General features: G+C 44.1%; 4 protein-coding genes across 5 annotated transcripts; 1 reads left to right on the top strand and 3 right to left on the bottom strand.

The window, feature by feature from the left end:
* Positions 1 to 21,722: 21,722 nt before the first annotated feature.
* SLC7A14 (solute carrier family 7 member 14) lies at positions 21,723 to 66,198 on the top strand. Its single transcript, XM_030216487.1, has 7 exons — positions 21,723 to 22,026; positions 26,347 to 26,583; positions 34,961 to 35,178; positions 39,670 to 39,816; positions 44,776 to 44,984; positions 46,940 to 47,817; positions 65,866 to 66,198. Exons 1-7 carry the CDS (start codon positions 21,723 to 21,725, stop codon positions 66,183 to 66,185), a joined length of 2,313 nt encoding a protein of 770 aa, XP_030072347.1. The 3' UTR covers positions 66,186 to 66,198.
* A 26,321-nt stretch (positions 66,199 to 92,519) lies between these two features.
* Positions 92,520 to 111,562, bottom strand: CLDN11 (claudin 11). Its single transcript, XM_030216492.1, has 3 exons — positions 111,110 to 111,562; positions 106,099 to 106,263; positions 92,520 to 93,510 (listed from the first exon to the last, which is right to left on the bottom strand). Exons 1-3 carry the CDS (start codon positions 111,333 to 111,335, stop codon positions 93,281 to 93,283), a joined length of 621 nt encoding a protein of 206 aa, XP_030072352.1. The 5' UTR covers positions 111,336 to 111,562; the 3' UTR covers positions 92,520 to 93,280.
* A 35,500-nt stretch (positions 111,563 to 147,062) lies between these two features.
* Positions 147,063 to 198,773, bottom strand: SKIL (SKI like proto-oncogene). 2 transcript variants are annotated; one of them, XM_030216518.1, is made up of 7 exons: positions 198,534 to 198,773; positions 195,955 to 197,640; positions 173,539 to 173,636; positions 170,899 to 171,128; positions 168,547 to 168,710; positions 163,841 to 164,065; positions 147,063 to 147,949 (listed from the first exon to the last, which is right to left on the bottom strand). In XM_030216518.1, exons 2-7 carry the CDS (start codon positions 197,059 to 197,061, stop codon positions 147,788 to 147,790), a joined length of 1,986 nt encoding a protein of 661 aa, XP_030072378.1. In that variant the 5' UTR covers positions 197,062 to 197,640; positions 198,534 to 198,773; the 3' UTR covers positions 147,063 to 147,787. The 2 variants fall into 2 exon arrangements, with proteins under 2 accessions (XP_030072378.1, XP_030072377.1); XM_030216517.1 differs by having other exon boundaries at positions 198,544 to 198,773.
* Positions 198,774 to 213,437: 14,664 nt separating this feature from the next.
* On the bottom strand, positions 213,438 to 277,226 carry PRKCI (protein kinase C iota). The gene is made up of 18 exons (XM_030216139.1): positions 276,800 to 277,226; positions 263,044 to 263,165; positions 260,514 to 260,603; positions 256,781 to 256,831; positions 256,046 to 256,131; positions 252,081 to 252,218; positions 246,303 to 246,357; positions 245,566 to 245,624; positions 242,817 to 242,993; positions 238,858 to 238,955; positions 234,887 to 234,973; positions 230,669 to 230,804; positions 229,377 to 229,464; positions 224,532 to 224,657; positions 223,973 to 224,052; positions 220,959 to 221,048; positions 218,921 to 219,036; positions 213,438 to 214,840 (listed from the first exon to the last, which is right to left on the bottom strand). Exons 1-18 carry the CDS (start codon positions 276,880 to 276,882, stop codon positions 214,753 to 214,755), a joined length of 1,770 nt encoding a protein of 589 aa, XP_030071999.1. The 5' UTR covers positions 276,883 to 277,226; the 3' UTR covers positions 213,438 to 214,752.
* Positions 277,227 to 288,358: the final 11,132 nt, after the last annotated feature.

The raw sequence follows: 288,358 nt of genomic DNA, 5'->3' as shown, positions 1-288,358 counted from the left end.
CTCACATTCAGTGCTTTTTTATTCTGGATTGTGCATCAGACTGGTATAATGTCTGCAGTGTAGACCAGTGTCTGGACTCCTTTAACCTATTTTACTAAGAATCTATCCTGCTTATTTTCGAAAGAGAGGGGCGGCCATCTTCCGACACAAATCGGGAGATGGCCGGCCTCCTCTCAGGGCCGGCCAAATCGGCATAATCGAAAGCCGATTATGGCCGCCCTCAACTGCTTTCTGTCGGGGGGGCTGGCCAAAGTTCAAGGGGGCGTGTCAGCAGTGTACCAAAGGCGGGACGGGGTAGTAGTTAATAGATGGCCGCCCTCGGCCGATAATGGAAAAAAGAAGGCCGCCCCTGACAATCATTTGGCCGACTTTACTTGGTCCCTTTTGTTTCATGACCAAGCCTCGAAAAGGTGCCCTAAATAACCAGATGACCACCGGAGGGAATTGGGGATGACTTCCCCTTACTCCCCAGTGGTCACCAACCCCCTCCCACCCAAAAAAAAATTTTTAACACATTTTTTGCCAGCCTCTATGCCAGCCTCAAATGTCATACCCTGCTCCATCACAGCAGTATGCAGGTCCCTGGAGCAGTTTTTAGTGGGTGCAGTGCACTTCAGCCAGGCGGACCCAGGCCCATCCCCCCCCACCTGTTACACTTGTGGTGGTAAATAGGAGCCCACCAAAACCCACCCCAAACCCACTGTACCCACATGTAGGTGCCCCCTTCATCCCTAAGGGCTATGGTAATGGTGTAGAGCTTTGGGTAGTGGGTTTTGGGGGTGGCTCAGCACCCAAGGTAAGGGAGCTATGCACTTGGGAGCAATTTATGAATTTCACTGCAGTGCCCCCTAGGGTGCCCGGTTGGTGTCCTGGCATGTGAGGGGGACCAGTACACTATGAATGCTGGTTCCTCCCACAACCAAATGCCTTGGATTTGGCCGCTTTTGAGATGGCCGTCCTCGGTTTCCATTATCAGCGAAAACCGAGGTCAGCCATCTCTAAGGCCGGCGATCTGTACATCTCGACCTAAATGTTGAGATTTGGCCAGCCCCGACCGTATTATCGAAACGAAAGATGGCCGCCCATCTTGTTTCGATAATATGGGTTGCCCCGTCTCTTTACGGTGCCAGCCTTAGAAATGGGCGGCCTTAGAGATGGGCGCCCCTGTTCGATTATGCCCCTCTATATCATGTATGTCCTTAATCAGTTTTATAATTAAATGCAAAATGCTACTTTTTTTTACTTATGCATAGTTTGGGTAAGCATTAAAAAACTGGTAATCATTATTTTTTTTTACTTGTTCTCACAAAGCTCCTGTCTCAGAGGATATTTCACTATATCTGCATTGACTCGGGAACCTAAGGGGTCCTTTTACTAAGGTGCTGAATAATGGCCTGCGGTAGGATAGACGTGTGTTTTGGACGCGTGCAAAATCATTTTTCAGCGCACCTGCAAAAAAATGCCTTTTTAAAATTTTTGCCAAAAATGGAAGTGCGGCAAAATGAAAATTGCCACGCATCCATTTTGGGTCTGAGACCTTACCACCAGCCATTGACCTAGCAGTAGAGTCTCATGTGGTAACCAGGCGGTAATGACCTATGTGCATCAAATGCTACTTGGCGCACATAGCTGACGTGCACCGGAAAATAAAATTTATTTTTCGGACGTGCGTAGCAGACGTGCACCAAAACTGAAATTACCACAAGGGCCACACGGTAGCCGGCAGTAACAAGGAATTGGCATGCGTTGGGCGTGTGTAGGCACCAGGGCGGCGAGAGGGGGGCAGGGGGGCAAAATTCCCCTAGCCCGGGCCTCCAAGGGGGGCCCGGCGCCGGGGTCAGGTCGCCAGCACTGCAGTCCCCGGTCTCACCTGCCTGCCTCCACGGCTCCGGGCCCCCTTCATTCAAAGCGGCAGTCGCAGACGGCATCTCTTCTGGCCTTCCCTCCCTGTGTCCCGCCCTCGTCTGATGTAACTTCTGGTTTCCACGAGGGCTGGACGCAGGGAGAGAAGGCCAGAAGAGATGCGATCTGCGACTGCCGCTTTGAATGAAGGGGGCCCGGAGCCGTAGAGGCAGGCAGGTGAGACCGTGGACTACAGCAGAAGGGGGAGCGAAGGGGGTGGCAGCGGCGGGGGGACGGCGGGGGGGCGGAGGCGAGGTGGCTTTGCCCCCGGGCCCGGCCTAGTCTCTCAGCGGCCCTGGTAGGCACTTTCGTGGCTTAGTAAAATGGCCCCTAAATATGCCAGACTAATTGAGTCCTTCTTAAAATGACTCTCCCAGTTGTCAGCCTGTGCTTGAGATTCCTGGGACTGGAAGGTAATAATCACCTGTGGGTTTAGCAGAGCTGCCAACAGTAAGCTCTGAGCTACCACTGAAAGGTGTGAGCAAAATCTAAATAAATCTGCAGCAGGCCTCAGCTGTTCATATTCACATAACCAGTCTTTAGTTTTCGGTTTCGGTTTTGGCTGGAAGTGTTTAGATAGTTTTGGTGTCAGTTTCGGTTTAGATAAAAACTGAAAAAGCAGTTTCAGTTGGTTTCTAATTGGTCAATTGAGTAACTAAGGGGGTAGTTACTTCACATTGGTGATGGGTGTTTATTTATTTATTTATTGGGCCATATTAACAGCCTTTACAAAGAGATTTACCCAAGGCGGTGTTGGAATACTTTGTTCCTTAAATAGATGAAGTTATAATTTAGAAAATGTGTTATGTTTCCTCAGGTTCCCTTTGACTAATGTTACCGTTTGTTCAAAGACCAGAAACCATTCAGAGTGACACAATATGCAATAATAGGGGAAATCAGGAGAGATGTAAATACATTTTCACCTTACTGTAGCTGCCCGGGTTGAATTTATATCTTTCTTTGAATGTCAGTCCTAAAGAATACCGATCCTTTCATCGAGCCATGTATGCTTACTGCTATACAGGCTTTTCATTAATCCAGCTATTGTTAAAAAGAGAAAGATTAGCAGCCTTTATTGGTTTTCCTCCTAAGGGGCCCTTTTACTAAGCCGCATAGGCGCATTTCATACACGTCAATCTTGGAACTACCGCCCGGCTACCGCATGGCCCGGGCAGTAATTTCAGTTTTTTTTAACGCCTGTCCACTAAGCACGCCAGAAATTTTCTGGCATGTTGCGCTAACCGGGCAGTAATCGGCATTGTACACGCTTAGACCGTTACTGCCCGGTTAATGTGTGAGACTTTACCGCTAGATCAGTGGGCGGCGGTAAGGTCTCAGACCCAACATGGACGCATGCCAATTTTAATTTTGCCACACGTCCATTTTCAGCTGCTAAAAAAAAAAAGGGCCTTTTTTGCAGGTACGCTGAAAAATGGACCTGCATGCGTCCAATACACACGTCTACACCAGCGCAGGCCATTTATCGGCGTACCTTAGTAAAAGGGCCCCTACGTGATATGCTGTATGTAGCTTTCTGGCCGGCTTCATTCATGTGCCACAACTAGTGAACTCGTATAAGAGAAGCCATTAAAGCATAGCACTATTAGGAAAAAATGGTGAATTTATTTTTACCCATACAGCGGTACCTCGGTTTTCGTCGATAATCCGTCCGAAAACAATTGGCGAGATCCGAAACCGACGAAAACCGAGGCAATTATTTCCATATGGCAGTGTTTGGCTAGACGCGCGCGCGGGGTGATGCTCACACAATGAGAAACAACCCCACACTGAGCAGGAGAACGCGTGGGTCGCCCTTTGTTTTTCGTCAAATTAGCAGCGAGGTCACGTGGGCACACCGACGAAATCCGAGACAAATTTTTCCGCAGAAAAAAAATCGGCGAACCCCGAAACCGACGATAACCGAAGTCAATGAAAACCGAGGTACCACTGTATTTATACCAGAAACTCAAGAGCAGGAAAGAAGTGGACATCTCTCTATATAAAAGGCAACACCAACGTTCTATGAAGCCTCCAGCTGGAAGTGTGAAGGGGGCGAGATATCCGGTTTCCCTATGAGTGTCTGCCCCGCCCTCTCTGTAACACAAACAGTCAGTGAAGGAAAACAGCAGAGCACGAAAACAAATCGCTGGCTCTGTAACAGTGAAGGACTCAGAGGGGGGAGGGGAGAGAGCCAGAGGGCAGGGACACACACACTCCCACATGCACACAGAAGAAAACCTTGCTAGCCCCCCCCCCCCCCCCCCCCCGTTTCATTTGCATCAGAAACAGGGCTTTTTTACTGAAGGACTCAGAGGGGGGAGGGGAGAGAAGGCAGAGGGCAGGGACACACACACTCCCACATGCACACAGAAGAAAACATTGCTAGCCCCCGTTTCATTTGCATCAGAAACGGGGCTTTTTTTACTAGTAATCCCATAAAAGAAAAAGCCCCAGTATGGGCAGAATAGCAAACAAAGCTCAGGCATTGATTTCTCTTGCTTGTGTGTTACCCTTCTCCCAGTCAGGATGAATGAAAGAATCATCTCTGCCCTTCGTTATCCCAGGCAGAAGAGATCCTGAGCTCGTCTCGTCTCTGATTCCCCAGATTACAGGCATTCATGCTACCACACTGCACAATGTTTCCAATTTAACATAGCGTATGTCAAGCTGGTACTCAAGCTGTCAACGTGCTACACTCATCACACTTTTGAGGAATCGGTCTCTGCTTCTTATTCTCTATTTATTTAAAATATTGGTGCACGTTTTTTCCAACTGTGTTCTGAGGTGGTGAATAATTAGCTTCTGCCTCATAGTGTTCGCTCATATTCCTAGCATATTATTCAAATGTCAGAGGGGTACTTCAGGACTGCAACAAAAATGCATTGTGCGCCAAGGCTCTTTCCCGGTAGGCAGAGCTGCCAGTGGATATGATTATTGTCGATTTTCTGTCTTTTACCATTGTCCGGCTGTCTCTCCTGAGACAAATGTTCTGCAATGTCATATACCGAGTCATTAGATAACTAATTTTCTGTGGGCACAAAATCCTCACTGCATTGGGTGTAGCTTTCGCTTCGTCCGTTTAAACGTTGTGATTTTTACGTATCTCCTGTTTTAACTCCCTTTTCTCATGCAGTAACGGGGAATTGTGTTACCCGTTTCCAGGTCTTTGCTGCCCCCGTTGCTGGGGAGTAATATATTGTGGACACAGACGGTTTCTGTCTCTGTGCAACAGCACTGAGTTGAATCTTTAGGGGATCACCTAAGGTGGCTGCTTTAGACTGAAATTTCAAAATGATCTGGGGGAGAGTGGAGGAGTGGCCTAATGGTTAGGGTGGTGGACTTTGGTCCTGGGGAACTGAGGAACTGAGTTCGATTCCCGGCACAGGCAGCTCCTTGTGACTCTGGGCAAGTCACTTAACCCTCCATTGCCCCATGTAAGCCGCATTGAGCCTGCCATGAGTGGGAAAGCGCAGGGTACAAATGTAACAAAAATAAAATAGATACTATTGGAGATTCTACATGGAATGTTGCTACTATTGGAGATTCTAAATGGAATGTTGCTATTCCACTAGCAGCATTCCATGTAGAAGCCTGCGCGGCCACATTGGTGATCTGCAAGGGCCGACTTCTACATGGAATGTTGCTAGTGGGACTCTGGGCAAGTCACTTAACCTTCCATTGCCCCATGTAAGCCGCATTGAGCCTGCCATGAGTGGGATAGCGCGGGGTACAAATGTAACAAAAAAAAAGGAATGCATTGTAAATAGACCTCTCAAAAGAAGCATAAATACAGGACAAGTTTCAATATCACCTTTGTTACTGTTTTATCAGCAGCTCAGGGAAGCAAGCAACTGTGAGTCAGAAAGCAATTTGCTTTTTAGTGGGAGGTGTCCAGTGTTACTATCTAAGATAAAAGGATAAATATAAGAAATGGCTTTATTGTGAAATCAGAATATTTGAGTTTCACTTGCGATCGTCATGCAGCGTGCACAACCATGGGACACACCCAGGGATAGCACTGCGTCTTGCTGTGATGGAGACCTCAGTTTCATTCACACTGCTCAAACCAACAGGGGTTAGCATCGCCTACAACTGGGGTTTAGGATGGATGCCTACAATTCCTGAAAGCAGCTCTGGTCTGTGGCTCCCTCTCCCCCCCCCCCCCCTCCCACCCAGCACTGTCCTGTGATGACTGGCTATAGAGGAAGGAGGTTAGGGAACCCCCCCCCCCCCCCCCCGTGACTGCTAGGAAAGGCCCAAGATGTCTCAGCTATGAACCAACCTCTGCCGTAAGTGATAGTGTGAGAGAATGGGGTACGGTGAAAATCAGGCCAAAAATAAAAAATAGTTTACGGAGCAGTGCCCTCTGCCAATTACGTTTTTACTGCTGATTCATTTATTTTTTTTAATTACTACTACTACTACTTAACATTTCTAAAGTGCTACTAGGGTTACGCAGCACTGTACAATTTAACATGGAAGGACAGTCCCTGCTCGAAGAGCTTACAATCTAAAAGACAAATGTACAGATAATCTGAAAGGTCAGACAGATTGGGGCAACCTATATGTTCGAAAGGTTAGGTTCCGAATGCAGCATTGAAGAGGTGAGCTTTAAGCAAGGATTTGAAGATGGGTAGGGAGGGGGCTTGGCGTAGGGATTCAGGAAGACTGTTCCAGGCATAGGGTGAGGCAAGGGAAAATGAGCGGAGCCTGGAGTTGGCAATGGTGGAGAAGGGTACTGAGAGGAGGGATTTGTCGTGTGAGCGGAGGTTACCGGCAGGAACGTAGAGGGAGATGAGGGTAGAGAGGTAGTGAGGAGCAGCAGACCGGGTGCACTTGTAAGTAAGGAGGAGAAGCTTGAATTGGATGCGGTATCTGATTGGAAGCCAGTGAAGTGACTTGAGGAGAGGGGTGATATGAGTATAACGGTTCTGGCGGAATATGAGACGTGCGGCAGAGTTCTGAATGGATTGAAGGGGGGATAGATGGCTGAGTGGGAGGCCAGTGAGGAGCAAGTTGCAGTAGTCGAGGCGAGAGGTAATGAGAGTGTGGATGAGAGTTCGGGTGGTGTGCTCAGTGAGGAAAGGGCGAATTTTGTTGATGTTGAAAAGAAAGAAGCGACAGGTTTTGGCAGTCTGCTGGATATGCGCAGAGAAGGAGAGGGAGGAGTCGAAGATGACCCCGAGGTTGCGGGCAGATGAGACGGGGAGGATGAGGGTGCCATCAACTGAGAGAGAGTGGGGGAAGAGAAGAAGTGGGCTTAGGTGGAAAGATGAGGAGCTTGGTCTTGGACATGTTCAGCTTCAGGTGGCGGTTGGACATCCAGGCAGCAATGTCGGACAGGCAGGCCGATACCTTGGCCTGGGTCTCTGAGGTGATGTCTGGTGTTGAGAGATAGAGCTGGGTGTCATCAGCGTACAGATGATACTGGAAGCCATGAGATGAGATCAGTGAGCCTAGGGAAGAGGTGTAGATAGAGAAGAGAAGGGGTCTGAGGACAGATCCCTGGGGAACACCAACAGATAGTTGGATGGGAGTGGAGGAAGATCCATGAGAGTGCACCCTATGACTTTGAAGACAATGAACAGTAACAACTTTAAAGCACTGCAGAATTCCTCAGCCATGTAAAATGGCTGAATATCTTCATCTGTTTATGCCATAGCAGTTTGTTTGTTTGTTTGTTTGTTTGTTTTATTTGAATTTTTATTGAATTTCAATCAAATACAGGAAACTTCCAATCCAACAAAACAACCACACATTGTAACAAGCTTAATTAGAATCAAAACAGACTCCCCTCTAGCTCCGATCCCCACTCACTTCCTCTCCCAGTCCGTTGTCCTCCGCAAAAGCTATCTCATCCCTCCCATCTTACATTATGGCCCTGACAGACAGACACGCTCTTTAATTAGTATTGCTAGACCTGAGAATATTCTTCTAATCATTAGAAAGTCTCATTCTACAAGTTTATTTATTCATTCATTAGGATGTATCCACCGCCTTTTTGAACACATTCACTCAAGATGATGTACAGCAAGACTAAGTCAAACATAGGCAATAGACAATTACAGCAGTAAAAATATTAACATAGTAGATGACGGCAGAAAAAGACCTGCAGGGTCCATCCAGTCTGCCCAACAAGATAAACTCATATGTGCTACTTTTTGTGTATACCTTACCTTGATTTGTACCTGTCCTTTTCAGAGCACAGACCGTGTAAGTCTGCCCAGCACTGTAAAAATATTAAGGTATGGCATAGTATATACTACATTACAATGTCAACACAATACGCAATGAAACATTTTAATAGGCAGTATAGAGTGTAAGCAAAGATAAAACAGATAAACAGATAAGAAAGAGTAACAGGAGTTAGAAAATAAGGGGATTAATTTAAAGAAATTTGCATGCCAAAAACAGAAAGGTACATGAATATAATTTCAGCTAGGGTAGAGGTGGATAAACATGTCCTGCTAGAGTACCTGCATTCTGCACACACAAACCCACTCCCATGATTCTCTAACAAGTGAAAAACCCCAAGGTACTCGCCCCCGACATGCTGTCACTGCCCCCCTCTCTTTTTCAGCACCCCTGCACAAGCACCCTATTGTCAACCCCATCCACTCACTTAAACCCCCATAGCTTTTTCTCCTGAATCCTGCAACGCCCCCAGCTATGGGGATGAAGAACAGGAAATGTGTATGGGGGAGGGAGGCCAAGCTTGAAGTAGGAATGTGGGACAGAGAGCTCTGTCCCCCATACCTACTTCAAGCTTGGCCTCCCTCCCCCATACACATTTCCTGTTCTTCATCCCCATAGTTGCCCCCCCAAGGCAAACACACCTCTTGCTTACCCTCCTCCCCTCAGTCACATCCCTCCCCCAGGCACATCCCTCCAGCTCTCTCCCACCCAGTGGCATTCCTAGGTTGGCTGCCAGCTGGGGCGGATCACCGCTGCGCACCCCCCCCCCCCGAGTGCAGTGGCGTCCGTACCCCCAGGGTGCAGCACGACACCCCCCCCCACGGCGCAATGACACCCGCCGGCGCATCAACCCTCTCCCCCAAGTGCATTCTTAGCTGCAGAGAGCAGCCGCGCGGCTATCGGCTCCGCTGGCTCACTCTGCCCTGGAACAGGATGTAACCTGTTCTGGGGCAGAGGGAGCAGGGAACCAGCGGAGCCGACAGGCGTGCGGCTGCTCTCTGCACCCCTCCAGCAGCGTGCACCCAGGGCGGACCGCCCTCACCGCCCCGCCCTTGCTACACCACTGCTCCCACCCCCACATCTCCTGTTTAGCCCCTCTTTCCCTACTTCCTCACAGCATAGCCACCAAGGGACCCCTACTGTGGTACAGTTTCTAATTGTTTGCCTTACCTGGAGCTTAAGCTGTGAAAGCTTGTGAAAAGGAATACAACTGCATATCAGGCTCATGCTGGGGGGGGGGTGGGAATAAGGGAAAAAAAGCCTAAGCTCAAGGTATATGCCAAGAGGTGGGGGATAGGAAGAGCCACTGCCTACTAGTCAAATTCTGCAATGTGCAGTGCCACAGAATTCCTCCTGGGAGTAATCAATAGAAATCAAACAAAATAAAACATGGAAAAGAAAATAAGATGATCCCTTTTTTATTGGACATAACTTAATACATTTCTTGATTAGCTTTCGAAGGTTGCCCTTCTTCCTCAGATCGGAAATAAGCAAATGTGCTAGCTGACAGTGTATATAAGTGAAAACATTCAAGCATTACTATGACAGTAAAATAGATACCATTGGAGATTCTACATGGAATGTTGCTACTATTGGAGATTCTACATGGAATGTTGCTATTCCACTAGCAACATTCCATGTAGAAGGCAGCGCAGGCTTCTGTTTCTGTGAGTCTGACGTCCTGCACGTACGTGCAGGACGTCAGACTCACAGAAGCAGAAGCCTGCGCGGCCACATTGGTGATCCACAAGGGCAGACTTCTACATGGAATGTTGCTAGTGGAATAGCAACATTCCATGTAGAATCTATAGAAATCAAACAAAATAAAACATAGAAAAGAAAATAAGATGATGCCTTTTTTTATTGGACATAACTTAATACATTTCTTGATTAGCTTTCGAAGGTTGCCCTTCTTCCTCAGATCGGAAATAAGCAAATGTGCTAGCTGACAGTGTATATAAGTGAAAACATTCAAGCATTACTATGACAGTCTGACAGGGTGGGAGGATGGGGGTGGGTAGGAGGTATGCATGGGGACATCAAAGCATATCATTGATATTCTAACAGGGTGGGTGTGGATAGGTGAGGGGTGGGGTGATCAACAGAGACATACAGCTTTATGGTTTATAATGGGCTAGGAACCCCAGATCCTTGTTAAGTCCTTTCTGTTGGGTGTTAAAATATTCAATCATTCTGACTTCAAAGGTCTTACGTTCTTGTATGGTTTTAAAGTTACCTTTCAGGATTCTCACTGTGAGGGGAGTAATAATGTCTGCACAGGCTGCAGGGAGGATAAAGTACAGTTCTGCCACCTCTTCTCCCTCTTAATGTGTTTACAGCTGTGGCTGAAATGTGCGGACAACCCTGAGAGAGATGATCAGACTATTTTCCAGTTTCTCTGCTGCCCTATAGACCTAGAAAAGCAATGATAATAGAACAGGAATCTATTGTCTTCTGGAACATTACCGACGAGTAGCATAGGACGTCAGACTGTGTGCTTAGTGACAGGGGGCTTAGGGCTGATGATTAATGAAAAGACCACGTGACCGTTGACTAAACCTTGTTTTTGAAATTCAGAGCTGTTGTTACCATAGGTTTGTACAGTTCCCCAAGGGCAGCCTGCTTTTTTACATCCTGTAGTACAGAGGACTTACCTGTGCATCACCAGGTCTGACGAAACCAGTGATGAACATTTGACTATTGCACTGGCCCTGCTCCCCTTAAGGGGATAATTGGTTGCACTGTTCAGTTTATCTAGCAGTAGGCTGAAGCATAATTATCCACACACAAATATAAATATGAAGCCCCCACGTGAAAATACAGTTCAGCTTTTCTGTTGGTTCTTTAACATTTATTTTGCAAAGCTAAAAATGAAATGAGAAGCAGAGGGGTTTTCATTTGACAGCCTCATCAGTAATGCTAATAGCTATTGATCTTAATGTTTGCATGATATAGGATTTCACAGAGCTCAACACACCAAAACTGAAGACTTAGAATAATTTGTGGCCCAAAGACTGTTGGTGGGGGATCCCACTGGAATGGTGTGAGCTAAATGCAAATAGAAATAAATGTTAAATATGTGTCTTATTTTGACAATTCTCTACCTAGGATCTGCTTCTTATCACAGTTGTCATTCAGATTTTGGGTGAATCAAGACCACAGAATGTGCTGTTTGGGGCACTATATTTTATTTATTTATTTATTTATCGTATTTATATCCCACCTTTTCCCACAAGATGCAGGCTCAAAGTGGCTTACAGTAGTCTGAAAAGGCTGTCGCCAATCCAGTGATTATACAAATACAATTAAAGTTCTTTTATTCCATTTTTGCAAAATGATGCCACATAACCTATCATACAAGTCAGTCAGTCATTATTCACAGCTTACATAGTAATGAGATACTGCAGAGAGAGAGACAGAGACAGAGAGAGGCAGGCCAGCAGTGTAGAAAGCAAGAGATAACTAAAAAGACAGATTATATTTACTTAATTTATTGCATTTGCTTGATAATAGTGCCTATCAGGCCAGTATATAGATAGATAGAGCTAGCCTGGTGATTCAGGGGCTTGTGTAGTAACCTTCGGTTAAAGTTCTACGCTAAAGCTGAATGCATAGTTTCCTAATATAAGGGAAAAAATTAGCTCTCCAATGCAGCAGCCAAATGGTAATGCAAAGAAGTTGCATGCAAAACGGGACACTAGCATGGGAGAGCACACAGTTCAAACTCCTCTTATTGACCTATAAGTGCATTCACTCTGCAGCTCCTCAGTACCTCTCCACTCTCATCACTCCCTACATTCCTCCCCGGGAACTCCGTTCACTGGGTAAATCTCTCTTATCTGCACCCTTCTCCTCCACCGCTAACTCTAGACTCTGTTCCTTTTATCTTGCTGCGCCATATGCCTGGAATAGACTTCCTGAGCCAGTACGTCAAGCTCTGTCTCTGGCCATCTTCAAATCTAAGCTACAAGCCCACCTTTTTGATGCTGCTTTTAACTCCTAACCCTTATTCACTTGTTCAGAACCCTTATTTTCTCATCCTCACTTTAATATTCCCTTATCTCTTGTTTGTCCTGTTTGTCTGTCCTAATTAGAATGTAAGCTCTGTCGAGCAGGGACTGTCTCTTCATGTTCAAGTGTACAGCGCTGCGTACGTCTAGCAGCGCTTTAGAAATGATATGTAGTAGCAGTAGTAGTCTTTGGGATTCCGGAATCTTGCTACTCTTTGGGATTCCACACAGAATCTTGCTACTGTGGGATTCTGGAACCTTGCTACTCTTTGGGATTCCGGAATCTTGCTACTCTTTGTGCTTATCCCTCATTTGTCCTGTTTGTCTGTCCTAATTAGATTGTAAGCTCTGTCGCGCAGGGACTGTCTCTTCATGTTCAAGTGTACAGCGCTGCGTACGTCTAGTAGCGCTTTAGAAATGATAAGTAGTAGTAGTAGAAGCACACCAGAAGCATGTGCATATGAGTCTACACTAGCAGCAGCACACACAAAAAAATGGTATTGGCATGAGGATTTACACGTACATAGGGTTTTAATGCACACACATTTCCCCAAATGCTATATAAGGCTCCATAAGTTGTGCACACTAATGTGACTGCACGGCCAAATTGCACACACAACTTAATTAACAAGCCAATCAGCACCAATAATCGGTAATTAACAAATTAGCAGCACTAATTGGCTTTAATTAGAATTTACACGTAAAACTTTAAAGGCGTATTCTATAACGCGGTGCACGCACATTCTATTGCACACAGTTGAAAAGGGGGTGTGGCCATGGGTGTGGAATTGGCGGGTTGTGGGTGTTTCATAAAACCCCGCTCACTGTTATAGAATGCACCTGATCTGCGTCTAACTTAGGCACAGGTATTTAGGCCTGGTTTTAGGTGGCCTAAATGGGTGCTCCTAAATTTTAGATACAAGCCAGCTTATAATCGAAAGTAATCGCCGGCTATTTCCCGACACAAATCGGGATATGGCCGGCGATTTCGCAAAAGCGGCGAAAAGCATATATTCGAAAGCTACATTTGTGATAGCTTCGCCGCTTTCCCTTCACCTCGCCGGCGAAAGCTTGGGCGTGGCTACCAGATGGCCGGCTTTCGCGGATAATGGAAAAATAAAACCCGGCGATAAGCAGTATTTCGCCGGGTTTACTTGGTCCTTTTATTTTCACGACCAAGCCTCAAAAAGGTGGCCCAACTGACCAGAAGACCACCGGAGGGCATGGGGGATGACCTCCCCTTACTCCCCCAGTGGTTGCCAACCCCCTCCCACACTAAAATTATTAAAATACAAACCTTTTTTGCCAGCCTGTATGCCAGCCTCAAATGTCATACCCAGCACCCAGACAGCAGTATGCAAGTCCCTGGAACAGTTGTTGTTGGTTGCAGTGGACTGCAGAAAGGCAGAGCCAGGCCCATCCCCCCCCCTACCTGTTCCACTTGTGGTGGGTAATGTTGAGCCCTCCCAAACCCCCCAAAACCCACTGTACCCACATGTAGATGCCCCCCTTCAGCCCTTAGGGCTAGGGTAATGGTGCACACTTGTGGGCAGTGGGTTTTTGGGGGGGATTTGGGGGACTCAGCACACAAGGGAAGGGTGCTATGCACCTGGAAGCTAATTTGGTTGTTTATAAAAGATGTTTGAAGTGCCCCCTAGGGTGCCCAGTTGGTGTCCTGGCATGTGAGGGGGACCATTGCACTACAAATGCTGGCTCCTCCCACTGCCAAATGCCTTGGATTTCGCCGGGTTTGAGATCGCCGGCAGTTTTTTCCATTATTGCGGAAAAACAAAAGTGGCGATCTCAAACCTGGCGAAATCCAAGGCTTTTTGCCGGCTCACACCGTATTATTGAAAAAAAAGAGGCCGGCCATCTTTTTTGAAAATACGGTTCCTGCCAGCTGTTGCGCCACCGCCAAAATAGATCGCCGGCGACGTTCGATTATTCCCCTCAAGAGCAACACTTGAGCATATTCTATAAACTACGCCTAACTTGTAGTTTATAGACTCACGCTAACCACGTGGTTTTACGGCACTGATTGTTAAGGCGCCATATATAGAATTTTCACCATTATGTACATGTGCTGGAATACTATTTGATATCAATATTATTCTGCGCAGAAATATTATCGTATTCTGTTACAATAACAGCAGTGCCGCACTTTACCTTTTGTACCTCCCCCAAAGCTTCTCATCCCCTGCTGGATTTTCTTTTTCTTTTTTTTCTTTTTTTTTCTTTTTGACCCATCCCCAGAAAATAGCTGTGGCTTCTTCATGCTCACAGTAAACAGAAAAAAAATAAGATTGAAATCATATCTAACACTGACTGCAGAAGAACAAGTTAACCTTTTACTGCTTCTCAGATCTGGCATTAAAGCCTCGACATTAAAAATTCCTTTGGGTGTCTTGTGAACATCTTTGCATCTGGGTTTAATAGCTAATGCCTTTCATTACTATTTGATTTATATGAGCTGTGTTCTCTCAACGCAAGTCTCTGTGCACACTTAGCTCATTCACAAAACTCATTTTAACATATGCCTCCAGATTCTACGTCTTGTACTTAGTGTTCCGCACTGAAATCCAAGTGTACAGTGGTGTTCCTAGGTCGGCTGCCACCCGGGGCGGATTGCCGCTGCGCACCCCCCCCCCCCGGGTGCAGCGGCGTCCATCCACCCAGGGTGCAGCACAACACCCCCCCCCCCGGCGCAATGACACCCCCCCATGTGCATTCATAGCTGCTGGGAGCAGCCGCAAGGCTGTCGGCTCCCTCTGCCCCGGAACAGGAAGTAACCTGTTCCGGGGCAGAGGGAGCAGGGAACCAGCAGAGCCGACAGGCGCGCGGCTGCTCTCTGCACCCCTCCAGCAGCGTGCACCCGGGGCGGACCGCCCACACCGCCCCACCCTTGCTTCGCCACTGCAAGTGTATTCTATAATAATGCGCATAACTTAATTGGCTTAGCAAGCTCATCAGCATTGATAACAGCAGTTAACCAGCCGTAATTGACACTAATTAGAACTTCTGCGCACAACCCGCTAAGCGTATTCTGTAACGCAGAGCATCTAAATTCTAATACGTGCAGCCAAAAAGGGGCGTGGTTATTGGCAGAGAAATGGGCATTTCGTGGGCATTCCAAAATTTACATGCACTGTTATAGAATATGCCCTTCTGCGCCTAAATCTACGCTCCACTATTTACGCCAAATGTTCCTTGGTGTACACAGATGCACATAGTTCTAGGCACTGAGATATCAATTAAGCGTATTCTATATATATCGCACCTAAATCTAGGCACCACTCAGTGGCGTTCCTGGAGGGGGCGGTGGGTGCGGTCCGCCCTGGGTGCACGCCGTGGCACCCCCCCCCAGCGGCATGCACCCGGGGGGGTTCTTTTGCGGGGGGTGTCCTTTCACCGGGGGGGGGGTTGCGCTGCATCCGGGGGGGGGCGCTGCACCCGGGGGGCGGGGCGCATCGGCGATCCGCCCCGGGTGTCAGCTCCCCTAGGAACGCCACTGGCACCGCTTATTCAATACACTTAGGCAGAAATTTGTTCCACGCAGATTTTTCAGGCACCATATATAGAATCTGGCCCATAGTGAGTAGAGTTGTGTACACAATTGTGCACAGAAGCTGAACTGAGTGGTGCGCAAATACCACACTCGATTACATTGACCCCTCAGCGACATGGACCCTTTGTTCAGTTCCCAAGCTAGGGCTGCTATTCTCAGGGCCAATTAGAGCTGAGAGTTGCAGAGGCGATGCTCACATCCTTTGGGGAGGGGGGTGGGTTCCAGTTAATAAACAACAGTGACACCCACTGGCCAAAGTGTACATACATCTGGTTCTAGAAGGAGCCAAAATCCGTGACCTCTTGTCAAAAACTATCATTGTAATTACTGAGCTTGGTGGAAGGATTGTAGATCTAGAGGAAGATGTGGGATAAAGTTCAAGGGAAGGTATATGACATCATAGCCCCAAAAAAGGCCAAGAACACTTGACCAATAAGACTAAAGCAGCAGAAACAAATAGCTGAATTAAAACAAAAAAAAAATCTCACGACCTAGAAAGACATAAAGAGATAGGGAGGGGCTATAGATCTGCCTTATATGTGAACAGTTGAATTTTACCTCATGTCACTAAAATTGGGCGTAATGCAGAGCTGGGATTAGAAAAATCTTTAGCGCTGCTTCACAAACAAGTTTCATTTCCATGTGCATATATTATATTGCATTACATTATAGACGTCATTGCCTTCTCTGTGCTAGGAAATCTAATAAAATGAATGCTCTCATTTATCATAGCAGCCTATGACACCAGCAGCTGCCAAATAAGAGAGCCAGAACCACAGGACCTGATTGCAATATTTTACTGGATTCAAATTCTGCTTTTTAGCCCTTACAGTGTCCCAAAATTGTTATGTTCTTCCCTTGTTGTATTTGCTTTAGTAGCCTTATGTGGCTTGCTGTAACTTTTTTTTAGCTATGTTTTGCCTTTCAATACTCAATAAAAACTTCTATAAATTAAAAAAAAAAAAAAGGTGCCACGCAAAATTCAGGTATATAGAATACGCTGAGGACCTCTCGACATGACCAAATATGGTCACGTCCATTTAGGCCATGTTTTATTTGGCGTCAATCCCGATGCCTATATTAGGTGGGTATATTCAATAATAACGTGCATAGATTTTAGAAACACCCATTTCACATCCATAACCACACCGCTTTTCAACTGTGTGACTTGGAATTTACACATACCACGTTACAGTATATGCTCAGTGAGTTGTGCATGTAAATCATAATTAATGCCAATTAGTGTTGGTAATTGCTTGTTAACATCCAATTGACAGCTCTGATTAGCTAATTAACCCATTAAGTTATATGAATACGCTTCGATTTCTGTGCCGAAATTAAGGCACAATATATCTAGAGTTTGGGAGAAAATGCACACCAAGGGCCAGATTCTATAAATGGTGCTCAAAAATGATGCTGGAAAAGATTGGCACTTAGCATGATTCTATAAAGGGAGCATGCCCTTTATAGAATCGCACTTAGCACCAGACTAGTGTAAACGCTGCTGCCCGAGTTGGATGTGCTGACCCATTATTCAATAACAACACATGCAACTTTTTGGAATGCCCCTGACATGCCCATGCCCCTCCCATGGCTTTGCCCCCCAGTAGCAATCCTAGGTCGGCTGCCACCTGGGGCGGATCGCCGCTGCGCACCCCCCCCCGGTGCAGCGGCGTCTGTCCCCCTAGGGTGCAGCATGACACCCCCCCCCCGGCGCAATGACACCCTCCCTCCCCAGCGCATCAAGCCCCCCCCCCAGGTGCATTCTTGGCTGCTGGAGGGTGCAGAGAGCAGCCACACACCTGTTGGCTCCGCTGGCTCCCTGCTCCCTCTGCCCCGGAACAGGAAGTAACCTGTTCCGGGGCAGAGGGAGCAGGGAACCAGCAGAGCCGACAGGCGCGCGGCTGCTCTCTGCACCCTCCAGCAGCGTGCACCCGGGGCGAACTGTCCCCCACCTCCCTGCCCTTGCTATGCCACTGTCGCCCCCCTTTGCTATACATGCTATGGGATGTAGGTGCCCAGCATTGTTTGTACTTTGCACTTATTATAGAATAGCATGTAACCAGATGAATGCGCAAATCCTAATCAATGCCCATTCATGTTGTTATGACCCAATTATTGATGGCTGAGAGCTTGTTAGCCAATTAAGTTGTACACACATCTTTAGAATGCATCCAATTTTGGGTGCCATAGAACCTGCTAGCATTTTCTAAAGGGCGCTCTCTGCAGAATGACCTTTATGGAATACTAACTTAAAGTGCATCACTACGGCTCCTATCTTTAGACTCCATTTACAGAATCTAGTCCTATCTGTATAGCACCACTGACTTTTCCTATAGAGCACTTAGGCACTATCCAGATATTGCCAGGGAGGTGCATGGGAGGAGCAAGGGTAGAGCACTGAGTAATCCAAAGAGTAGCAACATTCGGCCCACTCTCCAGTAGCAATACAGATAAAATTAGGACAGTCCTAGATTTATCCAGTTATTGGGACACTGGTCTCAATATCGCCAGTATCCAAAATTCGTCCTTTCCTTTCTGAGCACACTACCAGAACCCATATCCACGCTCTTATCACCTCTCGCTTAGACTATTGCAACTTGCTTCTCACAGGTCTCACACTAAGCCATCTCTCTCCCCTTCAATCTGTTCAAAATTCTGCTGCATGACTTATATTCCACCAGTATCACTATGCTCATATTAGCCCTCTCCTCAAGTCACTTCATTGGCTCCCTATCCATTTCCGCATACAGTTCAAACTCCTCTTATTGACCTATAAGTGCATTCACTCTGCAGCTCCTCAGTACCTCTCCACTCTTATCTCTCCCTACACTCCTCCCCGGGAACTCCATTCACTGGGTAAATATCTCTTATCTGTACCCTTCTCCTCCACTGCTAACTCCAGATGCCATTCCTTTTATCTTGCTGCACCATATGCCTGGAATAGACTTCCTGAGATGGTATGTCAAGCTCCATCTCTTGCCGTCTTCAAATCTAGGCTAAAAACCCATCTTTTTGATGCTGCTTTTAACTCCTAACTCTTACTCGTTCAGTACCAACCTTAGTAATTCCCTTATCCCTTATTTGTCCTGTTTGTCTGTCCTAATTAGATTGTAAGCTCTGTCGAGCTGGTACTGTCTCTTCATGTCCAGTGGGCAGCACTGCGTACGTCTAGTAGCACTATAGAAATGATAAGTAATAGTAGTAGTAGTCTTTGGGATTCCGGAATCTTGTTACTATTTGGGATTCTGCACAGAATCTTGATACTCTTTGGGATTCCGGAATCTTACTACTCTTTTGGATTCTGCATGGAATCGTGCTACTCTTTGGGATTCCGGAATCTTGCTTCTCTTTGTCCCTATCCCTTATTTGTCCTGTTTGTCTGTCCTAATTAGATTGTAAGCTCTGTCGAGCAGGGACTGTCTCTTCATGTTCAAGTGTACAGTGCTGCGTACGTCTAGTAACGCTATAGAAATGATAAGTAGTAGTAGTTGTGTCTGGATATTCAGCGCCAGCTGCAGTCTGGATACTGGCGCTTATTATCTGGATTCTTTTACCACCACAACCAGCATTTTCAAAAATACCATCAAAGAGAGGTGAAAACCCCAACAGACAGTCCACAATCAGAAGATAAGAGCTGGCAAAAAGATCAGTAACTGCCTAAAACAAATTCTGTGTGAGCCACATGGAAATGCCCATTGCTACTACTACTACTACTACTTAACATTTCTAAAGCGCTACTAGGGCTACGCAGCGCAGTACAATTTAACATAGAAGGACAGTCCCTGCTGAAGGAGCTTACAATCTAAAGGACAAATGTATATAAATCCTAATAAATAAATAAGTAAATAAGGTCTGATTTACCAAAGGACTACACACTGCACTGATAACACAGACAAGGGCTGATTTACAGTACCAGCTCAAAAGATTCTTGAACTGCTGAAAGGAATTGACTAGATCTCAATGCTGGACGTATGAAATCTTGACAGTTAAATCTGAGATTCCCTATTAGGGCAACATCATATGTCCCTGAAGCAGGCACAAGCTGAAACATGGCCACATTGGGCAGGTGACTTTTATACCAGTAAATGAACTGAACAGTATTAAAGACTTTTTACCACACTGCTTTGTTTTCTTGAGTTTTTTCCGTCGTCTGACTTTTCAAAAAGGCAAACAGTAGTGGCTGAATATGGGGTGATATGTTTTCTGAACTCTTTTATCTGCATAAACCCCGGGGAAATTATACAAGTACTACTTGACTTCACAAATAAACACAGTTCTGTGAGCTCCAGATGCCGACAAAATGACTCCTTATTGTATTTCTTGTGTATTTGATTACTTTGTAAACCAAGTTGGGTCGAACATTGGTTTAAGAAGGCAGCACGTGAGCACAAGAAACGTAACTGTATATCTAATGAAATTTCTATAAATTCCTTTTTGACGTCCAATTCACTATTAATATTTGTTTACAGTTGGTCGCTTTTACATATTTCTGTGCCATTAAAAGCTACTTAATGTAGTGCTTGGCAGACTTATACGGTCTGTGCCAGAGCCGATGGTGGGAGGCGGGGATAGTGCTGGGCAGACTTGTACGGTCTGTACCCTGAAAAAGACAGGTACAAATCAAGGTAAGGTATACACAAAAAGTAGCATATATGAGTTTATCTTGTTCGGCAGACTGGATGGACCGTGCAGATCTTTTTCTGCCGTCATCTACTATGTTACTATCCAGCTTATAATTGAAAAAGAAAAACGCCTATATTGCGACCCAAATCGGGAGATAGACGTTTATCTCACAAAAACGAATAAAGCGGTATAATCGAAAGCCGAATTTGGACATTTTCAACTGCACTCCGTCGCGGATGCGGACAAAGTTGATGGGGGCGTGTCAAAGGCGTGGTGAAGGCAGAACTGGGGCGTGGTTATCGGCCGATCAGAGATAGGCGCCTTTCGCCGATAATGGAAAAAAATATGCGTTTTTAGCGAGAATTTAGGGCACTTATCCTGGACCCTGTTTTTCCACGAATAGGGCCCCAAAATGTGCCCTAAATGACCAGATGACCACTGGAGGGAGTCGGGGATGACCTCCCCTGACTCACTCAGTGGTCACAAACCCCCTCCCACCACAAAAATATGCCGTTTCACAACTTTTTATGTTCACCCTCAAATGTCATACCCACCTCCCTGGCAGCAGTATGCAGGTCACTGGAGCAGTTATTAGGGGGTGCAGTGGACGTCAGGCAGGTAGACCCAGGCCCATCCCCCCCCCCACCTGTTACACTTGTGCTGGTAAATGGGAGCCCTCCACACCGCCCCCCCAAACCCACTGTACCCACATGTAGGTGCCCCCCTTCACCCCTTAGGGCTATAGTAATGGTGTAGACTTGTGGGTGGTGGGTTTTGAGGGGGATTTGGGGGGCTCAATACACAAGGGAAGGGTGCTATGCACCTGGGAGCTCTTTTACCTTTTTTTTTGTTTTTGTAAAAGTGCCCCCTAGGGTGCCCGGTTGGTGTCCTGGCATGTGAGGGGGACCAGTGCACTACGACTCCTGGCCCCTCCCACGAACAAATGCCTTGGATGTATTCGTTTTTGAGCTGGGCGCTTTCATTTTCTATTATCGCTGAAAAACAAAAACGCCCAGCTCACAAATTGTCGAATAAAACATGGACGTCTATTTTTCCCCAAAATACGGTTCGGTCCGCCACTTCACGGACCCGTTCTTGGAGATAAACGCCCATGGAGATAGACGTTTTCGTTCGATTATGCCCCTCTATGTATGTTACTATGTAACTATGTTATGCCTCACAAATCTCTTTTTTTTTTTCTATCTTCATTTTTTACAGACTCCCAAAATACATCTTGAATTCCAGCAGGAAAAGCACTTCACCTCCCAGTGTCCATGTTTGTGGTTTAAAGTTAATGTGGTTCTTGCATAAAAAAAAAAAAAACCAGGAAGCATTTCCAGCTGAAGCCCGTGCTGACACGTTCCTTTTGAAAACCGGGTTGCGCTCACCGAGCTTTCTTAAATAGTTGCCTCTTTCTAAAGACAATGAGCGGCTTCTTGTCCTACATGGATCCCAGACGAATCCAGTGGGGTGCCACGTGGCACGCCGTCAGCTCCAGGATTTTGCGCACCAAACCAGTCGAGTCGATGCTGGAGGGGAGAGGAATGATCAGCTCTCATGGAACCAAACTGGCCCGGGTCCTTACCACGGTGGATTTGGTCTCACTGGGTGTCGGGAGCTGTGTGGGTACAGGAATGTATGTCGTATCCGGCCTGGTTGCTAAGGAAATGGCAGGGCCAGGCGTGATCATTTCGTTCATCATTGCAGCCGTTGCTTCCATCTTGTCAGGTAAGTGTTTGTCATTAAGGGAGATGAGTGGAAAAGAATGAATCGCTCTAGTTATATACTTTGGGAGCAATTCTATAAGCGGGCACCCCCTTTAGGTGTCCCAGAGCTGCGTGATGAAAATCTATTCAATAATACTGGTTATTTGCTGACTTTGATGCTTGTTGATGTTTCCTACTTTCGTTTTACTAAAATGGATGATTATGTTGCACACATCCGGTGCATAAACGTCCATTTCTCCTGTATTTTCAGAGCAGGATCACGTCTGTTCTAAAATGCTACTGAAACTTGAGATATACTGATCTGCCAGGCCCGCCCACTTTAGGCTGAGGCCCACCTAGTAGCAGCACATCTATGTTGTGGCTGGCAGGGATCCCAAAGTCCCACCATCCGAAAACTCCCAACAACTGTCCCTCCTGTATACCTTGTAAATAGCACATCTTCACCTGCAGTGAGCAGCGACTGATGCATACGGCTCACACCAGCACCACAGCCTTTCCTCTGATATATTCCCGTCTATGCGGAAACAGGAAGTTGCATCAGAGGGAAGGCTGTGGGGCCAACCTGAGCAGTGTGTATTAGTAGCTGCATGTTGCCGATGAAAATCTGCTATTTAAAAGGTATGCAGGGGAGGGGGGTGTGTTTGAGAGACCATATGGCATGCAGGTGAGAGGAGAGACCAGATCACCTGTGGTAAGGGGCATGGTTCTTCTGCCCACCCATCTTGGACCCAGGCCCACCCAAAATTGGGTGTCTGGCTACGCCCCTGATGTCACTACTACTACTACTACTACTATTTAGCATTTCTATAGCGCTACAAGGCATACGCAGCGCTGTACAAACATAGAAGAAAGACAGTCCCTGCTCAAAGAGCTTACAATCTAATAGACAAAAAATAAATAAAGTAAGCAAATCAAATCAATTAATGTGAACGGGAAGGAAGACAGGAGGGTAGGTGGAGGCGAGTGGTTACAAGTGGTTACGAGTCAAAAGCAATGTTAAAGAGATGGGTTTTCAGTCTAGATTTAAAGGTGGCCAAGGATGGGGCAAGACGTAGGGGCTCAGGAAGTTTATTCCAGGCGTAGGGTGCAGCGAGACAGAAGGCGCGAAGTCTGGAGTTGGCAGTAGTGGAGAAGGGAACAGATAAGTAGGATTTATCCATGGAGCGGAGTGCACGGGAAGGGGTGTAGGGAAGGACGAGTGTGGAGAGATACTGGGGAGCAGCAGAGTGAATACATTTATAGGTTAGTAGAAGAAGTTTGAACAGGATGCGAAAACGGATAGGGAGCCAGTGAAGGGTCTTGAGGAGAGGGGTAGTATGAGTAAAGCGACCCTGGCGGAAGATGAGACGGGCAGCAGAGTTTTGAACCGACTGGAGAGGGGAGAGGTGACTAAGTGGGAGGCCAGCAAGAAGCAGATTGCAGTAGTCTAAACGAGAGGTGACAAGGGTGTGGATGAGGGTTTTGGTAGAGTGCTCGGAAAGAAAGGGGCGGATTTTACGGATGTTGTAAAGAAAGAAACGACAGGTCTTGGCGGTCTGCTGGATATGAGCAGAGAAGGAGAGAGAGAGAGATGTCACAATTCCAACTTCTTTGACCTTTCTAAAATGGGGCTGAGAATTTAAAACTTACCACAAAACAAGAAACAATAAGGGGTCCTTTTACTAAATTATGGTAAGCTTAAAAAGGTTTTACTGCAGGGTGTGCTCAGGTGTCCCGCGGTAATTTTGACATTGACGCATGCTACGCACACACTAAAATCTAGATTTTATTTTTTTAGCACTGGGGCGGGTCTGGGGGGAGAAAGAGTAAGTGTGTTCTGCGCTAATCAGCTACATTGCCGCGTGGTAACTGATTAGCGCGTAGTTAGTGCATGAGCCCTTACCTCTTACAAAATAGTTGGCGGTAGGGACTCACGTGCAAATGACCACGTGCTAATGGGAAAATTAGGGGCCCTTTTACATCTATGCGTGCCCAATGTGCGCCAAAATGGAGTTACCGCCCGGCTACCGCATGGCTCCTGCAGTAATTTCACTTTTGGCGTGTGTCCGAAAAATAATTTTTATTTTTTCGGATGCGCGTATCGGAGGCGCACCAAGTAGCATTTTACGCACGTAGGTTACCACGTGAGACTTTACCGCTAGGTCAATGACTGGCGGTAAGGTTGCAGCCCCAAAATGGATGTGCAGCCATTTTGATTTTGCCACACGTCCGTTTTGGCGAAAATTTTAAAAAGGCCTTTTATACAGGCGTGCTGAAAAATGGATTGGCGCATGCCCAAAACCCACGCCTACACTACTGCAAGCCCTTTTTCAGCGCAGCTTAGTAAAAGGACCCCTTAGTCTATGGCCATTAATAGAAAAAAAATCAGAAATTCGGCCATTTTACCCATGCGCACGGGAATGACCCGTGTAAGCATGCGCTAAGGTCGCTTTTTACCACGGTTTGGTAAAAGTGTCCCTAAGTGAACCTAAGCCCAGGTTCTGCCTTAAAATCTGAAACCATTACATAGAAACAGAGAAAATGATTAATCTCAGTTTTTATTATGCCCAAAAGACCAACCCCCAGAATCTCAAACTACACCTTTAAACAAGTAGGTTTTTACTAATTATATTTTGATATGAATATCACACGCTAGAAACACTAGTGCACCTTTGTAAAAGGACCTCTAAATTCAGTAGATGGCACTCAAATTTGGGTGCCATAAAATGTGCACTGAATGTTGTTCTATAAGTGGTGCTCGAGTCGGGCACACCAGGAGTGGGGGTCTCAGGTGGCAGTTTTCTGAGGCAATATCGCCTTCCGCCCTTACTTCCCCAACCCCTTTCCACCAATTTGCCTTTTCTTTCTCGTTATTCCAAAAGGCAGCAGCAGCGATTCCCAGAGGCTGCCCTGCTGCCGGTCCCGGCCCCTACTGTCTACTGTGGCCCACCTCCAAGTAAACAGGAAATTATATCAGAGAGGTGGGCCGCAGTAGAAAGAAGGGGCCGGGACCGGCGACAGGGCAGCCTCTGGGAATCGCTGCTGGGGGATGGGGAAGGAAGGGCGGTAGCAGCTCATTCCTCACCTCAGAGAGTGGCGGTGGCAGGCTCATTCCTCGCCTCAGGCGCCAGATTGTCTTGGACCACCCCGGGCACCCTTTATAGAATAGTGTGTGTGTCCAAATTCTAGGTGTGGGAATTTACAGCAACTAAACCCTGGTGTAAATCCCCACACCCAAATCAGGTGCAGGTCCTCCAAAATCTATAATAGTGTTTGCATTTTTTAATGAATGCTCCGATCCGCCCATGCTCTCTTTTCAATTGCGTGGTGAAAGGATTTATGCACGTATCTTTCTAGAATAGAACTTAGCAAGATGTGTGCGTAAATCCAAATTGTTGCCAATTAGCACCAATAATTGATTGTTAGAGCCCAATTAATGTGCTAATAGGCTTGTTAGTCAATTAAATTGTGCGCCAAATTGGGCTATTTATTTTTCTGAATTATTTTGTGGGAGGGGGTGTGACAGCAGTGGGGAGTGGGTGTTGAAGCACTTCTAAATAGGAGGCAATTAATGCTCCTGCAGTAATTATTTGCATTGGCTGTGCACTAATGACAACATTAGCACACGATCATCAAATTATAAAATGGAAAATGCCACCGTAAAAATAGGCTCAGCACACAGGAAAGTCAAGTGTTAGAATGCACTAAGCCAGGGGCGTAGGCAGACCTGTCATTTTGGGTGGGCCGAGAGTTAATCTAGGTGGGCCTTTCCCACCCCCACTCCTACCCCTGTACATACATATAATAGAGTGGGGGGGGGGTTAAATGACCCAACATCTGAACCCCCTCCCCAGGTTCTATCTCAGATCCATTGCCTGTCGCAATAACTATAGTCAACCTACGCCGGCCCTGCAGGCTTCTCTCTACCACGTCCTACGCCCGCCAAATGCCACTTGAAGCGCGTAGCTGACGTGCGCCAGAAAATAAAAACTATTTTTCGGGCGTGCATAGCAGATGCGCACCAAAAATGAAATTACCACAAGGGCCACACGGTAGCCTGCGATAACTCCATTTTTGGGCGTGTGTAGACACTCGGCTTAGTAAAAGGGCCCCTAGGTTTGCACTCCTGTTTTTCTTAGAGAAGCAAGAACTGCAAATCCAGGGATGTGATTGGATAAAACCAAGACTGAATCAGTCTGTCTCTTAAAACATGCTTGGCCACCTTAATCTGCCTCTTTTGTATTTCCTAAAGTTGGTGTATTGATATGATTAGTAATAACTGCACATTTACCCTTTCTAAGAATCTGATTTTTCCATTCCTGACTTTTTTTGGTCTCTATAGGTGTTTGCTATGCTGAATTTGGAGTACGAGTCCCAAAAACTACTGGGTCAGCGTACACATACAGTTACGTGACCGTTGGTGAATTTGTGGCATTTTTCATTGGCTGGAACTTGATCCTGGAATACCTGATTGGCACGGCTGCTGGAGCCAGTGCTCTCAGCAGCATGTTTGACTCATTGGCAAACCACACAATCAGCCACTGGATGATCGAAAGTGTGGGCACCTTAAAAGGACTAGGTAAGAAGAAGATGAAAGCATGCTTGTCAGTGAACGCAAAGTTATTCTGCATCATCAACTCTGTTTCAGTCCTATTGAAAATAAATCGAGGAGCCCATGATTTTTGCTTCTCAATTGGGTCATTTAGGGAGGGAGGGAGGGAGGGGGGACGACCCTGGAACTCGGAGGGAGGGAGGGACGACCCTGGAACTCGGAGGGAGGGGGGGACGACCCTGGAACTCGGAGGGAAGGGGGGGATGACCCTGGAGCTCGGAGGGAGGGAGGGACGACCCTGGAACTCGGAGGGAGAGAGGGAGGGAGGGGGACCCTGGAACTGGGAGGGAGAGAGGGAGGGGGGCCCTGGCACATACTCTCATTCTCACACACACACACACACTCTCTCTCACAGACACATTTGCACCCAGTCTCATTTTCTCTCTCTCTGTCACACACACTCGCACATTCACTCACTCTCTCTCTCACACATACTCTGTCAAACATACACACTCCGAGGAAAACCTTGCTAGCGCACGTTTCATTTGTGTCAGAAACGGGCCTTTTTTACTAGTTGAAAATAAATCGAGGAGCCCATGATTTTTGCTTCTCAATCGGGTCATTTAGGGAGAGAGGGAGGGAGGGAGGGGGAACGACCCTGGAACTCGGAGGGAGGGAGGGACGACCCTGGAACTCGGAGGGAGTGAGGGACAACCCTGGAACTCGGAGGGAGGGAGGGGGGACGACCCTGGAGCTCGGAGGGAGGGGGGAACGACCCTTGAATTCGGAGGGAGGGAGGGAGGGGGGCCCCTGGCACACACTCTCATTCTCACACACACACACACACACACTCTCTCTCTCTCTCACAGACACACTTGCACCCAGTCTCATTTTCTCTCTCTGTCACACACACTCGCACATTCACTCACTCTCTCTCACACAGTCACTCTCACACATACTCTCTCAAACATACACACTCCGAGGGAAACCTTGCTAGCGCCCGTTTCATTTGTGTCAGAAACGGGCCTTTTTTACTAGTTGAAAATAAATCGAGGAGCCCATAATTTTTGCTTCTCAATCGGGTCATTTGATCAGGGCTGAGGTTACTGTGGAGGCAGTGTTCACTGGCCCCGGAGGGAAGGAGTCCCGTTATCACACGATAGTGACACCTGTTGGCCGGGATGAAGATACACACATATTGGGTTCTGAAAGAAGTCCAAGTCCCATAGTCCCTCCTGGAAGATTCTTACTGTGATGAGAGAGCTAGATGGGGGAGGGGAGGGGGAAGTCTTAAAACTGCAGGCAGAACCCTGGCTAACTGCCAATAAACACTGAACAAAAATTCTATTCTGTTGAGAATGATTTATAACTGCTTTTCCAAATAAAACTCACAACAAGGTGGGTTATAATAAATACATCAACAGAAAGTAGACAAACAAAACATGTAAAAAAAATAATATGAGCAAGGAATACTGCAGAACCAAGAGTGTAGCCGTTGTAGAAATGAGGTAGAGTCTGGGTACTGATATTGCTTTTCCACAATAGAGATGTTGAGCGCCTTTTACTAAAATGTGCTAATGGATTTAGCACATGCTCAAGATTAGCATGTGCTAAATACTAAGAAACCCATTTTATTCCTATGAGCATCTTAGCATCAGTGTTGCCAGGTGGGCGGTTTTACCGGCCAATTGGGCGGTTTTCCGCGACCCGCCGCGGGCAATTTTTGCCCGCGGCGGGTTGCGGTTTTTGGGTCTTTTGGGCGGTTTTTAAAACGGTTTTTTCGGCCGCGGGGGGCGGGGTTAGTGATGTTTTGGGCGGGGTTAGTGACGTTCTGGGCGGGGCTGGTGACGGGGGCGGGGCCGATGACGGGGGAGGCGGGGCCGATGACGGCGGGGGCGGGGTGATGACGCGGGGGTGGGGGTGTCAGGGGCAGGGTTTGACTTTGGGCGGGTTTTGGGCTGGATTTGGGCTCGTTTGGGTGGGAAAAAAATTTTCCACCTGGCAACCCTGCTTAGCATTTAGCGCATGATAAATCTGTTAGCACATATTAGTTAAAGGAGCTCCTTATGTTTTTTGAATTATATGTAGTGTGTTGGTTTTCCTCAATAAAGATGCTATTTTTTTTTTTGAACTGTGAACTTTAGAATTTATCTGGATTTATCTAGATTTATCTGGACTTATTTGGAAGAGGAGGCAACCATCTTTGGTATTGAGACCGTAGGGGCATCACTTGGTCTGTTTTAGTTAAATTTTCCATGTAAATGCATGATAAAGTTAGGGATCCCGAAGATACTTCTTTTGCATGCCAGCTCATTTGATTTTGTTCCTGAATTCCAGGTAAACAGGAAACTTGCCTTCTCATGTGGAAATGAGATATTCAGGGGCCCTTTTACCAAGCTGCGGAGAAAAGGGCCCTGCGCTGGCGGTGGGGGATGTTTTTTTCCACTCGCCAGGGCCCTTTTTACCGCAGCGGGTAAAAAAGCCCCCAGCACACATGGCCATGCGGTAAGAGAACTCTTACCGCATCGCCATGCAACTGGGAGCCCTTACAGCCACTCATTGAGGTGGCGATAAGGGCTCCCACGCTAACCCGGTGGTAACTGGGCAGCATGTGGCGATACCTGATTACCAAATTTCAAAAAAATTAACAAATCTGCTTAGAGCAAAAAATATATAAGAAACTAAAAAGACTTGGTCTAATTAGCTATGAGAATTATCTGTGCTGTTATCAAGAGGTATATCATAAATGATTTTAACAAAAGGCCTCAGTAGCCAAGGGTACCAACTCAGTGGACACACCTAATAAGGCTTCTATCATGGGCCAACCACCACCTCCGAAAAACCTACAGAGTGAAATAGCCAAAACAATCTGTAGTAAAAAAAAAACAGAGAGTGGTGTAATAACACATCAAATAATCAATTGACCATGGGCACAGATAATATATCAAGTAAGCCTAATGGGAAGGGTGAGATGTTATATCATTACCTTTAGTATTTCCCCTCGGTACAACTTGTATTTTTGGCTATTTGCCCATCCACCTTATAATTGAAAGAGAAAAACGCCTAGATTTCGACCCAAATCGGGAGATAGATGTTTATCTCACAAAAACGAATAAATCAGTATAATGGAAAGGTGATTTTGGACGTTTTCAACTGCACTCCATCGCAGAAGCGTACAAAGTTGACGGGGGCATGTCGGAGGCGTGGCGAAGGTGGAACTGGGGCTTTGTTATCGGCCGAGGAGAGATGGGCGCCTTTCGCCGATAATGGAAAAAACGTATGCATTTGTAGCTAGAATTTAGGGCACTTTTCCTGGACCCTGTTTTTTCATGAATAAGGCCCCAAAAAGTGCCCTAAATGACCAGATTACCCCCAGAGGGAATCGGGGATGACCTCCCCTGACTCCCCCAGTGGTCACTAACCTCCTCCCACCACAAAAAAATGATGTTTCACAACTTTTTATTTTCACCCTCAAATGTCATACCCACCTCCCTGGCAGCAGTATGCAGGTCCCTGGAGCAGTTGTTAGGGGGTGCAGTGGACTTCAGGCAGGTGGACCCAGGCCCATCTCCCCCCCTACCTGTTACAATTGTGCTGCTTAATGCTTAGTCGTCCAACCCCCTCCCAAACCCACTGTACCCACATGTAGGTGCCCCCCTTCACCCCTTAGGGCTATAGTAATGGTGTAGACTTGTGGGCAGTGGGTTTTGAGGGGGATTTGGGGGGCTCAACACACAAGGGAAGGGTGCTATGCACCTGGGAGCTCTTTTACTTTTTTTTTTGTTTTTGTAAAAGTGCCCCCTAGGGTGCCCGGTTGGTGTCCTGGAATGTGAGGGGGACCAGTGCACTACGAACCCTGGCCCCTCCCACAAACAAATGCCTTGGATTTATTCGTTTTTGAGCTGGGCGCTTTCATTTTCCATTATCACTGAAAAACAAAAACGCCCAGCTCACAAATTGTCGAATAAAACATGGACGTCTATTTTTTTCGAAAATACGGTTCGGTCCGCCCCTCCACGGACCCGTTCTCGGAGATAGACGTTTTCGTTCAATTATGCCCCTCCACGTCTCTTACAAGATTTTTCTTGAAAGTCTACGTTTGAAAATGTAAATAATAAATTAAAAATGATAAAGTAGTGTGGTAGCATGTTAGTCTACTTTTAAAAGTAATGTATAAAAACAAAACAAAGAAAATAAGATGATATCTTTTTTATTGGACTAACAATATGTTTTTGATTGGCTTTCAAAGGCAATACCTTCTTCAGATCAGAAATGAGCAAATGGTGACATATATCAGATATATAAGTGAAATATAAAAGCGTTCCAATGATAGTCTCATGGGGAAAGGTAGGAGTGGGGGAGGGGGAGGAGAAACATGGAGAGATGAATGAATGATTAAAGTTTATGGTTTATAATGGGATAGAAAACCCAGATCTTTCTTAAGTCCTGTCTAGTGGGTGTCAAAATATTTCATCATTTGTCCTTCAAAGGTTTTACATTCCTTGAATGTTTTAAACTTTTCTTTTAGTATTCTCACCATAAAGTCGTTAATGCAGTATCTGTCAAAATGCTGCCCTACAGAAGTGTCACCTTGGATTGCACTGTGGTGTTTAATGTGGTGCTTGTGTAATTTGAATCGTGTCTTACGCATCTGGCCTGTGTTTCTAGCATTTTTTGCAGTGAATAATATAGATCAGTGGTGTAGCTACATGGGGCCACAGGGGTCTGGGTCCCCCCAAATTTCCTCCAGGCTCCTGGTTTTGCTGGCAGGGGTCCCCAACCCCCACCAGCTGAAGCCTTGTCCAGCGCCAATCTCCGGCGCCACCATATTGCCTGCCCTGCTCTCTCTTCCCCTTCACGTTCTGTACTCTCCTATTAGTGAAACTGAGCATGCTCAGTTTCACTTAAAGGAGCGTGCAGGACATGAGGAGGAAGAGAGGGCAGGGCAGGCAATGCGGCAGCGCTGGAGAAGGCTTCAGCTGGCAGGGGTTTTGGACCCCCGCTAGCCAAGGTACTTTGCTGCAGCAGTGGGTGGGGAGCGGTAGGGCTGCGTGGGCAGCGGTGACATGGCGGGGGAGCGGCAGACTAAAATGTGCTCCCCCACCTCAAGCTCTGGCCCCCTCCCACATGTATAGAATGTTTGTACGTTTGGGAAGCTTGCCAGGTGCCCTTGGCCTGGATTGGCCGCTGGGCTCGATGGACTCTTGGTCTTTTCCCAGTGTGGCATTACTTATGTACTTATTTTCTTTCCTTTGTTTTATTTCTATTTATTCAATTTTGAAAAATATGCATTGTTTTCAAGTCCAAAAGTTAATTTTGAACACCTGCTTTGGTATGCAGAATTGTTTTGGTGGAAATTTCAGTCCAGCTGTTCCACTGCAGATGTTTTGGTTCTTCTTGGTGCCCAATTCAATGTTACTCGTCCATCAGTAAACGGGAGGTGGTGTTTCTCACAAGAGCCTCATGCAAAGTCTCTTGGAAAGCCCCAAAATTAGCTGTTAAAGGCTTTTTTTTCCCCAGGTTAAACAATGTGGCAAATGAGTTAATCACAAGGAAATTGTGAGCAAAATCTACAAAACAGGAGGACAAAAGCTGGTTCACAGCCTGGTAATTACTGAAAAATTAACAGATCCATTTCTACTCCTCAGCACCTCTGTTCTGTAATTGCATCATTCATAAATCATTTCCTGACACACACTAAATGATAAATTCTGTATAATACATACTATCAGCAAAAATTACGCTATTTTCTCTTGCTGTGTTGCTGTCAATCTGCTTTTCATGAGACTGTCAAGAGCCTCAGCTGTAGACTGTCTATAGCCAAAGAATGCATTTCAGCTGGGGATTTTCATCGGTAGTTCAGCATTATCCATTTTTCTTATTTTATTTTTATGTGGATTGTACAATAATCATTCGATTCACATAGAGGGGTCCTTTTACTAAGCTGTGCTGAAAAATGGCTTGCAGTAGTGCCTTGCTCCCTCTGCCCCGGAACAGGTAACTCCCTGTTCCGGGGCAGAGGGAACAGGGAACCAGTGGAACCGACACCCCCCCCCCCCCCAGCGGCGTGCACACGGCAGGCAAGAATACACTTGGGGGGGGGCTTGGCTGATGCGCCGAGGGGGGGGGGTTGATGCACCAAGGGAGGGTGTCATGCTGCAAAAAACCCGCGCCTACAATACCGCAAGCCATTTTTCAGCGCACCTTAGTAAAAGGACCCCTCAGAATGAGCTCCATGTCCTCCACTCATATATAGGGGGTCTTTTTCTAAGCCACAGTTAGCATTTTTAGCTTGTGGTAGAAATTATGGGCGTCTCAGCGTTTATCGCCAGCTGATTTCTACCGTGAGCTAAAAACGCTACCATGGCTGAGTAAAAGACCCCCTCCCCCCCCATAATGAGCTCTTACAGTGAGAGGTGCACTTTTTAAAGATATTTCTTAACGTCCACTGGACCCACTAAGGGAAGTTTAAGAAAGTGCAAGTTATTTTTCCTGATTTGATTTTCAAGATATTCCAATTTATGAGCCAGACAATCCTTGTGTCCGTAGCCTGTGGAGCACAAAGAGGTTGCAATCCTCCTAACTTCTACTCATTCTGCATGCTTGCTTCTCCCAATTATATGCCTGAACATGCACATCAGCAGCTAATATCCTATAATCATCCCTTACACTTTCCAGCAACCAAAAAAAAAAGAGTTTAATTTAATGTACTACTACTACTACTACTTAACATTTCTAGAGCGCTACTAGGGTTACGCAGCGCTGTACAGTTTAACAATAAGGACAGTCCCTGCTCAAAGGAGCTTACAATCTAAAGGACGAAATGTCAAGTTGGGGCAGTCTAGATATCTTGAATAGAGGTATACTGGTTAGGTGCCGAAGAGGTGGGCTTTGAGCGAGGATTTGAAGATGGGCAGGGAGGGGCCTGGCGAATGGGTTAATTTAATGTAACTCAAAAAATGTAATTTAATGTAACTCAAAAAATTATAACCTGCTACTTTCAACGTTTCGTACACTGTAGGGTGCAATAAAACTTTCTCAGAAAGACTTAATGGGTGGCGGTAAGTGCTCCCCTCCCCCTGGATGGCCACGCAATAAGTGCAATCTTACTGCATGGCCGTTTCTTTTTTTCTGCCTTTTTACCCACAACGGTAAAAAGGGCCTCAGCGCATAGCAAAAATGGCTGTCGCTTCTAGCACAGGAAAGTAAAAGGTCCCTTTTAAAATTAGGCTAATAGAAAGCATCTAATTGTATTAACCTACACTACCCTAATTGCAAAGGACTCAAGTATAAAGCCTCGTATAATTCCAACTTCTCATTCAAAGGCAGTCAACTCTGTAACGCCCTTCCCAGATCCATTCGTTCTATTAAAGACTACCTACCCTTCAGAAAATCGCTGAAAACCCATCTATTCAAGGAAGCTTATCCAAACGCTACGACCTAACCCTACGAACCCACCTATTCATCACCAGTTCCTATGACAACGGCAATGACTCAGACCACGCCTCCTCCAATTTTCCCTATGCTTATCCTGACCCTAATTGCAAAGGACTCAAGTATAAAGCCTCGTATGATTCCAACATCTCATTCAAAGGCAGTCAACTCTGGAACGCCCTTCCCAGATCCATTCATTCTATTAAAGACTACCTACCCTTCATAAAATCGCTGAAAACCCATCTATTCAAGCAAGCTTATCCAAACGCTACGACCTAACCCTACGAACCAACCTATTCATCACCAGTTCCTATGACAACGGCAATGACTCAGACCACGCCTCCTCCAATTTTCCCTATGCTTATCCTGACCCTAATTGCAAAGGACTCAAGTATAAAGCCTCGTATGATTTCAACATCTCATTCAAAGGCAGTCAACTCTGGAACGCCCTTCCCAGATCCATTCGTTCTATTAAAGACTACCTACCCTTCATAAAATCGCTGAAAACCCATCTATTCAAGCAAGCTTATCCAAATGCCACGACCTAACCCGACGAACCCACCTATTCATCACCAGTTCCTATGACAACGGCAATGACTCAGACCACGCCTCCTCCAATTTTCTCTGTGTTTATCCTGACCCTATTCCTGATTATATCAACCTAACCTAATACTAACACCTCCTCCTACCTCCGCTACCCCCTCTCCCTTATCTTATTACCTATCCACACATCCCCATTACTCCGCTAAGCTTAGCCTGTTTTTTCTCTGCATTATACCTTGTAATTCTACTACTATGTAAGCCACATTGAACCTATCATGAGTGGGAAAGTGCGGGGTACAAATGTAACAAATAAATAAATTTAGAACTGCCTCTTTCGGTTTTATGGGGAAAATGCTTACATGTATATGTATATAGGTCCCAAGTGTTGGGTTATTTAATGTGCCTTTTCTTTTTTTTTTTATTTTAGGGAAAGGGGAGGAATCGTATCCAGACCTTCTTGCTTTGCTTATCGCAATCATCGTAACAGCTATTGTTGCTATGGGAGTGAAGAACTCTGTTGGTTTTAATAACGTGCTCAATGTGATTAACCTGGTAGTGTGGGTGTTCATCATGATAGCTGGCCTTTTCTTTGTCAATGGTGCCAACTGGTCTGATGGGAAGTTTTTGGCCTGTGGATGGTCAGGGGTGAGTTTCTTCCTCATGAACTGCTACTTTTAAAAACACTGTCTTGTTAATTATGGAAACACAGAAGATGTCAATAGAAGGGACATCTTGGTCCACTCAGTTCACCCACTAGTACCTACCTATTGAGCTATAACCAGTGCAATTTTTCTAGCAAAAAAGGTGCCAGTACTCAAATGCTAGGCCACCTTTCAGGGGTGGGGTGATCACTGAGGGACTCACTCCACAATAGCCAGGCCCCCTGCAGCCAGTCACAGAACCTATGACAAGGCAGAATTGGTGTGTAGAGCCTGAGCTCTTTCATTAAAACTTGGGGTCCATGGATCAATTTTAGCAGACACTGGAAAAAGGTGCCGGTACTCAGTACCCCCAAGTACCCCCTCAAAAAAAGCCCTGGCTATAACAGACCCTTTTCAACCTACTTTCCATGACAATGGAGATTCTGAGAAGGGTATTTTGGAGGTGTTCATATATACATTGTATTGTGGTGGGGGGAGTGGCATGTATGCGCCATGGATAGGTTCCATTAGCTCTTTAGGAAACTTCTTGCTTTCTGGTTTTCTTCTTTCTTGACCTCACAGTTAAGGCTCCTTTGTGTCTCTCCAAAGCAGGTCTTAATTCGGCCACCTTTGCAAGAAGTTTGTAATAAATATCCACTGCCTTCTAGGTGAATATGAAATCCCCCATGTTTCTTTTAAGCTCACCTCCCTCCTGTCTTACGTAATGATCCCAATCCTTGAGCATCTCGTTTGTGTAAATTGCTATCTTCTGGTAAATGTGTTGAAGACAGCAAGACATTCAAAGGTTCCAATCATATTTCCCCTTTCCCTTCTTACAACTGAACTGTCCCCTTTCCCTTCTTACAACTGAACTGCTTGTATGTGCTATGTCAAAATTGTCTTCCACATTCCTCCCTCAAAATAAATATTAACATTCCTATTTTTCCTTCTGATATAGTAGACTACAATGTTTATACCCTGTGGCCTTCAGACCCTATTTTGATTAATATTAAAAGCACCACAATTCATTTTGTGATTGCTGGATCTAGTGGAGATTATTCACAGTTTTCACTTATAGCTTGCATGAGCCGATTTCCATCCAGAGATGAGCAGAGTCTGAAAACATCTTGCTGGACTGAAGCCCAGATCATGTATGGCTCACACGTTGCTCAGTGCCAGAAGGGTTTGTGCTGTGTAGCAGACTGCAATGTAACTGGGATTCCTGGTCTCCATAATTAACGGGGAAATCTCAGACTGATACATAGCTCCCAAAGCCTTCATACAATTTTTATATTCTAAAATGGCTTGAAGACTATGGAAATACAGGAAAGAAATATTTCTGTATCTTGCTTCTGAGTCGATGTTTTTACTGCATTATATCTGCAGGAGGGACCCTGCGGGGTGTTCAAGCTGAGCTCATGTACTGCAGCACCTTTTAATGAGAAAAAAAAATTCATAATAAAAGATAAAAGATGATGTCAGCCTGGAAAGATTCCAGTTGTCTCCAAGACCAAATGACTGCTAGAGCTCTACATAAATTGCATTTTAGAAGTGCCATATGGTTAACTCTTGTTATATAACAGCTCTGTCTTTTAAAGTCATGGGTTTTAGCTGCAGCTGAGACCACAGTAAACGGTTGATAACCTCTCATGGTACGGTGTTTTCTTTTTCCAGGTTACACAGACACTAAGTCATTCCTTCAGGATCAAGGGCATAGCCAGACAGCAGATTTTGGATGGGCCTAGGCAAGAAGTGGGTGGGCACCAAGTGTTCTCCCCCTCCCCCCACCACCCAAAAAATATCTCAGCTGGCGGGGAAAATGCTTCTCTCCACCTTGGCAGTCTGCAGCAGGCATGCGCTGAAAACTGAGCATGCGCAGGTGCCACTATCGTGAAAAGCAGCATTTTTGTTACCATCAGGGGGGAAGTCTTCAGCTGGCAGAGCTTGGGATCCCCACCAGCTACCGCTAAACATGTGCTACTGTTGGGTGGAAATCACACAAAACAAATGCAGCGTGGCTGGAGTATAATGTGTAACCTAATACAAAATAACACTGCTCCAGTCAGTTTTATATGTCGGTGCAATACTCAATAAATGGGAGTAGAGAAAAAGCCCTCAGAAACCTCCAGTGTAATGCTGGTGGTTTAGTGCGAGGTTATATGGAGTTTATTACGATATAACTCAGGCAACGGTTCTATCATAGGGCAAAAAACTCTACTTCCCAGGCTATTATTTAAGTCTCAAGTTCTGCACAAAGTATAATCAATATTAAGGCAGTATTTTTTGTATTCTCTGTATTTAGACAACACACAGGATAAAGAAGCACTTAGCTTGTATTTTAGATCAGCACTCTTCTGTAACCGTTCGACGGGGACCGCCGTTTCACCTAGAAATATGGCTTCGTCAGGAACGGAGTGCTTTCTGTGATGTTGAGTCAAAAATTTAAGCTGGAGCCCTAAGTAGGTGGGCCCCGGCCCACCCAGGCCCACCTGTGGCTACACCACTGTTCAGGATTGTTTAGGTTATTTGAGTTTTCTTAATTTTTGGATTTCACATAGGACTAAAATACATGTACATTAGCAGTCAAGTTTTACAATTGAATGTGCTGTCATTCCTGGTCCATCCTTATGGCAGTAATTTATATATATATATATCAAACATATAAACGGCGAGTGACCGAACTCACTCGCAAATGCGCAGTAGAGACTTCCCTCTCTGTCCCGCCCCCGCGTCAATACGTGATGACGGGGCGGGACAGAGTGGGAAACTGCGCTCCCCCCCCCGAGGTCACCGCCACCGGTAACCCCCCCCCCCCCGTGTCGCCGCCGTCACCCCTCCACCCGGCCCGGGCCCTCTTATCGCAATGAATTCAACGTACATCGCCGCAGCACGCAGATCAACTGAGCTCCGGTCGGCCTTCCTTCCCTGCATGTGTCCCGCCCTCGCCGACGGTACGTCACACAAGGGCGGGACACAGGCAGAGAAGGAAGGCCAGGCCGACGGGAGCTCAGCTGATCTGCGTGCTCAGGCAATGTAAGTTGAATTAATAGCGAACAGAGGGCCCGGGCCGGGTGGAGGGGTGGCGGTGACTCCTGGGGGGGGGGTACCGGTGGCGGCAACCTCGGGGGGGAGGGGGCAGCGGCGACCTCGGGGGGGGGGCCTTGGAAAACCCCCATTCCAATAGTAGCCCGTTTAAACGGGCTGAACGGCTAGTATATATATATATAGCCTTCACACAAAAATCATAGAAAGCTGGCTGATTTTCAGGCACGTTAATTGACTCCATAGACTAGCGTCTTAGAATGGCTTTCACTGTAACTGCTTTCAGGTACTTCAACAGCCTTGTCTTCCCTGCTGAGCAATTATTAGCATTCGTAGCCCCTAGGGGGGAATTAGTCCCAGTTGTCATAGAACAGTGAGATTTGGTAGCTGAATACAGAGCCTATGATTGCAGGATTCCAGAGGGAGCCCAAGAACAAGATTCCTGTCTGTAGACTGTTGCTGCTATGAGTAAGTTGAGTGAGTTCAGAGGGAATTTAAAATAGTGGGGGAGGGGGGACAATTCCCCAAATAGAAGTGAATGAGAGTTCATACTGCCATAGTCCAAGAGAGGCCAAGTTTGACTGAACTGCAGACCTAAAGGGAAATGGGACTTTCTGTGGTATTTTGCAACTACATTCAAAGCGGTTTACATATATTCAGGTACTTATTTTGTACCAGGGGCAATGGAGGGCTAAGTGACTTGCCCAGAGTCACAAGGAGCTGCCTGTGCCTGCAGTGGGAATCGAACCCGGTTCCCCAGGACCAAAGTTCACCACTCTAACCACTAGGTCACTCAGGATGACAGACTCACAGGATGTCAGACTCACAGAAACAGAAGCCTGCGTGGCCGCGTTGCTGATCTGCAAGGGCAGGCTTCTACATGGAATGTTGCTAGTGGAATAGCAACATTAACATTCCATGTAGAATCTCAAATAGTAGCAACAGAATCTCAATAGTAGCAACATTCCATCTAGAATCTCCAATAGTAGCAACATTCCATCTACAATCTCAAATAGGGAAAGGGAAATGGGACTTGATATACCGCCTTTCTGAGGTTTTTGCAACTACATTCAAAGCGGTTTACATATATTCAGGTACTTATTTTGTACCAGGGACAATGGAGGGTTAAGTGACTTGCCCAGAGTCACAAGGAGCTGCAGTGGGAATCAAACGCAGTTCCCCAGGATCAAAGTCTGCTGCACTAACCACTAGGCTACTCCTCCACTCAGGAGGAGGAGGTCAAATGTCTCTCCCCTACCCACCTCCCCCCCCCCCCCCAATAAAAACAGCTAGTAAAAAAGATTTATTCAAGACTAGAAGCTAATACTAGGAAGCAGCTTACCAGCTTCTGTACAATGGAAGAGCCTTTTGTGTGCCGGAGTCTTGGTGAGAAATTTGTATTGGTGAGTTTGATAAAATTATGCTGTATGTAAATTCTAAATTCTACCTACAGGTTCTACAAGGTGCGGCTACTTGTTTCTATGCCTTTATTGGGTTTGATATAATTGCCACCACCGGAGAAGAGGCAAAGAGTCCTAATACTTCCATCCCATACGCTATTACTGCCTCATTAATAACGTGTCTAACAGCTTATGTGTCTGTAAGTAGTTAATACCCTTATTTATGTCTTGAGTGCTTTGCAAATCATTTTAATTATCGGTCATTGGGCTGATATTCAACGCAAGTCCAGAACATACAATCAACTGTCCAGGCTGGTTTCATTTTCCCAGAGGTGGGGTTCCATTTGCTGTGGACAGAGTTTGCTTGCTCTTTCTCTTATAGATTCCAAGTCTCAAGTCTCATGTGTCTTTATTACTTGATATACTGCCCATCAAATTTTGTTTGTGGTATAAATGGTACAGCACAATAAAACAGAACTGTACCTTCTATCCATTTATAAAAATGAATTACTGTTTGGTGTCCATGACTTTTACCAAACCCAAAATATAACCTAGGGCTTCAAGGGTAATTTGTAGAGTTGTGCATAGGACATTAAATTATGGATCGCCCTCTCTAACACTGACTCTCCATACAACCAGAGTAAAGTCTCTCTTCCTTTCTCCGTGTAATGATCAATGATCATGTAGCTCCACTTCTTAAACCCACACACTGGCTACCACTGTCGCACCATATAAATTTCAAGATACTGCTCTTGGTCTTCAAGATTTGCAACTCCGAAGAACCCCTTTTCCTCTCTCACCACCTGACTCCCTAACGTCCCTCTAGATCGTTCACAGCAAAATCTACTTGTAATTCCTTCCTTCCGGATACTCACTTATGATGCCTCTCAACACTCTGTCTTTTCTGTACAAGGTCCAGAACTACCCCATCATCTCACACTATGTTCCTCCCTCCAGCAATTTAAGTCAGAGCTCAAGACTCTTCTTTTCTCCGATGCCTATGGCTAATATTGCCTGCTGTGGATACACCAAACAGCAAGCCTGACCTAAATATTATCTCTCCCGATGTGTATTCCCCCCCCCCCCCTGCTTTCCTATCAGCTATTTTAAATAGAGAGGTGATTGAATATTTTGACACCCAACAGACAGGACTTAATAAGGATCTGGGTTTTCTAGCCCATTATAAACCATAAAGCTGTATTTCTCTGTTTATTACCCTCCTCTCACCTACCAACACCCATTCTGTTAGAATATCAATGAAATACTTTGATGTCCCCATGCATACCCCCCACCCTCCCACTCTGTCAGACTGTCAAAGTAATGCTTTGATGTTTCTCTTATATATACTATCTGCTACCACATTTGCTTATTTCCGATCTGACGAAGAAGGGCAACCTTCGAAAGCTAATCAAGAAATGTATTAAGTTATGTCCAATAAAAAAGGTATCATCTTATTTTCTTTTCCATGTTTTATTTTGTTTGATTTCTATAGATTCTACATGGAATGTTGCTATTCCACTAGCAACATACCATGTAGAAGTCGGCCCTTGCGGATCACCAATGTGGCCGCGCAGGCTTCTGCTTCTGTGAGTCTGACTCACAGAAACAGAAGCCTGCGCAGCCTTCTACATGGAATGTTGCTAGTGGAATAGCAACATTCCATGTAGAATCTCCAATGGTATCTATTTTACTGTCATAGTAATGCTTGAATGTTTTCACTTATATACACTGTCAGCTAGCACATTTGCTTATTTCCGATCTGAGGAAGAAGGGCAACCTTCGAAAGCTAATCAAGAAATGTATTAAGTTATGTCCACTAAAAAAGGTATCATCTTATTTTCTTTTCCATGTTTTATTTTGTTTGATTTCTATTGATAACCTATCAGCTATTGTAATTCAACCCCCCTCTCCCCATTCTCTGTCCACTTCATTCCCCTCTATCTGACTCCTTACCTCAGCCTCTTACTTTCTTTTGATTGTGGCCTGTAAGCCTCCCAGATAACATGTTTAACGGGTGGGGTAGAATCTCTGAATAAACTTGGAATGCCTTTAGTTGGTTCTGATGCTACAACAACTGCCACAGAATTTGACTTCTGCCCTGAACTTTGCCACCCCCTTTGGAATACCAAGGATCCTGCTGGTGCTAGTTGCCATATCTGATAACAACCAGTTTCCCCAGGTTGTTCTCTCTCCTCCTTTGAGCACCACTGCTGTTGAATTTCCTTCCCCTTTACCTTGCCTAAGACTCTGTGCTTTCCTTTCACCCACTAGGTTTTCATACACTCTCCTCCCCACCCATTGATGCACAGCTCTACTCCCCATCCTCCAGACTCCTGTTGTATCACCGCACCTCTTGCTCTCATATACCACTGTCCTGGCTGATACACTGCTCTCATTCACCCAAACTCCCTGACTGCACTCTCCCTTCTCTGACACATCTCACACCCTCTCCCATCCCCCACCGATACAACACATGCCCAGCCTTCACACACCACTCTGTCTTCCCAATTACAACATGACCCTCATGTATCAGACAGTGCCGACAGTAGATAGTCACTATCAACAGTGAGAAAAAAAAAGTACCTATCAGCACCTTGGAAACTATAAGTCTTTCAGTCTTTCATGTTCTTTCATTTATTTTACTTAAGTAGTAGAGGATATGCAGGAGGCAGTGACGGAAAGAGAGAGAGGACAGCGAAAACGGGGGTATGAAAGTGGGAAAGTGATGGATGAATGAGTGCAATTGGATAGAGTGGTTTGAAAATGATTAAAATAAATAAATAAATGATGTCAAGAGAATAGGAATGGGAATTGGGAAAGACAGATGCAAGAGTGGAAGACCAACAGAGAGAAAGAAGAAGACTCTTGAGCCAAGATGGTAAGAGAGGAGTGATGAGTAAAGGTTTACAGGCGAGGGATAGAGGGATGAAAGGAAAATTACTACTACTACTACTACTACTACTTAACATTTCTAAAGCGCTACTAGGGTTACGCAGCGCTGTACAATTTAACATAGAGGGACGGTCCCTGCTCAAGGAGCTTACAATCTAAGAGACAAGTGAACGGACAGTCCAATAGGGGTGGTCAAATTGGGGCAGTCTGGATTTAGTGAACGGTAAGAGTTAGGTGCCGAATGCAGCATTGAAGAGGTGGGTTTTAAGCAAAGACTTGAAGATGGGCAGGGAGGGGGCTTGACGTAAGGGCTCAGGAAGGTTGTTCCAAGCATAGGGTGAGGCGAGGCAGAATGAGCGGAGCCTGGAGTTGGCGGTGTTGGAGAAGGGTACTGAGAGGAGGGATTTATCCTGTGAATGGAGGTTACGGGCGGGAACATAGGGGGAGATGAGGGAGGAGAGGTAGTGAGGGGCAGCAGACTGAATGCATTTGTAGTTAAGAAGGAGAAGCTTGAATTGAATGCGGTATCTGATTGGAAGCCAGTGAAGTGACCTGAGGAGAGGGGTGATATGAGTAAATCGGAAAATAAGTGATGAAGATGACAGAGGAAAGAAGGAGTCACTGAACTTAGGGAAACAGAGGTAATTAAGAGGAAAAATGACATCTCTGAGGAGAAGAAAGGCAGTATAGAGAGCAGAGTGAGAGGAAAGAAAACATTACAAAATTTTTTTTTTTAAATTGTAAAAACTGAAAAACAATGATTTAGGCACAACAAGTTGTAAAATATTTAATTTTGAAGGACGATTTTTAAAACCATAAAAGGTTTGCAGATTCAAGTGTGTGCAAATGTATGTGTATATGCCAAAATCTTAGTTCCTGTGGCACAGCAGTTCAGTTTAGTTTATTCGCAGTTTGATATACCGTTTACCCAGAAGGATCACAGCGGTGTACAATAAAAATAACCATCAATAAAAAAAGATAAAGGAAAGGAACTCCGATAATGACAGGAAAGAGGCAGTCAATCATTCCACACACATAAGAGCACAGCACACAAGGACCATAGAAAACAACATGAAGAAGTTTGTCTGTTCAGGATCTGACCCTCAAACGCAATACAAAAAAAGTCAGCCTTTAGGCAAGCTTTAAATGTACTCCTACTTCCTCTAGCCCAAAGGCTGATTCCAAATACAAGCAGCAACCCAGAGTTCCTTGGAGGGGTGAGGGATAACCATGCGAAAATCAGCAAAAGAGCAAAGGGATCTATTAAGCACATAAAGAGAGGCTAAGGACACAAGATACAAAGGAACCCATTTATCTTAGGCCCTATGAGCAAGAAATAGAATTTTAAACTCAATACAAAATTTCATTGGGAGCCAGTGAAAATGAACAGTGCTACAAGAAATGTTGGGGGAGGGTGGGTTCTTGGGAATTCTTCAGGCACAGACATACAAGAAGCTGACAAGTTTTTTTAAAAACAGTTTAACATTAAATTTAAAATTAGTGAGTAAAATAAATTACCACACCCACCAATTTTTTTTTTTTTGCTCTAAAGCTTTGTCCCGATGAATCAATTTAGGGGACGTTATCAGTGTGGGCTACTGTTAAATCGGGTTATTTTATCACAAGTCAGGTTATTTTTATTTATTAGGATTTATTTACCGCCTTTTTGGAGGAATTCACTCAAGGCAGTGTACAGTAAAAATACATCAAACATGAGCAATTACAGCAGTAAAAATATTAAAATAACAATACAAAGTATGACATAGTATACTGCTTACAATGTCAACACCCCATTTGATGTAATGAGACCCTGTGCTACAATAACCCGACTTGTAGTAAAATAGCCTGACTTCACAGTAGCCACATTAATACCTTCCCTCCGTAGTGGTATAAGAATACTTCGTCTTCTGGGATGCCATCTCATCCCTACCTCTTGCTTTAGAAGTTACATCCGTCCAGATATTATTATTATTTATCTATTTATTAGCATTTATTTACCGCCTTTTTGAAGGAATTCACTTAAGGCAGTGTAGAGCAAGAATAAGTCAAACATAAGCAATAAACAATTACAACAGTAAAAATATTCAAACAACAATACAAAATATGGCATAGTACACAGCTTAAAATGTCAACACAATACATACATAATAAAACATTTTAATAGACAGCGTAGGGATGGGGATAGAGTAATACCCTTCTGAGTACAGTATTAACTAACCACGGCTCTTCTTCACCATCTTTACCTTTTTATTTTTTATTTTTCACAGGTGAGTGTGATTTTAACTTTGCTGGTACCTTATTATGCCATCGACACAGAGTCCCCTCTGATGGAAATGTTTGTAGCTCATGGATTCTATGCCGCTAAATTCATTGTTGCAATTGGATCTGTAGCAGGGTTGACCGTGAGCTTGTTCGGTTCCCTTTTTCCACTGCCAAGAGTGATATATGCCATGGCTGGAGACGGACTGCTTTTTCGGTCAGTATTCTTTGTTTCCTCTTTCTCCACTGCTTTATCATTTAATTTTGGCTCAGATATAAACTTTTACAAGTCGTAGTTTCAACTACCATGTTAAAACCTGTTGCTACATTTCGGTCTTTCATGTTCTTTAATTTATGTTACTTAAGGACACTGCAAGGGCATTTGATGGCTACTGAAGGCATAGGCAGCAGAATGGGGAGGGCCACTGTGGCCGTGGCCTGGCCAGTATTTTGACCAATGTAGCACCAGCAACTACAGAGCTTGAGGGTGGGACTGGAGAATGGTTTGTTGGCTCTACCAACCAAAAGGGTGTTCGTTCTGCTGCCCCTGACTGAAGGTGTGCAAGCTTCAATTTACATGTGGAAGGGTACATGGGTAAAACAAAAAGTATCAGAGGTTCTGTATTATCAAAATCCACAAACAAACAGGACAGTTGAACCAAGAGCAAACAGGAGAGTAGTGGATAACATGCAGACTTCCACATGGGGAGTATCATCCAAAAAGTTATTGATTAAGGCACCAACAGAAGATCCGACACGGGACTGTGTTTTGGCAGGTATGCCTGCCTGTCTCAGGGGTCATATACAGTACTCTATAAAAAACATATATGTACATATTAAATTACTCAAATCAACAGGATCTGAAGACAAAAATATAACAACTACAATGTAACATAAAATGCAAGAATAACAAGAAATCAATAAATAAAAATAAAACAATAAATAAAACAGTGAATAAATAATAGATAATTTAAAAAACAGACTGCTGGCATAAAATCACAATATAAAAATCAATATTATAAAACAATGTGACATTTAGCATACAGTGTCTAAGAATATCACATGAAAATACTAAGTGGACATTAAAAAATGTGAGTACTTTATGAGGCATGTATGCATTTTATCAAACAGATTGTCATGGAGCAAAATGACTCAACCAGTCATATCCATAGAATGTGCAAGTTTGTATTTAAAAAAACATAAAAGGAAAGCAATGTCGGTCAACTATTAATAGGGGGGACGAGTTGAAAGAAACATGTACTCGACCCACCTGAGTGATTACCAGGATACATTTAGGAGTCCTTTTACAAAGGCGCGCTGAAAAATGACCTGCAGTAGTGTAAATGAGTGTTTAGGGCACGTACAGAATCATTTTTTAGCGCACCTGTAAAAAATGCCTTTTTTTTATTTTTGCCGAAAATGGATGTGCAGCAAAATGAAAATTGCTGCGCATCTATTTTGGGTCTGAGACCTTACCGCCAGCCATTGACCTAGGGGTAAGGTCTCACACGGGAAGTGGGCGATAATGGTCTATGTGTGTAAAATGCCGATTACCGCCTGATTACTGCCCGCATGCCAGAATACACATTACAGAATACACTTAGCGAGTTATCTTAATGCCAATTAGAGCTGATAATTGCTTGTTAACATCCAAATGAACAATGCTGATTAGCTAGTTAACCAATTAAGGTACACACATTGTTACAGAATATGCTTTGATTTCCACGCAGAAATATAGAACTTTGGGGTACATATATGATATATAGAATTTGGGGGTACAAGAAGGAGTGAATATTTATCTAATACAAAAGTTATTCTTTAATTTGCCAGCTTGTACTTCATATGTAGTAAATATTGCAGCAGACCATGCTAAAAATAGGAGGAAAAAGCCTCACAACCCTGCCTACACTTTCTATAGTGATAAGACAATGAGGGTATGTTCCAGTCATCGGCATAAAAAAACCTCCTATAATCAAGCATTAAAAACTCTGTGCAAGGCCCTTGTCAACTGGTAACCCTATAGTGAATATTTATGACAAACGTTTGCAACAATGTTTCATGCTGTAAGACAGTGGGCTTCATTCAAACAGAACTGGCTCCATTCTGTGCCTATAAAAAAAAAGTTCGTAAACTGCATTGGGCTGATCTAATATCTTGTCTTTCTGTTGCTAGGTTTTTGGCCCATGTGAATACCTACACAGAGACTCCAGTGGTGGCTTGTATTGTCTCGGGATTTCTGGCAGCACTGCTCTCCTTGCTGGTCAGTCTGAGGGACCTTATAGAAATGATGTCCATTGGCACTCTCCTGGCCTACACCTTGGTCTCCGTCTGTGTCCTGCTTCTACGATATCAGCCAGAGAGCGACATCGATGGTTTTGTTAAATTTCTTTCGGAGGAACACACAAAGAAGAAAGAAGGCGTTTTAGCCGACTCCGAGAAGGAAGTTTGTTCTCCGGTGAGCGACGGGGAAGACTACACCGGCCCAGCAACCAACACTTGCGGTGCTAAAAATTTACCTTCCTTGGGAGACAATGAAATGCTAATTGGAAAATCCGATAAATCAAATTACAATGTCAACCACCCCAATTACGGTACGGTTGATATGACCTCAGGCATAGAAGCAGATGAATCTGAAAATATCTACCTTATAAAGCTGAAGAAACTGATAGGTCCACGTTACTATACAATGAGAATCCACCTTGGCCTGCCAGGCAAAATGGATCGCCCCACGTTGGCTACTGGCCGCACAGTCACCATATGCGTTCTTTTGCTCTTTGTTCTCACGTTCGTCTTCTGTTCATTCATCATTTTCGGGGCAGACCACATCTCTAACCAAAGTTGGTGGGCAGTGCTGTTGGTGGTTCTCATGCTCTTACTCATCATTGCGTTGGTGTTCGTGATCCTCCAACAACCGGAAAACCCCAAAAAGCTGCCCTACATGGCGCCATGTGTCCCATTTGTGCCAGCCTTTGCCATGCTGGTAAATATCTATCTCATGCTAAAGCTATCTCTGATTACATGGATCCGGTTCGCTGTTTGGTGTTTTGTAGGTAAGTCGTCGTTTCTGGCATTATTTGGCATCCCTTTGCATCAAGTTGTCCCAGTGAAACAACGTTTTCCATAACAAAAGCTTCCATTGGAAAAGCAGTGAAAATAATTCAGGGCCTGATACATCATTTGAAGTTTTAGAGGGTAACATTACCGGCTTTTGATTCGGTTTTATAAAAGTATATTCAGTAATATTAAAAGCAGGGCTTGATTTCTAGACAGAAAGGAAGGGGAACTATGGAATGGGGGGGGGGAAGAGATGGGACTGGGCATAAGGAACAGGAGGAGAGGGGCTGGATTAGGGAGCAGATTGATCGCTCTCTGCTCACCCTTCCCCCTTCTCTGCCTGGAGGAAGGGGCTGAGGCAGAAGACCCCTGCTCAGTGGCGTAGCAAGGGCGGGGCGGTGGGGGCGGTCCGCCCCGGGTGTCAATGGGTAGGGGGGTGCTCTGTCCCCCCCCCCCCGGCGCAGCGCCTCTCACTCCCCCCGACAGTCCCCACCTGCCTACCAGCTGAGCTCCGGCCGGCACCTCCAATCTGCAGCGCTGCTGACTTTAAATGAAGAAAACCGTCTCGTCGTTGGCCCTTCACTACTGAGTCCCGCCCTCTAATATAACTTCCTATTTCCTCGAGGGCGGGACTCAGTGAGTGAAGGGTCAACGACGAGAGATGGTTTTCTTCATCTAAAGTCAGCAGCGCTGCAGATTGGAGGTGCCGGCCAAAGCTCAGTTGGTAGGCAGGTGGGGACTGTCGGGGGGGTGAGAGGCGCTGCGCCAGGGGGGGGGGCGGGAGTTAGGGTCCACGCCAGGGGGGGTGCCGACGCCAGGGGGGTGCCGTTCCACGCCGGGGGGCGGAGCCGTGTTGCACTGCACCCGGGAGGGGGTGCGCGCAGCAGCAATCCGCCCCGGGTGTCAGCCAAGCACGGAACGCCACTGCCCCTGCTGCTCCAGTTTTAAAAAAGAACTGGCCGAACTGGTTCCAGGCTGTTTCTCCTAGAAATTATGCCCTGATTAACAGGAAAATTTACCCTAAGCCATTAACGTTTTTTAGAGGTTTGCCCTTACAATTACTTTCTTTTGAACTAGGGATAAACGTCATAGCTGCTTTATTTCCATGAGGCTGTTGTGTTGGTAGATGAGTTATTCTGTTGTGCTTATTATAATAATAATGATCATGAGTTATCAGCAGCGTTCAGCTTTTCCTGTTTAGGATAAGATGTCCCTGGCCAATCACTGAATACTTCCCCAATTCCCACAGCTATTGTGTCAAAAAAGCATCATTGTGGGGACGGAGGCATTTCTCCTGTTTGCTTCCTACTATTCCTGTGTGAAAAATGCTAGGGAAGTAATGTTTTGTACTTTATCCTGAATGACTGAGTTATGCTGTGATTTATTTTTGTCTTATGTATGTCAGTTGTTGCTGGTTTCAGTGTTTTCTCCCGGCAGGAGCTGACCTCCCACCCACTTTTCACAGTGTGGACATGTAGGCCCCATTTATAACAGTCCCCCATGGTTTTCAGTTACTGTGCAATACTCTGTGCTAACAGTTGGGGGCATCTCAGCGTTTTTAGAAGGGCTGTTGTACAGTTAATGCAGCAAGAAAGTGGCTACTGTGCATTAATTCTATTGGCAGATAACACACAATGGAATTAGTTACATCTCTCGAGGTGGCTTTAGCTGCTCTGCCTTATAGGGTCTGTGCCAGAGCTGGTGGTTGGGAGGCGGGGTTGGTGGTTGGGAGGCGGGGATAGGGCTGGCCAGACTTATACGGTCTGTACACTGAAGAGGACAGTACAAATAAAAAAGTAGCACATATGAATTTATCTTCTTGGGCAGACTGGATGGACCGTGCAGGTCTTTTTCTGCCGTCATCTACTATGTTTACTATGTTTAGAAAGCAACAGTTAATGGCTAAGAAAGCAAATAGAATGTTAGGTATTATTAGGAAAGGAATGCAAAACAAAAATGAGGACGTTATAATGCCTTTATATCGCTCCATGGTGTGACTGCACCTCGAATATTTATTTATTTATTAGGATTTATTTACCGCCTTCTTGAAGGAATTCACTCAAGGCGGTGTACAGTAAGAATAGATCAAACATGAGCAGGAGGCAATTAGAGCAGTAAAAATATTCAAACAACAGTACACAGTATGGCATGGTATACTGCTTGCAATGACAACACTATCCTGCTTATAATCGAACGAGAAAAACGCCCAAGTTCTGACCTAAATCGGGAGATGGACGTTTATCTCACAAAAACGAATAATGCGGTATAATCGAAAGCCGAACTTGGACGTTTTCAACTGCACTCCATCGCGGAAGCGTACAAAGTTGACGGGGGCGTGACGGAGGCGTGGTGAAGGCGGGACTGGGGCATGGTTATCACCCGAACAGAGATGGGCGCCTTTCGCCGATAATGGAAAAAAAGTATGCGTTTGTAGCTAGAATTTAGGGCACTTTTCCTGGACCCTGTTTTTTCACGAATAAGGCCCCAAAAAGTGCCCTAAATGACCAGATTACCCCCCAGAGGGAATCGGGGATGACCTCCCCTGACTCCCCCAGTGGTCACTAACCCCCTCCCACCACAAAAAATGATGTTACACAACTTTTTATTTTCACCCTCAAATGTCATACCCACCTCCCTGGCAGCAGTATGCAGGTCCCTGGAGCAGTTGTTAGGGGGTGCAGTGGACTTCAGGCAGGTGGACCCAGGCCCATCCCCCCCCTACCTGTTACAATTGTGCTGCTTAATGCTTAGTCGTCCAACCCCCCCCCCCAAACCCACTGTACCCACATGTAGGTGCCCCCCTTCACCCCTTAGGGCTATAGTAATGGTGTAGACTTGTGGGCAGTGGGTTTTGAGGGGGATTTGGGGGGGCTCAACACACAAGGAAAGGGTGCTATGCACCTGGGAGCTCTTTTACCTTTTTTTTTTTTTTTTTGTAAAAGTGCCCCCTAGGGTGCCCGGTTGGTGTCCTGACATGTGAGGGGGACCAGTGCACTACGACTTCTGGCCCCTCCCACGAACAAATGCCTTGGATTTATTCGTTTTTGAGCTGGGTGCTTTCATTTTCCATTATTGCTGAAAAACAAAAACGCCCAGCTCACAAATTGTCGAATAAAACATGGACATCTATTTTTTGCGAAAATACGGTTCGGCCCGCCCCTTCACGGACCCGTTCTCGGAGATAAACGCCCATGGAGATAGACGTTTTCATTCGATTATGCCCCTCAATATGTACTAGAACATTATAATTGGTAATGAGGGGTAAGGCAAAATTGTAACATATAGATGAGTAAGAAAGTAGGAAGAATTAGAAAGTAAGGTGATTGATTTGAAGAAAGTTGCACGTGAGGTCAGAGAGATGGTTAAATATTATCTCAGCTAGGGTAGGAGTGGATAAACATGTCCCGCTGCAGTATGTGCAGCCCAAGTCAATCCTTGTGTGTGTGAGTGAGACTAACAAGTTAGTTACTTCTCCCATTAAAGGCTTGGTTGAAGATCCAAGCTTTCACCTGCTTCCTGAAGTAAAGGTAGCGGAGCCTTTCAGGCAATGCATTCCAGAGTGTGGGGGCTACTCCGGAGAAGGCTCACTTGCGGGTATCACATCGTGTAATGTCTTTTGGAGAGGCTGTAGTTAGTGAGAGCCCTTGGGAGGACCTTAGTGTCCTTGGCGGTGTGTGGAGAATCATCCTATTCTTCAGATACTCAGGGCCATTTCCTTTCAGGGCCTTGAAGATCAGACATAGAGTTTTAAATTTAGCCCTGTATTGTACTGGTAGCCAATGAAGTTTTTGCAAAAATGGTGTGATGTGGTCACGTCGCTTGCAACCTTCTATGAGTCTTGCTGCTGCATTCTGAATCAACTGGAGCTGGTGCAGGCCCTTTGTAGTCAGACCATTGAATATTGTGTTCAATTCTGGTCACCGCATCTCAAAAAAGATATAGTGGAATTAGAAAAGGTGCAGAGAAGGGTGACAAAAATGATAAAGGGGATGGGACAACTTCCCTGTGAGAAAAGGCTAAAATGGCTAGGGCTCTTCAGCTTGGAGAAAATACAGCTGAGGGGAGATATGATAGAGGTCTATAAAATAATGAGTGGTGTGAAAAATGTAGACGTGAAACGTCTGTTTACTCTTTCCAAAAATACTAGGACTAGGGGGCATTCAATGAAGCTTCAAAGTAGTAAATTTAAAATGAATTGGAGAAAATGTTTCTTCACTCAACATGTAATTAAACTGGTGGCAGAGAATGTGGTAAAGGCGGTTAGCTTAGTGAGGTTTAAAAAAGGTTCGGACTGCTTCCAAAGGAAAAAGTCCATAGACCATTATTAAAATGGACTTGGGGAAAATCCACTGCTTATTTCTGGGATAAGCAGCATAAAATGTTTTGTACTTTTTTGGGATCTTGCCAGGTACTTGTGACTTGGATTGGCCACTATTGGAAACAGGATACTGGGCTTGATGGACATTTGGTCTGTCCAAGTATAGCAATACTTATGTACTTATGATTATACGTCAGCACCTCCTTTTAGGCTTGTCGATTCAGCCATAGAACTGGCATAAGTGAGAACGTGTAAATGCAGCCCAATATTCAACCAGCGGAAATCAGCATTTTGCTGGTGACCACTGGCATTAAAGCCAGAAGTTCAATGCTGGGCCACGTCTGGGCATCGGCATTAAAGTTCCAGGTTTGTGGAGCTGGCTAACACATAGCCGGTTTAGGGCCCCTTTTACTAAGACGCGTAGGCACCTAGGCGCGTACAATGTTTGTCAAATCAGAACTACCACCCGGCTACCATGTGCCCCTGGCAGTAATTCTAATTTCTACGCGCACCCAAGATGCATGACAGAAAATCATTTCTATTTTCTACCGCGTGGCGCTAACCAGGAGGTCATCGGCAGTGTACGCGCGCTGAAGATTACCGCCCGGTTAATGCATGAGACCTTCCCGCTGACTTTTATGTGGTCCAATTTTGGCCAGTTAAGTGTTGAATATTGGAACTTAACTGGACAAGTGCCAACTCCATCACCGGAACACCCCCAAGAGTAGCTGGTTTTCAGTCTGGTGCTAACTGGTTATTTTCAGTGGCCCAACTTGTTAGCCCTGAACAGGCCATTTAACTGGCCAGGAGCCATTTCCCATAGTATATGCTTGTGGGAGACACGCCCATGTCCCACCCCTTGTATTTGCATGCTATTGCACTTATGCACGCCCTTATAGAATAGTGCATAGTGTGCTTTCACACGTGACACTTTTCACCACATTTGCATGCAGAAGGAGTGTGTAACTGCAAATGCATAGTTACAGAATTGCCCTTAGTAACTACATCTTAACTGTCAGGTGCAGTCATAAGTGCATAAGTATTGCCATACTGGGAAAGACCAAAGGTCCATCGAGCCCAGCATCCTGTTTCCAACAGTGGCCAATCCAGGTCACAAATACCTGGCAAGATCCCAAAAATGTACAAAACATTTTATACTGCTTATCCCAGAAATAGTGGATTTTCCCCAAGTCCATTTAATAACGGTCTATGGACTTTTACTTTAGGAAGCCGTCCAAACCTTTTTTTAAACTCCGCTAAGCTAACCGCCAAAATGTCTAGGGTGAAAACTTAAACGTTTTGGTCTAGACCTGTTTTTCTAATGACAGGTGGACCCATACCCATACTTCCTCCTACACTTGTGGTGGAAACTGAGAGCCCTCCAAAATCCACCAGAAACCAACTGTACCCACATATAGGTGCCCCCTTCACCCATAAGGGCTACTGTAATGGTGTACCCAGCAGTAAACGGGCAGTGCCGTGCGTTGCCCTGTTACTGCCGGGTTAGCACGGGAGCCTTTAACAGGTCAATTGTGGAGTGCCCCAAGGGTCTATATTCATACCACTGCTGTTTAATGTATTCATAGATGATCTAGAGCAGGCGCTTAGCCAGACTTCGGTGGGAGGGGGGGTCCAGAGCCCGAGGTGAGGGGGCACATTTTAGCCACCCCCCCCTCCCCGCGCCATCACCGACCCCCCCCCCCCCCCCCCCGCCGCCACCACCAACAACAACTTTGACCCCCCCCTGCCAACAACCCTCTCGACCCCCCCTCCCGCCGCCAACTCTCCCCCGCCGTCGCTGTCTGCTACCTTTGCTGGCAGGGGAACCCAACCCCCGCCAGCCGAGGTCCTGTTCTTCCTTCGTTCCTGCGATCTGCAGGGCTTCGTTCTGTTTCTGTGAGTCTGACGTCCTGCACGTTGTACGTATAGGACGTCAGACTCAGAACGAAGGAAGAAGAGGACCTCGGCTGTCGGGGGTTGGAGTCCCCTGCCAGCAAAGGTAGCAGACAGCAACGGTGGGTTGACGGCGGGTTGGCGGCAGGAGGGGGGTCAAGAGGGTCGTCGGCAGGGGGGTCCAGGGCCAAATCTACGGGGGCCCAGGCCCCCGTGGCCCCACATAACTACTACTACTACCACTACTTAACATTTATAAAGCGCTACCAGGGTTACGCAGCACTGTACAATATAACACAGAGGACAGTCCCTGCTCGAAGGAGCTTACAATCTAAAGGATAAAGAAGTGCAGTCAATCAAATTGGGGCAGTCTAGATTTCAAGAATAGATGTATAATGGTTAGGTGCTGAAAGCAACATTGAAGAGGAGGGCTTTGAGCAAGGATTTGAAAATGGGTAGGGAGGGGGCTTGGCGTATGGGCTCAGGGAGTTTATTCCAAGCATAGGGTGAGGTGAGGCAGAAAGGGCGGGGCCTGGAGTTGGCGGTGGTGGAGAAGGGTACTGAGAGGAGGGATTTGTCCTGTGAGCGGAGGTTACAGGTAGGAGCGCAGGGGGAGATGAGGGTAGAGAGGTAATGAGGGGCTGCAGATTGAGTGCATTTGTAGGTTAGTAAGAGAAGCTTGAATTGTATGCAGTACCTGATCGGAAGCCAGTGAAGTGACTTGAGGAGAGGGGTGATATGGGCATATCGGTCTAGGCGGAAGATAAGACACGCAGCAGAGTTCTGAACGGATTGAAGCTACGCCCCTGATCTGGAGAAAGAAGCCCTGTGTTGGTCAGATTTGCAGATGACACAAGATAAAATAACGTAGTTAAAACAGCAGAGGATTGGGAAGGAATTGCAGAAGCATCTTGTGAGATTAGGAAACTGAATATCTAAACAGTAGGTGAAATTTAATATGGACAAACTCAAAGTGATGCCCAGAGGGGAAAATAATCCCAATTACAAGTACAAAATTCTGAATTCTGATTAAGAAAAAGACCTTGGAGTCTTTGTAGACAATAAGTTGACATTTTCAGTCCAGTGTGTTGTGGCTGCTAAGAAAGCAAATAGAGGGGGGTCTTCTACTAAAGAATAGCTCGAGTTATCTGCAGCAGGGCCCGTAGGAATAAAATGGGACCTGCTGCAGATAACTCGAGCTAACCTTTAGTAAAAGACCCCCAGAATGTGGCTGTTCAAGCTCTGTAATAAGCTTTCTTGGTTTTAATACCTTTGTATGTTTAACATTATGCCAATAAACAGATTAAAAAAAAAAAAGACCCCCAGAATGTTAGGGATTATCCAAAAAGGGATGGAGAACAAAACCGAGAATATCGTTATGCCTCTGTATAAGTCCATAGAAAATGGCAGCTAATAAAGGTCACATGATCTATCCAGGCACGCCTAATTGTTGGCCAGTGTCCTGCTGACAGGGGCGTAGCCAGACAACACATTTTTGGTGGGCTTAGGCAAGAATTGGGTGGGCAACTGGGCACCAAGTGTTCCCCCCCTCAAAAAAAAAAAAATAATCTCAGCTGGTGGGAAAACGCTTCTTTCCACCTTGGCAGCAGCCGTGCACTGAAAACTGAGTATGCGCAGGTGCCGGTGTTGTGGAGAGTAGCGTTTTCGTTACCATCAGGGGGAAATCTTCAGCTGGCGGAGCTTGGGATTCCCACCAGTTACCACTAAACATGTGCTACTGTTGGGTGGGCCAGAGCCATAAATGGGTGGGCCCTGGCCCACCCAAGCCCACCTGCGGCTACGCCACTGGTCCTGCAGAAACAGCTCCCTGTTTTTTTGCTCAGTCCAGCTTCTCTCTTCCCAGGCAGCAGCCTACAAAGATCATGAAAGATTAGGAAAGAGCAAAAAGGATTTACTTTGCTTCCTAGACAGGTCCGTTCTCTCCTGTCATTTCCCACGGCTGATGCAGAGGAAAACAATGGTGCCTGTACTAGGTACAGCCAAGTACCGGTGGAATAAAAGCATAATTCAATTGTCACAGAAGATAAAAATTTTGTATATCTATTACCAGTGCATTTTGTCTAGCAAAAAAGGTGCCGGTACTCAAATGCCAGGCCACCCTTCAGGGGTGGAGTAATCATTGAGGGACTCACCCCACAATAGCCAGGACCCCTGCAACCAGTCATAGAATCTATGTCAAGGCAGAATTTGTATGTAGAACCCGAGCTCTTTCATTAAAATACGAGAACCATGGGTCAAGTTTAGCAGACGGTGGAAAAGGTGCCGGTACTCAGTACCCCCAAGTGCCCCCTCAAAAAAAGCCCTGTCTATTACTCTGAGGATGCCTAAACCGCCCAAGAAAGGTCAGATTCAATGACTGTGGAACAGAGGTGATTTCTGTGTCCATTTAATTCCATTAGATGTGGATGTGGGCTGTAGAAGATATATTTGTATGTTTTAAAGGAAAGGATTTCAGATTTGGTTGATAAATCCTGGGCATCATTCGTGTCTATCCACAGTCAGGCCAGAATCATTTACTTTAAGGAAGTTTATCCCAGGCGTGTACACAAATAGTTACAAACCTGACTTCCAATAAAACTGAAAGATCTTTCCAGCTCAGGATGCTGGAGCAGTGCAAAGATTACTAGCATTTCACCTTCTTGAATGCCTCAGTTTAAAGCAGCTTGTTTGGTTTTTCAAGTATTATATGGAATTGCATCTGCAATGCTGATTGACATTGTTTCTATTTCTTTACCCATTTTTCATTTCATTTACCTAATATAATGTTGCTTTGACCTAATTCTTTTAAAGGAATTTGGTGTACTAGACAGTTACTTCTTTATTTTCTTTGGCGGCTGTATCATTTTGGAATTTTATGCCAGGTATTATCAGGGTTGAATTGAATTATTTGAAAAGTTAAAAACGTTATCTGTTTGGGGATGTTTTATTTTTTTTTTTTCTTGTACTTATTTTGTCATCTTTGGATTTTTGCTGTATTTTAAATGTTGTTATTTTTTATTGTTTATGGGTGCATTTCAGTGATGTAATTTTTATGATGTTTCTATACCAAACATGTAAGCCGCATTGAACCCTTATTGGGGACATCCACTATGACGGTATTTTGTAAGCCACATTGAGCCTGCTAATATGTGGGAAAATGCGGGATACAAATGTTACAAATAAAGCGGCAAACAAAAGCAATATTCACTGCAGCTCCTTTGTCCTAGCTGTGGGATTTTCCTCTTGAAACAGAGCAGGGAACATTTCTTCAGTGTCCCTTGAAAATATAGCAGTGACAACCTGACAATGTTTAGCAAAAAGAGAGCATACCCAGGAGACAATGGTTAATATCTTGTGTATAATAAGTCTGTAGCCTGACGAGACTGGTAAAAAGGAAATGTGAAGAGGTAGATGATAAATCCAGTTTTATTAAAAAGCAGGGAATGCTGGGGAAGTCATCTAGCTGAAACACTTCAGGCTTTTCCAGTTTGGCGTATTGGCTGCCTCAGAGAATGGACTGACTCTAGCAACAAGGGGCAGCCTGTCACTACTACCACAGAGGGTGACTGTTTCATATTTTCTTTTTTTTATTGTTCATTATTTATATCTATGGTAGAACAATTCCAAAAAAGAAAGGAATAGCTTACAAATCTTTACAAAAAGAAAACAGCCTTTATTACAGCTGCTCACTTGTGCCCCCAGAGGACGTCAGTAGTGAAACATGCGTTCAGGCAATTTCTGATGCTAGGGCTGTCTCTGGTGCTTCCTATCACTAGCTCATGTGTGTTCTCCCCTGGCTCATGGCCATTTTGCATGTTACGGTACTGTAGCAGCGGGCTCCTGCCAGATAACCACAGTTACCTGTTGCTTGAAAGTCTGAGGTGGCAGAGGGCAGAGAGAACCTAGGGGGTCATTTTTCAGTTGAAGCCATAAAGAAAAGCTTCTGAACCAGATGGGGCATGAACAGGTGGTACCATATGTGAGCCATCTACTACTACTACTACTATTATTTAGCATTTCTATAGCGCTACAAGGCATACGCAGCGCTGTACAAACATAGAAGAAAGACAGTCCCTGCTCAAAGAGCTTACAATCTAATAGACAAAAAATAAATAAAGTAAGCAAATCAAATCAATTAATGTGAACGGGAAGGAAGAGAGGAGGGTAGGTGGAGGCAAGTGGTTACAAGTGGTTACGAGTCAAAAGCAACGTTAGAGGTGGGCTTTCAGTCTAGATTTAAAGGTGGCCAAGGATGGGGCTCAGGAAGTTTAGTCCAGGCGTAGGGTGCAGCGAGACAGAAGGCGCGAAGTCTGGAGTTGGCAGTAGTGGAGAAGGGAACAGATAAGAAGGATTTATCCATGGAGCGGAGTGCACGGGAAGGGGTGTAGGGAAGGACGAGTGTGGAGAGATACTGGGGAGCAGCAGAGTGAATACATTTATAGGTTAGTAGAAGAAGTTTGAACAGGATGCGAAAACGGATAGGGAGCCAGTGAAGGGTCTTGAGGAGAGGGGTAGTATGAGTAAAGCGACCCTGGGGAAAGATAATTAAAGTCACCAGGACAAAAAAAAAAAAGAGGTTTTAGTGAATTCTGTTAGAGCAAATAATTTGTAATATTATAGTCTAAACCCCATCGTTTCATGTGGGAAATTTTTTTAAAAGTTGGACATGTTCAAACATGTACAAACTTTTCCACTCAGGTACAAACCTTGATTGTGAGCCCTCCTTGGACAGAGAAATATCCAGTGCACCTGAATGTAACTCACCTTGAGCCACTACTGAAAAAGGTGTGAGCAAAATCTAAATAAATAAATAAATAAAATAAATGTAACTTTTGCAAACTGCTTATGGAGCCATGACGTGAAAAATCAGCCATTCTCAACATTTTTGATCCGTTACTTTAGTGACCTTTTCCGAAATACAATCACGTATTTATTTATTTATTTATTTATTTTAGTGCATTTCTACCCCACATGAGCAGGCGCAATGTGGCTTACAATAAATCAAGTGGTTACAATACATGACAAAGATGGCATAGTAACAGAAAGTGACAGGGGGTAGGGACGGGGGAAAGCACAGAGGAAATGACAGGGGCGAGGCGACGGCAAGTGGAATATGCTAAATAGTGGAGCTGCCTGTGGAATAAGCCTTGTTGAATAAGAAGGACTTTAAGGACTTCTTGAACAGTTGGTGGTCAGCAAGCTCCTTAAGCTGTTTTGGCAGGACATTCCAATATTTCGGACTGACGTAAAGGAAGGACGATGCAAGAAGAGTCTTATATTTAACATTCCTGCAGGTTGGAAAATGGAGGACGAGGTAGGATCTCGCAGATATTATAGCATTTCTAGCTGGTAGATCAATGAGATCGAGCATGTATTCTGGTGCCTCGCCATACGCCATACATAATCTTATGAGTAAGTGAGCAGATTTTGAATGTGATGCGGTCAGCTACGGGGAGCCAGTGTAGCTGAAACCGTAGAGGTTGAGCAGGTTCAAAGCGCGACTTCCCCAGAATGGTTATGTGCTTTCACAGTAATACAGGATTTACAAAGCTCAAAATAAAATTGAAGGAAATCTGGCACTGTACAATTCAGTCTACACCAAGACTACCCAATCGATAGGATTGAGCCCTCCTATACAATGTGGGAATCCGCCACATATTTTCCTGCCAGCGAGGGGCGCTATTTCAGTATCACATTTTCAATAGTGAGGAACAGGCAAGCTGTGCAAATTTATCGCTGTGCTGCCTGTCCCTAGACACTGAAAACAGAATATTGAAGCTTCACCCCTCACTGGCAAGAATGTGATTGGAGGGCTCTTGTACAGCTTAGAGGGAACATTGTTCCTTTATCCCCCTGGCTTTAGTTCATACCAATCAAGGTCTCACTGTTTTAAATGAAAACCTTGTATTTTTTTTGTTGTTGTTGTTGTGTATGATGTCTGTCTCTGTCCTAAATAGGTTGTAAGCTCCCGGGAGTAGGGACAGTTCATCACGTGCCTTTGTAAAGCACTGCATACTGCTGCTGAAATCATGCTAATGATGATCAAACATATAAACGGCGAGTGACCGACTCACTCGCAAATGCGCAGTAGAGACTTCCCTCTCTGTCCCGCCCCCGCGTCAATACGTGATGACGAGGGCGGGACAGAGAGGGAAATTGCGCCGCCGAGGTTGATACCGCTCCCCCCCACCCGAGGTCGCCGCTACCGTTACCCCCCCCCCCCCCCCCGGCCCGGGCTCTCTCTCCGCTACTAAACTTACACATCCATTCGCCGGAACGCAGCAAGCACATCAGCTGAGCTGCCGTCGGCCTTCCTTCCCTGCCTGTGTCCCGCCCTCGCTGACGTTACGTCACAGGAGGGCGGGACACAGGCAGAGAAGGAAGGGCCGACGGCAGCTCAGCTGATGTGCTTGCTGCGTTCCGGCGAATGGATGTGTAAGTTTAGTAGCGGAGAGAGGGCCCGGGCCGGGTGGAGGGATGGTGGCGACTCTGGGGGGGGAGGAGGAAAGGTAGAGGTGGCGAACTCGCGGAGAGGGGGAAGGAAAACCCCAATACCAGCCCGTTTTTACGGGCTCAACGGCTAGTAATGATATAAACAATAGGTGGTCGGTAGGCAAAAGTGAGCTTCCCAAACTTAAGTTTGACTTATCTGCCTCTCTCACTTCATCTGGTTCACTGGAGGGAGTGGAGAGCATAGACTAATATGTACAGGGTGAGCCACCCCTCCAAAAAAAAAGTAACCCCCTAGAGTTTTTTTTGCTGTTTTCTCAGCAACTGCTTAGAATTTCAACGTGAAATTTTACAGCTTATTTGTTGTTATTATCTACACTTATATGTCGAATGGAATGAGATTATCGTTAAACATGGCGAAGTGACAGACTTTTTAGCGTGATTACCTAGTGATTTTCACTCATTCAAAAATATTTGCACTGTAAAACTACCATTATTTGAACAAAAAATGGGGTATCAGCCAGTGGCGTTCCTAGGTCGGCTGCCACCGGGGCGGATCGCCGCTGCGCACCCCCCCCCAGGTGCAGCAGCGTCCGTCCCCCCAGGGTGCAGCACGACACCCCCCATGGCACAATGACACCCCCCTCCCCGGCGCATTCTTGGCTGCTGGAGGGTGCAGAGAGCAGCAGCGCGCCTGTCGGCTCTACTGGCTCCCTGCTCCCTCTGCCCCGGAACAGGAAGTAACCTTTTCCGGGGCAGAGGGAGCAGGGAACCAGCGGAGCCGACAGGCGCAAGGCTGCTGTCTGCACCCTCCAGCAGCATTCGCCCGGGGCGGACCGCCCCCACCGCCCCGCCCTTGCTACGCCACTGGTACCAGCTTACTGTTAATAATGTCACAGTGTCATAGATTTTTGACTGGGAAGAAATGTTGGAGGCCTATCACAAGCTCCACCCAAAGCCCCAAACAATCGTCAAACTCAAGGAAGCGCTGCAGATGATCTGGGACAGTCTGCCACTGGGACCAATTGACAAGGCTGTTAAGAACTTCCCAAAGTGACGGAAGACCTGAGGATGGACACTTTGAGAATTCACGGAGACTGCGAAATTCTAAAACGTTGTTAATCGTGTTAGCTCGAACATTTTTAATGCACAAAAATCATTAGGTAATACACTAAAATGTCAGTAACATCAATATAGCTTAAGATAATTAAACATTGTTTAATAGTAATATGTAAATATGATGACTAAAGAAGTACGCAAAATTTATCATTGAAATTCGTTATCAATAGAAATCAAACAAAATAAAACATGGAAAAGAAAATAAGATGATACCTTTTTTATTGGACATAACTTAATACATTTCTTGATTAGCTTTCGAAGGTTGCCCTTCTTCGTCAGATCGGAAATAAGCAAATGTGCTAGCTGACAGTGTATATAAGTGAAACCATTCAAGCATTACTATGACAGTAAAATAGATACTATTGGAGATTCTACATGGAATGTTGCTACTATTGGAGATTCTACATGGAATGTTGCTATTCCACTAGCAACATTCCATGTAGAAGGCTGCGCAGGCTTCTGTTTCTGTGAGTCTGACGTCCTGCACGTACGTGCAGGACGTCAGACTCACAGAAGCAGAAGCCTGCGCGGCCACATTGGTGATCTGCAAGGGCTGACTTCTACATGGAATGTTGCTATTCCACTAGCAACATTCCATGTAGAATCTATAGAAATCAAACAAAATAAAACATGGAAAAGAAAATAAGATGATACCTTTTTTATTGGACATAACTTAATACATTTCTTGATTAGCTTTCGAAGGTTGCCCTTCTTCGTCAGATCGGAAAAAAGCAAATGTGCTAGCTGACAGTGTTTATAAGTGAAAACATTCAAGCATTACTGTGACAGTCTGACAGGGTGTGAGGAGGGGGGTGGGTAGGAAGTATGCATGGGGACATCAAAGCATATCATTGATATTCTAACAGGGTGGGTGTGGATAGGTGAGGGGAGGGTGATCAACAGAGACATACAGCTTTATGGTTTATGGTTTATAATGAAATTCAAAGCTGTTGCTGAGAAAACGGAAAAAAAAACTAAGGGGTTACTTTTTTTGACTCGCCCAGTAGACCCCTCACAGAGAGGAAAGACACCAAAACACTGCATCAAGATCAAATAAATTATATCCATCCTCCAAACAGTATTAACAACATAAAACCAACAGGTGATGCTGGAACTTGATAAGAATCAAATAATGGTGTCAGCTCTGCTGAATTCCTGAGTATCTAGAGAAATGCTGCTTATGGCGTTTTGGGCCAGCTTCTGGAGCAGTGGCGTTGGCTCTGGGGCCCCAGCTCTGGATGGCGGGGGTCCCCAGCCCCCGCCAGCTAAAGCATTTGTCCCACGCTGGTCTCACATTGCCTGGCTCCCTGTCCTGTTTTCAGTCGCCAGGCAATGTGAGACCAGCAAAGGACAAACGCTTTAGCTGGCGGGGGTTGGGGACCCCCGCAAGCCAAAATACCAATGGTGGGGGGTGGAAGTGGCGGCAGGAGGGCAGTGGAGGGGGGGTGGTAGCGGCCGTGAGGGGGCAAAAGTGGTGGCAGGAGGGCAGCGGCGGGGAGGCAGGCCAAAATGTGCCCCCCCACCTTGGGATCTGGCTCCCCCTATCATTGAGGTCTGGCTACGCCCTTGTTCTGGAGTATTTACGTAGTTCTGTCCCCAAGAGACTTGCTTTGATGTACTCTTTGTACAGCTCCGAACTGTGCGACATAGTGGCCTGTGTGAACAGAACAGGGTTGGGCAACCCCAAGACCATGGGAAGTACACACAGAAAAGGTTATTAGCCCGAGTTTTGATTATTTTAAATACTGTATTTCACAAATATTTTCAAAATAACCACTCTAGCCGATTGTTTCCATTATTTTTAGTTAAAATTTTGCTTATATATTTATTTATCACAGACGGTCTTTGGAGCTGTTTCTACGTCCAGTTCTGACATTGAGTAATGTTGCGGCCCACTAAGGGGCTGTGCTGACATTCATACGGCCCTCTGTGTATAAAGGTTGAAGGTTGCCCAACCCTGGAATAGAAGGTGGTACAGAACATCAACCTGTAGGACTTGCTTTCAAATAAAACTGCATGAATCTCTGACCATGGAGGTTTGATGAACAGGAGACAGCATGACATCACAAAGCTAAAGCTGGTCTCCACCCACTCCACCCAGGAGGTTTTAGTTCTCTCCAATGCAGCTGCTGCCATCTTTGTACACCCAAAGCAATGTAATTGATAGGGCGACAAGCTCCGCCTACTGGCTTCAACCCAGATAATGGGCCAGATATGCTCATATCGTCTCCTGTTCATCAAACCTCCTTGTCCCTGACAAACGATCTGGTCAAAAGAAAAATGAGGGTTTCTGGTCATATACTCAGTAGTGCTAATTTAGAGTGGGAGGGTCTGAAAGATGGAAGAAAACAACAACTTGGTGACATAAAAAATGGTCATGATCTAGAAGCATAGGAAAAGTAAAGAGGAAAGCTGAACATACAGAGAACTGGGCCACGATAGCTGCCAAGTGCCAATGTTCGTATCAAAGGTGGCATTTGATAATGGTGATTTGTATATGGTTTTCTGCTGCATTTAGATTCCTGTTTACTAAAGCCCTTCAGAGATTTGCAGTTAATGTATGTTAAATGCAAATGTTGAGCCACAGTAGCTGCAAAACCTATGTCGTAATTGTAGGAGGCATTTCAGCACTAGATTTGTTTTCCTAATAAAGACTTGTTGTATGCTACTTCTAGGACTAGTCCCTCATTTTATGGAAATCCAATGGTCCAACCCTACTCTGAAGAACTTGCAGTGCCATCTTATGCCTTGCCAATGGTAGGCAGAAGTTGGCATGCCTAAGTGTGCCAAGTGACCCATATAGTTTATAGTATTCTATAAACTACATATATAACAGGGAGGCTCCGCCCACACACTTCCCTTGTAGTTAGGTGCTGTGACTCTTAGGTGCTACCTTAGAGAATAACACCTAGTGCACATAGAGGGACATAATCGAACGCGAACGCCCATCTCCATGGGCGTCTATGTCCGAGAACGAGTACATGAAGGGGCGGAACAGACCGTATTTTCGAAAAAGATGGGCGCCCATCTTTTTTTTTGATAATACGGTTTGTGCCGGGCAAATGCATCGGATGTGTGCGGATTTGAGCTGGGTGGTTTCGTTTTTCAGCGATAATGGAAACCAAAGGTGCCCAGCTCAAAAACGAACAACTCCAGGGCATTGGGTCGTGGGAGGGGCCAGAATTCATAGTGCACTGGTCCCCCTCACATGCCAGGACACCAACCGGGCACCCTAGGGGGTACTTGTAACATTTTAGAATTAAAAGTAAAATACCTCCCAAGTCCATAGCTCCCTTCCTTTGGGTGCTGAGCCCCTCAAATCCCCCCCCCAACCCACTGCCCACAAATCTACACCATTACCATAGCCCTTATGGCTGAAGGGGGGCACCTAGATGTGGGTACAGTGGGTTTTGGGGGCGGTTTGGAGGGCTCCCATTTACCACCACAAGTGGAACAGGTAGGGGGGGATGGGCCTGGGTCCACCTGGGTGACGTCCACTGCACCCACTAACAACTGCTCCAGGGACCTGCATACTGCTGTGATGGAGCTGGGTATGACATTTGAGGCTGGCATACAGGCTGGCAAAAAATGTTTTTAAAGTTCTCTTTTTTTGGTGGGAGGGGGTTAGTGACCACTGGGGGAGTCAGGGGAGGTCATCCCCGATTCCCTCCGGTGGTCATCTGGGCAGTTGGGGCACTTTTTGAGGGCTTGTTCGTGAGAAAAAAGGGTCCAGAAAAAGTGACCCAACTTCTCGCTAAAAACGCTTTTCTTTTATCCATTATCGGCCGAGGGCGCCCATCTCTGCTCGGCCGATAAACACGCCCCAGTCCCGCCTTCACCACGCCTCTGACACGCCCCCATCAACTTTGCCCATTTCCACGACAGATTGCAGTTGCAGACGCTCAAAATCGGCTTTCAATTATACTGATTTGGGCGGCCACGGGAGAAAGACGCCCATCTCCCGATTTGGGTTGAAATATGGGCGTCTTTCTCTTTCGAAAATAAGGCTGATTGGCACCTGTCAATTTGATGGCGCTTTTGACATGTGTAATTGGTGCCTATCTCTAGGTGCTGTTTTATATAATTGCCCCTTTTACTGTTTCATGAGCTCTGCGTTAACAGTTAATGTGCATTAAAGCCCACATTACTCACCCAACACAGTTTAGTCAATAGGTCCTTTAATATACTGCTGCATTGCTTGGTCACAATGTTACTGAGGCTAGAACCATTTGCCACGTTAAAGGATGTGTCTTTTTCATTGCAGGTCTGCTTATCTATTTTGGCTATGGGATGTGGAACAGCGCACTGGAGATCACTGCAAGAGAGGAGGTACTGCACCAGAGCACATACCAGAGTTACGACGTGGATGACCCTTTCTCCACCGAGGATGGTTTTTCCTACGCTCCAGAAGAGGAGAACGACCATGACTGGGGTGCTCCCAAAGAAAAAGGGTTCTATTACCAGCAAATGCCAGAAGCGGAGGAGAACAATCGGACGAGTAACAAACCGAGAAGCAAAGGAAAACACAAAGAGAAACCGGATGGCCTCATTGCAAACGATGAGTTAGACCACTCGCCAGAGTAGGAGTCAAGAACGTCTGCTTGTTATTAACCTAACCATTTGGCTAGAATGTGAAGGCTTCCTGGGCTATCGTTCAATATTTCCTTCCTCTTAAAATCCAATGCTCAGAATCATACCTTTTAATCCGTTATGGTTTCTCTTCAGGGTAGTTTCATTAAAGGTTTTTATCCTGAATTCAGTCATTGTCATCTCAAAGTAAAAGAACATCAGGCTCTCCAGAAACCTGTTTTCAATCCCTCTCAATCATGTTCTGTTTTGTGAAGGATGGAGTTGGTGTGATTTGAGTTTCAATTGATTCTCTTTACCTGCATTAAGCTATTAATAGGGGATGGATTTGGCAGCACTGCCCAAAATGCTGAAATGACTGATGTGCCAAAGAGGGAGAGGCTCCTGATATTGAGCTCAGATGCAGTTTAAGGTACTTAGGCTGACAATGGGACTTTACGGCTGATCTACTGCTTTCAGGTTAGCAAACCCAAGGAATATACAGGCCAGTCTTACTTTGTTAGAGGAAAGGAATCACAGTGTTGCCAGATGGGTGGGTTTCCCACCCAATTGGGCTGGTTTTTAAGCCAGGATGCTGGAAATTTTCGAAGGCTGCGGGAAATTGGGCTTCTTTTTCGTTGCAGCTGTGCGGGGTTTGGGCTCTTTTCCGGGGCTTCTATTGGTCCAATTTGGTCCAATAGAAGCTTTTCCGGGGTAGGGTTGACATCAGGGGCGGGGTTAATGACATCAGAGGTGACATCAGGGGCGGGGCTAACGGCATCAGAGGTGACATCAGGGGGCGGGGCGGTGACGTTGGGGGCGGGGCGGTGACGTTGGAGGCGGGGTCGGTGATGTTGGAGGCAGGGTTTGACTATGGGTGGGTTTTGGGCTGCTTTAGGGCCGATTTTGGGTGGGGAAAATTTTTCCCATCTGCCCACACTGATCACCAGTGCTGATACACCAGCTCCTAGGCTCACTCTGGCCTGCGTCCCTTGTTGCTGAAACCAAGCTGCCCCCACAGCACAAGAATTTGCTGAACGATATTAATTATCAAAACAACAAATAGAACTGTAAAAGATCCATTAGGTTTAGTATTGCACTAGTCTGGCATGTCACGAGAGCTTGTACAGGTCAAGGGATGTCAGTTTACGTGCAAAGTGCAATGAAGAAGTTTAACTCAGTGATTGTCGGCAACTTTTTTCAGCAAGTGCTTAGACGCTGTTCTAGCATTTAGTGATGGTAGTGATTCATGTTTTTGTTTTTTTAAAAAGATGCCACTGACCAGTGGCTGAGTGCCAGTGCTGTGCATTGGCGTGCAGAAGGACATAGGTTCAATTTCCTGCTCAAGCTGGGGGATGGGATGGAGGTAGTATGAGCAGTCCCAGGGAGAGTTGGCATCCTAAGTATTACGCAGCTGTGACTCTGGATTTAGAGTCCATGACTGGAAGGTTCCAGAAGATGTCCAGGATTGCTGCTGCAGTGACCAGAGTACTGTAGATTGGGCGTGGCTACGAAATAGTAGGGAAAATCCTTCCATAGTTCCAAATGAAGGCTCATGGATGGCACTACAACCCTACGCTGACTGAGAAGGAAACCCACAGAAGAGTGAGGAACCTGCTGAACCCAATTAAAAAAATCTAAACCAAAAGGGGAACTCTATAAATTGGCAGCTTAGTCTAGGTGCCTCAGTGTCGGGTGATGGGCTGGTGTTGTGTGAGTGTATTTATAGAATATGTGGATCCCCAAAAGTATACTTTAATGATTTCAACGGACCCTCTGACATTTAAAGATTTGATGAGGCTTGAATGCAAAATACCAACAAAACCCAAACAGTTATTAAGGGATAACAATTGTAAGTGCATGGGTTCATGGAATCTGCGGACGAAAAGAAATTCTCCTGTTAGAATCCACATGAAACCCCCTGACGTGCCCCGAGAATTTGGTGTGGCTAAGACACCAAAAGGGAAGTTAATTAATTGGCCTAACGTAATTACTTAAGCCTCCTTCCCTTTAGACAGCAGTTACGTGAACATCACGGTGTAACACTGCATTAAAATAAAATCATGATTTCATAAAGCACTTAACAACAAGGCCATTTTAGAGATACCACTGTTCATTCCTGATCTACTAGAATTTTGATAAAACAGATCATAAGAAAGAGAATTAAAAAATGATTGTTATTTTTGAAAGCAAAATATTGGGAACAAGAGGGCATGTTTCTCCTAGTATGCACTCAGATTTAGTCTTGATCCTACAAAACCTGTGAGGGGCCTGATAGTATGGGGGATGGGGGGGAAGGGTGAGGTTCAGGCCAGTTGGAGGTGCCATAAGCAGAAACAATTCCCCAACTATGACAAGGACGTTACCATGATAGCATCTTTTCAGTGCTATATTTTCATGTTGTATGCCTTTAAGGAACGTTTTGGCCTCATTGATTATTCCTTTTTAAAGAGGCATCCCGTGTTTGCATATGTTTTAGCACCTATGCTCCCTTTACCGTAGGACATTTTACATCATCTTACCTCATCAGATGCTCGGCCATTCATTACTGAACAAAGCTAGAAAGAGCCTCACAACGCTGCAAGTTAATTGACATAGCCTGAGACCTCGCTAGCCCACGGCGCTGATTGATGTCCACAGCGCTGCAGTGGATAGGAAGCAGGAGGAAGGTTATAAGAAAGGATGGCTGACTGCGCTGAGGAAATCGGATCAAAGCCGTGGGCACTGTACATCTGGAAAAAATGTTTATGGGTGTTCAAGCACCTGCATTCTTTAGCACGCACTGTAAAGGTTAGCTTTTATATTTTAAGTTGAAAAGCCCACTAATGTCTCTTAAATGATTTAAAAGAAACCAGTGTCTTGTGCAACAAACAGCTCGTATCCTTTGTAAGCAATGGAAGTCAGCCACCAACAGGTCAGGATTTCAGGATATCCCTCATGAATGTGCATGAGGGAGATCTGCATACAATGGAAGGCATTGTGAACACCTTACAAGTATACCATGTATTTCTAAAAGGTTGGACGTGCTGCTACACAGCATCCCATATTTTAAGAGCTCTTCTCCTCTTTACCACTCTTTGTAAGGGAAAGAAGTTTCACCAGAAGGTGTCATTTTGTTCTCATAGGAACAATGTAGATGATGGCAGATAAGGCACAATTCACCCATCCTTTCTCATATGAGGAAAGGAGAAACAGGGGTGATATGATACAGACGTTCAAATATTTGAAAGGTATTAATCCACAAACGAACCTTTTCCGGAGATGGGAAGCTGGTAGAACTAAAGGACATGAAATGAGATTGAAGGGGGGCAGACTCAAGAAAAATGTCAGGAAGTATTTTTTCACGGAGAGAGTGGTGGCTGCTTGGAATGCCCTCCCGCGGGAGGTGGTGGAGATGAAAACGGTAGCGGGATTCAAACGTGTGTGGGATAAACATAAAGGAATCGTGTTGAGAGGAATGGATCCTCAGAAGCTTAACCAAGATTGGATGGCAGAGCCGGTGGTGGGAGGCGGGGCTGGTGGTTGGGAGGTGGGGCTGGTGCTGGGCAGACTTCTACAGTCTGTGCCCTGAAAATGGCAGATACAAATCAAGGTAAGGTATACACAAAAAGTAGCACATATGAGTTTATCTTGTTGGGCAGACTGGATGGACCATGCAGGTCTTTTTCTGTCATCATCTACTATGTTACTATGTTTACTATGTTACTTTCTGCCTAGATTTTCTGCCCTCCTCACCCTTTACAAGACCATGCCCTTGCTCCCCGCTGTGGAAGCTTGAATTCTCAAAAGAGGTCACACCTTATCCAAGTCAGTCTTTGTTTTCTTTTCCCCAGATAACTGGGGCCTCTTCCTGCAGGTGGTAGGGGATGGTCCTAGGAGTACAGTGCACCAACTACTCACTGAAAGATACAGAAAGCAGCTCCTTGGCCGCAGGCCTGTTCTATCCCTTATTAATGAATGTGCAGACCGTACAGGAAGCAAGAGAATGAACCTCACGAAATTACAGGGCAGGAATAATGTTCTTTTGAAGACTTTTTTTCAGTAGCAAGAGCAGAGTGAACGAGTCCAGGAGAAAGTGTGACACAAATATGAAATTGCTGATCTGCTGTTAGTGATCTGTAACACCTGTCGTTAAAATCGTCCATAATACCCGAATATTGGAGGGTAGCCAATGTAATGCTGATTTTTTTAAAGGGTTCCAGAGGTGATCTGGGAAGAAATTACAGACCGGTAAGCCTGATCTGTGCTGGGCAAAATAGTGGAAGCTATTATACAGAATAAACTTACAGAACACATAGACAAACACAGTTTAATGTGACAGAGAGAGCTTGGATTGCACCAAGGAATGTCTAGCCTCACCAATTTGCTTCATTTCTTTGAAGGCCTGAATAAACATGTGGATAAAGGTGAGCCGGTTGATGCGGTATCTCTAGATTTTCAGAAACCGTTTGACAAAGTCCCTCATAAGAGACTCCTGAGAAAATTAAAAAGTCACGGGATAGAAGGTCATGTCATTTTGTGGATTAGGAACTGGTAATTGAACAGAAAAGAGGATAGGGTTAAACGGCCATTTTTCTCAATGGAGGAGGGTGAACAGTGGAGTGCCACAGGGATCTGGACTGGGACTAGTGCCATTTAACGTATTTATAAATGATGCAGAAATCAGAAAAAGTGAGGTGATTAAATTTGCAGATAACACAAAAGTATTCAAAGTTGTCAGAACACATGCGGAAAATTGCAGGAAGGCCTTAGGAAACATGAAGAGTGGGCATCCAAATGGCAGATGAAATTTAATGTGGACAAATGCAAAGTGATGCGCATTGGGAAGAATAAACCAAACCATAGTTACCTGATGCTTGGGGTCCACTTTGGGAGTCAGCAGAAAAGATCTAGGTGTCATTGTAGACAATATGCTGAAATCTTCTGCCAAGTGTGTGTCGGCGGCCAAAAAAGCAAACAGGATGCTAGGAATTTTTAGGAAAAGGATGGTAAATAAGACCAAGAATACTGTAGTACTTCTGTATCACTCCATGGTGTGACCTCACCTTGAGTATTGCGTTCAATTCTGGTCACTATATCTCAAAAAAAGATATAGCAGAATTAGAAAAGGTTCAAAGAAGAGCAACCAAAATGATAAAGGAGATGGAACTCCTCCCGTATGAGGAAAGGCTAAAGAGGTTAGGGCTCTTCAGCTTGGAAAAGAGACAGCTGATGAGGGACATGATTGAGGTCTACAAAATCCCGAGTGGTATAGTCCAGGGGACACTCAATGAAATTACATGGAAATACTTTTAAAACAACTAGGAGGAAATATTTTTTCACTCAAAAGAATAGTTAAGCTCTGGAACTTGCTGCCAGAAGATGTGGTAAAAGCGGTTAGGGTATCTGGGTTTAGAAAGGTTTGGACAAGTTCCTGGAGGAAAGTCCATAGACTGCTATTGAGACAGACATGGAGAAACCACTGCTTGCCCTGGGATTGATAGCATGGAATGATGCTACTATTTGAGATTCTGAATGGAATGTTGCTACTATTTGGGTTTCTACATGGAATGTTGCTGCTATTTAAGATTCTAAATGGAATCTTGCTACTATTTGGGGTTCTACATGGAATGTTGCTACTAATTGGGTTTCTGCCAGGTACTTGTGACCTGGATTGGCCACTATTGGAAACAGGACACTGAGCTAGATGGACCATTGATCTGACCCAGTATGGCTGTTCTTATGTTCTTATCACTGGGGCTGCTCTGTGTTTCATTTGATTGTGTGATTAGAGGGTTATTGGAAGGCTTAGAACTAAGGTGGGTCTGATATACAAGGTCACCTGCTGGATCCAGGTCACCTAGGACTAAACTGAGCCAGACCTGGCTTTGCCCAGTGCACACATGATACAGCAGGATTCCATCTGCAGGTGCTAAATAGAAATTTATTTATTTATTAGGATTTATTTACTGCCTTTTTGAAGGAATTCACTCAAGGCAGTGTACAGTAAGAATAGATCAAACATGAGCAATAGGCAATTACAGCAGTAAAAATATTCAAATAACAATACAAAGTATGGCATAGTATACTACTTACAACGTCAACACAGTACGTAATAGAACATTTTAATTGATAGTGAAGGGTATAAGCAAAGATGGAACATATAAGAAGAGTTAGAAAGTAAGGTGACTAATTTAAAGAAAGTTGCACATGAGGTCAGAGAGATGGTTAAATATTATCTCAGCTAGGGTGGGAGTGGATAAATAAAACAAAACAAAAATAAAATAAAAGAAGATAATACATTTTAACAACACGTTTTTTTTTTACAATATTTTTGTTTTGTTTTATTTCTATTTATTACCTTTAAAGGTAGACTAACATGGCAACCAAACCACTTAATCTGCAAGTGTTCAGGGGGTAAAACCAGCACTGGTTCAGTTCCTCCAAGGTGACATGGAGTCAGCTGTAATGCTACATTTGAGGAATCTCACAATTGCGTGACCCAGTTTGTACATCACTGGTTATATAAGATATACTGTTACTGGAAGATGACAGTGCAGAGTAGCAGGCAGTGAACCTTGCAGAGTGCAAAAAATTTATTAAAACGTTTTAAGAGATCAAATTGTTTTCTTATTTCCCCCACTCTGTCCTCCAGAGTCAACTGTGCCAGCATCATCCCAATCCTACACTACCTCTGTACGACTGGTTCTCTGGGTGCCTCTCCTAGGGTTAAAGACGCCCCACTTTTTGCAGGCTTGTGAAGCTGAGGGTCTAAGGGTAGTCGAATACTTCATATTAGTTTCGCAGGTCGTTTCTCCTCCTGTACCCTACATGCATTTCTCCACCTGCTTCCTGCCGACTCTTCCTGTCTGCGGTATTGCCTTTGGCCAGCCAAGTAATGTGTTTCACATAGAGAATGACACGAGGATAAAATTTGTCCCCATCCCCACCCTGTCCCCATGGGTTCTGTGTCCGTCCCCACCCCGTCCCCACAGGCCCTGTCCCCATCCCTGCCCCATCCCCGTGGGCTCTGTCCTCATCTGCAGAAGCCTCAAACACTTATGATTTTATGTTTAAATCTTTTTATTAAAGTATAAAAAGGAACAATATGCTGGGCAACTGTTGTGTATAAATTACAAATAGAAAACAATAATAATAACGAGCAGCTATAATAAACCCTCCCACCACCACCACCCTCTACCCTTCCACCCCCCAACAATAGCTGACTTCTACTACACCAAGGAATCCTAATCCACCCTGTTAAAATGTCCAGGGGTACAAAATACAGCCCGTTCTGTATTCCCTAGAGGGGACAAATATGCCCTATGAAGCACTGTTATGATTTTATAATCTGTGGATGAGTAAGAAGTCATCAACAATCTCAGGATTCAGTCTAGCTCTCCTGTCTTTTCCACAGTCCCTCCTGGAACAGAAGATGTGCTGGTAGCAGGATGTACAGGATCCCCCATGCAAATTTTGCTAGCTGTGGCCAGCACGTCTGCTTGTTTTTCCAAAAAATAAAAATATTATCGTCTACATCAATCGAACATAAATAACAGTCCAGTTCCTTAACAGGCTTCAAAGTAGAAAGTGGCACGGGGACAAAGTTTGTCCCCGTTCTCACGGGCTCTGTCCCCATCTCTGCCCCATCCCCATGGGATCTGTCCCAGCCCCGCCCCCGTGGGCTCTGTTCCCGTCCCCATCCCCGTGTCATTCTCTAGTTTTACAGCAAGCTATGCAGTGTGCTGACATCACAGGCTGGGATTGTCACTTCAGTGGCTTTCCTTGTCCCCCTCAAGAAGGAGGGATCCAAAATCGCCCCTTGACAGGGACTCTGCTGGGACCATCACATGATGAAAATGGGGTTCCGAGAAAGAAAAGCATCAGTTTCTATTAACCCATTGGTGCCCACTATTATATTGATTAAAACAGCCTTTGCATGTAGATTCTGATTTTACCTCCTCTAGGTACGATATCTGTATCCTAAACTGCAGATTTTAAAGTTTAAATAACTAATTTAATTGAAATGGTCTAACCATCTTTTATTTGCCATACATAAAATATAATTTTCCCAGTACAGTTTTTCACACTATTAGTATTAGTAGCTTGTGCTGATTCTAGAGAGGGTGGTGTTAACAGTACTTGGGAGGCGGGGGGGGGAGGAGTTATCACCGCGGGCTACTGTTAAGATGGGTTATTTTACTACAAATCCTGATATTTTAGCAGAGGTCCCTGGGCCCAGCCACCAAGGAGGGTTCGGCACAGGCGATTGCGAGAAACTGCTCTGCCGCCCATGGGTTCTTCTTCCTGCCACGTCCCGCCTATGAGGAAGCAGGAAGTTATGTCACAGGAGGCTGGACTAAGCAGGAAGAAGGACCCATGGCTGGCAGAGCAGCCTCTTTCAATCGCTGCTGTGGGGGGGGGGGTATGGCAGCAGCAGGGGTGCCCTGAAGATTGTTTGCCCTGGGCCCGGCTTTCTCTCTCGGTGGCCCTGCTCCTAAATGCTGTAGCACGCAACTACAAAGGTGTGCCCATGGGCGGGTCAGGGGCGTGTCTTGCAGTTGTGTGCATATACAGACACATGCACAAATGCCAACTTTAGACGTGAGCATTTCCACTAGCCTTTGACATGGCATAAATGCTCGTGCCTAAAGTTAGACATGCATGTGCCAACTTAGGCTGTATTCTATAGCAGCAATTTCACGTACCATTCCCATTATGGAATTGGCGCTTAGTGTCCATATTTTTCATGTCTAATGTTTGACGCACTTTCTTGAATGTACTCCTTAACATCCAAACCCATAGGCAGCTCCATCAGGGCCCAGTTTGTGACAATTCTCCATAGTGCACATCACAGGATCGTGTCTCCTAATGCACATTCCATGACACACGCCATGTGCTTCTCTCCAGTCAGTTTGACCTCCAGGCCAGTCTGGTTTGCAGGATATCCCAAATGAATATGCATGAGATCTATTTGCATACAGTGCCTCAACTCTATAATCCCCGACATACCCAGAGCAAAATTTACCAAGGCAAAGGGGAGGAGTCTCCCACCAAGCTTCCAGTGGAGCAGGGTTAGGTTCCCCCTTGCCAAAAATTAAAAGCTCTCCTTTGGCAGAGGACTCTGTTGATGCCCTTATGTATGTGCCTTAATTAGAAATCTGTGCCGGGGTGTATCAAAATTACAGTAATCCTTTTCCAGCTTCATGAGTGAGCAATGAGAAAAAAAATAAGGTTGATCATGAAATTGACACCGTCTCTAGTCCCTCACACCCCGAAAACCCTTCCCCAGCCAACCTCAGGAAGATGTTTCCGCCTAGGAAGGCACAGCTAGAAAAGCTGTACAACAAGAACCAGTCAAGATGAAAAAGCTGCTAAGGAGTGATTGTGAGAGTAGGTTGATGCAAGGCCGTGACTGGATAACAGCTAGACCGGCTCAAGAAAGACCAGAAAGGAGGACAGTTACTGAAGGGGGGGGGGGGGGGAAAGGACAGGTAATGGGGCAGACAGCAGGAGAGAGAAAGACAGAACTTGCACAAAGACAAACGAAGACCTGCTAAAATACTAGAAGATGAAGGACTGAAACGAAGGGCAGAGAAGAGAGAGGACACAGCCAAAGAATACTTAGACCCAGACAATAGAGAACATTTTCTTTATTTTCTGAAAAGTATTGTCTCATTGTGTAAAATAAGTCATAGTCTGAGGTTACATTGTTTCCACGGTTTTTGCTGTTGCTGGGGGCAGGACTCCTTCAGGGCCTACCTCATGGTCCTTATCACCCCTGTACTATGTTAGAGATGGCAGGCCTTTCTTATGTCCCAGGCTGGTTATTATTATTATTACTAGTAAAAAAAAGCCCTGTTTCTGATGCAAATGAAACGGGGGCTAGCAAGGTTTTCTTCTGTGTGCATGTGGGAGTGTGTGTGTCCCTGCCCTCTGCCCTCTGCCCTCTCTCCCTTCCCCTGTGCTGTCTGTCCTCTCTGTGCCCTCCCCCCTCGGAGTCGAGTCCTTCAGTGTTAAGTTTCCTGCTGTGCTGTGTTTGTGTTACAGAGATAGTGAGGGCTTCTGCCCTCTGTCCCCTCCCCCCTCTGAGTCCTTCACTGTTACAGAGAGAGCGATTTGATTTCGTGCTTTGCTGTGTTTTCCTTCACTGTTTGTGTTACAGAGGGAGCGAGGGCGGGGCAGACACTCATGGGGAAACCGGATATCTCTCCCCCTTCACACTTCCGGCTGGAGGCTTCATTTAGAACGTTGGTGGTGCCTTTTATATATAGAGATTATTAGCATTTGTATAGCGCTACCAGACGCACGCAGCGCTGAACACCTGATACAAAGAGACAGTCCCTGCTCAAAAGAGCTTACAATCTAAGTTGTTAGCTTTTGTTTTCGGAGCACAAAATGCCAGGCCCCAATCCTGCACTTTCCTGGCTCTGAAACACAGCAAGATATGGTTGGTTGGTACTTCAGAACCACTGACTGCCCCAATTTGGTTCTAGACCATCTCTCCCCCTCTCCCTCTTGCATATTATTACTTGCATATTATTACTGCACCCCTACACAATCCATATAAATTACTTCAAGTGTATGATTTAGGACAATATGAAAGAAATGCATAGATAATGCTGCATTGATTATACATGTAGCAGATGGACATGGAGAATCTCATAATACCAATACCCAACCAAATAAATATGAATGTTGTCGACTGCAATTTAAACAGATGCTATTTTTAAGTATTTCTCTCGTATTTAATTACTATTTTTCTATCCAGGGCAAGAATTCTTCTGATCTACCATTTTCATAAGTAGGTACCACAATAGTTCGATAAGAATCCAGACAAAGGACCCTGTATTCAAACGGACTTTTCATGCCAGAGATGTGGAATGGATGAAGTCAATTTGTAAACAAAGACCCAACTGGGTTCCAGATGATCAGGACAAGCTGATCCAGTGCTGGTTTTACCCTACTGTGTGGAAATACAAATCCCTACCTGCAGAAAGGATAAAGTAAGACCAGGAGTGGAATAACATCTCCTGAAATTCTAGAACCAGCTGTCAGCCCTGGAGCCAAAAATGTTTATTTTTATGTATGTATATCTCTATTTAATTATTTGAAATACCACCATTCGCAAGAGAACATCGGGGTGGCACAGATTGTATAGCCGGAGCTTTTGGTTGTACTGTAAGGCTGTCACTGGATCCAGATTTGCAGGACAGAGTTGATCCAGACCTGGGTTTACCCCAGTACATGCTGGGACTTGAAGTCTTGCTTTTCTTTAGGGCATGCAATGGGGAAATCAAAACTACAAGTCCCTGCATGCAGTGCGGTAAACCCAGGACTGGGTTAACCCTGTCTTGCAAATCTGGAGCCAGTTGGCAGCCTTAGTATAAGGTTAAAAATTATAATGACTGAAAATATTTGTAGGCCTATGTAATGTCCAGTCGCGAAGGCCCAGTTCAAAGCCAGCATTTGTCCTGCTCTGGTTGCAGGAGAGGGAAGAGAGTTTCGAAAGCCACACCTTTCCCTCCCCTCGGACATTTAATCACATGTTATTACAGGTTTAACGACAGTAAGTGCAATTTACAGTATTTTCATTTTTCAAACTCAAAGATATGAGTCAGTTTTCAGCTGCAGACACTGTGCCCTGGGGGCAGGAATCTTGTGTTCACAGCAAAGTGTCAGTAACCAGAGAAATATGTATTGCCTCCTTCTCTAGGACGTACACAAATGGGGACTAGTTTTCCACCAATAGTGCTAGAAACTCTGATCCTTGCAATATGCTATATATTAGTTGCCTTCCCCTCCCCCCCCCCCCCCCCTCTTTTATTTCCCTCCATCTTCACCCATCCCTCCCGGGAAGGCATGTCCAGACAGCAGCAGGAGCAACCATCACTGACCCAAGTGCTAAAGGGGCACTTTCGATGAGGCACAACCTCACAGCCACTATGGCTCACAATGACCGCTAGGCAAGGCTGGAGATCTGAACCCAGATCCCAGTGGCCAGCCCAGAGCCATAGGAGCCAACTTTTCAAAATTATTGGAGGCGCTAAGCCCAATGGAAATAACCCCTCCCTGGACACATACAAGGAATTTTCTCAATATTGGGGGTGCTCAAGCACCCACAGAGTTGGTTCCAATGCCCAGAGCAGACCCTTAGCTCCCGAGTCAGCCCTTTATGGCAGGGATTGCATTTGCATCATTTTATGCTGATGTGCCTGGTTTGCAGAAATTCCTCTTCACCACCGCCAAGCTGAAATCAAAATAAAACTTGGTACATTGCAATTCTAGAAAAAGATTGGAAAAAAATTCTGAATATTACTTTTAAAAACTAAAAGGTGTTAGAGTACAATGAAAAGAATCTTTTACCAAAGGTAAATGTAAACAAAGGTACCTACCTCAGATTCATAGTTTATCTATTTCTTAGTACGTCCTAGACTTAATGACTGGTTAACCAGAAAATGAGTTGGAATTCCTCTCTTCTTATTTCCCCATACCGTGATTTGATACAGCACTATTTCTGTAGAAGGTTAGTCTCCATTTAACTGCAGCTGTGCTAAAAACATCTTGTATACTACCTTGAACTCTTTCACTTGTCTGGTCTTTGAGATGTATGAGTTTTTTTTGCAGACGATAGTCTTCTGCTGTACACTTTCTGCACTTCTGGTCCGATGATATCGTATTTGTTAGTTTGTTATTTTTGTGGTTTTGAATTCCTCATTGGTGCACTGTACAATGGGATCTTGTGCTGTATTATAAAGAAAGATACAATATGCAGATGCAAGCTGAAGTCATGTTTCTTTTGAAATGATCGTAGCGTTGGCCGTGCCTTCATTTATGACGCAACAACTAAAACAAGTGTATAACAAAATGCATTGGGTTTGGTAGATAGCAAAGCCTTACCATATACCAAAAGTTTAAAGCATAAATAGATCACAGTTCAGTAGAGAGAAATGAGGGAGGAGTGTGAGGGGAAGAGCAAGGAAAGGGAGATGAGGGTGGGGGTAGGGATGGCGGAGTTGGGATTTGGGGAAAAAGGAAAGGAAGGTGAGAAATGGGGAAATGAGAGGGAGGAAGGAGGAAGAACAGAGATAAGAGGGGGTGTGAAAAGGAAGAAGGAAAGATGGAGAAGAGAGGAAAGGTTGAAGGGAGAGATAGAAGAAGGCAAAAAAAGATGGAGAGGAAGGGAAAGGAAGAGGGAGAGGGTGTTCAGGGAAAGAAGGACAGAAATGAGAGAAGACTGGGGAGGAGATATGAATGGGAAGGAACAGTCGTGGACAAGGGGAGGAAGGTGGAAGATATGAAATAAAGAGGTAAGGAGGGAACTGTGGAAGAGAGAGAGAGAGGGAAGTAGATGCAGAAAATAAGAGATGAAAGAGTTAAAGGATGTGTGATAGGAAAAGAATGATATGCGAAGGTGAGGACGAGGGAGTGCGATGGAAAGAAAGATGTGTGGGAAGAAGAAGAGTGAGCATATGTGAGAAAGCAGCAGGGAAGAGAGGAATGGAAGAGTCACCTAACCCTCCATTGCCCGCCGCATAGAGCCTGCCATGAGTGGGAAACTGCGGGGTTCAAATGTAACAAATTGTATTTCCATCATTCACAATATATTGTAAGCCACACTGAGCCCGCAAATAGGTGGGAAAATGTGGGATACAAATGCAATAAATAAATAACAAAAAATAAATAAAAATAAATACGTAGCATAAAAAAAGGAAGCAAAAGAAAGATGACAACAGGTGGGAAAGGCTGGAGGAATTGCTGCGAGAGTAAAACGGGTAACAGAAGAAGGAAACTGGAAAAGAGAAAAGGAATTAAGAAGAGCTAAAGAAATGAAAAAAGAAATCTAAATAAAAGAATAAAGAAAACAGGAAAGGAATTGAAGAATGATCAAAAAACAAACATAAAGGAAAATCTTGAAAGACAAAGTTTTGAAGATATTTTATTGACTTGCTCTGCTGCAGCTGAGCAGGTGGGAGGGTTGACGCTAGTGGGAGTCAGGCCTAGAGGGAGAGCATGAGAAAGAGTGATAAAAGAATGTGTGTGAGTATGCGTTGAAGAAAAGAGAGATAGTCAATGCCAATCTGAGGGGAGGAGAGAAATCTCACCCACTCCTTCCAGCCAATCTGACCTTCCTACCCTGTGCCCCCCACCCCCCACCCCCCAAACTAAGCAAAATAAACTATGCTTATGCTTTCACTTGATCCTTTTTGTACCACTGCCTTCCATATCAGTCCAAATTATGACCAGAGTCTGTTGATATACTGGCCCTCTGCCACCTCCGCTGTCAGGTCTTTTCAAAACTAGTTATCTTTCTCTTTGATTCTTACCAAATGAAAATTGACTCCAACACCCTTTGTTCTCTTTTGTGTTAACAATCCACCCAGCCACCAAAACCGATAAAGCTATGGTCTACAACAACTGGCCTCCCCATGCTCATTGATGTACTGGCTTTAACAGAGCTCAGGTTTGCCCAAGACTTAGGCATGCAGGGGCACCTATGGTCAGGCCCCCTCAGGTCTTCCACCCATGGGAAACTGCAGTCAGGCTCACCCAAGCCTCCTATCCATATGGGTACCTACAGCAAGGTCTACCAAAGCCTCTGCACTGTATCCTAGCCTGGATATGAGAATGTGATGTGTGGAAGGCACATTACAGAGTAGCACAGGATAATTGTGGTATTTTTCTTGAAAGACAGAATGAAAAAAAAAAAGTAAAATCATGTAGAAAAGCTTAAAATGACATAAATACAAAAGTGCAAAAACTGAAACTTGTAGTAAAAGTTTATATAGAAATGTACCCAAGTCACAGGCCTAGAACCTTTATGAACTTGGTTTCTTTTCCCTCCTGCAGCTAAACGAGAATTATTATCCATTCTCAATTTAAATTCTCTATTCTTTATATTCCAGTGTATGTTGGTTCTTTTTGTTTTCCCTTTGGTATTTTGTAGTTTAGTAACTGCATAGATTCCAAATGAATATATACTAGTCAGCATTTGTACCCCACATTTTCTAATCAGGTTGTTGCTTCAACGTGGTTTACAGACGTAGTTGAAATCAAAGGCCCTCAAGTGCCTGTTTCAGAAGGTCTCAAGACTGGGGCAGGGGGAGTCTAGAGAGCGTCTGCACGTAGGCCCCGTGTTTCTTCCTTGGGCTCCCCCATGCTTCAGGGGCTGCTTGGGCAGAGTTTTTGCCACTGGTCATAACAAGAAATACGGAGCACATAAACGGAGTCTGGGAAAAATACACTAGTTGACATTTTCTGGAAAGCAAAGATGGCTTTTTCAGGGTTTTCATGTGGTCGGTGCCTCTAACAATACACTTCCTTACTGCAGAGAGAGCTGAAACCGTGGTCAACAGGAGAGTGCAAATTCCGTGCAGACTCCAAACAGGAGAAATATAATTACTCCTTTAGCATTCTGGTAAAAGAAACTATTTGCAGAGCACCCAGATTGTTGAGATAGGATGAAGCCATGCAGCCCATCTTGGTGAGTCCCAGAACACAAAGTAGCGATTTACAGAGCATGTGTGATTCCAGGAGGGTCAGCAAATCCCAGAAGGGAGCAATTAAGGTTGCAGAAGAATGCAGAGAGCTGGCAGGGCTGCAATCAAGGAAAATAAACATTAATTTCCTGAGCCTCACTGGTGCTTCAAAGGATGCCACTCCTTCCATTTCAGATGTGTGTATGACTGAGAAAGGCCTCAATGAAAGGGGCACATGGCTAGTCAATTCATTAAAAAGTATGTAATACTTCCTGCAGTATGCTCTTTATATCATAAATACCGCCCAATTGTATCAAACATTATGTACAAGTTTAGCCCAATTTTTGCAGTTTTTAATTGGATATTTAATCAAATATTTCTGGATCCTTGGCATTACTGAGAGAGACCAGGTAAGGAAAGAAACCATCCACCAGAATGCTGTGTGAGCAACCAACCATAGTAGATGAAATCCAGAATCGGCAACTGAAATGCTACAGGCACACTGGTAGAATAGATCCATTATATCTATAAAGGCTACTCTGGAGAGTTCAACCATCTGGACGGAAAGTTTAAGGAAGTGTGCCAAGGAAAACTGTACTATACTATATTATATACAGGCTTTTATTCCGTTTATTTCAAACATAATTCTAAGCAGGGAACATCAAGAAAACCTTTTTAGTAGAGGGAAAAGCCGATAATTAACAATAAAAAGAGTTACATTACTCAACAAAATGGCAACATTCTAGTCTGTAATGGAAGATTGTTCCAAATTCTAGTCCTGTAATAAGAGAACAATAATTCCAAATGGATTTTATATTTGACATTGTTCACCACTGGATAATTAAGCTTTAGCTTCTGAGATTTCCTTGATGTCAACCAATTGTTTGGCAGAAATAAGAGTTTGGTCAACCCTTCAGAATTTAGGCCAAAAAAAGTTTATTTGTTTGTTACATTTGTATCCAGGTATGCAAAACAGAATACTAGCGGGGAACTCCGCTCCAAAATCACCACAATGGTAAAACAAAAAAGAGTGGGTTAAAATTCTGGATGTTTTAAATACACCTCAAATCACAAAATCCAAAGAAGAGAACAGGGGGAAAGACCTCATGACCTACTGCTGCAAGCCTAGAGCAATCCGACCATCTCGGTCATGTATATGCAATTTCTAATCGTCGGTCGAAACCCCCAACCAACCCCAGAAGGTTGGCAAATTTACTCTGTACTCTTCTTGAAACAGTGACATCTATGCCAGAGTTTTCCTATGTTATGAAACTGTTATTGTCATATTTTGCGAATTAGTTACCATGTGTTAAAAAGCCAGCAAGGTAAAAATTCCAGGCTAACTGCTTAATGGGGTGACAGAAGAGATGGAGGCATGGCCACAGTCCAAATTTAAAAGAAAAAAAAAGGAACCAAATCCCCCCCCCCTCTCCTGACTTCCTCCCCCAGCACAGAACCTGTCTAGATCACTCTACTACTACTACTTGACATTTCTAAAGCGCTACTAGGGTTACGCAGCGCTGTACAATTTAACATAGAAGGACAGTCCCTGCTCAAGGAGCTTATAATCTAAAGGACAAATGTACAGTTAGTCAAATAGGGACTCCCTCCTATAGTACCCCCCATTCTGATCCCTTCCTTGGTACATACAGAAAGTAAAAGCTGACGTTACCAACTGAATGTCACAGGCCAAGTGGTTAGGGTGGTGGACTTTGGTCCTGAGGAACTGAGTTCGATTCCTACTTCAGGCACAGGCAGCTCCTTGTGACTGTGGGCAAGTCACTTAACCCTCCATTGCCTCATGTAAGCTGCATTGAGCCTGCCATGAGTGGGAAAGTGTGGGGTACAAATGTAACAAAAATAAAATAGATACTATTGGAGATTCAACATGGAATGTTGCTACTATTGGAGATTCTACATGGAATGTTGCTATTCCACTAGCAACATTCCATGTAGAAGGCTGCGCAGGCTTCTGTTTCTGTGAGTCTGACATCCTGCACGTACGTGCAGGATGTCAGACTCACAGAAGCAGAAGCCTGCGCCGCCACATTAGTGATCTACAAGGGCCGGCTTCTACATGGAATGTTGCTAGTGGAATAGCAACATTCCATGTAGAATCTCAAATAGTAGCAACAGTGGAGGAGTGGCCTAGTGGTTAGGGTGGTGGACTTTGGTCCTGAGGAACTGAGTTTGATTCCCACTTCAGGCACAGGCAGCTGCTTGTGACTCTGGGCAAGTCACTTAACCCTCCATTGCCCCATGTAAGCCGCATTGAGCCTGCCATGAGTGGGAAAGCGTGGGGTACAAATGTAACAAAATTAAAATAGATACTATTGGAGATTCTACATGGAATGTTGCTATTCCACTAGCAACATTCCATGTAGAAGGCTGCGCAGGCTTCTGTTTCTGTGAGTCTGACATCCTGCACGTACGTGCAGGATGTCAGACTCACAGAAGCAGAAGCCTGCGCCGCCACATTAGTGATCTACAAGGGCCGGCTTCTACATGGAATGTTGCTAGTGGAATAGCAACATTCCATGTAGAATCTCAAATAGTAGCAACAGTGGAGGAGTGGCCTAGTGGTTAGGGTGGTGGACTTTGGTCCTGAGGAACTGAGTTTGATTCCCACTTCAGGCACAGGCAGCTGCTTGTGACTCTGGGCAAGTCACTTAACCCTCCATTGCCCCATGTAAGCCGCATTGAGCCTGCCATGAGTGGGAAAGCGCAGGATACAAATGTAATAAAAATACATAAAGGACACAGGAAACCATTTTAAATATGTCACAGTTTATGTCATTACCTTTAAAATAATATATTTGAGTACAGATTACAAGTTATTTGAAGATTCAGGTTAAAAATGTATTGAAACAAGAAGGAATGTTAAAACATCGTTTTACAGCATATTCTGTAAAAAATATAACAAAGTCTAGTAAATATTCAGTTTTCTGTACAAAAATAGATAACACTCACTGCCAAATTATTTACAGTTGCATTGGTATTCTTGTGCATGTTCTGTTTCATAACCAAGCTGGAAACCTTGAAAAATATCATTATTAAAAATGATCAAGTACTTAAAATGTATTTACATATGGCGGATCAGAAGAAAAGATCTTATACAAGTGAATCCTTTGCATGGAAGTATCATGTACAAATTCTTTTTCACTGCGTTTGTTATTTTTTTGCTATTAATGTATTTTAAAAGAAATACGGTAGAATGAGAGGACATGATATGAGAGTGAAGGGGGGCAGACTCAAGAAAAATGTCAGGAAGTATTTTTTCACAGAGAGAGTGGTAGATACTTGGAATGCCCTCCCGCGGCAGGTGGTGGAGATGAAAATGGAAGCAGAATTCAAGCATGCGTGGGATAAACATAAAGGAATCCTGTGCAGAAGGAATGGATCCTCAGAAGCTTAGCCGAGATTGGGAGGCGGGGCTGGTGTTTGGGAGGCGGGGCTAGTTCGGGACAAGACTTCTACGGTCTGTGTCCTGAAAATGGCAGATACAAATCAAGGTAAGGTATACACAAGAAGTAGCACATATGAGTTTATCTTGTTGGGCAGACTAGATGGACCGTGCAGGTCTTTTTCTGCCGTCATCTACTATGTTACTATGTTTAGGTTATTTATTTTCTAATGAGGTAAGCATTGAACCCCCCCCCCCCCTAAAAAAATGGAATAATCATTTTGAGATCCCCCACCCCAAACACCACCTAATTATTCTTACAGCCTATGGCTTCTGTTTTTCCATAGTCGAAGAGGGTTAGAAAGAGAAACAGCTCCTGAAAAACAGAGAAATTGGGAAGAATTTGATCTCGCTAGAAAGTACAAGGTCAAAAACATAACTGAAATACGCTTTCTTCTGTAACTTTAATATTCTGTTTACTGTGGGGCCATTTTACTAAGCTGCATTAAGCACTACTGTGTTCTTACGTCGGGTTAAAATCCCAACAGTGCCTGCAGTAGTTTTCAGATCTGCACACGCTTCCCACGTGCTAAAAAATATTTATCTTTTAACGCTGGGGGCGTGTTTGGGGGCAGAGTAGGCATGCCCAGTGCTAACTGGATAGCATAGCTACATTGCCACGTGCTACTCGATTAGCATGTGGTTAGCACGAGAGTTCTTACTGCCCAGAAAATAGGTGTCGGTAAGGGCTCCACCCTAAGGGCCATGCGCTAATTATATTCCTATGGACGTCTCAGTGTTTAACGCAAGCTATGTAGCACAAGCTAAAAACGCTAGCACACCTTAGTAAAAGACCCCCTAACTTTTGCACTTAATGGCAAAGGTTGAGGTGTATTAAATGCAAATTCCTTACATTAGTGTTTGGAGACATTCCTGTCATCTGGGGAAAGGAAGTCATGGAGCCAGGGGCGTAGCTAAATGGGGGCCTGGGCCCCCATAGATTTGGCCCTGGACCCCCCCCCCCCCCCCCCGCCAACGACCCTCTCGACCCCCCACCTGCTGCCAACCCGCCGTCGCCTACCTTTGCTGGCGGGCGACCCCAATCCCCGCCAGCCGAGGTCCTCATCTTCCTTCGTTCTGTTTCTGAGTCTGACGTCCTGCAGGATGTCAGACTCAGAAACAGAACAGAAACAGAACGAAGCCTTGCAATCTGCAAGGCTTCACTCTGTTTCTGTGAGTCTGACGTCCTGCACGTACAAAGTGCAGGACGTCAGAAACAGAATGAAGGAAGAAGAGGACCTCAGCTGGCAGGGGTTGGGGTCCCCCGCTAGCAAAGGTAGGCGATGACGAGGGCTGGCGGCGGGAGGGGGGGTCCGAGAGGGTCATCGGCAGGGGGGGGTCAAAGTTGGTGGTGGCGGCGTGGGGGGTCGGCAATGGCAGGGGGGTCAGCGGTGCTAGGGGGGCTAAAATGTGCCCCCTCACCTCGGGCTCTGGACCCCCCTCCCGCAGAGGTCTGGCTACGCCCCTGCATGGGCCCTTTTACAAAGGCGCATTAGGCTGGTGGTAATTTCAGATTTGTCACATGCCCATAATGCCTGGATGATTTATTTTCTCCCACTCTAATCGGCGGTTGGCATATGAGCCCTTACCACTAGATCAATGGGGGGGCGTTAAGGGCTCAGGCCAGTTTTAGGTGCGCACTGGTTTCAGTTTTACCGCATGCCCTTTTCCCATTCCATTAAAAGAAAGCCCTTTTTTGCAGACACGGTAAAACCGGCCCAGCGCTCGCCCAAAACATGCGCCTACACTACCACAGGACACTTTTTATCGTGGCTTAGTAAAAGGATCCCCCATGTTACTAATAAGTGGCAATAAAGTTAAACTGTACTTTCAAAAGCAGAGTTAACTGTTCCACGTTATCTGCCTACTTTGACCATTAATGAATGTTATAGTCACCTGCATTTATGGCAATGTGCTCCTGCCCCCTTTTCCACCTCCAATCCCCATATTAATATAAAGTTGTGTGTTAGGGGTTTGGTGGGAGACATTTTCGATATAACGTCTAAATTCGATTTTGGACGTTTTGCGAAAAATATCCAAAAATCCAGTCGTGATCATGGCCATTTTCAAACCAGAAAAAAGTGCAATTTTTGTTTTGAAAATGGTCATTTGCTAGAGATTTTTATGTTCAGTGCATCTATCGTTTTGCAACATTTTCGGGAAAAATAGTTCAAGGGGAAAACATACAAAAACAAGCCATTGAGATGGATAGGGGGCCAGCATTTACCAAGAATCTACCAACTGGCCATACAGACATCCAAGCAGCATAGTGGGGAATCCTAGGGGGCACTTTAGTGGACTTCACATAAAAGGTCCCAAAAAAGAAATAGTGGAATTAGAAAAGGTGCAGAGAAGGGCGATGAAAATGATAAAGGGGATGGGATGACTTCCCTATGAGAAAAGGCTAAAGCGGCTGGGGCTCTTCAGCTTGGAGAAAAGGCGGCTGAGGGGAGATATGACAGAGGTCTATAAAATAATGAGTGGAGTTGAACGGGTAGATGTGAAGCATCTGTTTACACTTTCCAAAAATACTAGGACTAGGGGGCACAAAATGAAGCTACAATGTAATAAATTTTAAACGAATCGGAGAAAATGTTTCTTCACTCAACGTGTAATTAAACTCTGGAATTCGTTGCCAGAGAATGTGGTAAAGGCAGTTAGCTTAGCAGAGTTTAAAAAAAGGTTTGGACAGCTTCCTAAAGGAAAAGTCCATAGACCGTTATTAAATGGACTTGGGGAAAATCCACTATTTCTGAGATAAGCAGTATAAAATGTTTTGTACTTTTTGGGATCTTGCCAGGTATTTGTGACCTGGATTGGCCACTGTTGAAAACAGGATGCTGGGCTCGATGGACCTTTGGTCTTTTCCAGTATGGCAATACTTATGTACTTATGTACACATCTCACCATTAGTCCCTTATATTGTATGGCGAGCCATCCAAAACCCACCAAAAACCTACTGTACACAACTACAATAGCCCTTTTGTCTGCAAGTGTCACATATATGTGGGTACAGTAAGTTTTTGGTGGGTTTTGGAGTGCTCACATGTTCCACCACAAGTGTAACAGTTAGAGTGGAATAAGGGTCTGGGTCATTAGGCTACTCCTGGGACCTGCCTGCTGCTCTAATAGGAATGGCCATCATATCTGAAGTTGTCATCGAGCTTGTTATGTACGGTCACTGTCACATCTTTGGTGGCTAGAAGGGGGTCAGTGACCACTAGGGGAGTAAGTGGGCTTATACCTTAATCCCTCCAGTGGTCATTTAGGTCTAGCCAAAAAGTCTTAATTTTGGCCATAGAAGTTTTCATTGTATTCCACTGTTGCAGAAAAACGTCTATCTGTGAGTGCCCCCTTCCCCCCCCCCCCCCCCCCCCACATGCCCCCTTGAAATTTGAATGAACTGTTGAGCAAAACATCTAAAATCAGGGTTTCAAAAAAATCCATCTTGGATGTTTTTGAGAGAAAAATGTGCATCTGCCATCTTATGACTTTTTTTTTGTTTTGAAAATGAGCCCCCTTAACGTGTGTTGTCTTCACTCCTCATTAGCTGTTTAATGTGCATTAAACTCACCCTGAACACCTAATGGCAGCTCAGTAAATAGGCACCTGTTTTGTGATTTTTGCGTGGAAAAGTACCCATGGCAAAAGCCGAGGCAATCACTGCAGGTATTTTATCCCCACTGTAATTAGCAAAGCAAAAGTACCGTCATAGTCTGACCTTGAATATTGGTGCAACCCCCCCCCCCCCCACACCTCCCTAGATAAAACCTACAGGATTTGCAGTCACAGTGACTCCTCCAAGATTAAGGTTACCATATTTTGTCCCCCCAAAAGGAGGACACATGCTCCGCCCCCCTGTCACACCCTTGCTCCACCCCCTGTCACACCCTTGCTCCGCCCCCCTGTCACACCCTTGCTCCACCCCCTGTCACGCCCTTGCTCCACCCCCTGTCACGTTTTCCCCTCCCCCCTGTCACACATCCCGTCACCCCCCCCCCTCCCCGTCACCTCCCTCCCCTTACCTTACTCTACTGCCCTGGTGGTCTAGTGATCTCTTTGGGGCAGGAAAGAGCCCCCCTCTTTCCTGCCCTACATGCATCCTTCCTATTGCTGATCTCGGCACCGATTCAAAATGGCCGCCGAGAGTTGAAGTCTCCATAATTATTGTCTCCATAATGCCCAGCTTGGTCATCCACGGTAGGCCTCTGCTGGGTGAAGCAATGGTACAAACTCACTTCATTTCCAAAAATATGAGTTATTATATCACTGGAGAAGTATACCCTTCAATGTTGTGGGCTGGTGGTTATTGCAGAAGCTTTACGCTATGCCTGCTGACAAGATTTTATGTCAATATCTGCTATGTTTCTAGATTTACTAATCCACATCTTGGACATGGGTATGGTCCAATCCATGCCTTTTTAAGTTAAGTAATAACTTAAGGCAGTGCTTTTCTATCTGCTAAGCAGTGGCGTACCAAGGTGGGGGCGGTCCGCCCTGGGTGCACGCCGCTGGGGGGGTGCCACAGCGCGCGCCTGCTCTGAGTTCGCTGACTTCGCGCGTTCACTGCAGCTCCCTCTGCCCTGGAACAGGTTATTTCCTGTTCCAGGTCAGAGGGAGCTGCAGCGAACGCGCGAAGTCAGGGAACTCTGAGCAGGCGCGTGCTGCGGCACCCCCCCCCCAGCAGCGTGCACCCGGGGGGGTTCCGTGCTGCATTGGGGGGGGTGCTGCACCCAGGGGGGGTCCGTGCTGCATCAGGGGGGGACTGCACCCGGGGGGGCGAGGCGCCGCCCCGGGTGTTCGCCCCCCTAGGAACGCCACTGCTGCTAAGAAGACTAGCTAATTAGATAAGGAGGTTTTTAGCCTATGATGAAGAAGCCCTAGCCCTCTTCCTGTAAGAGTACGGAAGAGGTGCTTCTTGAGGCATTTTCCGCCTTTAGAATAATTAACTAATGCTTACTTTAAGACTGTGTTTCTAAATTTATATGTATAAATCATGTTTAGGCTGCAATATCACAACACATATAGACATAACACCAGCACAAACAAAAGTGATGGTTCAGCATGCCGGATACATAATATATATATAGATTAGGGCTCCTGTCATATGTAGAAAGGATTCTGACATAATACTGTCACGTACAGAAGTGTCCCCCAGTGGCGTTCCTAGGGGGGCTGACACCCGGGGCCCCCCGGGTGCAGCGCCCCCCCCCCCTCGGAACAGCGCGACGCCCCCCCCCCGGTGAAAGAACCCCCGATCCCCCGGCGAAAGAACCCCACCCCCGGGTGTACGCCGCTGGGGGGGGGTGCCGCGCACCTGCCGGCTCTTCGTTTTCATGCTCCCTCTGCCCTCAGGAAGTAACCTGTTCCGGGGCAAAGGGAGCATGAAAACGAAGAGCCGACAGGCGCGCAGCACCCCCCCCAGCGACGTGCACCCGGGGCGGACCGCCCCCACCCCTTGGTACGCCACTGGTGTCCCCAACTTGTGTAGAACGATATATCTCATGTAGAAGTAGTCAGTAACCAAAGAAGAGGAAGAAACAAATAATCAATGATTATCAGTTGTAATCATAATGAAAAATTATTCACAGCACAGTTGACTCATTTTTCTTGAGTAGAGAAGTAGCCCTACTCTAGGCAAACCAGGGTGCAAATCCCACTGCAACTCCTTGTGACCTCAGGCAAGTTACTTAAGGTTTTTTCTTTTTCACTAAACTGCAGTAAAAGTTGGCCTTAGCACCACCCCCTTATGAGGGGTTTTTCCCATGCGCTAAGGCCATTTTTACCATGGATGAAAAATGGCCGATTTTCTATTTTTCCTATTAATAGTTATGCACTAGGCTAGTGGTTTTGTGCAGTGGTCTTTGATCCTGGGGAAGCGAGTTCGATTCCCACTGCAGCTCCTTGTGACTCTGGGCAAGTCACTTAACCCTCCATTGCCCCCGGTACAAAATAAGTACCTGAATATATGTAAACTGCTTTGAATGTAGTTGCAAAAACCTCAGAAAGGCGGTATATCAAGTCCCATTTCCCTTTCCCTATTTGAGATTCTACATGGAATGTTGCTATTCCACTAGCAACATTCCATGTAGAAGCCTGCCCTTGCACGTACGTGCAGGACGTCAGACTCACAGAAACAAAAGCCTGCGCGGCCGCATTGCTGATCTGCAAGGGCAGGCTTCTACATGGAATGTTGCTAGTGGAGGAGTAGCCTAGTGGTTAGTGCAGTGGACTTTGATCCTGGGGAATTGAGTTCGATTCCCACTGCAGCTCCTTGTGTCTGTGGGCAAGTCACTTAACCTTCCATTACCCCAGGTACAAATAAGTACCTGCATATACTATGTAAACCACTTTGAATGTAGTTGCAAAAACCACAGAAAGGCGGTATATCAAGTCCCATTACCCATTAGTGCATGGCCATTAAAATAACGACCATCAGAGCATAAGTACATAAAGTATTGCCATACTGGGAAAGACCAAAGGTCCATCAAGCCCAGCACCCTGTTTCCAACAGCGGCCAATCCAGGTCACTAATACCTGGCAAGATCCCAAAAAAGTACAAAACATTCTATACTGCTTATTCCAGAAATAGTGGATTTTCCCCAATTCCATTTAATAACGGTCTATGGACTTTTCCTTTAGGAAGCCATCCAAATCTTTTTTAAACTCCGCTAAGCTAACTGCCTTTACCACATTCTCTGGCAACAAATTCCAGAGTTTAATTACATTTAATGACATCTGTTTTGTAGGCACTAGGAGCTTACACGGTAATCCTGCGTTAAATTGTTAGCACACAATAATGTGGATACGCTGATTAGCACAGGAACACCAACACTCTACCCATCTGACACGCCCCCTCAAATCAAAATTCCAAAAACCTTTACCATGGGTAGCATATGCCAATTAGGAACTTACCACTGGATGCCTGAGTGCGTCCCGCAGTAAGCCTTTTAAAGTTGTGGCATGCACGCATTAATGCCTGTTGCAGCTTGGTAAAGGCACCCCTTGACCCTTCACTGGTCCAGGCACAAATATAAACGTTAGATGTAGTGAGATCTATTTACTAATAAAGCACATTGAATAAATCTAGCCCATAGACTGTAAGCCCTCCAGGGACAGAGAAATACTTACGATACTTGAGTGTAACTCACCTTGTGCAACGGTTAAAAAGGCTGAGCTAAATCCAAACAAAAGAATATTTTTCAGGAATGACTTCTCAGAAAAACAAGTGCTGAACAAGGAACCTTTTAGAAAATATATATATATAATGACTAATCATTTCTATAGCACTACTAGACATATACAATGCTGTACACATTATATGCAGATATTTTCCCTGTCCCTAGAGAGCTCACACTTTGCACCTGGGGCAATAGAGGGTTGAGTGACTTACCCAAGGTCACAAGGAGTTGCAGTGGGAACTGAACCCAGGTCATGAGGATCAAAGCCTGCTGCACTAACCACTAGGCTACTCCTCCACTCCATGTATATGGATGTGCAGGGATGCACACGTATTTGATGGCACATACACCCAGAGACCTGGAGATGCCTATACATGCAGAAAAGGAGTTGCATCAAACAGGGCTTTACAGATGTAAGTGGCAGCATCTACCCAAGTAGGAATGTAGTTCACAACGTCACCCTTACACATCTATGTGTTGCGTTTTAAAAAAAAGAGGCGCCAACCAAGAAGCCAAGTGAAATAATTTTTTCACTGAATTTGTGACACCATCAATGTTAGTGTGACTTAAGCCCTCCTCCCCACCAAATCTCTGGTGAGGACTCCAGGTCCAAACAATCAGATAGCTGGTACTTGCATGGGCATATGCCGGTGAAGAAATGAATTAAACTACACCTATAGTCCCACTGTAAAATGAGAAATACATGCATACTTTTTCAGCCCATCGTAACCAAGCCTCCTTGAAATCTTGGTCACCTACGTGTGTGAATAGTGGCTTTCAAAAATCACCATTTACATCTTCATGCATCTGCATTTGTAAATGCCACTATTTCTACACGTATGCTTCTAAAATGACTTAATTGGTAGACGTGATATCATCTTCGTATTGTAATACATTTACAATTTTGTACTGTGCATCCTTGACAAATTAAAAAGAAAAAAAGAAAACCATCATATTTAGGATCAGAGTCATGGCGGCCAGCTGCTGAAGTGATAACTGTCCCTTAGCTCCTTATACATTAGCACTCTTGGCATGAGTCGGGGAAGACCCTGAGGCATAGTAAAATCGGTTTTCGCCAAATGCCTGCGATTCTCCCGAACAGCAAACGACGACAGACCCACCAAAGACCAAAAGAGCAGCTCCAGTCCAGCCTGCGTACAGAGAATATCCAAAGTGCACAATGGTGGTCTCACGATGAGTAGCCACAGGGAACCAGATGGTGGAAACGATGGTGCAAAATGCTGGGGAGACACAGATATTTAAAAAGCCAGTTTTAAATATCAATAATTACATCATGACTGTTAGATGCTTTTTTTCTAGCTGAAACAACAAGGTGAACTGTGGAGAACTGAACAACCTGGGGTTGCATGTATGACAGACTTAACCATCACCATCACAGCTCCAACACAATGACTGTGACACTCTGGGGTCTTGCAGAGATCTGCCGTTGCTTTCTGAAGCCCCAGCATCTAGTCTTCCCTGGTGGTCGCTCAGTAAAACCCAATCAGCTTAACCTCTGAGATCTGGTACAGTGGCGTAGTGAGGGCAGCTACCACCCGGGGTGGTTCACTGCTGTGCACCGCTGTGCCGATTACCGCCCATGCGCAAGAAAATATAAATATCTTCTGATGCACGTAGTGGGCACGCGTCAAAAATGAAATTACCACCTGGGCCACACGGTAGCCAGGCGGTAACTCAGAACTGACGCACATTGGGTGCACGTAAGTGCTTAGGCAGCTTAGTAAAAGGGCCACTCCCTCCTACATGGCCACTCCTACCGGGTGCAGCATGACACTCCCCCTCGGCGCATCAACCCCCCCCCCTCGGCGCATCATCCAAGGGGCGCATCACCCCCCCCCCCCCCCGGCACATCACCCAAGCCCCCGCCCCGAGTGCATTCTTGCCTGCTGTGTGCACGCCGCTGGGGGAGGGGTGTCGGTTCCGCTGGTTCCCTGCTCCCTCTGCCCCGGAACAGGAAGTAACCTGTTCTGGGGCAGAGGGAGCATGGAACCAGCGGAGCTGACACCCCCCCCCCCCCAGCGGCGTACACCCGGGGCGGACCGCCCCCACTGCCCTACCCTTGCTACGCCACTGATCTGATAAGTTCATGGGCTCCCAGGGCAGGGCAGCTGGACATGGTCAGATGTGCTAAGCTTTTTTTTTCCCCCCCATTGACACAAAACAGGAGAAAACTTCAGTTAAAAAAAAAAGACCCTCTGATTCTTCAGGCCTGATCACCTGAGCCTTTTCCAGCACATAAACTGAACAGAACTCTTGTAGAGATGATTCAAGTGTTGGAACACATTGTACAGCGGACTAAAATAGGCAACGTTCCACAGTAGATAAATCCATCAAAAGAGTTCTAATAACAGCAATGCATTCATTACATAAAGGACTGAAACAGACAACAGTTCATACAGCAGGCTTAGGGCCCTGTTTACTAAGCCACGTTATAGGCGCATTAACATTTTAACGCGCGCTAACCATGTACGTGCCTATACAGTTAACGCACGCGCTGATTGTAGGTGCGGTAAAAACACTACCGCGCCTTAGTAAACAGGGCCCTTAATTCCATCAAAAAGTACTGATGGCATCAAAAGTGAAGAAACTAAAGTTTCTCAACCGTTAATGACAGTGGTAAAATGATCTTGCACTGGAGACAATTTAGCGGTAAATATTCAGCCAGGGGCCATAAGCGTTTTGCTGACCGTCGTCAACATTATTGCTAGATATTCAAAGCCAGGCCATGTCCGGGCTTCAACAATGAATATGAGATTCATGAAGAGCTGGCTGACACGTGGAGGGGCATTTTCGATATAACGTCTAAATCCGACTTCGGACGTTTCGCTGAAAACGTCCCAAAATCAAGTAGCGAAAATGACCATTTTCAAACCAGAAAAATGCCTTTTTTTCTTTGAAAATGACCATTTCCTAGATGTTCCTAGATGTTGCTTAGTATGCTTTTTGGACCATTTTCAACCCCCCCCCCCCCCCCCCCCCCCAAAAAAAAACGTCCAAGTAAAAAAACGCACAAAAATCAAGCCATTGGGACATAAGAGGAGCCATCTTTCCTAACAGAATGGCCACACAGACATCCCAGCAGAGCAGTGGGGCACCCTAGGGGGGCAGTGCAGTGGACTTCATATAAAAGGTCCCAGGCACACATCTCACTGTTACCCCCCTTATATTGTATGGTAAGCCCTCCAAAACCCACCAAAAACCTACTGTACCCAACCATACACCACTATAATAGCCCTTATGGCTGCAGGTGTCACCTATATGTGGGTACAGTAGGTTTTGGGGTTTTTTGGAGGGGCCGACACTTTCCACCACAAGTGTAACAGTTGGAGTGGATTATGGGCCTAGGTCACCTTCTCTACAGCGCACTGCATCCACCACTAGCCTATTCCACGAACCTGCTTGCTGCTCTAACAGGACTGGCCATAATATCTGCAGCTGTCACGAAGGCTGGTATGTACTGTTTCATTTACATTGTTGTGGATTTGAAGGGGGTCAGTGACCACTGAAGGAGTATGGGGGTGTCATTCCTTTATTCCTGCAGTGGTCATCCGGTCACTTAGGGCAGTGTTTGTAGCTTACTCGTTGATAAAACAGGTCTAGACCAAAACGTCCAACTTATAGCCCTTGATGTTTTCATTTTGTTCCATTATGGCAGAAAAGCGTCCAAGTGTTAGGAACGCCAAGATCTCACCCGTAACACGCCCTTGACATGTCCCCTTGTAATTTGAACAGGCTCCTGACGGATTTCATAGAAAAACTTCTAAAAAATGGTTTTGAAAAAGTCGATATTCAGAACTTAACTGGTCATGGGTTGCCGCATAATGATAGGACTGTGTTTTATGTGACCCCATTGATGCGGTCACCCCGGCTGGTTAAGTGCTGACTCTGCCTCCAAAATAGCCGGTTTTCACTTAGGCGCTAACCACTCATTTTCAGAAGCAGTAACCAGTTAAGTGCTGCTGAAAATTAGCAGATAACTCCGAACAAGCAATTTAACCGGTCAGCAGCCATTTCTGGATGGTTAAATCGTTTTGAATATTGACTAGTTAAATTAATTAAGGATGACTACCTTCACCTAATGTCCTCCACAATGTCTGCACTGCCACCATCTGTGCGACTATACTGACCAAATTCCAGCCATCGTATTGGTCCTGCACAGTGGCGATCCTAGGTTGGCTGCCACCCGGGGCGGATCGCCGCTGCGCACCCCCCCCCCAGGTGCAGCAGCATCCATCCCCCCAGGGTGCAGCATGACACCCCCCTTCCCAGTGCATCAAGCCCCCCCTCCCCAGCGCATCAAGCCCCCCCCCTCCCCAGCACATCAAGCCCCCTCCCTCCGGGTGCATTCTTGGCTGCTGGAGGGTGCAGAGAGCAGCCACGTGCCTTTCGGCTCCACTGGCTCCCTGCTCCCTCTGCCCAGGAACAGGAAGTAATCTGTTCCGGGGCAGAGGAAGCAGGGAACCAGCAGAGCTGACAGGCGCGCGGCTGCTCTCTGCACCCTCCAGCAGCGTGCACCCTGGGCGGACCGCCCCCACCGCCCCGCCCTTGCTACGCCACTGGTCCTGCAGAAGACTGGCACAGCAAGCTGGGATACCTTGCAAAAGGGCCAACATGAATAATGCTGCACAATGCAAGTCTCTCCTTCAGACGTCCTTACTAAAGCGTTCAAACATCTGAGTCTGACACCAGAACAAATTCAGAAAAATGGCAATGGAACAGATGAACAAAGTGTTTCTCATGCATGCTGGTCCTCCTCATTCTAGTTTTCCTAGCGGACGGCATTCTCCCTACTCAATAAATATTTTAGATCTATACCATGCCAATTTTGCAAGCCTTTAATACATAGGGGGACTTCATTTCATGTTGTTATGGTGTTGATTGTATTATCATAGGAAGTGTTGTACATCTGGATTATGTATTGTAATATTTGGGAGTATCCCTAATAAAAATGTTTAAAACTAATACATAGGGGGACTGAGTATACACTCATTCTGCACCTGGACTAACTTGCTACACACACTAACTTAAATCAGTTCCTAATCTCTTGTTTAACTATACAATGAACTTGCCTTGACTTTAAGTAACCATCAAATTATCCCAACTGTCTCTGAACCACTATTTAGCATCATAGCTATGTTAGTTGAATGATGTAATGCTTACTAGGTGTATCATTAGTATTATGCTAACATTGTATTATATCTCTGGTATTTGAATTCCAGTGTTGTTAAATGTGTATATTTTTGATACTGTTTCACAGTAGTTCTATTATTAGGTTTCAATTTACTGTTTTCAAATTTACCTCATTTACTGTATTTATGTTTATTCTTGGTTATTTTACTATTGTTATGCTGTTAACAAAATTATAAGTTTTATGTTCAACTGCACCTACTGTACACTGCCTTGGGTGAATCTCTTCATAAAGGCGGCTAATAAATCCCAATAAATACATAATTAAAATTTCAGTAAGTGCCTATGATTACCATGCCTGCAGTAAAGTGGTTAAAAGAGAAAAAGCTAATGTGGCAGATTGACTATCACTCTGGTAGGTGTAAATCTACCCCTTCGAAACAGATGCAACACATAAGCCCTGCAAACCACCATTTATGTCTCCGCTTTATTGAAAAGATGTTGAAATGAATATGTAGGAAAACTAGTAACCCCCATTTGTTTTTCGGCAAGATGCATAGAACTGAGCAGTGGTCTAGGATGTAAATTGGGAACAGATGCTTCTCCTCCAAAGAATGGTCATGACGTGGAGATATTCTCCTGGTACACTGAAAGAACAGAATCATAGTCTGTCATTGTTGCTGAGGGCAGTTTTAATAAAGTTATAACAGGGTACAGGATCATGAGGAACAAGGTTGTCTGAGGATACATTGTAATAATATCCAGGCTTTCATATCAGAGTTCCTATTTATTAAAAATGACTTCTACTTCAAACACTGTCTGTTCTGAGCTGGTTTACACAGTGGCGTATCAAAGGGGGCAGTGGGGGCGGTCCGCCCCGGGTGCACGCCGCTGGAGGGGGTGCTGCGTGCCTGTCGGCTCCACTCGTTCCGTGCTCCCTCTGCCCCGGAACAGGTTACTTCCTGTTCCGGGGCAGAGGGAGCATGGAACGAGCGAAGCCGAGAGGCGCGCGGCACCCCCCCAGCAGGTAAAAATGCACCCGGGAGTGTCCTTTCACCGGGGGGGGGGTCGCATCGGCGATCTGCCCCAGGTGTCAGCCATCCTAGGAACGCTACTGGGTTTACACTTTCTATTTTTCAATATGCTTGAGATAGGGATCCTTTTGTAAGCCACGTAGGCGCTTATATGTACCCAGCATGCGCTAATTTGGAGTTACCCCGTGGCCTATGCAGTAATTTCATTTTTTACGCGCAACCACTATACGTGCCAGAAAATATATTTTAAAATTGAGCGGTAACTCCGACATGACCCATGTAGGCAATTACCACACGGTTAATGCAAGAGACCTTACCCCTAAGTCAATGGCTGGCCATAAGGTCTCAGACCCAAATTGGACGCGCAGCAATTTTTATTTTGATGCACATCCATTTTCAGCAAAAATGTTAAAAAAGGCATTTTTCACAGGCGTGCTGAAAAATGGATCTGCTTGCGCCCAAAACCCGCACCTACACTACTGCAGGCCATTTTTCAGCACACCTTAGTAAAAGGACCTCATAGTCTGATTATATGTCTATTTTATACATTAGATTGTCTACTGAATATATTTAGATGTGTTGATAGCTAAGTTAATCAAGATTCATTATTTGTCACGTAATCCCTCAGATTCTATATAGTGCGTCTTAAATTGCACAAGTCAATCTGGTCATATTATGGATTTGTGCATGCAACTTAATTAGTTAAGCCAATAATTGCCAATTAATAAGAAATTACTGACACTAATTGGCATTAATTAGAATTTATGCGCACAATTGTCTAAGTGTATTCTGTAATGTGATGCACGTACATTCTAAGTTGCATAATTGAAAAGGGGGTGTGGAATGGGCGGGTCATGGGCGTTTCTAAAATTGTTGCATGTTGTTATATAATACACCCAATCTGAGCCTAATTTAGATGTTATCATTTACATGACTAAATTTAGTCACACGGGCGGGCATTTGGCATATTCTATAAACCATGTGGAAATTTAGGAATCTACTATAATAAAACTCACCCTCAATGTTCTGAGGACACTGACGTCAGTGAAGCCAAGCCCTGACTTCCTTCAAAAAGGTTCGAAGGTTCGTGGTGGTGAAGCCACCAAAATCGCTCTGGGCCCCGCCCTCGAGGGCGGAGCAATGGCAGAACAACGAAGGGGTTGGCAGGGAGGGAGGCGGGGGGGGGGAAATCGCTCTGGGCCCCGCCCTCACGTCAAATGTCATGACGTTGGGGGCGGAGCAATGGCAGAACAACAAAGGGGTTGGCCAGGGAGGGAGGGGGGGGTGTTGGCGATGAAAACCTTGCTAGCGCCCGTTTTATTTGCTCTGATACGGGCCTCTTTTACTAGTATTCTATAAAGTACACCTAGGCATATTTTTTTCAGTGACGATTTTTTAGGCGTGATATATAGAATCTAGCTCATTGTGACTTAAATGACACTAACACAGGTTTTCTTGCCCTAATTCATGCTAAGTCACCACAGTGTACATAGTAATGAGATACAAAGCATGCAAATGCATGTAAAGCAGTTCATTACTATGTAAAGACCGTACCGCAGCTTGTAGCGTGCATCAGGTGCAGACCACAAGCTGCAACTTAGCTGGCAAAATAACCCCAGCTAAAAGCTGGACTTATTGTACTGCCTATGAGCATCTGAAAGCCAAGCCATGGCTGGATGCTCCTAAGCCATCTCTTAAAGGGGCTAGAATTCTTAAACAGGTGGCTAAGGCACCCACCCAAGCCATAAGCCCCTCTAGAGCCCGCCCATATCAAGCTCCCTTCCCCATATTGGCATGCTAACCTGACCCCCTCCAACCAAAAGGCTCCTCATATGGGTTACATCTCTCCATCTGGAAGTGCCCCCAAAAACACAGACCCCCCCCCCCCCAGTGGCAGAAACACGCCCCCCAAGCCCCCACCCTCATCCTTCCAAACACCCCTCCCCCCGGTCCTATCTAAAAGTCCCTGGTGTTTAGTGGACGAGCAAGAATGATCCCCAATCACTCCTGCCCTTGCTGGTACCAGGATCCAAAACTGCACAGGTGACCCCCTAGTGGTAGTCTCATGGTACTACCACTAGGGGGATCTTATTTCTGCTTTTCAGTTTTTTTGAAACAAAATGGATTATAAAGTCTATTGCATTCCATTAAATTTGAATATTGCCATATTGCTCTGCATCATATGACCCTGTGCATTTTAATAGCATTTTACCAGTGCAAAGGCTTCCCTGAAGAGTTCAAAACATACTGCTAAGCTTTGATAATCCTTGGATTCAGAATTTTGAATTCTAGAGAGAGGCCTGTGACACTGAGATTAGAGCAAATGAAAGAGAATTACTGATGTACTGAACTTGGGTTTGAATTTTAAAAAACCCTCAAATGACTCTCTTGCTGTTTAATAACAGAACATCAGAAGGATCAGACAAGACACTGTGGATAATTCACTAGGACACCGCAGTCTGTACTAGAAAAAGTCATTAGCTAACCTAATTCAGATTCAACGGTACAAAAACCATTTTCCTTTGCCTAACACTATATCATTTTTTTTGGTTTGTTGGAGGAACAAATTCTTTTTTTCTATTAAATTAATTTTTTCAGTCCAACAGTTTCAAGCAGGGGCATAGCTACGTGGGGCCACAGGGGCATATGCCTCCACAGATTATGCCCTGGCCCCCTCTACATTTGACCCCCCCCCTGCCGCCGCCTGCCCCCCACCCCGCTGCCGCATCATCAGGTACCTTGTTTGCTGGCAGGGGTCCCCAATCCCCACCAGCCAAAGAGTCTTCTTCAGCGCCGGTAGACTCCGGCGCCTTCGTTGTGTGATCATCTGTTTCTGACGCCTTACGTCCTGCAAGGGGCTACATGCACTGTGCAGGACGTAAGGCATAAGAAACAGAGGATAACACAACGGAGGCGCCGGAGTTGACCGGCGCTGAAGAAGACTCTTCGGATGGCGGGGATTGGGGACCCCCGCCAGCAAACAAGGTACCTGATGCGGTGGCGGGGCAGGGGGCGGGCGGGTGGCGGTGGCAGCTAAATAGTGCCCCCCCCCACCTCGGGCTCTGGCTCCCCCCCCCCCCCTGCCAAGGTCTGGCTACGCCCCTTTTTTCAAGTGCTCAGTTCTGGGCTTCTCACTGAAACATCTCTTTTCCACCAAAAGCTCTATGCCACAAACCCTCACGCATGACGAGGGAAAAGAACAGGTGCCCTAAAGAGCATCATGACAAACAAATACAGTAGGAATGACCGAAATAAAGGATGACGAAACTTGGTTGTAATAAAGAATCTTTGATTATGCTGAGCCTGATTCTTCAAGGTTGTTCGATCCAATACACAATAAAGGATTCTTTTTAGGAACCAAGTTTCCTCATTCTTAATTTTGGTCACCCCTATTTCGTTCGTTTGTACAATTATCAGGGAGGATGCATACCTCTCTGTCTGTCTCTCTATAAGCATCAGACAACCTATGCGTACAGGCTACACACCCATAGCAAAGCCTAGGACTATAGAGATGTGGTTTGCCTGGACCCGAAAGGGTGAAGGAGGCGCCAATATGTGTGTAGACGAAATGCACAGACAGACGTCTGCAGAACAGGTTTTGAAAATACCAATTTGGAAGTTTTGAGAAGAAATCCGTTTAAATGGTGCTTTATGACACTTTCAAAAATGAAAAAGAGGAACAAAGAGAGTCCAAATCTCCCGCAAAAGGACACAAAAAGAACAAAACAAGCAGAAGAAATGCAGAAAGACCAGACTGAAACCACAGATGGTAAGAGCACCAAAAAAGTTTTATTGCGACCCTACACGGTCCGTGTTTCGGCCGAAAAGGCCTTCTTCAGGGGTCTTCAGATTGACATATACGGATATTCCTCCAAAAGTTCTCATGAGATGAAACGATTTCAAAAAGATAAGAGTGCAGCAGGAGAACACGTCCCTTCCCAAAATGGTGCCGATCGGATGCCGAACGCCAGCGATGACGACAGCACACCACGCACACGTGACGTCGCTCCAGAGCCGCGCCAGTCTCCTGCTGCACTCTATCTTTTTGAAATCGTCCCATCTCGTGAGAACTTTTGGAGGAATATCCGTATGTGTCAATCTGAAGACCCCTGAGGAAGGCCTTTTCGGCCGAAACACGGACCGTGTAGGGTCCCAATAAAACTTTTTTGGTGCTCTTACCATCTGCGGTTTCAGTCTGGTCTTTCTGCATTTCTTCCGCTTGTTTTGTTATTTTTGTGTCTTTCAAAAATTAGCCCTATAATGCCAAATACTTGGATCTTTTACAGCCATAATAGAACAAAAAGAAAATATCTTGGGTGAGAATTTCACTTTTTGGCCTAGAAGTGTTTTTCTAACGAATAAAACACAAAAAGTTGCCCTGAATGACCAGATGACCACTGAAAGGATTCAGGGATGACCCCCCCCCCTTACTCCCCCAGTGGTCACTGACCCCCCCTTCCACCCCCCACCCCCACCCCAGAGGCGTAGCCAGACAACAGATTTTGGGTGGGCCTAGGGAAGAAGTGGGTGGGCACCAATTGTTCTCCCCCCCCCCCCCCCACCACCAACCACCACCCAAAAAATATCTCAGCTGGTGGGAAAACGCTTCTTTCCACCTTGGCAGTCTGCAGCAGGCATGCGCTGAAAATTGAAGATACGCAGGTGCCGGTATCATGGAGAGTAGCGTTTTCGTTACCATCTGGAGGAAGTCTTCAGCTGGCCGAGCTTGGGATCCCACCAGCTACCACTAAACGTGTGCTACTGTTGGGTGGGCCTGAGCCCTAAGTGGGTGGGCCCCGGCCCACCCAGGCCCACCTGTGGCTACGCCACTGCCCCACCCCACCCCAAAAATGTGACTAAGAATTGTACTCAGCAACACAAAACAATGCTCTTCAAGTCCACAGCAAGACAGAAATGAAAAATACCACAGCAGACTAGGAGTCCAGAGGATTCTTTATTGAAATAGCCCCAGGGTGGCCATGTTTCGCCAACAAGGCTGTATCAGGAGTATTATAAACACACTAAGGGGTCCTCTAACTAAGACGCGTAAGCATCTACTTGCGCCAAAACAGAGTTACCGCCCGACTATCGCGTGGCTCTTGCAGCAATTTCATTCTTGGCGTGTGTCCGATACACACGTCTGAAAAAAAAATTTATTTTCGGGTGCGCATAACGGACGCGCACCATGTGGCAATTGGCTCGCATAGGTCATTACCGCCCGGTTACCGTGCGAGTCTTTACCACTAGGTCAATGGCTGGTGGTAAGGTCTCAGACCCAAAATGGACGTGCGGCAATTTTGATTTTGCCGCATGTCCATTTTCGGCAAAAATTTGCAGACGCTTAAAAAAAATGGATCGGCGTGTGCCCAAAACCCACACCTACACTACCGCAAGCCATTTTTCAGCGTTCCTTTGTAAAAGGACCTCTAACAAATTATGGTGCAAAGCACCTCCACAACATAATGCCATCACCACCACGCTTTTACCGTAGGGATGGCGTTAAGCTGTGTGGGGCAATTCTACAAAGTGACATCCAAATTAAGGTGTCACAAAGGGCAGCGCTTAGAATCAATTCTATAATGGTTTTAGGGCTGCCTAACCTGTTACAGGAACTAGCACTAATCCGACTGGGTGTGTCCACTTATGCCAAGATAATGGTTGCCGTAAGTTGACGTCCCTCTATGCACCTTGCAGTGCATGCAACGGATCGTATAAGTTGTGTGCATTGCCATGCAGAAGGCTCATGACATGCCGTGCTCCGACCACAGTATGGCCCACTCGCAGTTACATGCTAACCTCTTAATTCTATACCAATTGCCAAAAATTGCACATGTAAATTTGAGTGTGTGCCCAATTTGTGCGTGCAGTTTAATTGAATTAGCTAATTAGTGCAAGCAATTATTGGTACTAATTACATTTAATTGGAATTTAGGTGTGAGTTAAATAAAGGGGGGGCGTAGAAATGGGAGGGTCACTGGTGGGACGGGGCATTGCTAGCATTTACGTGCATTGTTATAGACTAAGTGGGGATACGTGCTTAATTTAGGGGTCCTTGTACTAAGGTAAGCTGAAAAATGGCCTACAGTAGTGTAGGCGCGTGTTTTGGCTGCACGCAGAATCATTTTTCAGTGCACCTGTAAAAAATGCCTTTTCTTCCTGGGCTGAAAATGGACCTGCGGCAAAATGAAAATTAGCACACGTCCCTTTTGGGTCTGAGACCTTACCATCAGCCATTGACTTAGCGGTAAGGTCTCACGCATTAACCAGGCGGTAATGGTCAACTCGCGTTCAAATGCCGATTACCGCCCACACGCAAGAAAATATAAATATCTTCTGACGCACGTAGTGGGCGCGCGTCAAAAATGAAATTTCCACCTGGGCCACACGGTAGCCAGGCGGTAACTCAGAACTGACGCACATCGGGTGCACGTAAGTGCTTAGGCGGCTTAGTAAAAGGGCCACTCCCTCCTACATGGCCACTCCTACCGTGTGGCCATGTAGAGGGCAGCCTTTACCACCACCCACTGAGGTGGCGGTAAGAGCTCCCGTGTTAACCCGGCGGTAAACAGGCAGCGTACGGTGATGCCGAATTATCATCATGTTACCGGCACACTAACCCCCAGAAATGGCATGTGCGGGACCCTGAACTATTGCCAATGGCTTCGCTGGGCCAGCAGTAGTCTCAGAATAGCAAGCGGTAAGCCCGTGTTGGGATTACCGCCGCTCTGTAAAAGGACCCTTTTAACTAGCCAAAATAACTGCATAAATAGAACCGTATAAAAGTCAGTCCTTTCTTTATGTGGTTCGCCATAGCTGGTTAGGTGCTGAATATTGCACTTAACCAGCTTTTTTCACTGGATCCGTATACCTGGAAATTCAATGCCAGAGCCCAGACACGGTTTGGCACTGAATTTTCAAGGATAACACCAGTGGCAGCTGGCAAAACACTGGTTGCCAACAGCTGAATATCAGGCCCAGTGTCTACTACTACTACTACTATTTATGTCTCCAAATGGGTTAGCTCTATTCATACCATGATCAGAGGCATAACCAGAAGTCCATTTTTGAGGGGGGGGAGAGGTTCCTAAAGGTGGACTGAAGGGGCCCAATATTCTATCTCCCTTCCCCTCCCCTCCCCCATAGCCGCAATAAAATATTACCTTTGCTGGCTTCCTCCCCCCAAACAGAAGACAACCCCTGTTGGATCCATACATAACCCCCCCCCCTCGCAGCGGCCATTTTGACTGTGGAGACGGCATTGGTAGGAGCGACTGGGGATTGTGCCTGCCTCAACTAGCCACTAGACCACCAGGATGTAAGGTAGCCCTGGGGGGGGGGGGGCTATGGGTGGTTCTGGGCTGGGGGTGGAAGAAAGAAGGGGTGCTCCTTTGGTTTGGGGACAGAGAAAATGGGGACTGTTGCTGTTGGAAGTGGGCTAATTTCAGTTTCGATAAAACCAAGCAGCAAGTTTCAACCACAGATTTGGTTTCAGTTGCCCTCTATTAGCAGGCATATTTATATGAGAGATAAATTTAATTTTTTTGAAAATCATATCACTTAACCATTTTCTGAAGGTTACATGTCCAGATTTCCAGCCTCACTACAACAGACCACAGGGTGACAATGTGAAAGAATGTAATTTGTTACCTAGGACCATGACAAGGATTCCTCCCAGCTTGAAGCGCTTGTGCTTAGCCACACCAGGCTCATGGCCCATCCGGATGCAGGGCAGGGCTGACAGTAGCAGGAAGACAGCTGGAAGGCCCAGAATACAAGCTGCAATCATCAGGGCCCGACTGGCCTGGATATAAGCTGTCAACAGCAACAGGATGCAGAAATCAGTGCAAGATGAACAGTGAAATGCAATACCCTTATCCTGTCTCGGGGGGGGGGAGGTTAATAGTCCCTGAACTACCCAGAAATCTCTCTAATAGACTCTATCATATCCCTGCAAGAATCAGGGCTTTATGCTACACATCCACACCTCTCTGCATTTCTTCATCTAAGGCAAGCACTTGAAAGCATGTTCGACTTTGGCCTTGGTTTTTTTTATTATTATTATTATTACTGTATGCAGCCTCCTTGAAAACATGTTGTATTTCCAGCTCTGCCATGAGGGGGAGAAGGATGCGCTGCAGAAGATGTTACTATTCCATGCCAGTGGTGTAGCCAAGGGTGAGCCTGGGTGGGCCCAGGTCCACCCACTTTGGGGTCAGGCCCACCCTTCTCCACTACTGCCAACTCCAGACTTCGCGCCTTCTGTCTGGCTGCACCCTACGCCTGGAATAAACTTCCTGAGCCCCTACGTCTTGCCCCATCCTTGGCCACCTTTAAATCTAGACTGAAAGCCCACCTCTTTAACATTGCTTTTGACTCGTAACCACTTGTAACCACTCGCTTCCACCTACCCTCCTCTCCTCCTTTCCGTTCACATTAATTGATTTGATTACTTTATTTTTTTTTTTTTTGTCTATTAGATTGTAAGCTCTTTGAGCAGGGACTGTCTTTCTTCTATCTTTGTGCAGCGCTGCGTACGCCTTGTAGCGCTATAGAAATGCTAAATAGTAGTAGTAGTAGTCTCTTGTAATCAGAGGTGATATTGTGATGTCATAATGCCTCAGGCCACCAATAAGAGCCAACCTCATCAGTGATGTCACAATGGCTTGATTGTCCTATACTGGCTCACTTTTATTACATAGCTCTTTGAGCAGGGACTGTCTTTCTTCTATGTTTGTGCAGCGCTGCGTACGCCTTGTAGCGCTATAGAAATGCTAAATAGTAGTAGTAGTAGTAGTAGCACATCTATGATGTGGCTGGCAGGAATCCCCAAGCCCCACCAGCCGAAAACTGCCAACAACTGTCCCTCCTGCATACCTTGTAAATAGCAGATCTTTGCCTGCAGCGACTGATACGTTTTCGCACCAGCCCCACAGCCTTACCTCTGATGTATTTCCACCTTATGGCGAAACAGGATGTTGCATCAGAGGGCAGGCTGTGGGGCCAACATGAGCAGTGTGTATTAGTTGCTACTCATTACCAGTGAAACTGCTATTTAAAAGGTGTGCGGGGGAGGGGGGATGTTTGAGAGACCATACGGCATGCAGGCGAGAGAGGGAGAGACCAAATCAGTTGTGGGACAGGGCGGAGTTCTTCTGCCCACCCATCTTGGGCCCAGGCCCATCCAAAATTGGGTGTCTGGCTACGCCCCTGTTCCATGCCTGGACGCGCTGACCGAAATTCTTCCTCCTTGGAATTCACTGTGCTTTGCTCTGGGTACAGTTTGTTTTCTGCTGGAGTTTCCATACAGGAAATCAACCATGTGCCATTCTTAAATGTGGGAATGAGAGTAATAAACTAGAACGGGAACATTCAGCCCCTCCCAAATCCAAGAAGTGATAAACAGTAAGGGTGTGCACTAGGGGTGTGTGCAGGGATGAGAGCAACAGGAAATCTGTGGGAATCTGCAGGGATGGGAACAAAAAAAGTCACCACTACCAGTGCAGTTCTGGTCACCGTATCGTACAAAAGATATAGCAAAATTAGAAAAGATTCAAAGAAAGGCAATCAAAATGATTAAGGGGATAGAACTCCTATCATACAAGGAAAGGCTTAAGAGGTTAGTATTCTTTAGCTTGGAAAAGAGACGGCTGGGGGGGGGGGGATATGATAGAGGTCTACAAAATACTGAATGGTGTCGAACGGGTTAACTTAATTTGACTTTTACTAGGGGATACTCAAGGAAGTTACATGGTACTACTTTTAACATGAACACGAGGAAATATTTTTTCACTCAACGAACAGTTAAGCTCTGGAACTCGTTGCCAGAGGATGTGGTATTACTAGTTACTGTATCAGGGTTTCAAAAAAGGTTTTGACAAGTTCCTGGATGAAAAGTCCAAAGTCTGCCTTTGAGATAGACATGGGGAAAGCCACTGCTTGTCCCTGGGATCAGTAGCATCAAATCTTGCTACTCTCTGGGGTTCTACATGGAATCTTGCTACTCTAAGGTTCTACATGGAACCTTGCTACTCTCTGGGATTCTGGCACGTACTTGTGACCTGAATCGGCCATTGCTGGAAGCAGGATACTGGGTTAGATGGACCATTGGTCTGACCCACTATAGCTATTCTTATGATGGATCAAAAGTGAATGAGGACGGGGACCAAATTATGTCTCCATGCACACCTCTAGTGTGCACATTGCTTTTTTTATTGTTATTATTTTTGTTACTTTGTTTTTGTTTTATTTCATTCCATTTAGTTCTTTCAGGTGCACAGGAAGACGAAATAGAAATGAATGTACACCCATAGGGAGCAGGAATCTCGGCTTAGAAATACTGCAGCCATCATCACATCTTAGTGTTCATTTAAGACAAGGAATCTTTTAAGCATCCCAGATATCACAAATGAGCAGTTTAATAACAGCCAGAACACATCACCCAATCCTGGTAGCATAAGACTTTAAGGTTAAGACAAAATATTATGGCTTTACTACAAAACAAAAAAAAAACTCCACAAACAAGGGGTAGTGAAAAAGTTGCTTTAATGAAATATTTACAAAAAGTAGAGCAATTTGTATGAATACTTTTTTATTATTATTTATTTATTCATTTATGTTATTTTTTTTACTATTGAGTGCTATAGGAAAATTCTCTTTTGGTTTCTAGCTTTTATATGGATATACATACCTCCATAATGTGATTGCTGGAGGGTAAACAGCTTAGGAGATAACAGTGTGCACAGACAAAGAAATATATAACATGGTCATCTTTTTTTTTTTTTTCAAGGAAAAAATGCTAAAATAGATGGTCTCATTTTTTTAAAGTAATGAGCCCTGCATGTTTGGAGGTATTGGCACGGAACTGGCAGACAAGTCGTGACAAGCTCCCAGCTTTTAAAGAAAAAAAATAAATATCTAACGATTTCACGCTCTTATTTCTGGAAAGCATTGTAAGCATCACAAACTTCGAACTGCGGCCCTTGCAAACGTCTTCTTTTCCTTAGTCGAGAAAAAGAACAGATCCATCCTTACTAGGAGGAATAACCAAGTAAAACCATTTGAGGATCAGCGGACCCATTGGGCAGCTGCACAGTGCCAAGCAGATTTCTTAGGTCAGAGGAATGGACTATTTACCCCATTAGCATCTCCCTAAAAAGGAGCGGGACATGGGTGGGTGAGATCATATGTGATGATCTTAAGGTGGCCAAACAGGTAGAAAAGGCGATGACAAAAGAAGAAAAACCAGCAAGGAGGTGATAATGTCTATGTATAAGTCTCAGATTACTGTGTACCATTCTGGAGACGGCTTCTTTCTTTAAAAAGATATAAACAGGACAGAGTCGGTCCAGAGAGCGGCTACTAAAAATAGTCAGTAGTCTTCATCATAAAGTACTTGGGGACAGACAAAATCTCAATATGTATACTTTGGAAGACAGGCAAGAGAGGGGAGATATGATGGAAACGTCTAAATACCTTCTGTAGCATAAATGCACGGGAGGCAAGACTCTTTCAATTGAAAAAAAAATGTTCTGAAATGAGGGAGCACGGGATGAAGGTGACAGAGGACAGACTCAAGAGGAACCTGAGGAAATACTTCTTTACAGAAAGGGTAGTGGATGTGTGGAACAGCCTCCCTGTGGAGATGGTGTAGGCAAAGGAAGCTTGGGATGAGTACAGAGAATCTCCATGGAAGGGGAAGGGATAGCAGATGGCATGGATGGACAGACTGGGCAGGCCATATAGTCTTTATCTGCCTTCATTTTTCTCTGGGTCTATTTTAAGAGCCGACAGTTCAGAAAATGAAATGCTCACCCGTGTTTTCAAGGCACAAGTGCCATTGCTGGGAACCTTTTCCAACGACATCAAATACAACCAAAGAGTTATCAGCAGAGAAAAAGTACAAAAACAGAGTGCGGGATCCAAGGTAGGAAACGGGAGGGGTGTAATTGTACTGGGAAAGTAGGGATTTTCCTATGTTTATCCAATAAACAGGGTGCTTTATCAGTGTTTGTGTGCTAAAACCTAAAATCCGAAGTCCTGTGTATATATGCCACAAAGTACTTTGCTTCTTTGTTGAGGAAACCAATAGAACTAGAATAAAATAAAACAGAGAAATGAAAATAAGATGATACCTTTTTTTATTGGACTAACAATACATTTTTTGATTAGCTTTCGAAGGTTGCCTTTCTTCGTCAGATCAGAAATAAGCAAATTTTGATAAGTAACAGCATATATAAGTGAAACATCAAAGTATTTCAGTGATAGTCTGAAACGATGAGGGAGGGGTGGGCTAGGTGAGAAGCAGGGAGGGCTGAGCGGATGTGGGACAGGGAGATATGCATCAGAGGGTGACGAAGCAGTACAACTTTATGGTTTATAATGGGCTAGAAAACCCAGATCTTTGATAAGTCCTGTCTGGTGGGTGTCAAACTATTTGTAGAGAAAAATATTGTTTGGTGTGGGGAGTTATTTTCACAAGGAAAGGAGACTGGAGAAAGTATTCATGGTTTTCTGTTTTTAATCTCTATTTTTGTCTTTCAGATTCGAAAATATAGTGTTTACAGCCATGCAATATCTTGCAAGGAATGTTAAATGCATAATGTGGTTAGAAAGCACAAGCTTTGGCAAAGGCAATAATGAAAGGGGAGACTAGTCCTACCTGGCAGGATCAGAATATCTGCTAAAGGCTTGCAATGATAGAGTCCGGTGGACATCACGCAGTCTGCCCACAGCCCCTTGGTGCCCACTTCATCCAGTTTCCTGCAGGTGGTAATGCTGTAGCTGCAAGTGACAACCCAGTCATTGGTGGCAGTAGTCATAATGATGGCCATCCAGCCAAAAAAACTGGAGACGAACCCAACAAACTGAAGGCATGTGGCAGTCATATTCTCCACCTCAGCACGTTCAGGCAACAAGTTCAAAGAGAGGGTTAAGGCAACTTTCTCCGGAGCGGCGTCTACAGCGGTTTAGCCCCGCCGTGCGAGACGATGAATGCGAATTAAAACGCAGCCCCGATCGCCTGAAGAGACAGCCCCAGAGTTGTGATCACCGGTTCCGATGCTTGCCCCGTGGTTGCTGAGCTCCAGCACCACCTCCCGGCACTCAGGACGTCCCTGCCGCATCTCCCTCTGTCCCCCACCGCTTCCCGCAGCGAAGGACACAGCGAGGCACGCCCCTCTTCAAATCTGGAGCCCCCCAAACTTCCCCCCAGCCAATCAGGAAACGAGATAACTGGACCGTTCAACCAATCATCGGACCACGGCCAATACACCCTGTGACCACAATTGTGCGTGTGCTTTAGGCAGACCCAGGGGAAGTTATACGGTTATGTTGCCAAATCCTGCACAGCTTGCCCGTAACCTCCCCCCCCCCACACACACACACCCATCTCCCCAGCCTCCCGCACCCCAACCCCGCCCGGTCTCCTCGACACGCTTTCACCCACCTCTAAAGACAAGAGTGATGCCCGATTGCTGCTGTTGCTCTCCAGCGCTACCATCACCCCACCGCTAGGGGTCACTGTAATAAATAAGGCAATACACAGAAGCATTCCGGTATTTGATGAACTGATCCCTAGCGGAGCGTTGAAATTCACTTTAGGGGTCTAGCTTTTAGAGGTGGGTGGCGAATGAATGGGAAAATCGGGGGTGGGGGTGTTAAGGAGGGAGAGAGAGAAATATATGTTAGTTCTGGTGGGGGGGGGGAGAGAGAAAAGAGAGATGCTGCAGGGGGAGGGGTGGAGCGTGTCAGAGAGTTTTGGATGCGGGAGGAAAAAGGAGAGAGAGCGTGTGGTGGGGGGAGGGGAGAGGTAGGTATAGTCCAGGGAATTATGCATAATTTAGCAATTTTTGGCTAGAGTGTATTGGAGAAACATGCTGCACTGAATAGGTCAGGCTTTAATTGTAAGAGGGCTGTTAGATTCTGCCGCCTTTAAATCAAAGCAATTAAACTAATTGGAAAAATAGTAGACTCCTGTGTATAATGAGAAATTCACAGAGCGTTGTTTTCTCGTGTTTTCCTATGCAATATCTAGCATTCGAAGTCTGGGAGGGAGAGGATAGTTAAAGACATACTTAGGTACATATATTTGTCGATGGACATCATATACAAAGGTTCCATGCCGTTTGAAGTGATTGGGTGAGATGTGAGAGACTCTTTAGGATAATGAATAAAGGGGGAATCCAGCATGTCGGTGACTTTATTCTACTGCATGTAATTGGAGCCTACTTGTTGCAGGGGAGACCTCCTACCTCCAGAATGTGGTAGTGCCTCAGGTAACTAGTTGAGGAGCCTACCGAAGGGTAGGAGGCAGGGGCATAGGTATGGGGGGCCACGGGGGGCCTGGGCCCCTGCAAATTTTGTCCAGGCCCCTGGTTTGGCTGGCAGGGGTCCCTAAGCCCCACCAGCCGAAGCCTTATTCAGCGCGGTCTCCAGCACAGCGGCGTTCATGGCCTGCCCCCTGCTCTTCTTTCTTCTTGCTCCTCTTGTGCACGCTGACACTCAGCAGTCTCTGACGCAGCCGCATTCACTGTCTGCCCCCTGCTCGAGCATCAGTGTGAACAGGAGGAGCAAGAAGAAAAGACCAGGGGGCAGGCGACCCTCAGGGGGAGGAATGCTGGCTTCGGCCTAACCCCTGGTAAGCCTTTCCTCAGCTGAGAGGTACCCACCTCTACCACCGGCTGCCTTTCAGGTGCTGTGGAGGACTTGCAGCTCATCTGCATATCCTTACAGCCTTCTCCGGGGTGACACCCAGGTCCACCCCGATCCACTCAGGGCCTCCGCTCTAGGTGCCCAGCGCTCCCACCAGGTGCTGTGGAGGACTTGCAGCCCTTCTGCATTTCCTCACAGCTGTATCCGGGGTGACTCCAGTTCCACCCCGACCTTCCCAGGGCCTTCTCTCCAAGTGCCCAGAGTTCCCAGGTGCTTTTTGGCTAGGATCAGGCGACCCTCAGGGGGAGGAATGCTGGCTTTGGCCTAACCCCTGGTAAGCCTTTTCTCAGCTGAGAGGTACCTACCTCTACCACCGGCTGTCTTTCAGGTGCTGTGGAGGACTTGCAGCTCATCTGCATATCCTTACAGCCTTCTCCGGGGTGACACCCAGGTCCACCCCGATCCACTCAGGGCCTCCGCTCTAGGTGCCGCGCGCCTAACGGCGCGGGGCATTTTTCTCTTTGTATCTAATCTTTTTCCAGTTGCTAAAGTACCTTAATCGTTTATGGCCCCTATTCACATTCTCTTCCTAGCTCTGTCCCTTCCTAATCTTTTCCCTCACCCCCTACCTCTCTCCGCTACAGGAACTCACTTCCCATCCATTGACTTCATCACCTCACCTTCTCTCCTACCCTCTTCCTCCTTTTTGGCTTTTAATCTCCGTCTCTTTCTTCCCTCCATTTTGCCTTCCCCATTCCACCTAAATACCTCTCGCCTTCGACGCCTTCGTGGCCACACCTCTCCTACTCTCCTCTGCTCTCTTTTACTCCTTCTCTTACTCTCAGCTGGTGACATCAATCCCAATCCTGGCCCTCCTCACCAACTATTATCCAAACTCTACAGATCTCACCGTGACCTCTCTAACCTCATCTCTATTCCTCTACTCCCCTCCTCTTCTCTGCCCTTCTCTTGCGCCCTATGGAATGCCCGCTCTATCTGTAACAAACTCCCCTATATCCAGGACCTCTTTATCTCGCGTCACCTCCATCTGCTCGCCATAACAGAAACCTGGCTCTGCCCTGATGACTCTGCTTCAGTCGCAGCCCTGTGCCATGGCGGTCATCTATTTTCACATACTCCTCGCCCTGCTGGCCGTGGGGGCGGTGTTGGACTACTTCTCTCTCCCTCCTCCAGATTTCAACCCCTTCTTCCACCTCAATCTCACTGTTTTTCCTCCTTTGAAGTCCACTCTATCCGCCTTTTCTCTCCTCTGCCTCTTCGAATAGCGGTCATTTATCGTCCCCCTGATAAGTCCCTTTCATCCTTTCTCAGTGACTTTGATGCCTGGCTTGCCTTCTTCCATGATCCTTCCTCCCCCTCTCTCATCCTTGGTGACTTTAATATTCCTGCTAATGATCCTTCCAACTCTTATATTTCCAAGTTACTCGCTTTAACGTCGTCCTTTAATCTCCAACTATGCTCCACCTCCCCCACTCATCAAAATGGTCACTGTCTAGATCTCATCTTCTCCTCCAACTGTTCACCCTCTAGTTTCCTTGCCTCCGATCTTCCCCTCTCTGATCACCATCTTATAACTTTCACACTTAAATCTCCTCCCTCCCAGTCCCGTCCTATCCTATCTAATTTATCTAGGAATCTTCACGACATTGACCCTTCATCTCTATCCTCCCATGTTTCAAACCTCCTCTCTACTGTGGCACCATCCACGTCTGTCAACGAGGCTGTTTCTTCTTACAACAATACTCTATCCTCTGCCTTAGACACTCTTGCACCTTTGGTGACCCGCCCTGTAAGGCGTACAAAACCCCAACCTTGGCTGACTTCTAATATCCGCTACCTACGTTCCTGTACCCGCTCCGCCGAACGCCTCTGGCGGAAATCTCGGGCCCTTGCTGATTTCTTACACTTTAAGTTCATGCTGACCTCCTTCCAATCTGCTCTTTTACGTGCCAAACAGGATTATTATATCCAACTGACCAACTCTCTTGGCTCTAATCCTCGACTTCTCTTCACCACATTGAACTCTCTCCTCAAGGTGCCCCCTCCCCCAACTCCCCCTTCACTATCTCCTCAGACCCTTGCTGAATTCTTTCACAACAAGGTTCAAAAGATAAACCTTGCTTTCTCTACCTCACCAGCTCTCCCTCCACTAGTCCGTTCCCCTCTCTCTCCTTCCCCTCATTCCCTTTCCTCCTTTCCTGAAGTTACTATTGAGGAAACTACACTTCTCCTTTCTTCCTCAAAATGTACCACCTGTTCCTCTGATCCCGTTCCCACCCACCTTCTTAATGCCATCTCTCCTACTCTTATTCCTTTTATCTGTCACATTCTCAACCTCTCACTTTCCACTGCGACTGTCCCTGCTGCCTTTAAACATGCTGTGGTCACACCTCTCCTTAAGAAGCCTTCACTTGACCCTACTTGTCCCTCTAATTACCGACCCATCTCCCTCCTTCCTTTTCTCTCCAAATTACTTGAGCGTGCTGTTCACCGCCGCTGCCTTGATTTTCTCTCCTCACATGCTATTCTTGACCCATTACAATCTGGTTTTCGCCCTCTCCACTCAACCGAAACTGCGCTTACTAAAGTCTCCAATGACCTATTACTGGCTAAATCCAGAGGTCAATATTCCATCCTCATTCTTCTTGATCTTTCCGCTGCTTTTGACACTGTCGATCACAGCATACTTCTCGATACCCTGTCCTCACTTGGATTCCAGGGCTCTGTCCTTTCCTGGTTCTCTTCCTACCTCTCCCTCCGCACCTTTAGTGTTCACTCTGGTGGATCCTCTTCTACTTCTATCCCTCTGCCTGTCGGCGTACCCCAGGGTTCTGTTCTTGGTCCCCTCCTCTTTTCTATCTACACTTCTTCCCTTGGTTCATTAATCTCATCCCATGGCTTTTCCTACCACCTCTATGCTGATGACTCCCAAATCTACCTTTCTACCCCTGATATCTCACCTTGCATCCAAACCAAAGTTTCAGCGTGCTTGTCTGACATTGCTGCCTGGATGTCTCAACGCCACCTGAAATTAAATATGACCAAAACCGAGCTTCTCATTTTCCCCCCCAAACCCACCTCCCCGCTCCCCCCGTTTTCTATTTCTGTTGATGGCTCTCTCATTCTCCCTGTCTCCTCAGCTCGAAACCTTGGGGTCATCTTTGACTCTTCTCTCTCCTTCTCTGCTCATATCCAGCAGACCGCCAAGACCTGTCGTTTCTTTCTTTACAACATCCGTAAAATCCGCCCCTTTCTTTCCGAGCACTCTACCAAAACCCTCATCCACACCCTTGTCACCTCTCGTTTAGACTACTGCAATCTGCTTCTTGCTGGCCTCCCACTTAGTCACCTCTCCCCTCTCCAGTCAGTTCAAAACTCTGCTGCCCGTCTCATCTTCCGCCAGGGTCGCTTTACTCATACTACCCCTCTCCTCAAGACCCTTCACTGGCTCCCTATCCGTTTTCGCATCCTGTTCAAACTTCTTCTACTAACCTATAAATGTACTCACTCTGCTGCTCCCCAGTATCTCTCCACACTCGTCCTTCCCTACACCCCTTCCCGTGCACTCCGCTCCATGGATAAATCCTTCTTATCTGTTCCCTTCTCCACTACTGCCAACTCCAGACTTCGCGCCTTCTGTCTCGCTGCACCCTACGCCTGGAATAAACTTCCTGAGCCCCTACGTCTTGCCCCATCCTTGGCCACCTTTAAATCTAGACTGAAAACCCACCTCTTTAACATTGCTTTTGACTCGTAACCACTTGTAACCACTCGCCTCCACCTACCCTCCTCTCTTCCTTCCCGTTCACATTAATTGATTTGATTTGCTTACTTTATTTATTTTTTGTCTATTAGATTGTAAGCTCTTTGAGCAGGGACTGTCTTTCTTCTATGTTTGTACAGCGCTGCGTATGCCTTGTAGCGCTATAGAAATGCTAAATAGTAGTAGTAGTGAGAGACTCTTTAGGATAATGAATAAAGGGGGAATCCAGCATGTCGGTGACTTTATTCTACTGCATGTAATTGGAGCCTACTTGTTGCAGGGGAGACCTCCTACCTCCAGAATGTGGTAGTGCCTCAGGTAACTAGTTGAGGAGCCTACCGAAGGGTAGGAGGCAGGGGCATAGGTATGGGGGGCCACGGGGGGCCTGGGCCCCTGCAAATTTTGTCCAGGCCCCTGGTTTGGCTGGCAGGGGTCCCTAAGCCCCACCAGCCGAAGCCTTATTCAGCGCGGTCTCCAGCACAGCGGCGTTCATGGCCTGCCCCCTGCTCTTCTTTCTTCTTGCTCCTCTTGTGCACGCTGACACTCAGCAGTCTCTGACGCAGCCGCATTCACTGTCTGCCCCCTGCTCGAGCATCAGTGTGAACAGGAGGAGCAAGAAGAAAAGACCAGGGGGCAGGCAGTGAACGCAGCTGCGCCGGAGACCGCACAGAAAAAGGGTTCGGCTGGTGGGAGTTGGGGACCCCTGCCAGCAAAAGTATTTGTGAGGGGGGGAGGCGGCACTCAAAATATGCCCCCAACCTCGGGCTCTGGCCCCCTCCTACCATGAGGTCTGGCTATGCCCCTGGTAGGAGGCCACACTAGATCTAGCACTGACAGCCGCTATCTAAGAGAAAGTCGTGATCACCATGAACCATACTAAGGCTACCTCCTACATACGTATTGCCATTCTGGGACAGACCAAAGGTCCATCAATCCCAGCATCCTGTTTCCAATAGTGGCCAATCCAGGTCACAAATACCTGGCAAGATCCCAAAAAAGTACTAAACATTTTATATTGCTTATCCCAGAAATAGTGGATTTTCCCCAAGTCCAATTTAATAATGGTCTATGTACTTTTCCTTTAGGAAGCTGTCCAAACCTTTTTTAAACTCTGCTAAGCTAACCGCTTTTACCACATTTTCCGGCAACAAATTCCAGAGTTTAATTACATGTTGAGTGAAGAAAAAGTTTCTCCGATTCATTTTAAATTTACCACTTTGTAGCTTCATCGCATGCCCCCTAGTCCTAGTATTTTTGGAAAGCGTAAACAGATGCTTCACATCTACCCGTTCAACTCCACTCATTATTTTATAGACCTCTATCATATCTCCCCTCAGCCGCCTTTTCTCCAAGCTGAAGAGCCCCAGCCGCTTTAGCCTTTCCTCATAGGGAAGTCGTCCCATCCCCTTTATCATTTTCGCCGCCCTTCTCTGGACTACAGGAGATCTGATTTTATTTGAGATACAGCTTCTTATATATGATAAAATAACGGGGTTTGCCCACCTGTAAAATAATGCAGTTGTGAATTTGTATCTTTCCTCAACTAGACTTCACGAATTTTCTTTGTTCTAAATCCCTGAGTTATTCAAGTTAAATGGCCTATGCTATTTTGCACAACAAAGGGTCCTAACTACTACTACTACTACTACTACTACTTAGCATTTCTATAGCGCTGCCAGGGTTACGCAGCGCTGTACAAGTTTAAACATGGGGAGGACCGTCCCTGCTCAAGACAGCTTACAATCTAAAGGTAACAAACTAAGTAGACAGTGTAGGTCTCATGAATGGGGAAGGTGGTTATGCGCCAAAAGCAAGGGAGAAGAGATGGGCTTTAAGTAAGGACTTGAAAATGGGCTTACCCTTTTTGCCACAATAGGAATTATTGTTGAACGATACATCATAAAAATATAGATAGAGAAAGAAGAATACCTTAACCCATTTCACAAAGCCAAATTTATACAAATGAACCAGCTCCATGTTTGGCTGGAAGAAAGACATTAAAAAGCTTACAGGAGGTGAAGGTTTGTTTTCAGTGCTGTGCTTGAGATTGAATCACTGTACAAATAACTGAGTATTTAGGGACCACTAGTGGATTTTTTTAATAATTACAAGGAAGGAGAAGAATACTCCTATGAAGAATCAGTGCATGCAATTCCTTCAAATTTGTTTTCTTAGTGATTATCAATAGAAATCAAACAAAATAAAACATGGAAAAGAAAATAAGATGATACCTTTTTTATTGGACATAACTTAATACATTTCTTGATTAGCTTTCGAAGGTTGCCCTTCTTCGTCAGATCGGAAATAAGCAAATGTGCTAGCTGACAGTGTATATAAGTGAAAACATTCAAGCATTACTATGACAGTCTGACAGGGTGGGAGGATGGGGGTGGGTAGGAGGTACGCATGGGGACATCAAAGCATATCATTGATATTCTAACAGGATAGGTGAGGGGTGGAGAGAAATACAGCTTTATGGTTTATAATGGGCTAGGAAACCCAGATCCTTGTTAAGTCCTGTCTGTTGGGTGTCAAAATATTCAGTCATTCTGATTTCAAAGGTCTTACGTTCCTGTATTGTTTTAAAGTTACCTTTCAGGATTCTTACTGTGAAATCACTGGTGCAGTGTTCTGGTCTTGTAAAGTGCTGGCCCACAGGGGTGGGAACCTGACTGGCACCAGCTTTCTTCATGTTATGTCTATGTAAATTAAATCTTGTCTTAAGCATCTGGCCTATCATAGGTCTTAGCCAGTCTGCCCATCTATACCAATAGTAAAGCTCTACAATCTTTCTTTCTCCCTCAGAGGTCTGCTACCCTTGTCCTATGCTTCCTTGAATTTAAATACAGTCCCGGTTGTCACCACCTCTGGCTGAGAGGCTGTTCCACAGATCTACCGCCCTTTTAGTAAAGAATTATATTCTTAGATTATCCCTGACACTATCCTCTTTTGCCTTATCCTATGACTCTCATTCCAGAGCTCCCTTTCAATTGAAAGAGGCCCACTCCCTTGAGCGTATATGCCATGCAGGCATTTAAATGTCTATCATTATCTACCCTCTCCTTCCTTTCTTCTAAACTACACATATTTGAGATCGTTAAATCTGTCTCCATGTGCTTTATGATAAAGACCATGGATCAACCAAAGCCACCTCCTTTTTCCTGCAGGCCATTCCTCTCCCTGTGCATGCCAACATCCTTCTTGCTGGCACCTTATTTACTGGTTTGGCCATCTGAAGATAATCAGATATGATCACCTCCTGATCCCAACTCTTCTCTCTAACACAGATGTACTTCATCCCCTATGCTGTACTGCTGGATTGCTGCAGCCCAGGGGGGGTAGCCAGACTTTGGCAGGAGGAGGGTCCAGATCCTGAGGTGAGGGGCACATTTTAGCCCCCCCCCCCCGGCAACGCCAACCACCCCCCTGCCGCTGCCGCCACCACCACCAACTTTGACCCCTCCCTGCCAACGACCCTCTCGACGCCCCCCACCTGCCAACAACCCTCCCCCACCGCCATTGCCTACCTTTGCTGGCAGGAGAACCCAACCCCCATCAACCGAGGTCCTCTTCTTTCAGCGCAAGGCTTCGTTCTGTTTCTGTGAGTCTGATGTCCTGCACATACAACGTGCAGGACGTCAGACTCACAGAAACAGAACGAAGCCTTGCGCCGGAAGAAGAGGACCTCGGTTGACGGGGGTTGGGTTCCCCCGCCAGCAAAGGTAGGTGACGGCGGGGGAGGGTTGGCGTTGGGAGGGGGGGTCGAGAGTGTCATCGGCAGGGGGGGCCCAGGCCCAGGCCCCTGTGGCCCCACGTAGCTATGCCACTGCTGCAGCCAGGAAGTTGGCAGCATGCTTCAGATGCCAACATCGGCATTCCGGTATATTCTCGGTTCCTGCCTCCTTAAAGGCCCTAAATACCTTGACAAGTTTATTTAAACTTCCAAATATTGGCAGTTTTGGCCTAGCCCCTGTGTTTCTTATTCTTATTAAAATTTGATTAACCAACCTTTAAATTCACATATCGAGGTGGTGTACAAGCAAAAGGTATCACAGTCTTAACTGGAGTAGTAAATTATTTGCTTCAGTGCATGTTCAAGTGGATCATTACCAGTGTTTCCTCTAAGCTGAGCGGGAATCCTCCAACTGCACCTGCTGCCATTGGGAGGTGGTGCTTCAATATTGTGTTTTCAATCACTAGGGACAGGCAGTTTCCTTGGTGTCCTGCAGAGCTTGTCTGTCCCTTGCCATTGAAAATGTGATAGTGAAACAGCTCCCCCCACTGGTAGGACTGTAGGTGGAGGACTCCCGCTCGCCTTAGAGTGAACAGTGATCATTACTCCTTTTGAACATGCAAAGTCACTGTCCTGACATTAGAAACTTTGAACTTTCACGGAGGAAGCATGCAGTGTAGGTTCACAGTGTGATGTCAGGGCAAGAACCCTTTGCTTCAGTCACTTTATTGCCTCATTTTCTAACTCCTCTTCCTCTCTTACCTATCAATATGTTAATCTCTCTGACTTTCTTTAAATTAGTCACCTTACTTTCTAACTCTTCTTACTCTCTTACCTATCTATATGTTCCATCTTTGCTTATACCCAGTGCTTTTTTTGTAGAAAAAAAGGTGCCGGTACTCATTATGGGCGGGGTCACCACATATGGCTCCACCCCTATGATAGCCACACCCACATTAACCACACCCCCTATACCAGCCATGGCTCATATAAACAGACATCATTGAAAATATTACAGCACTATAGGAGAAAAAAATAACGTGATTTTTTTTCATTATAAATAATCTCTGTAAGCTCTTACAGCTCCAGTATACCCAGTGCAAAATAAGACAGCCAATGTAAATTCTCAAATTGGACATATTACAAACACTAAAATGAAAATAAAATGATTTCTTTCTACCTTTGTTGGCTGGTGACTGTTTTTCTTTCCATATTGGTCCCAGTCTGTGATTCTCCTTTCCTTTGTTTTCGCTTAACTCTTCTGTGCCATTTGTCATTTTTGTCTCCTTTTTCTTTGCTTTCTTCAATATTTTTCAGGCTCTCTCTCTGTCCAGATTTAATTCATTCTTACTATTCATTCTTTAATTTCCTTCATCTACCTGTGGCTTTTCATCTTTTCCTCACCCTTGTTCTCCCCATGCCCCTTCCTCTTATTCTCCAGTCTTTCTCTATTCCCCTTTTCCATCCAGCAGCTCTGCTTTCTCTCCCCATCCTTCCAGTGTCTCCCCTATTTCTTTCTGCATTCTTCCATCCAGCGTCTTCCCTCTTTCTTTCTCTCCCTATCCTTCTGTTTTCCCTCTCTCTCGCCCCATCCTTCCATCTGTTTTTCCCTCTCTCTCTCTCCCCATCCTTCCATCTGTTTTCCCCCTCTCTTTCCCCATCCTTCCATCTGTTTTCCCTCTCTCTTTCCCCATCCTTCCATCTGTTCTCCCTCTCTCTCTCCCCATCCTTCCATCTGTTTTCCCTCTCTCTTTCCCCATCCTTCCATCTGTTTTTCCCTCTCTACCCAATCCTTCCATCTGTTTTCCCTCTCTCTCCAATACTTCCATCTGCTTTTCCATCTCTCTCCCCATCCTTCCATCTGTTTTTCCCCTCTCTCCCCAATCCTTCCATCTGTGTTTCCCCTCTCTCCCCAATCCTTCCATCTGTTTTTCCCTCTCTCTCCCCAATCCTTCCCTCTGTTGTTTTCCCTCTTTCTCTCTCTCCCCAATCCTTCCCTCTGTTGTTTTCCCTCTTTCTCTCTCTCCCCAATCCTTCCCTCTGCTGGTTTCCCTCTCCCTGCCAAGTTTCCCGCGAACGGCGCGAAGTCACGACGCACGCGGCATCAGCCCCTATTTCCGGCCGCTGCTGCTTCTCCTGTTGAGCAGCAGCGGCCGCTACACAAAGAAAAAGAAGATTTTAAAAAAAAATTGAAACCTGGCTGAAACGCAGCACCCCGGCACTTTGGACAGCCATTAGGCATTGGCTGTTGCCCCGCAGCCGCTCCTCCTCTTGCCTCTACATCACTGCCCCTGGAGGAAGACCCCGGAGGAGCGCAGTGACGTAGAGGCAAGAGGAGGAGCGGCTGCGGGGCAACAGCCAATGCCTAATGGCTGTCTACAGTGCCGGGGTGCCGCGTTTCAGCCAGGTTTGAAGTTTATTTTAAAATCTTTTTCTTTGTGTAACGGCCGCTGCTGCTCAACAGGAGAAGCAGCAGCGGCCGGAAATGGGGGCTGGCACTGCGTGCGGGACATGGACTCACTGGGCGGGGGGGGGAGCAAAAAAAAAAAGGTGCCGGTAAGCCGTACCGTTGCGTACCGGCACAAAAAAAGCACTGCTTATACCTTTCACGGTCAATTAAAATGTTCTATTACGTATTGTTATTTGAATATTTTTACAGCTGTACTTGCCTATTGCTCATGTACACCGCCTTGAGTAAATTCCTTCAAAAAGGCAGTAAATAAATCCTAATAAATAAAATCTTCTCAAACACTTATGCACCCAACTCCATAAAGAGAAGCAAGACACATATAGAATACGGATAATTGGAGTACAAAATACCCAACAATGGCTTTTCACAACTGTCGATCTCAAATGGTAAGTCTATCAAATCCCAACCCCTCCCTCCTATGCTTTCTGTATATGTATATGAAAGGAGTATTCTACCCGCAGGGAGAAGAAAGAACTTTGTCTTCACCGGAATTGAACCCACCGCCATGCCCTGCCATAGCTCAGGAGAATGTGGAGATCCTAGAGCCTTCGGAATCCGTGGCAGAAGTTTCTCTGATCGGCGGTGACTCTCCTGAGACGGCAGCTGTTAATAGCAAGTGTGGAAATATTTCCCCCATGGCGCCGACATTAGAGTCTATTTGGGCAACGATACAGGTTCTAACTTCAATTGTCTCTCAAGCTGCCTGAGAAACGTCCCTAATTGTGAGTAAGCTGGACTCATTAACTACTTCTTTTGAAACATTGAAACAGGATACAATTCAAGATAAATTGAAGGTTCAACAAGAGATACCTGGCTTAAAAACAAAAACAGATTTTCTAATTAAAGATAAAATATCAATTCATCGAAAATTAGAGAATTTTGAAAATTATAACAGACGTTTGAACCTTCGGCTTCTGAATTTCCCACGTTCATCGGAAATAAATGCAACAGATATGTTCAAGAAGTATTTGACTGAAAACCTATTTATCTCACCAACACTAATTCCTCCGATTAATAAAATCTATTACTTACCGATTTCTAAAGGGAGAGAGATAGGAATGCAGGTTTACAAGATCTTTCAGCGTTTCTAGAAAGATGGAATTTTTGAAAGGCGAACATTGCTGGTTTCACTAGTTTTCGAACAGGACTTGAATATGATAAAGAGACTATACTTTAGGAATCTTGCTAAACCATTTAATGGTGCAAAAATTCAGATTTTTTTCTGATGTTATACAGGTTACTCAGGAAAGGAGACTAGCTTTTCTGGCGATGAGGGATGAAGTTAAAGCCTTAGGAGCCAGTTTTTTGCTGGCATATCCTTGTAAATGTCAAATACGATACCTTGAAAATAAGTATCTTTTTTTGGAACCGGAACATTTAAGATCTTTTATAGATGTTAAAAGCTTGAACAAATAGCTCAAATGTTAATTTAGATCATGTATTTCTTATTAACAAAAGCGATGTATACCAGGCCATATTCTTTTTTTTTTTTTTTCTTTTGACTTAGCTTATCTCCTGCTGGTTTCTTAGCCCCCTATGAATCTAATTTGTGGTCTAAGAAAGAATGTGTTATAATTTTTTTTTTGATCTTTCGATATGAATGCCTGTGATTTATTCTTTTCTGATATTGCTAAACAAGATGTAATACTTGTGTTTGAAGTTATAAACTTATAAATAAATTTTTTTTAAAAAGGCGTTTTTACCAGCGGCAGTAAAAGGTGGCCTTGGCATGTGGCAGTCCCAGGTGCCTACGTGGGCCACCTTTTACTGCCATTTTTTTTTATTTGTACCCTGCGCTTTCCCACTCATGGCAGGCTCAATGTGACTTAGGTACTTAGTTGTACCTGGGGCAATGGAGGGTTAAGTGACTTGCCCAGAGTCACAAAGAGCTGCCTGTGCCTGCAGTGGGAATCGAACTCAGTTCCTCAGGACCAAAGTCCACCACCCTAACCACTAGGCCACTCCTCCACTGTTGCTACTATTTAAGATTCTACATGGAATGTTGCTATTCCACTAGCAACATTCCATGTAGAAGTCGGCCCTTGCAGATCACCAATTTGGCCACGCAGGCTTCTACATGGAATGTTGCTAGTGGAATAGCAACATTCCATGTAGAATCTCCAATAGTAGCAACATTCCATGTAGAATCTCCAATAGTATCTATTTTATTTTTGTTACATTTGTACCCCGCGCTTTCCCACTCATGGCAGGCTCAATGCGGCTTACACGGGGCAATGGAGAGTTAAGTGACTTGCCCAGAGTCACAAAGAGCTGCCTGTGCCTGAAGTGGGAATCAAACTCAGTTCCCCAGGACCAAAGTCCACCACTCTAACCACTAGGCCACTCCTCCACTCCATTAGAGAAAAGGGCCCCAAAAAGTGGTAAAATCCCACCCTCAATTTATGACATCGACTACTAACTCCATTAATCCTTTAGCTTATCCTCTGTCATAAAAGAATTCTGTTCAGAAGGAATGGATCCTCAGAATCTTAGCGGAGATTGGGTGGCAGCACCGGTGGTTGGGAGGCAGGACTAGTGGTTGGGAGGTGGGGCTAGTGCTGGGCAGACTTCTACAGTCTGTGCCCTGAAAATGGCAGATACAAATCAAGGTCAGGTATACATATAAAGTAGCACATAAGAGTTTATCTTGGGCAGACTGGATGGACCGTACAGGTCTTTCTCTGCTGTCATCTACTATGTTACCAACAGGCTTATTTTCGAAATCGGAAGATGGGCGTCCTTCTCCCAGGGTCGCCCAAATCGGCATAATCGAAAGCCGATTTTGGGCGTCTCCAACTGCTTTCCGTCACGGGGACGACAGAAGTTCCCGGGGGCGTGTCGGAGGCGTAGCGAAGGCGGAACTTGGGCGTGCCTAACACGCAGTAGAAAGAACAAGCAGACTAGATGGGCTTTGAGGTTTTCCTCTGCCACCCTATCCTCGTTCTAGGTCATTCTTACAGATACAAATCAAATCAAGGTAAGGTATAAACAAAAAGTAGCACATATGAGTTATCTTGTTGGGCAGACTGGATGAACCGTGCAGGTCTTTTTCTGCCGTCATCTACTATGTTACTATGTTACATGGGCGTCCTCGACCCAAAATGGAAAAAAGAAGGGCATCCCTGACGAGCTCTTGGATGACTTGGTCCCTTTTTTATTACGACCAAGCCTCAAAAAGGTGCCCGAACTGACTAGATGACCACCGGAGGGAATCAGGGATGACTTCCCCTTACTCCCCCAGTGGTCACTAACCCCTCCCCCCCCCCCCACCCTCAAAAAACAACTTTCAAAATATTTTGTGCCAGCCTCAAATGTCATACTCAGCTCCTTCGCTGCAGTATCCAGGTCCCTGGAGCAGTTTTAGTTGGTGCAGTGCCCTTCAGGCAGGTGGACCCGGGCCCATCCCCCCCTATCTGTTACACTTGTGGTGGTAAATATGAGCCCTCCAAAACCCACCAGAAACCCACTGTACCCACATCTACGTGCCCCCCTTCACCCATTAGGGCTGTGGTAGTGGTGTACAGTTGTGGGGAGTGGGTTGGGGGGGCTCAGTACACAAGGTAAGGGAGCTATGCACTTGGGAGCAATTTGTGAAGTCCACTGCAGTGCCCCCTAGAGTGCCCGCTTGCTGTCCTGGCATGTCAGGGGGACCAGTGCACTATGAATGCTGGTTCCTCCCATGACCAAATGGCTTGGATTTGGTAATTTCTGAGATGGGCGTCCTGAGTTTCCATTATCGCCGAAAATCAGAAACGACCAAGTCTAAGGACGACCATCTCTAAGGTCGACCCCGATCGTATTATCGAAACGAAAGATGGATACCCATCTTGTTTCGATAATACGGGTTTCGATGTCCCCAGGAAAACTTGGGCATCACTTTCGATTATGCCCCTCCAAGTTACTATCTACCTACCTACCTACAGTGGGGGAAATAAGTATTTGATCCCTTGCTGATTTTGTAAGTGTGCCCACTGACAAAGACATGAGCAGCCCATAATTGAAGGGTAGGTTATTGGTAACAGTGAGAGATAGCACATCACAAATTAAATCCGGAAAATCACATTGTGGAAAGTATATGAATTTATTTGCATTCTGCAGAGGGAAATAAGTATTTGATCCCCCACCAACCAGTAAGAGATCTGGCCCCTACAGACCAGGTAGATGCTCCAAATCAACTCGTTACCTGCATGACAGACAGCTGTCGGCAATGGTCACCTGTATGAAAGACACCTGTCCACAGACGCAGTGAATCAGTCAGACTCTAACCTCTACAAAATGGCCAAGAGCAAGGAGCTGTCTAAGGATGTCAGGGACAAGATCATACACCTGCACAAGGCTGGAATGGGCTACAAAACCATCAGTAAGACGCTGGGCGAGAAGGAGACAACTGTTGGTGCCATAGTAAGAAAATGGAAGAAGTACAAAATGACTGTCAATCGACAAAGATCTGGGGCTCCACGCAAAATCTCACCTCGTGGGGTATCCTTGATCATGAGGAAGGTTAGAAATCAGCCTACAACTACAAGGGGGGAACTTGTCAATGATCTCAAGGCAGCTGGGACCACTGTCACCACGAAAACCATTGGTAACACATTACGACATAACGGATTGCAATCCTGCAGTGCCCGCAAGGTCCCCCTGCTCCGGAAGGCACATGTGACGGCCCGTCTGAAGTTTGCCAGTGAACACCTGGATGATGCCGAGAGTGATTGGGAGAAGGTGCTGTGGTCAGATGAGAGAAAAATTGAGCTCTTTGGCATGAACTCAACTCGCCGTGTTTGGAGGAAGAGAAATGCTGCCTATGACCCAAAGAACACCGTCCCCACTGTCAAGCATGGAGGTGGAAATGTTATGTTTTGGGGGTGTTTCTCTGCTAAGGGCACAGGACTACTTCACCGCATCAATGGGAGAATGGATGGGGCCATGTACCGTACAATTCTGAGTGACAACCTCCTTCCCTCCGCCAGGGCCTTAAAAATGGGTCGTGGCTGGGTCTTCCAGCACGACAATGACCCAAAACATACAGCCAAGGCAACAAAGGAGTGGCTCAGGAAGAAGCACATTAGGGTCATGGAGTGGCCTAGCCAGTCACCAGACCTTAATCCCATTGAAAACTTATGGAGGGAGCTGAAGCTGCGAGTTGCCAAGCGACAGCCCAGAACTCTTAATGATTTAGAGATGATCTGCAAAGAGGAGTGGACCAAAATTCCTCCTGACATGTGTGCAAACCTCATCATCAACTACAGAAGACGTCTGACCGCTGTGCTTGCCAACAAGGGTTTTGCCACCAAGTATTAGGTCTTGTTTGCCAGAGGGATTAAATACTTATTTCCCTCTGCAGAATGCAAATAAATTCATATACTTTCCACAATGTGATTTTCCGGATTTAATTTGTGATGTGCTATCTCTCACTGTTACCAATAACCTACCCTTCAATTATGGGCTGCTCATGTCTTTGTCAGTGGGCACACTTACAAAATCAGCAAGGGATCAAATACTTATTTCCCCCACTGTACTTATCATTTCTATAGTGCTACTAGACGTACGCAGCGCTGTACACTTGAACATGAAGAGACAGTCCCTGCTCGACAGAGCTTACAATCTAATTAGGACAGACAAACAGGACAAATAAGAGATAAGGGAATATTAAAGTGAGAATGATAAAATAAGGGTTCTGAACAAGTGAATAGGAGTTAAAAGCAGCATCAAAAAGGTGGGCTTTTAGCTTAGATTTGAAGACGGCCAGAGATGATCAGAAAGAAATGTTTCTAAATGAACTGGAAAGTATAGGAAATAGGACCAAAGTTCTAATTGCAGGTTAATGAAGTAGATGATGAATGAACCATAGTTTAAAGAAACGATAGTTGATCACTGAAGAAATATGTAACTGAAAGTTCAAGGCTTGGGACTCAGATTACACCTACAATATTTACAGGTTGTGCTGTTCACGGTAAAGAATGAGTACAGGATGTTTTTCAGTACTACAAAATGAGCACAGGTGTGGTCCCTTCCAATATCATTCGGGCCAAGGTAATAAAACGCACGAGGCTTCGTGATCAGCTGGCTGAAGGTTATGTGCACAATTTTCTTGAATCCTCCCAATGCTTAAAAACGTTTGGTGCACACGAAAACTGTGGACAAAGGTTTGCATAGACATTAGCACATTGCTCACTTAAATCTATTGGTAATGGAGGAATACAAAAAGATCAGCACGCACATACCTCAATCTTCACTACCCCAGCTGTAAAGGACTTAAATATAAATCCACATATGCTTCCAGCTTCTCCTACATATGCACGCAACTATGGAACGCACTTCCGAAGGCCATGAGAACAATGCACCACCTAACAACCTTCCGAAAGCTACTGAAAACTGTCCTGTTTAAGAAGGCATACCATAACGATCCATCGTAGACACGATACAATCAGACTCTACATCATCTAGACAAAACCGAACTCTCTTCACTTGACTAGTTAACCTCATTGATACTAACGAAAGTTACGCAATATGCACCACCACTTTACTCATGCTGAAAACGAACTCTCTACAGTCGACTATCCAATATATGTTATAACTTACTCTATAACTCAGGAACCTCTATGCAATACCATAAAGTACTCTACTTTACCATGTATGTATCTGCCTTAATGTAATACCATTTGTAATCTTCAACCCGGAAATGGCGATCACCATTACGGCATACTGTAAGCCACATTGAGCCTGCAAATCAGTGGGAAAATGTGGGATACAAATGCTATAAAATGAATTATTAAACTCGGATACAAAGATGTTTACACAGGACCCGAAAGCTTAGTACTTGTTTTTCTAACACTAGGGATTGATCATGTAGTCTAAGACGCAGTTTAAGGTTAGCTCCCTTTTCTGTGGCTGGCATTTTCCTGTGCCAGCATGAACTACCTGCCACTTTTTTTCTTATGTTGTCTATTTATTGGATGAACAAATTGGGGGGGGGGGGGGGGGGACAGGATGAGGAACTGTAATCGTGTCACCAAATGTGGGGCAAAAGGGGAGATGCCATGACTCAACTGCAGAAATTTTCATTGATACCATACCAATAATATTTATGCACAGAACAACATTTCAAGACATACATCACATGATTTTCTACACTCATGTAACCTCTAGTTGCTGATACTGTCGTTACACAAAATATTTATTCTGCTGGTCACACACACCCACGGGCACATTTCCGTGGTGACTGCTGTGCTCTCCCACATTTTTTGTATACACGTTATTTCCATATGATTTGGGTGCAGCATTGGACATAAAAACTTTGTTTTACATGTTAGGAAACTGCAATGCATGATGCTTCAGCGCACAGCTTACATCAGCTTCTCTGTGTGCTCTATAGAGCGGTGTATCCTGTCTTGCTACTCTTTGGGATTCCGGAATCTTGCTACTCTTTGGGATTCCGGAATCTTGCTAGTCTTTGTCCTTTTCCCTTATTTGTCCTGTTTGTCTGTCCTAATTAGATTGTAAGCTCTGTTGAGCAGGGACTGTCTCTTCATGTTCAACTGTACAGCGCTGCGTACATCTAGTAGCGCTATAGAAATGAAAAGTAGTAGTAGTAGCTTTCTAAGCCAAAGGCACACCAGCCTTTGCATAGCAGGCAGTGTGGACATGGAAGAGAACTAAAGTAGCCATCAGAGAAGCTAGGCAAGCACTGAAGGTCCCAGCAGAAACTGGAATGACACAAGGGGGGAGGGGAAGAAGAAGAGCTGCCGTATGCAATGTGTGTGTTCTAGAAAGCAGCCAAGGGTTCTGCTATCTATGCCATACACACTGATCGTTAATTCCTACACTCTGGTGTTCACGTTGTATTTAAGGAAGAGAAAAGCATGTGTGACTCCAGATGTGCTTGGAATAGAGCTCCTGAACATTAAAGAGCTGTGTTAACATTAAAGACCCCCTTTTCTATACCAGGATTCTACATCCGAAAACAGACCATCAAAGACTCCTGAGGCAGGCCTGTGGCCGAAACACAGATCTGTGTTGCGTCTACAATACAATTTATTTGTGTTCTACCTAGTTGCCCCAGTCTCTGGAGTCATTGGTCCACTTCCCACTCTTTTTTTTCGTGTATTCTCTTCATGGGATTTTGTTGTTCATCCATCTAGGTGGATTACCTATACCCCTTGTTTAGACCTGAGCATCAGGCAGTGGTGACACTTGATCAGGTCTGAAGGCACACCAGTATACAATGGTGCGAGAGCAGATGCAAGGATATTGGGCACCCTAGATGGACCTTCAGCCTTAGGCTCTCCAATTAACTTCCAGACCCCAAAATCCCCCTCCCCAGGGTTTGATAATTAAATGCAACAAGAATGATACTCTCAGTCCCTCCCACTACAATCCTGTACAAATGTGCAACTGGATGTCATACTTTGAAATATTAAACTTTGCTTTGAACGTATAAGGGCTTGTGTCATAAGGCCAATTTCCAAAAGTCCATTACCCAGATAAATGGGCTCTTTCAAAACTGCCCTTCTCCCTGCAGGCAAAAGTACACACTGATGGTTCTTTGATTGCACTGTGTAATGTCAGGATCTATCATTTGCTTTCATTGCAGCTGCCCAGGCAGCCACCTAGTTTTGCCTGATGGTTAAGCCAGGGGCCTGAATGGCATACTGATCAGGAAAACACCGCAAGAGGAAACTCTTAAATTGCACAGGTGCTTAAGCCCCAAATCATCATATTGGCTAAGATGGACTGTAAGTGCTCTTAAAAATGCCTGAATAACAATTATCCTTTGCAAATGAAAACCCCAAACATTTATGTATTTATTTGTCCTGGAAGCTTTCATATACAATATCACAGGCCTAATTTCAACCAACGATGATATCCACACAATAAAACAACGTATAGAAAGCTGCCTTTAATTTCCACCTGGATAACTACAAATCACCTGAAACTGGACTGCGACAAAACAAAGTTCCTACTGATAGGATGCAATGCATCTGCCGAGCAGCACACCACCTTTGTAGCAAACGGTCTCTCCTACAAACTAGAACCCACTTTGAAAATTCTAGGTATTACCCTAGACCGGAACCGGTCCTGGAAAGTGCAGATAAATGGAACAGTTAAGAAATGTTTCTTCCAAATGCATACCCTTCAACGAATACAATAATACTTCACAGAGGAACACTTTAGGCTTAAAGTACAGGCTCTGATCTTAACCAAACTGGACTATTGCAACATAATCTACATTGGTTGCCCCAGAAACACATTATGCAAACTACAGACAGTACAGAACACAGCCACCAGGCTCATACATGGCCTGAAAAAGTTTGATAGGGTCTCACACCTTTATGCTCAACTACACTGGTTACTTGTAGATGCTAGAATTACATTCAAACTATGCTGCTTTGTTTTTTAAAACATCCAGCGATTTGCTCCGTCATACATGTTCCCTCTGTCAGTGCTGAACTCGGACCATGGCACAAGAAACTAACTCAAATGATCATTCCCATCATACAAGGGTTTTCGTAGCAAAAGAGCCTTCTCCAGCTTATTTTCTTACCAAGCCGCCAAAATATGGAACTCATTAACTACACCGACACTCACCTCTTACTTCTACATCTGATTCTGTAAGGCCCTAAAAACTGTACTGCTCTACCACAACTGTTCTAATGAACCCACTTGACCAGAAACATTTCACCCTCCGGACCTGAACCTTAGAACACTATACCAGTCACTAGCTCGATTTTGCTATGCATTCTGTATTATCCTACTCTGTAATAACTAGTCTCTAGGCTAGACCAGTTCTACTATATTTGTTACAAAACAATATCGCCATATTCTGTAACTATTCTCTCAATATATAACATGGTCCCAATATTCTGTAACTATTCTCAGTATGTAACACGGTTCCAGTATCTCTCTACTGGCTTCACACCTTGTAATACGCTTCGAATCTTTCAAGGTGCAAGCAGAATAAAAGCACCTGGTCAAGTGCAGGGGTTCCCAGTCCTCTGGACACACCTAGCTAGTCAGGTTTTCAGGATATCCACAAAGAATATGCATGAGTTACATTTGCATGCACCACCTTCATTCTATACAAATCTATCTCATGCATATTCAATGTGAATATCTTGAAAACCTTGACTTGCTTGGTGTGCCCGAGGACTGGATTGAAAGTCCCTGATCTATTTTGAAACACTGAATAAAAGTTACACACCAATGTGGGTCTCCAGAAAGGAAAAAATGAATATCCTAAGTAGTCTAGAATATATTTTTGCTGCTGCAAATTAATTATCTCCACTTATCCGGTCATTTATATGTAAACCAAGAGTTTCCCAAAATGATGCACAACTTAAAAATGCCATGTTCTTCTCAATATTCATAAAAATATTTTACGGTTATCAGGAAGGCCAATACTAATGAATAGTATTGGAGGAGTGGCCTAGTGGTTAGAGCCAGTGACGTAGCAAGGGCGGAGCGGTCCGCCCCGGGTATCAACGGGTGGGGGGGTGCTCCGTCCACCTCCCCCAGCGTGGCATGGCACCCCCCCTGGCGTGGACCCCCCCAGCGCAGCGCCTCTCACTCCCCCCCATCCGACAGTCCCCACCTGCCTATCAGCTGAGCTCCATGTACCCGGCACCTCGAATCTGCAGCGCTGCTGACTGTAAAAGAAGAAAACTGTCTTGTCGTTGGCCCTTCACTCACTGTGTCCCGCCCTCGAGGAAATAGGAAGTTACATCAGAGGGCGGGACTCAGTGAGTGAAGGACCAACGACGAGACGGTTTTCTTCTTTTACAGTCAGCAGCGCTGCAGATTCAAGGTGCCGGGTGCACGGAGCTCAGCTGGCAGGCAGGTAGGGACTGTCGGCGGGGGGGGGGGGGGAATGAGAGGCGCTGTGCCGGGGGGGGGGTCGACACCAGTGGGGGTGCTGTTCCACGCCGGGGGGGTGCCGTGTTGCACGGCACCCGGGGGGGGTGCGCGCAGCGGCAATCTGCACCGGGTGTCAGCCAAGCACGGAACGCCACTGGTTAGAGCACCAGTCTTGCAAACCAGAGGTGGCCAGTTCAAATCCCGCTGCTACTCCTTGTGATCTTGGGCAAGTCACTTAACCCTCCATTGCCTCAGGTACAAACTTAGATTGTGAGCCCTCCTGGGACAGAGAAATATCCAGTGTACCTGAATGTAACTCACCTTGAGCTACTACTGAAAAAGATGTGAGCAAAATCCAAATAAATAATAGTAATAAGCAAATGTTAAGATTAATGTATAATATTCATAGCTCCTGATAAGCATTTTACAAACACAGTGGAGATTCACCAGTCGTAAATTTTAATTTGTATTGTTGGTATACCCAATTTCTCAGCAGCCTCTTTTTACAATTTAATACCTTTTATTGCACTTCTAATCAGTTTCAGATTTTATAGTATTTATGGAACCAAAATTTAATCCCATCATATTTTGAGTTATGGAGTGTTAAACCTTTCTCAGGTAATAAGAAGCAGGAGCATTTTCACATTCAAGTAACTAAAAATTAATGTTCAGAGTGATCACAATTCAAAGTCAACGAGAAGTTAACAATTATGGATAATAAAGCCAGTTGCAAGGCATTTCTCAATCTTCACCTACTTTCCAAAGGAAAAGGCAGTGCATGAGATTGTGTTTGTAAGACTGTGTCCCCTATACTAAATATTCAGGATGTCAAGGCAGATGTGAGGTTTCATTGGGTGGTGCTATATCCAAGTATGTGTGCAGATTATGAACAAACACATCCCAGAAATTAGCTTGCTTTAGTTCTAAATGGAATCTGTCGTTTATTGACATCTTTTCATTCTCAGAATGAAGGTGAGACCCAAGATACATGTATTGATGTGGTTGTATTTTAAGTGATATAATTTTGTCAAGGATGGGCCAACACATCATTTTTTTGCTGCTGTTATTTAATTTCTTAATAAACTTGTGCAATTGTGAAAGCTCACAGATGGCATTTTTTGGATAGATCTTAATGTTGATATCATAAATGCCAGAGGTGTCCAACCTCGGCCCTCTCCAGGTTGAGTTTTCAGGATTTCCCCAGTGAATATGCATGACGAATTTGTATACAATGGAGGCAGTGCATGCAAATAGATCTCATGCATATTCATTGGGGTAATCCTAAAAAGCCGACTCAATTGTGGCCCTCAAGGACTAAGGTTGGACAACCTTGCCATATGCTATACAGGTTTTTGCCTTTCCCTTTCTCCCAGTGCCAATTTGCCCTATTCCAGAAGAACAATTTTAGGCCAATCTCTCCATCTAGATACATACTGGTACTTACAGGGCTGATTTCAATGGGTAGAATCAAAGACTAGAACTGCCACCCTGCTTTGGGATGTCTGCTTAAAAATACAACTAGCCAAAACATTTCCTGGACCTGGGTAACTTGGCAGCTCTTCTCCCCAAGTCTGATTTACAAATACCCATGGACAAAACAAGAAAACACACACACACCTTAAAATACCTTGTCTATATTCTAAAGTGACAGCTCAGCAATCCCAGAAAGAGGTTTAGACATAATTCTTTATTTGGATTTGACTCCACATCTATACAGGGTATCTACATAGCATGAAAATAGATAACAGCACAAGAATACATTTGAGGTATAGGCTGATAGCACAGTATGTCATGTTTCAATAAATATTATTCAACTTTTGTAAACTAAATGAATAGAGATGCATTTTATTGTAGTTAAGTCTATAGGAAACGGGAGAAGGGTTCCACGTGAGGTAGAGGACAGTTTTGTGTTATGTAATGTGACCACAGTAATTTTCCTCAACCAGAACATACCAACAGCACAGGCAAATGTGTGAAAATCTATAAAGCAGTGATTCATTTGAATGTTTTTCTAGAGTTTAAGGCAGGGGTATTTAAGTCCTTGAGAGGCTGCGAAGTGTGAACCGGTCTGGTTTTCAGGACAGCTTCCCTGACTAGTCATCAGAGACATATGCAAACACGTGTTCCAAGAATCAAATTGAGTTACATATTTTGGTTACCTTGAAAACCAGAACTGGTTGTGGCTCTTGAAATGACGGTAGTGAATATCACTGATTATCTTCTAACCCATTAATGCTCTTCGTTCTTGGGTTGGATCTAGGTTCTAACTTAAAACAAGATTCTGACAAACTAAAGGTGTGCTTATGGATTTAGCATGTGCTAAACGCCATGCAGCCCACAGCAGCATAATGAGCTGCATGGCATTTCGCGCATAATTGTTAGCGCACCTTAATAAAAGCAACCCTTGTGCTGAGGTTTACCAAGCCGCTAGCGTGGCTGGTTCTGCGCTAGTGCCGACACAGCCCATTCACTTTGAATGGGCTATGTCGGCAATGCCACGTGGAAGACGCTAGCGCAGCTTAGTAAACAGACTCCTAAATGTTTTCTTACAATGGTTTATGCTATTTTATTTATTAATTGTTGCCTCGACTGGATATACAAATTCAGCAACATTTTATACATATTCTATTAGCTAAATTACAATTGTATATCATTTTACCTCAGCAGCAAATGCATGTTTTTGCCAGCGTCAATTATGGTCACAAGATTTATTTTAAAACACAACTGTGCTTCTGTTTTTTAAGGGACCCTTTTACTAAAGCTTAACGGATGCTAACAGACATTAATATGTGCTTAATATTGTGCGTCCTATTTTATGTCTATGGGCCAGGCGGCACTTATCACATGCTAATATCCGTTAGTGCGTGCTAAGTTTTAGTGAAAGGGCCCCTAAACGAGGTATTTAAATTTCAAAAATATATATTTAGTAGAATGTTATAGTAACTCCAAAATGAAATGCTTTAATTTTAACTGTGCTCAGTGAATAGGAAAGATTTTAAGCACTCTTCAAGCGATGCATTGTTACACTGCTGAAATCAATCACTGTTCTGAGCACCCAATCCAATTAGGGCCCCAAGCCAAACCACAACATATGGCTGTGCAGAGTCCTATATTTGGCCAGAACACCGATACTGGTCAATATATTTTATAGCCTTGAGGTTTTCTGTTGTTTAAAGCATCTTCCACAACCGTATAAGCGGTTCATCCATTTTGAATGTCAATCCTGACCGGGTATGCCCCGAGAATCAGCTGAGTGGGCCAATCTAGAGCTTATACAAGCACAACACCCTGCTCGGTTCAATAGCGATATTCCTAAATACCACTTAAAGAGCTTAATCCAGACCAAAATATTCGCCTACACCTGTATCCCGAGTCAGTCATCTCAGGCCGATGCAAAATATACGCACAGAGAATTATAAGAGGCTAACGGTATAGGCTAGAACCTAGTATGTCAAATCCATTCAAATCTTTTTCAGTCGATGTGCATCGAATACGAGGGATTGCACTTGCCAGCGGCCAAAGTCTGAGGGGCCTGGTTTCTAAAGTGCGGTAGGAGTTGCCAGTTACTGTGCATGAACAGTCAAAATTAGCACATGGAAAGTGCAAAGGCTGTGTGGTAACTGTTGGAGGCACCTTTAGCAATTCCCCCAGGTAAGTTCCCTACCACGTTACTGTCAAGCCTACTAAGCATGCATGCATCTAATACCATCTTTTGAGATGATTTTAGGTTCAGCCATACTAGCAGTATGTGTTACTTACTGCAATGCACAGCCCATACTCATACCCCGCGCCCCATCTCGCACTAAGCAGTTGGCATGGGCTATTTACCACACCGACTGTTTTAGCTCAGGCCTGGGCAAAAACCTGTGATAAGTACTTAATGCAGTTTAGTAAACAATGCCTCCGACTCGCTAGGGCTGGTTGATTTGGGCAATACAGAAAATAGCGGTGTTCAGCACAAGGCTATACACACTGGTTAACAAGGTTTGGCTTAATACCTAGACAAGAGAGTCACATTTTTCACAGAAACGGGTGAACTGGGAAACGAACTGTACAATCAGAAATAATGTCGCTGAGAAATAAAAAAGGCAGAGGAGGCAAGAGAGAGACTACCCTTTTCTGTGGAAGAGGTTCAAAGCAGAAAATATCCAAACGCCATAAAATATTGCAGTTTTTAAAGATCCCACTGACAAAAGGGAGAAACTTGAATGTGTTGTTATATTACATACACATCAAAATATTTATATAATAAAATCTCAGATTATCTTAATCTGAAGTATTCTAACAAAGAAAGATTACTTTAGACAGATAAGACAAACGTATCCATACAACAAAAACTACAAGAATGGAATTTGGCGTCGTGTCGTTGAGTTTATCATTTGTCAAAACACTGTTACACTCTGCTTTGTTTGAAGCTTAGTGCAGGGAAAATACAAACTAAACAGCATCATAACTGAAATTTTATAGTACAAATGCTATTAATGAAACAGCTTAGGCAGGAGGAAAGATGGATATTGCTTAGCTAAGTACAGAGAACTTTACACAGCAGCTCTTCAGACTATTTCAGGATCAGGTTAACTATTCAAGGAAATATTTACAGGGTGAGGTCAAAAAATTATTATTATTTTTTTTATAAACACCATATCTTCCATAAAAATGCAGGTATTGCATCCCATTCAAAACTATTAACCACAGTTAACTTTCTTCAACCTGGAGTCCAAAATATATGAATGTTTCTTCATGTCTTTCAAAATACAGAAGCAGCCTTATCCCTTCTACATGACCATTTTCAGTAATTATTAAAATACAAAAGAAGTTTTCAGTTATATATATATATTTTTAAACAAATTCTTGCTAATTTATTACCTACATCATAAAAATCATCAACATTTAACAAGACACTTGTCAAGGGATATGATTAAGTTTAAAAACGAATCCTCCCCCACTCCCCCCCCAAAAAATAGCTTCACTGAATTAATGGCAAGTATTTCTGGATTTATTTTTCCAAAAGTCTCTCTCCTATGAATCAGGGGGCTCAAGTCCACGCAGTATAGGGCTGCTGGTACACAGTACGATGCACTTAAATGGCCTACACTAACTGGATTCTAGGAAAGAATAAACTACACGGAATGATGCGTTTTACTTTCTAAACATATTCTAAGCATCATTTCTGTGTATGGCTTCCAGATCTGATCTGCTCAGTGACACTCAAACATTTTTTTTTTTTACAGATAAATATAAAATAGATGAAGAAACACAGGAGTACTCAACACAGAACCAGAGTGTATAACTGCTGATAAATACTGCAAGGCCCATCCAGCCTGCTTATTTTCCCTTCCTAGTGCTACGCATCTGTCCTCTTGTTCTCCCTTCACTTCAAAGCAGGCTTATTAATTTCTTAAATTCGGAGACAATCTTTTGGTTTCCACCAGTAGGCTGTTGAGATGAAACAAATGCCTATCAGCTTATTTCACGTCGAGGTCAGCTGCTGACATTTTCCATTCTGCTGCGGTGACTTTAACCGTTGGAGAGCCACTGCTTTATAAAGAATTAACATTTAGACAATCTAAAAGAACCAAAACCCATCATCTTATGCAGACGATCTGCACACACAGAATCGAAAGATACAGTAAAACATCACAAATTTACAATCCTATAAACCAAGCATGCAGGACCTAAAACACCAAATCTACTTTGACAAAGTATTTCATCATAGAGATTTGTGAATGCAAACATGCAGGGCAATTCTGTAACTGGGAATCTGCAGTTACATGCATCTTGCACCTACACTTGTAAATTGCACTACACCCTATTCCATAAGGTAGAGCATTATGGGGCTCTTTGACTAAAGCTTAGAGCATGCTAACCAACATTTGTATTTTATTTATTACACTTGTTTCCCACATTTTCCCCGCACAGCAGTAGGCTCAATGTGGCTTACAGGTTCCGGAGAGGAGAGTACCAACTCCGGGAATATATACAGAGTGGCCTAGTGTTTAGAGTGGTGGACTTTGGTCCTGGGGAACTGGGGTCAATTCCCACTGCAGGCACAGGCAGCTCCTTGTGACTCTGGGCAAGTCACTTAACCCTCCATTGCCCCAGGTACAAATAAGTACCTGTATATAATATGTAAGCCGCATTGAGCCTGCCATGAGTGGGAAAGCGCGGGGTACAAATGTAACAACATGGAATGTTGCTACTATTGGAGATTCTACATGGAATGTTGCTACTATTTGAGATTCTACATGGAATGTTAATGTTGCTATTCCACTAGCAACATTCCATGTAGAAGCCTGCCCTTGCAGAGCAGCAACATGGCCGCGCAGGCTTCTGTTTCTGTGAGTCTGACATCCTGCACGTACATGCAGGACGTCAGACTCACAGAAACAGAAGCCTGCGCAGCCACATTGAGTGGCCTAGTGGTTAGAGTGGTGGACTTTGGTCCTGGGGAACTGGGGTCAATTCCCACTGCAGGCACAGGCACCTCCTTGTGACTCCATTGCCCCAGGTACAAATAAGTACCTGTATATAATATGTAAGCCGCATTGAACCTGCTATGAGTGGGAAAGCGCGGGGTACAAATGTAATAAAAATAGAGTAACAGTAGGTGCAAGGAAGCTGATAAGGTTCCAGAAAGTATGCACCAAAAGGTCCTTTTACTGAGCCGCACTACAAGGTGGCTCATGCTACCCTTTTGTGTGAGTTTCCCACGCGCTGCGGCCACCTTTAGAACACGAGTAAAATGGCAGTGCGCTAATTTCCTCATTATTGTGTGGCCATTACCACGGGAGCCCTTACTGCCACCGATTCGCGCAGGCACGCCTACTCTCTGCCCATGGGCACACCTCCTGTGCTGAAAAATGTTAAAAAGAAACATTTCCACGTGGGATTAGCACTTGCTAAGCGGTACACTACCACGGGATGTCTCGGTGCTCTTTTAGAACACAGTAGGCCTGCGTTAGTAAAAGGGTCTTACATGTCACATGGCCTATAGGTATAATAGGATGCTCATTTAGCACAGGCTAATTCTGTTAGCGTGTTAAGCTTTGGTACAAAGGCCCCTAAATGACTTAGTGCACAACTGCACGGGGGTGTACACATGGGAGGGGCATGCTATAAATTACACGTGTTGCACGGCACACTTAAGGGGGGGGGTTGTTATCAACACAGGCTACTGTCAGGTTATTTTACCACAAGATGGGTTTTTTTTAAGCACAGGGTCTCACTGCATTAAATGGGACCTTTGTGCTAAAATAAACCAACAATAGTGGATAAGTTTCCTCCCCCCACCCCCAATTAGGCATGCTCATTTACTCCTGCCATTGACCTGGCATAAATGGTCACACCAATTTGGGTTTATCCTATCTTGGCCCCAGATGCAGTTCTAGAATTGGCATTCAGTGAGTGGCATCAGCGCTGTTAACTGGAAGTGCCAAGTTACAGAATTGACCTTTAAATCTCTTATAGTCTGTGTAGGATACCGAACAGAATTATAATTAGAAGAATGGAACAGCCCAACATATTATAAATTTCCTCTAAAACTTTACAGTATATACAATTTACTAAAAAAAACTAGCTTTCGGTGAATACGGGCAGGAGTAAAAATATGGCACCTTTAGGTTATGCTGTACGTGAAATTTGTAGAAAATTAAGATTGCCTACTGAATAAGAATAGTTTGAATATATTAGCAAGCTGAAACAAACCTTTATCTGCAAAATTAAGAGGAACACTGGAATTTAATGGGCCCTGTTTACAAAGGCACGCTAAAAATTAGCACACACTAACCATGTTGACACCCATAGGAACATTATGGGCATCTACACCATTAGCACTCGCTAATTTTTAGCATGCACTAAAAACGCTAGCATACCTTTGTAAACAGGGCCCTCAGTCTGTAAAGACAGCTATTTACAAAAATGACACAGAAAAGATTTTGAACCTGAAATGGAACCTCAAGGTGCCAATAATAAATTAATTGGAATATATACTGTGGTTAGTCATTTTCTTAGGCTCATCTAGACGGCAGACAGTTGCTGCAGATTCAGTTTCAAATTTAGCGGAAAACCCACTTTTGAACCATTTTTGTTGTGCAACAGTTCCGCCCAGCATCATTCAGCCACTTCCCATTTCCTCCCATCCCATCCTGGGAAAGAGGAAGGAGCTAGCGCGATTCTCCTGGGTCCTTTCTGCATAGAAATCTTTTTCATCTCTCTTTTTTTAAAATAGCAAGTTTAAGCTCAGTGTAGCTCTTCAGATGCACATTTTAAAAAAAGGCTTATAGAAAGTGACAAAATTTAAAAAATAAAAAAAAAAGGTTCACAAGAGAAAAAGGAAGGAGAAAAAAACAATTTCTTGGAAAGACTGACAGTTCAGCAGCCGAAAGACCTTGGGATTTTAAAATCAGAAGTCTATTGCAACTATCCATAGTCAAGATGTGAGATTGTATTAAGGTAGTTAACCAATAAATAGAAATTAATGACTTATAAGCTTGTATTTTTAGTTAACATGTTCATTCATTCAGTCTCACCAAATCTAGAAGGGACAATTGGGAATCTCTCTCCCTTCTTGTAAACAGACACACACACAAAAATGAAGAAACAGAAACGCCACCAAACCCCTCAAGCTTTTGCAACTAACTCTGGCACTTTAACCAATGCTTAGTCAAGAGACCAACATTGCTTACCTGTAACACGTTTTCTCTTTAGACAACAGTTTAATGAGCAAAGTGCCCCAGGTCTCATGATTGCACTCTGCGCCAAAGTGACAGATTCTTCCAGAAGCTTTTGGAAAGGGTAAAAGCTTTCCTCTGGCCATGGTAGTTATTTTGGAAGCATGAATTCACACATGTAGATTGCATGCGCATGTAAATGGTGATGCAGAAAGCTGCAACTTATACATGGACATCCACACCGGGCAGAGACAGATTTGAAGGAGGCAAGTTGAGGGCATGGCTTGGGCAAGCCACAAATCTATATATATATTCCCCACTTTACAATGGTAATTTAATGTCAATTGGGAAAAATAATTTCTCTGTCACATTTTGCACAGGTTTTTAAAAAGTGGTGCCGCTTACACATGGATGTCGCAAAGTCACAGCTTCCGCACAGAAACGGCTGGATTTGTGCCACTCATTTTTTTTCCACGTGTGTATTTATAAATGACTGCTCCCTTCTGCGTGCAGATAAATACATGTATGCTCCTCTGTGATCTTTTAAATATTTTACAAAAAGTGGTCGGCACAGCCTTTTGTAAACTATCTCCAGCATTCGGCACATCTCAATGCTGATCTCAGTGCTCTATTTGAAATGGGTCTTCACGTGTGGTAGCTCCTACATCAATACAGCTTCCCTCAGTTCTAGAATACAAGGAGAAAGGGTTTGTGTAAGTGATCTGCTGTATTAAAGTCTCTCTTAAAGGGAAGTATTTTTTTTTTTTTTCTAAAGAGAAGCAGTTAAACAGCCCATATGCGTGGGTGGCCCAACTAAGGGTTGTCTTAAGAAAAGAACAAGAACTACCAACAGGAAGGATATTGGTTGGGAAAACATTTTATGGCCAGTAATACCTCAGTTTTCATTTACTTCAGTTATCGTCGGTTTCGGTTTTCATTGATTTTTTTCCGCGAAAAATTTGTCTCGGATTTTGTCGGCGTCCCTACGTGACCTCGCTGCTAATTTTGCAAAAACAAAGGGCAACCCACGCGTTCTCCTGCTCATTGTGGCATTGTTTCTCATTGTGTGAGCATCGCCCCACGCGTCTAACGCAATGCACGTAAGATAAAATCACATGTGCTCAAATCTCATTGTCCCTGTTAAGTGTTTCCCTTGCTAATAAGTTAACCCTTTCCCTTTAGCTCCATCATGGGACTATATTTATTCTCTATAAAATGTGTTTTTGGTATGTATTTTGGAGTGTCTAGAACGAATTAATTGGATTTACATTGATTCATATGGAAATAATTGCCTCGGTTTTCGTCGGTTTCGGATTTCGCCGATTGTTTTCGTACGGATTATCGACGAAAACCGAGGTATCACTGTACACACACTTTTTTCAATCAAGGAAGAGAACACAAAATTATAAAATGGGCCCTAGCCCCTCGGGCAGACTGAAGAACGGTCCAAACCTACAATCTTGTTGCAAAGCCTTGTCTAAACACAAGGATGTGAAGGTGTGAAATGAACTCCAGTTGCAGCCTTGCAAATCACTTCAATGGAGAAAGATATTAAATGCTTATGAGCTTTGAGGTGCCTAAGAATAAAAGATGCAGGCTGCTAAAAATCAGAAAGGGTAGACTGTGTCATTGCATGAAGTACAGCAAAAAGCTGAGAGGTTTTCTATGGCGCCTAGTCATCCCTAATTAGAAAGTGAAACCTGTCTTGCAATCAAAGGAATGAAGAACCATTTGGGGAAAAATGCTGGAAGGACACAACTGCCTAATTAAGATGGAAATCCAACACTACTATATGTAAGAATTTTGGATGTATGCAAGGCACCAACCTATCACGGTATAAAGATAGGTATAAAGTCACTAGGGCCTGAAACTAATCAATTCTGGGGGATGATGCAACTTCCTGCAGAAATGCAACCTTTCAGGTCACGTACCTGAGCTCACAAGACTCTAAAGAATTATTTAGTGGAAGCTTTTATCAGTTGGGCAAGGAATACTTTCATGCGCCATGACACTGTGGTAAGTGTGACGGCAACAACCGCAGCAAGCCCTGCATGAATCAAACTTGGTACCAAAATGGGGCTTCCTTTTTACATAACTGACTACGGTTGTTATGCTGTTAAGGCCAGGCTCTGAAATACATAAAAGGCATTCAAGCCTTTTATATATTTCTCTGAGATAAAAGAGAGGATCTAGGGCAGGATTCCCCAAATGGGGTCACGCACTCCACATTTAGGGTCACAGTCTGCGCAGGTGGTACAAAGGTGCATCATTATGACATGCCTTGGCGGTGTTGTGGATGTCGCAGCAGCTGAGACCATAAGGTCACGGCCTCAAAATGTTTGGTAAGCACTGATCTAAGGCCTTGCCCTCAAATCAGACAGCAAATTTCTCCATTTAAAACAGCAAGACCTTCTGTTGGATTCTTTCCTACAAGAGAGAAATATTTGATACCAAGAAATCATATTATATCCCTTCAGCATCCAGGCTGTAAGAGCCAGAAAATGAATATTGGTGTTGAGCAAGGGTTCTCAACTCAGTCCTCGGGACACACCCAGCCAGTCAGATTTTCAAGATCCCCACAATGAATATGCATAGGATAAATTTGTATACAATGTAAGTAGTGAATGCAAATTTATCTCGTGCATATTCACTGGATAGCCTGACCTGACTGGTTGGCTCTAAGGACTGGGTTGAGAACCCCTGGTGTAGAGTAACATTCCAAGGTTGTGCATGCAGGGAGAAAAAGTGTTTTCTTTCCGTAACCAAGCCTACCCACCAACAGAAAAAGCTGAAGAGGTTGAAGGCATCTTTGGCATGCTATAGCCACTAGCTACTTGATCCTTCTTGGACACAGCAAGGAAAATAAATAACGTAATACCAAATGAAGAACTATGTCTTCAAAAGACAGTCCAAAGAGACAAAAAATGTGACAAGGGCAGGAGGATTCAACAGACTGACAGAGAAAGAAAAAAAAAAAACAACCTTTAAAAAGTGTCAAACAAAACTAAAAGGGCAAGCTTGTGAAAATGTAGGTAGAAAAGCCTGAAGGGGAAAAAAAATGTTAGCTTCTCAAACTCAGAAAAAAAAATACAACAGAGCTTTGGTGAAGGAATTTACACAGCTGTAGCAGTGCAGTAACTATCACACGTGGATACGGAAAGATTTCTTCCCTTTCCAGAAAGCTCTGGAAGATTTGTCCATTTGACATTTAGCATGGTCACGGCCCACACGTTACTGTGAACTGTTGTCTGCAAAAAAAAAAAAAAACTATACGTTTTCTCCAACTTTAATAGCAGCAAAGGGCGGCAGGACACCATGAATACCAAAGTTAGGCATCTAATACAGAGGTTTTCAAACACATCTGCAAGGGTGTCTAACATCCTTTAAAGTGTGCAATCATAAAAAGGCGATCCTTTGTTTTATACAGAAGTACAATAGCTGATTTCTTTAGAAGCAAACAGTCAGAGTCTGATTTTGTACAGTAGTTATAATGTGAAATAACCTTTGGTGCTGAAGTTAGGCTGATTTAAGTACACAGAGAAAGCACTGATGCCAGACACCTGCACCATCCTCTTGTTTGCCACGTTGAGCGGACCCGTTAGGCTATCTTTACAGGATTTAGCAGAATTCACCTTAATATTTCATATACAAGGTCCTGAAATGACCCTACGTTGCATTTAATACCTAAAACAGTCTTCCTAATAAAAAAAAAAAAATCTCTTTGCCAACAAAGCCTATACTTGCTGAATTAGAAAGCAGGTAGGAGAGATGTCAGTAAAGTGAAAGTAATATCCACAGATTGATATCTACTTTTGGTCTTCAGGACATTAACACTTTCAAGTCAACACACTAACCCACTATCAACAGCTCAATGGACCCATAGGCTCCCTGTAGCTGTGCATAAAATGAGTTCTTCGTGGAAATTAACATAAAATTAAATCCCTGACTGCATCAGATGATATCTAAAACTGCTTTCTGAGTATACTTAATTTTCCAGATATAGTTGCCTCAGTGTTTTGGCTGAGTCCAACGTCTGAGAAAGCCTGGTGTTTTCTCTAGTGACCTTTGGGACATATCTGTTACCCGACTTGCAACCAGTGCAGGGTTTGGCCCAGGATAGCTAACGGCATCTACCCAGAGAGTGCAAATAGACCACAGACTTAGTTTTCTGCTCTCCACACGTGTCAGAGCTGTCTTTACTGCAATGCTAGATCCTAATAGCGGATCTAGAGCCCTTCCCATCACCTAGCTGGATCCTGTGCACTGGCGTCTCTGGAGCTGATCTTTGAATCCACCCAATTTACTCTTCCTAAGCAGTCTCTGCACTGGACAGGTGTTCCAGCCCTAGGCCAAATAGAACCAGCAGAATTTATGCACAAATGTAAAAGAATAAAAACTAGGAATCGGTTTATCTTCATATTTGCTATTGACAAAGAAAAACATGAACTATGTGGGGTTTTGTTTTGTTTCAAATGCACAAAGACAACGTCTCTTCCGGTGAGCTCGGCTTTGCATAAACTAAAACACGTTCTTCCTGTAAAGCACTACCAAACGGTGCTACACTTTGTTACATTCTCATTTCTTCATAGCAGCTGCAATTAGACTTGTAATTAACAAATCCATGTTGGGAGCATCCATTTCCCTAACTGGGTGGGAAGAGTGCAGTCTCAATTTACCGGCCTACTACACCTTGCTGATTGGCTCTTACCAAAACGTTAGGACATTCTCATCCTACGCAGAAATGCCAGGCAAGTGAAAAATCCCTGCTAAAGGAAAACCAGGTCCAGAATGTGCCACACAAAATCTGAAACGGAACTTGAGAATTGTTTTCCCAAGAATGTTTTCAAAGTTGTCAGTGGAAGTTAAGTCGGCAGAGTGTATTATTTTACTGCAATGCACACAACCTTGGAGACGCAGTGATTTACTCAAAAGCAAAAAAAAAGTTTCTTTTTTTTTTTATTTAAGGGTAAAAGAAAGGGATCTGATAAGAAGTGTTGAAAAATGCAGCTTCTCATATCCACCGAGAACAAGCAGTCTTTTCATTTTTCCTTTCTGGTCAAGATTCAGCAAACGCTGAAATACCTGCTCTCTTACTTAGGCAGGTCAGGAGTATGTTTTATAGCATCTGAACAGAAAAACAACAGTTTCAAGTACACTGAGGAGTTCACCCTCCATTGCATCTATTCTCTGTTAACATTCTTTGTAGATTTCAAAACTTGGAGCTTCAATTCCTTGATCACTGTCTCTAGTTTTTCTCTTGCCTCTCGCTCCTGTCGGAGTTCATCCTGCAGCTCCCGTCTATCTGCCTCTGCCTGATCCAATCTTCTCCTCAGCTCTGCCAACTGCAAGGGTAAACACGAAAATGAGAAGCAATTTTAGATCTGCTTTTGGGAAGTGTGCAGACCGATTTATTTTAGGGCTGCACATTAATCACAAGTAACACAGTTATTATTAATCAAGATTTTAAAAATTAATCATGATTAATAACAGCCCTCCCTCTCCTCCAAGCATGCATGCACGCACAGTCGGTCCGGCATCTCTCACACCCCTTCCGGACCACCGGTGGCTCTCCCTCCCCTTCAAGTTTACCTTTTTTATTTTCAGTAAGTCTTCGGCCTACAGCAGCAGCCATATTGAAAACATTGCCTCAGCCTGAACCAGGCCTTTCCCTCTGACACATCCGGCCCCATTCTGATGCAACTTCCTGTTTTCAAAAGGGGGTGAGAAGGGTCAGAAGGAAAGGCCCGGTGTAACCGAGACAGTGTTTCAATACGGCTGCCATTGCAGCACAAAGACGTACAGCAAATGAAAAGATAAAGTGTGAGGGGAGGGGAGGGAGAGATGCTGGACTGACCATGTGGGCGGACGAGGGAGGAAGGGCATTAAGAGAGAACCCGGGAGGGGAGGCATATTTGAGAGAGAGAGAAAGACAGAGAGAGAGAGAGAATGGGTGAAGGCACGGGGAACACATATGAGAGAGAGAATGGTTGGGGGCACATGAGAGAGAGAGAATGGGTAAAGGTATAGGGGGGCACATGAAAGAGAGAACGGGTGAAGGCACAGGAAAGCACATGAGAGAGAGAGAGAGAGTAGGTGAAGGCACTGGGGGGGGGGCACATATGAGAAAGAATGGGTGAAGGGCCACATATGAGAGAGAGAATGGGTAAGGCACAGGAGGGCACATGAGAAAGAAAGAATGAGTGATGGCAGGTTATACATATGAAAGAGATAATGGGCTCAGGCTCTCTCCAAAGCTGCAGTATCTGTTCAATGGCTGGTGGGGTAGCTGAAACCCTGACAGCCGAATAAATCCACTGTCTGAGTCACCCCCCTCCTCCTCGTACAGCCTCAGGAGCAAGGAAGTCAGCGGTGTGCCTCTAGACACCAGCGCTTGCACTCCTCAAGCATGCTCAGAAGGGGGCGTCTTTGGAACTGGATTTCTTCGACTGGCGGGGCTTCAGCAACTCCACCAGCAACGGTATGATATCTAATATAGGGGGGGAGGAAAGGAAAGAAAATGCATGCCTTCCAGTCTATCCCTATGCCCCTCGCCCAATGGACTGCTGGCTATGCCCTGCCTTTAATCACGATTAAAAACGTTGTCGAAATGAAGCCCAAATTTATTTAATTTATTTCAATGCATTTGATATATTGCCATTCAAAGAAATTATCAGAGTAGAGTACAATATAGTTCAAAATCAGATGCAGGATACATAAATCTCATCAACAGAAATAAGCAAACAAAACTAGACAGATGAGGTATAATGGAACAATGAATGCAGAGCACTTGACAAAAGTTACTAACGAGATTGCGTAAAGGGAGTAATATTTAGCCAGCAGCGATCAGCGTTTTTTAAGCCACAGGCTGAACTGAGCCCAGATAACATAATGCTTTATTTTTATATTCCACAATGACCTCACAGTTCTAAGCGGATAAGAATCGTAAAAAAGACTGGACATTCTCAGCTAGTACAAGCAACTAAAACATTATCAATATCTTAACACGATAGTCCCACTATAAATTGATCACACACAAATTTCTCAAACAAATAAGTTTTAATCCATCACCTAAAGTCCAAATAACCATTAGCACTCAAAAGTACCCAGTTTCACCACCTGATAAGCAAAGTCTCCAGTTGTTTAAGCCTCTTTTTACCCCTTATGGAGGGAAAAGCAAATAAGTACCTCTTAAAGACCTAACTGAGATGTCAAAACTAACGCCTATGTTTACTAAGGTGTGCTATTGGCATGTTAGCATTAACACGCTTTAAACGCTAATGCGTTCATAGAAATGTATAGGCGCGTTAGCGTTTAATGTGCCTTAACTTTAAAGGTGCATTAAAAACACTAACGCACCTTAGTAAACATACCCCTAAATGATTTATTAAGTAAGATGGAGCCACGCCATACAACTTCTTGCACAATAAACCAAAAGAAATTAAATAAAATGCTTGCCTGAACCGGAAGCCAAAGCACCTTGAGAGCCTATCTGGCTGATTCATGTATTTGTAGTTGAAAGTTAGATACTTTTTTGTATTCATGAGAACCTGAAACCATGCTCCAAAGTTTTATTTTTTTGTTAGCTGATATCCCTCTTTGTAAAATTGGTTTTAGCTATAAGAGCCTGCAAATAAATACCTCTGGTTTTGCCTTGGATGTTTGTTGATCTGTAGTGATTTGAGTGTAATATTTTAATTTGTTGTTTTTCCAGTTTGTTTACAGGAAGTTTCCTTATTTATGTGATTACTTTATCTGATGTTAATCCTTTAATTTCCATTTGATTGTGTTATGAATGTTCTTCCTGTGTATTAATACATTGTTTTTAATTTTTTTATATTTTTGATGTGTATGTGTAGACCTCCAGATGCAGATGGTTGCTGAAACTTGGCTAAACAGGGTCTTTCTTCAGTAAATCTTTTCAAGTATCATTGGTTGTCCCTTCTTCTTTGGACCACCTTTGTTGTTATTTCTTGACTTGTCAGTTCTGCAGAGGTTCACCTCCTGTCTTTCTGTATTCAATGTTGAAACCCAGACGTGGCCCGGCACTGAATATTCAAACATAAAACCATTGGCAATCAGCAAAATGCTGGCCGCCGCCAGCTAAATATCTACCTCTATGAATTTAGGCGTTCAAGTTATGACACAAATGAAACAAGATAAATATGAATTCCTGATAAACGAACACACTATTTCCATCAAAAACTTCAGTCGCAATTTTGCACCAACGGTACTACACGCCAGCTCACCTTCAGAAGGTTTTCGGGTCGGGCAATGGCCTTTGTTAGAGAAAGTGCAGTCAGCCAGGAACTTTTGTGCATGTTTGGTGGTAGTTGCACTGGCAAATGATTTTGCAGTTGTTATATGACATTTTACATGTTACTATGCCTATGAATTTGACTATATTGTGTCTTAATGGGAGCCTCCCAGGCATAGATGCTTTGGACCAGCAGTTTGTAACCTTTGTGGCTAAGGCAGCTCGTATGTGTTTAGTGTCCTTTTTGAATTCAACGACCCCCTCCAGAAATCATTTGCTGCTTAAACCTGATCATCTCTGTCTGATGACCAAACTGACTTATTTTGAAGCATGATTCCTTGGATACGTTTCGTAGTGTTTGGAATCATTATATGAGCTGGTGGGGATTGCCTTGAGGCTGGGTGGCCCTTTTTGAGGGCTTGCCTTTGTGCTCAGGGTGGTCTGTGCCCTCCTTTTCTCGTACTTTGCCTCTTGCTCTTGTCTTTCTTTTGTGGGTTGTTCTGTGAGTGGGGGGGGGGGGGTGACTGTATGGTGTTGTTTGGAGTTATGCTAGTTTCATGGGGCGTGTGGTCCATTTATTCCTTGTTGTATCCATGGACTAGGCTTAAGCTTGTGTGATTGTTGTACTATTTCTGTACCGTTATTAATAATCTAACAAAACCTTTTTTTGGGGGAAAAAAAAACTTCCGTTGCAGATGTTTGCACTCCAGGCAAGCATTAAAGCCGGGGGTGCAGTAGGTTTAGTATTTGTACATCCTGGATAATAAAACAAACTGGAACACTCCTCATCCTGCCAAAAAGTAAAGGGGCAAGTCTGGCAGTTCATTTGTTGTTTTGCAGGATTTCAACTTAAAGCATAGAAAACTGAATTTGTGGATAAGATGGTTAAGCTTGGTTTCAGGCAGTTTGTGGAGAGTGCTATTCATGTACAGGCTGGGTTAATAACTTGGAGATAATTTCATATTGTGGGAGGACTTAGCAATGGAAAGAGGATGTTGGCTACATCTAGCAACAGCTGGCCCTCAATAGATTTTTGGAAGTTTTAGAGCCATGGTTGAAGCAGGACTGGGGGAGAGGCTATATTCTCTTCCCCCCCCTTCCCACAGCCGCTGCTGCAATCAAATATTACCTATTATGGCAGGGATGCCAAGTCCCGCCAGCTGAAGAGGTCTCCTAAGTCGCACCTGTGTTGAACAAGCAGCACTTAATTCAGCAGGCTTGCTTCGGCTGCTAAAGCTGGCTTCCCATCAGCCATGAAAACAGAGGGGGCCTGAGGCAAAGCGAGGGGGCCTGGCCCCAAGCCCCCCTTTGCGGCTATGACACTGGGTTGAAGGAGGTAGACGATTATGGCGGGGAGGAGTGGAATAAGTTAGTTGAACAATGGAATAGGGATGTTAGAAAGGGATTGGATAAAACTGCTCCTTCGAAGAAGCATGTAGAAGGAATGAAAGGATCGGTTCCATGGTTCATAGAGTCATTTAAATAAATTTATTTATTTATTAATTAATTACATTTGTATCCCACATTTTCCCGCATAGCAGTAGGTTCAATGTGGCTTACAGGTTACGGAGAGGAGAGTACCAGCTCCGGGAATATATACAGAGTGGAAAATAGAGTAGCAGTAGGTACAAGGAAGCTGATAAGGTTCCGGAAAAGAGAATACAACTCTGGGACGAATATATAGTAGCATATAGAGAGAAGCAATCCCAATGAAACTGATAAGTCTCCGGGGATGGGACTACAGCTTCTAGTGAGCAATACAGAGCAGGATAAGGGTAGACGTACACTTAATTATAACTGGAGTGGTAAAATTCGTACAGTTTGAAGTAATAGGATTATGTGGAAGGGGTACTGTTCATTTCTGCTACAAAGTATGAACTGGGGCTGCATGAATCTAAACACATATATCTAAATGACAGAATTGAGAAAGTTTTTAATAGACCAAAAGGAGTTTATTTCAGTGGTTACGGAACTGGTGGAAGAAGGGATACAGAGAGGCAAAGTGGATTGTGGAGGGGGGCTACAGTGTGATAACTTTGTGGATGTATTTAGAGAGAAGATGCTGCAAATTTGTGAGTTATTGGATGAGAGGGGAATAAAGAGTGCTGAGATAAAGAAATTAGACAAGAGAATGGGCTTTTATGGGGGAGACATGTACAAAATGGCTTATCAGAGAGCAGAGTGTTAGTGAGCGGAATGAACAAATGGATGGATTAATTTTGAGTTTCTTAAAGAAAATCAGCTGATGAAGGTTTTGTCCAGAATGCACTGGACCGTTGCTCCTCAATTTTGATGAAGGTAGCAGGGTAAGGTTTGCGTGAAATATTTTCAGGTATTGTTAATACCTCATTGATGGCAGTTTTGTTGCCTGATCCACTGAATGCAGCTTCAGTAAAGACTTCATTAGACCCAGCAGTTCTGAGTAGTTATAGACCTGTTTCCAATATTTCTTATTTTTGGAAAGTAGATTGAGAAGGTAGTGGGATCTCAATTGGATGATTTCTTGAAGCACCATCCAGGGCTTAGTTTCAATCAAGCTTTAGAAAACATTGTAGTATGGAGTACTTATTAACAGAAATTGTCCCTTTAAAAATTCTTTACGTGTTGTTGGTTTTTTAATTGTATCTGTGATGTTTTAACAAAATTTTTTTCAATAATTATACAAACATATGGTTGTGTATGAATATGTAAATGTTTTGTTTTTAACTTTTATATGTTTTTATATGTTTACAATTTTGTAGACCCCTGAAGAAGACTGATATAGCCGAAACACGGACCGTGTTGGGTCCTAATAAAGGTTATTCTGGAGCATCTTACCCTTGCCTGATGTGGTTCACCCAAGAAATGAACTATCTTCATTTCCATGAAGATGTAAAGATATGGCTGTGGCAAGAAGCTTTTTGAAATTTTGAAGTAGGAGGGTAATTCATAGATTTTCTATTATATTAATTGAGGGGCTTTGAAGTTGGGGGGTGGGGCTAGGTTTTGTTTGAAGGTTTGTGTATCAGATACTTGAAGCTAGGGTAGGAAGTTAGTGATTTAAATTTTTTGAATAATCTTATGTATGTATTTTATATGTTATATTGTAAATCACTTCATCTCTTCTTTTTGTAAAGGCAATAAGGATCAGATTCTATTTACGATGCCTGAAAAACTGGCGCTAAAAACCCCCGCTTAGCTGTAATCTATAAACCATGCCTAGATTTAGGTGTGTTTTATAGAATACGCCTAGAGGTCATGCCAGCGCCTAACTCTAGGCGTATCAATTTACGCCAAGGGAAACTTGGTGTAAATACCAGCGCCTAATTAAGCACGGAGCAGGTGTATTCTACAAACCAGCATGGATATTTTTGGAACGCTCATGAACCGCCCATTACACTCCCATGCCTACACCTCCTTTTGGCCAGCAAGCAATAGAATTTACATACACCACTTTACAGAATACAGACTTAGCAAGTAGAGCGCATAAATTCTAATTAATGCCAATTAGTGAAATAATTGGTTAACATCCAATTATCAGTGCTGATTAGCTTGTTAACCAATTAGGTTATGCACATTATTATGGCATACACTTCAATTTCTGTGCAGAAATCTCAGCGATATATACAGGGTCTTGGGGTTATTGTCTTAATAAATAGTGAATGATACATACCTGTAGCAGGTGTTCTCCGAGGACAGCAGGCTGATTGTTCTCACGACTGGGTGACGTCCGCGGCAGCCCCCACCAACCGGAAAAAAGCTTCGCGGGACGGTCGGCACGCAGGACACGCCCACCGCGCATGCGCGGCCGTCTTCCCGCCCGTGCGCGACCGCTCCCGCCAGTTGAATGACTAGCAAAAGATGAAACACACAACTCCAAAGGGGAGGAGGGAGGGTAGGTGAGAACAATCAGCCTGCTGTCCTCGGAGAACACCTGCTACAGGTATGTATCATTCACTTTCTCCGAGGACAAGCAGGCTGCTTGTTCTCACGACTGGGGTATCCCTAGCTCTCAGGCTCACTCAAAACAAGAACCCAGGTCAATTGAAGCTCGCAACGGCGAGGGTACAACAGAAATTGACCTACGAAGAACAACTAACTGAGAGTGCAGCCTGACCAGAATAAATTCGGGTCCTGGAGGGTGGAGTTGGATTTACACCCCAAACAGATTCTGCAGCACCGACTGCCCGAACCGACTGTCGCGTCGGGTATCCTGCTGGAGGCAGTAATGCGATGTGAATGTGTGGACAGATGACCACGTCGCAGCCTTGCAAATCTCTTCAATAGTGGCTGACTTCAAGTGGGCCACTGACGCTGCCATGGCTCTAACACTATGAGCCGTGACATGACCCTCAAGAGCCAGCCCAGCCTGGGCGTAAGTGAAGGAAATGCAATCTGCTAGCCAATTGGAGATGGTGCGTTTCCCGACAGCGACCCCTAGCCTGTTAGGGTCGAAAGAAACAAACAATTGGGCGGACTGTCTGTGGGGCTGTGTCCGCTCCAAGTAGAAGGCCAATGCTCTCTTGCAGTCCAATGTGTGCAACTGACGTTCAGCAGGGCGGGTATGCGGCCTGGGGAAGAATGTTGGCAAGACAATTGACTGGTTAAGATGGAACTCCGACACCACCTTCGGCAGGAACTTTGGGTGGGTACGGAGCACTACTCTGTTGTGATGAAATTTGGTATATGGAGCATGAGCTACTAGGGCTTGAAGCTCACTGACCCTACGAGCGGAAGTAACTGCCACCAAGAAAATGACCTTCCAGGTCAAGTACTTCAGATGGCAGGTATTCAGTGGCTCAAAAGGAGGTTTCATCAGCTGGGTGAGGACGACGTTGAGATCCCATGACACAGTAGGAGGCTTGATAGGGGGCTTTGACAAAAGCAAGCCTCTCATGAATCGAACGACCTAAAGGCTCTCCAGAGATGGCTTTACCTTCCACACGATAATGGTAAGCACTAATCGCACTAAGGTGATTCCTTACTGAGTTGGTCTTGAGGCCAGACTCTGATAAGTGCAGAAGGTATTCAAGCAGGTTCTGTGCAGGGCAAGAACGAGGTTCTAGGGCCTTGCTCTCACACCACACGACAAACCTCCTCCACTTGAAAAAGTAACTCTTTTTAGTGGAATCCTTCCTAGTGGCAAGCAAGACCCGGGAGACACCCTCAGACAGACCCAACGCAGTGAAGTCTACGCCCTCAACATCCAGGCCGTGAGAGCCAGGGACTGAAGGTTGGGGTGCAGCAACGCTCCGTCGTTCTGCGAGATGAGAGTCGGAAAACACTCCAATCTCCACGGTTCCTCGGAAGACAACTCCAGAAGAAGAGGGAACCAGATCTGACGGGGCCAAAAGGGCGCTATCAGAATCATGGTGCCGCGGTCTTGCTTGAGCTTCAGTAAGGTCTTCCCCACCAAAGGTAGGGGAGGATAAGCATACAGGAGGCCGGTCCCCCAATGGAGGAGAAAGGCGTCCGACGCTAGCCTGCCGTGTGCCTGAAGTCTGGAACAGAACAGAGGCAGCTTGTGGTTGGTCTGAGAGGCGAAAAGGTCCACCGAGGGGGTGCCCCACTCTCGGAAGATCTTGCGTACCACTCTGGCATGGAGCGACCACTCGTGCGGTTGCATGACTCTGCTCAGTCTGTCGGCCAGACTGTTGTTTACGCCTGCCAGGTACGTGGCTTGGAGGAGCATGCCGAACTGACACGCCCAACGCCACATCCCGACGGCCTCCTGACACAGGGGGCGAGATCCGGTGCCCCCCTGCTTGTTGACGTAATACATTGCAACCTGATTGTCTGTCCGAATTTGGATAATTTGGCAGGACAGCCGATCTCTGAAAGCCTTCAGTGCGTTCCAGATCGCTCGGAGCTCCAGGAGGTTGATCTGCAGATCCTTTTCCTGGAGGGACCACAGACCCTGGGTGTGAAGCCCATCGACATGAGCTCCCCACCCCAGGCGAGAGGCATCCGTCGTCAGCACTTTCGTGGGCTGCGGAATTTGAAATGGACGTCCCAGTGTCAAATTGGTCCGGATGGTCCACCAGAGCAGTGAAGTGCGGCAACTGGTGGAGAGGCGGATGACATCTTCTAGATTCCCGGTGGCTTGGAACCACTGGGAAGCTAGGGTCCATTGAGCAGATCTCATGTGAAGACGAGCCATGGGAGTCACATGAACTGTGGAGGCCATATGACCCAGAAGTCTCAACATCTGCCGAGCTGTGATCTGCTGAGACGCTCTGGTTTGCGAAGCCAGGGCCAGGAGATTGGTGGCCCTCGCTTCGGGAAGGTAGGCCTGAGCCGTCTGGGTATTCAGCAGAGCTCCTATGAATTCCAGAGACTGGGCTGGCTGGAGATGGGACTTTGGGTAATTTATCACAAACCCCAGCAGCTCCAGAAGTTGAATAGTGCACTGCATGGACCGGAGGGCTCCTGCCTCCGAGGTGTTCTTGACCAGCCAATCGTCGAGATATGGGAACACGTGCACTCCCAGCTTGCGTAGGTAGGCCGCTACCACCACGAGGCACTTGGTAAACACTCGTGGGGCAGAGGCGAGCCCAAAGGGCAGCACACAATACTGAAAGTGCCGTGCGCCCAGGCGGAATCGGAGATACTGTCTGTGAGCTGGCAGTATCGGTATGTGAGTATACGCGTCCTTTAAATCCAGGGAACATAGCCAATCGTTTTTTTTGAATCACTGGCAGAAGGGTGCCCAAGGAAAGCATCCTGAACTTTTCTTTGACCAGGAATTTGTTCAGGCCTCTCAGGTCTAGGATGGGACGCATCCCCCCTGTTTTCTTTCCACAAGGAAGTACCTGGAATAGAATCCCTGCCCTTCCTGCCCGGGTGGTACGGGCTCGACCGCATTGGCGCTGAGAAGGGCGGAGAGTTCCTCTGCAAGTACCTGCTTGTGATGGGAGCTGAAAGACTGAGCTCCCGGAGGACAATTTGGAGGCAGGGAGGTCAAATTCAGGGCGTATCCGCACCGCACTATTTGGAGAACCCACTGGTCGGAGGTTATGAGAGGCCACCTTTGGTGAAAAAATTTTAACCTCCCTCCGACCGGCAGATCGTCCGGTACGGACACTTGTAGGGCGGCTATGTTCCCGTGGATCCAGTCAAAAGCCCGTCCCCGGCTTTTGCTGTGGAGGCGCAGGGGGCTGCTTAGGCGCACGCTGTTGACGAGAACGAGCGCGCTGGGGCTGTCCCTGTGCCTGACGAGGCCTTCGGGCCGGCTGGGTGTACCTACGCTTCGCAAAAGAATAGGGTGCAGCCTGCCGGGCCCGGGAAAAACGTCCACCTGTGGAGGTGGATGCTGAAGGCGCCCGGTGGGAGAGCTTGTCGAGAGCGGTTTCCCGCTGATGCAGTTGGTCCACCATCTGCTCGACCTTCTCACCAAAAATGTTATCCCCCCGGCAAGGGACGTCGGCCAGTCTCTGCTGGGTGCGGTTGTCCAGGTCAGAGGCACGCAGCCATGAGAGCCTGCGCATCACTATACCTTGGGCCGCAGCACGAGATGCCACGTCACAGGTGTCATAGATACCCCTGGACAGGAACTTTCTGCACGCCTTCAGCTGCCTGACCACCTCCTGATAAGGCCTGGACTGCTCCGGCGGGAGCTTCTCGACCAGGTCCGCCAGTTGTTGCACATAGGTCCGCATGTGGATGCTCATATAGAGCAGGTATGACTGGATGCGGGTCACGAGCATGGAGGATTGGTAGGCCTTCCTCCCAAACGAGTCCAGAGTGCGAGACTCCCGCCCCGGGGGCGCCGAGGCGGTATCCCTCGAACTCCGTGCCCTCTTGAGAGCAGAATCCACGACCGCCGAGTCATGGGGCAATTGTGGCCGCATTAGCTCTGGGTCAGAGTGGATCCTGTACTGGGACTCCGCTTTCTTGGGAATGGTGGGGTTAGTTAAAGGTCGCACCCAGTTCCGAAGCAGCGTCTCCTTAAGGACATTGTGCAGCGGCACCGTGGAGGACTCTCTAGGTGGTGATGGATAGTCGAGGACCTCGAGCATCTCGGCCCTCGGCTCTTCCACAGAGACCACGGGAAAGGGAATGCTAATAGACATATCCCGCACAAAGGAGGCAAAGGAGAGACTCTCGGGGGGCGAGAGTTTCCTCTCCGGTGAAGGCGTGGGGTCCGAGGGAAGGCCCGTAGACTCCTCTGAGGAGAAATATCTAGGGTCCTCCTCTTCCCCCCACGAGTCCTCATCCTCGGTGTCGGACATAAGCTCATGTAGCTGAGTCCTGAACCGGGCCCGGCTCGACGTCGAGGCACCAGGGTCTCGGTGTCGTCGAGCGGCGGACTCCCGCGCCGGCGGGGACGGAGCTCCCTCCATCGACGTCGACGGGGACTCCACCTGCGTGGCGGTCGAGACCGGCACCGCAAGCGGCGACGGTGTCGACGGCCCCGGCGCCGGGCTAGAGCTCGCCGGCGCCACAGTCATCGGCGCCGAGGGCGCAAGCACCCCCGGCGCCGGCACAGCCTGGCGCATCAGCCCTTCCAGGATCCCCGGAAGGATGGCTCTGAGGCACTCGTCCAGGCCCGCTGCCGGGAAAGGCGATGGGGCCGGTAGGGGTGTCGGTGCCCGAATCTGATGGGAGCCAGGAGACGGCACCGAGGTGCCGGGACCCTGTTGCGTCGGCACCTCTATCACCGACGGGGACCTCTCCTCTCGATGGAGACGCTTCGGCGTCGACTCCTCTCCGATGTGCATCGAGGGCGACCGGTGACGGCGCTTCTTATCCTTCTTCCGATGCCCGTCACCGGCGCCGGGAGGCATGGAGGAGGAGGATGAGGATCCCCCTCGGTCTCGAGGAACCGGGTCAGACAGGGTTCGGTCCCGTGGGCCATGGGCTGAGGGAGTGACCGGGGCCGACTGCCCACGCGGCCTCTCACCTCTACCCTCACCGGAGGACCGGCGGGCCGACGGGACCTGTTCTCCTGGGGTCGATGCCATCGGTGCCGATGTCTCGGGCATCGATACCGGTACCGAAGGACCGGGCGTCGATACCGATGCCGTCGAGGTCGACGTCGAGGGGCCGGCGCAAGTTCCAAAAATACGGTCCCGTTGAACTTGCCTCGCAACCTGAGTCCGTTTCCGGAGACCGAGACACAGGGGACACGACTTGAAATTGTGCTCCGGCCCGAGGCACTGGAGGCACCAAGCGTGGGTGTCGGTCTGCGAGATGGGCCGGCCGCACCGACCACACTTTTTAAATCCACTCGGGACCTTCGAGGACATCGACGGAAAAATCGCGTCGGCGAAATTAAAGTCGTCGATGGTGGCGGAAATCACACCTCGAAAAAGGAAAACGACCGTACGGCCACTAGGCCGCAATGCAACGTCCCCGCTGGAAGCGAGGGAAAATGGGAGCGCGTGCTCCTTTTTTTTTTTTTTTTTGAAAGGAAAAGTGGAGCGCGCGGCAATTAAATAAATATAAAAGAAAAAAGAGAAGATCGCGTAAACGCGACGGTTTTTCCGGGGCTGAAACAGAGAGAGCGGCACAGGCACGACTCTCTCCAGGCGCGGAAAAAAAGGAACTGGCGGGAGCGGTCGCGCACGGGCGGGAAGACGGCCGCGCATGCGCGGTGGGCGTGTCCTGCGTGCCGACCGTCCCGCGAAGCTTTTTTCCGGTTGGTGGGGGCTGCCGCGGACGTCACCCAGTCGTGAGAACAAGCAGCCTGCTTGTCCTCGGAGAAATATAGATACAGAGATATATATAAAGTAAACAATGAAAATATGTTTCAGTTACACATTCTAGTTCGTGAAATATGCAATCTGTCCCTTAATTACTCAACTATACTTGTAGAAACAGGTGAGACTCTGGCTTTGACAGCCCTATTGCGAAAGACAAAAAGGTTACAGGAGGTGATTCCTGGTAACCTAAAGCAATTGTTCCAGCTTTGGACTTAACCTTCTGTCTGCCTTTGTTTGGACAGAAATATATACTACTAGTAAAAAAGCCCCGTTTCTGATGCAAATGAAACAGGGGCTAGCAAGGTTTTCTTCAGTGTGCATGTGGGAGTGTGCGTGTCCCTGCCTTCTGCCCTTTCTCCCTTCCCCTCTGCTCTCCGTCCCCTCTGCTCTCTGTCCCCCCCCCCAGTCCTTCAGTGTTAAGTTTCCTGCTGTGCTGTGTTTGTTTGTGTTACAGAGAGAGTGAAGGCGTCTGCCCTCTCTCCCCTCCCTCCTCCAGTCCTTCACTGTTACAAAGAGAGCGATTTCGTGCTGTGCTGTGTTTTCCTTCACTTTGTGTTACAGAGAGAGCGAGGGCGGGGCAGACACTCATGGGGAAACCGGATATCTCTCCCCCTTCACACTTCCGGCTGGAGGCTTCATAGAACGTTGGTGTTGCTTTTTATATAGAGAGAGATAGTAAAAAAAAGCCCCGTTTCTGATGCAAATGAAACGGGGGCTAGCAATGTTTTCTTCTGTGTGCATGTGGGAGTGTGTGTGTCCCTGCCCTCTGCCCTCTCTCCCCCCTGTGCCGTCTGTCCCCTCCCCCCTCGGAGTCGAGTCCTTCAGTGTTAAGTTTCCTGCTGTGCTGTGTTTATGTTACAGAGATAGTGAGGGCTTCTGCCCTCTCTCCCCTCCCTCCCCTCCCCCCTCTGAGTCCTTCACTGTTACAGAGAGAGCGAGGGCGGGGCAGACACTCATGGAGAAACCGGATATCTCTCTCCCTTCACACTTCCGGCTGGAGGCTTCATTAGAACGTTGGTGCTGCCTTTTATATATAGAGATTACTTGTACTTTTGTACATTTTCCCCCTAAATACACATAATAAGTTTTGCTATAGTTGCTTCCATGACTTTAAAATCTCCATCTTTTCATGCCATCATTTAGCATTTTGTGCTATATTCACCCATCCATTCATTCTTTGGCCCTGATATTTCTTCTTGTTTTGTTTTTTGGGGGGGGGGGGGGGAGGGGCCACGGGGCAGGGCTTCCAGCTCATTTGGAACTAGGATTGGGAGCTGGTGCTAAGATTCTTCATTTGCAACCATACAGGGATTTTTTTTCCCCCCTATTTTATATCCCCACCTCATACGCTAATCTGGTCTTACAGTGATGATCTTTGGCTGGATCCATGCACTAGAAAGCAGGAGTGTACAACCTTAGCCCTTGCCAGGTCAGGTTTTCAGGATTTCCCCAATAAATGCAAACAGATCTCATGCATATTCACTGGGGATATCCTGAAAACCCATCTGGATTGCACTAGAGCTTCTCCTGAAACCCTGCAATCGTAGCTCTGAATCTGACCAACAGATCTCATGCTCAAGTAATTACAGGGACTCTCTCCCCCACCAATTCACTGTGAACAAACAACATTACTAGACCCAGGGAGTAGCATAAAACTAAGGATCTTACACACCTGAGCCACTAGACCAGCCCTAAAATGGTCCACTGATGGCTGTAAGGACTCCTGACAAGGGTCAAGAGCCTAATTGCAGCAGCTTGGGACTAACATCAAGTGAGGCTAAATATGATAGGCTTTCAAAAACTTTAAACCCTAAAGCTTCCTGAGGAACAAATTAAAAGTCCAAATGAAAATAAAAGGGGCTTTCAACATTTTAATTACCACCTCAATTACAAACCTATCAGTTAATTCTGCTGCTTTTGGACGCTGGAGTGATCCCACAGGTCATAAGTATTGCCACACTGGGACAGACCAAAGGTCCATCAAGCCCAGTATCCTGTTTCCAACAGTGGCCAATCCAGGTCACAAACACCCGGCAAGATCCCAGAAAAGCTCAATACATTTTATGATGCTTATCCCAGAAATAAGCAGTGGATTTTCCCAAGTCAATTTAATAATGGTCTACGGACTTTTCTTTTAGGAAGCCGGCCAGACCCTTTTTAAACCCCGCTAAGCTAAACGCCTTTACCACATTCTCTGGCAACAAATTCCAGAGTTTAATTACACGTTGAGTGAAGAAACTTTTTCTCTGATTCGTATTAAATTTACTACTTTGTAGCTTCATTGCATGCCCCCTAGTCCTAGTATTTTTGGAAAGAGTAAACAAATTATTCACGTCTACTCATTCTACTCCACTCATTAGTTTATAGACCTCTATCATATCTCTCCTCAGCCGTCTCTTCTCCAAGCTGAAGAGCCCTAGCTGCTTTAGCCTTTCCTCATAGGGAAGTCGTCCCATCCCCTTTATCATTTTTGTCGCCCTTCTCTGTACCTTTTCTAATTCCACTATATCTTATCTCCTCTTCGGTACCTCACATTTACCTTAACAGACAGCAACAAAGATAACTAAAGTCATTTGTCTCCCAAGCTTTGCAAACAACTATCTCAAAACAGGCAGTATGCCCAATGCACTACCACAACACAAAGGATTCACTTACCCTACTACAACCCCTATCAGAAAATGCCTGTATAAACAGATCTCCAATATCAATTGTACTCAAGCATTTACAAACAATATTACCAAACACATCTCAGAATGGTTTTCATGGTCTCAAAGGATATATTTGTACGAAACTCAGGCCCAATACGAGACTGAGCCTCATCTGTCGAGGTTTTCTCCCCAAAGGCATATAACTAATTAGGCCCTTAGCTACACAAAGTACATAACATGATGTGAAAAGGAAACACCACTGGCCTAATTACACCACTGAATAATATGGTTGTTTTGCTTCTTATTTAAATTCAGATTAACATTCTAGGCTCCCAAAAGGTACAGGTATCAGTGCATTAAGTTTCTATACATGATCTGATCAATGCAACTTTCTCCTGGGCACCTGTTCTGTGCAGTTTGAAAATGTCCATAAGCAACAAAGCTGAGACTCGATCAATCTCAATTCAAAATGGAGTCTGAGTTTGATTCTTATGTGCTTTATTGCTGCTGCTTTAACATTTTCATTTTTGAAAGCACTATAAAAGGAAAGCCCACTGAATTACACATTTAACCATCTTCTGAAAATACCGCAATGAACTATGAAGATGGAAGAACCAGATCAGACCAGCTGCCACAATCACTCCTCACCTGTGCTGCATACTCTGCTTCTTTGTCTTTTCCTAAGTTTGAGTCACAGGCACATTTGCGCTGCTTCACCTGCTCCAGCTTATGTTCCAAGTCCTTCTGTTCAACATAGAGCTCTTCCATTTTTAACGCGTGTTCCGCCTGTATAGCCTCCAGTTCCTTCTGTAAATTCTGCTCTTCCCCAGCCACTTCTTTCATGGTCTTAGAACTGGTTAACTTTTCTACTTCCTGGCCAACGAAAATTACAAAAACAATTACACATCCGATAGGACATTGGGGTACTTCAATAATAATATTTGCTTTACACCTATATGAAGAAAACAGCCAAGCGGAACCTTAGAAGCATTACAAAACAATGCTGCTACATTAATTCTTAGTAAAGGACATACTGCATACACAAGGTATCAAAAGGCAAATGAATTTCCATGGCTGATAAGGCTGCCCCAGGAGCAGGCAGTGCAGTCTTCAGCCCTCACTCTGGCCCAGAAACCAAGAGCATATTTAATCCCCAATCAAGGCCTAAAAAGACGGGCAGGGAAGGCAGTAGCTTCTTAAGCCCAATTTAGGGCCTGGAAAAAATACATAAAGGGTAGAGAAGACATGGAGAGGGAGACATGACTGTCCCTATGCTGGAAATGGAGGAGGTGAGGTGAGAAGGAAAGTGAGAGGGGCCAGGGTGAGAGAAACGTGAACTAGAGTCAGGAGAGTCATATCTGGCTATGGTGGGAGAGAAGGCTGACACGGTTGCACTGAGAGGGGTGCAGAATGTACACTCACCATGGAAAAAAGACACTTACTGCCAGATTCTATATATTGCGCCTAAATCTAAGTGTATTCCATAACAATGCGTGTAATTTAATTGGCTTAACAAGCCAATCAGCGATGTTAACAGCACTCAACAAGCAATAATGAGCACTGGTTGGCAATAATTAGAATTTACACGCATAACTCGCTAAGAGTATGCTGTAATAAACTGCGCATAAATTCTAAAGCGCGCAGTTCAACATTGGCATGGAAATGGGCGTTTCATGGGCATTCCCAAATTTAAGTGAGTTGTTACAGAATACAGCCCAGGCCTCGTAAATCTACATGCAAGGATTTATGCCACGTTTTCGTTGGTGTAAATGGATATGCATAGTTTTAGGCAATGGAATATCAAACAAAGCATATCTATATACCGTGCCTACATCTTATAGAATAGAGATAGGCAAAAATGATTTCTGTGCGGATTTTTCAGATGCTTTATATAGAATCTGGCCCTTAATACATACACTTATCACAAATCCCCTCCCAAACCTAGGGGCCCTTTTACAAAGCGCCAGTAAGTTCAATGCGGGCTTACTGCTCGCTAAAAAGAAAGTATCGCCAGGCTACCGCAGCAGCCCGGAAGTACTTCCCACCCACAGCACACGATCATCTCCGGCGCTACAAAAATTTACATGACAGTAATCGGGCGGTTACCATAGGAGCCCTTACCGCCACCTCAATGGGTGGTAGTAAGGGCTTCACTTGCCGCACAGCCATTTCATGAAGAAAAGAAAGACCTACCTTTTACCCGCTGCAGTAAAAGAGGGCCTCGGCGCGTGTCAGAAACACACGCCGACGCCAGCACAGGCCTCATTTTGCCATAGCTTGGTAAAAGGGGCCCCCAGTATAAAGCGTACGCATTAAATACATTTCATCCCGAGTAAGTCAATCCTGGAGAAGATTTGAATCCTTGCACATACATGCACTAATAAGCAGTGAAAATGGTAATATCACATGCATTCAAATAAACCAAATAGCATTTATTCGAGCTTAATAGTTTTCATCCAACTGGTGGCTAAGGTATTGCACTAAATTGTCTCCATCTGAGGTAGACAGAATTACAATGAAAATCCTTCTATTTTTCTACATTAGGATACCCAACCGTACATGCACCTGAGCCACCCACCGAACTAGTCCCACACATTTTTTTGATGGTTGTGGGGAACTGATGAGTATCAGCCCCAAGCTGCTGTAATTCACTTAGGGATCCTCTTACTAGGCCGTGTTAGGTGATAACACACGCTTAACGCAGATGCGCTCAAGCGTCCTATGGTAACTGCCAAATGTGCATGTGCTAAAAATCGGGGGGGGGGGGGGGGGGGGTTTGAGGAGGCATGTCAGGGGGCTACATTAGCATGCGCTAACTAATTAGCGTAGGAATACTGCATGAGCCTTTTCTGCCTACAAAATGGGTGGTGGTAAGTACTCACGTGGTAATTTTTCAAAATGGTCGAGTGCTAACAGCAACATTAGCACACGACCATTAACACAAAAAATAGAAAACCGGCCATTTTAAGGCTGTGGTAAAAATGGCCTTAGTGCGCCAGAAAAACCTGCGTAAGGTCTTGAACCCATTATCTTCAATTCAGAAAGTATCTAAAAAATTTTTTTACTCTGTAAGGCAGGTTTATCTAATATTTAGCTTATGGTTTGTTAATGTGGGTTTATTTAATGTTTAATATATGCAATTAGTCTGGTTCTAATTATTTGTAGCTCATGGACTGATTGGTCCAGCTTTTGATTACTGAATAGGTATAGGCGGAATACAAGAACTGGTATAACATAACTATGTGGTGTGCTAAAGACCATTTTTACTGCAGGTTAATAAAAGAATCCCTTAGGGGCCCTTTTACTAAGCCATGTAAGCGTCTACGTGCGCCCAACGCACGCCAAAATGGAGTTACTGCCCGGCTACCGCATGGCTCTTGTTATAATTTCATTTTTGGTGTGCGTCCGATACATGCGTCTGAAAAATAATTTTCAGACGTGCGTATCGGACGCGCGCCGAGTAGCATTTGACACCCATAGGTCATTACCGCATGAGTCTTTACCACTAGGTCAATGGCTGGCGGTAAAGTCGCAGCCCAAAATGGAAGTGCGGCAGTTTTGATTTTGCCGCACGTCCATTTTCGGCAAAAATTTTTAAAAGGCCTTTTTTACAGGTGCACTGAAAAATGGATCCGCGTGCGCCCAAAACCCGCACCTACACTACCGCAAGCCATTTTTCAGCGCTCCTTAATAAAAGGACCATCAGGTGAGGCTAAATATGAGGGACTTTCAAAAAGCACAAATCCAAACGTCTCCGCACCAATGAAATAAAAATCCAAATGAAAAAGAAAAAAAGGCTTTCATAATTTGAATTGTCATCTCAATAACTAATCTATCAGATGATTCTGCTACTTGATTCTGGAGCGATGCCACAGGTCAATGCTTTATATCTTCATAAGAGCATAAGGACTGCCATACTGGGTCAGATCAATGGTCCATCTAGCCCAGTATCCTCCTTCCAACAGTGGCTAATCCAGGTCACAAGTACCTGGCACTGGCAGAGTCCCAAACAGTAGAAAGATTCCATGCTACCAATCCCAGGAATAAAGCAGCAGCTTTCCCCATGTTTATCTTAATAGCAGTTTATGCACTTTTCCTCCAGTAACTTTCCCAAATCTGTTTTAAACCCAGATACGCTAACCGCTCCTCTTTGGTATTCCACATTTATCATGCTGTACACCCTATGATAAGAGAAAACTGAACAAAAGTTTGGAAATAACCAACTACTTTTAGAAAGTCTTCAGCAAGGTTTGGAAAACTGTCCGTCTCCTAAAGTAGCATCCAGTTCTTGATGATATTAGGTATAAGTAAAAATGTATCCAAAGCAAGAAAAAAAATGCGCATTTTCTTAGCATCTATATTTAGAGAAGTCATAACACAATGTGATAAACTATTAGTTTTACAACTTCTTAAACTTACACACTTCTGCAAGGACCACTGTACATATTCTAAAACTTCAACGACTGTTGGGGAGAAATGTTTTCATTATTTTACTGTCTCTATACTACCACTACAATGCTTTCCCTTAATGGGAAACCTGCAGCACAGTGGAATTCTGCAGTGACAACGCGTTGTCCCAAGGGCCCGCCGTGCGGTGGCTGCTTTTAGAAACTGTTGATCGAGGAACAGATTACTCGAGTTCAACATGTTTATGAAAGCCAGCAAAAAAAAACAAAAACAAAAGGATAATACAATTCTAGTCCCACATCCTAAGTTTGTTTCTGTAAAAATAAATCTGCACTATAGATACGCAACATTATGCTGCATTACAGAGGATAGGCCCAGCTGTTTACAACCAAAATATTTCAGCAGCTGGGCAATATCCAATTTCTAACATGGTAATATAACCTAAAAGCCTCATGTTTTAAAATGGTTATAAATCTGCATATTATAGTCCAAAAATGTTATTAGCTGCTCAGGTTTACACAGCCTTGAGAAAAGCATTAGTTTAAATACTAACGTCCACTATTCATTTCATGCAGTGAGGTTTGCCGCACAAAATGTCAGTTTTGCAAGTACACCTTGAAATATATAAAGATGTCTAATCTGTTCACGTTAGAACAACATGATGTGCACGTCTGCCTTACTATAAAAGAAACCACAAGCACATAATAGGCTCTCTAATGTTATTAACAAATTAGCTGATCCAATTACTACGCTGATTCAAGGCCCTGCAAGTGGGGACCATCTGGCAACCTTGGGTTAGCCAAACCCTCCCCCGATAATGAACAGTGAAAAGACTACGCTGTTGTGGTCACTGCCAATAAATGAGATTTGGGCACTTTATTTATTCTATAGCTACAAGAATATTGATTTCTGGTGAAGCGCATAAAAAAGGAACGTGGTTTAATCACCATCTGCAGCTGCTGCTTCTTTTGCAAAACAGAATTCAGTTTGTCTTGCTGTTCAAGGTAGGTTTTCACTACTTGCTCCATAATTCGTCCCTTATCATCCTCGTATGCATCCTTGTTAAGAGGCGAATAGGAGGTCTGTGTATCACTGTCCATGTATTTGGGTTCTGTAATATAACCATGAAAGATTAATAGTTAAAGACAGCTTCAGAATTGTAATTATCACAGAATAAAGTTAAACAATCATATCTTTATCTCATTAATCAAAGAAAATATTCTTCATATATATCAATAAAACTTAATGAAAATTGCTTCTAAGAATCTCAGAAATCAGGTACAGTACAGGAACAGAAAAACTTTTAAATGCAAGAAGTCAGACATCTGAAAGACGTCTTCATACTTATTTTAAGCCACATGCTCTCAGTAAAATAAATTGAGGGCCCTGTTTACTAAGCTGAGCTGTAGGTGAACTAGCAACTTTAGCGCACCTTAGTAAACAGGGAACTAAGAGTGGTATTTGCTTCCAGTTCTTGAGGGCCACAAATGGGTCAGGTTTTCAAGATACCCTAGATTTCCATGCAACTGCATGTATGTGAATGTATGCAAATGTATTTTATTTTTGTTACATTTGTACCCTGCGCTTTCTCACTCATGACAGGCTCTATGCGGCTTACATGGGGCAATGGAGGGTTAAGTGACTTGCCCAGAGTCACAAGGAGCTGCCTGTGCCTGAAGTGGGAATCGAACTTAGTTCCTCAGGAACTGAGTCCACCACCCTAACCACTAGGCCACTCCTCCACTGTTGCTACTATTTGAGATTCTACATGGAATGTTGCTATTCCACTAGCAACATTCCATGTAGAAGTCGGCCCTTGCAGATCACCAATGTGGCCGCGCAGGCTTCTGCAGGTTACCTATTACTAACACAAGATCAGCAATTTCATACTTGAGTTCCAAGTACCCTTGGAAGTATGCCATCCGGTCCAGGTGATTTACTACTCTTTAATTTGTCAGTTTGGCTTAGTACATCTTCTAGGTTCACCGAGATTTCTATCAGTTCCTCCGCATCATCACCCTTGAAAACCATTTCCGAACAAATAAAGAGAACTAAAACCATGCAAAATTTTAAAATCATCAACTCTGGCATTCACAAGCATGTTTATTAAGATGGCAAGAAATCCCAAACCATTTGCACCGCTGAAGCCTGGAAGTGAATATCACTGGTGCAGTAAACACACAGAATATGAATTAAGCAGGGGTGACACAAGAAGTGGTGCAAAGATATTAGGTGCCCTAGGTGCTCCCCCTCTTGAGTTTTAATTATCAAAATCTCAACTGTTATGATTACCCCAACACCACCCCTGCCAGAACAATCCTATAAAAAATGCATAGCTAGATATCATATTCATCACTGGTGCTGCTTGAAATACTCCTGGGCCTAGTGAAAGGAGGGGAAGGAGAAGCAATGACAGCAAACACTGTGCTAGATCATGCTCACAGCTTCCATGAAAGTGACAAGGCCTCGAGTGAGGACTGGCTTAGTTACTGTATTAACCGCCTACTGTTATCGCTGTCAACAGGGCAGGATGGCCCAAACACCTTCCATGCCATTTTGCGAGCAATATAATCAGCAGGGAAGGGAAAAGGCAGGAAGGTCTTCAGGAGGTGCATGATAGTCTGGTAAGACCGCTTAAGAGCCTCTGGAATTATAGCCATTCTCTTATCTACTTTACAGAATGTGTTTCCTAGCTACTCCGTCCAGGGTGGACTCTTCTTCATGCGTAAATAGGTGCAAATGTAGGGGCGATAGCTGGATGGAAGTGTGGAGGCTAGGACTTGTGGTGGGAGGCAGGGATAGTGCTGGGCAGACTTATACGGTCTGTGCCAGAGCCGGTGGTGGGAGGCAGGGCTGGTGGTTGGGAGGCGGGGATAGTGCTGGGCAGACTTATAAGGTCTGTGCCAGAGCCGATGGTTGGGAGGCGGGGCTGGTGGTTGGGAGGCGGGGATAGTGCTGGGCAGACTTATACGGTCTGTGCCCTGAAGAGCATAGGTACAAATCAAAGTAGGGTATACACAAAAAGTAGCACATATGAGTTGTCTTGTTGGGCAGACTGGATGGACCATACAGGTCTTTTTCTGCCGTCATCTACTATGTTACTATGAGGCATATTTTCAAAGCACTTAGCCTTCCAAAGTTCCATAGAAACAAAGTTCCATAGGTTTCTATGGAACTTTGGAAGGCTAAGTGCTTTGAAAATATGCCTCTATGTTACTATGACCGACCTCTATGTAAACTAGATAGAAAAAGAGGTCAACCTTCTAAGAAAGGGTAGAAAGAGAACATAACCTACTCACCAGAGGCACTGCATATTTCCATGCTTATTCTTAAATCCACCTTCTCCTGCTCTTCGAGGGACAATTCTGGATAGGAGGTGACATTTTTCGATTTACCACTAGCTGCTCGTTTGTCTGACTTTCCGTCTGAAACCTTACCAAAGTTCTTGGAGGGATCTTTATACCGTGGCACCACAGATGAAAGGGACACATTTGGAGCAACCACCTTATCGTACATGTACAGGTAGTAGCTAGAAAATGAAAAAAATCACAGTTCGAGTTTAAAGCAGCAGTGCTAGAAAGGTTTTAGACCTGACAGCTGAACAAAATCATTAAGATTCCCCTTTTACATGTGACTATTTCATTCCTGGGCAGATGGGAGTAGTACAGAACTCTTAACAGTGTTGATATCTAAGAAAATGAGAATCTTGGTATGTTTTCATTCCTTTTACTAGCAGAGCAAAATGCTGCAGCACCATACGTACAACCCTTTTTTAAATGCAAAAGGAAAAATTGGTGAAAGTTCTTCCTGCTTAGCCAGCACCACCTTTATGAATCTAAGATAGACACTGTCACTGCCATGCTGTCTTTCATCAGAACCCCATGCATACATCATGAATATACAAGCTGTGTATGAACTGAAAAAGGTCTCCATTCTTTTTTTTTTTTTTTTTGTTACATTTGTACCCCGCGCTTTCCCACTCATGGCAGGCTCAATGCGGTGGGCAATGGAGGATTAAGTGACTTGCCCAGAGTCACAAGGAGCTGCCTGTGTCGGGAATCGAACTCAGTTCCTCAGTTCCCCAGGACCAAAGTCCACCACCCTAACCACTAGGCCACTTCTGGCTCTCATTGTCCCAAACGGGTCTAGTTAATTAGGTTTCTACTTCTAACACATCTCAATTTAAGTGCTAGGAGCTGTGCGCTAAGCACAAATGCGCTCTTGTTGAATACTAGTGTAAGCAGGCATATACATGCCAACATTTAGGCACAGATGCTTATGCCATGTCAGCGGCTGTCGTTTCTTTCTCTATAATATCACCAAAATTCGCCCTTTCCTTTCTGAGCACACTACCAGAACCCTCATCCACACTCTTATCACCTCTCGCTTAGACTATTGCAACTTGCTTCTCACAGGTCTCCCACTTAGCCATCTCTCTCCTCTTCAATCTGTTCAAAATTCTGCTGCACGACTAATATTCCGCCAGTGTCGTTATGCTCATATCAGCCCTCTCCTCAAGTCATTTCACTGGCTTCCTATCCATTTCCGCATACAGTTCAAACTCCTCTTATTGACCTATAAGTGCATTCACTCTGCAGCTCCTCAGTACCTCTCCACTCTCGTCTCGCCCTACATTCCTCCCTGGGAACTCCATTCACTAGGTAAATCTCTCTTATCTACACCCTTCTCCTCCACTGCTAACTCCAGACTCCGTTCCTTTTATCTTGCTGCACCATATGCCTGGAATAGACTTCCTGAGCCGGTACGTCAAGCTCCACCTCTGGCCGTCTTCAAATCTAAGCTAAAAGCCCACCTTTTTGATGCAGCTTTTAACTCCTAACTCTTATTCACTTGTTCAGAACCTTTATTTTATCATCCTCACTTTAATATTCCCTTATCTCGTTTGTCCTGTTTGTCTGTCCTAATTAGATTGTAAGCTCTGTCGAGCAGGGCCTGTCTCTTCATGTTCAAGTGTAAGCGCTGCGTACGTCTAGTAGCACTATAGAAATGATTAGTAGTAGTAAACGTTGCAGCTGCGCACATAACCAACAGTATTCTAGATTAATCTTAGCATGTAAGTGCTGGGCATGCCTCTGGCCCACCCATACCCCTCCCAACTCCATCCCCCCTCCGTTACATGCTATAGATTTTCCACATGAAGTTTCTAGAATAGCGATTAAGTGCAATTAGTAAGGATGGGTAGCCAGAAACTTTTCATTTTGTATCACTTCCCGGGTAGTTTCTGGGAATGTTCATTTTATTTGTTTGGCTATTTTTTTTGTCACACGAACAAATTGCTGAATGCACACTCTTTTTGCGGTGATTTGCACATGCGTAATAAGTGCCCTCTTTGCAAATAATGCACACTCTCTTGAAAGATTGGGCCTATTATCAGCAAACGATGAAACGTCAATTTTTGTGGGGGGGGGGGGGGGGGGGTTCTGCTTGTTTTCATTTGATAACAACATGCAGCATGGGATAGGTCATTGACATTTTCCATATCCTTGCAAAAAAATGCCCATCCCTACCAATCAGTGCAAATTAACTCCAACTATCCATTCTTATAGGTTGTTAGTGCCACTTAGTGGCTAATTTGCCAATTAACTTATAATCATAACTGGCACTATTCTATAACCTGTATGCGCAAGATTATAAAATGAGAGGGTCACTGTAGAAACCTTAAAAAACAAACCTACCTAGAAATCATGAGGACCAAAATTGAGGACCTCTGCCCTTTTTTTTTTTTTGCACCATTTTTCTCATATAAAAGTGGTGAACACTGATGCAAAATCCCAGACTGTCAAGTACAAATCAGAAAAGCTGAATCACACAACCACCCAGCGTTCCTTTTACTTTCAGGCAGTGTGTCTAACATTTGTAGAGCTGGCATGTGAAATAATAGGCAGAATATAGCAACATGTAGAGGGATTTAGATTTACCTGGGATGCATTAGTGAATGTTGCTGGGTCACATGATCTCCTTCCTGCTTTACAACTGGAAACCACTGTGGGAAGTCCACGCCTTGTGCAAGATCAGACTATAAATCAAGAGGGAAAATAAGATTTGCTTAATTTTAAAGCAGACTGTTTGATGCTCTCTCAAGAGGTAGCCAGGTAAAAGAGCCTCTGACATTTAATGACACACCATTTCTCCCCAGGACATTTATATTAAAAAAAAAAAAAGTCGTACTCTTAACACTAACAATTCTTGCAGCACTTCTCCTGAGCTAACCCTTCAAAATGAAATAAATATCAGACTTGTAGAAAAGGAAATCCATACAGCACAGTGTAGGCATGCACCAGCTCACAGTCCTATGCTTAGTGCAACTCTGATACTAGTTTTAAATTAGAGAAGAGCAGTGGCGTTCCTGGGGGAGGCTGGCACCCGGGGCGGATTGCTGATGCGCCCCCCCCCCCCGTGTGCAGCTCCCCCCCCCGGCCGGGTGCACGTCGCTGGGGGGGTGCCGCGCGCGCCTGTCCTCCATTGTTCCATGCTTCTTCTCTGCCCCGGAACAGGAAGTAACCTGTTCCAGGGCAGATAAGAAGAATGGAACAACGGAGGACAGGCGCAGGCGAGCGCGGCACCCCCCCCCCCCCCAGCGGCATGCACCCTGGGCGGACCGCACCCACCGCCCCCCCCCCCCCCTAGGAACGCCACTGGAGAAGAGTATTCTGACCATTTCTGAGCTGAAACCTCTTGGGTAGGGTGCATAAAAATCAGTACTCTGGTATCTGGCTCAGCTAAGACACTACCACCATTCTAGGTAAATGACACTGTTGTTGCAGCTAGCCCAGGCCCTCCTGACAAGCCTTGTAGAGGTGAAGGGCTGGAGAGGATAGAGAGGCTAGAAGAGGAAGGAGAGCAAGGTTGGAGGAGAGGTTGTGCTGGAGAGGGCAGAGAATGTTAAAAAGGAAAGGGAAGAGGCTGGAAGGAGGGCAGAAAGCAAAAACAGAAAAATACAGAAAGATGAGGAAAGATATTTTCCTTGGCTCCTAAAACTTCTGACTGGAGGAGTACGCTGCAGAATACTTTAGGGCAGGTTTAATTTTTAAGCTGGGGCCACTTTGGATTCTAATGAGCTGAAGAAAGACCAATATATTCCCATGCTGGGCCACAACACTGCTGACCAGTGCGTGTCAATGACATCCGTCTCCACCAGCCTACCTTCAAACTTCATTGGGGGTATCCTCAAGGTTGCGAGCATTCTGTTTTTGCTACCGAGAAATGCCTTGTCCGTCAAGCATGTGGCTCTTCCCCCATCCACTTTCCCCTTTCTGCCCTGAGCCTGAGTAGAGGCACAGAGTAGCAGGGGAAAAAACCCCAGAAAGACAATGGGGGCCACCGTTGGCCCCCAGGCCTTGTATTAAAAAAACACTGTTCTAGGGGAAGGCGACAGGGATGCCTTCTCTCTTCCCCTTTTTGGGCTAATGTTGGAACCCCTAGCAAGATGCATACATGATAGCAGAGATGTTAGAGAGGTGGAAGTTGGGTGAAAACATTTATCATTATTTGCAGACAATATTATTTATTTTATCGTCTTACTGAACAAATTCATTAAAAATGGTTTACAAAACCATAAGTGTGATCGGATAAAAATGAAGAGTAGAAAGATCAACAGCCAGAGAGCCTCCCCACTCCAGCAAACAAATCATACTCTCTCAAAAATATTAAAACAAATAAGTGACTCATTCACACTGATGTATTTATCTATTATTGTTTATATTTTTGAAACGCTTATTGTCAGTACGCGTATGTTTTATTTCTATTCTCAATTCTAGTGGGGAGGAGGGTTACCCCTAAAGCATCTCTACAGTGAAACACAGCCATGTTGGATTTATAAATAATTTAAAATTTGAGTTTGTTTTGGGACTTATTTTATACTGGTGCTGTTTTTAGGACGAAAACTCCTGTGAAATTCCCTTCGTTCCTCTTTGGAAGTGGCAAGGCCTTCAATTTCTAAGAAGCCATTTTAAATGTATCTGTTCTCAACAGTCCATCCCATGGAGACACTTCCTCTCGTAACAAAAGAACCAACACCCCACTGAAGCAACGCCACCTTGTAGTGGTGGAGGGACTTGTGTGTTTCAATGACTTGGAGGGCTAGCTGTAGGGCCACCCATATCAGCAGACCCCTGAGGAGAAAGTAGACGAAGCATGTCACAAACCTGCGGGAGTCAAGGCGGTGTTTCAGGCAGAAGTGCTGTGAGTCAGCTCCTGTGTTGGTGTCTGTTTTAAACTGTTTTCTCCCCATCTGTGCAGGTTACATACCTATCTGCAGTGCAAGGTTCTGTTTTTGAACTGACTCAGACCACCTTTGAGGTTGCTGGCATCACGACCTATGGATCTGCTACTGTGCCTTTAGAGGGCCCAACATTTAATGAGTCAGGCCTTAGTGCAGAGCGGGCGTCTTTGAGCCCAGAAGATAGACTGGTTCCACCAAGATCAGGAAGCAGTTTGTTGGACTCCGCACTGTTTGCGAGAAGGGGCAGAAGTTAGTCAGTGTGTGGAATGCCCCATTCCCATCCCCCCACCCGAGTTAGCCAGGAGAGAGGTTACAGAGATCAAAGATTTGAAACTGTAACAACTTCAGGTGCTGCTGGGTTGGTTCAGCACAGCACCACCCTCAGGTGCATTACAGAAACCAGTGGTAATCGACTGTAATGCCATATGGGGAAGACATCAAGATACTGGACTTGTCCCTATAGCAAACTGTGAAGGTATTTCTAGATAGGTCTGAGGATATCCAGGCCTAGTTGGAAATACAGGGTGTTTAGATGCACCCCGTTAGTAACCTCTGGCCTGGAACTGGACAGAAATTTGGTGTTATGTAATTACTTCAGATATATGTATGAACAATTTCTGGGTTCTAATGTTGATATTTTTCCTGGCCTTTCTTTGGTGACACTGTAAGGACCTTTTTAGGATTCTGCCAGAGGGTCTTGGCGATGGGGCCATCTTACTTGTTAGAAGTTCCTGTTCTATGTTACATAAAATTTAATGGTGGCAATTTATTTCTTGATCCTAAGCAATTGTTGGAATTTTTGGTGGTTTGGGAGGGAGGTCCAACTGCAATGGTAGTTCCCCTTGGTTAGCACTTAATCTGGCTGTCACTGTGTAAAATTGATCTGCCTTGTTATTAGGGGGAGGGGGTTCTATATTTTTATTTGCTGCTTGACTCTAGCAATATTGTGGACCAATGGAAGATGTTTATTTCCTCCATTAAGGGGTTTCCCTGTATTTCTGTCTTTTTCAAGTACACACTTGAATGTTATGTTGAAATTCTAAAATAAAATAATAAAAATAAATAAATAAATAAAAACGGATGGAATATGGTTAAATTGTCAGGTTCCAAGGTCAATATAACTTAGGAGTAAGAAGGGATATAAATAAATCAATCAAATCAACCTGATTAGCAGAGGAACAGATGGGAACAATGTATAAAACTTCCCCTTTATGTCATCTAGGAATCCAGATCCCAGCCATTTACCCCTTAATTCTACTTCCATACTTTAAAAGCAGGTACAGGCATGAGTGCAACTAAGTTCTCTAGTACATAACTGCAAGGGGGCGTACACAAGGGAGGGGCATAGATGGTATCATGAGGATTCCAATGAGCAAGCATAAAAAAGGTTTGGACAAGTTCCTGGAGGAAAAGTCCATAGTCCGCTATTGAGATGGGCATGGAGGAAGCCACTGCTTGTCCTAGTATTGGTAGCATGGAATGTGCTATTTATCTGGGTTTCTACCAGGTACCTGTGGCCTGGATTAGCCACTGCTGGAAGCAGGATACTGGGCTAGATGGACCACTGGTCTGACCCAGTATGGCTATTCTTATGTCCTTAGGCTTGTCAATTCTATAACAGATTTGATTCACAAATTTGCCATTAAAGAATAGTAGCTTGGTGCTCAGATTTTTGGCACCTTTTAGCACCCTTTGCAGCATTGCCCCCATAATGCTAACTACCCTCCATGTCTATAGAAAATATGTAAGGACCTGAAGAAATGGGAGGGCTGGCACCATATATAGCCAAGATGATTGTGACTGTCAAAATGGTTGTCCTACTCCACCTATTGTACCTGTTCCAAACCCTGCCTATACTGATTGCAGACTGTGAACTCAAGCTCCTAAACTGGATACGTATCTGAATTCATTTGGAGGCAGGTGATGATACTGCTTAGGCCAGTGTTCTTCATTGCAAGGCCCAAGGAACAATGGCAGCCCCTACTGACCCCAGGTGTGGCTCCCTAACACTCTTCTCTCAATACATAATTTTCCCCACCTTGACCAGAGGTGTTCTACTGGCACGGTCTTCAAAACAGCTGCTCTAGTTTCCTTCAGGACTGTGTGGCTCTCAGCGAATTTGAGTTATACAGCATACAAACTCTCATGCTACTTTTGCAAGACTGTGCGAATGGTGAAGATGTTGGGACGAAAAGACAAATGGGGTTCACACTCTCCACAAGGACAGAACACAGCAGTAAGAGGGTGGAAAGGAACCAATTTCAAGTGATCAGTCATCGCACCAGGATAAGATGCTCCAATGCATCTTATCCTGGTGGGGAGACTGATCACTTGAAATTGGTTCCTTTCCACCCTCTTACTGCTGAAGATGTTTGGACACCACATGTATCGAGCTCACCAAGAACCACATGATACTGAAAGAAACCACAACAGCCGTCCCAGAAGCAGTGCCTGCAGCAATACTCTGAGAAAGATCAGGGGACATTATCAAACCAGAAGCAGATCCATCTTGGAGGAGTTAGGGACAGGATGATGGGAACCAAGACTGACAGATAGGGTTGATGGTAAAGATGTTTTTTTAAGGAAAGTATGAGTTGGGGGACACAAGACAGGCTGAGAGGGAGAGAGAGTCCAAAGAATCAAACTCCATTGTATTTACACATACTTGCTCCGAGACTGACTGGACTGGCTATATCATTGGATAGTGCCCCCCCCCCCCCCCCCCACCCTTCTTTTTTTTTTTTTTTTAAATAGTATAGATCACGGGCCTAGGCAATGTGAAAACCTGGGGGTACCGGACCTGCAGAAGTATTACTATGCTGTGCAGATGAAAGCACTGGTAGAGTGGCATTAAAACACATTAAAGAACTGTATGTACAGGTCAGACCTTATGCCCCATAACATTTATTAAGGTCTTATATGGGGGGGCAGATCCATATTCGGGGCATATTTTAGAATGGAATAAGTAATTCTTTATGCTTATGCATCTCGCATACATCCAGCAGTTCCCCCTAGGGATGGTGTCCCCAATCTTTGGGAACTAGGAGAGAAAAGGGGCTGGTTACATTAGCTCAATTTTTCTGATGGAGAACTGTCCTCATTTACAGCTCTGCAGGACAAGTACAGTCTTAAACATGCATTTTACACTTTTCTACAATTAAGGCACTTTTTGCAGTCACTAGCTATTCAAGCAGATTTAAGTCAGGGACCCTTCCCCCCTTTTTGAATCCTTACTACTGGGAGACCTAGGAGAAAGACATGGCTAATATATTTATTGAGGGGGTTGTTAGGAGAGGAATCTAGTATTTTAAAAAACGGAAGAGATATTTGGGATACATTCAAGGGAAAAATGGGAGGCCACTGTCTCTAATGTCTCCAGGGTTTCTACTTCTGCTAATATAGTGAAAATGGTTATAACTGTGCTGAACCTGTGCTGGAGAGACTGCATGTGTGGAAGAATTGTCCAGTGGTGGAACAATTTTGGAGGCAAATCGATGCCTTTTTGAAGGAATTGACTGGGGTAAACTAGAGGACCCTGTCATATACCGTATTTTTCGGACTATAAGACGCACTTTTTTCCCCCCAAATTTGGGAGGAAAATGGGGGGTGCGTCTTATAGTCCGAAGGTAGATTTGGCTGGCTGGCTGGCAGGCCGCCCACCCTCCGAGTTCGGGATCGCCGTCAGGGTTACCTCCTCCCCCCCCCCCCCCCCCCCCGGCCCTGTCACCACTTCTCCTTACTCACGCGATCTTCCCTGGTGGTCTAGTGACGTCGGGGCAGGAAAGAGCCCCCTCTTTCCTGCCCAGCGCGCTGCTCTCCATCCTCCTGTATGCAGCCTGACGGTCTCAGCGAGATTCAAAATGGCTGCCGAGACTTCAATTCTCGGCGGCCATTTTGAATCTCGCCAATGCATACAAGAGGATGGAGAGCAGCGCGCTGGGCAGGAAAGAGGGGGCTCTTTCCTGCCCCGACGTCACTAGACCACCAGGGAAGATCACTTGAGTAAGGGGAGAAGTGGTGACAGGGCCGGGGGGGGGGGGGGAGGAGGTAACCCTGACGGCGATCCCGAACTCGAAGGGAGGGATTCGGACAAGACGCACCGGAGCACCTAGGTTTTAGAGGAGGGAAATAGGAAAAAAAAAATTTTCCTATTTCCCTCCTCTAAAACCTAGGTGCGTCTTATGGTCCGGTGCGTCTTATAGTCCGAAAAATACGGTATCTATTACTGTACTTGCCAGAGGATATTGTTAAATATATGCAGAGCATCATGATCTGCTGTATAACAGCAGCCAGTTTGCAAGGTGGGCAAAACATGAAGATCCGTGGCAGGCACCAGCAATGTCATATTTTCATGAAAGATTGCTGAATGTCTGTATCCTAAGTGAGATGACAGAAAGAGGCAACACCTAGACAAATTCTAGAGAACATGCAGTTCATCATATGTAGAAGCATACTGATGAGACAGGGTCTAGACATAGTAACATAGTAGATGACAGCAGAAAAAGACCTGCATGGTCCATCCAGTCTGCCCAACAAGAATCATATGTGCTACTTTTTGTGTATACCCTACTTTGATTTGTACCTGTGCTCTTCAGGGCACAGACCGTATAAGTCTGTATAAATTAAAGTATAATAATTATATGTATAATTATTTTGTTCAGATATAAAAGACCCCTGAAGACGGTTTTTGATAGCGAAACATGGGCAATGTGATAATAATGGGTCACTTCAATTATCCAAATATAGACTGGGTAAATGTAACATCGGGACACACTAGAGAAGTACAATTCCTTGATGAAATCAAGGGCAGCTTTATGGAGCAGCTGGTGCAGGAGCCAACGAGAGAAGGAAAAATTCTAGACTTGGTCCTTAGTGGAGCGCATGATCTGGTGAGGAACGTTATGGTACTGGGGCCGCTTGATAACAGTGATCATAATATGATCAGTTTTAATATCAACCTTGAAGTAACTACACACAGGAAGTCAAATACGTTGGTGTTTAACTTAAAAAAAAGGAGACTATGATAAAATTAGAAGAACAGTGGGAAAAAAAAAACTTAGGGGGACAACTGAGAGGGTAAAAACTGTACAACAGGCATGGACGATGTTCAAAAATACCATCCTGGAGGCCCAGGCCAAACATATTCCACTAATTAGAAAAGAAAGACGGAACTCCAAAAGACAGCCGGCCTGGTTGAAAATACAGACATAAAATTGGAGTAGGTCTCTCTGCTTATGCAAAGGGTAAAGAATTCGTACGTGCAGCTCTGTTTGATAAGAGGTTGGAATGATGATGTTTCTTTTGTGATACATGATGAAAATTTTAAAATACATACATTTTTGAGCCAATGCATACATTTTCTACATATCTGTTCATCCTGCATAGAGGCATGCACTGGGGATGGGATGGTCAAGGTCTGGAACTGAAAATTACCAGTCAAACAATATTCTTCAGGGTTGAAGTACGAGTGGTATTTTTCAGTGCTGCCTAGGTCATACAGATTTAATGTGAACAGAGATGTGGGCAACGAGAGTCTTGTTAAGCAACAAAGAGGAAGCGGCCTGTGCTGTTATAGATGTTACTGGTGGATTTCACACCCTAACACAGCTGACTCAGTTATTCATCCTTCAAAACTAAATAAAATGAAGATAATCACTGTTACAGTCTGAAAACTGCACTTAAGAGACATTCCAGAGGAAACATTATTACTGGGGAAAGAGAAAAGATAAAAAGAAATGAGAGTTAGTAGCATTATAATGTTTATTTTCTCTTGCCACACAGCCTCCTAAAAATAATAGGTTCATTTCTTTTTCAAGAAATGCAATATTTTTAAACCGAGTCACATCCTGAATAAAATGATAAAAATGGAGATTATGAAGTTTAAAAAAGTCAATATGCATCATGATATATTTGAAGATAATATTGCTTGGCCTCACATTGCTGTCAGGCCAATCAGTGGACAAAAGTGTGTCCTAGACAAGAGTTATCAGGTTGCTTCCGGCACTCCTCACCCTATTCCTTCTAGACTTGTGTTTGCCTGATTCAAAAGGGCTGTATCACTGCTAGAGGCTGGAGTACTGGGCAACCTCTTCCTTGCCCACACTTGCTAGCTGTAGTATTCCTTCAGAATCCTGGATCTCAACCTCTGCTACCTTACATTGCCAAATCGGATTTTAACAAGAAGCTTTTAGGGGCTTATGTGCTAAGCAATTTTTTCCTGTAGACAGAAAAATGATAACTGTACGTTAATTTTTTTTTTTTTTTGTTACATTTGTACTTCGCGCTTTCCCACTCATGGCAGGCTCAATGCAGCTTACATGGGGCAATGGAGGGTTAAGTGACTTGCCCAGAGTCACAAGGAGCTGCCTGTGCCTGAAGTGGGAATCGAACTCAGTTCTTCAGTTCCCCAGGACCAGAGTCCACCACCCTAACCACTAGGCCATTCCTCTTGGAGTACATATGCATTGACATCAGGTCCTAATGTACTCTCGCTACACAGGAAGTATTTCACCTCAGGGACCTGTACAAAGATGTCTTCCTCAGAAAGGAAGGAGTGTCTACTACAGATATTACTCAATTTATAACCAGTGTAGAACTGGAAAGTTCAAGGGTAGTCAGAAAGATGGCTCAGTTCTAAATATAGCAGTGCATTGCTTCTGAAAAAAATAACCAGATATACTTTTATCTTACTATGGTTATTTCATACAGATCACTATAATAAATGATGTCTCACTCAAAAACAAACTCAAAATGTCTCTTGAATGTGAGCGTGCAACTGGGAGAGAAATGCTGTGTTTATCAGAAACGGTACTTGTGTGGGAACTTCTGAGAATCAGTAGCAAGTTAGTTTTGATGCTAATATTTTTTTTTTATTTCATGAACAGTTATAGCTTTAAAATTTTTGCAGAAATTTGCAATTTAGACTGACTGTTGTGCCGTATTATCTTAATCTGACAACGTTTCTTACAGGTAACAGCACAGAGGACAGCATTGCTGCAGCAGTTAAACTGGTGTTTATGTTTCCTTGTTATGTCTAGACTTGCTTGCTGACCTGTCAGTATCATTTGATCTACGTCAAGTAAGAGACACAGTAGGAAAGCCAGGCAGGAAGCTTGAATGGCACTGTAGCCTTAACTCCGAGGCACAGATGCACAAAACCTAACGAGCCCACAACTTGCGTTTTAAACTGGTTCCAGCCAGTTTAAAACGCAAGTAGTGCACCCCGGGCATGCACTAAGGGCATTTTCCCTGCCACGGTAGCAGGCAACGAAAACGGAATGCAAATGTTTGAAAAGCTATTATAATGAGCTGCAGTACCGTTGCAGCCCATTATAATGAGATGCACTACCGTTTTTCCGATTCCCTTACCATAGGAACCCTAACGAGATGTCTGACCTCTTGTTAGGGCTCCTGTGAGGGAATCGGAAAGGAAAAGGGTCCCCAAAAAAGGTAAAAAAGAAAAAAGCAGGGAGCGCATGTGAGGGGCGTCCTTTAAGGACGTACTCTCCCTGCGCTTCTGAGAGACGTCTTTTTTTTTTTTTTTTTGCAGTTTTTTGTTCTGCCGGCGCTCGTGTATTTTTTCCCCCTTCTTGAGAGTCTTCGCCGCGCCACTTACCCCTCCACAGCGAAATTTTTCTATTTTCCTGGTTGCCGGAGAATCGGGACATCCCTTTAGATTAGGCTCCTCTTCCTGGTCTCTTCAGCCAATCAGAGTGCGTTTCGCTGACAACAGCCAGCTAAGCCCGCTTTGATTAGCTGAAGAGACCAGGAAGAGGAGCCTAATCTAAAGGGACGTCCCGATTCTCCGACTCAGGTACCGAAGGACTAGAGAATGCAAGTGAGCTACAATGAGTAGCTCATTTGCATTCCCTATCGTTGATGCATTCCCGTTCCCTACCGATTCGCTATGGAATCGGTAGGGAACGGGAATTACCAATGTCTTTCATGCATCTGGGCCCGAATTTTCATGGTCTCTTGCTCAGAACTAAACAGCAGGCTTGTTGTGATGCTCAAAACTTTGGCGCTGTTCTGAATAGCACAGTAAAAATACCGCTGGAACAGCACACAACACCCTAATGCTCAATGCTAATGAGATGCAAATATAGGCACACTCACAGGATTGAGCATTAGGGAGTACGGTGGGAGGACTGTGCTGGTGCACACGCAGAACAGTGCTGCGGTAAGCTTGGCTCCTGTGAGCATACGCCTGGTAAAACCCGAACATGAAGCACACATTGGCATCTGTTTTCTGTGGCCTAAATATAAATGGTTTTAATTTTTGGTTTAAATATTTTTAATGAGTTTGTTACAAAAGAGAAAAAAACAACAAGCAACAATGCTAACCTAGTACATAGTGTAATAAAAGGCAAGTATTCAAGTACATCATCAAAGATTTATGGGAGAGAAGAAGAAAGAAGTGAGAAAGGAAAAAAAAGGAGGGAGGGGGATGTAACATAGTAGATGACGGCAGAAAAAGACCTGCACGGTCCATCCAGTCTGCCCAACAAGATAACTCATATGTGCTACTTTTTGTGTATACCCTACTTCGATTTGTACCTGTGCTCTTCAGGGCACAGACCGTATAAGTCTGCCCAGCACTATCCCCGCCTCCCAACCACCGGCTCTGGCACAGACCGTATAAGTCTGCCCAGCACTATTCCCGCCTCCCAACCACCAGACCCGCCTCCCACCACTGGCTCTGGCACAGACCGTATAAGTTTGCCCAGCACTATCCCCGCCTCCCAACCACCGGCTCTAGCACAGACCGTATAAGTCTGCCCAGCACTATCCCCGCCTCCCAACCACCAGCCCCGCATCCCACCACCGGCTCTGGCACAGACCGTATAAGTCTGCCCAGCACTATCCCCGCCTCCCAACCACCAGCCCCGCCTCCCAACCACTGACTCTGGCACAGACCGTACAAGTCTGCCCAGCACTATTTCTGCTTCCCAACCACCAGCCCTGCCTCCCAACCACCGGCTCTGGCACAGACCGTATGTCTGCCCAGCACTATCCCCGCCTCCCAACCACCAGTCCCGCCTCCCACCACCGGCTCTGGCACAGACCGTATAAGTCTGCCCAGCACTATCCCCGCCTCCCAACCACCGGCTCTAGCACAGACCGTATAAGTCTGCCCAGCACTATCCCCGCCTCCCAACCACCAGCCCCGCATCCCACCACCGGCTCTGGCACAGACCGTATAAGTCTGCCCAGCACTATCTCCGCCTCCCAACCACCAGCCCCGCCTCCCAACCACTGACTCTGGCACAGACCATACAAGTCTGCCCAGCACTATTTCTGCTTCCCAACCACCAGCCCTGCCTCCCAACCACCGGCTCTGGCACAGACCGTATGTCTGCCCAGCACTATCCCCGCCTCCCAACCACCAGTCCCGCCTCCCACCACCGGCTCTGGCACAGACCGTACAAGTCTGCCCAGCACTATCCCCGCCTCCCAACCACCGGCTCTGGCACAGACCGTATAAGTCTGCCCAGCACTATCCCCGCCTCCCAACCACCAGCCCCGCCTCCCGATCTTGACTAAGCTCCTGAGGATCCATTCCTTCGGCACAGGATTCCTTTATGCTTATCCCACGCATGTTTGAATTCCATTACCGTTTTCATTTCCACCACCTCCCGCGGGAGGGCATTCCAAGCATCCACTACTCTCTCCGTGAAAAAATACTTCCTGACATTTTTCTTGAGTCTGCCCCCCTTCAATCTCATTTCATGTCCTCTCGTTCTACCATCTTCCCATCTCCGGAAAAGGTTCGTTTGCGGATTAATGACTTTCAAATATTTGAATGTCTGTATCATATCACCCCTGTTTCTCCTTTCCTATTGGTTGAGGATCTATTCAGCAGACAGAATAGTTCATACATATAACACTAAAGAGTTTGCAACATTGCTCATCTTACTGATGACAGGTATGACACTAAGACCACTTTTTCTTATATCTGGCAAAGCGTGGTGTTTTTTTTAGACAGATACATTTCAAACGTGTAAGTTTGGAGTAACAAATTCCACCATTCCTGATGAGAAGCTAGATGCAAAGTCTTCCAGTGGGACAAAACTACTTTCAGAGCTAAAGAAAGCATAGTATTGACAAGCATAGATTCGTCAGAACTTAGCATATTATTAAAACAACTAGCCGTAGAGCCCATAAAAACGGGCTAGTAAAGGAAGGGGGGGGGGGGTTGAAAGCCCCCCCCCCCCCCGGATAGGTCGCCGCCGCCACCCCTCCACCCGGGCCGGGTACCTGGCTTCACTATTCAAACCGCCGGAACGCAGCACACAGCTCATCTGAGCTGCCGTCGGCCTTCCTTCTTCTCTGCGTGTGTTCCACCCTTGTGTGACGTAACGTCGGCGAGGGCGGGACACAGGCAGGTAAGGAAGGCCAACGGCAGCTCAGATGAGCTGTGTGCTGCGTTCCGGCGGTTTGAATAGTGAAGCCAGGTACCCGGGCTGGGTGGAGGGTGGGTGGTGGCGGCGACTCCGGGTGGGTGTGGGGAGCGGTAGCGGCAACCCTGGGGGGGGAGGGAGCGGTGGTGGTTCCCTCACTCGCAGGTGCGCAGGTTCCCTCTCTGTCACGCCCCCGTCATCACGTATTGACGCGGGGGCGGGACAGAGAGGGTCTCTACTGCGCATTTGCGAGTGAGTACACTTCTTGCCATTTATATGTTTGATGACCCTTGAACAACAAATATTTATATAGCATTGGGCCACTAAAATGAAAGATCTCTGTCAAGGTGAGCCATACATTACTCCCAAATTTTTGAATGGATCTACATTCAAAACTGAGATGATTAAGAGTACCCTGCTGCGCCTGACACGACCAGCACGTTACCTCGACCGGTATGGATACATAGAGGCTTCTCTCCTGACAGCTATTTCTATTATCGCTAAACAGCAACGGAGCTTTCTCTTTTTCGATCTCCAAGTGGTTTTAATTTTTTTTTTTTTTGCTTATATGTAGATGCAGGCAACAGACGCCAATGTGTGCTTTTGCTTGGGCTGCTGTTTCTCATGACCAGCACTTAAGGGCTAGCATGGACTTCCTTCTGCTTCCAAAAGCAACCCAAATTTACAAATTTTGCAGAAAGAATCATGAGCAATCCTTTTTTTTGGGGGGGGGGGCATTCCCACTACTTTTTGTTGCAAGTCATGCCTTAATGTTCTCATTAGTGCATGGTACCTGCTGAGTTAACATGGGACCACTTACCACCTTCCTCAGTTAGCCAGTTAGCATGCGCTATCTGGATAATACTTTAATGCCCATGCCATGCCCCACCCCCAACAGATTTAAAATAAAAAACAACAAGTAACATGCAATTTAACACATGGAAACAGGCAAACTACCTGGATAACATTTCCATGTCCCCTGACAGAATTTTTTTTTTTTCTTTACATAACACGTAGGCGTGCAGTAGCCTGTTTTCAGGCGTTAATGCTTAACACACTTTAGTAAAACAATCTCTTAGATATATAGACATAAGGATCAAAAAACAAACTGCAGGCAATACCCTTTTACTTGACAGACATAGTAAATGTTTGCCAGTGCATTGATTTCATGATGGATGGGCCTCAACTTCCCAAAAGCTAGTAACACATGTATTTCAGAAGAGTCACTGGACAAAGCAGCATCCTGGGCAGGCATTTGTTTTGGCACACCCTTCACTCTTGGGCTGGTGTGTCCCACAGACTCACAGACTGACTGTAATGGGCAGAATGGAGCCTGTTGGGGTCCCCCTCTTTTCTTTATAGACCCAAGTCCAATAAAAAATACAAACAAACTTTCACCTACGACTTGTTTGTTAGTGTGTCCTCATAACTTTTAGACAAAACATCAGAATACAGCCTAACAGAGAAAATGAGCCCTACTGAACTTTATAATTGCTTCTTCTCCCTGAGAAACCCTTTGTGCTTTGTCACTGTCTCTGCCACTGGGAGACTGTTCCATGCAACAATCACACTTTCGTGCCAATTTTTCTTTTGATTTTAACTAGCAAAGATACAATGCTTCTGTTTGCATATTTGGGAAGCATCATCCACCGCTTCTTTTGAACTAACCACATGGTGGAAGTATTAACTCTCAAAAATCTAGTCACAATTGAATTGAGTTCATTTAATAAAAGGGTCACACCTACAGCTTGTTTGTTTGCTTTTATTTCTCGGTAACTTAATGGATCACTACATTGAAATTCTTCTTCCCATTGCTGTCACATGCAATGCTGCATGAATAGCTTTGCGTACCAAATGCATCCCCCTCCTAGAAACATTTCAAGCATTAAAAGGGCAGACCAGTGCATGGTTCTCAGGAGTAAAGGATTATATTCAGTAAATGCTGCCCCAAAAAAGAGGGTTACTGTAACAGCAAGTTGGGCACCATTTATAAAATAGCATGCGGCATCGGGACTCTCACCCCACTTTTGACGTGAGGATTTCTACCAACTGAAACCTGGTATAAATCCTCAAGCAGATCCCTCAAATTCTACAATAGTGCTTTCATCTTTAGTGAACGTCCTGACCTGCTCATGTCCCTCCCGTAGCCACGCTAAAAAATGTATACATAGTAACATAGAAGACGACGGCAGAAAAAGACCTGCACGGTCCATCCAGTCTGCCCCACAAAATAACTCATATGTGCTACTTTTTGTGTATACCCTACTTTGATTTGTACCTGTGCTCTTCAGGGCACAGACCGTATAAGTCTGCCCAGCACTATCCCCGCCTCCCAACCACCAGTCCCACTTCTCACCACCGGCTCTGGTACAGACCGTATAAGTCTGCCCAGCACTATCCCTGCCTCCCAACCACCAGCCCCGCCTCCCGATCTTGACTAAGCTCCTGAGGATCCATTCCTTCGGCACAGGATTCCTTTATGCTTATCCCACGCATGTTTGAATTCCGTTACCGTTTTCATTTCCACCACCTCCTGCGGGAGGGCATTCCAAGCATCCACTACTCTCTCTGTGAAAAAATACTTCCTGACATTTTTCTTGAGTCTGCCCCCCTTCAATCTCATTTCATGTCCTCTCATTCTACCATCTTCCCATCTCCGGAAAAGGTTCGTTTGCGGATTAATACCTTTCAAATATTTGAACGTCATGCATCTTTACAGAATAGCGCCTTGCAAGCTGCGTATGTAAATTCAAATTGTTGCCAATTAGCACCAACTATTGGTACTAAGTGGCTCGTTATTCAATTAAATTGAGTGTGCAAATTGGGCATGCAACTTTGAGTCTACTGTGATTGTTCCAATAAAGATCATTGTTTGAACTTACATATCCCTTAGTTTTTTGGAACAGCCTATTTACCCTACTCCCTGGACCCTCTCTTGCACAACTTTGTTCGCCATATACAGAATCTGGAGATAAACGTGCGGACAAAATAACCAAGGGTACATAATGTATAGGTACTACCCAATAGCAATAAACTAGAGTATTTACTCTCATTCTCACCCTCACCTACAACACTGCAAAATCAGCTCTTGCTTCTTTCTGGATACTCAAGTACTTCTACAGCTTCCAAGACTACTTTCAGAAATCTTGATTATTTAAATGTCTGTGTCATTTACCTTTTCTCCAAAGTCTGAAATGCTAAACTCTTCCAGAGGGGTAGTATGGACCAGTAAAAACAAAGAGGCTGGTGGAACTAAGAGATTAGCCAATCTAAGGCCCGAGCTTTGAGGACATCTTTGTCAAATGAGGTTATTGCCTCAGTAAAATTAACCAATTTATTGATGCATGAGTTTTAGAGTCGACTTCATTAGAAATTATCTGTAAGATGCCAACAGTCTTTTGTCATTTTTGCAGTTCTTTAATGAACATCAATTGGTTACCAAAAGAAATTCACATTTTATGCTACTACAGTCTCTGCCCGGCTGCCAGTGTTATTTATCTTGCCAGTAATTTCAGCAATAATAATCTGGCCAAATCTTAAGTATCATTAGTGATAGATATACGAACTGGCAGAATACGTGCACAAAATCAATAATGTGCTAGCAGTGGCGTAGCCACAGGTGGGCTTGGGTGGGCCGGGGCCCACCCATTTAGGGCTCAGGCCCATCCAACAGTAGCACATGGTAATGAAAATGCTGCTCTCCACAATAATGGCACCTTCGCATGCTCAGTTTTCAGCGCATGCCTGCTGCAGACTACCAAGGTGGAGACTGGAGAGAAGCATTTTCCCACCATCTGAGATATTTTTTTGGTGTGGGGGTGGAGGAGAGAACATTTGGTGCCCACCCACTTCTTGCCTAGGCCCACCCAAAATCTGCTGTCTGGCTACGCCCCTGTGTGCTAGTCCTATATAATAATTCTCACCTCCAACATTCTAATGTGCCTGGGACCGTGGCTCCCTCGGAAGTGGTCTGCTAGGCAGTTTAGAATGCACTGACGTCAGTGATGTCACTGACAGTTGATTCCAAGGCAAGGGGAGGAGTAGGGAAACACGTGGAGCATGTTTCCCTACTCCTCCCCCTGCCTGGGAAACAGCTGTCAGTGCCCCCTCCTCGGCGCAACACCCAAGCCCCTCCGCCCTGGCACAGCACCCAAGCCCCTACCCCCCCCCCCTCGGGCACATCAACTCCCTCGCCACCCGCAGCCGTCAATACTAACGCTGTCCGGCCGCCGCTGCTGCTTCTCCTGTGGAGCAGCAGCGGCCGGTACAAAACGAAAAAAGCCAAAAAAAGATTTTTAACCTGAAACGCGGCTCCGTAGACAGCCATCTGGCATTGGCTGTCGTCACTGCAGCTGCTCCTCCTCTCCCCTCCACGTCACTGCCCCTGCAGGAAGACCCCAGAGGAGCACAGCGACGTCAGAGGGGAGAGGAGGAGCGGCTGCAGAGATGACAACCAATGCCAGATGGCTGCTACGGAGCCGTGTTTCAGGTTTAAAATCTTTTTTTGGCTTTTTTCTTTTTGTACCGACCGCTGCTGCTCAACAGGAGACGCAGCAGCAGCCGGACAGCGTTAGTATTGACGGCTGCGGGTGGCGAGGGGTTGATGTGCCCGTGGGGGGGGGGGGGTAGGGGCTTGAGTGATACGCCGAGGGGGGAGAGGAGAGTCGCTGGACATGGGTGGCTGCAGGGGAGACAGGAGGGCTGCTGCACATGCGTGGCTGCAGGGGCAGAGGAGGGTTGGTGGGGAGGGGGCCCTGAGACCAGTTGGGTGGCTACAGGGGGGGCATTACCTTGCTAGCGCCCATATCATTGCCTACCGAAACGGGCCTTTTATACTAGTTAATAATGAACTTGGTATTCATGTGCGCAGACATGAGAATGCAACATACATGTCTTACGCTCTGCCAATCTATCATTCAGGTCAGGTTCAATCCATTGCAGGAGTTAAAAGAATAGTTCCCATAGAGAAAAGCTTTTATGCACTGAGTAATTCCAAATCCGACTGGCCAAGTCTAATTTTCCTGATACGCTGACCATAAAGGATGGCATCAGGCTTCGACCACATCCTCCAGGCTTCTAAATCTGTTAACAATTCTTAGTTGATAACGAATGACAAATCCTTGTATAACAAGTTTCAAAATGGTAGCGATTGTTTTTTCAAGCATCAACACCTAGCAAATGCTGTGAAAGCAGCCTATTATATAAAACATAACAAAAAAAGTCAAATTTGTTTTATGTTAATGAATAATGACCTTCAGAGTGTATACACTAATTCAGGCAATGAAGAAAAAATAAAACCAAACAATGTATTAAACCAGAAAGAACAAATGGATTTTGAGACCTCTTCAAATATCAACTGCCAGTGACAAAATTATGAGGTGTTTTCAAATACAATTTACCACATTTGATTCTCCAAACTGACATACCAGTCCATCCACTCAGTTCCCAATGGAAAGCTTAAGAAAGCAAAATGAGAAACCAAACCAACCATGACTGATTAATAGTCACATCCCCTTGCCAGTTGCATGTACAGATCTTATCACAAATCCCACTTACTAAACAGTGATGTGAAAGCTCTTCAGTGAAGACAAAACAAAAACATAGTATACTGCTTTAGGAGACCACCCTCAAATTTTCAACAAAGTCAACACATTGACCGGTAGCTTCTACTGGAAATCCTGTCTCAAAAGTGCAAGAGTTCATTCTATTTTTAGTCATGCTCTAAGCCTCAGAAACCTTTTTATTGTGGATGGTGGATTTTGTGAGCAGCAATGGACTCCATCCGTTCAGAACGATTTGGCTTACAAGGGGGCCAGTCCTTCAATACCTTCTGAAACATGCTGCAGTGAATGAAAATGAGGAATGGTACATTCAAGGTCTCAATTATTAAAACCAGCAATTCTCAAACTTTTAACCAATGTGATCCCAGACGACAATGAGTACAAAATGGCAGACACTGTCATCTACTTCCTCCTCTCCCTACGTATTCAGAGCATGAAGGTGTGCCAGTGTGTGCTCATAGATCCCAGTACTCAGTGAACATTCAAGGTCTAGTGCACCATGTGCTGATTGGTCAGTCCAGAGGCAATGGGAGCAGCAGCTCTCTTTCTGTGACTCCCCCCCCCCCCCCAATCTACTAATGTCGTCACCCTATTTGGAAACCCTGACCCACAGTTTGAAAACCGCTATATTAGGAACATTTTGAGCCACCCAGTCGCCCCAGTTTAATTGTTGTCTATCCTCTTCTCATGAACTTTTGCAGTTTTTTTTCTAGGCATGCTTGAATTCTCTGCCTTGGTTACTACCGTCTTTGAAGAAATTCTGTGCAAGTCTCCCACTATCCTTTTAGCGAATAGCTACAGGTGAACAGATTTAAGAATTTAGCTCATGCCTTTTCAGTAGTAGTTCAAGGCTGACTTATATGCAGGTACACAAGGTTATTTCCCCAGCTCTAGAGGGCTTATCATTTGTCTGTACTTGAAGCGATGGAGGGTTAGGGATTTGCCCCAAGTCACGGGGAGAATCAACAGGAATTTGAACCCAGCCCACTGCTCTTACAGGAGGCAGCTATGAAATACGCTGCTGTTAGTTCAGATTCTAATCAATAAAGATACCCGCTTACCAAAGGAAAAAATGAGGGCAGGAACACTTTTTTTGACTAGGACAATCATGTGTTATATTCCAAACACTTTTCTGACCTCATTTACAATTTTCTTTAAATTACTCCCTTATTTTCTATCTATATGTTCCATCTTTGCTTACACCCTATGCTGTCTATTAAAAATGTTTTATTGTGTATTGTGTTGATTGCCATACATTGTATTGTTTGAATATTTTTACTGCTGTAATTGTCTATTGCTTATGTTTGAGCTGTTCTTGATGTACACTGGCTTCAGTGAATTCCTTCAAAAAGGCAGTAAATACATCCTAATAAAATTAATAAATATTCCACAAGGCTTTAAGAACTGCCCCAGTCATTGAAGTTACGAATATTTTATCATAATCAGTGATCTCTACTTTAAAACCAAATCCTGAGCAAACACACTAAACCCCGTGTTTACTAAGCCGTGCAACAACGCCAACACAGCCCATTCAAAGTGAACGGGCTGTATCGGCATTTCCGCACCGACAGCCGCTGGCGTGGCTTAGTAAACAGGGAGGTAAGTAAACTATTTCCTTTCTCCTGACTGATCTAAATGTGTAAGGGTCCTAGTTAAAAGTATATACAGGCTATCTTTGTGGTTAGATCTGTCGGGATTTCAATTTTATTATAGTTTATTTTTTCTAAAATACAATGAACACACAACATTTTAATTACACTGACATGCATTTCAACGCTTATTCATTTTTAGAAATTAGTACCAAACAACATGTCAAGAACAGCATAATACAGTCATTTTATATACAATGGAAAGTGAAGAAAAACAGTCAGGGCTTTAGGTGAAAGCATCATTCACTGTTAGGAATATTAGAAGCCATAAGAAAATCCACTCAAAAGTGCCTTCAACGTTTTGCGTCAGCCAGCCTTAGAAGCACTTCACAGATAAAGACCACACTAACCATCCAGTCTACCTATGTATTCATTTTATTCTACTTGATATTCCGCATTCCACAGAAAGGCACAAAACAGATTCCATTAAAATTATCAAGGGGGTCCTTTCTACTAAGCTGCTTTGGGCTCCAACGTGGAATGCACTCAGGTGTCTTGTGGTAACTTGAAATGTGTGCGCTAACTGCATGCTAAAAAAATTTTTTTGAGGGACAAATCGTTGAAACCCACGGTGTCGGGTGTGACTAGGGGAAGCCTTATGGACTTATATTTGTGAGACTGGGAGTTGAATGGAGGTGCTCCACTACAGCAAGTAAAAAGAAAAAAGAAAGAAAGACAGAATCAATCAAAAAAGAGTCTTTTTATGAGCACTGTTCATTATTTTGTTAGCACTTTTGTACTGTGGCAATAGCACGTACACATAAGAGACAGACTTATGAAAGATGTGCTATACCACCAGGCAAAAAACAAATGACATTGCCTTAACAGTGGTGGTTTGTTCTGAGGGCTCTCTTTCAAACAATTGGTTTTGATTAGGAGCATGTGGTTATATGTGTTTATGCTATATTTTTAAACAAACAACTATATTCACGTGTGCTTTTACTAGCTTGGCGCTATTAGGCCATATCATTAGTATTAAGTTTTTGGTTTTGTGGTTTTAAGGGCAAAAAGTGGACATTCCTGTGCTAACCACTTAGCGCATCTACATTACCGCACACTAACTGGTTAGCGCAGGGATACAGTGTTCACTTACCACCTACAAAATGGGTGGCGGTAAATGCTTACAAGGTCATTTTTAAAAATGACTGCACGCTAATGGCAACATTAATACACGGTACTGATAATCGTGGGAAAACCAAAGTGAGACTCTAAACAAAATCAAACAAACATCAAATGGAGAAGAGCCCAATATAAATTTACAAATATGTATGGTCATGATGAAATGAAGTGGAGGAGTGGCCTAGTGTGGTGGACTTTAGTACTGGGGAACTGGGTTAAATTCCCACTGCAGGCACAGGCAGCTCCTTGTGACTCTGGGCAAGTCATTTAACCCTCCATTGCCCCAGGTACAAATAAGTACCTGTATATAATATGTAAGCCGCATTGAACCTGCTATGACTGGGAAAGTGCGGGGTACAGATGTAACAAAAAAATTTTTTTTTGAAGTTAAAACACAAGGAAAAAGACGCAATTTCAGCGTCTTTAACTGAGATTGTCTCCTTCATCGTTGGTCGACTTTTTTAGTGCTCTACCAGAGTGAAAACTGAATTATCATGAATTAAGAAATTATTTTCATGACTGTTGTGCTGCAAAATTGTGTGTTGTCATGTGAACACCAATAAGAGTGTGGACAGAAAGTTTCAAAAAATTTTGTGTGTTTTAAATGAAAGGATAAAATTTAAATAAAGTTGTCAATAACGAGATATAAAATTCACATCACGAGCTTTTTTAGACCAATGATGAAGGAGACAACCCCAATTAAAGACGCCGAAATTGCATAATCCCATATCCTCAAACACTGTGGGTCTCAAATATAAATAATTATTTCATTTTTCTTCCTGAATGACAAACAGGCCTTTTCAAGAAGCACTCTCTAAAGGAAGCTAGTTCTACAACATAAGCACAGCACAGCACACCATGAATATTGCCTAATTTTGCTAAACCCAACGAACAGCTAATCAACAAATCCTTGGGACCTCAGAATTCTGCAAGGTTAATAACGTACGTTTGATCAAATAAGCAAAGGCAGTCTGGATAATTCTCTTTATAAACCACAGACAAAATTTCAAATTGTACTGTTCTCACTATTCTAAAAACCTTTACCCACCTTCACAACTTCAGCAAGTCTCCATGGCATGAATCTCTGACTTCAGCTACTTTACTGAATCCACGTTCTGACTTTTCTAGATTTATTTTCACACTGGTAGTCAGTTTTATATAACAGTAACGCAAAATGTCACCAGCTTTACAAGTCATACGCCTGCCAAATATCTGAGATGTGTGTTTCATTGAAAGAAAAAAAAAATAGTTACACTCTCCTAAGAGGCACAGCATTTACAAAATCAATTTTGATTATCCACCTGAGCATATCGAAACTTTAAAATCATTTCAACTCATATTGCATTACAGCTCTTTTTGCAACAAAAAAAAAACATGGACTTACTTTAGCATGTGTTCTTCTATGATGATTTTTCATACTATACTTCTCCTTCATTTCCTCAAGACGACACTTCAGTTTTTTCTCCTCAGGCATTTCGAGATACTTGGGGCTCAAGTGAAGGTAGCAATGCCATTTGGCAGATTCAAAGCCCCAGTGGCAGGTCCTTTTGTCAGGTGATCGATGCGAGTGCATTACAAACGTCTGAGGTGAAAACATTCCATAGCACTCCAAACACTGGATGCATGGCGCATCAGGTTGGGTGTAGAACTGTGGTGCAAACAAGCCCTGGCACTTGCCCAAACATTCATGCTCTACTTCAAAGGCGCTATCAGTTTCCCTCAGTTGAGCCAATGAGTTTTTAGCAGGAAGCAGGCTGCCATTTTGAGGGTAAGTGTGTGGACGTAATAAAGCATTGCATAGCCTCTGAGCATCAGTCAATGTGATTAATCCACAGGATGGGGCATTGAATGGAAGGATTCCCAAGACTTTAAGGATGTGAAGCTGATCCAAAGTACACCTTGAACAGTAAATATACAGTTCATCACACACTATGTTAATTTGCTGAAGGGAAAAGTCCCGAAGCACAGAATTTAAGACTTGAGGAAGACACAGTCTATTTTCCCCTCCAACCAAAAAACATGAAATAGATTCCCCTTCCAGCAGAGTCTGAGTGAGCTCCGTAGAACTGTCTGAGGGAATAAGTAATGGAGCTGAAAGTATCTGAGGTGACGGAAGAGGCAAAAACACAGTAGGTGATGTGCTGTCTTGGGAGCAACGAGCTGAAAATGCTGCTGGTCCTCCTAATGAGCTCTGACTGCTTAAGTGAAACTGTGCCAATGTGTGCTTCAACTCAGGATTTAAATTGGAAGGTTCCACTACCAAAGCATTGTTAGGTTTAGCAGCTTCCCCATCCATCAGGACTGATGTCTCTTCACAATCCTCTAAGATTTCCTTCTTAATTGTTAACAATTTATTCTTCCCCAGTTGTACCTTTCCATTCATGTCCATTTCCGTCACAACTTTTTTTACCGGGGGACTACCATCGTGATCCCCTCTCAGCTTTTTCTTTGTACCCTGACCCAACGGTACCTTTGTTGGTATACTATCCATGGCTAGGCTACAACACTTTACAGTAGTAATTGTCCAGTTATGTTTTTTTGTAAATAGAAATCTATGTTTACTTTTTAGTTAATACAATCTCTCCTATTTTCACTGGTTATAGTATCCTTTTATAGACTCATATCTTAATCAAATATTTTTCCTGTGTCTGTTCTTGATTTTGATTGCTAACAACTCAATGCAAAAGTGGCTATATATGTACCTTAGTTAAATAAGTACTGGTTTATTTGCTCTTTCAGCAGTCTGAAAAGTCAAGTTGGTGCTGTGTAATTCAGGGCAATGTTTCTTCAGTTCCAAAGACCAGACAAATTCTGAAATCTGAGTGTACATTCGGATGTAAACATATATCTAAAAGTGCTGCTGGAATATATCATGGTCATTCCCTGTTCAATGCCAAGAAACGTCACCATCAGGAAAAAAAAATGTATAACTTTAACAAGCAGTGAAAATAATTTGATCTGACATGTCTGGGATCTTCTCTCTTTCAATCCAACCTATACAGACAGCCGTCCATCTGTAACATCCATTCTTCAGTGTGGAAGGTGCAACTCCTTTCTGCCATCAATTAACCTGGAAAAAACAGTGAGTATTATTCAGCATGTTCAAGCAGAAATAGCTCAACTGTACTTATTAAAAACTGAACAGCTAATCAGGTTTTGCATGCTTTAAGTCTAACTTTACAATATTACAATAATGATTCTACACCAGCATACCAGCCTCTCTCGCACCCCTACTCTTGGCCAGGATTACAGTGAGCGGGCACCACATTCTTTGCTAATATAAGGTTTCCTGCATGGTTCCTGCCAGATATTAGTTTCTTCATGGTTCTTTTGCCGATTCCCCCCTCCCCATCCTTCACTAGCTCTGAGCCCACTTCCGGCTCCCCTTCTTGCTGTCGGTGCTGGGGATCCCAGTGCTAATCCCTCACCCTGCTGCTAGGTTGGAACCTCTAGTGTTTTCACACTGCTGTTGTTGGCAGTAACAAGAAACACAATATTGGTTCCCTCCCCTACTGCTGGAATAGCAGGGTCCGGTGCTGGGTCCTTTCCCTGCTTTTGTGGGGGGGGGGGGGGGGGGCAGAGCTGGTAGGTACTCTTGGTAGCAAGGCTGTGGCCACTTGTTTCCTCCCTGTTGCTAGGGGTGGAAGATCCTGATGCCAACCAAGTCCTCTCTCTCCCTGCAGATCTGGTGCTGGGTCTCCTCCCTACTGCTGGGGGAGGGGGTGTCTGTATAGCACGAGCGACCCCCTCCAACTCCTCTCCTCCCCACTGGGAGCCCCTTTCTGCATTACCTGGGATATACCCCTCCCCCTCCCCCTCCCCCACCGGAGCTCGAACCCTAATCCTCCCCCCTCCCCCTCCCAGCAGGGACCTCGCTGCAGCCCGATGAAGAAGAAGAAAAAAAAAATAACGAAGGCGGCGGCGACCCCTCCCCCCACCCCGCACACGGACAGGAGGATGAACCTGCGTTTACTTGCGGGGTTTTCTTTGCTCCGGGCGCCGCCAGGCCTCGGACGTGGACTCCGAGGTTCAGCCGACACATCCTCGCCGCCCGTCGCTTCCTTCGGACTCTCTGTCTCGCGCCGCTTTCCTTCACCCCCCGACCGATTTCCGCCCGTCCTCCTCAGACCCGCAGCAGCGCTCCCGCGACAGACACCACACAACACAACGCAGAAGTCTCTGACGTCCGCGGAGCGCACAAACCCCGTACGTCACTGCAGCTACACAGAGAGCGATGACGCATCACGCGGCGGCGGCCAGCAAGGGCCGCGTGGTGTCTGTGTTGTCGTGGATGAGTCAGTGCTGAGCAAAGTGTCTGTCTGTGGGAGGGGGAGGGAGGCGCTGCTGCCTCGAGAGACCCTCGTGCCCTTTCCTCTGCACAGATCGCTTACGTATTAGTGGAGAGGAGGGAGGGGTGGTTGCAATGAATATTGTGCTGGGGGAGGGGGATCCCGGAGTCTCTCTCGACCGACACAACAAAGTGGCACCCATGGGTGGGACTTTTCTAGGAAATCAGTCACCGAGACGAGACTAACAGATTGCAACGAGGCGAGTGAGTGCATTTGCGGTCAAGTCCTCTCCGCCTGACTTCTTTTTTCTAGAACGGTTTTGGGCACATTTTGATCATGGTGATCAATAGAAATCAAACAAAAAGAAAATAAGGTGATACCTTTTTTTATTGGACATGTATTAAGTTATCTTATTTCTTTTCCATGTTTTATTTCTATTGATAACCTTTAAGAGTGGACTAGCACGGCACATTTTGAGAAATGCTACGTAAACAGGGGTCCCGGGGCCTGGATTAAAGTTCTGCAATCGGTTATATCCCGATCACGGAGGAGTTTGCTTAACACAGCACCTCCGAGTTAAACTTCTGCGGGCCGGATGTGTTTCCTGTAATCCCGTTGCATTTATTGGTTATTTTTCATAACTTAATAGATATCACTCATTCCCGATGTAGGTCATAGGCGCAAGCCCCCCCCCCCCAAAAAAAAAAAAAAATAGCAGACTCCGGAGTAACTGGAATTGCATTTAGTACCCCCACTCATCAGTTTTTGAAAGTTGGTGCCTCTTGATTCAGGGCTAATTCGCAGCACTGTGTCTTTGTGGGGAGGGGGCAGGAAATGATATGATATTGCGTTTATTTAATTCGGATTTCTTGCAGGTGGGTTAGGCGCTGTGGATTCACCCAGGCGCACGTCCTCCTGTGGATTCACGTTTCACTTTTTTGTCCCCTGTTTTTCAGCGTCCCTTTTCTCGGCTCCTTCTTCCCCCTCACTTCCGGACGATTGCTTTTCTGTGTCTTTCACGCCCACTCTGTCTCGCTTGTTCTCACGCTCGCTTCTACACCCTGCCAGTCATTCAGGAGCTCTCACATCTGCAGACACAACACTGTCAGACGCTTTCTTTGCACACTGCTTAGGCATGAGGGCCTGAAGGGAAAGTAGTTCTCAATGTGAAATACTCATTAATTTTTATGTTTTGGAAGCAAACAGGATGGTTAGAGGGTTTTTACGCAACTGGGTTCGACTCCCACTGCAGCTCCTTGTGACTCTGAGCAAGTCACTTAACCCTCCATTGCCCCTGGTAAAAATAAGTACCTGTGTAGTTGCAAAATACCATTGAAAAGACGGTATATCAAGTCCCATTTCCCTTAACTAAAGCAGTCAGAACCGGTGGAGGGTTTATGGGCACCCTAGGCTAATCTTCAGTCCTACTTCTCTCCCCCGTTAACTTTCAGACCCTAACAGGCAGATGATCAAAAGGCGCCCCCCCCCCCTGTTCCAAACAGTGCTCTAAAATAGCGCTGGAACAGCATGGGGTGTTATTAGACCTATGATCAGAGATAATGACATGCAAATTTAAGCAGGCAATTATCTCTGGTCATGGGGTAGAAGTGCGGGAGAATTGTGCCTGAGCATGCGCTCAGCACAATCCTCCCACACTTGTTTGACAGGTCTGGGCTGTCAAAAGCCCAGACCTCTCAAACACAGGGGCTGGAGGTCCATGGGACCACCAGACCTCAACTACCCCTGCCCCGAGCAAAGTAAAATGGGGGCTGGAGGACCTCCGGTCCCCCTGATGACCTCCCCCCCCCAGGTTCAAGGAGGGCTGGAGATCCTCAACCAAAACCGAGCTTCTCATTTTCCCCCCCAAACCCACCTCCCCGCTCCCCCCGTTTTCTATTTCTGTTGATAGCTCTCTCATTCTCCCTGTCTCCTCAGCTCGAAACCTTGGGGTCATCTTTGACTCTTCTCTCTCCTTCTCTGCTCATATCCAGCAGACCGCCAAGACCTGTCGTTTCTTTCTTTACAACATCCGTAAAATCCGCCCCTTTCTTTCCGGCACTCTACCAAAACCCTCATCCACACCCTTGTCACCTCTCGTTTAGACTACTGCAATCTGCTTCTTGCTGGCCTCCCACTTAGTCACCTCTCCTCTCTCCAGTCCGTTCAAAACTCTGCTGCCCGTCTCATCTTCCGCCAGGGTCGCTTTACTCATACTACCCCTCTCCTCAAGACCCTTCACTGGCTCCCTATCCATTTTCGCATCCTGTTCAAACTTCTTCTACTAACCTATAAATGTATTCACTCTGCTGCTCCCCAGTATCTCTCCACACTCGTCCTTAAATGTATTCACTCTGCTGCTCCCCAGTATCTCTCCACACTCGTCCTTCCCTACACCCCTTCCCATGCACTCAGCTCCATGGATAAATCCTTCTTATCTGTTCCCTTCTCCACTACTGCCAACTCCAGACTTCGCGCCTTCTGTCTCGCTGCACCCTACGCCTGGAATAAACTTCCTGAGCCCCTACGTCTTGCCCCATCCTTGGCCACCTTTAAATCTAGACTGAAAGCCCACCTCTTTAACATTGCTTTTGACTTGTAACCACTCGCCTCCACCTACCCTCCTCTCTTCCTTCCCGTTCACATTAATTGATTTGATTTGCTTACTTTATTTATTTTTTGTCTATTAGATTGTAAGCTCTTTGAGCAGGGACTGTCTTTCTTCTATGTTTGTGCAGCGCTGCGTATGCCTTGTAGCGCTATAGAAATGCTAAATAGTAGTAGTAGGTGGCCCAGTGGGTGACAGACCCCGCCCAGCAACAGGGGGACTGGAGGTCTGCCAGACCTCCGGTCCCCCCGACACAGTTCAGGGAGGGCTAGAGATCCAGTGGGTATCTAGCCCCCCCCCCCTAACATTAACAAGGGGTCTCTGGTGGTCCAGTGTCAATCCCCTACCCCCACCACACCCTACCTTGAGAGGGAGGTAGCCCCCAATGGTCTGCAAACCCTAACACTAGCTCGGAGCTGGCGTAGGGTTTGCCGTGGCCAGCAACCCAATCTTTGGTGCGCTGGTCGCTGATCATTGGGGATGAATAGGTTTAGCCCTGTTTTGCATGCTAGTTGCATTCAGAGCCCTCGCGCGCGGTTTCACATTCTCGGGGACTCTGATCATGGGGCGGTAGCAAACGCCGGCGCTAACAGCCTCTAGTGCCGGCATTGGCTTCTGATCATCCGTATGTAAGTCTGCAGCGGACCCCCTCCCCCAAGACTTTGATAATTAAACTTAATAATCTTCACCCATACCTCCTATAAAAAAGGGTAGCTCTTTGAGTTAGTGTAACTCTTAGGGTCTATTATTTTGATTTGGCTGCAGCTGCCCCAAAGAAACTGCTGTCCTAGGCAACTGCCCAGACTACATTTTGGATACAACTGTAGTGAATAAAGACAATTCAGTGGCAGACCTGCAGTGGCGTTCCTTGGTCAGCTGCCACCCGGAGCAGATCGCCGCTGCGCACCCCCCCCCCCCCCCCCCCGGCACATCACCGTCCCCCCGGCGTATCCCCTCCAAGCCCCCCCCCCCCCCCCCCCCGGTGCATTCTTACCTGCTAGGGTGCTGGGAACAGCCGTGCAGCTGTTGGCTTCGCCAATTCCCTGCTCCCTCAGCCCCAGAACAGGAAGTAACAGCACAAGGAACCGGCGGAGCTGACAGCTGCACCCCTCCAGCAGCGTGCACCTGGGACGGACCGCCCTGCCCTCGGTACGCCACTGCAGACCTGTGAGGAGCAGATTACAGTGCTCCAAGCAGGAGAGGACCAGAGCGGATAAGGGTTTTGGTATTATGTTCAGCAAGGAAATAGTGGATTTTCAGGACATTGTACAGAAAGGAATAACAAGGTTGAAGATCTGTGTGTGTAAAACACGTCTTAATAAGATTTCTGTGGAACTAGGTAAGACTTGGGCAGGGCAGCAGGGGCAATGCCCACTATCCCCCAGATTAACTTGCATACCCAAATTTATGCCTACTTTGTGAGTGAATTCTAGAATGTAGAGGCTGCTCCTGAGTAGACTTGCTAGTGGGTGTCACAACCAGGGCTGTCCCTACCAGGGAATCACTTATAGCCCCATATTTTAGCCTCTACAGACTTATGCAAATGAGTCTCTGCCCATGTCCTCACATCCCTGCTTACATAGCATGATTTCCTTTAGAGTAAGGCTGCTAACTGGATCCAGATTCACAGGACAGAGTTGATCAAGGCTGGATTTTTACCCCAGTGCATGCTGGGTCTTGTAGTTTTGCTTTTCTTAGGAAATGTAATAGGGAAATCAGAACCACAATTTCCTGCATGCAACGGGGTAAACCCAAGACTGGATCAACCCTGTCCTGCCAATCTGGATCCAGTTGGCAGCCTCATGTTAGAGGCTTCAAACGTTGTAGAGTTAACATTAATTAGATATTCCAGCTCATTGCAATACTGCAGAGAGAGAGAGAGAGTGCCCAAGTTAGAGGTCACAGATCATAGAATCCAGTACATCCTGATGTACTCGAGTTAGCTAAACTGTTGGTAACCACACAATGAGGGACTCCCTCAGTTTTCTTGGCATGATAAAATGACTGGTTTGCCATGGGGGGGGGGGGGGGGGGCATAAACAAGAGTTGTACTATTGCAAGAATATACCCAGCATTGGGCCCAAGGAAATGGACGATGTAGGGCTCTTTTTACTAAGCGGTGATAAGCCCAACATGGGCTTACCGCTTGCTATTTAGGAAGTACCGCTGGGCTACTGCTGCAGCCCAGTGGTACTTCCCACCCCTACCATGCCATCATTTCCGGCGCTATGAAAATTTGTAGCACTGGATAGTACCCGGTGGTAATCGGGCAGTGCCGCAAGCTTCCCAGTTACCGCGGGAGCCCTTACTGCCACCTCAATGGGTGGCGGTAAGGCCCCCCCCCCCCCCCCCCCCCCGAAATGGCCACACAACTACTTTACTTGCCGCCTGGCCATTTCTGGCAGGAAAGTGAGACCGGCCCTTTTACCACCTGTGGTAAAGGTTTCCAGGGGTGATCTGGGAAATTATAGACCAGTAAGGCTGACTTCAGTGCTGGGAAAAAAAGTGGAAAAATAAAATCATAGAACACATAGACAAACATGGTTTAATGGTATAGTATTAGCATGGATTCAGGCAAGGGAAGTCTTCCCTCATCAATCTGCTTCATTTCTTTGAAGGTGTGAATAAACATGTCAATAAAGGTGAACCAGTTGATATAGTGTGTCTGTATTTTCAGAAAGCTTTTGACAAAGTTCATCATGAGAGACTCCTAAGAAAATTAAAGCATTATGGGATATGAGGCAATGTTCTGTTGTGGAAACAGGATGCTGGGCTTGATGGACCTTTAGTCTTTCCCACTATGGCAATACTTATGTATGTGGATTAGGAATTGGTTGTTGCACAGAAAACAGAGGATAGTTTGAAATGGCTATTTTTTCTCAATGGAGGAATAGTGGAGTGCCACAAAGATCTGTACTGGGACCGGTGCTATTTATCATATTTATAAATGATCTGGACATTGGAATGACACAAAACCATTCAAAGTTGTTAAAACACATGTGGACTACAAAAAATTGCAGGAAGACCTTAAGAAATTGGAAGCATGAGAATCCAAATGGCAGATAAAATTTAATGTGGACGAATGCAAAGTGATGCACATTGGGAAGAATAATCCAAATGATAGTTACCTGATGCTAGGGTCCACCTTGGGAATCATCAGGACCCAAGAAAAAGATCTAGGTGTCATTGTAGACCATACACTGAAATCTGCCCAGTGTGCAGCAGCATTATTAGGAAAGGGATGGTAAATGTTACCAAGAATATTATAATACATCTGTATCGCTCCATGTTGCAATCTCAGCTTGAGTATTGTGTTAAATTCTGCTGTATCTCAAAAATGATATAGTGGAATTAGAAAAGGTTCAAAGAACGACCTAAATGATAAAGGGGATGGAACCCCTCTCATATGAGGAAAGGCTAAAGAGGTTAGGGCTCTTCAGCTTAGAAAAGAAACAGCTGAGTTTCTACAAAATCCTGAGTAGTGTAGAATGAATAAAAGTGAATCAATTTTTTACTCTTTCAAAAAGTACAAAGGCTAGGGGACACTCAATGAAGTTACATGGAAATATTTTAAAAACAAATAGAAGGAAATATTTTTCACTCAACAAACAGTTAAGCTCTGAACTTTTTGCCAGAGAATGTGGGAACAGCAGTTAGCATATCTGGGTTTAAAAAAGGTTTGACAAGTTCTGGAGGAAAAGTCCATAGTCTGCTATTGAGATAGACATGGAGAAGCCACCTTTTGCCCTGGGATTGGTAGCTGGGCTGGATGGATCATTGGTCTGACCCAGAACGGCTTCGCTTATGTTCTTACCGTTACATCCCTTTAGGGAATCAGATAAGATCAATATTTTCAACATGAAAGTAAATGCTGCCAAAAGGTTGATGAGAAAAACAGGAGACCGTTAATGACAGCTGACAGTAAATATCAATAGTACCCCTAGATAATTTCCTGCTGCAGTATAAATGGAAATAAATGTTGAGATGAAGCAGTCAATCACAAAAGCAACAGACCATTAACCAACATTGTCTCTATCATAATACATATTCACTTAGACACTCATCAAAAATGACCGCTTGTAATTTATTCATTAAACTTCAGTTTGGAGTTTGTTTTTAATGGCAGGTTTTTGGCTGGCTGTGTGCCTCACAGTGGCATGTACACAATGGGCTGTCGTCCCACTGTGCCAACGCCCGTTGCCTCCTCCACAACAGCCAGTTACCTTTCTTTACTAGTATAGGAGAAGACAAAGAGAAAACTGCTTTATATGCTAGGTAGGTAAATTAATGTTCTAAAATATGTTACCAAAGGGTTTAATCTCCTGCTTTCGCTCAAGTCCAAATGGTTTCATATTCTCAATGAGGTGAGGTGGCACTCTCTTAGCCACTACTCCAATGACCTTTCCCCTCCTTCTGTTGGAGTCAAAATTCCAAGGCAGCCTCAACCTTTGCTGGGCTGCAGTCATCCTGCTGGAACTTGTTTAACAAAAAAGCCTTTATCTTTACTTTTTCATGCAATCTTGCCATCATCGCTGTTCTTCCTATGAGTTACATGCATCTCCCGATAGGTAATATTAGAGCCTTAGGGAACTTGAGGGGTACACACGATAGATAGGCCCTATCATGTTAACACATGGGCTTAGTGTGTTATAAGCCCATTTTTAACACTGTCTACAAATAGGGCTTTTTCTCCTTTTTATTTCTGCAGGTCTGTGCTAATTTTTCTATTAGCGCACTAGTCCTGTAAAAACTTTAACACAGAAGCACTTATTGCCTCCTATTGAGGAGGCACTTACTGCTCCTATGTTACATCCATGTTATCCAGTTAAAGCATACTAATGCAAACACACTAGATGGATAACATGTTCACACCCATTCCCCGCCTCCTCCTAAAAAAAATAACAGAAAAATAAGCTGCACGTGTTAGCACTTTATGCAATTTTATATAAAGGGCTCCAGTTATTTACAAAACACATCACTTGACTTAAAGTCTCGTGACCAATAGCACAAGGTGTAATGCAAAGTTTCTAACCTGTATGTAACTAGGGTTTTGAATTCCAAAGGAAGAAAAGAGGGTATGTGTGCGCTGAGCGTCAGCGTGCAAAGGAGGAGCAAGAAGAAGAGCCTGGGGCAGGCAGCGAATGCAGCTGCACCGGAGACCGCACTGAAAAAGGCTTTGGCTGGTGGGGGTTGGTGACCCCCGCCAGCCAAACCACAGGCCCGGATGAAATTTGCGGGGCCACCGTAGCTACACCCGTTTTAAACAGGCTTCTTAAGACAGACCGCCCAGCTTTATTATTATGGTGTGAGCCAATGTCTAAACTATGCTATAAGGTAAATGTATGCACTGAACTCCATGTAGCTGCATAAAGATTATTGCTTCTGTTTGAACGGAAATCAACACAATCAAAACTGCGTTCCTTGTAGAATGAGGTCAAGATAAAACCATCTTCTAGAGTGAAACTTGATGTCTTCAAGACAGGTTCCTCTTTCCATGGTGGAGACCTTTCTAGGAATTCAGGCACCAAGGCTAAATTTAATACTTAGCTTGCCCAAATCAACCCTGTTGGGTAAGTTAAAAATTACATTAATACAGTGCTATTGATCATATATACATTTTCATGTACAAGTAAAAAAAAATGATTCAAATTTGGAAAGCCTGATATCTCTAGCAAATGAAATATATTTTGCTTGCCAGTAAGTTTGAATGGGCTAGATTTTTTTTTTGTACACTCAATGTGTATGTACTGTGATACAGTCTTCTAGAAAGAGGTATCCTTTGGTGTACGTGGAGGGGCATAATCGAACGCCGCCGGCGATCTATGTTGGCTGCGGCGCTACAGCTGGCCGGAACCATATTATCGAAAAAGATGGTCAGCCATTTTTTTTTTTCGATAATACAGTTTAGCCCGGCCAAATGCCTTGGAGTTTGCCAGGTTTGAGATGGCAAGGTTTTTCAGCGATAATGGGAAAAAAATGCTGGCCATCTCCAGCCCGGCGAAATCCATGGCATTTGGTCGTGGGAGGAGCCAGCATTTGTAGTGCACTGGTCCCCCTGACATGCCAGGACACCAGCTGGGCACCCTAGGGGTCAGTGCGGCGGACTTCAGAAAAACCTCCCACATGCATAGCTCCCTTACTTTGGGTGCTGAGCCCCCAAACCCCACTACCCACAAATGTACACTACCAAAGCTCTTAGGGGTGAAGGGGGCAACTACATGTGGGTACAGTGGGTTTTGGAGGGCTTCCATTACCAGCACGTTACAGGTGGGGGGGGGGATGGGCCTGGGTCCGCCTGCCTTAAGTGCACTGCGGAACCCACTAAACATGCTCCAGGGACCTGCATACACACAGGCCTCTAGGACTTGTTGCTGCTGTATAACCTTGGCACACTAGGTGACACCTGAAGACTAATCTATTTGAAAAAGTCCTTTATTTGAATAAGCACGTTTACTCACAGTTAACTGCAGATCAGAGGTTGTGCCCCACTGGCAAAGAGTCTCCCTGGTACTGAGATTAGCAGTAGGTCAGATGCCCTCTTTCAGCCACATTCAAGGTAATAACGTTCTCTAACGTGGGTAACACATGAAAGGGATCTAAAACTGGCTTACAAAAATGGCCACTACCTCATGGACTACCGGAAACAAAACAGGGCACACTCTGACCCAGTTAGCAGGGGGGAAAAGCACCATGGGAGTAGAGCCCAGTACCCTACACCCACCACAATGCATTGCTAATGTGACTCTGCAGGGCACCTAACAGAAAAGGTGTCACACTCACCCGAGAGCCATATCACAACCAGGGAAAGGCTGTCGGAGGATACAAAACATTCTGCTGTCATGGAGGTGGGTACAGCATTTGAGGCTGGCAAAAAAGGTTTTTAGTTTTATTTTTTTTAGTATGGGAGGGGTTTGGTGACCACTGGGGGAGTATGGGGAGGTCATCCCCCATTCCCTCCAGTGGTCATCTGGTGAGTTGGGGCACCTTTTTGAGGCTTGGTCGTGAAAATAAAAGGACCAAGTAAACCCAGCGATATACTGCTTATCGCCGTTTTTTTTCCCCATTATCGCCGAAAGCCAGCCATCTGGTAGCCACACCCATGTCCGCCCATGTCCCACCTTCGCTTCGCCGCCGACACGCCCCTTTGAACTTTGGCCGGCAACGCTGCCAAAAAAGCGGCTTTCGATTATACCGATTTGGCCGCTTTTCCGAGATCGCCGGCCATCTCCCGATTTATGTCGGAAAATGGCCAGCGATCACTTTCGAAAATGAGCTGGATAGCTAAAGAAGATAAAAATTGGATTTCAGACTGTATGGTTTGTGACTGCTAGTCTAGATCCATTAAAAACATGTAGGCAGATAAAGACCATACAGCCATATCCAGTCTGCCCATCCATGCCATTCACTCTCCCTATCACTCCCTTAGAGATCCTATGTACTTGGTCCCAAGCACTCTTGAATTCAGATACTGTTTTCATCTCCACCATTTCAACCAGGAGGCCCTTCCACAAATTCACCAACTTTTCAGTGACAAAGTTATGTCCTCAGGTTACTTCTGAATCTATCCTTTCACCTTATTCTTATGACCCCCTTGTTCCAGAGCTTCCTTTCAATTGAAAGAGATTTGCCTTCTGTGCATTTATTAGGACTTATTAACTGCCTTTTTGAAGGAATTCACTTATGCCACGTAGATATTTAAATGTCTTATCATATCTTTCTTACTTTTCTTCCCAAGTATACATATTGACAAGTCTGTCCCAATATGCTTTATAACAAAGACCAAAAACCATTTTAGTAGCCACCCTCTAGACATCCATCCTGTTTATATCTTGTTAAAGGTGCAGTTTCCAGAATTGTACACAATATTCTAAATGAGGTCTCACCAAAGTCTTATACAGGGGCCTTATCACATCCTTTTTCTTACTGACCCTATGCACTCAAGCATCCTTCTAGCATCACCTTTTCTACCTATTTGGCCACCTTAAGGTCATCACATACAAATCACACTCAAGTCCCACTCCTCTTTCATGTGTAAAAAAAGTTCTTCCACTCCTAAATTGTACTGTTCCCATGGGTTTTTGCAGCCCAAATACATGACCCTGTATTTTTTTAGCATTAAATCTAAGCTGCTAAATTCCAGACCATTCCTCTAGCTTCGGTAAGTCTTTCCTCATGTTTTCCACACCATCAGCGGTGTCTACCCTATGGCAGCTTTTGGTATCTGCAAAAAGGCAAACCTTACCTGACAGCCCTTCAGCAATATCACTTACAAAAATGTTAAAAAGAACCGGCTCAAGATCTGAACCTTGCCACACACCACGGGTAACATCCTTTTCCTCAGAATGAGCTCCATTTACCACTACCCTCTGTTGCCTTCCACTCAATCAGTTCCTAACCCAGTCAGTAACTTTAAGGCCTATACCGAGGGCATTCAGTTTATTTGTCATCTATGTGGAACCGTGTCAAAGGCTTTGCTAAAATCTAAATGCACCACTTCTAGCGCTCTCCTTGATCCAAATCGCTGGTCACCCAGTCAAAAGAAATTAATCAGATTTGTCTGACAAGACCTGCCTCTAACGAAACCATGTTGCCTCGGGTCCTGTAATCCATTGGATTCCAAAAACGTTACTGGGTGGAATTTCTAACATTTATAGTTTTGTCTGAAGGCATTAATCTTTAAAGCTATCTAAGCCTAATTCATCCCTTTGAATGCCAAATCTGGTTAAGAAGGTTAAAAGAACAAAAGACTGAGTGAGACTGACATTTAATTTATTTATTGGAATTTATTAACCATCCATGAGGAGATTCACCCAAGGCGGTGAATGTATACACAAAATTGCTCTGTTCTGGTAGAATTCTGAGCACAGCATATAATGACTAGCATGTGATGTTTGCCAATAATTTTAGAGATGATTGTAACAAGAATCAATGCTGTATTACCCAGTGGGCAACATAGGCACAAGCTTAGGGGCCCGTCCCCATCGACTGACTGTTATAGGTGATACAGATAAAATTTATTTGAGCCATACATTACTGATCTATTACACATTTGGCTACCCCTTATAGAAACTCTGGCCCCTGCTGGCATGGTATAAATTTGTTTACATGCACACCCTAGCTACACGGCTCCTTGTCTATGATGAAACCCTCCAATGTCTCAGAGCAACTGATTGAGACATGACGTTTTGAGGACGAGAGTCTAATTTAAATACAGTACTTGAAGAGACAAATATTAATGGATACAAGAGTTCAAGTACAGTGTTGCTCAATGAGCGAGAGGTTTTCAAGCTATCCACAATGAATATGCTTGAGACAAATTTACATACATTGAAGCAGGAGTGAAAGAATATTGTAATGGTTAGTGCAATAAGCTGAGAATCTGGGGAACTGGGTTTGATTCCCACTGTGGCTCCTTGTGACCCTAGGCAAGTCACTTAACCCTTCATTGCCACTAGAGACAGAAATCGTACCTGCTTATAATAAATGTTAACTGTTTTGTTTGTACCACAGAAAGACAGTACCATCAGATCCCTTTACCGTTTAGCAAATTTGCAGATTCGAAGTTGTTAAAGTACATGCAGACTATGAGAAACTGCAGGAAGACCCTGGGAGTCTGGAAGACCAGGAATCCAAATATCAGATGAAAGTGATGCACTTTGAAAATAACAACCCACATTATAGCTACATGATCCTAGGTTCCACATTAGGCGTCACCCAAGGAAAAAGATTAGGTGTCATCATGGATAATACATTGAAAACGTCTGCTCAGTGTGTGGTAGCCGCCAAAAAAAGCAAACAACGTTTGGAATTATTAAGAAAGTAATAGAGAATAAAATAATATCATAAGGTCAGTCTCAAAAGAAGTTTGTTATAGTTGACTAAAAAAATGCAAATTATACAAATTCAATGGATAATCAACACACAGGCTCTGATATTCAGACCGCTGGGCTGTCTCCCGTTGTCAGTGCTGAAGCCAGATATTCAATGCCGAGCCATTTCTGGTGACCAGCAATGAATATCCTGGGGGTTTTTTCTGGCCGTTAGAAGATAACCGGCTATATCGATATTCAGACACAGCCGGTTATCTTTAAACCAGCCAAAGATATACCAGGGTTTGACACGGTCAAATATGACTGGTAAACCCGGTTTCACAAATCGGCAAATAGCCGGTTATCCCCCAATGAATATCGGTGGATAGCCGGTTAAGCGCTATTTTACCGGTCAGCATCTGTTCTGATCGGTTAAATAGAACAAAATATCAGGCGGATGGAGTTTTAGTAACTGAAGAATCACAACTTCTACAATTGTTATAAACAAGACCTTTTTTATTCTGAAAAAGTCAAATGTATGCAAAAATACAGCTTTTGCACAACATTATAGTGTTTTCTTTTTTTTTGTTTAAAGGGAAACATGCTGGCATTATGTACTAGCTAGCCCACTAACAGTCCATTTTGTTTTCATATGAGTTCACAATCTCTCTATATAAAAGGCAACCCCAACGTTCTGAAGCCTCCACGGAAGTTGAGGCGCCCGAGATATCCGGTGTGCCCTGGAGTGTCTGCACCGCCCTCGCGTCAAAACGTCATGACGTCGAGGGCGGAGCTATGACACTCGAGGGCCGAAACGGAAACGCCACAACGAACAAGGCAAGTAGCTTGGAGGGAGGGGGCCCCTTGCTAGCGCCCGTTTCATTCCGCTCAGAAACGGGCATTTTTTCCTAGTACTATCATAATTGGTGTAAAATGCTAACAGTACACAAAATTCAGTTCAGAGGACAAATATCCCACTACTACAACTTCACTGCCAGTGTTTTGACTTCCCTGTTGAGTGTTTAAAATTACCTTGCAAGTAAGAAAATATAAAACCATTGTCATAGCACATTAAAAATAGCAATATCCCAGAAAAAAAAATGTAAAAAGTGTAAAATAAAATCCATACCTGTATAAAATGCATACATCACTTTATAATATTCCCCCAATAACGTAAAAATAGACAGCAAATACAAATACAATTTATGAATGAGAGTTTTAAACTTAAGCAGCATATAAACACATCAACATGTGTAAAATTTCTGATTCTCCTCACTCAGAAGAGACACTTTCATAAAGTGTCCATGCCCCTTATCTTTTCTAATTGCATAAAAGAAGTGGATATCTCTTGATGAATCCACTTGTATGAACTCTCTCATCTGAAACCCACAATATAGACTATTAGGGCTCTGTTTACTAAGCCGCGCTATAGACGTGCTACTGTTTTTAGCGCATGCTAACGCTAGAGACACCCATAGGAATATATGGGTGGCTCTAGCGTTAGCGAACCTTAGTAAACAGGGCCCTTAGTGTTTTAAAAAATACAAATCACTTGGAGCCAAAGGTTAAATCAGCTCCTATGTTTCAACCCCAAGGAATGCCAAGTTCAGTCAAATACTTTTAGGATTTCTCATTTAAGACTTACACATTGAGGATTGCTATATGGCATACAAATGATACCTAAAAATGATCCTTTTTTTTTTCATTCATTTAAAACAAAATAGCGCTATGTCTTGCCCTTAGGATTTACAATGGAAAAAAAAAAAACCAGCAATCTTGGTAAGGCATCCTGGAGAAATAAAACCTGAAACCATGAGGCCCAACATACGTACAGGCTCATTTTCAAAGCGCTTAGACTTACAAAGTTCCATAGGTTACTATGGAACTTTGGTCTAAGTGCTTTGAAAATATGCTTCCGCATTTCCAAAAGAAACAAGGAAATAAGATGACAGATTCAGATCATTAGAAATGATCTGAAATTATATCCCTATTTTACAATGTGTTATCACTATCGAGGAACATGAGAAATTATTTGTAGGAAAAATTCATCAGCACCTCTACTAACACCAAGTTGCGTTCCATTCTAAACAGGCACAAAAATGTTTACTGTATGGACTTATTTTGGAGTGATCATCAACAAACCACTTAAATACGGTCTACTTTAAATGCCCTTGAGATAATATTTTTCATTAAAAATAAATGTAAAAAGGAGGGTAGTAGGGTTGGAGGTAGGCTCTCTCTGTTCTCGTTTCTTTATTTTTCACATCTTCAAGTGCTGAAACTTTTCAGGACTCTTAGGCGAATGCCACTCTAAATATTCTATCTGCATGGCAAAACAATAAAAAGAGGGATCAAAACAAACTTTAAAAAGGTAAAAATATTTGGCACTTTGCTAAGGTTAATCCGATATACACTTTTTCTTTAATTTTGAATAATTTAGCGAGTTCTCTGAATGGGATATCCCAATTCCCCGCTTCACATGGCAGTCCAGGATATACCAAATCCACTCACTATGCTAAAATTCTGACGCGTCTGGCTTGGCATACTCTTTATATTCTCTCTCTCTCTCTTATTTATATCACTGCCGGGCTTATGAGTGACTTAAAATCTTAACAGAACCTTCTATAGGAATATCAGTATGTAGACTAATAAAACTGGATGTCTGTCTAATTCACTGTCCCCTTTCCGAATAACCACACTTTTTACAAAATGCTGCATCCTCTTTCACTGGCTTGGAAAAAGGAATACAACAGGAGGAAACGGTTTACTACCTGTGTATTTTGCACCCAGTGCACAATTTTGCTAGGTGGAAATAAAACTATTCTAGCATCTCTGAAAACAACGTTTTATAATTGAAATAAAAAATCTTCAGTCACAGCTGCTTATTACTAAAGAAAAACCTGCTTTTCACATATGCGAGCATCCTCTTATGGTCTTGAATCAAAGCTCTTAATGGAAGGCCCTGGTCCACCTGAATCAGGGGATGAACATCTGATCTAACGCTAAGGATTGGGCCATTGCTTCCCAACGCCACAGGACAATGCTGAATCTTCAACTATTACTTCAGACAGAAGTAAATAAATAGGTAATGGAATTTAAATCCCACATCTGTCATGCCAGGAAGAACATAAATTAAGAGAACATTGTTTTAATGCTCTCTGAAATGCACGAAGCAATTATACAATGGCAGCTGCCTCTAAGTACCAACAGCTATAGTATGGTAGAAAAGGCTGCACATGGAAATCCAACAACTGAAATCAGGCAATATGGAGACACCTGACTGTTTTCATATGGACCTCCAAGTCAGCATGCTTAGGCGGCAGCCATGCCATGTGTTCATGCAGCCAGACATCTTGTCAACTAACTAGATTATGGAGAAGTCATTTGTCTCTTTTTTTTTTTTGTTCATATCCAGGCTGTACAAATATTCATGCAGAAGTACAATGATACAAGCTACAAATATCTTCTTAGGTTGCAGCTCAGACACATTCTTCAGCTGACATCAAGAGGGGGTTGATATATTCAAAACCTTCAAATTCCGACTGATCTATCTTCTTTACGATATCCCTGGTAAAATAGGAAAAAAAAAAAAGAAATTAACAACACAGGCAAGTCTGATATGGGCACTAACTTTCCTCGGTGAGGCTAGGCTTTGGAAAAAAAAAAGATTTAGGGGCCCGCTGGTGGGTGGGGGACTAAATAGAGAGACCCACTTCTAACAGAAAGGCTAAGGTGATAATTTTATTTCCGAAAGGCACAGCTGACTCCCAGGGAAGATATGTGATTGCTCATGTGTCTTTAAATAGGCAGCCACTTCTCATTTATAATATCCATCCACCCAATCAGTATGACAAGATTTTATTAAAAAAATAAACAAAAACAAACAGAAAAAAACCCCCAACTTTAAAGGAATTCCTCTGATAACTGTGTGTGTGTGTGGGAGGGGGGGTGTCAACTTCATCTTTTATCCACTGATAGACAAGCCATAGGACCTCTCTTCAGCTTTCGATCTTGTCAACTACTCATTCCTGACTTCGTTCTCTGGGGATTTCCGGCCTTGTACTTTCCTGGCTCTCCAATTATCTCTCTAATCATACCTTTCAAACTCACTCATTGGGGATTTTGCTCACACTTTTTAATGTTTTTCTTGCTCCTCTGCTCACAATCATTCAAGAACAAGACTGCACACCTTTGTGTTATGCAGATGACATCCAGATACTTTACCACATCCCTGACAACACTGCCTTTCTCTTCTCTCAATGTTTGTCTTACCCACATTTCCCAACGGTTACAGGACCATTTACTGTTTCTTTAATACTTCCAAATGTGAAGTTATCCAGTTTCCTTTCACCTTCCCTTCCTGTCCTGCAGTACTCTGAATAATCTCCCTCTCCCTTTTCAAGACTTGATCAAAATTCTCTATGTGCTGACTCTAAGCTTTCATTCAAGCCACAAATTGATTCAGTCATTCGCTCGACTCTTCACTATGCATTGTACACATTCACTCTGTCCTCTGCTCTCAACATCTCTACTGAACACCCTTCTCCTTGCTCTAGTGTCCTCTAGTTGGATTATTGCAACTCTCTCTAGGCTGGCCTTCCGTTACAACTTGTTCAATCTACCACTGTTAGGCATCTGCATCCTGCACGTTTCAATCATGTAACTCCCCTTCTCCATGCTGAACACTGGTTTCCTGTTTCAGCTCGCTTTCAGTTTAAAGATCCTTTAGTTTGTCTTTAAAGGCTGCTCTCCTTCTGCCTCTGCCTACTTAATCTTCCGATTCCCTATGTACTGACATGCACTCTCCGCTCTTCCTCCTCAAATCTCTTGACTCTTCTCTCAACACAGTCGTCCCCCCCACCCCCCCCACACACACACAATCTGGATATTGCCCATGAGACCTCCTTCGGTTACCTTGGTCCCTCCCTCTGGAATTCTCTCCCTGTACAACGCAGATTGGAGCGTTCTCTTCTCAAATTCAAATCTTTCCTTAAAACTCATCTCTTCTCTAAAACCTTCAATTCTCCCACCTCATAATCCATCCTTACTTTGTTTCCTTCCTTTTCACTCTTGCTATCTTAGTCTGATGTTGTAAACTATATAGCTGCCTTTACCAGCAATCTTCCGGTATATCAAGAATGGTGAATAAATATATTTGCACAGAATTTCCCATCTTGCGCAGAATTCTGACTTTCCCCACACAAAATTCTGTGCAGTCTGCTTTCTGGCTGCCTCCCTCCCTGCACACTCATTGGCTTCAGCACATTGGGAGCTTCCTGCTCCTCTGTTGGCTTGGTCCCAAGGTGGTTCCTGCCACATGGCTCTATGGAGGCCTGCACAACTCAAATAAACAATTGGGCCCAGGATGGCACAGAAACAGGAAGCAGCCCAACATGCTGCTGGGCAGCTCCTCCTTGTACTGAGCTGAAGCTGGTGACAGTGCAGGGAGGGAGGGGCTATAAAAATAGTAGATGAGGCATGGAGGAGGGGCTGGAATAAAGATGGAGTGAGGGGTTGTATAAAAAACAAGGATTAGGCATGTGGGGGAGGGGCTGGATAAAAGGGCTGGTGTGTGTGTGCAGGGAGGGGGATGGAAAAGGTGGATGGAGTATGTGTATGCCATGGGAATGGGGTGGAGGTCTGTAGGAAGGTACATGGGAAAGTGGTGTGGCTGAGGTGGTGGTGGGTATTTCATGCCTAGGGGGTGATCTGAATAAGAAAATTACCAATGAAGTGTTCAGAAATTTGCAGAATTTTTAATTTTTTTTGCACAGAATTCCCCCTGGAATAAAGTTACACTCTCCATCTAGTCTGGATATAGACTATACCAGTAGCTCGCAAACCTGGTCCTGGAAGCACCCCAGCCAGTCAGATTTTCAGAATCTGCATCCCGAAAACCCGACTAGCTGGGGTGACTCCAGGACCAGATTTGGGAATCACTGGACTACACCAAAGGGATCCCCATGTTGTGTGAGCTTTTAGGATTAGTAGATACTTAGGGCCCTGTTTACTAAGCAGCACTGTAGGTACACAAACATTTTAGCCCGTACTAAAGATAGAGACACCCATTCTATTCCTATGGGTGTCTATCATTAGCACGCGCTAATTTTTAGCACATACTAAGTTTGCGTGCCTACAGCGTGGCTTAGTAAACAGGGCCCTTGGAGCCTACTACATCCTAGGGCAGCAGTTCCCAAACTGTGCACAGTGGCACGGAATATTTTTCCCACCTCCCTCCTATCACCACCCAAGCCGCTATTGCTGTTTCTTTAGATGAGCAGCAGCAGCAAAACAAGCTGTGACCACCACGGGACTAGACTTTCCATACACGCTGCTGATGGTCCTGCCACCTCGGATGTCACTTCTTGATCCGGGGCACAGCTGGCAGCCGCATGAATGAACAGTCCTGCCATGCGGTGGCTGTAGCTTGCTTTGCTGCTGCTGGTGTGTGGGGGAAGGAGGACTAGAGAGGAGGCGAATGCTGGATTGGGGGGTGAAACAAAGATGGGGCTTAGGCTGGAAGGAAGGGAGAGAAGGAGAGCAGATGGAAGTGGGGAAAGAGGGAAGGCAGAGGCTGGATGGAAGGGGGGATAGAAAGAGGGCATGCGTGGGAATACAGGCGTCAGTGGCTGAAGCATGCCACCGATTTGTTTGCTGTGGGTGCCGTGACCTGAGAAAGTTTGGCAACTACTGCCCTAGGGAATAGAGACTTCACACATCTTTCCTGGGCTCATTCAACACAGTCCTGTATAGATTACATATTAATTTCAGCTAAATTTTTCCTTTATTATAGGAGGCCAAGATAGGATCCTTGGCTCACTGAAGGAACACTCCAGAATGAAATTAGTCTGCATAAATTTATACACCGACTTCAATAATCTTTTCTGTTTTTTTGTTCTTTATTCTGGGGTTCTAGACGCATGCAGAGGAACTTGAACAGAAGATCATTGAAGAAGCAACGCCACGAAGGCCAGCACAGGACTTCGGCTGACGGGGGTTGGGGTCCCCCGTCAGCACAGGTACTGGAGGGCGGCGGGGGATGGTTTTCGGCGGGAAGGGGGGGGGGTCGACAGTGTCGTGGAAGGGGGGTACAGGGGGCTGTAACGCGGGGGGTGGTGTTGAAATCGGATGGAGGTGTGTGAGGGGACATGCTCGTCAGGTGGGGTGGGGCGGGTTGGTGATGCGGCGAGGGGGGGGGTCTGTGTTGCCCCGCTCCCTGCCACTTGCTCCGAAGTGGCAGGGAGCGGCGCACTGACAGCTGATTCCCAGGCAGGTGGAGGAGTAGGGAAACACTCCTCCTCTTGCTTTGGAATCAGCTGTCACTGACGTCAGTGCGTGCCTGCCTAGCAGACCACCTCTGAGGGAGGCACGGTCCCAGGCACATTAGAAAGTGGGAATTATTATATAGGACAAAGGAGCATTTCAACAATTAACACTCTTTAATTTGCTCCTGTAAAAAGGGGGTGGGTGTTTAGGATTAGGTTTCTCAGACTCTGCCCTATCTTCTTTCCTTCTATGATCTGGCATTCTTTTCCTTTAATGGTTTCACTTTGTAACTGATTTGTAAATACACAAAAAGGGCAGTATATTAAGAATAAACCACAACCATGTTTAAAAATCGTTCAAAAAGAAGAATTTGCCACTTACTCATCATCTGGAGTGAGCTGAACAGGCTCATTGGTGAACTGGACATCAAAATTATCCAAACCAAATTCTCCACATATATTCGGTTTAAAGGGAGGGACCACTTGCTTTTGCTCCATCTAAAAATAAAGAAAAAGAAAATATTCAATGATATAGCAATAAATTAAAGGGCATTACCAAATAGGAGACAAAACCCAAACCAGAAGAATCACCACAATCCCAGGAATATGCTCTTAAGCACTGTACTCTGAAACTCACCCAACCCTTGATTTATGTATGTATCTATGTATTTCAGCATTTGTACCCCACATTTTCCAACTAGTGTAGGTTCAATGTGGCTTACAGTTAAGATTATATTGGAAGCGTAACAGAGGATATAAAACTGTATTGGAAGTGTTACAAGGTTCGAACACGGGCAAAGGTAAGATTATAAATGAAGTAGTACAGAACAGTTTAGGATCTGGCATAGGCAATGTTCAGATTCTGTCAGTGCTTCTAGACTGCGGTGCATAAGCCGGCTATATGAGTTTGTCAAAGCAGAATTTCCTGAATTTTCTCTTAGCAGTACCTACACATCAGGTGGGATGGCCTGGAAGCCTTTCAGAAGGCCAACCTGAATCACCTCAAGGTAACTGAAGTCAATTAGATTGTCCACTGTCTTTTGAAACCAAAATGAATTTTTAGTGATCCAATCAGGCTTCACCAGTCAGAAGACCTCCTTAAATGACATGCAACTCTATTACTATCAAAGAAGTTAGTCCAGTTAAGCCAGGGTGGCCAACCTTTATACACAGAGGAGGCTGCTTGAATTTCAGTACTATCCCTAGCGAGCCACATTACATGATGTCAGAACCGGAAACACACAGAGCTCCATAGACCTTCTGTGATACATAGAGCAAAAATTTAACTAAAAGCCAATGGAAACAAACTGCTAGAGTGGCAATTCTGAAAATATTTGTGAAATAAGAGTATTTAAATAAAATTAATTAAAACAGCCAAAACTGATTAATGACGTTTTCTGCATATACTTTCTATGGTTTCATGGACCGTATAAAATTCAATGGCAGGCTACCCCCACCCCCGAGTTAAACTGTACAACACTGATATGAAAAACAATTTCTAACCCGCCTCAACCAGCTAAAGACCTCTACTATCTTATGCCGATTAGGGGACTACTACTACTACTACTACTTAACATTCTAGAGCGCTACTATGGCAACAGACCAGTACTCCCTCAGGTTAGGTGTGAGATTCCATAATTGATCCTAAGAAGGTAGGTCTATATTTGACTTATTAATAAGGGATTTTTTTTCCTGCTACTGAAATTTTCACAACAGGTTTTGAGTTTTCAGACTCTAATCTTAGGAACTGCCCCTCTTCCCGCTGCATGACTGATGGAATCTTCTACCAGTGGGGGGAAAAAGGGAGTGTGCACAAACAGTAAAAAAAAACAAACAAAAAAAAAAAACAACCCAAAACCCAAGTACCTTTAAAAGACAGTGAATAGGGTGGCAAAAGGTGGATAGTGACCTGTGTGTTCTCTGTATTAGTCTATTTCAGGGATTCCCAATCCAGTCCTCGGGACGCACCAGCCCATCACTTGTCAGAATATTCAAAATGAATATGCATGAGATAAATCTGAATGCACTCTCTCATATATATTGTGGGTATGCTGAAAACCTGACTGCCTAGATGTGTCCTGAGGATAGTTGAGAACCCTGATGTATTTTATTGAGATTTAAATAGAATATATTGGATTGCATAATGTAACTTGTGTAATGTAAACTGGGTTTTTTTGTTTTGTTTTAAAGAGGAAAGTGGTATATAAGTATAATATGAACATAAGTTAATATAATAGCTGCCATGAAACACAGTTCTCTAAATCCATCAAATCTACAGCACTAAACAAGCCCCATCAGTTTAAAACAGTGAATTTAACTGATATGAAAAGGCTACATTTGCAGAACTAGGGAGACCTTCTTTTATCAATAAAACAGGCACAGTCAGGTCACCAGAAAATTCTAACAATTGGTTTCCATACCATGTCCCAGTCAACATTCCGGAAGAACGGATGTCCCTGAATGTCAGCAAATCCAGTCTGGGGATGACAACCTAGACGGTCCTTTGGATCCTGAACAAGGAGAGGGGGAAAAATAAATCCTTCTTTGAGAGCTGTCTGAACCAGGAACAGGATAGCATATATCTAAATAGTAACATAGTAGATGACGGCAGAAAAAGACCTGCACGGTCCATCCAGTCTGCCCAACAAGACAACTCATGTGTGCTACTTTTGTGTATACCCTACTTTGATTTGTACCTGTGCTCTTCAGGGCACAGACCGTATAAGTCTGCCCAGCACTATCCCCGCCTCCCACCCACCGGCTCTGGCATAGACCGTATAAGTCTGCCCAGCGCTATCCCTGCCTCCCAACCTCCAGTCCCGCCTCCCACCACTGGCTCTGGCACAGACCATATAAGTCTGCCCCGCACTATCCCCGCCTCCCAACCTCCAGCCCCGCCTCCCACTACCGAATTTCAACTGAAATTCAACTGTACGCTCACAAGTTTGAAATATTTAAATAAAACACTAGCAATTAAAATGTCTGGATTTCCCCACCATTCCTCTCACCCTTGAGTAATCTCCTCTTCAAAGAGCATATGTGGAAGACCCTTCCTTGGGAATCCTTGATAGCCTATGAACCAGAGGGACACCTCACTGCCACTTTGGGGCTGGCAGATGACAGAATAGTGGCAAACATTTTCCTTCTCTCCTTGAGCGAAGCTGCTCCATGGCATGTTGTGCAGACTAGCCACTGGATTCCTGTGCTGCAGTGTGCAAGGGTCAGCCCCAAGCCGCTAATTTACATACCAATTAATTTTGTCTTGATGCTACCATGGCTTAAGTCAGGTAGAGGGGAAATCAAGATTTTGTAAAAAAAAATAAACAGCTAGAAGCCACAGGTTCTGGATAGGCAAAATCCCTGACGGGAGGCTCAAATGCAGAAAAAAAAAAAAAAGCAAGATGAGAAACAGAATGTGGACTTAAACAAAACCCCTGGTTCAATGGGACGTCAGCTATTTCACATGGAAATCAATAGCAGGACAAGCAGTTCCTATCAATAACAAATTGACTGGGTTGGAACTGGTAAAATATTAGTGGTTGACAAGTTTATAGTCTTAATCAAGCAGTAAAAATATGCAAAGCGCAGCGAAGACTTTCTCAAATTACCAATATTTCAGGTCTAGTGAGAACAAACAGGAAATAAATTCATATTTTTTGAACCTGCTGAGGTGCTGCAGCTTTTGTTTGATACTCAGCAGGACAGGCACATTGTGCTGTGCCATTTCTTTAGCCTTGCTGCTGTGCAAGAAAATAAAAAATGAAAATGAGGCACAAGCATAAAAGAAGTTTCCTCCTCTACCCCACTGTGCCCCAGAACATGATATAAAAATAATTTTGTAATTGAAATGTATTATGGTAAATTGATCACTTTCCCATTTTCTTTTTTCCCCACATTTCTCCATCAAGCAGCAGATGCTCACTTTGAAGCAATAGGGCTGGATGCTGGTGCAGAGCTCCACTGGCACTCATAACAAAATAAAATATAAAACAGAGCCATCCCAATGACATCTTGCCATTCACAGTTTCGGGGGGGGGGGGGGGGGGGGGTTAGGGGAGAGAAATCATGCAACAGCAACATTTATTAGTGGTTGGATTTAAGACTCTTGATTGCAGGATTCCACTGGAAGATCTGGTGCATGTGGGGAATCATGGGCACCTTTTTCCTCACTGGGTGTACTTCAGTCTTTCCACAATTTGAAGAGCTCGGAATCTGCAGTTAAACATCATGGTACAGATACAGCCCACCTTGCTGGCCAAAAAAGATCTAGGTGATTATGATGGCTGGAAGAGAGGTAAAGTCTGTGCATTTTTTCTAGCAAAAAAAGGTAACTGTACTCAAATGCTAGGCCACCCTTCAGGAGTGGGGTGATCACTGAGGGACCCAACCCACAACAGCCTGGCCCTCTGCAACCAGTCACAGAAACTATGGCAAGGCAGAATTGGTGTGTAGAGCCTGAGCTCTTTCGTTAAAACTTGAGGTCCATGGGTCAATTTTAGCAAACAATGGAAAAGGTGCAGGTACTAAGAACCTTCTCAAAAAAAGCCCTGGGTAAAGTAATAGTGACAAATTCCTGTGGATGAAGTCTCATGGTGTTGGATTCTGGACCAAAAGAAGCATAAGCATAATGCTGACCCCCACCCCCCAAGAAAAAGCACCTTATATCATGTCAGCCCAGTTTTCTATCTACAATTAGGATCTCAAAAATCTCCTTTCCAAAAATGAATGTCTTTGTGCTTCACTAGTCCTTTAATCTTTTGGGGTTTTTTTAATTAAGAACATTTTTTAAAGTATGTTTGGAAGAAAAGGAACACACCTTTTATTAAAACAGAGCCTGTGCTTTAAACCCATTCAGTTGTTTTTGCTATTTACAAATTACATGTCTCAGCATCAGGCCTGCAGGCAGTTTTGATAAGGATCAGCAAACTCCATTCTTAGTTTCAGAACAGCAGGAGCAGCTGAGTAGCAGAGGGTTTCAGTCTTTGTTGGTTTCAACTATTATCTAGAAATCAATTTCAGCTGTTAGTTTCACCTAGGTATAAATTATTTTTCGCTCTTAACCATGTTTCTTCCTTGGCTCTATAAACATGAGCACTAAAATAAGTAAACCATCTGTGTTTCTCTGGGATTAAACTAAAGCTATGACAAGTTCCCTCATCTGCAAGATACAGAAAAACTAATCCAACCATCTAGAAAACGGAAAATATATTTAGTTTGATTGAGCAGTCTTGCTGCCATTGCCTTCCATCTCATACACGATTACAGCCCAAATACAGCTCCACTGCAAGCCTACAGATCTTTTGTATAATGAAGGCTACAGAGAAACAGCCAGAACACACACACAGAAAATACTCTCTTCTAATCAAGAATTTTACAACAATTTCCAGCACTTAATAGAACACAAGTGGTGATAAATATGGAATGTCGCTCTTACCTTGTTAAGAAAACTTTTTAAAACACTTGCAGCTTTAACAGAGAGAGATCTTGGGATACGGATTTGCTTTTCCAAAATAACTAGGAAGCAAAAAAAAAAAAGATTTAAGAACCATATTTTTTCAAGGTACTACTGCAAAGCAAACATTGGGCTCCTTTTACTAAGCAGCAGTAAGCCCAATGCAGGCTTTACCGCTTGCTATAACGGAAGTACCGCCAGGCTACCGCAGCAGCCCGGCGGTACTTCCCACCCCTAGCGCTCTGTCATTTCCAGTGATACAAAAATGTTATTTATTTTTGTAGCGACGGAGTGTACCCGGCGGTAACTGGGCAGTGCCGCGCTCTCTCCCCCCAAAATGGCCGCTCGACAAGTGCTTTACTTGCCACCTGGCCATTTCCTGTAGAAAAGCGAGACTTCCATTTTACCAGCCGCGGTAAAAAGGGGCCTCAGTGTACGCATAAAACACATGCCGACGCCAGTGCCAGCTCCCTTTTGCCGCAGATTGGTAAAAAGGGCCCTTTAGTAACAGTAAATAAACAGAAAAGTTGTAGTGTCTCACCCTGGAAAAGGTAATCCTCTGTGTTCTGATCGGGATTATCAGAGCTTCCGACAATATCAAACGGCGACCTCCCAGCCATCATTTCAAACATCAGAACACCCAGTGCCCACCAGTCCACACTAAAACCTGTGCCGAAAAACAAACATAATCAAAGAAGACGAAATGCCTTTGTATCGCTCCATGGTGCGACCGCACCTCAAATACTGCGTTCAATTCTGGTCGCCGCATCTCAAAAAAGATATAGTGGAATTAGAAAAGGTGCAGAGAAGGGCGACGAAAATGATAAAGGGGATGGGATGACTTCCCTATGAGGAAAGGCTAAAGCAGCTAGGGTTCTTCAGCTTGGAGAAAAGGCGGCTGAGGGGAGATATGATAAAGGTCTATAAAATAATGAGTGGAGTTGAACAGGTAGATGTGAAGCGACTGTTTACACTTTCCAAAAATACTATGACTAGGGGGCATGCAATGAAGCTACAATGTAGTAAATTCGGAGAATCGGAGAAAATCTTTCTTCACTCAACGTGTAATTAAACTCTGGAATTCGTTGCCAGAGAATGTGGTAAAAGCGGTTAGCTTAGCGGGGTTTAAAAAGGGTCTGGCCGGCTTCCTAAAAGAAAAGTCCATAGACCGTTATTAAATGGACGTGAGAAAAATCCACTATTTCTGGGATAAGCAGTATATAATGTTTTGTACTTTTTTGGGATCTTGCCAGGTATTTGTGACCTGGATTGGCAACTGTTGCCTTTGGTCTTTCCCAGTATGGCAATACTTACGTACTTTATGTACTTATGAAAATCTAATTCAGTCTGCAGATGGTGTTACAGTCTGAATCATAGTTCAGAACAAAAGATCTTCAATACAGTATGGTTTTGCACTATGCCTAAATTCTACTTTATGCCACTGATCCCACTAAACTTGAAAATGTTGTTACAACATACATGCCAAACCATTCTGGATGTGTAAGACAGTCTAGAACAATGAATATGGTTCATACATTTGGATTTGGTTAAGAATGTTAACAAGTGAGGAAAGCATGTGGCGTGTGGAATTGTGAGGGAAAGTAGAAGGGGGTGGCTTTGTTCATCGGTGAGGGGGGTTAGTTTTGTGGAATGGAGGGTAGCTGTAGATGGTAGTTTTTAGGGTGTCATAGTGAGGGAGGGATAGGAAGGGGTTCAAGGCGATAAAGAACAGGAGAGGCACAGTTTGAAAGGAGGAATTTCCTGTTACCTTTCACTATAGATAAAAATTTCTCAGCTACAGAAGTTAAATCTGTTTTTTTCCATAGAAATGCACTGGGCCATTTTTTTTTTGGGGGGGGGGGGGGGGGGTGAGACTTATTTCTCTGGAACCCTCCTGTCTGATCTGCCCTTTTTTTTTATTTTTTTAACTCCATGTGTCTTTTCACTGGGTTTTCTCCCCAAGCCAAGTTTCATCCAATTCTATTAAATTTCTAGAGAATTATTTTGTCCCCAGACATTCTTGATCACTTTTGTATGATTCTAACTTCTGGTGGGTTGGAAAGACAAAAAAAAAAAAGAAAAGCCATACCAAGTCAGACCAAGATCCCTTAAGCTAAACATCCTGTTTCCAGCAGTGGAAAAAGGATCTTTGATTCTATTGCAATGCCAATTTTTTTTTTAGCAATCCTGCTCTAGCTGCCAATCAGCTAGAACCACAGGGAAAAGTCAGACTTTAAAGACTGCTGCTGTTAATATGGGCACCCCTGACTGTCTTTTCAATAGTTTGAAAGTAAGGGAAATTAGTGAATGTGTAACAATCATTTTGGCAGATTTTTTTTTTTTGAGCCTCTCTAAATTATAGCCTGAAACAGTAATTGAGAGAGATTTTTGGTAGACTCCCCTTTCCTGAAATAATTTTAAAAAATACTTTTTTTTTTCTTTATTAGCATTATGCAGGTGCTCTTCTGTACAAATTAAAAAAAAATTTTTTATTGTTCACAGGTTGTGTGGGTGCACAGTACAGATTAGCAGAGTGCCTTTGTATTTCCCTAAAAATGTTATAGTAATATAACTTTTTTTTTTTCCTTTTTTCAAATTTTGGATTGTCTCTTTGTGAGGTTTTGGGTTTTTTTTTTTATTTTTGTTTTTGCTTAAGTAATTGGATCCAGAATACACTTTTGGCTTCTTATAAGCATCACTGTCTTTTCAAGCACCTTGAATATTGTGCTTTACTCTGATGAAAGGTTAGTTGTCAACTCTCAGTGTGCTGGGTGGGTACATGGATCTGGAGTGGACTAGCCTAATAGTTGGCACAGAAGACTCAGAACCAGGGGAACCTAGCTCAAATCCCACTACAACTCCTTGGCTCGATCACTTAACCCTCTATTGCTTCAGGTACAAACAGACTGTAAGCCCCATCCCCAGGGGGGTAAAAAAATCCCTACTGTATCCAAACGTACAGAGATTTAATAGTTTTTGGGCTTGCAGGTGGTATGTAAGACATTAAGTTCATTTTTTCTTGCTGTTTGTCCGTTTCCTCCATCAAGCAAGAAAGATGACTCAACTACACAACTAGGGACCCTCTAACTAAATTTTTTCTTGAACTTGAATTTTAAGAATTTCCTAAGAAACTGGTAAGTGGTTGTAGGAGGAGAGGTGATTTAATTACTATCTGACCAAAGTGCAAGATTCTTTACACACAATTCTGTGAGATACAACAGTGGTCCTATGTTAAAACAAGTTTTGCAAAGACTCGGGTAGACATTAAGTACATGCAAATCTCTCATGCATATTTATGAGGGTTATAGTAAAAACCCAATACATTTATAGTCTGTGAGGTCCACAGGCATCACTGGTCTAGTGCATGGTTCAACAACCTTTTTTGAACAAGTGCCATAGGGTTTCACCTCTAAAAACTAGGGGGCCCTTTTACTAAGCCATGAAGGCACCTATGCGCACCCAACATGTGCCAAATTAGAGTTACCGCCCGGTTACCACATGGCTCTTGCGGTAACTTCAATTTTGGTGCACGCCTGAAAAATATATTTGTATTTTCTGACACGCGTAGACCATTACCGCCCGGTTACCGTGTGAGACTGTACTGCTAGGTCAATGGCTTGCAGTAAGGTCTCAGACCCAAAATGGACGTATGGCAATTTTCATTTTATCACACGTCCATTTTCGGCAAAAAAAAAAAAAAAGGTATTTTTTTGTAGGTGTGCTAAAAAATAACTCTGAGAGCACCTAAAACACATGTCTACACTACCGCTGTCCATTTTTCAGCGCATCTTAGTAAAAGGACCCCTAGATGTGTTTTCATGCCAGGACTGCGGGAGTGGAATGCCCAAAGAGTAGTCAAGAGCCCTTCCTCAAATCCAACCCCCCCCCCTTCACACACAAAGTTACCTCCTGCAAGCTTTAAAACGGTTTACACTGCCACTCATCAGGAGTGAGTTATGGAAGATCAGAAGGGCTTCAAGGACTGCCAACCCCTGATCTAGTAGTATATGAGAAAAACTGATTAAACTGTATAAGGGTCAGCCTGGTAGCATAGATAGCAAGTGCCGGTGGTGGGAGGTGGGGCTGGTGGTTGGGAGGCGGGGATAGTGCTGGGCAGACTTATACGGTCTGTGCCAGAGCTGGTGGTGGGAGGCGAGGCTGGTGGTTGGGAGGCGGGGATAGTGCTGGGCAGACTTATACGGTCTGTGCCAGAGCCGGTGGTTGGGAGGCGGGGCTGGTGGTTGGGAGGCGGGGATAGTGCTGGGCAGACTTATATGGTCAGTGCCCTGAAGAACACAGGTACAAATCATAGTAATGTAGTAGATGACGGCAGAAAAAGACCTGCACGATCCATCCAGTCTGCTCAACAAGATAACTCATATGTGCTAATTTTGTGTATACCCTACTTTGATTTGTACCTGTGTTCTTCAGGGCACAGACCATATAAGTCTGCCCAGCACTATCCCCGCCTCCCAACCAACAGCCCCGCCTCCCAACCACCGGAATTTACTATGTAAATTCAGATCATTTCTTTATCTTAAATCCAAAGTGCTTGCCCAGCCCATGTTGTGACCACAGTAAACTTACTTTCACAATCAATTGGAAAGAGGTTTCTAACACCATTAAAGTGGCTATCAAGGTACCCACCATTAAATCAAGAGGCAAAATCAACATAACAGACTTTTGGTCCAATCTGCCTTTCAATCATCTAATTCCCTTATCTCACTCACCAGACTTTATTCAAATCGGAGATGATATTTGTAGTGTTACACTAAATGAGATAGCTTTCCTAGTCATGATGCTTTTGGCGCCAATGCGTTCTATTGCTTCAGTGGCTACAACACGGACATTCAGCTCTGTGGAGCTGTCAAAATCAAGCACCAAACAAGTTTGGCTGTTCCTAAGTGTCACATCTGACCCCTGAAGCAGGTGGGCTTCTCTGCCGAAACACGGCCCGTGTCGTGTGTTGGTGCCTTAATAAAGAAAGACTTGTATTCTGGATACTTCCCATGTGGAAGCCTTTTTTGTTATCCTCTACTTCCCTGCAGGTCCTGCAATTATACTAACCATAGACCTGGTGTAAATACGGGTACATAAAGCAGCAAGAGCACACACAACACAATAATCTATAAGTTAAACCCAATGGGAGACACGCCCATGTCCCACCCAGGCTCCTCCCACTTAGGCATACCCTTATAAAAGTTAGCGCATAAGTGCTATTTTTCCCTGCACAAGGGGCAGGTAAATCCAGGTGAGAATTTACAGAATCGCCCTTTAAATCTATAGCTCCCATAAGGAAATTTGGTGAAAACAAAATCCCAGACAGAACACAGCTGTTGAAAAGTAGCATAAAAATGTACTATTTTACATATAAGCAATTCATTACCATAATCCTCTCCTCGCAAGATTTCAGGAGCAATGTAGTTGGGAGTACCACAAAATGTGCTGGTTGTGTCCCCAGGCCTTAAGCCTTCCTTTGAGCAAAGACAAAAAAGGTTAACAAAAATTCAAAAACACATATGTGCTATTTGCTATTGTGTTTTGTTTTGTTTTTTCTGACATGGGCTACACATAGCAAAAATCTTTAAAGCATTTTATTTTCTAATAAGTCAAGCCAAGTCAGACCAAGGTCCATCAGTCTAAATAATTCAGCCACTGCTTTTTCCATTCTGATTTCTTTTTCAAATATGTGGATGGAGAAATGTATAAAGCATTTGTCATCTGCTACACAACCACTCAAACCAAGGTTCTTGCCAGAAGCGTACACATGATCCCACTGACATCAATAAATACTGAATTCAAGAAGGCATACAAGTTTTGCTGTTAAAGGTTTCCAAAATATAAACTGTTTGATCAGGTCTTAAAACAAAGTCTGTCCACGAATGCAGCACAATAAGTATTATATAGTAACTACTACAGCTTTAACACATATATAACCACCATGTACATCAAACATAGTAAGTGATGGCAGAAAAAGACCAACCACTTAAATCAAGACTGCCCAGATTCACACCACACCGCCACAGATACATCCCAGCTGTCAACCACAGAGCAAGACCATTTGCAAGATATTATTCTGGAACTGTCCACCTTCCACCTTGGCATTTCAGTCTTGTGTAGACAAGCATACAAATGAACTGTTAGGTCCCTCTAACATCCCAGCTTTCTCATGTGTACCCACAGAACTCTGAATTAAATCAAAGACAGTTTGGTCTAGCATACCTGTTGCCCAAACATCTGGATCCCTTGTCTAACCTGTAGGTCTTTTTCCTGCTTCATGACATCACTGTCTCACCTCTTATCTAATGCACCTTTGGATTTCTGCACCCAAAATGTGCAACCGAGTTGTTCTGTATCGTAACATAGCAGCCAAGTAGTTCAAAGTAGCTGAACACTTCAACCTTTCTTAAATCATCTACTCCCTCAGGTATATTCACTATCTTCTACAAAAAAAAAAAAAAGATAAAATCTTCCTCTAATTCCCTTGCAACAATTGTTTGCATTTGCAAGCTAATGAGCATAAAGTGTCCTAAGACTGATCCTCTGAGGTACATCAACATCCTGTAACAACTGGCTGAATAAAACTGACATTTACCAAAAGTAAACCCAAATAGGTTAAAACGCTATTTTGTAATTGTTCCTTTATAACACAATACTCCAAATTACTTGCCCCCTCACCTTGCACATGCCGTAGTCAGTAAGTTTAATGTGTCCTTCAGAGTCTAGCAAGACATTGTCCAGTTTCAGGTCTCTATAAATTATTCCTCTTTCATGAAGATAATTTAACGCCAAACTGATTTCTGCAGAGTAAAACCTACAAAAGGCAAGAATGCATGTGAATTATCTTAAAAAAAAAAAAAAGGGGGGGCCTCTTACAAAATAATCTTTCCTTAAGGTTCCAACCTGATGGAACCAGGTATAACATTTTCTCAACTTTAAGAGCCTAGTAAAACTATTTTATAATTATAAGACGTATTTCTTACCAAAATCAGAACAGCTCATAGGGTTATATAGTAATTATAGGTCCGATAATAATTAAAAAGAAACACATTTTGACATCCAAGAAATTTTATTCTGTTAATAAAATCACTCTCATAGAAATCCACTCACTTTTTAGGTGAAGAGCTGCTGTAAAGCAAAACACGCTACTATCCGTAACCACTGTACGGAGACTATCTTCAAAAGCTTTGCATTAAAGCAGAGAGACCAATAGCTACACAGTGGGAAAAGTGTGCTAAACAGTTCCTCTATTCTGAAGCATCAAAAGGCCATAGTTACTAACTTGTGTTGCAGGAACACCATGCTATTTTGCCAAATATGTGTTAAAATGGAAAAATTGTACATGATTTGCCCTTAAAGCATGCTTTTGTAGTTCAATACAATACAAATACACGCAAAGTACGTCATTATAAAAAATGAATGCAGCAGCTCATGTTTAACCTTGAAAGTGGTGTTATTCATGAAACGATAAAGCCATCTCTGAGCTAGCATTATCTTTCCTCTCTGGGAGCATCAGGATGCTAATGTTCATATTTTCTTAGGGATCCTTTTACTAAGGTGTGCTGAAAAATGGCCTGCGCTTGTTTAGACGCGTGTTTTGGGCGCTCGCAGAATTATTTTTTAGCGCACCTACAAAAAAATGCCTTTTTAAAATTTTTGCCGAAAATGGATGTGCGGCAAAATGGAAATTGCCGCGTGTCCGTTTTGGTATGAGACCTTACCACAAGCCATTGACTTAATGGTAAGGTCTCACGCAGTAATAGTCTACGCATGTAGCTGCCGCACGTCAGAAAATAAATACTTTTCAGACATGCGACAAAATTGAAATTATCGAAAGGGCCACGCAGTAACCGGGCGGTAACTCATAGTTACATAGTAGATGACGGCAAAAAAAGACCTGCACGGTCCATCCAGTCTGCCCAACAAGATAAACTCATATGTGCTACTTTTTGTGTATACCTTACCTTGATTTATACCTGTCCTTTTCAGGGCACAGACCGTATAAGTCTGCCCAGCACTATCCCCGCCTCCCAAAAACCAGTCCCGCCTCCCACCACCGGCTCTGGCACAGACCGTATAAGTCTGCCCAGCACCATCCCCGCCCCCTGCCACTGCCACCCAATCTCGGCTAAGCTCCTTAGGATCCATTCCTTCTGAACAGGATAGGCGCCTACGCGGCTTAGTAAAAGGGCCCCTTAATGAGCAGCCCAACATTCCTGGGAGCCTTCTAGATGGGACAGGAGGTATAGGCTGCTTACTTGCAGTTTAATCCCCAGCACTAGTACCACAAGACTACTATTAGGGGTTGTTGAGTGGTGTCATTTTGATCCCAGATGCCAAAAGGGCAGGAACAACTAGGATTACTCCTGCTCCTGTCTCCCCTCGCTAGGAAGACCCCTGGTAGGTACAGTTCTTACCAACACCACTGACCCTTTTAAAAAGATAATGAGACCAACTTTGGGCCTGCTATCTTTTAATTGCTGCAGCCAGGAATATACATACACCTGGCTGCAGCAATGCAAAAAGAAAATCTACTGTGGAAGTTACTAACCTGTAGTACTGAGATATTGCAGGTTAGCAACTTACGTGGTAAATTTAATTGTAGTAAAATGAAATATTTTACTGTAGCTGAGTAAGTAGACCTTAAATTTGTATCTTTTGATTGGGATGTCTATTACTGTAGGGTTCCAACACAAAGAGTTCTTCTCCTATTGATTCTCAAAAATAAAAAAAAGCTCACCCTGAGTAAACAAATAAGCTTAATACAAATCAATCCCGATGTTTCCATAGTCAGAAAAAAGGGTCCCAAAGAAAAGGAAGAGTGGGGGAAGAGGAAAACTGAGCAACAACCAGGCCCTAAGAATTTACCGGCCGATATTCAGCCAATGGTGCTCACTGTTTGTTTGTTTTTATAAACACTGACCATTGCTGACTAGATTGGCCAATATTCAGTGCTGGGTCATGTCAGGCACCGACACCGAAAATCAGTCTCCTGACCGCGGGGTGCCACAAGGCTCGCCGCTACCTGCAATCCTGTTCAATGTTATGATGGCTCTGTTAGGTGAAAGACTGGTGGTAACAGGGTTCTGCACTTTCATTTATGCGGACGATGTCACAATCTATGTCCCTTTCAAAACTGGTCTTCCAGAAATTGTTAGGCTGGTCTAGATTTGTTGGAATTCTGAGCTTCCAAATTTAAATTTAAGTTAAATACAGATAAGACTACGTTTCTTGTGGTAACCAACCCCTTCAACCGTACCATATATAATAATTTTACCATTGACAATGCGTCCTATCCCCTAGACACTACACTTAGGGTACTGTGTGTATTGACAGTCACCTCACGTTCGAGCCCCAGGTTTCCTCAGTAGTGAAAAAAATCCTTCAGGTCTCTTTGGAAGCTGAGGAGAAACATCACATTTCTCACCTGACATCTTTAGACTGCTAGTTCAATCCTTGGTTTTAAACTCAGTTCGATTACTGCAATTCCATCTATGCTGGATGTAAGGAGGTTGTCCTTAAATGGCTGCTAAAGGCCGAAAATACAGCAGCTAGGCTTCTACTCAATCTCTGCAAAATACCAAGTAATCAGGCTAACCCTTGATTGCCATTGGCAGAGAGTTCCACCACTTAGCACCTTGGTATCTAAAGTCTTTGGAGTGAGCCGACTTACAATGTACTCTTGCAATCTGGAAGATGAAGCCTAAGGTAGTCCCCTAGAACCAGAAATTATATTACGTAGGGGGATAGTTATTAAGGGCTGCATGTAATCTGGTGTCATGCCATATAATATTTGAAAGACAAGAAGACATTAATCCTGGCTTTAATAACATAGTAGATGACGGCAGAAAAAGACCTGCATGGTCCATCTAGTCTGCCCAACAAGATAAACTCATATGTGCTACTTTTTGTGTATACCTTACCTTGATTTGTATCTGCCATTTTCAGGACACAGACCGTAGAAGTCTGCCCAGAACTAGCCCCACCACCCAAACACCAGCCCAGCCTCCCATTCTCGGCTAAGCTTCTGAGGATCCATTCCTTCTGCACAGGATTCCTTTGTGTTTATCCCACGCATGCTTGAATTCCGTTACCATTTTCATCTCCACCACCTCCCGCGGGAGGGCATTCCAAGTATCTACCACTCTCTCCGTGAAAAAATACTTCCTGGCATTTTTCTTGAGTCTGCCCCCCTTCACTCTCATATCATGTCCTCTCGTTCTACTGCCCTCCCATCTCCGGAAAAGTTTCGTTTTCGGATTAATACCTTACAAATATTTGAACGTCTGTATCATATCACCCCCGTTTCTCTTTTCCTCCAGGGTATACACGTTCAGGTCCGCAAGTCTCTCCTCATACATCTTGTAACGCAAATCCCATACCATTCTCGTAGCTTTTCTTTGCACCGCTTCCATTTTTTTTACATCCTTAGCAAGGTACGGCCTCCAGAACTGAACACAATACTCCAGGTGGGGCCTCACCAACGACTTATACAGGGGCATCAACACCTCTTTTCTTCTACTGGTTACACCTCTCTCTATACAGCCTAGCAACCTTCTGGCTACGGCCAACGCCTTGTCACACTGTTTCATCGCCTTCAGATCCTCAGATACTATCACCCCAAGATCCCTCTCCCCGTCCGTAACTATCAGACTCTCCCCACCAGAGCAGCTTGTATAATAATAGGGTGGCTCTAGAGGTTTCTGTTCATTGATGGAGTGTGTTAGATTGTACAGTTTATTATTTAGTTCTTATTTGTGCTACTCTGTTCTTACTTGATATTTTGTTTATGGTATTGTAAACCTTGTCTGTTGTTTTATTTATTGTAAGCCACATTGAACTAGAGTTTGTTCAGGATAATGTGGGGTACAAATGTCAAAAATAAATGAAATATACCTTGCATGCTCTTCCGGAAGTTTTCTTTGTCGCTGCATGTGAAACATTAAATCTCCTCCATTTACATATTCAATGACAAAAAATAATCTGAAACAAAGAAAAAGAAACCATAAACATGTGTCCCCCTTCCCACTTCATTCTCTAACATGTGCTAAAGAGGGGGAAATCTAAATCAAATATGTAGGAATGAATGTACAAACATCAGACAGCTTTCAAAGTAAAAAAAGACAGTTGGTTAGATCAGGGTTTATACGCTGCATCTGGCAGTGTTCACAAAACTGCTCTGGTCCTACTTGTGCTTGTAAGAGAAGATGTGGAGGAGTAGCCTAGTGGTTAGTGCAGCGGACTTTGATCCTTGGGAACTGGGTTCAATTCCCACTGCAGCTCCTTGTGACTCTGGGCAAGTCACTTGACCCTCCATTGCCCCAGGTACAAATAAGTACCTGTATATAATATGTAAGCTGCATTGAGCCTGCCATGAGTGGGAAAGCGCGGGGTACAAATGTAACAAAAATAAAATCGATACTATTGGAGATTCTACGTGGAATGTTGCTACCATTGGAGATTCTACTTGGAATGTTGCTACTATTGGAGATTCTACATGGAATGTTGCTATTCCACTAGCAACATTCCATGTAGAAGGCTGCGCAGGCTTCTGCTTCTGTGAGTCTGACGTCCTGCACATTGCGCGGCAAGGGCAGGCTTCTACATGGAATGTTGCTAGTGGAGGAGTAGCCTAGTGGTTAGTGTAGCGGACTCTGATTCTGGGGAACTGGGTTCAATTCCCACTGCAGCTCCTTGTGACTCTGGGCAAGACCCTCCATTGCCCCAGGTAGAAATAAGTATCAAATGTAGTTGCAAAAACCATAGAAAGGCAGTATATCAAGTCCCATTCCCTTACCAGGTGAATAATCATGTGAAACAGGCACAATATGTGCTACAATTTGAAGCAAATTCAATACAGAATATGATGACAGGTAAGGCCCAATTAGACCCATCTAGTCTAGGCCTAGTTTATTTCCAGGTACAATGTCTAACTACCATACAAATTTTCTATTGTGCTACTAGACATATGCAGAGCTGTACATTGAACATGTACAAGACAGTTCCTGCTCGACAGAGCTTATAACTGATCTTTGCCATTCCATTGAGAATGGTCCCCCTCCCCCCCCAAAGCAGCCATTTTGAAAAAACAATTACTTACCTAGAGAGGTGTCCTCTGTGGACAGCAGGATGAAGTCCTTACAATATGCACACACTCCCCTACTGCTTAGTTACACAGCGTCATCTCAGTTCCTTTTCTAGCTTAAAGACATACAAGGTGAACAGAGTGTGTTATGCGAGGACTTCAATCCTGCTGCCAAAGGTAAGTAATCTGTCTTTCTTCAAGGCCAGGGAGGTAAAAATAATTTGATCTTGCCACAGGTTGCCTATAAGCAAAAAGGGATGACTAGAAGAAATGAACTGCCAAGAAAACAGTTTTCATTGGCAATAAGCTTCTTCCATTATTTCTCTCCCTCCTCCCCCCCCCCCCACTCCTTTTTGTTGTTGTTGTTGTTGTTGTTTCTAAATGAAAGTGAAAGGGACTCGCTATACCGGCTTTCTGTGGTTTTTGCAACTACATTCAAAGAGGTTTATGTAGTATATACAGGTATTTATTTGTACCTGGGGCAATGGAGGGTTAAGTGACTTGCCCAGAGTCACAAGGAGCTGCAGTGGGAATCGAACTCAGTTCCCCAGGATCAAGGTCCACTGTACTAACCACTAGGCCACTCCTGAAGGCAATCTAGCTGAACTTCATAAATGTGTGTCCTGGAAAGGCCAGAATTGAATCTAAATCCCAAAGAGATGCCGCAATACAGATCTGGCAACCTCCTACCTTGTCAGGTATTTCTTTCCAAACAATGAGATGTCAATACGTGGACGAACATCCATGACACAGCCTTGCAAATCTCCTCTCTAAAAGTAGATCTTAAGTGAGCTACCAACATGGCCATGGCTCTCACACTGTGAACCCTGACATGACCTCTAAGGTCATTCTTTTGTCATGCATAAGCAACAGAGATGTACAACTTGACCTGTTGTCTCTTTCATCCATCCTCCAAGCAAAATAAGATGATTAAGATATCAGCATCCTCAAAGAACTCCACTGGTTAACATAGCAACATCCTCAAAATCACTTTCCGTTGTCCAGTTCTGAAGATATTTGTTTAACTTGGATATTCAATAGTTGGTCCGATTCAAACCATGGGGGAAAAGAGGGGGGAGGGTTTCGACAAGGAGTCAGAGTCAGAAGCAATTCTGGGAGGAGTCTGAGTCGGTAAAAACATACCAACTCCAGCTCCAAAGCTCTTACAACATTATAATAATATATGGTACATTTTATACTTATATTTACCTGTACTTTTAGATCCAGGACAAAAAGAATGTAAGTTATATTTGCAATTAGTTTAGATTCAGAATAAAACACTTAAAGCCTAGTATCAGTAAGTGTCAGACAGTAGAAAGACAGAGGAGTTTGGTGTAACAATTCCATAGAACTGGTTGCCACACCTTTATCTGGCATGGTGCTCAGGTGACATGGAGAAGCAGCGTTGCCAGGGGAGGGCTCCTTTGAGTACAGATTATGGAAACGTTTTGGGTTCAAATCCTCCTGGGTCATCTGAGGTGTATCAATGACCTGGTCCCTTACACTTCGAGTGCTGTACACCAACCATTTGGTTATCGAGGAGATGAAACAATGCTCAATCTGGGGGTGTTTCACAGATATAACTACTGCCATTATCTGGAAACTCCCACTACTTGATCTGGCAAGGTTTAATATAGATGCTTCTTTGCTTCTGCTCAATGCTCAACATCGGAAGCCTTCAGTGTCCTGTGCAGCTTGAGTATTTCTTGCTGTTGAAGTCTGGTCCATGTTCACTGGCATGAATGAAAAGACAAACCTTTCCTTCTGATCTTCATACCATTTTAAGACATACATAACACTAAGAGGTTTCATGATCTGGGCCTAAACACTGCAAGCACAATCCATTCCAGACTGGATCTTGCCACGCAGTCCTCACTTCTTAAATACTTTTTTTTTTAAAAAGGGGGGGGCGGGGCAGGCTTCCTTCTATTTTATTTAATTTTTTCTCTCTTATAAACTACCTGCAAGCCCAAAAGCTATTGAAGCACTGTACATTCAGGTACAGTGGGAATTTTAGGCTACCACCACCAAACAAAATAGTGAATAAAAAACATAAAATCCACACTCACTGTTTCAGTAATACATCAACACATCCACTTATGAATTCTCAATCCTGAAATCTCACCACACTCATACCTCTACTCACAGAAAAAAAAAATGTATACCATATGTTTTTTGCTATGATATATTGCCCTTTAGCTTCTCGTTGTTTCCTTCCAATGTTTCAACGTTCTTTTCCATTGATATATTCCTTAACGATACTTTGATTTTGTCTCGTATAACTCTTCACAATGTAATCCATAACCAAATTGTAACAAAATGTATTTCCATCATTCATAATGTATTGTAAGCCACATTGAGCCCGCAAAAAGGTGGGAAAATGTGGGATACAAATGCAATAAAATAAATAAATAAATAAATAAATCAAATCACTCAGTTTTGGGGAACAAATTCCAAAGAAAAAATAATAAAAAAAAAAAGATTGTGAAGAGCCAGATATGAAAATATGCTTCAAGATATGTTGAAAAACCTATACATGAAAAATGCAAGCAGCACAAGCTAAGAGAAATAACAGCCTATGGAAATTTGAAGAGTGATATCCATTTTCTGCCTCAGGCCCTTTTGCAACTTAAAAGGATACAACTCCAAGGAGAGGTGGGTAAGTTATGTGAGAAATTCTGTCCTGCTGTCCACAGAACACTCACTACAGGTTCATAATTTGTTCCCTCTAGTTCCCCCCCCCCCCCCCCCCCAGATGCCGCTATTTGTTGGTTTTTTTTACCTGCTTTCTGTCTGGAAACAAGAATGTAGCCCAACAAGAAAAGGGTGATTAGAGGCCTGTTCAAACACATGTTTTTCTGTTTGTACCCAGTCGATATCCTAATGAAGAAGAAGAAAAAAAGAATTGGGATAGGGGAGAGTTATGTCCACCAAGGATGTTGACACAGTTCTCTTACATTCAGCTTTCTGTTTGGTTTTAGATGAAACTGAAGAATTTATGTTAACTCAATAGTGTAAACACATTTGCAGCTCTCAAGTGGACAGTAATAAAAACACATACTAGAAAGAACAGTAGTTATTTCTCGGACAAGCATGAGAGCTCTTCAGAGTCCTCCTACCTGACCATACCATGAAAATTTCATTTCCTAAACTGTGAAAATGAGAGAATCACAAAAAAAAAACCACCCACATGCGAACATATGCAAACGCTTGTACCTACAGTTTGTCTACTAATCCAGGAAAAGAAAGAAAAAATGGTCATATTTTTAGACTACAGAAACACCTTAAAAGGCATTTCTTTTAATTTGTTTTCCTACAGCAGCTCTGTAAAAGTCTAACGTTTCAGTATCACAGTGCCTTCTTTCAAGATAGCTTTATAAAAAATAAAGGCCTTAGTAAAAACAACCATTGCTATACAAAATTTTTTTTTTTTTTTTTAATTTTGGTCAGAGGATTTTTCATCAAGTGTCAGGAGTAGCTTGTGGGAGCCACAATGGCAAGCCAAGAACTAGCACTGATTCATTTGTCAGATTATGAACCATCTACCACCGATCAACAAGTACTCCAAAAAGAGTTAACTTTTGTTCCTACAAATCGATTACAGCATTTCCAGTTGCTGAAGAGTGGCATTAATTTTTTTTTTCAATTGAAAGAGAAAAAAGACAACATAACAGCCCCAATCTATGAAGCAAATTGTAGGAAGCTGTCACAAAAAAAAAAAAAATGGACATCGCAAGATAGCTATGAAAGGGAAGTACTACCAATAAGTGATTTTTAATATGCAGGGCATTGATTGGGGTGTCCCTGCTGCGGGGTCAACTAGAAGCAAGGGGATCTTGGATTCTCTACAGGAAGAATTGTTCCAGCAGTTCATAATAGAACCCACGCGGGATGGAACTATTCTAGACCTGGTGCTTACAAGTAGAGAGAGTGTTTCTGATGTTATGGTGGGTGATCATTTGGCATCTAGTGATCACCGAATGGTGTGATTTAATACTAAGACATGGAAGGAGAAGGCTTATTCAAGATTGAAGGTTCTAGACGTCAAAAGAACTAACTTTGTCAATATGAGGAAATACCTCATTAGTTGGATGGGAACAGCTGAAGGAAGTAGAACAGCAGTGGGCAAAACTGAAAGAAGCTATTTTAAAGGCGACAAACCCAGCTATCAAACATATAAATGGCGAGTGACCGTACTCACTCGCAAATGCGCAGTAGAGACTTCCCTCTCTGTCCCGCCCCCGCGTAAATACGTGATGACGGGAGCGGGAGGGAAACTGCGCGAAGCCGCCAACGTCACTACCGCTCCCCCCCCCCCCGAGGTCGCCGCCGCCGTCCCCCCTCCACCCAGCCCGAGCACTCTTTTCGGTATTGAACTTACGTCGGCAAAACACAGCACACAGAACAGCTGAGCTCCCGTCGGCCTTCCTTCCCTGCCTGTGTCCCGCCCTCGCCGACGTTACGTCACACGAGGGCAGGACACAGGCAGAGAAGGAAGGCCGACTGGAGCTCAGCTGATCTGCGTGCTGCCTGCGTTTCGCCGATGTAAGTTCAATACCGAAGAGAGGGCCCGGGCCGGGTGCAGGGGTGGTGGCGGCGACTCTGACTCCGGGGGGGGGGGCAGCGGCGAGGGGAGGGGGCCTTGCCAAAACCCCATACTAGCCCATTTTAACGGGCTCAACGGCTAGTAAAAGTACATAAATGTAAGCGGAAAAGAAGGCTGCTTTGGTTCTCAAATGTAGTAGCTGAAAAGGTAAGGGGGAAAAAAAAAAAAAAAGAGGTTAGCCTTCATAAATCACAAGGTATCGCAAAAAGAGGAAGGGAAAAATACCTTTAAAAGCTAAGAGAAGCTGGAAAAGCTGTCAGGAAAGCAAAGGTACAAATGGAAGAAAAGATAGCCAATACAGTAAAGCAAGGGGACAAGATATTTTTTTTAGACATGTAAGTGATAGGAGGAAGTGCCAAAATGGCATTGTGAAGCTCAAGGGTGAAGGGGAGGAATACATAGAAGCTGATAGATAAAACTGAACTGTTTAACAATTATTGCTGCTCTGTGTTCACAGATGAAAACATATGCTAAATGGGAGCAGATATGTGGTAGATCAGAAACAATACTCAGAAGACCGTGTTTGTGAGGATCTAGTTAAACTACAAAACAGACAAAGTGATGGGGCCTGATAGGATACAGCTGAGGGTACCAAAGGAACTTGGAGAAGTTCTGGCAGCTCTGTTGTCTGACCTTTTCAATGCTTCTTTAAGAGTCTGGAGTGGTCCCGGAGGATTGGAGACGGGCAGATGTGGTCCCCTCCGCATGAGGAGGGGACCATAGTGGCGAGTAAACTAATGGAAACGCTTCTAAAACAGAGAACTGTGAGGCAATACATTTGGCTTCCTGAGAGAGCTCAGGTTTTAGTCCAACATCAAGAAATCTTTCCCTTCATTTGCAGGCTGACTAAATACGACTTACTTACCCATGGAGAATAAATCTAACTGCTCAAAATGTTACTGAAAACCTTTATCAGCTTGAAGAAAAATTAGCTGTCTTTTTCAGTTTCTTTTACACATCCATTACAGGTGAGAAATAACCATATGGTGTTGGGAGGGGGGAGGAGGTAGAAAATCCTCAGACTCCTGAGCTATAACCAAGCTCCAGTTCACTTTTCATTTTTAAGAGGAACCTAGACTTTAAAAGGTATCCCCAAGTCAACTGAAGTTCAGTTCTCCAACTTGCTCAGGAGCAGTTCCAGCTGTCAGTCCAGGAGCCAAAAATTAGCCCATGAACCATCTGCTGGAGACCGAGAAATGCTGAGCCTTTAAGAGGTGAAAAACACAGACCTACTTGCTTCTCTGTCTACACCTACTGGTTGATGGGTATAACCCACAGGTTCTGTGCTGGTCTGGACACTAAGCAAGACAATTTAATTCTGTGAGCTTTGAGAAAATCCTAGTAGTAGGCTATTGCATACCTCTCCATCTTGGTAACACTTCTGTAGGGGTTAATCTATGACAGGCTGCCTTTTTTTTTTAATATATAAAAAAGGCAACCTAAGAGCCAGCTCCAATAGCGTAATAGCATACAGATGTTGATATACAAATTTACACCTGCTCCAAAGGTGTAAATTTGTGTGTACGTAAGATATACATACATAGCAAATCTTTCTCTGCGCCACTAAAACTATGCCTTTCCATGCACAGATGCAGGCATGCAATGTCATAAAAGTCCTTTTCCAAACATACATCATGCTTTAAAAATGGAAATAGCTTTAAAAAATTACCCCTTAAGGGCTATTCAGAGGGCAATTACTGTTTCCAAAGCTCCCCCAGTACTGGCTTGCTGTCCAACAAGTCAAGGGAGGTGTTAAGACTGGGTTCTCAGCCTATTCTTACAACTTAAATACTCATTTGGAACTTGGTTTAGAAAATCTATTAGTCCAGTTCTAAAAATCATATAGTGGAAAAGAATAAAATTTTACTTTTTGCTGTAAAACAAGCATTTCACAGTGACCCATATAGCTGAGCCAGGCAATGTGCAATAGAGATTAAGGCCCTGCACAATTATTCTCAATGCTTGAGAAAATTACATACATATTTTCACCAAAGTTAACAGAAAAGACAGTCCTGGGAAACAATCCCTTAGAAACAGGTCTCTGTGTCATTTAATTCTTGCATAATCTATTCCTAATCCCCTAAAAATGTTGGCTGATCCATAGATTACCCTATGTCCCAACACATATTGCTTACCTCATCATCATTGACTAATTCTTTTTTCACAACTTTCATTGCATAAATGCGATCGGTTTTCTTTAATCGCACCAGAAGCACTTTAGCGTAACTGCCTCTTCCAATAACTCGAAGCAGATCAAAATCCTGCAGGCCCAGACAGGAAGGAGCTTTTCCACTTTCCCGGATACTCAATTCCTATAAAGGGAGACAGTAATCCTCATGAAATGCTCCAGGACACGTCACCTAGTCAGGCTTTGCCTGTAGTTATGGCATTCAAGGAACTTAGCCCAAAAATCTACTTGAGAGAGACAATTTGATGTAACCTTCATTTCAGTTTAGTGTGTCATTAAACTTGGTAGTGCTGTGTATTTCATGAGAAGAAAATAGCAGTGCTACCTCTGACCAAGTTATGGATGCACAAGGCTGACGCGGAAGGCGCTTTCAACCAGTTCTGAAAAGCTTTCCTAAATTAAAAAAAGGATGAATTAGGTTTTTTAATGAACTGGACATAACTAAAAATGTCCATGTGATTTGTTTTCAGTGAATTTGATGGCATCACTTTCACCTTCCACAGCTGATTAAGTAAAGGTTTCCAATATCTACAGCAGTGGTTCCCAAACCTGGTCCCGGAGGCGCCCCAGCCAGTCAGGATTTTGGGATATCCACAATGAATATTCATGAGAGAGATTTGCATGCAGTAGAAGAAGTGCATGCAAATCTCTCTCATGAATATTCATTGTGAATATCCCAAAACCCTGACTGGCTGGGGTGCCTCCGGGACCAGGTTTGGGAACCACTGTTTTACATTGTATTCATTTTTGTATTTTGGCACAAAGAACTGAAGATTTAATGAGTTGGAATTGTTGCAGAACCTTGGTTATTCCATGTTTATTAGCAGAACAGGCAATTACTTGAGCCCAGTGGCTGAATTCTCTGTGTAGCACTACTATGTAGCCTTGTAATCCACCTAGTTGTTGGCAGAATAGGAATCTTTTAGATAAATACATAAATATACAGGATAACATATACGTTTCTGTAAAACAAATGACACAAATCAACTTAATATTGACTAATTTTGCATACAAAAAGATGGTAAAACTGTAAAAACGGGAGAAAAAACCCTCAGAACCCCACCTATATCATTTATATTATAGGATTTGATAGGTAGCAACTTCACAGGCGGGGGGGGGGGGGGGGGGGGGAAACTTCCATCCAACAGTTCAAAGCTCTATGTAAAGCTTCAATACTGGTAACCATAAACAGTGACTTTGTTCAAAGCAACAGGGTACTACCAACTAGTTTCACCATAAGGTTTCTTCAGAGTATAACAGGATCATCCACACCAGGTTATGCACGTTGTTGACTTCTTAGCGTCACTCGGTTCCAACCGAGTGATGCTATTATACAGGAACAGAATTATGCTTGTAAAGTGATGCATTACAACATTTGAATCTAAATGAAATGCTAGCCTTGCTGCAATGTTTCCTGTAGGCCAGTGGTGTAGCCAAGGGTGGGCCCAGGCCCACCCACTTTGGGCTGAGGCCAACCCAGTAGCAGCACACCTATGATGTGGCTGGCAGGGATCCCCAAGCCCCACCAGCCGAAAACTCCCAACAACTGTCCCTCCTGCATACCTTGTAAATAGCAGATCTTCGCCTGCAGAGAGTAGCGACTGATACATACTGCTCACACCAGCCCCACAGCCTTCCCTCTGATGTATCCCCCCCGCCTTTGAGGAAACAGGAAGTTGCATCAGAGGGAAGGCTGTGGGGCCAGCATGAGCAGTGTGTATTAGTTGCTGCTCATTGCCAGTGAAAATCTGCTATTTAAAAGGTATGCGGGGGAGGGGGGATGCTTGAGAGACCATGGCGTGCAGGCGAGAAAGGGCAAGACCATATCACTTGTGGGACAAGGCAGAGTTCTGCCCACCCATCGTGGGCCTAGGCCCATCCAAAATTGGGTGTCTAGTTACACCCCTGCTGTAGGCATACTGTTGAATACTACATAACAGCAAGGAACATTATAATCTTGCTAAATTCTGATTACCTTAGTGGCATAAATACAGCTGAAGCATCCCCCACACTGTGGGAACAGTCAAAAAGGGGGGGCAGTGAACGAGGACTGCAAGGGGAAAGGCATAGCATGACATACAGTGTACTTTGCTATAATAGTGTTAACACATTGGAGGAGATGGCAGACAATTTACCCCATTGGAACAGCAGGAGAAGAGCCTTAAGTGCACCATTTCCTGCTGCCACAGGGCCAATCTTCTGATACCTCAACATGGCAACTGAAGGTGGTGGTTAGAAGGCGGCAGAACAACATTATTGGAAGGAAAGTTCAGTGTTTACTGTGCTCACCTTCTGCCAGCCTCTACACAAGCTTTACATATCTGACATGGGGGGAGGCAGAGAGAAGGGAAAGGAAGAAAGGGGATGTGGATCCTAGCCCCCCTCCCAGAACAGAAGGGGGGATGACCCCTGCTCCTGTGCTAACCCAGTATTTGAATTTAAGCCACTGCGTCCCCCCAAATTGGGCTTGCAAATAATGACTATGGAATTAAGTGCTTGGGCACTACAAATGTTTTATTACATTGGACGAAGACCAAAGTAAAAAAAAAATGCACTGCAGAACTCAGACACTACCATGTAAGATACAAATAATACATTATTATTCAGCTTTTCTTCTAAGGATTTAAAAGGGATCTGTTAATTTAGTCTTTCAAACACTGGACTACAGAAATGCCTCTAAATACATATTGTTTTACCTCCTTTTCTTCACCAGTATGGTCCAAGTTTTCTTGACTTAATGATTTATATGGAATTACTAAAGTAAAAAAAAACCCACAATGGAATAAATGTAAATATACAGCGAATCAAATTCAAGCATTCATAATTCTTGCATTCTTCACCCTTGTATTTTACTTTAAGGAAAAGCATAAAACAAAAAATATTTTCTACCATTAAAGCAGGAAGGCTCACTCAGACTCTGGCTGGTAGAGCCAAGAGACGAGTCAACACAGGACTTCAACCTGCAAATGTACAGCCCAGCTACAAGAACAAACAGGACAGCAGCACAGACCAAGGAATCAAACTGCTTTACTGCATGAAGGATTACTGGTACCTGGTACCCCTTAAGACTTTTCTCAAACTATAAAATGAAGGCTGGCAAAAGCTCTTCATATCATCAAATGAGTTTCTTGGAGAAAAGCACTTGGGTCTATAGCATACGCAGCTTGCTTGTTGTCATTAATAGACTCAAGCTGATACTTTGGGTTGTTAAACATATTCTTTACTAACAGCTAAAGTGATATTCCCCACTGACAACAGCAACTGACGTTTTTGCTATAAATGATTGACAAGGAGGCATATTTTCAAAGCACTTAGCCTTCCAAAGTTCCATAGGTTTATATGGAACTTTGGAAGGCTAAGTGCTTTGAAAATATGCCTCAAGGTCACTTAACCCTCCATTGCCCCAGGTACAAAATAAGTACCCTGATCTTACCTGGCTCCAAACACTCTGGATGCATAGTTGGCTGCTCCATATGCATTACTGGCTCCTATAAACAATAGCACAGCATTTTAAATTCATTACAAAACAGACAAATTGAAGGATATAACTGGCTCACACAGCAAAGAAAGTTTATCCTTTAACAGGGCTCCTGAAGCAATAATAAAAACTAATACTTGGCTCAATTGGCAAAACATTGCACACTACCATGCATAAGACCTGGATCTGACACAAAAAATGATGCCAAAGACCATATGACCCATCCAATCTGCACATTCATACCAACTACTAATCTCTACTATCTTTCCTCTCCTTTAGAGATCCTCTAGGCTCGTCCTATGTTTTCTTCATCTCCACGGGAGGTTGTTCCACAAATCCACCAACTTTTCCACATATAAATAGTCCCTTAGATTACTCTTTATTCTAATTACCTTTCACCCTCATCCTTTGCCCCCTCATTCAGGAATGGTCAGGACCAATCTGAGCTGCCTGAGATTCCACAGGCACCTTGCAAGCTTCTCATCCTCTGCCAGGTCATGCCTTCTAAGAGAAGACATTTGGATCCTAGCTCTCAATGTGAATTGATTCCTCCTCCGTCCCCTCCTCATTCAGAGGCTGGGTTCTCATCCTTTTTCTACAGGCTCAGATGGCTGAGGACTTAGAGGAAGAAGAGTTACTTCCTGGGGAGACTGATGATTTGATGGCTTTTCAGATCTCACACAAAGAAGAGCTGCTTTCCTTTTATTACCAAGGCCTTGCAGGCTCTAAATATTTCCACCTCCGAGAAAAAGGGAGCTGTGGTAGCACATATGAGTTTGTCTTGTTGGGCAGACTGGATGGACTGTGCAGGTCTTTTTCTGCCGTCATCTACTATGTTATGTTACTATGTTATTCCAGAGCTTCCTTTAAATTAAAAGAGGGCAGCTTTCTCTGCATTTATGCTATGGAAGTATTTAAATGTTTATGATTCCCCCCTCTTCTGCCCTTCTTCCAAAGTATACATATTAGGAACTTTAAGTTTGTCCCCATATTTTTTTATTTATAACAGCATTTATATCCCACATTTTCCAAACATGTTTGGTTCAATGTGGCCTAAAATGGAAGATATCAGAGGTAGAGAATTACATAGTATTATAAGCAATGATAATAAAGTTTCATTTAAGATGAACATTACATAAAGGGTTACATTTGAGATGAAGTTAGAAAGCTTCTACTAACCTACAAATGCACTCAATCTGCAGCCCCTCACTACCTCTCTACCCTCGTCTCCCCTTACGCTCCTACCCGTAACCTCCGCTCACAGGACAAATCCCTCCTCTCAGTACCCTTCTCCACCACCGCCAACTCGACTCCGCCCTTTCTGCCTCACCTCAACCTATGCTTGGAATAAACTCCCTGAGCCCATACGCCAAGCCCCCTCCCTACCCATCTTCAAATCCTTGCTCAAAGCCCACCTCTTCAATGTCGCTTTCGGCACCTAACTATTGTACCTCTATCCAGGAAATCTAGACTGCCTCAATCTTGATTGAGTGCACTTTTTGTCCTTTAGATTGTAAGCTCCTTTGAGCAGGGACTGTCCTTCTTTGTTAATTGTACAGCGCTGTGCAACCCTGGTAGCGCTTTAGAAATGTTAAATAGTAGTAGTAGTAAAGGGAGTTACTTTTAGGATGATAAGTAGGTGATCCTTGTGATGCTTTATGACAGAGGAACATGGACCATTTTAGTTATCAGCATGTGGATGAACTCCATCTAGTTTAGATATCTTTTTCAAGGTACAGGCTTCAGAAGTGTGCACACTATTCTAAATGAGGTTTCACGAGAGGCACAACCACCTCCTTTTTCCTGCTGGCCATTCTTCCTATGTACCCAAGGATCCTTATAGCTTTTACCATCACTTTTTCTACTCACTTGGCCACTTCATGATCATCGGATAAAATTGTTCCCAAGTCTCATTCTTCTTTCGTGCACAAGAGTACTTTGGTTTCTATACTATATTGTTCCATTGGGTTTCTGCAGTCCAAAATTCATGACCCTGCATTTTGAACCATTAAATCTTAGCTGCCAATTTCTAGACCATTCTTCAAGCTTTGCTAGGTCCCGCCTCATGTTATCTACCCTATCCCGGGTATCTACACTCAGGCCCATATTTAGGGATAAGCAGAGAGCCAAACTTTTGAAGGTATAAAATACTTGGCTAACAGGGCTAATTCCACTTGCTTTAGGACCACGCTCAGGGTAGAAACCACCACGCCCTACTGCTCGCCGGTTCTTCTTAAATCTGGTCCTAAGGCTATCTGTACTTAGTGCTGCTCTGAAGTCAATTTTCACAGCCTCTGGGGGAGTGATAGTGGCCAGACTTTGGCAACGTATTAGTGAAGTTCTGGAGGGAACAACATTTTGTGGCCCTTCCTAAAAGCTGTCATTGTGATGGCAATATTGGGGGGGGGAAGAGAAATTTCCCCAGCTAGTTGTGACTGAAGGCCTCATAGTGCTGTAGCTCAACTGAGACTGGTTCTGGGAGTAGGAGAAAACTAGCAGGCCATTAAAAATATTTCTTCTCGGTATAATTTTGAGTGAAAATACTAATGCTACTAGAAGGGGGTTCTAAAACTTCTTCCACATGTAGTTTTCAGCCTTAAAAATGACCTCCCCCTCGATATTCAGCCTGCAGTAGTCAATCTTATTTTATAAATGGCGACTGCTGTGGGTTTTCATGCCTGGATATTCAGCACTGGGCCATACACAGGCCACCAGTACTTATCAGAGTAGCAACGATATTCAGACTGGAACCCGGATACAAGTTAAGACAGCTTTTTTTTGTATCTTCACTTTAAATTGGATAGGTAACTAGTTAGCACACTGAATAATCACTGCTAACCAGATAGCACCCAGCTCCACCCGCCACTATCTAGATCAGCACCCAGGGTAGTCAGTGGTAATCTTCTGTGCATTATATATGGATAATGCTGCTGAAAATCATGGTTGATCCCGCTGAGCAGCATTTATCTGTGTAGAAGCCGTTTCCACCTATATAAGGAACACCAAATATTGACCCTTATATATTTAGGGGCCTTTATACTAAGCTGCGGTACATGGGGCCCTGCCCTAGTGGCGGCAGCCGTTTATGCCAAGGGTCAGAGCCCCTTTTACCGCAGCGGGTGAAAAATAACCAAAAATGAAATGCCGTGCAGTAAGTTCGCAGGGAGAAGCATTTGCCTTCACCCATTGAGGTGGCAGTAAGGGCTCCGGGGATAACCGAGCAGCGTGAGACACTGCCCGATTACCGCCAGGTAACCCCCTGCGGAAATATTTTTTCAATATTTCTGCTAGTGTCGGAAATGGTGTATGCTGGTGGTGGAACTACCGCCGGCACCTGCGTTGGGCCGGAGGCAACCCTTTAGTAAAAGGGCCTCTTAATGGGCTGGGTTCAGTTCTTGGGAGTCAGATCTTCTGTTGCTCCTGTCAGCCAGGGCTGGGAATACTACAGAAATAGAGCACTCACAAACTCAGTGGATGTCCTACTCATTGTACACAATGACCGGGGGGGGGGAGGGGGAACTGGACCCCAGCGTTTTCCCAAACATCGCGAAAACATGCTACTGCAGCAGAAACGTCTGTCTGAAATTTGAGACTTTTCAGAGTACTTTATTATTATTTTTTTAACAGGATGGAACCCCAGTTCATCGAGCTCACAAAACAGTTGAGCTCTTAATTAATGAGACCCCAGCTCAGTGGTGTCAAAGGAGGACACCTTGAACACTATTTTGTAACAGGTCCCATTTCTTTCTGTACACTGTGTACAACAGGATTCTGGGCTTTTAGTTTGGAAAGCATAGTAAATAGAGGAAAAATCCCCAGGTAGCTGAAAATGATGGCTAGTGGTACTGTAGACACGGACTGGTTTTCACCAAGCTGAAAGTCTAAAGGAAGAGCAGGAAACTATTGGGCAACCTATCCCCCCCCCCCCCCCCATTTACTAAGTCGCCTGTGCGAAAATGCCGAAACAGCCCATTCAAAATGTCGGCATTAGTACACCTGTAGCTACTACTACTACTACTTAGCATTTCTATAGCGCTGCCAGGGTTACGCAGCGCTGTACAAGTTTAAACACGGGGAGGGACAGTCCCTGCTCAAGAGAGCTTACAATCTAACGGTAACATACCACGTAGTCAGTGTAGGTAACAGGAATGGAGAAGGTGGTTAGGCGCCAAAAGCAAGGGAGAAGAGATGGGCCTTGAGTAAGGACTTGAAGATGGGCAGGGAGGGCGCATGGCATATGGGCTCAGGAAGTCTGTTCCAGGCATAAGGTGCTGCGAGGCAGAAGGGGCGGAGTCTGGAGTTAGCGGTGGTGGAGAAGGGTACAGATAGGAGTGATTTGTCCTGAGAGCGGAGGTTACGGGTGGGAACATACGGGGAGAGGAGGGTAGAGAGGTAATGGGAGGCAGCAGATTGAGTGCACTTGAAGGTCAATAGGAGAAGCTTGAACTGTATACGGTAGTGGATTGGGAGCCACTAGCACAGCTTAGAAAACAGGGATGTATATCTCTATATCTATATACACACATACATGTATGAAGGAATAGCGGAGTGGAGGAGTAGCCTAGTGGTTAGTGCAGTGGACTTTGATCCTGGGGAACTGCGTTTGATTCCCACTGCAGCTCTTTGTGACTCTGGGCAAGTCACTTAACCCTCCATTGCCCCTGGTACAAAATAAGTACCTGAATATATGTAAACCGCTTTGAATGTAGTTGCCAAAACCTCAGAAAGCTGGTATGTCAAGTCCCAGTTCCCTTTCCTTCTTTGAGATTCTACATGGAATGTTGCTACTATTTGAGATTCTACATGGAATGTTGCTATTCCATGTAGAAGCCTACCCTTGCAGATTAGCAATGTGGCCGCTCAGGCTTCTGTTTCTGTGAGTCTGACGTCCTGCACGTACATGCAGGACGTCAAACTCACAGAAACAAACGTCTGCGCGGCCCCGTTGCTGATCTGCAAGGGCAGGCTTCTACATGGAATGTTGCTAGTGGAGGAGTAGTCTAGTGGTTAGTGCAGTGGACTTTGATCCTGGGGAACTGCATTTGATTCCCACTGCAGCTCTTTGTGACTCTGGGCAAGTCACTTAACCCTCCATTGCCCCTGGTACAAAATAAGTACCTGAATATATGGAAACCGCTTTGAATGTAGTTGCCAAAACCTCAGAAAGGCGGTATGTCAAGTCCCAGTTCCCTTACAAACAAACACTTAATAATCTTATTCAACACAAACAACTCAGTCCAGTAGCATGTGATATCAGACTCATTTGAATTTTGGCATTTTAGTTCCAATCATTTATCCAAATCAAGAGAAATAAAAAGTTTATTACAGAAGATGATGCTCCGTACTTGTTAATCTGTTGTAATTAATCATAATTGCAACAGAAACTGAGGCATACTTTCAAAGCACTTAGACTTACAAAGTTACATAGTAACCTATGGAACTTTGTAAGTCTAAGTGCTTTGAAAATGAGTCCCACTGTCTACTTAGACATACTATAATTCTGGAAAAATTCTTACATCTCAGAGTTTTCCAATTCACTTAAAGAAAAAACAAACTGGCTTAACTGCTCATTCTCACACCCCAGGGAGAAATCAAGCCATGAGAAATGGAACAGAAGAGGGAGAACATTCAACAGACCATTCATATTAAGAGACATCTACTTCATACAAGAAATCAAATATTTATTTTGTATGGATTGAAAAATAGAGTTACCGGACTTATAAAGTCTCTTACTGGTAAGGTGTGGCGTCCACATTCTATGCTGACAAGTTTGTGACACTTCTTGTGAACGAGTAGCTTGCAATTGATGCATTTATATCCTTGACGTCCCAGACCCCATATTCTATCTGTGCAGATGGCACAATGTGCTCGCTGAAAAGAGAAAAGCGGATGAGATCAGCCCAATCAAACATATAAACGGCGAGTGACCGACTCACTCGCAAATGCGCAGTAGAGACTTCCCTCTCTGTCCCGCCCCCGCGTCAATACGTGATGACGAGGGCGGGACAGAGAGGAAAACTGCGCCGCCGAGGTTGATACCGCTCCCCCCGCCCGCCTGAGATCGCCGCTACCGTTCCTCCCCCCCACCCGGCCCGGGCCTTCTCTCCGCTACTAACACATCCATTCGCCGGAACGCAGCATGCACATCAGCTGAGCTGCCGTCGGCCTTCCTTCCCTGCCTGTGTCCCGCCCTCGCTGACGTTACGTCACAGGAGGGCGGGACACAGGCAGAGAAGGAAGGGCCGACGGCAGCTCAGCTGATGTGCGTGCTGCGTTCCGGCGAATGAATGTGTAAGTTTAGTAGCGGAGAGAAGGCCCAGGCCAGGTGGAGGGATGGCGGCAACTCCGGGGGTGGGGGGGGGGGACGGTAGCAGTGGCGACCTCGCGGGGAGGGGGAAGGAAAACCCCAATACGAGCCCGTTTTTACGGGCTCAACGGCTAGTCATTTTATAAATGTGCACATCCCAAGTTTGCATGCCTGATTTACTTTAAAAACCAGCAATACCTGGCTAGTGAATTTCAACTGGGGCTGCTTAGATATATGAATAGTTTGGTTAGATTTTTTTATTTTTATTTTTTTAATATGTCAAATGCCTTTACGGAAGGGTCCTTAATTTTCACAGATCAACAATAAAACAAAACCACAGCAAAATTGGCACAAAATTGATCCCAAATTCATTTTTCAGATATGTGACTCATCTTACCAAGCACTCGAGGCAAGGTACAAAGAAACTTAAAATACCGTCAATGCACAAGTAAATTTTCACAGTATGTAAAAGCAATAAAAAAAACCAAAACAACTAAAAACAATTAAAGCAACATAAATTAGAAACAAAGCATTGATTCGGACTATTTTAAACCGCCCGAAACCTCCGTTCACAGGACAAATCCCTCCTCTCATTACCCTTCTCCACCACCGCCAACTCCAGGCTCCGCCTCACCCTATGCTTGGAACAGCCTTCCCGAGCCCTTACGCCAAGCCCCCTCCCTGCCCATCTTCAAGTCTTTGCTTAAAGCCCACCTCTTCAATGCTGCGTTCGGCACCTAACTCTTACCTTTCAGGAAATCCAGACTGCCCCAATTTGACTGCCCCTATCAGACTAACTGTTCACGTGTCCTTTAGATTGTAAGCTCTTTGAGCAGGGACTGTCCTTCTATGTTAAATTGTACAGCGCTGCGTAACCCTAGTAGCGCTTTAGAAATGTCAAGTAGTAGTAGTAGTAGAGTGAAAAAAGAACAAAAAAAAATAGGGAGGGGGAGACTGCATTTTAGTTTGCAAAGTTTGTTTTTTGGTTTGTTTTTTTCAGCTTGATGGAACTATGTGACCATTTGAACATCAGTGTATGGAAAACAGCTATTTCCAAAACTTTAAACAATGATGAACAAGAGTGAGAGAGGGAGGCTAAAGACAGTCGGAGAAAGAAGACAGCCATGTGGAATACCACAAGACAAAGGGAAGATAGAAGAATGGTCACCATCCCAGTCAACTAAAAAAAAAAAACATCTGAGAAGACCGGAATCAGCTTAACAGCAATCTCAGGCTGTTATTGAGATGGATATGGGGGAAGTCACTGCTTGCCCCAGAATTGGTAGCATGGAATGTTGCTAATTGGGTTTCTGCCAGGTACTTGTGATCTGGATTGGCCACTGTTGGCAGCAGGATACTGGGCTAGATGGACCATTGGTCTAACCCAGTATGGCTATTCCTATGTTCTTATGACACGCCCGTTATGCTTAACCTAAGTAAGCAGCAGAGGGGAAGGGGGAAGTTATCAATATGGCCTACACTAAGATGGGCTATTTTACTGTTAACCCAGGTTATTGACAACTAGGTCTCATTGCATAAAATAGAACCTATGCTAAGATAGTAGTAAAACAACCTAAGTTGTGCTATCTTAACGATAACCCAGAATGATAACATTTCCCTCCTAAATGTTATGCTCATATCCAGGAGCACTATAAGGGTGTCCATCCCAAAATTCATGTGTGGGCCTCGTTTAACAACCCTACTAATGTGGTCCCTGTACTTCAGCCAGGTCAAAAGTCTGAATGTCTAGTGTCAAGGCTATTGGGTATTTTTAAGGAAGACAACAAATTGGCACAGAATTTTCTCAGTAATCATAGGCTGGACACTGGGCAGAAATCAAACAAGGCTGAGGGGTCTACAATAAATAAATATAGATATATATGTATTTATTTACTTAATTTTTATTTTTAGACATTGAATTCTAGCTTCTTTCCAGCTTTCTGAACATGACCCTAAGCCAGACTGGCACTCACCACACTCTATGGGGCTCATTTTCGAAAGAGAAAAACTCGTGGCATAAAGCAGCATTTGGACGTTTTTCTCACCAAAACGTTTAGAACAGTATTTTTGAAACCCATTTTTCAGACTTTTTCTATGCAGTTCATCTGCAGAGTGTCCAAATCTCAAGGGGTGTGTTAAGGGCGGAATTTGGGTGTTCTTAAGACCTGGATGTTTTTCAGCCATAATGGAACAAAACAAAAACATCCAGGACAAAAACTAAGACATTTTGAGCTAGACCTATTTTAACAACTAAGCTTCAAAAAAATGCAATAAACGACCAGATGATCACTGAAGGAATAAAGGACTGTCCCCCTTCCCACCCCACAAAGATGTCAAAGAAACAGTACATAACAGCCTGTGACAGCCTTAGATGTTATAGCCAGTCCTACCCGAGCAGTAAGCAGGTCCCTGGAGTAGCCTAGTGGTCGGTGCAGTGACCTACAGAGAAGGGGGTCCAGGCCCATAATCCACTCTAACCATTACACTTGTGGTGAAAACTGTGAGCCCTCCAAAACCCACCAAAAACCTTCTGTACTCACATATAGGTGACACTTGCAGACATAAGGGCTATTGTAGTGGGGTACAGTAGGGTTTTTTTTGGTATCACTATACAATATAAGGGAGCAACGGTCAGATGGGTACCTGGGAGCTTTTATGTGAAGTCCACTGCAGTGCCTCCTAGGGTGCCCCACTGCTCTGCTGGGATGTCTGTGTGGCCAGTCTACTAAGAATGCTGGTTCCTCCTACATCCCAATGGCTTGATTTTGTGCATTTTCATTTGGCCTTTTTTTTTTTTTTGAAACGGGATCAAAAAGATAAATGCACAGAGCACAAAACCATCTTGCAAGTGGCCATTTTTGAAAACAAATATAGGCGTTTTGCTGTTTCAAAAATGACCTTTGCTATTCGGATTCTGGACATTTTGAGCAAAACATCCAAAGCTGTCACATCGAAAATGACCTCCACATTAGACAGAAGAGCAAGTGGCAAAACGTCATCCACAAGACAGACAGGAAGTAGATCAGATGGAGAGACAGAGAAGATTATTTCTTCACTAACATGACAAAGTCAAACTAGATATTACAAAATAACTTCCTGGTTTCTTAAAATACTGCACGGTAACTGTTCACACTAATCTTTGGATAATCTCTTCAATAGTCCCTTTCCTTATGTGTCCTTCTGTCTGTCCTACCCTTATCCTTATTGGTCCTGTCTGACTGTCCTGATTTAGATTGCAAGCTCTTTTGAGCAGGGACTGTCTTTTCTTCATGTTCAATTGTGAAGCGCTGCGTACGACTGGTAGCGCTATAGAAATGATTTATAGTAGTAGTAGTAATATTGTATCATTCACCACTGCAAATAGGAATTGACCATATGCAATAAGTCTCACCCTGTTAAATCTCTTTGCTTGGAAAGTATGGCCATTTGCGCAATACAGCTTTCTCCAGCGGCGTGCACCCCGCCGATAGATGGACTCTAAGGCAAAAAAAAAAATTTGCAGATTGTAATATGTATCTGTTGTAGATAATCTCACAACTTTCACATTTTAAAACCATGTTTTACATATAATGTTTTTCTTTCTATATTTCACACTTGTGCTTTATTTTCATTTGAAATAAACCTAATGCAGAAGATCTGATAAAGGAGTAACTCTCCCACCCCTAATGTTATTCTCAGTTACTCCTTTATCAGATCTTCTGCGTTAAGATATTTCTTGAAATAATGCACAAATAAAAAAAATAGTCACTTCCACCATTAATGCCACATGAACCTTAACTACAAACTACAACTGCAGTACATTGCTATTTAATTAGATTTGGAAAGCTACTTAGTATTTGGGCTAGACAACGCTAAACAGTAAAATGAATGGAGTGAAAAAGCAGTGGCCTGAAAACAAGCATTACTCCATTTCAGCGGCTGATTAGGAGATAATGGAAAACAGCCTGACTGGGTTTTCCTGTAATTACATGCATTATATTTTAAATGCATGGAGAAAGTTTATATCTGTTCTATATTATATATGGCACTTTTGGATACTGTCATAGAAGGTTCTTGTATTTTGAATTTGTGCATTGATATCTTTAAAGGCCTGGAGAAGATGCAAAATATAGGCAAACCTACTTACTGTCTTCTCCTGAACAAGGCATCCCAGGTCTTTCTGGTACACAAGGAAACACTGCCAAAAAAATAAAAAAAATAGTGTCAACTTAAAAAAATGTTCAGCATAATTAAAAATCGGTAACACCCACACCACATTAAGAAATGTTTTAATGTGTAGTAACCTTCGTACACGAAAACTTTAATGCATTATGAAAAGGAAATAGACGTAAAGATTTATGACATTTATATCCCATATTGTCGGGTTCTATGTGGCTCACATTGAGCAGAAACATTTGATAACCACTCCTAGTTACATAGAACAAATGACTGCCCCAACTTGACATTTTGTCCTTTAGATTGTAAGCTCCTTTGAACAGGGACTGTCCTTCTTTGCTAAATTGTACAGCGCTATGTAACCCTAGTAGCACTCTAGAAATGTTAAGTAGTAGTAGTAGTATCAAATCCAAATAGCATCAATTATACAGTCAAATTATGAAAAAAAAGATTGTAATAGTAAGAAGAGAGTATGATGTAGTCATGAATATACAAACAGCAGATTAAATATTGGATTGGTTGCTGCTATCAACGATAAACAATCTTACCAAATATGTTTTTAGCAATTTACGGAATACAAAATATTCAGTTGTGTGATGTAATTGCTTAGGTAAGGAGATCCATCTCTTAGTACATTCATAGGAAGAATCCAGCAGAGTGAATTGTTTTATATTTAATTTTATTGCAGTGTGAATAATGTAAGACAAGGAAGACTCTAGAGAATTTCTTAGCGTTACGCATTGGCAATTCAATAAGGTTCTGTATGTAAGACGGAGATAGGCCATAGATTTGATAAGCGAATACACATAATTTGAATGTGATTCATGCATTTATTGGCAGCAAATGTAATTTTTTGTAGTAGTAGATTTGATCTAGAGTAACGGGAAACTCCAAGTACAAGGCGAGCGTCCATGTTCTGGCCAGTCATAAGTACATAAGTCTGTAGATTTCTGGTTAATGAGGTTTTTAGACCTGCATAGATGGCATTGCAATAATCGAATTTAGATAATACTAGTGAATGAGTTAGGGATCTGAAGACTGAGTTTGGATTTGAAGACAATGGACACCACTTTGGATACTTGTGGCTCAAACGATAGTTGTTGATCAATTGTTACTCCTAGGATTATCAGATTGGACTCCAATGGGTAGATTATATTGTCAATGGTGAAGTTTTTCCAAATGTGTTGGATGATAAGGATTTATTATTATTTGAAATTTTGGTTTTTTCTCTATTAAATTTCAATTTTAAATTGTTGGCCCGTGTTTCCATTAGGTCTACTCCAGATTTGATTTTTGTTATGATTTCTCTGATGTCATCTGCAAAAGGAACTGTGACATCAATGGTGTACATAAAAGAGTGAAAATCAGTTTGATTCAGTAAGTTACATAATGGTGCCATCATTATATTAAATAGAACGGGTGAAAAGGTGAACCCTGGGGTACACCGCAATTCGGGGACCAAGGGAAGGAGATAAGGCCTGATATATTGAGACGCGAAATCCCTTAAACATTGCCACATATTCCAAAGTGGTCTAGTAGGTTAACTAGGATGTCATGATTAACTGTATCAAAAGCACTGGACATACCGAACTGTAAAATTATAATTTTTCTATCCTTACGCAGTTCTGCTCTGAAGTTTGCTATTAGTGTACTTAGGACTGTCTCCATACTATAAGAAGGTCTGAAGCCGAATTGACAGAAGAGCATCTTCACGCTTGTATTATCCTATATAATAATTCTCACCTCCAACGTTCTAAAGTAGCTGCCTGTGTCCATGGCTCCTGGAGTTGCTGAGCTAGGCTCCGTAGCCAGGCTGACGTCACTCACAGTTGATTCCCAGGCAGGGGGAGGAGTAGGGAAACATGCGGAACAACTTGCTCCGCGTGTTTCCCTACTCCTCCCCCTGCCTGGGAATCAGTTGTGAGTGCGCCGCTCAAACACCCCCTCCGCACATCACCCAAGCCCCCCCCCCCCCGGCACATCAAACACCCCCTCCCCCCTGAAGCACATCAACCCCCCTCGCCACCCGCAGCTGCCACTGGTAACGCTGTCCGGCCGCTGTTGCTTCTCCTGTTCAGCAGCAGCAGCCGCTACAAAAAGAAAAAAGTCATAAATGTTTTTAACCTGAAACGCGGCACTGTAGACCACCATCAGGCATTGGCTCTGCAGCCGCTCCTTCTCTCGCCTCCACGTCACTACCCCTGGAGTAAGACCCTGGAGGAGCGCAGCGATGTGAGAGGCGAGAGGAGGAGCAGCTGCAGAGCTGACAGCCAATGCCTGATGGCTGTCTACGGTGCCACGTTTCAGGTTTAAAAACATTTATTGCTTTTTTTCTTTTTGTAGCGGCCACTGCTGCTCAACAGGAGAAGCAGCAGCGGCTGGATAGCATTACCAGTGGCATATGCACCCACAGAAAGGTATAGGCGCGTTAGCATTTAACACGCCTTAAATTTACAGGTGAGTTAGCATTTAACACGCCTTAAATTTACAGGCGCTTTAAAAGCGCTAACTCACCTTAGTAAACATACCCCTTAGACTTATAAAGTTCTGTAGGTTTCTATGTAACTTTGTAAGTTTAAGTGCTTTGAAAACGAGCCCCTTAGTAACTCTCAATTTATAAAAGTAGGAAATTTTATATTAAACATCAAATTCTCACTTAAATAGTACAGAATAATGTATTGTTCTAATTTCCATTTATCAAAATTGTTTCTAGGAGTTAAATTGCACAGTTTAAAAAGAAACTGCGTAGAACCGGCCGGGGAGGGGCCCAATACCCCATATTTACTTGAATAGCCATTTGCTCTGCCCTACAGAACCAAAGTTACAGTATTTTTTATGTATGTTTCTTGTTACCTGCTTAGTTTTGTGATACAAATTAAAAAAAAAAAAAACAGAAAAAGAAAAGAAATAACCCAGGAGATTCAACTCCCAAAACTTCCTTAATTTGTGTTGACTTGGCGGCATTTCCTAATGCTCTTTTGGGTTCCCAGCTGAATTGGAGCAGGGCTAGGATATGGTGCCCCAGCTTTCATTCATAATTACCCGACGTTTTGCCCTCTATGCCATATCCTCTTGCAGCTTAATTTAGAGCAATCAAGCACCAGAGCAACAGCTCCTTCTGGAACCCTTCACTTGCAAACCCTAAATCCAGCCAGTAGATGGCACCACTGCACAATGACTATAGCTCCCAGCACCAGCTACAGCATTTAACAGGTCTCAGCTTATTATTTACCACAACCACAGGCCCACTTGCTGTGCAACATTGCATACTCTGGTACTGCTCAGAAGCTTAAAGGATGATCAGAGGAACAAGGAAGTCAGGCAAATACCTCAGGTACACAGTGAGGCACATGTGCAAAAATTCAAGTGACTCAAGTACTGAGAAAAGAACATCCAGATAAACCAAGACTGGAAAAGGTGCCTCTACATCATAATGGGAATTATTTTTCACCTTAAAAGACTTGCTGTGTCCCATTAGTCCTCTTCCAAGGCTAATTCAAAACACTAATATGGCATCACAAAACTACATCAGTCAATCACCTCGCAGTCTTATCACACTAATGAGACCTATTATTGCCTGTATGTTTACAAACACATAAATGGAGAAACCAGTGGTATAGCATCTATACTTAGGTGCACTGTGCAGCAGTATATACATTAAATTTCAAAAGGAAGAATAATTACGGAATAGAAAAATCACCTACCATGAATTAAAAGCTCTGAATCTTTGTTTAATTCATACAATCGAAAAGCTTCTTCTAGTTCCATCTGGGAAGAAACCGTGCATGGGTCTCCTAACATTAAACCACAGAAAGGAGGTGCATCAGATTTTCAAGGTAAATCAAAGAACCATCACAGAGACGTCAGTAAAATGCAATGTACACATCAGGCAGGACATGTCAGTTTTTACTCAATAGAAAAAACATTTGCATGGCCCGTCATTTCAGTGCTCATAAAGTAGAGGAGTGTGGTAGCCGTGTTAGTCCACTCTTAAGGTTATCAATAGAAATCAAACAAAATAAAACATGGAAAAGAAAATAAGATGATACCTTTTTTATTGGACATAACTTAATACATTTCTTGATTAGCTTTCGAAGGTTGCCCTTCTTCATCAGATCGGAAATAAGCAAATGTGCTAGCTGACAGTGTATATAAGTGAAAACATTCAAGCATTACTATGACAGCCTGACAGGGTGGGAGGATGGGGGTGGGTCGGAGGTATGCATGGGGACATCAAGTGATTAATATATTTCACAGCAGTGACTTTACTTTTATTCCAGTTCTCTCTAACAGAAGAAAAGTTCTGGTGTAGGTCCAGAACAGCCAGGTTCCTTTATAATATATAACCCCTGGACAGAGCTAGGAAGTTGGTTTAGCCAGACTCCTGTAAACGGAACCTGGGAATTACTCATTGGGTAGCTTTGCCCAGAAGAGTTATTCATCTATAAATGCTTACATATAAATGCTTACACCCCCATCCTCCCACCCTGTCAGACTGTCATAGTAATGCTTGAATGTTTTCACTTATATACACTGTCAGCTAGCACATTTGCTTATTTCCGATCTGACGAAGAAGGGCAACCTTCGAAAGCTAATCAAGAAATGTATTAAGTTATGTCCAATAAAAAAGGTATCATCTTATTTTCTTTTCCATGTTTTATTTTGTTTGATTTCTAGTGCTCATAAACAACTTAGACCTGTTTACAGAATACTGTAATTCGAACCTTTACATCATAAGCACAGATAATGAATTTAGTTATTGTAAGACATTTGAGAAAGTAATTATTTGCCAAGACATTCAGACACAAAAGCCTTCACAGTATATAAAGAAAAGGATGTCTAATATGTTAAGTCAACATGCATCACGCTTTTAACTCTTCCAGACCCTAGCTGTCTTCTTAAAGCAAGTTTTCTTGGGTGTGCCTAAATAACGTAAGGTCATGGGATGTTTTAACAAAGCAAACGAAGAGTAAGGAAATCATAGCGATTTAATTTTGCAACTGAACTCTTGCCATGGAGAAAAATGTTACCTAGCACCTATTCACTCCAAGTTCTAACAAGTCATTCTGCTGAACCAAGAAGGGTAAGTTAAGGAAAATCTATACCCGAAAGCTTCAAGAGCAGGATATGCTCAAGGGCAACTGAGTTTTGAAAAATATTGTGTCTGCGAAGCAGATCAGAATTACAGCAAAGCCAAGTTCAACTTAAACACAGGACAAAGGAACAAATACAAAGAAAAAAAATATTAGAGAAACAAATACTCGGGTAGATGAATGTATCCATTTCATTCGATCTCGTTCCATTTTCAGCTCATGAACAACTAATCCACTGTATGGGCATAATTTACTCTATATATATTACTGGGGATAAATATTTAAACTAGAAGAACAGATCCCAAAACTATATCACAAAAAACGTTCTTCCTTTAAAATATTTAATTTCTTTTATTACAATACATATATCACATAAAACCACTTATTCTGTGTAAGTTCCGGAACTTGCCCAGTCACACCCTTCACTTCACCACCCATTCACATAAACCTTGTGTGGGCACATTTCTATATATCCACATGCTCCCCAATTGTTGTTTCCTCAATTTCAAATCTTCCACTTGTGCTCCTGCTTGATGTGATTTAGAAGATTTTTATGATTTATAAGGACTATAATTTGAACCTTTAAGGACAATATCTAAGACACAAGTGGAAGATTTGAAATTGAGGAAACAACAATTGGGGAGCATGTACACAGATTGTGGATATATAGAAATGTGCCCACACAAGGTTTATGTGAATGGGTGGTGAAGTGAAGGGTGTGACTGGGCAAGTTCTGGAACTTACACAGCATAAGTGGTTTTATGTGATATATGTATTGTAATAAAAGAAATTAAATATTTTAAAGGAAGAACGTTTTTTGTGACATAATTTACTCTAGCCATCTAAATTCCCCTAAACATAATTGATGAAACCTGAAATTTCAAATTTTTAAATAGATGAATTCAACTTAAATGATTAAAAATCTACAGGTCTTCATGAATTGCAACGAAGACTGCAGTTTAATTATATGCTGACCTAAATTTAAAAAGGTATAAGATATAGGCAATATGCTAACTGGATTGTTGTATTAATATATTTTTACCTTTATTTATGACAAGCGTAGGTTTGGAAGACTAATGGAAAACTCAGAGCTTTTCATTCCTAAAAGAAAAACTAACTATGTGAAGGGAGGAATATGTACCTTCTTCATCAATCCACTTCATGGTAAAAAGCTGCTCATTGTCAAAAGAACACATGTCTCGAACCTCAGTGCATAGTCCTTCGAATGAGATGGAAGGTTCAAAATGTGTTATCATGATGTCACTAGAGAGGGGGAGGAAAACCAGATTACAAGAATATAAGATTAACATAACTTGTAGTACTGAGAAAAACAATTATAGTACTGAGAATGATTTCTTTTCACCTTTGCAAACAAAAGCACTCAAACAAATAGAGAACAGGAAATCCACATACACTCCCAGAAAAAAAGTCATTAGTGCCAAGTTACCCCATCTAAATGATTCACCTCTTAAAAATCTAATACCAATTTCAAAATAGACCTGCTGGCTTTCATATTACATTACAAGACATTATAGAAAGTCATAGTGCCTCATATAAAAGGAATGCTTGAAATAAGAGAGATAAATCCCATGGATTGCAAGTGGCACACAATCTGGTCTGTGCACAAAATTATGTGGACACAAATATCAAGACAGCTAAGAATATTAAGCTTCTCTATTAAGGATAGTTTTATGTGTCAGTCAAAAGCAAGCAGAAACTCAGATGTTTCAAATACAGTAAAATTTAATCATCAACTTAAAGCAGAAATTTATTTTAGTTTGTATAAAAAGGTTTGATTAAGCTTACCTGATAACTGCCTATCCTTGGGACAGGACAGGTGAGTCCAAACGGATTATCCTTCCTGCCAGTAGACGGAGACACAACTAGCCTGTTTGACCTGACTGGGATAGCCAATCAGTTTTCTCTATTTCCAAAAGGACGGACAGATACACATGCTGATACAGCAATGAAAAACAGCTCCTGCGCATCTACTTCCTCACCGAAGTTAAAAGCCAAGGGATGACAGAAGGTGGGAGATATGGGTGGTCGATTCCCTTCTCCTTGGATTTTTTTTCCTACAGCACCAAGATCCCTTCTGCTAGAGAAGGCTATCAGGAGCTCTGGCTGTAATGCTTCCTGATGTGGCAGGTCGCAGAAGACCCAATGTCTGGCACCTGTCTCTTTCAGGAACTATATAGTGATGGGCTGCAAACAGGGGAACCTCCTATGTCTCCCGCTGCCTTTTTAGAAACAGCTTTGGTGGGTATCACTATTCTTAATCGCACCCATTTAAACAAATTTAAATCTGTTCTTTTTATTTTGCTGGACCTCTCTGCAGCTTTTGACCTGATAGACTATTCCCTTCTTCTCAAAAGATTATACTACATAGGAATCTCGGACCTGGCACTTGATTGGTTCACCTCATACTTAGAAAATACGTATTATGTAGTCCATGTAAACAGACCAACCATATACTAGGTGTCATATTGGATTCACAACTAACCTTTCAATTCCACGTTTCAATCCCAGCTCTCCCAAGTAATACAGTGCTGTTTCTATAAACTCCATCTAATTAGATTCATTCAATCACTAATTTATCCTCCTGCTCTTAACATACTAATACATTCTCTGGTTATCAGTCAATTGGATTGCTATAATACCTTATACATGGGCACAAGGGTAATAGATCGCCAAAGACTAAAATTATTCAAAATATGGTTATAAAACTCATCAATGGAATTAAAAGTTTGAACATGTCACACCCCATCTCAAAAAAGCTCACTGGCTGCCATTACTCATTGTGTTATATATAAAATTATTGTTATTGGTAACATATAAATTATTGTTATTCAAAATTCATACTTCTGATGAGCCATTGCATCTAGCACAATATTTAGGTAACTACACTCCATCTAGACCTCTTACAAAGACATTCATCATGTTTGATTTATTCTTACTGTATACTGCCTTGAGTGAATTCCTTCAAAAAAGCAGTAAACAAATCTTAATAAATAATCAATCATGAACACGCCAGGCAAGCTATTTTTTTGGTATGGGCCCCAGAACTTTGGCATTCCCTGCCAAATTATTTGAGACATTCCCAATCCCTTGACACGTTCAAAACCGATCTCAAAACATTTCTTTTCCAAAATGCCTATTCCATTAATTCATACACTCTTGATCCTGAAGTCCGGTAAGGTCGCTGCAGAACACCCTTCATTTTTACCCATCCCCTACTTTACTATCATAAAATGGTGTTCTCCCCTTTTCCTAATGTGGTCTTGTTTGGAAATCATTTACCTCTTTTAATTTTAGATTGTACACCGCCTAGATGGAATTTCCTATGGGTGGGATAGAAAATTTGAATAAACTTGAAACTTGTTACGAACAACCTACTTGAAATCAAATTTGAGGGGGTTCAAGATTACTGCTTGATTAGCAGTTAGAGCCTCCCCTCCATCCTGGTAAGTAAAGGCTCTCTCCATGCAAGGAAAACCCAAGCCTGAATGGAACAGTGAAGAATATGAAGGAAAAAAAATACTCAAAAGCAATGACTCCAAATGGATTAGTTTTGCGCTACCATGGACGGTAATAAACCTCACTGCTAAGTCAGTGTGTAGAATATGATCGCCATATTATTTAGATCACGCCAAAGAGCTTCCTTCTAGAATTCATAAGGTACAATATGCATGCATTGATACGATAGTCAAATCAGAATGGTGAAGGGGAGGAAAAAAAACCCCAGTCTTAGGGGTATGACTAATTTGACTGCCCCTATCGGACCGACCGTTCACTTGTCTATTAGATTGTAAGCTCTTTGAGCAGGGACTGTCTCTCTTTGTTAAACTGTACAGCGCTGCGTAACCCTAGTAGCGCTCTAGAAATGTTAAGTAGTAGTAGAAGTATGTTTACTAAGGTGCGTTAGCATTTCTAACATGCCTTTAAAGTTAAACCATTTACACGCGTTAAAAACGCTACCGTGCCTATAATGAACCTTAGTAAACATAGGTGTTAAACTTTGACATAAGAATACTGATTGACTATAGTACCAAGAGGAGGATCAACCAATATCCCCTGTCCAATTTTCACAAAAATAGATCATTAAACTCACAAATGGAGCTCCATGTGCAGAATCAACTACACTGAAGCAGCAGGATCCAACATATCACTGTCCTCTTGGTCCCTCCAAGCCATGAACTAAGACCCTATAAAGCAGTGTATCATTCCTCCATTGTCTCTTACTTAGAAATAGTTTCTGTGGCAAAAAGAATGAGAGCAAAGACTACATCAGCTGGGTGGAGATTTCAACATGTGTAAAGCCCCGAGTTAAGCCTTCTTTTGGGATTAACTGAGACCACATTAAAGGTAAGGATTCAAGGCTTGGAATATGTGGGGCAGACTGCTAAAACTTGTAACCGACTGCTTACTATGTAAGATACAAGTTAACAGCAAGGTCAGAACCTTCACTAATAGATCTTTTTAATATTTTAGAACAAAATGTATCTAAAATAAAACTTGGTTAACTTTTGCCTTCCAAGAGATGAGCCAGATACAAATATTACATAAATTCAAATTTTCACATGACACACACACAATCATATCCACTTGAATAGGAAATATTTATATGGGCCTGAAAAGAACGCACCATAATTCAACAAATATTAGACTGACAGAAGCTATCCCATATCCATAATTGTGACCTAACAATTGTTTCAAGCCTTCAGTTGCATACCTGAAGGCTTTTTTGATGCTATACTGTGGGATTTACTGTAACTCATTTAAAAATACTGCATTATTAAAATAAACTTAATCTGATTTGCATTTTCTAGCTCACCCTGTACTGCTTTGGTTTGTGGCTTGCATTCTTTTGCTGGTTTTAAATAGGGAAAACTGATATCATGTGGAGAGGCAGGTCATTGTGGATTTCTCATCGCCTGCCAACAGATTGTAAAACTGTTATTCAACCAAGTTATCGTGAAACGGGAAAAATGTTACTTATATATAGTAACATAGTAGATGATGGCAGAAAAAGACCAGAACGGTCCATCCAGTCTGCCCAACAAGATAAACTCATATGTGCTACTTTTTGTGTATACCTGACCTTGATTTGTTTCTGCCATTTTCAGGGCACAGACCGTAGAAGTCTGCCCAGCACTAGCCCCACCTCCCAGCACTGGCTCTGCCACCCCATCTTGGCTAAGCTTCTCAGGATCCATTCCTTCTGAACAGGATTCCTTTATGTTTATCCCACGCATTTTTTAATTCCGTTACCATTTTCTCCCCCACCTCCCGCGGGTGGGCATTCCAAGTATCCACCACTCTCTCCATGAAAAAATACTTCCTGACATTTTTCCTGAGTCTGCCCCCCTTCAATCTCATTTCATGTCCTCTAGTTCTACCACCTTTCCCATCTCCGGAAAAGGTTCGTTTGCGGATTTATACCTTTCAAATATTTGAACGTCTGTATCATATCACCCCTGTTTCTCCTTTCCTCCAGGGTATACATGTTCAGGTCAGCAAGTCTCTCCTCAATGTTACATGTAACACAGACTCCTATTGGTACAAATGTTTCTCCAGCTGTACAATTAATCTTACAGGTTAATGCTTTAATTCATCCACTTGCTGCAACATTGAAGTCGCACATGAATTGCACAGCACCAAATAGTTCTTTAAGGACCCATTTTAACTCAGGAACAGCAAAACAGACTGACACTTAAAACAGGCTTATCCTTAAACTGACTAAAACATGGAATGGAGCAGAGAATGGGGCGGACTGTGCCTTATACAATGTGTAGGAACATATTTAATTCTAATTGGTAATGCAATAGCAGTTAATGTCACCTCAACAGGTGGCATTAAGTGTGTTCATGTGACCTGCAATGCTGTTAACCAACAGCAAGTGCAGTATTTCAACTATATGGGAAGATGCTGAGCATGCCTCCTACAATTAAACACAGAGGCTTTACAGTTACTGCATATAAACTTGTGTAACTGGTCAAAATTAAACACACTTTAGTTAAAAGGGCCCTGAGGCATTACACATAAGCAGCTTAAGATTACAATTTACTATGCTTTGTTCCCACAGATCAAGGATTGTTAAACGTTTTGCACCTATTGGCCACACAGATCTTAAAATATTATTCATGGGCACCCCATAAGCAAGACATATGTAATCATGCGGTTAGAAAGTGGTATGCCCCATAGATATGCTATAGATGCAACTTATTCAACCTCTAAATATAAAAAAAAACAGCCCGAGCATTTTGGAAAAATACGAGCGATTGCTTGTCCAGAAATGCTTTCAGCTCTCCCCAGCAACCATGACCGTCAAACCGAACCCGTGAATCAAATGATTCAGGTCATTTAAACAAGAAAAAGTCTGGGAAATAAGCCAGGCCCAGGACTAAATCTGGATTCTCCAGTTTTTCCAGTAGAGGCTGCTCTATTTTCCTTAGTGGTATATGGCAACCTCCGAGCGAAGTTCTATGAGTTGAGTGAAAACTTGATCTCATGAAAGTCAATTTCCTGGAGTACAGAAGAAGCAATTAGTGGCACAAGTGCATATGAGGTTCAATGGGACAGGAACTGGAGTCAAACAAAATAAAAAGACTGCATAAAACAGACAGCAATGTGGAATCCTTATGCATAGAAATTCCATGCGAGAAGGGAAAGAATATACACATAGGGCCAGAACGATCAGATGAACATCTGTTAACAGAAATTAGAAAAGCTAGCAAATTTGGCAACAGTATAACAATGAGCGATTTCAATTACCCCAAAATTGACTAGTTAAACTTCACATCAGGGAGTGTTAGGGAGGAAAATTCCTAGATGTAATAAATGACTGCTTCCTGGAGCAACTGGTGAACTGACAAGAGAGGAAGCCACTTTAGATCTAGTCCTTAGTGGAATGCAGGATTTAGTATAAGAGGTAACTGTGTTGATGTTGGGAAACAGTGATCATGGCATGATCAAATCTGACTTAATAACTGGAGTGCAGTCATTAAGGAAATCTACTGTAGCAGCATTTAATTTTCAAAAGGTTAACTACAATAAAATGAGGAAAGTGGTAAAAAAAAAAAAAAGCTGAAAGGCTCAGCTGCAATGGTTAGGGACTTTAATTCAGGAATAGATGTTGTTTAAAAAATACCATTTTGGATGCCCAGACTAGATGTCTTCCATGTATTAATAAAGGTGGCAAGAAGAGCAAATGACAGCCAGCATGGGTAAAGGGAGAATTGAAAGAGGCTAGTATAGCCAAAAGAACATCTTTCAGAATATGGAAAAAAAAAAGAGAAGTGAATGAAGAAAACAAGAAGCAACATAAGTACCGACAAATTAGATGCAGAACATTGATAAAGAAGGCAAAAAGAGAATACGAAGAGAAACTTGCCTCGGAGGCAAAAAAATATCATAGTAGCAGCAAACCTCGAAACAAACAAAGGAGATGTGAACCAAGTAGGAAGAGAGAGCATTGGTTAAGAATATGCTATGGTGGCAAAGAGAAACTAAGACAAGGGGGATTCCATTCCACTAGCTATCTCATCAATAATGAAGGTATAACTAAAATTAAAGGGAATAAATGGCATACCATATTTAATTACAGAATGTGCTTTGGGAGTACCTTTAATTCTATGTTTAATTTTCTATTAACCACAGACCTCTCAATCTACCTATGGACACCAATTTAAGAACACCTACCACAGACAAAGAACACAGAAAAAAGGCTTCGTAAATCAAGCATTTACATACATCAAGAATGTCTACATTATTCTGCATTCTATTTTTAACATCTTTATTACAACCACGCAATACAACAAAATGCACCAAAAGACAATACAACATGGTAATTTTCAGATATCACCCCTCCAACCACCCCCTTCCCAAAGAATACAAAACAAACGTATGAGATCACACATGTTATTTGTTTATGGCGATCTGAACCCCCAGAAACAACAAAGAGAGTCCAATTCTCCCGTAAAGAACAACAGAAAAGCAAAAGAACGGAAGAACTCAAAAGAACCAGACTCAAAAATATATGAAAAGCCAAATTTATTGCCGACTAAAGTAACGTGGTCAGGATTTGTCCGAATTCGAATGAACCTTTGGATGTATATATGAATATTTGTATAAGCCAATTTATAGACCCCTGAGGAAGGCCTTTTTGGCCGAAACACGGACCGTGTAGGGTCTTGTGCAATAAATTTGGCTTTTCATATATTTTTGAGTCTGGTTCTTTTGAGTTCTTCCGTTCTTTTGTTTGATCTGAACCCCCAGTCATAAAAGCCCGAACAACCCCCCCCCCCCCCCCCAAAAAAAAATGTAGTCCTTCAAGTTAAAAGTTCAACAGATAACTACGAGAGCGATATGGCAAACAATCCCACATCAGGGACCAAAATTGCTGAAAAGTTTTCCAGGCCCTAGGAGACCTCCGTCCAACATCCAATCTCTCCATTTTCATTAAATGAAACAGCTCATTCCTCCAAGCAGTCACTGATGGGGCAGTGGCCTGCCTTCAGCACAGCAAGATCCATAAGGACTTTTTTTTCTGGCCAGAAAGTGCAAGAGAAGATTAAGACACATAGGCCCAAAGAAAAAAAAGTTAGAGAACAACTGAACATTGGCTCGAAGCGGCAGACGTCTACTCAATATCATAGACAACTAAGTCAGCACCCGCACTCAAAGATTTTATCAAAGAACACAGGACAAATCCCTCCTCTCATTACCCTTCTCCACCACCGCCAACTCCAGGCTCCGCCCATTCTGCCTCGCCTCACCCTATGCTTGGAACAGCCTTCCCGAGCCCTTACGCCAAGCCCCCTCCCTGTCCATCTTCAAGTCTTTGCTTAAAGCCCACCTCTTCAATGCTGCATTCGGCACCTAACTCTTACCTTTCAGGAAATCCAGACTGCCCCAATTTGACTGCCCCTATCAGACTAACTGTTCACGTGTCCTTTAGATTGTAAGCTCTTTGAGCAGGGACTGTCCTTCTATGTTAAATTGTACAGCACTGCGTAACCCTAGTAGCGCTTTAGAAATGTCAAGTAGTAGTAGTAGTAGAACATTTTCCGAACATATACACCAACGTTGCCGGCTCAGCTCTGCATCAAATGAGCCAAATATGCATTATACTTGAAGACTGATTAGCTCTACAGCAACTACTGTTAGTAAAGAACACCCACAATAAATAAATACCCTCCTCCATCTCCGCTGCAGAAATCGTACATTAAACTCCTGCTTGAGTTCACCAACCTCATATATTTATATTTTATATATTACATACTGTACTTGCAGTTAATATTTTTATTGTACACCACTTTGAATGGGTGATTTTTCAGCCTCAGAGATGCAGTATATAGCATATATGTAGCTCATTAGATTTGCAATTCACATATTTTACTTGTTAGAATGGAACTGCTGGGCTAAGATGGGTTGTTCTCTTTGGGAAGTGACTGATATATTTGATTGCATTTATAAGAATTGGATTTTAAAGTAATTTAATTGTTTGAATGGCATGTGGCTTTTTAATTTTTGTTTTCTTTTTGTAACTTGCTTCCAACTTCTTGGCGAAGCACTGACTTCTAACAGAACTAAAGAAATAAACCATACCACCATTACAGTTTAGAAAATTAAATCTCTTTTAAAAAATGTTGACAGAGTAAACATCTTCAGAAAAAAAAAATGCAGGGTTGTTTCATTCTTATAGGAGTGGAGGAGTAATCTAATAGTTAGAGAAGTGGGCTGAGAACTAGAAAAACATAGGTTGAATTCCCCACTGCAGCTCCTTGTGATCTTAGCAAGTCACTTACGGGGTTGTTTACTAAAGCTTAGGTCAAGTTATCTGCAGCAGGGCCCATAGGAATAAAATGGACCATGCTGCAGATAACGCGAGCTAAGCTTTAGTAAATGGGGGGGGGGGGGGGTTAAACCTCTATTGCCTCAGGTACAAACAAAATATGAGACCTCCAGAAACAGAAAGATACAAACTGTACCTGAATGTACACAGCTTTCATGTGACTGTTTTTGGATCCCAAGACTATTTTATATCTGAATGTTTTATAGTCTGAGTGAGAATATAGAAGAGGCATGAAGTGACTGATCATAACTTAATGGACACAAGGGAGATATAGCCAGCAACTATTCCTTACAGCAGTGTTCTGAACTCTGTTCTGGAGCCACACCTGACTGGTGTGGTCTTCAGGATACCCCTAATGATTACATTTGCATACATTGAAGACCCATTGTACTCCTTCCACATACCACACACATAGTGGTCATAGTGGTGTTGGGCTGCTACTTCATTTTGCAAAGTTTCAACCATTTCATCCACCCAAAGTGGTGTAGCATTCTCAGGGCTTCATTCCCCCATCACTTCTGCATACAGAAAACAAAAATAAAGCTTTTAGGCTGTAAGTGCGCATTGGGGGAGGGGAGGAAGCAACTTTTATGCTTTTGGGGACCTTGTTCATAAAACAGTTGAAACTTGACACATAAAGCTATAGATATCACAACAAAGATAAATGACCAACATATATGATTCTCGTGACAATTTGCATAAACACAGCTCTACTCATTTGAAACAGAAAACCCAGTACAGGCTGCCCCTTCCCCTATTCCCAAAGCAAAGTGTATCAAACATTTACACTTCAAGAAAGCTAAGGCTACACAAAAGAACTTGACAATTTTTTAAAGATTTCATTGTCAAAAGAATTAATTTTTCTTTATGTATACTGTCAAGCATATAGAACTCTAAGCCGGGATTTACAAGAAACTACATTCAGGTACACCAAGCCCTAAGATCTCATAGAGTTAGTGAAGTAGTGAAGGACGGTATGACTTGCCTAAAGTCACAATCAGTGTCAGTTGGAGGAGAATCATTAAAGTGTAGGTCTTCTGGTTCTCAGTCTATTATTCTAACCACTATTATAGCTATAGAAATTCTCATTAAAATGAAAGGGATTTACATATGCAACCTTGTCACTGTCAGGTACTTATTTTGTTAACTCCCGCTAGTTCCAGATACCATGTGTACGTCAGAATACACAATCTCAGGCAAAAATAACTACCATTTTATTAACTTAAACTTATAAATTTTGTTACTAGGCTCAAATAAAATAAAAAAAATCTCTTGTAGTCAAATACAGATATAGCAGGTATACTTTTTAAATAAACAGGCAGCACTTCTTATGATCTGCATAAAGGCAGTCAGCACTGTTTCTGAGGTGTTGTACCATATTAGTAGTTCTCAAGCTTTACACAATGATTAGCAGCCCAGACTCCTCCAACCACAATTCACTGTGTGACCCTGAGCAAAGGGTTCACTTTCTTAAATTCCAATAGATAACAAATCCTGCACTGTAGACACTAATGATCCAATAATTTTAATTGAAGGAATTGCTTTAACTCTTCAGTGAACTATTCTAAGTATGTTTACTTAAGATTTGGACAAGATACTGCTTTTTAACATATTTATAAATGACCTAGAGATGGGAGTAACTAGTGAGGTAATTAAATTCGCAGATGACACAAAATTATTCAGGGTCGTCAAGTCGCAGGAGGAGTGTGAAAGATTACAGGAGGACCTCGCGAGACTGGGGGATTGGGCGTGCAAGTGGCAGATGAAGTTCAATGTTCACAAGTGCAAAATGATGCATGTGGGTAAGAGGAACCCGAATTACAGCTATGTCATGCAAGGTTCTGCGTTAGGAGTTACGGACCTAGAAACGGATCTGGGAGTAATCGTTGATAAGACGTTAAAGACATCTGCCCAGTGTGCTGCTGCTAAGAAAGCGCACAGGGAGGGACAGGGAGATATGCATGGTGATCAGAGGGTGACAGTGAAGTATAACTTTGGCACACCAGCACACACCTGAAGTCTCTTTAGTTTCCGAAGTTTCCTTTATTGAATACATATAGATAATTTACTCACAGTCAGATGTTCAGAAGTGTTGCCTCAGGGCACAGAGTCTCTAATTCTGAGAGCTGTATCAGTGGTTGGAGGTAGAAATCTGAAGAAAAGCAGCTTTGTCACCCTCTGATCACCATGCATATCTCCCTGTCCCTCATCCTCTCAGCCCTCTCTGTTTCTCATCTAGCCCACCCCTCCCTCATCCCTTCAGACTGTCACTGAAATACTTTGATGTTTCACTTATATATGCTGTTACTTATCAAAATTTGCTTATTTCTGATTTGACAAAGGACTAACTTCGAAAACTAATCAAAAATATATTGTTAGTCCAATAAAAAAAGGTATCATCTTATTTTCTTTTCTATGTTTAATTTTACTCTATTTCTATTGATTACCTACAGAAACCAAGGAATGCATTTTCAGTTGGGCACTTAAATGCAAAAACTATGTATGTACTACAAAACTTGCACAGAACAAGGTAATTTTCAAACACAAGCCTGACCCTTTATATAGATAATTATAGATGCATACATTTAAAGAAAACAAAAACAGGAATGTAAAGACAGGCATTTTACTGCCATAATAACCATCTGCACCCTTTTTGAAAATGTACATCCAAATGACTTTTTTCTGCAAAACAAGTCTGTACTTATTATAGAAGTACACACTCAATTTAGGTGACTAAAAATCCACTTAGGCATATATGGCCAACTTATGCGGGAAGACTTGGTTTACCCACATAGAAAAAACACTTAACCAAGAGACACTTCTGTAATGGGCAGGATAGTAAATTATTTCAATAAACACAGGAAAGTAGCTATTTTGGCGCTATTTTATAAAAACAAGATATATACCTTTGTAAGTTTATAAAATACTAGCACAAATCCAGCAACAATCACACCTAGATTGAAAGCACAGGCATTACATCTACTTGCAAGCAGGTGTAAATATCTGTGCATATACATTAGTGCATTTTATTATCAAGCTGTGTATTTTGTGGCTCCACCTACTACTACTTAACATTTCTAAACCAAATGCCGCCATTTTTCTAACACTTCACAGAGCACACTAAGAAGAAGCCTAACTGGGCTAATCGTAAGTCCATTTAGGAAGCTACTAGGTTATTTAATATGAAATCTTGTCATATGCAGACATTCTGTGCACGTCTATAATATCAGAGATAGAAGCCGTGGAGGCAGGCTGTTTTCAAGTGGCTCATTTTTTCATTTCTTTTTCTGAATCACAGAAACCAGTTCAAGCACAAGGTCTATACCCTTGAGAAAGCCGTATTCGGCGAAACGGGACCCCAATCGGACTAAAAGATAAGTGTTTACCGTTTCACAAATTACGCTATATAAGTTAAAATTACAATAATTTGTGGATTCAAAATGGAATTGTGAAGGTTTTTTAAGCCGATGAAGATCTTACCCCACACACAATCAGAATAAAATAAGTTCTGCATAGGGGATACAGAGGCTGTTTTCCTCCACAACTGTGTAAAATAGATTGCCACGTTATTGTCCAAACCACCCTTGGAGGATTTAACAATATTAGTTTTGAATAGTGTGGTCGAGTCCCATTTAATAGTAAAAGGTAGTCTTTACAATTTCATAAAAACCATTTTATACACAAACACACAATAATTGACTTTTACCATGCAAACCCAAAGATAAAGGTGAAAAACCCTACCTGTAATCCAAGAAGAAATCCAAATAGTAGGGGTGGATCAAGAAATCTTCGCAGCCAAATATAAAATGCAACAACTTTATTCAGCACCACTTGTGTACTTGTCACTTGTTGCATTTTATATTTGGCTGCAAAGATTTTTTGGTCCACCCCTACTATTTGGATTTCTTCTTTATATACGTATCCCAATAATGGGAGACTAAAATTTCGGAATATTTTCCGCAAAACATGTATCTTCTTCATCAGCAAATACTCGAATTTCAGTAGCCTTCATTAAGATTTATTTTTCCATAAGAAAGTGAGGGAAACCATTATGTACTGGCAATTAAAAGAACTACCAGGCCGAAACATTGACTGGTGAGAGGGGGTTCAGACGCGGGGGAAGCTGAACCTGTACGACCTCGAGAAACTTTCTTCAGTCTAAAATGCAGATGCCTGAGGAACAGGCTAAAGCCAAACCAACCTCCAGGATTGAAAAGAAAGTGGTGTAACAGTGAACCCTCTCGTCAGCTCTGGTTCACCCAATTCCGTCTTCTCCCCCCGTACATCGCTTTCCCAGTCTCAGGCGATCGGAACATGCTTCCGAAACCTGACTTCTAGAAGTGTGCGGCAGTCTAAGCTGCAGTGTGTTTTTTCTAGCAAAAAAGGTCAAATGCTAGGCCACCCTTCAGGAGTGTGATGATCACCGAGGGAACTACTGAAGACCCATCTCTTCAACGAGGCATCCCATAAAGATCAACAAATGTGAACTCCTACACATAAATCCAGAATTGTCTTATAACATTTGCTTGTTACACTACTATCATGTTTCATTATCATCATGTAACCCAACATCCTTATGTAATACTAAATGTATATTCTCTTATATATTTCTACCATTCATGATGTATTGTAAGCCACATTGAGCCTGCAAAGAGGTGGGAAAATGTGGGATACAAATGCAATAAATAATAATAATAATAACCACCCTATAATAGCCAGGCCCCCTACAACCAGTCACAGAATCTATGACAAAGACAGAATTGGTGTGTTAAACCTGAGCTCTATCATTAAAGCTTGGGGGGTCCATGGGTCAATTTTAGCAGGCAATGGAAACGGTGCCGGTACTCAGTACCCCCAAGTACCCCCTCAAAAAAAAAGCCCAGCTGGGAAGAGCAGGAGGAACAAGAGAACGCATACCGGAGAGCAGGTATAAGACCGAAGAAAAGAGACAACGGGGATCACTACCAGCCATTGCCCGAGGGTCCCCGTACAGAAACACTTTCATCCCGTCTCCCTCTCCAGGACCAGCTCACTCACTCACCCTTTGTAATAGGCCTTTACTCGGACCTGGTGACCACCATCCCCCGACTGGGACATGGTGAGGTCCCGCTGCGTCGGCATCATCCCCAATCCAGGCCGGCGGGACAGCAGCGACCCTCCAAAAATAAAAGCACCAACTGCTCTCAGCGAAGGCTACACGAACCAAGAAACCCCCGTTCGACACCAGACAGCTCCAACTACTTCCAACAGCAACTACAACCGGATGCAACCGTCTCCTTCTTCCCACTTCCGCTCCGCCTCTCTCCTCACTGCCACTCGCGCGCCCGCCGACCCTACCATCGAGTCCAAAACAGAAGGGGGGAGTGCGGCACAACCTGGTTCGGTGGTAAATATTCAGTACACGCCTACAATTGACAGCTTTGCCAATATTACTTATTTCTTGTTCTACTGAAGTTGGTTGTAGAATAAAGACTATTTGTCTGATTGAAAGTGCCAATACCCCTCCTCTCATGCCGTAGTTGTTACTGTCTACAACAACATTCCTAGGTGTTTACGTGCCACGGGGGTTGGCGATAGCAGGGTGAGCCTACTGTTTCCGTAAACGCAACCCATTGGGGATTCTGGGAGTTGTAGTTCAATCGTATGTTGCTCAATCAGTTGCTGTAGGTGTAAAAAAAAAAAAAAAGTGCCGTGGTTCTTGTTTGACTTAGGCTGAATACACAGGACAAATGTGTCACCTGAGCCATGAGTCAGCTAGGGTAGGCTTAAACCGTTAGGCAAGATAGTGCAGCCGCTTGGGAAAGGGGGGGCCAGGCAAAATAGTAATTATTATTATTTGTTAGATTTGTATCCCACATTTTCCCACCTATTTGCAGGCTCAATGTGGCTTACATAGTACCGTAAAGGCATTCGCCAATTCCGGTATGAACCATAAAGGCGTTCGCCAATTCCGGTATGAACAAATACAAAGTGATGTTGTGGTAGAATAAAGTTCATGTGTAACAGACACGTTTGGCGGTTTGGGAATTGTTGGGAAAGGGGCCCGGCCTGGCAGCAAAGCAAAACAATAGGTCCACTCCACTCTGTATACAAACTTTAAAAGAACCATCAGCCCCCCCCCCCCCCCCCCCCCCCACAATACCTTCTGCACAATGGTGTGCAGTTTTCAAATGCCAATTTACCCAGGTAAATTATTTTGGGATATTGCCATGCTTATGCATGTATGTTTATAAAAGTTAAGTCTAATGTTAAAATTACGATGTCCAGTTTTGCATTTTCGTAGCATTGGTGTGGTATGATCAAATGAATCACTGAACAGGTGAATTCAGGCTATTAACATATGATAAATCTTAAGAAAGAAACAAATACAGCAAACATATGATTCTTAACAGCCCAAATTAAAGTTCACAATAAAGAGGGACAAAACATTATTATGGGGGAGGGAGACATGAAGTAATTATAATCTAAAGGCAATAAAGGGGCCCTTTTAGTAAATCTTAGCACACACTAAGCTGTAATTAGAAGGCAGCAAAGAGGGGTTAAATGTCCAGAATATTCTTCAAGCAGAGATTATAGGTGAATTTAAGAGAGGAGGAGCTAGAAGCTTGAAAGGGAGCACAAGGCTAAAAGATTCACCTAGGGCATCTAATATCCTTGCACCAGCCTTGGAGTCAGCTATTCTAGAGCTTACCAGTTTGGCTGACTCAGCCTGCTACTATTCTTACCTTTCGCAACACACCCAGGATTCTCTAATAGATGAGTTGTGAATGACTCATCTGCTAATCGAGAGTTCATACTTAGAATAGTTAACAAAGTACTGTGTTTGCCATTTTGGACATTTATGAATGTGGAAATAAGGGGCCCTTATTTCTATATAGTCCTAATTTAAAAGAATTCTCATGTGGTAGAGGTAGTAGGAGTAGCCTAATGGGTAGTGCAGTGGCCTAAGAACTAGGGGAACTAGGTTTGGTTCCCACTACAGCTCCTTATGACTCTTGGCAAGTCACTATATCAAATCCCATCCCCTTTCCTTAGCAATTATAATAAAGTCATTCACCTTTTCCTTTCTGAACACGCTATCAGAACCCTCATCCACACTCTCATCACCTCTCGCTTAGGTTACTGCAACTTGCTTCTCACAGGTCTTCCACTCAGCCACCTCTCTCCTCTTCAATCTGTTCAAAATTCTGCTGCACGACTAATATTTCGCCAAAGTCGTTATGCCCATATCAGCCCTCTCCTGAAGTCACTTTACTGGCTCCCTATCCATTTCCGTATAAAATTCCAACTCCTCTTATTGACTTATAAGTGCATTCACTCTGCAGCCCCTCACTACCTCTCCACCCTCATTTCTCCCTACACTCCTTCCCAGGAGCTCCATTCACTAGGCAAATCTCTCCTAATTGCACCCTTCTCCTCCATCGCTAACTCCAGACTCCGTTCCTTTTGTCTCGCCGCACCTTATGCCTGGAATGGGCTTCCTGAGCCGTTATGTCTAGCTCCATCCCTGGCCACCTTCAAATCCGGGCTAAAGGCCTACCTATTTGATGCTGCTTTTAACTCCTAACTTGTCACTTGCTCGTAACCTTTATCTTGTCTTCCTCTCTTCAATAGTCCCTTTCCCTATGTGTCCTTATGTCTGTCCTACCCTTATCCTTATTGGTCCTGTCTGACCTGATTTAGATTGTAAGCTCTATTGCAGGGGCATAGCCAGACACCCAATTTTGGGTGGGCCTGGGCCCAAGATGGGTGGGCAGGAGAACCCCATCCCATAGGTAATTTGGTCTCTCCTCTCGCCTGCATGCCATAAAGAGGCATATTTTCAAAGCACTTTGGGAGGCTAAGTTTCATAGGTTTCTATGGAACTTTGGGAGGCTAAGTGCTTTGAAAATGAGCCCCAGAGTCTCCCAAATATCCCTCCTCTCCTGCACACCTTTTAAATTTCAGATTTTCAGTGAGGAGCAACTAATACACACTACTCATGTAGGCCCCACATCCTTCCCACTGATGCAGCTTCCTGATTCTGCATAGGCGGGAATACGTCAGAGGGAAGGTGTAAGCAGTATGTATCAGTCGCTGCTTCCTGTAGGCGAAGATCTGCTATTTATAAGGTATGCAGGAGGGACAGTTGTTGGGAGTTTTCAGCTTGGGAATCTCTGCCGGCCACATCATAGGTGTGCTGCTACTGGTGGGCCTGAGCTCAAAGTGGGTGGGCCTGGGCCCACCCAAGCCCACCCTTGGCTACGCCACTGCTCTATTGAGCAGGGACTGTCTTTTCTTCATGTTCAATTGTAAAGCGCTGCGTACAACTGGTAGCACTATAGAAATGATTTATAGTAGTAGTAGTAGTGCTCTAACCACTAGGCCACTCCTCCACTCCTAAAGTCAACATAAAATATAAGTATTCAGATATTCACTTATATTCAGACTCATCTCTTAAAAGAGTTGTCCTACAACATGTTACCATACTATGTAATAGCCTACAATACTAATGCTCTTTTGCTTATCCTATTGAACACAAAAATACAATTGAAATACATTGACTTATATGCTTCTTAAATTAAATGAAATGCAATCTTGCCAATGACCACAAACCCCCATACTAATCTTTCTGTGTATCCATGAGAATTTCTCAAAACCGCATACAGATAATATGAGAGGGGAAAAAACTCTTTAATAAGAGTATTGTGAGAAAAAAAGTGGATTTATCTTAATGCTGCTGAGTGTGTGCACTACACCAAGCAGCTATTACTTAGAGGAGCTAGAGAGACTAATTTGCCCCAAACACCTGTGAACGGAACTCTGTGCTGAGCACTGCGTGAAGTAAAGTTCTGAAGTGGCTGTGGCTATCTATGAACTGAGTAACCAACTGCACAGAAACTGTTAGGGCTCTCAGCGTGAAGTGACCTGCTAGAGCTTCAAGAAGAATCCTGTTCATCACCATCTGGACTCTGAAGATATGGAACACAAGGGTGGGCTTGCAGGGATTTTTCCTCTTCAGCTCAGGATTTAGTTAGCTTTGGGGTTTTTTTGCCTGTAACTGATTGGTGGACTTAGGACTCATGGTCATTAGCCTAATTTTGCTGCTAGTGGTAATGTTTTCTCAGGGTATATTATAGTTGTGTAGTTAGTTACATACATATTTTCATATATCGGTGTAATAATCAGTATATTTTGGGTAGTGTACAGAGTTTTGTAACTTGCATTATTCCTTTCATTAGGAGTCAGCCTGACAGAAACCTAAGGACCAATTAGGAACTCTCATATCCTTAGCAAACAAGTCCAGAATACTTGCTATTTAATGATTATGTGATACATAAAGCCTATTTGATGGCAAAACGTTGCATCCTATTACAATGGACTGATGCTGCCTGCCCACTGTGTCCCAATGGCACAATCAGATGTTTGAGCTGCTTCAGATGGAGAAGATGGTCGCAGACCTATGGGGACAGACTGCGAAGAAGAGATTTTTTGATCATTTGGGATCCCTATTTGGCGACCTTGCCACTAGAGTCCGTCCTGCCATTTTAAATGACTTGGATATTTCATAACTGAAGGTCCTGGGAGGAGTCGCTCTTCTTAGTGGTTGGAAGCATGTGGGTTTGGGGTGCAGATAGGACACTGAGTGATCATGACCGGGACTGGTGATGTTCTTGATGTGTACTATAGCATAATCCTTGTATAGGGGAGGGTCGGGTGGTGTGTGTTGGGGTGGTTTGGTGGAGGGGCTGAAATTGAAAACTAATTTTTTTGGTCATCTTTTGTTTGTTAAACTCATACAAACTGAATATTTGTAATCGTTTACATTGTATTGGATGTTGATGACTACATAAAAATATATTTCACCATAAAATACATTATATAGAAGAATAATGCATACATCATCAAATATAAAGGCACTGAAAACAGAGCAAGTCATTATGAGTATCATATCTATGTTAAGCAAATGTTCTCTCATGCTGCCTGTTATGGTATCACTTGTATTGCACTGACATATTTCTATGATTGTTTTATGGGCCAGTCAAATGTATATATTTCTGATACTGTATCATGTTAGTCTTATCACTAGGATTCAATTTGGCATCTCCAAGTGGGGAGGTGCTATTTTTGGTATCAGCTGAAATACAGTGGCAAATGTAGGCAGTCGATTTGGTTTCAGTCAAAACAAGGAACCCCAGTTTCGGTCACCCTGTAGTCAGGACAATAGCTGTGGCAGAAGATTAAGCTAGTAAAAAAAATGTATTTAGTACAATAAAAATATTACCTTATGTTAATGTTGGGCAAACTGGATGGACTGTGCAGGTCTTTTTCTGCCATCATCTACTATGTTACTATGCTATGTTGTTTTATTTCTATTTATTACTTTAAAGTGGACTAATACAGCAACCACACTACTTTATCAAAATATAAGGTAAAAATCATATTTTCAACTTATTAGTAGATTTTCAATGTAATGTTTTATTCCTTCATAAAACTAAGTAACAAGGTGGAAGTAATTTACAAAACATTAGTTTGCTTAGAATTTGGTCTTTGTTTGCAATAAATTTTATTACATATTTATAGTACAACAAAGCATTACATACAGTTGGATGCTCTAATTTCATCATACAGTTAAACATGCAGAGACATGTGTATCCATTTGTTAAATGTGTTCCAGATGACAGTCTCCACAACAGTCATGGAATTTGGGGGGGGGGGGAGGGAAGGAGAGGTGAAATACAATATACTGTCTATGGCAGGGTCCCTAAACTATTGCTCTAGAGCCTCAATAGCATTTAGAAAGCAAACCATGCAGATGTTTCCAAATTTATACCCCAGCTGCACTGCTAGCAAATCTCAGCCATTGGTCTTCAATCTCACTCATTATGGTGGTGAATCTCATTCTTTGGGAGGGGCCACCCTTGGCATCTCTGTAAACAGCTGCTGTTTTCTTGTAAGCAACAACAATTCATCATTGTATGCAGGGCCAGCGTTAGGGGTGGGCAAATAGGGCAATTGCCCTGTGCCTCCGTATCACTGGAGGCCCCAAACCTACCTAAAGTTGAAAGAGGGACAATCTGCAATCAAGTTTCGGGGCCCCTTCCCTAGCATTTGCCCTGGGCCCCATCACGTCTAGATTATTTTTATGATGGAATACATGAGAAGCACCCAGTCATAATGTCTTTACTCCCTGTTTTTTTCACAGTGGGCTGTGCTAGAGGAGTATCTTCTCTGAGACATACATCTTCAGCACCAGAGTACTCACAGTGGTCTTCCCTTCCTTCATAGACCCGAGCAGCCTGCTCCTCTAGCCCACCCAGACCCAAATGGCCCCGATGGCAGAGGTTCCAACAGCCAAGTTGTATACAGAACTGAAACCTGTGAAACACAGAACTGGATGGCTGCCCTGTTCCTCCAGCTTATAATATAAAAAATACTGCAAAAACAGCTTTCAGGGATATTTATTTTATCTAGGGAAAATATATGAAAACTAGTAAAAGAGGCCCGTTTCAGAGCAAATGAAACGGGCGCTAGCAAGGTTTTCGTCGCCAACACCCCCCTCCCTCCCTGGCCAACCCCTTTGTTGTTCTGCCATTGCTCCGCCCCCAACGTCATGATGTTTGACGCGAGGGCGGGGCCCGGAGCGATTCCCCCCTCCCGCCTCCCTCCCTGCCAACCCCTTCGTTGTTCTGCCATTGCTCCTCCCTCGAGGGTGGGGCCTGGAGCGATTTTGGTGGCTTCACCACCACGAACCTTCGAATCTTTTTGAAGGAAGTCAGGGCTTGGCTTCACTGATGTCAGTGTCCTCAGAACGTTGAGGGTGAGTTTTATTATAGTAGATGAGTCTAAAGCTATTCTAAAAGCTGCTGGCACAGGAACAGAAGATTTATAAAAGGAGGAGCAACTGGAAAGTGGAGAGCAACTTTGTGGAAAGTGGTGAACAAGAATATGGTACAGAGATTAAAGTTCTTATAACTGACTACAGAAGTGTAAAAGTGAGGGATACCTGTCAACAAGTAAAACGAAAACCACTGTTTACAGAGCATTAGTAGACAGTTGTCAATTTCAAGATCATCTGCCTCGTTCATGATTTTGTTTAAGGAATAAGTTCTAAACAAAGAACCACCCAGTCAGACATTTATAAACTTAGAATACCACATCCTGTTAGGCAGGCAGGTGCTCTGTCAGTTCCAGCTGTCTACACATAGCCTGTGTCTGTTACATCAGCTACAGCAAACTGAGGCTAACTAAAAAAGCTTCCTACAAGCTAGTAAAGCAGCACGGTGAGTGGCTTTAGGTAGTGAGCCAGCATGTCCTTTATCAGTCTCATCACTGTAGCGGTGACAGATATACACAATTTCTTACCTAGATACAGATTCACATGATACAAGTAGGCTCAACATCCTTTAAAACCTCTGTAAAAAAAACATTGTCCAATTAAATGCAAATGTATAGTCAAATACAGTTCTGTGAAGTATATTTTTCAAACTTCCAGTCACCTTTTTTAGAGGGAGCTTCAAGTATAGATTTTAATTAAGATGTGTCTGTTGTATCTCTAAATGCTCCCGGAACATGGTGCTTTTTGTTTATTATGTACTTATTTATTTCTTCTCAATTTTCTGTCCTCATCTTCCTCCGAGTGTGGGCTTGATATATGCTATTGAGATATATCTTTTTATTATATGTAATTTCCATTTGTAATAATTTGTATTTTTAGCATTTTCTGTACATGAATATATTGTAATATGAACATTAAATAAAAAAAAAAAAACACTGTCCACCTATGACTGCATTGGCATCTGTACCAGGTATGTATGATGGTTCATAATTTCTACAATGTTGATCTTTTCACTCAGGGCCAATTTTACGAAGCTGGGGTAAAAGGGAGCCTGCACTGGCGTCTGGTAAAAAGTAGGTCTTTTTTTTGTTCAGGAAGTGGTCGCGCGGCAAGTGCTTCACTTGCTGTGTGGCCATTTCAGGGGGGAGCACTTACTGCTACCCATTGAGGTGGCGGAAAGGGCTCCCAGCGGTAACCGCCGGGTACACACCGGCATTACAAAAATAAAAATATTTTTGTAGCGCTGGATATGATGCGTGCTGGGGGTGGGAACTACCGCTGGACTGCTGCAGTAGCCCGGCGGTACTTCTTTTTTAGCAAGCGGTAAGCCCGCGTTGAGCTTACCGCTGCTTTGTAAAAGGGGTCCCAAGTTTCTCTCCCACCTTTTCCCAGTATATTTGCTTCTCTTGCTTATTGGTCAAGTTCACATTAACTTCAAGTGCATCCCTTGGGTGGTGTGGACCATCATCTGAGAAAGACCAACACAATTCTTTTGTATAAAATTCCAAGGATCTCTCTCCTAGTCCATCACTTCCAGCATTACCAGGGCATCCTAGAAAAAAAGGAAAACGAATTTAATTTCAGACACCAAAAATATATTAGAAATATATCCCAGTATAAAAATTGCTGGAGTTCTAGTTAACTACACAAATAACTATTAAATACCCAATTCAGCTTCCTTCTAAATGTTTGTCTTCTGAATTTAAGCCAGCCATTATAGCTTGTCTTTAGAAAGGCTGAAAAGTACTTCTGCTAAATCTGTTCTTCTCTTTGTGGAAGCTTAAATGCATCAAACAGCTTCTGCCTAAGGATATTTTTCAAACACTGATTCACTCTTTGGTCTTAAGTCACATCGATTACTGCAGTGGCATTTTTGCTGGTTGTACACACTATATTCTGAAGAAGCTCCAGATGGTTCAAAACACCGCAGCCAGACTGTTTTTTTGGTAAGTCTCGCTTTGACAGTGCGCAGCCTCTTTGTGTGAAACTTCACTGGCTCCCCATTAAGGACCGTATTGATTTCAAGATCTGTGCCTTAACTCACAAGATCATTTATGGAGAAGCACCTGTGTCCATGTGTGATTTGATTGATTTGCCATTGAGAAATTCCTTGGTGACATCTCGAACTTATTAAAATCTGCACTCTCCTTCATGCAGGCATCTAAAATATAAGACAATCTACGCCTCTTCCTTCTCATTCATCAGCCCGCGAACCTGGAATGCTTCACCGAGATTCTTGAAAGAGACATCAGATCATCAAACTTGTAAAAAACTGCTAAAAACAATGCTGTTTAACTCCCTTATTCTTTTACCGTTTTGTTAGTTTATCCGCTCCTTTCCTTCTGTTAGCTTCTCTTGTCAATTTTTGCTATTGTATAATGTAATTTTATTGTAACTTTGTTAGCCACATTGAGCCCGCATAAGCTGGGAAAATGTGGGCTACAAGTGGACCAATAAATAAATAAATATTACTACTACTATTTAGCATTTCTATAGCACTACAAGGCGTACGCAGCGCTGCACAAACATAGAAGAAAGACAGTCCCTGCTCAAAGAGCTTACAATCTAATAGATATGTTGACAAACGTTGAGGAGTCTTTTTCGTGCAATGTGTCTTCATCTAAGTGAAGTGCTTCCATGGCCCTTTCCAATTTCTACTAATTTACATTCTGTTTTTAGCCGAAAATTGGGTGGCGGAGCCGGTGGGGGGGAAGAGGGGTTGGTGGTTGGGAGGCGAAGATAGTGGTGGGCAGACTTATACGGTCTGTGCCAGATCTGGTGGTGGGAGGCGGGACTGGTGGTTGGGAGGCGGGGATAGTGCTGGGCAGACTTATACGGTCTGTGCCCTGAAAAAGACAGGTACAAATCAAGGTAAGGTATACACATGAGTTCATCTTGTTGGGCAGACTGGATGGACTGTGCAGGTCTTTTTCTGCCATGTTACTATGTTTTGGGTTTCCGTCATGAGCATGTTTGCAGATGACGTGTTATAATGGGTTCCACAAAGTCACAATCCATGTCTTGTGTTCCCACTGTTCCAATGGAAGAGGAACCTTCCTTATAGCAGCATTTCCCAGTGCTCTGGAGAAGGAGGATGCGGATGAAGCAAAGTCAGTATTGTTTCCTCAATCTGGTGACGTTCCAGCACTTTTACGGTTTCTAACTTTCAGGCTTTTTAATTTATTTGAAAGCTTCATATTATATCATGAATATATCAGTAAAACAGCTTTAAAAATTATTGTAGCTGGTAGAAACAGCACTTATAAACTGTGTATCTTGTGCTAATTTTTCTACACTGTTCTATAAAATACGGATGGTCAAATTTCAGTGAGGATATCCTGTTTCCTGATGGGTTCATCTTGTTGTAATCTGCCTTGGGAAGCCTGGCGTTATAAAGATGGAATAGAGCGAAATTAAATGAAAGTAAACATGGAATCACATCTTCACCTCATCTCTTTTGTAGAAATTGTAATTTTAGATACACAAATGGATTATTCTGTTATTTGAGCATGTTTCAAGGACAAGTGGTTTTATAAGTCTAAATAATAAAAAAATATATTTTGTTTCATATCTCTCATTTGTTGAAACATAACTAATTGGGCAATAAGTTACTAATGCAGTCCATTGGTTTTCTTATATTTTGTTCTTGTGATGGCTCATACTGCGCCAACACTGGAAATACAATTCAGAATAATAGAACTCAGTAACATCTAAAACTTATTTTTTTATGTTTTAATCATCTTTATTAAAAACAAAACATGTTGGTTTACAGAAAAACAAAACAAAACAGTCAACCATCCAACATGGCACAATATCAATTTTTTACAGAGAACATACCCCAAGAACCCTTCCCCTCCCGTACTTCCCTTCCTCCCTATAAGCCCACCTGACTGTTTCCACCCGTCAAAATAACACAACAGATGTACAGATCAGTAGGACCCAAAGCAGTACAAAACAAGAAAAGTCATAAACAATACAGTTTATACCAAATTGTTTAATCACCCTTTGGTTTTGCCTTTGGGTTCAACAAGCAAAACCAAGTGCATGTAAGGTCTGTATAAACAAATTTAAATAATCTATGTTTAAGGCATATGCCCTAAATATGTAATACTTGGTAGCAATAATGAAATCGTGATGGAACATTCACATAGCAGGCAGCCAACAGATTTATTTTCCACTGAAAATAATTAACTTTGTATGAACTTGGTGGCTAATACTGTGCTACTTGCTATTTTGTATGTTGGCTGTGTATTGTTTCTGCCACAGCTTTAATTAACAAAAACACATGATTTCCTACTGGATCAAATTCATACATGTGACCTGACAAAACTGGGAAGATAGTTTTGTTTGAGAAGCTTGTTAACATAGACTGCACTACTTCAAAATTAAGAAACTTGAGAAAGGGAAACTTGTAGGCTAGGTGGATTGGAGACACAGCATTTAAAAAAATTTTCACACTTCATACAAATTTCAATAACATCTGTTAAAGGATAAACAAGGCCACCTTTACTATTCTGTGTTATCAATGAACACAGTTTGCTGCCACTATCATCACTCAAAAAACAACAAAGAGAGTCCAAATCTCCCGCAAAGACACACAAGGAAACAACAAGTCAAGCGGAAGATATCCAGAAGGACCAGACTGAAATCGCAGATGTTGAAAGCCAAAATGATTTATTGGGACCCTACACGGTCCGTGTTTCGGCCAAAAAGGCCTTCCTCAGGGGTCATAATCCTTCCAAAAATGCTTATGGAATAAAACGATCTGGACAAAAGTAAGGA

Source organism: Microcaecilia unicolor, chromosome 10 (genome assembly GCF_901765095.1).
Source record: "Microcaecilia unicolor chromosome 10, aMicUni1.1, whole genome shotgun sequence".
In the NCBI taxonomy this organism is placed as follows: Eukaryota; Metazoa; Chordata; class Amphibia; order Gymnophiona; family Siphonopidae; genus Microcaecilia; species Microcaecilia unicolor.
Note: the sequence above shows the minus strand (reverse complement) of the source record. Positions and strands in the feature narration are given on the sequence as shown.

Excerpts from the sequence above, each read along its gene's own strand:
- SLC7A14 (XM_030216487.1), top strand. The coding sequence starts at position 21,723 with ATGAGCGGCTTCTTGTCCTACATGGATCCCAGACGAATCCAGTGGGGT. Across the intron at positions 39,817-44,775 it reads GTCTAACAGCTTATGTGTCT|GTGAGTGTGATTTTAACTTT; the intron begins GTAAGTAGTTAA and ends TATTTTTCACAG. Across the intron at positions 44,985-46,939 it reads GGAGACGGACTGCTTTTTCG|GTTTTTGGCCCATGTGAATA; the intron begins GTCAGTATTCTT and ends TTCTGTTGCTAG.
- CLDN11 (XM_030216492.1), bottom strand. The coding sequence starts at position 111,335 with ATGACTGCCACATGCCTTCAGTTTGTTGGGTTCGTCTCCAGTTTTTTT. Across the intron at positions 106,264-111,109 it reads AGATATTCTGATCCTGCCAG|CTTATATCCAGGCCAGTCGG; the intron begins GTAGGACTAGTC and ends TGCTGTTGACAG. Across the intron at positions 93,511-106,098 it reads AATCCTTGTCATGGTCCTAG|CATTTTGCACCATCGTTTCC; the intron begins GTAACAAATTAC and ends GTGTCTCCCCAG.
- SKIL (XM_030216518.1), bottom strand. The coding sequence starts at position 197,061 with ATGGATAGTATACCAACAAAGGTACCGTTGGGTCAGGGTACAAAGAAA. Across the intron at positions 173,637-195,954 it reads ATAGAAGAACACATGCTAAA|TCTGATCTTGCACAAGGCGT; the intron begins GTAAGTCCATGT and ends CTTGATTTATAG. Across the intron at positions 147,950-163,840 it reads AAGCAGAGTATGCAGCACAG|TTGGCAGAGCTGAGGAGAAG; the intron begins GTGAGGAGTGAT and ends TTACCCTTGCAG.
- PRKCI (XM_030216139.1), bottom strand. The coding sequence starts at position 276,882 with ATGATGCCGACGCAGCGGGACCTCACCATGTCCCAGTCGGGGGATGGT. Across the intron at positions 238,956-242,816 it reads AATTAGTCAATGATGATGAG|GATATCGACTGGGTACAAAC; the intron begins GTAAGCAATATG and ends CTTCTTCATTAG. Across the intron at positions 224,658-229,376 it reads CTTGCGAGGAGAGGATTATG|GTTTTAGTGTGGACTGGTGG; the intron begins GTAATGAATTGC and ends TTTTCGGCACAG.